Source organism: Prunus mume, linkage group LG3, assembly GCF_029339155.1.
Source record: "Prunus mume cultivar Tortuosa linkage group LG3, ASM2933915v1, whole genome shotgun sequence".
Taxonomy (NCBI): domain Eukaryota; kingdom Viridiplantae; phylum Streptophyta; class Magnoliopsida; order Rosales; family Rosaceae; genus Prunus; species Prunus mume.
This window is the reverse complement of record NC_142700.1, coordinates 11,600,540-11,865,419: the sequence shown is the minus strand read 5'-3', so window position 1 is coordinate 11,865,419 and position 264,880 is coordinate 11,600,540. Positions and strand designations below refer to the sequence as shown.

Genomic DNA, 264,880 nt, shown 5'->3' with positions numbered 1-264,880 from the left:
AACCTTTATTCGGGGTGATTATGTGTTTCAGTGAAAACAGTTGTTTCCTTTTTTTGGACGTGTTTGCATGTAGATTTTGGAATTAAAATAATTAATGATTGATGCAAAAGTATTCTGGAAATATATATAAAAAGAAAAGGGAGGGGGGGTGGGGGGGTGGAAAAAGGATGAAAATTCCACAAGAAATATTCCGTTGGATGACTTAGCTTTTTCCACACCGACATTGGAGAAACTTTAAAACAATATTGAGTTATTTCTACATGCCCTGCATTCAAAGTTCAAATTGTATTAAACATATAGAATTTACGTAAGCTTTAGCATAGATGGTTTTGATGTTATTCAAAGTTCCAAAGTTCAAATTGTATTCAAAATATAGAATTTACGTGTGCAGATTGGTCCAAGTGTACCCAATTGATAGGATATAGAAAACTGTTGATATATATATATGACTGGTGAACCAAGCATCAAAGTTGCATATGGATTGGCATCACAGTGAAAAATTAGACCATACTCTCCCTCTCCCTCCTTAAGTGCAATCGAGTTCAATTCACGTATAAGACAATCTTGAGGCAACTAAATATAATATTTCCCCCTCTCATCCCTAGCGAATGACAACAAAAATAAAATAAAAATAAAAAAAATTAAGCATCTAAGTTGACATGACTAGTTAATTGGCCAGAAAATGTGCATGAGTACTAAACTGGCATATAAAGATTGTTTTCTCCAAACAGAAAGATCTTAAAATAAAAACAACAAACGAGCAATAGTTTCAGAGAGAGAGAGAGAGAGTTCAGCCAATAGTTTCATAAACGAGCAAATGTTTTCTCCAAACTGGCCAATAAAAAACTTCAGCCATTATAAATTCATAAAAATTAAATATTTATAAAGAAGAACTTAAGAACAGGAGCACAGAGAGAGAGAGAGAGAGAGAGAGAGAGAGAGAGAGACATGGCCTTTGAACATAGCAGCGGCTTCCAGAATCCTCCCAAGACCTGCAAAGGTCGATCTTGTAGAGAATCTTCCCCGAAGAATCCGAAGAAGAAGAAGATGATGACATATCAAAGGCAGACCGCCATTCTCAATTTCTCATCTTCTCAATCTGGGAGGGGCAGAGACGGAAGCGAGAGGGTCGATCGATTTTGTGTAAAGTCGTGGTGAGGTTGGCTGGGTTGGAGAGAGAGAGAGAGAGAGAGAGAGAGATTATAAAATATTTTTTTTATTAATTTTTGGTCCACGTGGAAGTCCATGTCATCAAAAAAGGGGTCTCACTTTTGGCACGTCAGCATTTAACATACTCACTAACAGTTTGGCTAACGAATGGGGCAAATTGTAGAGTTTTCGTGACGTTGAGTATGTACTGGTAAATGTTCCCAAAATTGGGTATGAACTCGTAAATTACCCTACTTACTAGTAACTACAAAGATCAAATACATTTTTCCTCCACATATTTCAATTTGATTTCAATTTTGTTAATCATAATGAATTTGTTTATCTATGTAAAATTTATTGTTTGACTAATCTATAAGTAAAATGATTTTAAATAAGGAATTTGATGATTCTATTCTTGCGGTGGTGGCAACGTTTGTGGTAGGGTGGTGATGGTGAGAGTGATGACGATGGTAAGGTGGTGGTAGTGAAGGTGGTGACAAATAGTAATGATGGTTGTTTGTTGAGGAAACAAGGTGGTAGCGGTAGTGGTGGTATGGCTTGGGATTAATTTCATTTGTGGTTTATTTAAAAAATATGAATGTAATAAGTTAATTACTGCATGTTTAATATCAAATGACCCTTGAACCATTCGAATTTGACATCATTTCTCTTTCAACTAGTATACTCATTTTTTTCAACTATTATTCAATATACAATATGATTTTTCGTCTAATATACGTAAGAGAACATAAAATCTTCGTTTAATTATTTACAAAAATAAATTGGTCGAATCAAACTACTCACTTAAATGATTGGTTTAGTTCAATCACAAAACCAATTTGATGTATAAACCAAACTATAAATTGGATGGTACACCTGCCCTACCCCATTTTTATTCTTTACCCATCTTAGCTAATTCCACTTGAACTAAAACTCTTGTCACATCACAAGAGCAATTCCACCTCAATTTATTTCGTTTAAAGGTTTCTTACACAAGAAAACAAAAACGAAGGACAAAGTTATCCAATATTGAATTTCCACAAATTTAAAAGAGTACACGTGATCTTGATACAATTGGAATATTAATTTAATGTAATGTGACTCTAAAGAGACTACTCAGCCAGCCAGCACCCTTTCATCTTTTTTTGGACTGAAGCTTATCTTTCTTCGACCTGAGGCCTGAAGCTAAGCCTATGATTCCTATCCCTGCCAATAAAAAACATTAGATGGGGTTTCCTCGATGAATTTAAAATGGGAAACATTGATACCTATTTGCCTTGTTTGGTAGATTAAGTGAGTCACAAAGTCACATGGCTCTACGGAATCTTCACGACTCTTTTTACTGGGAACTGCAGTTGCGGTGGTTTCCGGCTGCCGATCTAGTGTTTCCTAAGTGTACGCCTCCTTGAATTTCAAATTGCCCATGGAGGAAGGATCCCCTGGTGTCTTTCTCGAGCTTTTTTGTGTGACGAAAAGGGTTCGGGCTGCTGCGGATTGCGATTCTGAGTACGATGTGGAGTCTAATTCCAATCCCAATTCAATGCAGGGGTTGATGCAAGCGACTAAGATGGATCTGATGCCAAAGTCTGAGCATATTTCTAGGCCGACGGTTGATCTGTTAAATGAATCTAATAGTAATAAGATGTCTAATCCCTTACCTGGTATTCATAGCTTTCGTGATAAATTGATGAATAAAGTTAATATGACCAAAAATGTGGGGATTGATATTAATTGCTTAGATACTGATTGTTTGCCATATTTTCTAGAAAGCGATATTTTTTTTTTCAAATTATAGTTTGACATGTATATATAAATAATTTATTAAAAATACAAAATGAAAATTACACACAGTTTAAAAATAAGAGTAAAAAATGTTCCTTTAGACTGATCTTTTTTGAATAATTCTTTTTTTGACGGCTGCGAATTAAGAACCGGGGTTTTTACCTGCGGCTTCAATTCAAAGTCAATAACATCCAGCTTCCGTACCATTGACTGGTCGATTGGAATGCTGTAAAGGGGCTGCTGTCTAGATTATTATATTTTGGGAAACCTTTATTCGGGTGATTACGTGTTTCAGTCAAAACAGCCTTTTTCCTTTTTTTGGACGTGTTTGCATGCAGATTTTGGAATTAAAATAATTAATGATTGATGCAAAAGTATTCTACACGCGCTGCATTCAAAGTTCAAATTGTATTAAACATCAAGAATTTACGTAAGCATTAGCATAGATGGTTTTGATGTTATTCAAAGTTCCAAAGTTCAAATTGTATTAAAAATATAGAATTTACGTGTGCAGATTGGTCCAAGTGTACCCACTTGATAGGACATAGAAAACTGTTGATATATATGAAAGGTGAACCAAGCATCAAAGTTGCATATGGGTTGGCATCACAGTGAAAAAATAGATCAAATTCTCCCTCTCCATCCTTGAGTGCACTCGAGTTCAATTTACGTAGAAGACAATCTTGAGGCAACTAAATATAATATTTCCCCCTCCCGTACCTAGCGAATGACCCAAAAAAAAAAAAAAAAAAAACCTAAGCATCTAAGTTGAAATGACTAGTTGATGAATTGGCCAGAAAATGTTAAACAAACAATCTCTAGAGACAACGAAAGAAAACCAGCAAGTTGACACAGAGACTGGACCAACTAATTAATCGTACAATAATCTAACAATCTGATAAACTGGAAATTAAGATGATCATAATGATTGTATACAATAACTAATCTTGTGTTATCAATGATTGAATACTCGTTGGAGCTTATTAATTATCTAAAATACTTGTCCCAAATTTTTTATTTAGGTCATGGAATAACAGCCGATAATGTATATGTAGACATAATTGCTTGCAAGATATTACTCTATTATGTCAGTTATAAATTAGTAAACTTAAGCAACTTGCTTTATTTTATTTTTTTCTATTTAAAAAAAAAAGAAGGGAAACTCAAGCAACTTGATTAATAAAGGCATATACAAGAACGGCACTTTTCATGCATATCATCATGGAAAAGTTTATATAATTGGTAGCTCATTTGATTGGCTTAGTTGAAATTGTATATAAGAAAAATAATCCAGGAGGAATCCAAGTACACCAGTGGGTGTTTAATTATTTTAAATTTCGTAATCGGTTTAGAAAATTAGCAGCTTATTACTCTTGTCAAAATCACATTGAGAAAGAATATGATTTTCTTAAATAGGTTGACTTTAAGAGGCAAGTTGTACTATGCAAAGCATATACGTCTTTTTTATGTAGAACGAAATTCTAAAGTTTTCGATGTCTGCTTGGGGCCTATAATATCTTTCCGAAAAGAAGACGACCACTACCGGTTGCTTGGGAGAAATTATACAATACTACTATAGTATCAGTTGGCATTGCTAATTGGTACTACGGTCCAATAAAATTCGGACATGTGTACAACTTATACACATCAGCAACCAACAAAGTGAAAATACTCGTTGACCACCATTGTTGCAAACGAGAAATACTCGACACTACTACTTTCTCTGGGGCAGCGCCACCTGAGAGTGACGACGTCCCTATGGTGGCTTTAACCAATGCCCAAACTCGTCGTTGCCCATCAAAGACTCACCGCCAAAAAGAAAAAGAAAGAACCATCGCAGACTTGGGAGTTTATCAAGTCACTTGCCCTATTCCTTATCGATTTTGGGCCTCAATTCAAAAGGTTAGGATAGGTTCCATCGGCCTCCGCTATCATCTCCGATAAGCTCTCGCTAATTTTTTTTCTCCATATTCTCCCATAAGCGGTGGCTGACAAATTAAAAAACAACAGTGGTGTTGGCTACAATTATATCTTGCGATTGCATATTTCCCATGAAAATTGAAGGCTTGTTGGTGGTGAGGTACCCAACCAACCCCTTGTGCCTCTCACTGGCCATGAATCAGTGCCTGAAGTTATTTATTTGGGGTATGACCCAAAGTCAAATAATAAAATTGCACACAAATTTGTCGATCTAAGACTGAAGCACTGAAGCAATTATGATCTAAAGCCACCGTCGGATGACTTCAAGCTTTTCGCAAGGCCGTCACAGAGTCTTAAGGTTGGTAATTAATCTCTCTGGTTTTTTTTTTTTTTTTCTGATGACCTCTGTTTGGTTCACGTTGATGCTAACGACGGTTTTGTTGATGCGTATAAGTTGTATAGATGTCCGAATTTTGTTGGACTGTAGTACCAATTAGCAATGCCAGCTGGTGCTACAGTAGTATTGTATAATGTCTCGTCGCTTGGCCACGACATAAGGGCAATTTGGGCATTTGAATATCTTTTAATTTGTTTTAAAAAAGTTTTATGCGTATTTTCATAATTTTCCTTTTGGGTTCTTTCTTAAACCTAGTTTGGTAGAACTATTTAAACAATCTTTCATCTTATTATTCCTATTAATTAACAAAAAACAAGAGTTTCTCTCAATTATTGGTTGGTGGATTCCATAGTTTTTAAGGGTGAACGCTTGAGTGTCACTTTTTCTTTCTTTTTTACTAACTCCATGTAAGGTCTCATATCTTAAACATTAGATATTGTATGATCATTGAGATGGATCCTATACATTCTCAACCGCTATCCATATTTTGAATTAATTAACGCTGAAAATAGAATAAGTTCTCAAATTAAGTCAATAATTTAGGTTAGGTGTGTACATACATATATGTTTGAGTTTTCAGTTCAGATCAAGTGTGTGGTCCGGTCTCTAGTCTTTAGTTAGTAGTTTGCATGGAAGGAACTCCCAAAGTTGACCCCGGCTGGTGTTCAATATATACACTCCAAGTATTCATTAATAGATCATTTCTTAAAAAAAACTCAGAAAGTCGGACAATATTCAACCATTTGATTAAATGATAGTCATTTTAGACTTTTTTTTTAAATTTAAAAAAAGCATCATGTTCATCTATTTATGTAATCACAATTATATATCTTAATATCTTACGAATTGCCTAATGTTTGTTTTTTCAAAAATGGTCTATGAATGAAGTCTTAAAAATTCAACAATTCGGATAATTGAAATACAATATGAAGTGGATCCCACAAGATATCTCATAAATTAAAAAAAAACCGCATATATACGTATGTATGTAATATAATAAGCCAATATGATGATAATGCTTATCAACAAATATATTCCCTGCTGATTATATTCCACAATTTACACAATTTTTTTATTTGTAAGGTGTCATAATCTCTATTTTCTAGTTTACCAATTTTTCTCAAGTTCACCTCACATGACCACAATACATACATATACATATATATATATATATATACAGAGAGCTTTCATTGAGAGATTCCTCAAATAAGCTTATTTGAAGGACACTCCTTGTAGGCCCCACTCCGGATTGTATTTCACTAATCTAAAATCGTCTATTTTGTAGATACTCATTCAAAAATCATCTCTATAAAAAATCACTTCAATCCGATATCATCCTTTTCAAGATTAATATGTTGATGGAGCTGTGAGGAAACAGAGTCTACTTGCGCAAGTTGGTTGAGTCACGTGCGAAGGAGGAGGTGAATATATTCAGAGATGAATAGTCAAGTCAACCGATCTACGTACCTTTGCTGTCGATAGGTAGAGTACCTGCTCTGGTCATTCAACAAGTCAATGTCCAATCAGAAAAAAGAAGCTGCCTCTCCCACTTGTTGTAGACTTTAGAGAAGAGAAAAAACATAGGGGGAGGAGAGCACGCAGAGAGGATCAATTGGTCTTTATTTATGTAAACGTAAATTTATTAGAAGGAGAGTGGACGAGAATAATAATTTTCTATACTCGTATAATTTGAAGTATTTGACTTCAGTGTGAATTCTTCGAGGTCTACTCCCTCTCCCACCACCCACCACCCACCACCACACACCCTCTTTCTCTTTCCATAAAAAGCTGGTTGCTGTAAGCACCAATTCTCCTCACAACACAAACCCATTCTCATTTTGGGCGCTGGTTTCCTCTTCAAATGTGAAAAGGTTTCCCTTACAAAATTAATTGAGTGAATATGTTCTTCCTCCCACGACTTTTTCTTCATTCTCTCTTGGTGGTTTGCTTTGCAAATTTTGGTTTTGGAGTTACTCGATTGCCACGAGATGAAGGTATACGTATATATGATGCTTGGATTCATGACTTTAGACATTAATGGTAGTAATTGTATGAATGTGTAGATATTGAGTATTGAGCATATGGTGTTAAATTATTGTTGCACTTTGTTTTATATATATATGTAGTACAAACTTTAGCTGACATAGCAAAGACACTGGGAAAGACGAACTGGGATTTCAGTGGAGATGCAGATCCGTGCAACAATCAAAAACCATGGACCGATACCAATCCGGCCAAAGGATTTGAGTATGGCGTCACCTGTAATTGTTCCTTTGCCAATTCCACTGTCTGCCATATTACCAGCATGTAAACTTCTCTCTCTCTCTCTCTCTCTCTCTCTCGGTGAAGAAGTACTACTTGTAGTTACTTACTCTTCCATGAGTCTCAAAATTTAAAGTCCTTCAAATTTTGTACTTTATACATGGAATCCAACTTGTTCTTTTGGTTCTAACAATTTTTCTAACTTTCTCGGATAAGTTAAAGGTAGGAGAGCCTCTAAATGTTAGGGAAGGTTCAAACTATGAGAAATTCTTATGTCCGCCTGCCAAATCCAACCCTTACAAAAATAAGGATCCTCCATACTTTAGTTCCACCTAATTCCACACTAATTCTATCACTACGAGTATACTATTATATACGGTAACCGCACTTAAAAACTCCTCTCAAATTAAGTGACGTGAGTAGTGTTAGGATAGGTTATTTACATGTATACTTAAGTTAATTTTGATGTTGATACTCTTAGGGGTATTAGATTAGTCAGTGATATCATCTCAGAATTTGTTGGGATGCTTAATGCCTCAGACATCTAGTTAATTACTACTACTAGTTAATATAATTAGTTAGCTTGGTTATGTATCAATGTATTTGATAAAGAAAATCTTTCTCTTGATTTAGGGTGGTATCAAGAGTCAATGTTATTCACATGGTTGGTCCAATAATTTCACATATTTTCACATCACCGTATAAGAATAAACGCGTAAAGGACTATATTAAGAGCATTTCACATTAGAGATTAAAAAAAAAACTAACATAAAGTTTTTAAAATTTTTTATTTTTGATAAATTGATTTTGAGTAGGATGCTCGGATTCTAATATGGCGCAAGTGACTTTAGTTTTAATGCGAAAGAAATAGTAAAGTTTAGAAGGATAAGATCGAAGTATTGTCTTGTTTTGGCATACAAATAAAACCAAAAAGCACAAGAATTATTACATCAAAGGACAATGTCTACGAGGCCCGTGAGCTGTCTCTGACACTGAAATCAGTGCATGAAGCTTCCTTGATTGGCCCCATGAACTCAGCTGTGATTGGACATTTGGTTTCCTGGGGTCTATCAATTATTTATCATTTTCACATTGGCCCCTCAATTGACTTAAAATATCATCCTGCCACCTCCAAAATTGGCCGTTGCCACGTCCTCTTCCACCCGTTCAATATATGTGGGGGCCAGGCAAGGCAACCAAGGTAATTTGGCAATGGTGTATTCCAGAAACAGTATTTTTAAGATTGGGCTCAGGCGGCTTTGATGGGTCATGGGTCATGGGTTATGGTTCATGAATGGAAGTGGCCTTGAATGGTTTTCCTTCAAATTTTAATTCTATTTGATGAATTCAAGAAAATGCAGAAAAATTTCTGGCAGACACACTTGATGAATTGATGCTCAGTTCTATGATGAGTTGGTAGTTAGTATCACTGCTGTATGCAGGCTTGCCTTTGTAACTGTTTGGTTTTGAAAGAGCTGGCTTTCTTATTTATCACTACAGAACAAAATGCACATTAACTGTTTGCGTAATTGCAAGTTAAGCATTTTCCCAAAACTCAAAAACAATTTTTGAGTCTTAAACAATTTGCGTTTGGTAAAGCCGATTTTTCAGAAGTTACGTATTTTCTCTAAATAATTTGTGTTTCAACTGTTCTGGTCTCCTTTGTGATTTTTCAGAAGCATTTCTTTTTAGTCACAGTATAGCTGCGAGACAGGTCTTTGCTAAATTGCAATTAAGATTTGAAACCTTGTTTTGTGATGAAGCACAGAGTCATGAAAGCTCAGGATTTGCCAGGAACACTCCCAAAAGAGATGGCTAGGCTCACCTATCTCAAAGAAATGTAAGCACGTTGTTACCTTACATGTATGTCTGTTGTCAATGAGGAAATGACTCATTTCTTTCTTTCTCCTGCAGCGACCTCACCCGCAACTACCTGAGTGGTACCATCCCTCCAGAATGGGGCTCCCTTCCACTTGTCAACATGTACTGTCTTTTTTTTTCACTCTGCATACGTGTGTGTGTGTGTGTGTGTGTGTTGATGTTCTTGTCGTGTTCTTATTGATGGCCATATAATGTTATTGAGCCATTTATTTGATAAAAGTGATCATAAACATATGAGTTCTGTTGCAGTTCCCTTGTTGCAAACCGTTTGACCGGTTCTATCCCCAAAGAGATTGGAAACATCACAACCCTGAAGAGTTTGTGAGTGTTGATTACGCATTTGTTTCTTCTTTCCCCCACTTGATTTTTTTGGAGATCCTTAATGATGATATTTTTTTCATCAATGGAATTGAATTGGCTTTGTGTAGGGACATCTCTATGAATAATTTTTCTGGAGTGCTCCCTTGGCAGCTTGGGAATTTGCCCCTCATAGAAAGAATGTAAGATTGTCCTATTCCGAATTTTATCGTGATAAAAGAATATTTGGTTTATTATATGGAATCGCTTTGCTGTAGACAGATGCTGGATATTTTCATCAGAAATCATCGACTTCTTTATCTTTAATATTTGTTATGTCTCCTTCATGGTTAGGCTTCTTACCTCAAATAATTTTACCGGGGAGTTGCCAGAAACATTTGGAAATCTTACCACGCTAAAAGACTTGTAAGCTTCTGTTGTACTTTTTTCTTAAAGGTTTCCTAAGCACCCAAATACCGCATTATAGGATTAATTGGTACTGTTTTCCTTTTGCCAATCATTATGCAGCCGGGTGGGTGACAGTCACTTTTCTGGGCAGATACCTGATTTTATAAAGAACTGGACAAATCTTGAGAAAGTGTGAGTGTTTTTGTTGTTGTTGTTGTTATTTTTGCTGCTACTTGATTCTGAATATTATCACTAATTCAAATGTTATGACTTGTTAAAACAGACTGATTCAGGCTAGTGGTTTGACGGGCCCAATTCCTTCTGGCATTTCTCATTTGACAAATTTAACTGACTTGTTAGTATGGATTTTGATTTTGTATCTATTTATTAATACAAACAGATTAGCAATTTTCTGGATGTTCATTGCTCGATTTTAACATGCAGGAGAATTACTGACTTGAGTGGGCATGAAGCACCCTTTCCTCCACTTGAGAATATGAAAAGAATGAAGACACTGTGAGTTAATGCTTGTATGACACACAATGTCTGTCTGTACCAGAAGTCTTTTGCAAACTCAAAAGTTTAGTTTTTCTGTTACAGGATGTTGAGGAGTTGCAATATTATCGGACAGCTACCTCCATATCTCGGGGACATGAAGAGTTTGAAAACTTTGTTAGTACAAATGTCTTTGTCCATGTTTTATTTACCGTCTTCAGATAAATTATCTTCTTTCTAGATGCTATTCTAATAACTCAAGGATTATTGAATGACTTTGAGGATGTTGGAGGGGGGCCACATGTTTCTGTATGTACAAAGAGAACATGCCCTATTTTAAAGTAATCAGCATACTCACACACATGTATACATGAGCAGATCATGGCATATATTTGACACTTACCTTATTCCTGGAAAGGTTTTATTATTATTTTTAATTTAAATAACGTCTTTCTCTAGGGGAGCGTATCTGAAATGCATTTGTTATTGGTTTGTGCAGAGACCTCAGCTTTAACAAGCTAACCGGGGAAATTCCAAGCAGCTTTGTTGCTCTAGCAAAAGTGGATTTTATGTAAGCAATTTGAATAACAAATCTTGGCTTTCTTACAAGAAAACTCAAGCAGGCATTCTTCAATGGTTTTGTCACACCCCAGCCCTACAAGCTGGACGTGTTAATCATGCTTACTATATAACTAATGACTCACAAGTTATACTGGAATGAATTTATTTTTTAATTCGTTAATACTCAAGCAAACAACTGAAGATATATATATTTTATCTAGTAATTCATTGCTCATGTCTATACCCCCTTCTAGTAGTTTATGCCCTTTTTCCTGTATCAATTATGTTTAGATTCTTAACTGGAAACTTGCTGACTGGACCCGTGCCTACTTGGACGAAAGAAAACTTGTAAGCTTCTCTTCCAAATGCTAATATTTAGTTATGTAGTAAGGAAATTTATGATGTCTAATACTGGATAAAACACCGTACATGCATTAACATGACTTTTCATATTGGAGCTTCACTTACAATTATACTCATGAAATAGGCATTAATGTACATTCTTTATTTTCTCATGATCACTGATTTTAAAATTGTTGATAGCATTCTTAGATAGTAGTTCCTTTTCATGTAAGATTATGAAGTTTTGAAACTATCCTAAAATGTTTCTTAAGTTTATTGACTCCTAAGCTTTTTCAAGGTTTCCCTCATATCTCCAAAACATTTTTTGCATATATTGGTAGACCAGCCACGCTATATGGGACAAAATTCTAGGCACTTAGAAAACAACATGTTCACAAAATGAGTGTGGTGGGAATGAGAATGTCAAGATGGATGTGTGGGAAGACAAGGAAGGATAGGATTCGACATATTCAACAATGTTAAGTAGATGCATAAGTTGGAGAGCTTGACCTAATTAACATAGAAGGTAGTTCCAAGGGAAGAGAGCATCCTGAAATTAAATGATGGCTATGCCCTTGTCTTGGGGTAGACCTTTATCATCTTGGTATACTATATGTTATGATATGCGGGTAGCTTGACCAAATTCAGTACGGGGAAATTTTAAGGTGAACTTGGCCTAACGTGGACAGTTGTGAGAGCTTAGGCACCTATGACTATGAATAGTGAAAGTAGCTAATATTTTTCATCTCATGAAGTTTGGTTGATTGTTTTAATATTGGATTTTCAGAATTAAATCTTGCTAGAATTGATATAAACTATGATTTCAAAATTTCAGTCCAACCATGTTAATACCTACCTCTTGCTCCTCATTTTATTTTCTGTCTCATACTGCATTTGGAAAGGAATTTACATAACAGCCCTTTTTGTGCAGTGATCTTTCATATAATAACTTCACCACAGGGGACACAGGTTGTCAATCACAAGGCGGCTTGTAAGAATGTTTTCATTAGCTTGAGTTTACTTTGTTTGTGTCTTGTAGAGCAAATTTAAATTTTCAATTTGTGTTAATTTCTACAGGAACTTGTTTGCAAGCTCTTCAAAGGGAAATAGTTCGTAAGTTACAAATTAATCCTCTGAAAGCATGCGTAGATAAATTTACCTGGCTTTCCAACTGAGTATTCTTATTTTATTTTACAACTTATTTTCATTTATGATGTTATCTTGCTGACTTCTTCTGGATCCTGCATTATCCTACCAGAAAAACTGTTTCATGTTTCAGAACTGCAAAATGTCCAAAAAGTAAGTTGGGTTTCCACATATTGCTTGAAGATATATTTATTTATCTTTGAATTTTTTTTGGGGGGAGCTGGAGGCTTGTATGATCCAAAAGGAAAAGTACCATGTGAAAGAAGACCATTATACACTTGCCTCAACCCATCATGAACCTGCATTTGCAGTCATTCATCATACCCCTGAATCTTCTAATGCCAAAATGGAATAATAGAAATAATTGCCTTTTTTTTCTTCTTCTGGGGTTGATTCTTTTTTGTTTTCCTCCTCAACGGCCACTAATCTTTTGCTTTCTGTTGTAGCTTGGTACTCTCTCCATATAAATTGTGGTGGAAAAGAAGTAACTGTTTTTGGGGAAAAAAATACAACATTTAATAGTGACACAGATTCAGTTGGACCTTCATCGTTTCACCAGAGCTCAACAAATTGGGCTTTAAGCAGCACTGGTTACTTTACTGATGATGACCGTCCTCAAGACACCTTTATCCAAAACAATGAATCGATACTCTCCATGGCCAACCCAAAACTGTACATGAATGCACGCCTTTCTCCCATCTCTCTAACTTATTATGGGTTTTGTCTGGGAAATGGAAACTACACTGTAAACCTCCATTTTGCAGAGACAGGGTTTACAAATGGCAAAACATATAAAAGCCTGGGAAGGCGTATATTTGATGTTTACATTCAGGTAAAGGTCAACAGACACTGTTTAGTTCCTGGTTAATTCAAATGTTTATGAATTTCTAGTAATAACATGTAAAATAGGTTGTCAAGGCTGAAAAAATAAACCACATTACGATCATGAAATGTTATGTAACAAAACTACGATATTGCAGGGGAGACTAGTGCAGAAGGATTTCAATATTGTCGATAAAGCTGGTGGGATTAGCACTGCAGTCATAATGAACTATACTGCTGCTGTAACCAGTGGTACCTTGGAGATCCGTTTTTATTGGGCTGGGAAAGGGACGTCTGGTATCCCTCTTAGAGGAGTTTATGGTCCTCTTATATCAGCTATTTCTGTAGATCCTGGTAAGTTTACACTGTTCTGAGCTTCTTCTAATTGCTATTTGTAGACCATTGGGAGCTTCTAATATGTAAATATCATGTTAGGCATTAATATTACAACACAATTAAGAGATCCGGCTTTAGGTAGCTGTTTGAATAATGCAATCTCTTATCTATTACATTCGCATTTACTCTAATAAAGCTATTCTTCTTCCGGCAGACTTTGTACCCCCACCAGAACCTGTAATATCACCTGTATCTGGTGGAAGTGGCATATCTGTAGGTGCAGTAGTTGGAATTGTGGCTGGAGGAGTCTTCATTATATTACTGATTTTTGGTATTCTTTGGAGGAGAGGCCTCCTAGGACAACAAAATACTTTGGAGGATGGTACGTGCAGTTTACGCTGTTATTTTGTATGTACTTTTCGTGTATATTTAGGCACTCTGTAAGTTGATATTTATTTAGATATTGAACTTTCTAACGCCTTGATGCTGCTAGAATATATTATACTGTTGAAACCTTTGATGCGAAGTCTGCCTACCTATAGATCCAGTTACTTGTTAAATTCTAGGCCTTGAATCAGTCGCATGATATTAAGAAATAAAAATGCTACCATTATGAAATTCGTGTAGACAATTTCTTATATGAGTTTGCTTCTTACCTAGATTTAAAGGGCGTGGACCTGCAAACTGGTAAATTTAGCTTCAGGCAACTCAAAGATGCCACAAACAACTTTGACAAATCCAATAAGATTGGCGAAGGTGGTTTTGGTCCTGTTTACAAGGTATTCTGTGGAACCAATATTTCTTATTTATTGCATTTGGGCTTACTTGATTAATTGTAAGCATTGTTACTAAAGTTGCTCTGCTTTTTAGAGAAGGGATTTTCACCTTGTTTCTCAAATGCAGGGCCTTCTATCAGATGGCAATGTAATTGCTGTCAAGCAGCTTTCTTCCAAATCAAAGCAAGGGAATCGTGAATTTGTGAATGAGATAGGCATGATTTCTGCTCTGCAACACCCTCATCTTGTCAAGCTTCATGGATGCTGTATTGAAGGAAATCAACTATTGCTTGTCTATGAGTACATGGAAAATAATAGCCTTGCTCGTGCTCTGTTTGGTAAACTTCATTTGGTTCATGCAGATGGGTATAAAAGATCTTATACATAAAAAACATGTCCCTTATAACTAACTTTGAGTAATTTGACAAATTGAAGGGCCAGAAGAAAGTCAGTTGAAGTTGGATTGGCCAACAAGGCACAAGATCTGTGTTGGTATAGCTAGAGGTTTGGCTTACCTCCACGAGGAATCAAGATTGAAGGTCGTTCATAGAGACATCAAGGCTACTAATGTGCTGCTTGATAAAAATCTTACCCCAAAGATATCTGACTTTGGATTGGCCAAGCTTGATGAAGAGGATAATACACACATTAGCACCCGTATTGCTGGAACTTAGTGAGTCCCCGTGATATATATATTTTTCTTATACTTTTATTTTGATTTCTTCCACCCCGATGATGGGTCCATAGAAATAGGAAACAGATGGAGGTTTCTCAACTTTTTATAAGTTTCAAACTTAACTGGATCTGTACTGTTAAAGAAACTTTGTAGTATTTTTAGTATTTCACTAAGCTAAATATGGAGAAATGATGAGCGATTTTTTGCAGTGGATATATGGCGCCTGAATATGCAATGCGGGGTTATCTGACTGACAAAGCAGATGTTTATAGCTTTGGAATTCTTGTATTGGAAATTGCTAGTGGGAGGAACAACACCAGTTACAGGTCAAAGGAAGAAAGCTTTTATCTTCTTGATTGGGTAACATGATTTTACTGCTTCCTCATTTAAAGTTAAATTTAGTCTGATACTGTTTATCTCTATTCTGTGTCTCTGGCTGAGGGGAAGTGATTGATACTGCAATAGTTTTAATGATGATCCAAAATCAAGTCTGGCTTCATTTGGCATTGATTCTCTTTTATTGAATGCCTGAGCACATTATCTTTCTCTGACAATATTAACCCTGAATGACTAATTATGTTGCTTTTTTGTACTTCGCTGTTTCTAGGCACATCTACTAAAAGAGCAAGGGAATTTAATGGACCTAGTGGATCCAAGGTTGAGCTCAGACTTCAACAAAGAAGAGGTGATGCTTACAATCAATGTGGCTCTCCTCTGCTGCAATGTCACTTCAACAGTTAGGCCAATCATGTCTTCAGTTGTGAGCATGCTTGAAGGCAGGGCTGCTGTTCAGGAATTGGTCTCAGATCCAAATGCCTCAACTAATGAGATCGAAGCAATGAGGAAACATTTTGAATCCAGTTTCGGAAGGAAAACCGGTGAGAGCCAGACACAAACTGCGTCAACTGAAGGGCCTTGGACTGGTTCATCTACATCTGCTCATGATCTCTATCCAGTCAATCCTGATTCAACTTACTGGGACAACAGAAGTGAGAGAAACTGAGCAAACTGTCTTGACTCTCAAACATTTATGTTCGTATATCATCTCTACTCCCCCTCTATATACACACGCATATATATTTTTTGTTTGGCAAGATGGCTGAAAGAATAATATAGATGTTTCTACAGCATGGTAAATTGGTAAATGTAAATTATGAATCCCTTGGATCAACTTTGCTACAGCACAGAAGCTGGTATATGATATCTTTTGAGAAGATTGCATTACGATGACATAATTTGCAATACAGGGCAGAGGTTTAGAGTCAGGAAAACTGAATAAATTACTTGAAAGCTAAGCTTTGTTACTGTTTCTATTTGAAAGAGAATGGTGGAAGTCAGCATTCTGCTACAAAACAATGTGGTTTTGAACTTGTCGTGCAATATCAATATGAGTGTTGGAAGGCATGAACTAGCGGATTCGGCTTAGACCGATACAGGAGATAAGAATAAGTCATCTTCCAATGCTCCAATACAACGACCCCAAGTGGACGGTAGCCCTATTTTCTGTAACTTCAGAAATCTAAATTCCAAGAGAAAATGTGCATTCAACAACTCAAAGCATATTTTAAAGATGGAAGTAGATTTTAAAAACCAATTGTCAAAATCTCACAATGCAAAATGCAGACCTCTCATAAGAAGAAAATGCAGAGGAAGAAGCTGTCAAATTTTCTCTCAATGTTGTAGCCACCCTTTTTAACCAAAAAGAAGTCTGCCCTAAATTTCCCCAGCTGGCAGCCAAACATTGGCCTCACAATGAGACAAAGAACATTAGAATAGAAAGTTTACAGCTGACAAAGGCTGGACTCACGTGAGAATAAAATGTATGATTTTTACCTTCAAGGATCTTGATTCTATTTAAGCCATGACAAGGTTGATCTCGATTTCTGTAATCATTTTGAATGCATACTTAAACTAGCCTAAATTCCTTGAGCTTGATTGATTTCATACGAAATTACAAGTTCGTCAATGAAAACTAAAAACATTAGAAGAACGAAAACTAACAATCCGAACGTAGCAATAGAGGAAATAAAATATAGCTCCCAAAATACATCACAAAAACTATAAAACAATTGTATGATCGGTGCTACTTCCACAATTACATAGTAGATAAATAGGCTGTACTTAATGATTCCTGATAGATACAGTAAACAAGTAGTCTCCGGGCACATTAAAATCGCCATATGCTTTGTAAGTGCCTGCATCACCAAACAAGGAAAATTCATTCATGTTATATAAAACTTTTGATGAGTTCTTGGACGAAGAAACAAAGAAAGGACAAGTCATCCAATATTGATATTGATAGAACAGAATTGGAATATTAATTTAATGTTGCTGTAAAGACTCAGTCAGCAGCAGCCTTTCATCTTTTTTTGGACTGAACCTTATTTTTCTTCGACCTGGGACCTGAAGCTAACTCTTTAATTCCTATCCCTGCCATTATTTCGAAAGTACTTTTGGTTTTATGGCTTGTTAAAGCCTGAAGGGGCTGGGCCCTCCAAAATTTTGACACAATTTAATATTTGGTCTTTGCTGTCTACTGATTTTAGGAAGTATATATAATAATTATTGCTTATGCCCCCTTATAATAAAGAAAAGATGTGTTTCTCTTCAAATAGGAGCCAATCACTCTCTAGACTCAGTCAGCAGCAGCACAGGTTACTTTATCTATGGCAAACCAAAAACTGTACATGGATGCACGCCGCTCCCACCTCTCTAACTTTTTATGGGTTTTTTTTTCTGGGAAATGGAAACTACACTGTAAACCTCCATTTTGTAGAGATAGCGTTTACAAATGGCCAAACATATAAAAGCCTGGGAAGGCTTATATTTGATGTTTACATTCAGGTTAGGGTCGCATTACAATACGAAATGTATTAAATTTCAGAGAGACGGGCCATCAGCCCACTAATAGTAATATTGATATTGTTCCCAACTTAACTACCTATATAGCCCAGTAAATATGAGATTTATACCAAAAAGCCTAAGTGATATTAGTAGTGGCATTTTTTTCCTCTTTTCTTTTGGGTGGGGGGAACTGATCAGGACCGTATGGTGCTCAGTAAATTGATTGCATCCCATCATTGGAGCTCTCTGAGTCTTCTTTTTTTTTTTTCCTTGTATTGCCACAGAAATGCATCTATGTATTTTCCCCCTTTCTTTCTGTTTTACCTAGTTCGACTCAAGACTTAAAGAAATGATATCTATTCAAATTTCTGTTTTACCCAGTTCTTTTTAGGGGACTGGTATGCGTGCTTTTAAATGCAACAAAATACAACTTCAAGGATTTTTTATTTTTTACATTGAATTGTCCTTTTCACCTAAGCAAACATGTAATATTTAAACTATAGCTCTTCTTCCTAAGGAAATTTTAAAGCAAATTACCCATCTGGTAATGTAAATTTTCAGAGCTCAAATTTATACACAACAACACAACCTCTAAATATGGTAAAAAAAAAATTGAAACTTTTACACTATGACCTCATGAGGCGACAATATTGGATCCGCCACTGCTCAAGATATATGTGTAGACTTGATTTTCTTCTCTGTTCGTTGAACGATTTAAAAAAGGAGACAACGTTAGTTGAAAAAAATGAAGGACAAAAAGAAAATGAACGTTTGTCCATGAGTAAGCTAAATACGAATGGGCATGCAAAGACTTCAAAGTCAGTCTTTTGTAGACCCAAAAAATTGGAAAAGCAGAAAAGAAGACTGTGTGGGCCAACGTGACTTTTCATATGAAGACTTGAAGTCTTCGGAGTCCCATATATTACTTGGAAGCTAAGCTTTGTTACTGTTTCTATTTGAAAGAGAATGGTGGAAATCAGCATTCTGCTACAAAACAATGTGGTTTTGAACTTGTCATGCAATATCAATGCGAGTGTTGGAAGGCATGAACTAGCAGATTCGGCTTAGACAGCTACAGGAGATAAGAATAAGTCATCTTCGGCTCTTCCAAAGCTCCAACCCAACGACCCCAAATGGACAATAGCCCTTTTTTCTGTAACTTCAGAAATCTAAATTCCTAGAGAAAATGCGCATTCAACAACTCAAAGCAGATTTTAAAGATCAAAGTAGATTTTAAAAACCTCTTGTCAAAATCGCACAATGCAAAATGCAGTCCTCTCATAAGAAGAAAATGCGAAGGAAGAAGCTGTCAAATTTTCTCTCAATGTTGTAGCCCCCCTTTCTCCCCAAAAAGAAGTCTGCCTTAAATTTCCCCAGCTGGCAGCCAAACATTGGCTTCACAATGAGACAAAGAACATTAGAACAGAAAGTTTATAGCTGGCGAAGGCTGGACTCGCGTGAGAATTTTTACCTTCAAGAATCTTGATTCAATTTGAGTTATAACAAAGTTGATTTCAATTTCTGTAATCATTTTGAATGCATACTTAAACTAACTTAAATTCCTTGAGCTTGATTGATTACATACGAAATTACAAGTTTGTCAAGAAAAGCTAAAAACATTAGCTCAACAAAAACTAACAATACAACCGTAGTTACGTAGCAATAGAGGAAATAAGATATAGCTCCCAAAAGACATAAAAAAAAGCTGTAAAACAATTGTATGATCGGTATGTACTTAAAGATTTCTGATAGATGCAGTAAACAAGTACCGGGCACCTTAAAATCACCATATGCGTTGTAAGTGTCTGCATGACCAACCAGGAAAATTCATTCATGTTATATAAAACTTTTGATAAGTTCTGATTTGCTCTAATTTACAATTTACAAACTTTTGATAAGTCCATTTCCTCATTTAAAATATAATTAAAAGTATCAGATATTTCACCTCAATTTTTTTCGTTCAAAGGTTTCTTAGACGAGGAACTAAAACAAAGGACAAGTCATCCAATGTTGATATTGATTGAATAGAAATGGAATATTAACTTTAATGTCGCTCTAAAGACTCAGTCAGCACTCAGCAGCAGCCTTTCATATTTTTTGGACTGAAGCTTATTTTTCTTCGACCTGGGACCTGAAGCTAACCCTTTAATTCCTATCCCTGTCATTATTTGGAAAGTAATTTTGGTTTTATGGCTGGCTCTTTTACACAATTGGCTCTTTTTTCTTTATTTTTTCTTTGAAAGATATGAATTAAATTAAGAACATACAGCTTCAATGCATTGACTGGTTGATTGGGAAGTTGGAGTGTCAATCCAAAAGATGAAAATAATGGACACCTGAAAAAGGGGTTGCTGTGGAACTTTTACGTATAAGATTAAGTAAATTTACGTGTTTTAGTCAAAACAGCTTTATGTACAGTACCTGTGTGTTTGCATGCAGATTTTGGAATTAAAATAATTAATTGCTGGTGTAATTTGGATTATTCCGTTGGATGACTTGGATTTTTCCTTCCCTACGTTGGAGAAAATTTAATGCAATATTGAGACTTAAAGTCTTGAATGCACTTACTTAACAAGTCAATTCTGACAAAGAAAAAAACAATGCACCTAATTAATTTCATGTACGGCTTTTATTGATTAAAGTCTAGAGTGGCGATTCCTAGTTCATTCTCTATACTTGTAATTTAAAGTAATTTTATGCAAACGTAAATTTATTTTTGTTAAAAAGGATATTAGACTATCAAGTGGAGTGGGTGAGAATAATAATTTTTTTTAAGTAGTTGACTTCAGTTTCAGTCCTTGAAGGTCTACTCGATCTCTCTCTGTCTATAAAAAGCTGCTGTATGCACCAATACTCTCCTCACAAATCCATCTTTCATACACACACAATCGTACGGTACCTCTTCATTCAAAAGCTCTCATTTTGGGCACTGTTTTCCTCTTCAATTGTGGAAAGGTGTCCAATAGAAACTTAATTGATGAATATGTTCTTCCCTCGACTTTTTCTTCATTCTCTCTTGGTGGTTTGCTTTGCAAATTTTTCTTTTGGAGCTACTCGATTGCCACCAGATGAAGGTATACGTATGTGTGTGTGTATATATATATATATATATATACTCTTAATATATCCATATTAAATTTCTTCTTTAATCTCCTTTCTTCATCTTATAATTATGTAAAATGAACTAAAATCCTAACTAAGTAAGGACTCGCCAACACTCCCCTCAAATTGGGCAAAAGATATTTCGCATGCCCAACTTGACAAGCGAGTCATAGAATACTATACTTGCAGCTTCCAGTAATATGATGCTTGGATTCATGACTTTGTAGTTCTTGTTTACTTAGACGTTAATTGTAGTAATTGTATGAATGTGTAGATATTGAGTACTGAGCATATGGTTTTAAATACATATGTAGTAAAAACTTTAGCTGACATGGCAAAGACACTGGGCAAGACGAACTGGGATTTCAGTGGAGATGCAGATCCATGCAACAATCAAAAACCATGGACTGATAATACCAGTCTGGGCAAAGAATTTGAGTATCGCGTCAACTGTAATTGTTCCTTTGCCAATTCCACTGTCTGCCATATTACCAACATGTAAAATTCTCTATCTCTCTCTCTACTAACACTACCTAACACCAAATGATACTATCGGGTTTATGTGGTTTACATGGAATGCATTTATATATATGGTGATTGTGTCACCCCTAAACAAAACTTTTTTGGGGAATATTAGATCATTGGCGATATATATGTATTATGTATATTATATATATTTTTCCTTTCAGAATTAACCCATTATATATATATATATATATATATATATACCAAGAAAATTGCTATTTGTATAATATTAGTATACTCACAGTGGCCTAATTTTGATGACTTTAAATGAGCCTTTCTCATGTTGTCGGTGAAGAAGATAGTCCCAGCATATACTTACTCTTGTCCATATATCTGAAGTCTCAAAATTTAAAGTCCTTCAACTTTTGTGTTATATACATGGAATCCAACTTTTTCTTTTGGTTCTAACAGATTTTCTAACTTTCTAAGGTAGGTGAGCCTCTAATGTTATGCAAGTTTTAAATTAGGAGAAATTCTTATGTCCACTTGCCAGATCTAGTGGATTGTTTGTCAACCCTCACACAAAAGTAAGGATATCATCCGATTTTAGTTCTACTTAAGGTCTAAAATATTAATGGTTTCGGAAATATTGGTGGTCCGAACACATGGCAATTTCGATGGAAATATCGGGAAATTGTCACTATCGGTAAAAATTGAATAAAAACCATGGAAACTGTAAGAAAAGCTTTAAAAAATTTATTGAAACTTTGGAGAATGTTTATTTAGTCAATTATGTATTAGTTTCTCACAAAAAATTGGAAGGAAATGCATTGCATGATGGGTTTAACTGATTTAAGTTGATTATATAGCGAGCTAACAAACACTGGGAGTGTAGAAAATTTGTAGTAATTAATGAAAGAATATTAAACACACCATAATCATTTATTTATAATGATTTACTACAATATTTTACACTTTATACATTGCATGGTAAGAGACATGAGTGACTTAGCACCACATAAAGTTTCTATGAGGTTCAAATTTTTCATTGCATTCATCATCTCGATATAATTGATATTTTGGCCAAATGTTGTTGAAGCATGTGAGAAATTATTGACGTCGATATTTTCCTATATTAATTATACAATATGTGTATGGATATGTTTCAAAATATCCTATGCCTGAAAAAATGATAATATTGATGATATTTCATCGATATTATCGATATTTTAGTCCTCAGTTCCACGCTAATTCTATCCTTACGAGAGTATACTATTGTATACGTAGCCGCACTTAAAAAGCTCTTCTTAAATTAAGTGACATGAGTAGTGTTAGGGGATAGGTTATTTACATATGCTTAAATTAATTTTGATGTTGATACTCTTAGGAGTAGTATTGGACTAGTCAGTGATATCAACTCAGAATTCTGTCTGAAACTGAAAGCGAAAGAAGGATCAGGGCATGAACCTTCCTTGATTGATTGACCCATGACCATTAGCTCAACAGTAAGTTTGTAGAGAGAGAGAGAGAGAGAGAGAGAGAGAGAGAGAGAGAGATGCTGATTTAGACATTTGGTTTTCTGGGGACTGCACGTCTATAGGGACATTTTGGAAAAAGCAAAAGGAGAGAGAAAAATTTTAAAAGAAGCAAAAATGGACAAAAATGCCCTTATTTATTTTTAGATTTCCTAAGGAATCCAATACATTTGCATGTCTTTGATTTGAAAGTTGGGTGGTTTTTTTGTCTTTTTTGAAATTGATCATTTTCACATTGGCCCCCCAATTGACTTAAAATATCATCATGCCACCTCCAAAATAAGTGGGAATTAAAAGGGGCTGTCGGCTTTTCGACCAAAAACCAAAGAACCGAAAAAAGGAACTGTCAGCCCCACTTGGAGGTGGCTGTTGTTGCGTTCAACTTTTGTGGGATTCTCACGCGTAAACTATCAATGTGTAATGCTTATGAAGGTTTGAATTTGAGATCACTACTTTGCAAATCAAAATACTTTTTAACTGGACGAGATTCCGTTAGTAATAGTATTTTTCAGGAATAATAATCCCAAGGCCCTATTGTATAGAGCAGTACACAAGAATGGGTTCAGGCCCTCTTACACAGTGTCACTAATTACCAAGTTGGGTCATGGGGTCATGGGGTCATGGATCACGGGTCATGAGTGGAAGTACCCTTGGTGCCTTGAATGGTTTTCTTTCACATTTTAATTCTATTTGACGAAATTCAAGAAAATGCAGAAAGGAATTTCTGGCAGACACACTTGCTGTGCAGTGTGCAGAGCAAAACTGATTTTGTTATAAATCTGTTTCTTATATTGAGTGAACACTAAAGTAAGAATTTTACAATCAACTAAGTTTAAGTTTTAACTGCAAAATTGAGTTTTATGGGCTGTGAGTGATCAATTTGCTCACTTACTACAATGTGCTTTGAGCTGGCTCTTAATTAGCATTGATGTTCAGTTCTATGGTGAGTTGGTGGTTGGCTTGCTTGCTTTTAGTCATTGCCTGAGTGGAATCATTTCTTTTTAGTCACAGTATAGCTGAGAGACAGGTCCTTGTTAAATTGCAATTAAGATTTGAAACCTTGTTTTGTGATGAAGCACAGAGTTATGAAAGCTCAGGATTTGCCAGGAACACTCCCAAAAGAGATGGCTAGGCTCACCTATCTCAAAGAAATGTAAGCACGTTGTTACCTTACACGTATGTCTGTTGTCAATGAGAAAATGACTCATTTTTTCACTCTCTTTCAGTGACCTCACCCGCAACTACCTGAGTGGTACCATCCCTCCAGAATGGGGTTCCCTTCCACTTATTAACATGTACTGTCTTGTTTGTCACTCTGCATACATGTGTGTGTGTGTGTGTGTTGCTGTTCATGTCATGTTCTTATTGATGGCCATATAATGTTATTGAGCCATTTATTTGATAAAAGTGATCATAAACATATGAGTTTTGTTGCAGTTCCCTTGTTGCAAACCGTTTGACCGGTCCTATCCCCAAAGAGATTGGAGACATCACAACCCTGAAGAGTTTGTGAGTGTTCATTACGCATTTGTTTCTTCTTTCCCCCACTTGATTTTTTTGGAGATCCTTAATGATGATCTTTTTTTAATCAATGGAATTGAATTTGCTTTGTGTAGGGACATCACTATGAATAATTTCTCTGGAGTGCTCCCTTGGCAGCTTGGGAATTTGCCCCTCATAGAAAGAATGTAAGATTGTCCTATTCCGAATGTTATCGTGATAAAAGAATATTTGGTTTATTTTATGGAATCGCTTTGCTGTAGACAGATGCTGGATATTTTCATCAGCAATCATCGACTTCTGTATCTTTAATATAATTGTTATGTCTCCTTCGTTGTTAGGTTTCTTACCTCAAATAATTTTACTGGGGAGTTGCCACATACATTTGAAAATCTTGCCACGCTAAAAGACTTGTAAGCTTCTGTTGTTCTTTTTTCTTAAAGGTTTCCTAAGCACCCAAATGCCGCATTATAGGATTAATTGGTACTGTTTTCCTTTTGCCAATCATTATGCAGCCGGGTGGGTGACAGTCACTTTTCTGGGCAGATACCTGATTTTATAAAGAACTGGACAAATCTTGACAAACTGTGAGTTTTTGTTGTTGTTGTTGTTGTTGTTGTTATCTTTGCTGCTACTTGATTCTGAATATTATCACTAATTCAAATGTTATCACTTGTTAAAACAGACTGATTCAGGCTAGTGGTTTCACGGGGCCAATTCCTTCCAACATTTCTCTTTTGACAAAATTAACTGACTTGTTAGTATGGATTTTGATTTTGTATCTATTTATAAATACAAACAGATTAGCATATTCTGTGTGTTCATTGCTCGATTTTAACATGCAGGAGAATTACTGACTTGAGTGGGCCTGAAGAATCCTTTCCTCCACTTGAGAATATGAAAAGCATGAAGACACTGTGAGTTAATGGTTCCATGGCACACAATTTCTCTCTGTAGCAGAAGTCTTTTGCAAACTCAAAATTTTAGTGCTTCTGTTACAGGATGTTGAGGAGTTGCAATATTGTTGGACAGCTACCTAAATATCTCTGGGACCTGACGAAGTTGAAAACTTTGTTAGTACAAATGTCTTTGTCCCTGTTTCTTTTACTGTCTCCAGATAAATTTTCTTCTTTCTAGATGCTATTCTAATAACTAAAGGATTGTTGAATGACTTTAAAGTTCTGTATGTACAAAAAGCATGCCGAATTTTTAAGTAATCAGCGTACTCACACACAAGTATACACAAAAGCATATCCTGGGATAGATTTTACCCTTACCTGATTCCTGGAGTGATTTTATTATTATTATTATTAATTTAAATAACGTTTCTCTCTGGGGAAGCATATCTGAAATGCATTTGTTATTGATTTGTGCAGAGACCTCAGCTTTAACAAGCTAAATGGGGAAATTCCAAGCAACTTTGATGCTCTACCAAAAGTGGATTATATGTAAGCAATTCGAATAACAAATGTTGACTTTCTTACAAGAAAACTCAAGCAGACATTCTTCAATGGTTTTGTCACACCCCTGCCCTACAAGCTGGACGTGTTAATCATGCATGCTTATGAATAATGACTCACAAGTTATACTCAAGCAAACAACCGAAAACCAACAGACTAAGTCAACTGCTTGACTACTACCAGTGTTTTTAAGTTGTATACTCACTAAGAATCTGGCACATGTCTGAAACAAGCTCAAAAACATATGCTAATATATATATATATATGTATGTATGTATTTTTATTCAGAAGCACAGGGAGAATTTAAGTCTATGTGCAGGCCTTTTTTTAATTTTTGTACCATTCTAGTAATTCATGCCCTTTTTTATGTATCAATTATGTTTAGATTCTTAACTGGAAATTTGCTGACTGGACCAGTGCCTACTTCGAAGAAAGCAAGCGTGTAAGCTTCTCTTCCAATTTCTAATATTTAGTTAGTTAGTAAGGAAATTTATGCTGTCTATTACTGGATATGAAAATTGTTGATATATAGCATTCTTAGAATAGTAGCTGTTTTTGAAGTTTTAAAAGTATCCTAAAATGTTTCAAGGTTTCCCTCATATCTCCAAAGCTTCCTTTGCATATATGGGACGAAATTCTAGGCATTTAGAAAACAACATGTTCATAAAATGAGCGTGGCAGAAATGAGAATGATGTGTGGGAAAACAAGGAAGGATAGGATTCGACATATTCAACAATGTTCAGTAGATGCATAAGTTGGAGAGATTGGCCTAATCAACATAGAAGGTAGTTCCAAGGGAAGAGGGCATCCCGAAATTAAATGATGGCTATGCCCTTGTCTTGGGGTGGACCTTTATCATCTTGGTATACTATATGTTATGAGATGCGGGTAGCTTGACCAAATTCAGTACGAGGAAATTTTAAGGTGAACTTGGCTTAACGTGGACAGTTGTGAGAGCTTAGGCACCTATGACTATGAATAGTGAATGTAACTAATATTTTTCTGCTCATGAAGTTTGGTTGATTGTTTTAATATTGGATTTTCAGAATTAAATCTGGCTAGAATTGATATAAACTATGATTTCAAAACTTCAGTCCAACCATGTTAATACCTACCTCTTGCTCCTCATTTTATTTTCTGTTCTCATACCGCATTGGAAAGGAATTTACATAACAGCCCTTTTTGTGCAGTGATCTTTCATATAATAACTTCACCATAGGGGACAAAGGTTGTCAATCACAAGGCGGCTTGTAAGAATGTTTTCATTAGCTCGAGTTTATTTTGCTTGTGTCTTGTAGAGCAAACTTAAATTTTCAATTTGTGTTAATTCCTACAGGAACTTGTTTGCAAGCTCTTCACAGGGAAATAGTTCGTAAGTTACAAATTAATCCTCTGAAAGCATGCGTAGATAAATTTGCCTGGCATTCCAACTGAGTATTCTTATTTTATTTTACAACTTATTTTTATTTATGATGTTATCTTGCTGACTTCTTCTGGATCCTGCTGCATTCTCCTATCAGAAAAACTATTACATGTTTGGGAATTCCAAAATGTCAAAAAAGTAAGTTGGGTTTCCACAAATCGCTTCAAGATATATTTATTTATCTTTGATATTTTTTTTTTTTTTTTTTTTGGGGAGCTGGAGGCTTGTTTGATCCAAAAAGAAGACCATTATACACTTGCCTCAACCCATCATGAACCTGCATGTGCAGTCATTCATCGTACCCCTGAATCTTCTAATTCCAAAATGGAATAATAGAAATAATTGCCTTTTTTTTTCTTCTGGGGTTGATTCTTTTTTGTTTTCCTCCTCAATGGCCACTAATCTCTTGCTTTCTGTTGTAGCTTGGTACTCTCTCCATATAAATTGTGGTGGAAGAGAAGTTTTTGGTGAAAAAAATACAACATTTGATGGTGACACAGATTCAGATGGAACTTCATTATTTTACCAGAGCACAACAAATTGGGCTTTAAGCAGCACTGGTTACTTTACTGATGATAACCATCTTCACGACAACTTTATCCAAACAAATAACTCTACACTCTCTATGCCCAATCCACAACTGTACACGGAAGCACGCCTTTCTCCCATCTCTCTAACTTATTTTGGGTTTTGTCTGGGATATGGAAACTACACTGTAAACCTCCATTTTGCAGAGACAGAGTTTGAAAATGGCAAAACATATAAAAGCCTGGGAAGGCGTATATTTGATGTTTACATTCAGGTAAAGGTCAACAGACACTGTTTAGTTCCTGGTTAATTCAAATGTTTATGAATTTCTAGTAATAACATGTAAAATAGGTTGCAGTCAACACTGAAAAAATAAACCACATTACGATCATGAAATGTTATGTAACAAAACTAGGATATTGCAGGGGAGACTAGTGCAGAAGGATTTCAATATTGCGGATGAAGCTGGTGGTGTTGGTAAGGCAGTCATAAAGAAATTTAATGCTTCTGTAACAAGTGGTACCTTGGAGATCCGTTTCTATTGGGCTGGGAAAGGGACGACCGGTATCCCTCATAGAGGAGTTTATGGTCCTCTTATATCAGCTATTTCTGTAGATCCTAGTAAGTTTACACTGTTCTGAGCTTCTTCTAATTACTATTTGTAGACCATTGCGATTTTCTCATATGTAAATATCATGTTAGGCATTAATATTACAACACAATTAAGAGATCCGGCTTTAGGTAGCTGTTTGAATAATGCACTCTCTTATCTATTACATTCGCATTTACTCTGATAAACCTACACTTCTTCCGGCAGACTTTGTACCCCCACCAGAACCTGTAACATCACCTGCACCTGGTGGAAGTGGCATATCTGTAGGTGCAGTAGTTGGAATTGTGGCTGGAGGAGTCTTCATTATATTACTGATTTTTGGTATTCTTTGGAGGACAGGCCTCCTAGGACAACAAAATACTTTGGAGGATGGTACGTACACTTTATGCTGTTATTTTTTATGTACTTTTCGTATATATTTAGGCACACTCTGTAAGTTGATATTTATTTAGATATTGAACTTTCTAACGCCTTGATGCTGCTAGAATATATTATACTGTTGAAACCTTTGATGCAAAGTCTGCCTGCCTATAGATCCAGTTACTTGTTAAATTCTAGGCCTTGAATCAGTCTCATATAAGAAATTCGGTAGACAATTTCTTATACGAGTTTGCTTCTTACATAGATTTAAAGGGCGTGGACCTGCAAACTGGTAAATTTAGCTTCAGGCAACTCAAAGATGCCACAAACAACTTTGACAAAGCCAATAAGATTGGAGAAGGTGGTTTTGGTCCTGTTTACAAGGTAATCTGTGGAACCATTATTTCTTATTTATTGCTGTTGGGCTAACTTGACTAATTGTAAGCATTCTTATTAAAGTTGCTCTGCTTTTTAGTGAAGGGATTTTGACTTTGTTTCTCAAATGCAGGGCCTTCTATCAGATGGCACCGCAATTGCTGTCAAGCAGCTTTCTTCCAAATCAAAGCAAGGGAATCGTGAATTCTTGAATGAGATAGGCATGATATCTGCTCTGCAACACCCTCATCTTGTCAAGCTTCACGGATGCTGTATTGAAGGAAATCAACTATTGCTTGTCTATGAGTACATGGAAAATAATAGCCTTGCTCGTGCTTTGTTTGGTAAATATTACTCTTGTATGCCTGAACTTCATTTAGTTCATGCAGATGGGTATAAAAGATCTTATACATAAAAATATGTCCCTTATAACTAACTTTGAGTAATTTGACAAATTGAAGGGTCAGAAGAAAGTCAGTTGAAGTTGGGTTGGCCAACAAGGCACAAGATCTGTGTTGGTATAGCTAGAGGTTTGGCTTACCTCCACGAGGAATCAAGATTGAAGGTCGTTCATAGAGACATCAAGGCTACTAATGTGCTGCTTGATAAAAATCTTACCCCAAAGATATCTGACTTTGGATTGGCCAAGCTTGATGAAGAGGATAATACACACATTAGCACCCGTATTGCTGGAACTTAGTGAGTCCCTGTGCTATTTTTTTTTTCTACCTATACTTTTATTTTGATTTCTTCCACCCCGACGATGGGTCCATAGAAATAGGAAATCGATGGAGGTTTCTCTACCTTGTATAAGTTTCAAACTTAACTAGATCTGTACTGTTAAAGAAACTTCGTAGTATTTTAGTATTTCGCTAAGCTAAATATGGGGAAATGATGAGCGATTTTTTGCAGTGGATATATGGCGCCTGAATATGCAATGCGGGGTTATCTGACTGATAAAGCAGATGTTTATAGCTTTGGAATTCTTGTATTGGAAATTGTTAGTGGGAGGAACAACACCACTTACAGAGCAAAGGAAAAAAGCTTTTACCTTCTTGATTGGGTAACATGATTCTACTGCTTCCTTATTTAATCTGATACTGTTGATCTCTATTCTATGTTTGTGGCTGAGAGAAAGTGACTGATACTGCAATAGTTTTAATGATGATCCAAAATCAAGTCTGGCTTCATTTGAAATTATCTTTCTCTGACAATATATGTAAGATCAGTGAAATTATTTGTCAAGACAAATTATCTCTGACAATATATGTTTCTAGGCACAACTACTAAAAGGGCAAGGGAAATTGATGGACCTAGTGGATCCAAGGTTGGGCTCAGACTTCAACAAAGAAGAGATGATGCTTACAATCAATGTGGCTCTCCTCTGCTGCAATGTCACTTCAACAGTTAGGCCTACCATGTCTTCAGTTGTGAGCATGCTTGAAGGCAGGGCTGCTGTTCAGGAATTGGTCTCAGATCCAACTGCCTCAACTGATGAGATCGAAGCAATGAGGAAACATTTTGAACCCAGTTTCGGAAGGAAAACCGGTGGGAGCCAGACACAAACCGCGTCAACTGAAGGGCCTTGGACTGGTTCATCTACATCTGCTCATGATCTCTATCCAGTCAATCCTGATTCAACTTACTGGGACAACAGAAATGAGAGAAACTGAGCAAACTGTCTTGACTCTCAAACATTTATGTTCATATATCATCTCTACTCCCTCTCTATATACACACGCATATATATTTTTTGTTTGGCAAGATGGCTGAAAGAATAATATAGATGTTTCTACAGCATGGTAAATTGGTAAATGTAAATTATGAATCCCTTGGATCAACTTTGCTACAGCACAGAAGCTGGTATATTATATCTTCTGAGAAGATTGCATTACGATGACATAATTTGCAATACAGGGCAGAGGTTTAGAGTCAGGAAAACTGAATAAGTTACTTGGAAGCTAAGCTTTGTTACTGTTTCTATTTGAAAGAGAATGGTGGAAATCAGCATTCTGCTCAATGTGGTTTTGAACTTGTCAGGCAATATCAATATGAATGTTGGAAGGCATGAATTGGCAGATTCGGCTTAGACAGATACAGGAGATAAGAATAAGTCATCTTCCAATGCTCCAATCCAACGACCCCAAGTGGACAGTAGCCTTTTTTTCTGTAACTTCAGAAATCTAAATTCCAAGAGAAAATGCGCATTCAACAACTCAAAGCAGATTTTAAAGATCAAAGTAGATTTTAAAAACCAATTGTCAAAATCTCACAATGCAAAATGCAGACCTCTCATAAGAAGAAAATGCAGAGGAAGAAGCTGTCAAATTTTCTCTCAATGTTGTAGCCACCTTTTTTACCCAAAAAGAAGTCTGCCCTAAATTTCCCCAGCTGGCAGCCAAACATTGGCCTCACAATGAGACAAAGAAAATCAGTATAGAAAGTTTACAGCTGACAAAGGCTGGACTCACGTGAGAATAAAATGTAGATTTTTACCTTGAAGGTATTTAAGCAATAACAAGGTTGATCTCGATTTCTGTAATTATTTTGAATGCGTATTTCAACTAGCCTAAATTCCTTGAGCTTGATTGATTACATACGAGATTACAAGTTTGTCAAAAAAAGCTAAAAACATTAGAAGAATGAAAACTAACAATCCTAACGTAGCAGTAGATGAAATAAAATATAGCTCCCAAAATACATCACAAAAACTGTAAAACAATTGTATGACCGGTGCTACTTCCACAATTACATAGTAGATAAATAGACTGTACTTAATGATTTCTGATAGATACATTAAACAAGTAGTCTCTGAGCACATTAAAATCACCATGTGCTTTGTAAGTGCCTACATCACCAACCAGGAAAGTTCATTGAGGTTATATAAAACTTTTGATAAGTTCTTTGACGAAGAAACAAAGAAAGGACAAGTCATCCAATATTGATATTGATAGAACAGAATTGGAATATTAATTTAATGTTGCTGTAAAGACTCAGTCAGCAGCAGCCTTTCATCTTTTTTTGGACTGAACCTTATTTTTCTTCGACCTGGGACCTGAAGCTAACTCTTTAATTCCTATTATTCATTTTGATTTCTGTGCTTTCTTCCTTCCTCCCAAACATCCAAAACATTGAAACCTATGAATTCTAACAATTTGTGCTTGTATTCTGATGAGCTATAACTCAGCAACTTTATCAGTTGATTAGACATATATGTGCAGGCACAACTATAGAATCGTGCTCAATACTGAATATTTTATTATTAATTTTTTTTTGAAACCCATGCTCTCGCGCCTTGCGCTGGATTCCACCCATTCAGAAGTTACACCCAAATGCAAATATGAAACAAATTACGAATAAATCAACATAAAATCGAATTACAAATTGAGAAAATTAGCATATTAGGTGCTCCAAATAGCTTACAATAATGCAATGACCCAATTGTTTACAAGAACCAAACAATTATTCTATGAAATACAACAACAAACACTGAATTATACCCAAATCTATGAAATGCAACAACTAAAACTCAGCAAACGGCAACAACCGCCACAGATTCAAGAAGAAGACAGCAACACCAAGAGAAACTGCATAAAAATCCAACCAAGTACGAAAAAATACAGAACCATCCAAATCATCTATTGCATAAAAAATATGTGCTGGTAATTCACATCATGGACAGAAATTGAGTTTTATGGGCGGTGAGTGATCAATTTGCTCACTCACGGACAATGTGCTTTGATCTGGCTCTTAGTTAGGAACTTAGGATTGATGTTCAGTTCTATGGTGAGTTGGTGGTTGGCTTGCTTATTATCACTACAGAACAAATGCACATTAACTGTTTGTGTAATTGCAAGTTTTATTCTTCGTGACCAAAAAATTGCAAGTTTTATTCTTTTTAAGGACATTGCCTGAGTTGAAGTCCAGTCTTTGCCCTCTAAATAATTAACTGTTTTGGTCTCATCTGTGTGGAAGCATTTCCTTTTAGTCACAGTCAGGTCTTTGTTAAATTGCAATTTAGATTTGAAACCTTGTCTTGTGATGAAGCACGGAGTTATGAAAGCTCAGGATTTGCCAGGAACACTCCCAAAAGAGATGGCCAGGCGCACCTATCTCGAAGAAATGTAAGCACGCTGTTACCTTACATGTATGTCTGTTGTCAATGAGAAAATGACTCATTTCTTTTTCTCCTGCAGTGACCTCACCCGCAACTACCTGAGTCAACTCCCCCATCGAGCGCCTCGAGACCGTCATCGTCAACTCCCCCAATAACCTCTCCCAGCTCGCCTCCGACGCCATTCTCGACAACCCCTCCGACCTCACCTCCTGGGTCGACTTGCTCCTCTCCAAGTTCAACCACCAGCCCCTCATCTCCATTCCCTTTGATCTCGACTTCCCTGACGCCATCATCGGGGGGAAGAAATCGGGAGGAATTGGGGGGAAGAAATTGGAAGGAATGAGAGAGAGAGAGATAGATTTTTTTTTTTTTTTGGTCGAAGAGAGAGATAGATAGATAGATAGATAGAAACAGAGAGTTTTATTTTTATTTTTAATTTTTTTTCGATTTTTAAATATTTTATTTATATTAAAATTTAAAATTTTAAAAAAATTGTGGAACCTATAGTGCCACGTAAGCAACTAATGGAGATATCTGATGAAACCTAACGGTGGAATCACATTATAAATTTAAAAGACCGGAGTATGTGATTGTTAAAATTAAAACGACAGGGATTAACATGTCTTAAAGGTATAACTACAAGGTATTAAACTGTAAATAACCCTATATAAAACTTTTGATAAGTTCTTTGACGAAGAAACAAAGAAAGGACAAGTCATCCAATATTGATATTGATAGAACATAATTGGAATATTAATTTCATGTCGCTGTAAAGAAGCTAACCATTTAATTCCTGGGACCTGAAGCTAACCCTATCCAACAATTTTTTGGACTGAAGCTTATTTTTCTTCGACCTGGGACCTGAAGCTAACCCTTTAATTCCTATCCCTGTCATTATTTTGAAAGTAATTTTGGTTTTATGGATGAATTTAAAATGGGAAACATTAATTGTTTGGTCGATTTCACATGGCTGGCTCTTTACACAAGTGGCTCTTTTTTCTTCATTTTTTCTTTCTTTATACAGCTTCAATGCATGGACTGGTTGATTGGCAAGTTGGAGTCCATCCAAAAGATAGACACCTGGGAAAGGGATTGCTGTGGAACTTTTACGTATAGATTATTATATGACGTGTTTAGTCAAAGCCGCCTTTCGATGTGCGCGTTTGCATGCAGATTTTGGAATTAAAATAATACAAATTTATAAATAAACCCAATCCTAGACATGTATTTATAAAAACCCAAGACTATTTAAACATAGAAACACACCTAAAATCAACCCCAAAGTCAACTTTTTGGGTGTGTTTATAAATGGGTTTTGAGTGTGTGTAATGATGAGTTTTGAGTGTGTTTATATGTTTAAATAGTGCTTGAGTTTTTTTATAATTTCAACCCCCATTTTGGGTGTTTTAGTGAAACTCCCTTAAAATAATTATTTACTGGTGTGAACTTGCACGGAAACAAATACGGCGACAAGGATACGCAATATAGGGACACGGGAAACAATAAATTTAAAAAAATTAAGACACGGAGACACGGGAATTAAAAAAATACAAATTTATAAATAAACCCAATCCTAGACATGTATTTATAAAAAAATCTAAGCACTATTTAAACATAGAAACACACCCAAAATCAACCTCAAAGTCAACTTTTTGGGTGTGTTTATAAATAGGTTTTGAGTGTGTGTAATGATGGGTTTTGGGTGTGTTTATATGTTTAAATAGTGCTTGGGTTTTTTTATAATTTCAATCCCCATTTTGGGTGTTTTAGTGAAACTCCCTTAAAAAAACGACTTGTATATTTTAAAATAAAATAAAATATTAATGTTCATACTCCAATTTCACAATATTATACAGTGAAATTCAAGCCTTTCAAACCTTTTCAAATGTAGTTTATTAATTTTATATGAATTATAATTGAATTAACATATTTGTTGACCTAAAGTATGAGTTGACCATGTTATGAAAGTGTGTTAACCATGGACATGACGTTGATCGTTGGACACAGGTGTCCGACACTTTGAAGGAATTGTGAAATATGAGAAATTGAGGTAAAAATGGGCAAGAAGATGAAAATTGGAGATTAATTAAAAAGAAGCCAAGTCATTCCTTTTGTCGTAAGGAGTGTTGTAGCCTAACTCTGAATACTCAAATTCTTTGATATTATTAATTTTATTTAGCTATACATGTTGAGTGTTTGTTACCATTCTTAGCTTTCAATTAATTGGCTACTAATTGCATGATTGGAAGAATTAGGTTGAGACTGGAAGGAGATTCCTAGTAAATAACTTTTTGTAACAAGTACTGTAAATTACATAGCCGACTCAAAAGATTAGGTTATGGTTTGTGTAATTTTCAATGTTTTCCACAAATCTTAATAAGTTCTTAGCTATCTAAATCCATAACTAGGAATAGAGTGGGTTGATGGTAAACAATACAACTAATATAACTCGAAAGAGAGTATTGGTGAGGTAAGGGAAAACGATTATCAACATGTTAGGTAATTATAATTAACAAGCTAGAAGGATTTGGGTGAGATTAGCTAGGTGAAATCGGTGTCGCATTGCTTTATCATCTTTGTTTTCATCTTTTACATTATTTACTTAATCTCAATTTATTTTACTTGCTTAATTGGATTTTAATCATCATAGTTCTCTTATTGTTTAATTGAAATATAATTAGAAATAAATCACTCTAGTATTTAATAGAATAACTTGATTCATGTTGGAACGATACTTTATTTACTACTATACTAATTTGAGCGATATTGTCCACTTACAATTATTCACATCATATATATAGAAGAAAAATAAGGATGAAAATTCCCCAAGAAATATTCCTTTGGATGACTTGGATTTTTCCACATCTACATTGGAGAAAATTTAAAACAATATTGAGTTACTTTTCTACATGCACTGCATTCAGACAAACATAAAGAGTTTTGAAGCTATCAAATCTTCTCTCAATGTTGTAGCCTCCTTTTTTATCCAAAAAGAAGTCTGCCTTAAATTTCCCCAACTGGTAGCCAAACATTGGCTTCACAATGAGACAAAGAACATTAGAAAAGAAAGTTTACAGCTGACAAAGGCTGGACTCACGTGAGAATATTCAAGGATCTTGATTATATTTGAGCCATGTCAAAATTGATCTCGATTTCTGTAATCATTTTGAATGCATACCTAAACTAGTCTAAATTTCTTAAGCTTGATTGATTACATACGAGATTACAAATTCGTCAAAAAAAACTAAAAATATTAGAAAAACAAAAACTAACAATTCCAACGTAGCAATTGAGGAAATAAAATATAGCTCCCAAAAGACATCACGAAAATTGTAAAGCAATTGTACGATTGGTGCTACTTCCACAATTACATGGTAGATAGACTGTACTTAATGATTTCAGATAGATGCAGTAAACAAGTAGACTCCTGACACATTATGCTTTGTAAGTGCCTGCTTGACCAACTAGTAAAATTCATTCATGTTATATAAAACTTTTGATAAGTTCTGATTTGCTCTAATTTACAATTTACGAACTTTTGATAAGTCCATTTCCTCATTTAAAATATAATTAAAATTATCAGATATTCCACCTCAATTTTTTTTCGTATAAAGGTTTCCTAGACGTGGAAACAAACAGAGGACAAGTCATCCATTATTGATATTGATAGAACATAATTGGAATATTAATTTAATGTCACTGTAAAGACTCAATCAGCAGCAGCCTTTCATCTTTTTTGGACTGAAGCTTATTTTTCTTCGACCTGGGACCCGAAGCTAACCCTTTAATTCCTATCCCTGTCACAGTGTCACTTGGCTCTTTACATAAATTCATTATGATCTTTACTAATAACACTTTTAGAAATCATCATTTTATAAATTACAATTTGATACGTACATAAAATAATTCAATAAAAATATAATAAGAAAATTTATACATACATGTAAAACTGTAATTGAAATGAAAGTAAAAGTTTTTTTTTTTTTTTTTTTTTTGTCGTTAGAAGCACTGGCGGATTCAGAAATTTTTCAGGGGAGGTGCAATATTTAAAAGGCTAAAAATTTACAAAGCACTCAAGCAATGCCCTGGGTTTAAATCCTAATATCTATGTAATGTGTTAAAAAAAAATAAGGCTAAAAATTCAAAAAAAAATTATACAACCAAATGCCCTTAGAATTTAACCAATACTAATATCACTCATAATTAAAACAAATAAGAGTTTTACGTCTACAACTAATTGATTATAGTCTATATGGATATCAATTAATATGAACAAAATCCTTGTCATCAACGCAATTTGTTTACCAAAATTCATATCAAATATGAACAAAATCCATGTCAATTACATAATTAATCTAACAAAAGTCAATACCAATTAATCTAACCAAAAGCACATGTAAATTGGAGGTCATGCAATAAAAGTACACATGATTAAAAGTTCGGGGTAATTTTGGGTGAATTTTTTTGGCACACATATGAGTTTTTAATGAATTTTTTAATTTAGGCCAATTAGAAATAGACATGTGTCGGCTTGCTATTGGACCATTTAAAAAAAGAAACAAAATCAGAAACATGGTAAAAAACAGATTTTAAAGATCAAAGTAGATTTTAAAAACCAATTGTCAAAATCTCACAATGCAAAATGCAGACCTCTCATAAGAAGAAAATGCAGAGGAAGAAGCTGTCAAACTTTCTCTCAATGTCGTAGCCTCCTTTTTATCCAAAAAGAAGTCTGCCCTGCTGGCAGCCAAAAATTGGCGTCACAATGGGACAAAGAACATTAGAACAGAAAGTTTATAGCTGGCAAAGGCTGGACTGACGTGAGAATACAACATACGATTTTTACCAATCTTGATTTCATTTGAGCCATGTTTGATCTCAATTTCTGTAATCATTTTGACTGTAGACTTAAATTAGCCTAAATTTTTTGAGCTTAATTAATTGCATATGAGATTACAAGTTTATCACAGAAAACTAAAAACATTAGCTGCACAAAAACTAACAATTCGAACATAGCAATAGAGGAAATAAAATATAGCTCCCAAAAGACATGACAAAAACTGTAAAACCATTGTATGATGGGTGCTACTTCCACAATTACATAGTAGATAGACTGTACTTAATGATTTCTAATAAATACAGTAAACAAGTATAGTTTCCGGGCACATTAAAATCATCATATGCTTTGTAAGTGCCTGCATGACCAACCAGGAAAATTCATTCATGTTATATAAAACTTTTGATAAGTTCTGATTTTCTCTAATTTACAATTTACAAACTTTTGATAAGTCCATTTCTTCATTTAAAATATAATTAAAATTATCATATATTCCACCTCAATTTTTTTCGTTTAAAGGTTTCTTAGACGAGGAAATGGACAAAAATGAATTACAGTACAGATAAGGAAATAAACATAGAGTGAAGAATACGTTACTACAAATAAAGGACAAGTCATTCAATATTTGATATTGATAGAATACCTTTCATCTTCTTTGGACTGAAGCTAACCCTTTAATTCCTATCCCTGTCATTATTTTGAAAGTAATTTTGGTTTTGAATTTAAAATGGGAAACATTAATTGTTTGGTCGATTTCACATGGCTGGCTCTTTACACAAGTGGTTCTTTTTTCTTTATTTTTTCTTTGACAGATATGAATTAAATTAAGAACATACAGATTCAATGCATTGACTGGTCGATTTCACATACTGAGTGGGGGGATAAGGCCAAAGGATGCCATGGACCAGTTACATTTGGCTACTTGAGAATTTCTTCCCCCCATGGAGAAATCATGTGTCCCACTCTTTGGCAACTTGTTCTGCCTTCATATATTGACACTGCAACAAATTATTCAATCATTTCAAGTTTTCAATCGGAAAGGAAAAAAAAACAGAGAGAAAAAAAAACACTTTCACGTTCGCACTTCTCTGTTTTCGGTGCTCATGGAGAGAAGCCGTTTCCTCTTGTTAATAACGTTGTTGCTGCTGCTGCGGTACAGTTCTATAGGTACAGGTGCAGCAAAAACCAACATCACCACTGACCAGTCTGCTCTTCTTGCTATGAGATCCCATATCACTAGTGACCCTCACAACATCTCGGTCAACTGGTCAACCTCCACCACCGTTTGCAACTGGGTTGGTGTTACTTGTGGTGCTCGTCACCTCAGAGTAGTATCGTTGAATCTCTCCTACATGGGTTTCACTGGCACCATTCCACCACACTTAGGCAATCTCTCCTTCCTTGTTGCACTAAGCTTCAACAATAATAGCTTTTACGGTACTTTGCCCCATGAATTGTCTTATTTACGTCGCCTGAAGTTTATTAGCTTAAGATTCAATAATTTTATGGGATCCATTCCATCGTGGTTTGGGTCCTTCCCCAAACTTCAAAGATTGGATTTGCATGGCAATAAGTTTTCAGGTACCATACCTTCGACTATCTTCAACTTGTCTTCATTGCAAGATATAAATCTAAACTCTAACAAACTATCAGGTACGTATGTGTCAACAAGATATTTAGACTCTATTGTTGATCTATCATTATGTTTCAACATCTTGTTATTAATCTATAAGCTCGATGTGTGTTTTTTTTCTTTAGAAAATTAGTTTGACTTTTAAACACTTGCAGGTCATCCAATACTTAAAAACTCTCACTTGAATAGATTATGTATTTGGTTTTTAATTTTAAGAACGGTTGAGTCTATAATGTTGTTGTTTTTTTTTTTTAATGCTCAGAAAGTTTTTACAAAACTTACATTTATGGAACTAGTGACTACATGTTGTAGGCTACAAATGATGGTTGGGCGTCGGGGTATAGAGACATAGATGATAGATTGTAAATAATGAATTATATATATAGGGAATATTTATGACCTTTTTCATATGTAGGCCCATTATAATATGACATTTTATAAATATAAAAAACACCCTTCAAATCTAATACTATAGAAAAATTCCATATTGTACCTTCAAGTGAAAAAATTGTAACGTACTAATAAATCAATTAGAAAGTGACCAAATGACTAGTTGAGAGTTTTTTTCCCCCTCCAAAATAGCCACTGATTGCTTTTCTATAAATTATGTAGTGGTGTTTTTTCTAAGTTTTTGTTTGGCATATTTAACAGGTGCGATACCCAGAGAAATAGGGAACTTAACAATGTTGAAGGAGATATACCTTGACTCCAACAATTTCAATGGTATATATATTTGTTGCATTGCCTTGATGTGATACAGTTATATATGACTCGACTTTTGTTGCAGTGCATTATATGTGCATAAAGCATGATTTTAACATATAAATGTGCATATATCTTAATGATTTTTCAGAAATTCCAAAAGAGATTGGCTTTTTAGATAATGTGGAAGAGTTGTATGTGGAGTACAACGCCCTAAAAGGCCATGTTCCTGTGGCTGTTTTCAACATGTCTTCTTTGACTACTCTGACTCTGTATGGAAACAGCTTGAGTGGTGGCCTTCCAGACAATATATGCCAACATCTTCCTAGTCTTCAAACGTTGGTTTTGGGTCGCAACCAGTTTGATGGTCCACTTCCATCCAAATTATGGCAATGCACGGAGCTTCTTTTACTATCATTGGAGAAAAATGGTTTCAATGGAAGTATACCCAAAACTATTGGGAACTTAACAAAGTTAACGGAGCTCGGATTTGAAACCAACAATTTAATAGGTAATTGATATTTCATTATGTTGATCCAATTGTGATTTTTTTAATATATATTTTGGTTGCATAATTTATCATTATTGAACTATTTTATATTTTTTAGTAAATAACGGTGATGAATATAACAAATTGACTTGTCTAATAAACGTTCTATCTAAGTCAACATGTTCAAATCTAAAGTTACAACTTCATCCAAAACCTACAAATTACCTTTGCCGTTAGTGAATGTGTTAAATGCTGATATGGTAAATGTGAGTCTCAATTTTGATAATGTGGATTTTATGTGAGCAAAATAGATAATAAACAATTCTTTAGTTTTTTAAATAATAAAAAATAGAATTACATTTAAAAAAAATAAAAATTTATTAATTAAAAAATTAAAAAATCGAAGTTCCTCTCTCCCATCTCAACTCAACCTACCAACCCAACTTACCCAGCCAATACCAAACCTAAACAACCACGCCGACCGCCAAAACAACCACCCACCCACTCTATCCCAATTGTACCAACCCAAACAACCAACCACGCATTGCAACATGGTGTTTAAGTTTCAATTTTATCACAATATGTGTATCAGGTTTCAGATATTAATTTAATTTCAGTTTCACATACATATCAAGACATGGATCTGGCTGGTAAGAGGGTTTGTCTTGTCGGGGAGGAGGGAAAGGGCTTAGGGCTGGGATCGGGGCTGCGTGGAAAAGAGAGGGGCGAGGTTTGAGGAAGAGATTCCAAGCGTCGGTGGCGGCAAGGGTGGCCAAAGGGAAGTGGAGGTTGACGAGACGAAAGCTGATGACGGTCAACGAAACGGAGTCACTGTGTTTGAACTCGGTCGACTCTTCGTTGGCCGAGATGGTGGGGCCACCGGAATCCGGAAGCTTTGACTCTGCGGTCCGGGGTTCCCATTCGAAGGCAATGGCGAGTTCGGAGTCAGGCTTCTTGCTGGCTAAGAGTAGGGTGGTGACGGGCTTGAGTTCGGATTTGGGTAGCTTGGCGTTGGCGGGATAGATTGGACGACGTGCGAACGAGGGAGAAGGCGAAGATAGGAGTGGGCACAATTCGATTCTTATGGAAAAATGAAAACAAAACTGAAACAAATCGGACTGGATCAGGTCCGATTCGATTTTGATTTTCGATTTTCGCGGTTTGGACGGGCTACTAGGTCCAACTTGTTTTTGTTATTGGAATTTTCAAGCGTCAAAGCCCAACTAAAATTTTATCTTTTTGGGCTTAAAGATTCACAATTGGCCAAAATTTAAGTAATCATCCCAAACTAAATCAATCAAGCGTTAAATTTAAAATTACAACAAAAAAACATAATAAAGTAAATTCAATTACAATTAAATTGCACAAAAATAACATCCAACAGACAATGGTTTTTTTTTTTTTTTTTTAAATTAGGAAATTTTGGGGGAGGGGAGTAATTTATAGGTTTTCCGAAAATTTGAGTATGGAATTGTAAATGTCTTACAAAATGAGTATGAACTTGCAAACGACCCTATAGTTTGGGGGATTTTTTTATATAGTTAGCCGTTTTTATTAATTTTTTTTATGTTTTAAAATACCTTTAAAGAATTTAGGACTTTTTTATTATTACTTTTTCCATGTGGAATCCAAATCAGTGAAGAAATTCACTCATTCAAAGCCACGTAGGTAGTTAATGCCTAGGTTGACAATCTGACTAACTGAGGGGTTTAAATGTAGATTTTTCAGGACTTTTACTATGGAGTTGTAAATGACTTACATAGTTTGGGTGGGCGGTTTTATATAGTTAACCCTTAAGAAAAAGGGAAGGAAAAGAAGTATGAAGACATGCAAATTCAAGCATGTTTTGCTCAAGGTAATATGACATAGGCCCGATTTCTCAATTTGTTTCCAACACAAATATTTTTAGGGCTTCTATTTTTTTTTATATAGAGATTTTGATGTAAACATTGTTTGTATGTAAGGGTATTTTTGGAACGCATTAAGGGAAAAAAGGAACGGGAATCAGATCAACTACCTCATATTGCAAGTAAACGCAGGCGAGGTCAATAATGTAAATAATTCCCTTCCCTCTCATACCTATTACTGATAAAAAAAAACTTTTTAAAACCATTTCAAATAAAAAAATAAACTAGAAAAAAAATAAAATAACACTTTTTAAAACAAAAACTCTCTCTCCTCTCTCCCCCCTTCCCGACGCGTCGGCTTCTTTGTCAGAGGTCTTTCATCCCCGGTGCTAGAAGCCACTACCACTGCCATACCAAAAACAACAAGCCCAGATGAAAATGGATCTCTCATTTTAGCAATCACATCTTCAATTTCAGCAAGGCCTCCGACATCGACTCGACCCTCAACCCCAATTTTGCGTAGAGGTTGAAGAAGCCATAGTGGAGGAAGAACATTAAGAACATTGTGATTCATGAAAACTATTCTTCTTCTTTTTTATTTCCTAAATGATAAAAAGTACTTCCTTGAAATCATTTAGACTAAGTATGAATGTTGAAATATTCTACAAATATTCTATTATAACTCATGTAGAGGTGAGTATGATGACAAATCATGGATTTTGAAAAATTAAGGTGACATTTCTCTTAAATTTTACTTTAAGATGACAAATTGAAACTAATGTATAAGTTCAGGAGACATTTCAACAATTTTACATAGTGAGTGGAGAAATAAGATAGAAGATGGATATAACAACACTCTTGTACTAAAAGTCATGAACAAATATATAAATCCATGTATAGTGAAATTGTTGTAGACTTATAATGCTAAGGCCACAAATTTTTGTTTTGTTTTGTTTTGTTTTTGTTTTTGTTTTTGTGTTTAATTTAAGGCTACAAAGTTAAACATACAAGGGTTGTGATATTGTGGAATTGGCAGGCACTATACCAGATGAGGTCGCCGATCTTCAAAATTTAGAGCTTTTTTCAGTCGGTGATAATAATCTGAATGGCCTCATCCCACCTTCAATCTTCAATATCTCCACGATAAGAGAAATGGGGCTTGGTCAGAATCAGCTATCGGGTAGCCTCCCAGCAAACATAGGTCTTGGGGTTCCAAACCTACAACACCTTTTTATACTAGAAACTGACCTCAGCGGAGTAATCCCCAACCTTTCCAATGCTTCTATGCTCACAAAGATAGACTTGAGCCGAAACTCATTTACAGGGTTTATTCCCAGGACGCTTTGTGCCTTAACAAATCTTCAGGGGCTTTACTTATTCAGGAATAATTTAACGATTGACACTTCCACTCCAGAAGCAAGCACTCTATCTTGTTTGTCTAATCTTGGAAAATTGACAGAAATAGACTTGGGATATAATCCGTTAAATGCCAGACTTGATGAGTTCTTTTGGAATTGCTCTACATCGTCGCTTCAATATATATATTTTTTCAATTCCGGCATGAGGGGTAACATTCCCAATGGTATTGGCAACATTAGCAGCTTGGTAAACTTGGCCCTTCTAGCCAATCATTTGAGTGGATCAATTCCAACTTCAGTAGGAAGACTTCGGAATCTCCAAGGTTTGCATTTGGATAGAAACAAGTTGCAAGGATACATCCCATATCAAATTTGTCAACTAGATAAACTATTTGAGTTAACTTTGGGTAGTAATCAGCTCTCAGGTTCTATACCTTCTTGCTTGGGAAATCTATCCGCATCTCTAAGAACTCTATCATTGGAGTCCAATTCGTTTAGTTCCACAATACCATCTACTCTTTGGAGACTTGGCTATATCCTGCATGTAAACATATCATCCAATTCTCTAAATGGACCTCTCTCACAAGATATTGCAGAGTTGAAAGTTGTGGTAGATGTAGATTTATCAAATAACCATTTATCTGGTGTTATACCAAGAACTCTTGGGGGTCTTCAGGATTTGGCTACTCTCTCCTTGGAAAATAATAATTTGGAAGGCCCTATTCCAAGTTCATTTCACGGCTTGCTAAGCCTGCAACTCTTGGATTTATCTAGAAACAATCTGTCTGGAGTGATTCCCAAATCCTTAGAAGCTCTCTTACTTCTCAAGTATCTGGATTTGTCTTTCAACAGGCTCCAAGGAGAAATTCCAACTGGTGGACCCTTCAAAAACTTCTCTGCTCAATCATTTTTCTCAAACATTGCACTCTGTGGTGCACCCCGACTCCATGTTCCTCCATGCAAAAATAGTACAAGTGAACCAAATTGGAGGAAAGCTAAATATATCATCCCCGGGATCATATCAGTGATTTTCTTAGTGGCCTCTGTATCCATCTTTGTACTACGCAGGAAAAGAAATGTGGAATTTGCAGGAGAGGCTAACTCGTTGCCTGAACTTCTTTGGAGAAGAATTTCACACCTAGAACTTCTAAGGGCGACAAATGGATTTAATGAAAACAATTTACTTGGAAGTGGGGGTTTTGGCTCTGTATATAAAGGGACACTTTCAGATGGGATAGATGTTGCAGTAAAGGTTTTCAGTTTGCAGTTAGACGATGCTTTCAGGAGTTTTGATAGAGAATGTGAAATGCTAAGCAATATTCGCCATCGAAACCTTATAAAAATCATCAGCTGTTGTAGTGAACTTGATTTCAAAGCCTTGGTACTGAATTACATGTCTAATGGGAGCCTTGAGAAGTGGTTGTACTCCCAAAGCTCTTCTCTGGATATCTTACAGAGGTTGAACATAATGATAGATGTTGCATCTGCACTGGAATACCTACACCGTGGTTATTCAATACCTATTGTGCACTGTGATATGAAGCCAAGCAATATACTACTGGATGATGATATGGTTGCACATGTTGCTGATTTTGGAATTGCAAAACTCTTGAGTGGAGGAGATTCTATTACCCAAACCATGACTCTAGCCACTGTTGGGTATATGGCTCCAGGTGATGTACTTGCTAATTTAATATCTTTTAATTCTATACATGATGTACTTAATTATGCATAATTTTCATTTAATATATATTCATACACATGAATATATAAGTATAATTCATAATGCAGAGTATGGATTGGAAGGAATGGTTTCAACAAGAGGGGATGTGTACAGTTTTGGAATTGTAGTGATGGAAACATTCACAAGAAAGAAGCCAACAAATGAGATGTTTGATGGGGAAATGAATATAAAGCAGTGGATTGCAAACTCACTAGTATTACCAGATGCAAAGATAGATGAAGTTGTGGATGCCAACTTGCTTGGGATTGGGACAGAGCAGGAAGATGATGATCATGTGAGGAAGATGGATTGCATATCAGCCATTATGAGATTAGCTCTTACTTGTTGTGCAGAATCACCAGAAGAGAGGATAAGTATGAAAGAAGCTGTAGCCACACTCAACAAAATCAAGACAAAGTTTTTGAAGGACGCTGCTTCAGGAAAAGGTGTGCTATTAAACCGTCCTCTTGTTCAGCAACACTTCAATTAAGGGGTCTTATCCTATGACATGTATTTCATGCACTTTGATTTGATTCAATTTTAGTCTTTAATTTTGACAATGTGGAGAAAGGCATGAACTTTTATTTCAGACTAATTTTATGGTGGAGTGTGTAGACTTATTATATAATATACTAGTCTTGGTTGTTGTTATGGTATCAGTATGATAGGAGGGTTTGTTCTGTTGTGTTGTGGTTGTAACCACGATCTCTTGGGAGCTCCACTGCTGCTTTCGCCATGTCAAGAGGCAAACAACTGCTGATTACGGCAGCGAAGCCTCCCACCTTATTTTTGTTGTGTGTAAACAAACGAGTTGGGTTTGGGCCCTTTTGGGAGCTATTAGCCTAAAAGCTAAAATCATACACACGTGATATATATATATATATATATATATATATATATATATGACGGGCCTAAACCCAACAAACCAAAACGAAAATTCTGTGGTACATCGGCTGTATCGGTACAACCAATCATCCAAGGGCTCATATTTCATTTTAAAAATCAAGGGCTCAGATTGAATAACCTGATGACTTGTTTAGCCATTTTTATTAAGGAGCACGTGAAATACACGTGACTTAGAAAACAAAGAATAACCCCTCGCATGCACTGGAGCTGCTTCATCTCATCTCTGCGATTTCTCTCTCGGAACTCCAAGCTTCATCTATGTCCCCAGATCGGAATCTGGGTGTCTCATCTCTGCCCACGCCGAGATGCAACAACCATCGGAGAGGAGATAGAGAGACAGCGGTGCTTTGAAGGCAAAAAAGGTGTCAGTTCAGAAGACTAGGCCGAAGCTGACCTCGCCTACGTCCTCCGCCACTTCACTCGCGCTTTCTAGTACCGTGGCCTCGGAAACGAGGTCTCATATTCAATTCCACTCTTGTTTCCTTTCTTTTGTGGAAAAAAATCCATCATATTATGCTAAATTGTTTTTTGCAGTTTTTGGAGGTTAGAGATTTGGGGAACTTAATTGGGTTGTACACCGAATGGCCCTCATGTTTGCTCCCATATTATTCTTTTGATCAGTTTGTTCATGAGATGAGGTCGAACAGGTTGCCGCCACTAGACAAGTAAAAGTACTGATCTCTCTATATCTTTTATTTTTTATTTTTAAATCCTTTGGATTTTGGACTCTGCTTTAATCTTTTATTCTTTGTGTGCAAAATTTTGATTACATGTCTCTTAGAAAATTGAGAGAAATAGTTGCAAGTGGAGGAGAACCAGCAGTCGAACAAGGCTCTCCAAATGATCAACATGGTATTATGCTCTGTCATTATCTCATTTTTGAATAATAGCTCGAATTCAACAGTGTCTCAGCTCTAGTGGGTTAGGCTACAGCTTGAACAATGTATTGAGTGCATATTGCCTGAGTTGTTTGGTATTAATTGGAAGGATTGAAGGATGCAATTACTCTACTATTGCAACAAAAGACCTGCCAAGAAAATTGAAAAAAGAAAAACAGTTCCTCTGTAATGGAATCCTTAGAGGATGAGGTTGTAACTCAGTTGAGAAATTTTTCATATAAACTACTTTTACCATGATGTTAGTATGCTACGATAATGGATTGGCTACTGAGTGGAGCATGAATAATGCTGAGAGAGGAACATCATTGAACCGGAGATTAGTTGTTCTGAATTCACATGAAAGATATCAGGGAGAATGATATTGATAAGTGGAAATCTACTGCCAATAATTCTATGTTACTTCGTTTTTGGAAAAATAATAATAATTAAGTTGGAAGGTCTCCTTTTCTTTATTAAATAATTTAATTAGAAGTTTTTGGGTTCTTCTTCAGAATTTGTTATAATATTTGTGTTTGATCAATGATATTTGAACTATTCGCTTTGGAAACAACCACTGCTTTCTATGTTCCCATTTAAATATTGAATCCTTTTAATTTTCTTGGGGTTTATATATAAGCTCGATTTGTTATTAAGTATTTGCTTGTCTTGATTGTTTACTACTGAAAGATAACCATCAAAGGATTCTTTGAAGAATTATGAAAGGCATTTCATTAGAGAATATTGATAGAAAACCTTGTAAAGTTGACGTTTCACTGAACAATACTGTTGCATCTGTTGTCCCTAGTATCTGTGTGCAATAGTTTGATGGTGCTCCTTTGCTTTGCTAATTGTAGGAACCCTCTGAGACTTTGCATGGTGGTATGGTTGCTCCTAGTATATCTGCAGCAGGTAGTTTTCAGAAAGAATTAACCAATCAAGTTCCAAATAATGAAGGTAGTGAATCTAGTGAAAATCGTATGACAGATGAACAAAGAGCACGAATGAAAGCTAGCAGAGTTAAGGTCCTTGAGAAAGATGCAGCAAGGCGCCGCCAATTGCAGGTGGCTTGAGGTTCTGTTTTTCTTCTGTCGTGTTCTAAATTATGTTTCATTGTGTTGAGCTGTGGATGGCATTTGAACTCATGGATATAGGCATCAAGGCAGAACGTTCTGTCTTGATATTCTTTCTTTGTACGACAAAATTTTTTGTCATATTTACACAAGTCGATCTCTTTAATAGTTGATCCATTACCAATAGTTACGTGTGGGTTCTTAATTTGATGTAACAGTTTATTTGCAATTGCATACCCGAATATGTAATTGCATACATTTTATGCAATAATTGATCCCCCTAAAACCAAAAGCAGGGTTGAATGCAATTTCATACAGTAAACTAAGAATTGCACATAGAGGTCACGAAATTGCATACTATGCAATTGCATATTGTAAACTGAGAATTGCACACATGCCCTATCAAATTGCATAGGTATATGCAATTGCATGACACTACAAAAAATAACTACAGCTGCAAGTTCAACAATGTTTTAGGCTTTCATTCATGCTACAAAAGAGGTAATAGGCGATATATGCCCACAAAAACTATTAAACACGGTAAATTGTTGATTTACCCCTTGAATTTGTACTCATTTTTCAATTTACCCCATAACCTTTTTTTTTTTTTTTCAGAAAATTAAGGATATGAATTTTTCATTTTCGTCAATGTCCCCCTGTCGTCTAATCCTAACATTTCACCCAATTTGCCGTTAAATATGAGGGCAAATTGGTTATTTCGTAAGTTAAAAATAATTAAATAATTAAAATAAAATAATATGTGTTATATAACTAAGGGAAAATTGTAGAGAGAATTGGAAATTAGAGAAAGACAATAGAAATTGTTCAATCAACTTGTATCTCTCATCTTGATAAGGCCTCGTATTTATAGGCTTACAATGGTAAGAAGACATTAACAACTCATAAGTTACAAGCCCATAACTATGGTATTTACTGCATAGGTTACATAGAATTAGAAAGGGAGAATGCTAAGAGGTATGGTGGTCATCCACCAACTCATGCATTTACAACACTCCCCCTTGGATGTCCACCATACAATTGACATAGTTGCCTCATTAAAAACCTTACTCGGAAAACCCAGTGGGACAAAACCTAAGCAAAGGGAAAAAGAGTGCAACATTCTTCTGGATCATTGATATGGTGTTGGACACGCTTATGCTGCCTCATTAAAACCTTGCTAGGAAAAACCCAGTGGGACAAAACTCTAGTCGAAGGGAAACAAGTACAGCGCGCATATAATGCTCACCCTGATGAATTACTCCCCCTGATGACGACAAACTTGAATTATTTGAAGATGCAATACAAATGATATTGATATCTCAATTTCCTCTTGCAGGGTGAACTTTGGTAATGCTTGTATAAAAATTTCTTCAATATCATCATTGGAGGATGTATGTGTGTCATTCCTTTGAATCCCTGTTGAGGTTAGAATAATACCAAAAATATCTAGACTATATTCAAAAATCCTTTCACATTAACAACTCTTAAAATAACATCATATTCTATAATATCATCAAAATAATAATATAAGCAAACGCATATGTTACCGTTACGAGAACAAGAGTATAAAATTGCATGATGTAATAAGCTATTCATATACATTTTTGTATACTATGCTAGCATGTCACAGGCTCTTCAAGAGACCTAAATATTTTGATAACTTCTTTAAAAATTTGAATACGTTGCAACGATTTTGAACTTGAATTCGAATTCATAACTCAGTAAATACCCTCACTTGAGGCAATTAGATCATTTTCATTTCATGAAAATTGAGTATAGACATTGAGCTTCAGGCTCCTTAACTTCTTAGAGATTTACTTTCAATAATTTATATAATGTATGGAATTTTACATATCTTAGAATTTATTCTTATGTATTCTTCAAAAGATTGCTTCTAGCGATATGCTTAACTTCATAATCTTTTAGATTTTTCATCTCCAATTCATTTATTAAATCAGGGGAATCCTTTGTAAACTCTTCAAGAGTTCTAACAAAATTTTTCATATATATATACTGCAATGATGGTAAACTCATTTTCAAATTATTTATATATCCCTTTTGTAATAGATATTCATTAAGACAATTATACCATTGAAACGACCTGACCCAATTTCCACTTTGGAAAGCGGGTCGAAACTGTTTAAAACTGACACTTGGTAACCGTGTGTCGTAAATGACCAAAATGCCCGAAAATAGTAACATAAACCCGAGCCCCTAACTCGTGGCTGCACCTAATAATCGTAGGCTGCCTCGTACCCTTCATTGAGGGATCAAGCGACACGTAGTTCTTTCCTCTTCTCGATCATCGTTGTTTTATCAAACCTCACTATAGGGTTGACATTTCTGGAGTATCCGAGACTTCGTTTTACGATCCGTCAAATGCTATACGATCCTGAAATTACCTAGACCAACATATCTGAAACATGGTTATGATCCAACTGCGGTTCAAACCTCTTGAACAGGAATCACCCACTAGGCGAGGTCCGTTCGGGGTTCAAACGATATCTAAATTAAGATCCCTGAAATCCTACGCGCTCGTGGGGACTAGGAGATTATTCTAGGGCTGACTCTGTCCCCACCCTGCTGCCCACGCACCGCCACACGCGGCGTGCGTGGTGCCTAAAGCGATAACACTCCGCCGAAAAAACTCTAAATCACGGCTCAAGACTCCTACCCTAGGTATAACACCCTATTTGGAGCCACTTTTGTTCTTGGACCTACCCCAAAATCTAGCCGGAAGTGGACAGAACAGTGACCCGAAAGTCTGCTGAAACCTAACTTAAAAATCGAACAATCTACGTTTGAAATCTCTGAAATCCTACCCAACCAGCAGCTAGAGCATGGAAAATATCTAGAAAACCATACCTCATTCGTCTGATTTGGTGGCGGACGACGGAGAACGAGCTCGAAAGTTCTGTAAAAAATTGGTTTCCGGCGGAGTTCTTCTGGGATCTGTGGTGATGGCGGTCCCCTGACCGTCCGTGGCGGCCGTGGTGTGTGGCGGTCTGGTGGCTTTAAGAAGCCACGGTGGAGGAGAGAAACGGGGAGGGGTCGCAGAGAGAGAGAGAGAGATCGTTTAAAACATCCGACTGGCAAATTACCATTTTGCCCTGAACGTATTTTGACATTATCTCCTCAATACAACTCGGAATCGAGTGTACTACACGTCTACGAACTCGTTTCGTCGCTCTACGCAACGGTATAACTGAAATCCCAAAATTCCTTCCCGGTCAAAAAGTCAACTTTTATATTATTAAAATATTCTAGGGGTATAGTGTTATTTTATTGGAATAGATTAATAATTAAATATTAATTAAGGACCGGGTTGTTACAATATACCCCCCTTATAAAAATTTCGTCCTCGAAATTTACATACCCATCACTCGAAAAAATGAGGGTACTGAGCCTCCATTTGTTACTCGGGTTCTCAGGTCTGCTCTTTTGAAACTGCACTCATCATTTGCATCTCAATAACTGTATCTATAAGGCAATCAATAAAATCTGAGGGCCATACATTTATATCTGAATACCTGAGCTAGCTTAAGGAAATATAAAACTCGAAAAGATCGCTAATTAATCAATTTCGATAAACTTAAAACTTTGCTTCCCTTAATCTGATAATTAACTAAAATCCCTTTTCCTATGAGTGTTCGACTCGCTACTGCTGGGCACAAAAGACTAATTTGCCCTTTTAACTGAAATTAAATGAAATTGGATCGACTTCTACCAAATTCGTGAGTCTCCTAAATCAACATTCCCAAAACATTCTACTGTAAAACAAGCATGTATATTTATATAACTCATCTGCCAGCATGAATTAAATCATATCCAAGCAATCAAACATCATAATATTCAGGTCTCAGGTTGTAACAAACCAAATAAATCAATCTGCTAATCAATCTCAACTTTCAGCTCAACAATAATACTCTGGTAATCTAGCTCAGCAGCATGAAATTTAAAATGTTTAAAAGCATAAAGTAAGGTACTGAACTCATGCATTGTTGCACTCAAGTCTCAGGTTGCAACAAATCAAATAATTCAATCTGCTCAGGAGATTCATGTCAACTTTGAGATCAATAAAAATACTCTAGCAACCTCAAACATTTTAACTCGTGCATTCTTACTTATGCATGATTATCAAATAGTAGTTCTGTTGAAAAACATTGAATGTATAATTCATCCTATTCTATAATCCTTGCTGGACTCAGGAGACATCCGTCAACTGATCCGCAATTTTGGCTCCCACATCTGGATAACTGTAAGACTCGTGGGGCAAAATATGTTAGTATTACTGGAACTATTTAATACCATATCCAATAGTAAAATATGAAAGCCAACAACTTACATGAAATAAAATAAAACAACTTAAATAAAATAAACTAAGATAAATTAAAGCAAACTAAACTAAAATAAATAAAGTCCATAAGTAAATACATATATATATATATATGCATATATATACTCCATCTATTACTTGTAAAACTGTGATGTTTAAATAAATAATGGTAACTGTATAAAATCCTTAATTTAGTTTAAAAGCATCTCAAAACTTGAATCCTCTCCACCTAGATGTACCCCCATAACTGATTCATCAATTCCTGATATTCCGTCAATTCCTAATATCCGTCAATTCCTTTAATACCGTCAATTCCATCCTCGCAGGTCTCGGAAACACAAAGTTAACCTAGCCGCATTCCTCGCAGGTCTTAGAGATAAAACTTCAATCTGAGCCGCAATCCTCGCAGGTCTCGGAGACACCAAGTCCATCCGAGCCGCATTCCTCGCAGGTCTCGGGGACCATTAGTCAGCCTGAGCCACAATCCTCGCACCACACGGTTCAGGCATCCCCGATACTCGTGGGGCATAAATCATCTCAAGGCAACTGGGGGGTACCCTATGGTGGGTTTGAAAACCATAATCTGTTATTTACATAAACTTTCAATAAACTGGTTCTGAACTGAACTTAAAATATATCTATATATATATATATATATATATACCAAAATCTGATAAAAACCAAAAGTTATAATTCTTCCTTTTCAACCACTAAATATGTGCATCAACTACTTAACTAGTTAATTAACCACCTTGCTCTCTGCTTGCATATTATTCCAATATCATATTTATACTCTTATAACATAATTAATCATATGAGCAAGTATAAATAGGTGATGAATAAACAGATAATTAAATGCTCAACTTGCTAAACCTCAGTTCTCGACATACAAGTATATATATAATAACATGTATAACAAGTTTTTCAAATAAAAACCTCAACAAATTTTTCAACCATAAGAAATGTCCAGCAATTCTGAAAATAAGGATGCACAAGTAATGCAGTGTCTACAGGAAGTTAACCTAATGATTTGATACCAATTGAAACGACCTGACCCAATTTCCACTTTGGAAAGCGGGTGAAACACATGTCTAAAATCGACACTGTAACAGTGGGTCGTAAATGACCAAAATGCCCCAAAATAATATAAACCCCGAGCCTAACTCGTGGCTGCGCCTAATAATCGCTGTAGGCTACTTATGTACCCTTCTCGAGGGATCAAGCCACACGTAGTTCTTTCCTCTGCTCTCGATCAGAATCTGTTTGTTTTATCAGTAAACCTCACTCTAGGGTTGACATTTCGGAGTATCCGAGACTTCGTTTTACGATCCAAATGCTATACGATCCTGAAATTACCTAGATCAACATAGTGGAACATGATTACGATCCAACGGTTCAAACCTGCTGAACCCGGGAATCACCCACTAGGCGAGGTCCGTCCGGGGTTCAAACGTTATCTGAATTAAGATACCCGAAATTCTACGCGCTCGTGGGGACTAGGAGATTATTCTAGGGCTGACTCTAGTCCCCACCTGCTGACCACGCCGCCACACACGCCAGCAGCGTGGTGCCTAAAGCGATAACACTCCGCCGAAAAAACTCTAGATCACGGCTCAAGACTCCTACCCTAGGTATAACACCCTATTTGGAGCCACTTTTGTTCTTGGATCTACCCGAAAAACTGGCCGGAATGGTGACCTGAAAGTCTGCTGAAACCTAACTTAAAAATCGAACGATCTACACTTGAAATATCTGAAATCCTACCCAACCAGCAGCTAGAGCATGGAAAATAGCTAGAAAACCATACCTCACTCGTCCGATTTGGTGGCCAGACGACGGAGAACGAGAGCTCGAAAGTTCTGTAAAAATCGGCTGTTTGGGATGTTTCCGTGGCGGAGCTGCTGCTGGGATCGTGGAACCGATGGTCGGGTGATGGCGGTCCTAGCTCGGCCGGTCCGTGGCGGCCGTGGTGTGTGGCGGTCTGGTGGCTTGAAGAAGCCACAAGGAGAGAAACAGGTGGGGGGGTCGCAGAGGAGAGAGAGAAAGAGATTAGTTTTAAAACATTTGACCTGGCAAATTACCATTTTGCCCCTGAATGTATTTTGACCGTATCTCCCTCAATACAACTCGAAATCGAGTGTACTACACATCTACGAACTCGTTTCGTCGCGCTCTACGCAACGGTATAACTGAAATCCCAAAATTCCTTCCCCGTCAAAAAGTCAACTTTTATATTATTAAAATATTCTAGGGGTATAGTGGTCTTTTATTGGAATAGATTAATAATTAAATATTAATTAAGGACCGGGTTGTTACAACCATATTCTTCCATAATACTTTAATCCACACAAGGATCATTATAAGCCATCATATTTTAATCATTTGCTTCAGGCATTTTGAATCCTTCAAGAAATTTTTATACACATGAATTTTCCACAAATATGCATAACATAGCTGCATATGTTTACCATCTAATTCCGTATCTTTACTGGGAAACGTTGTGCCATATCATCAAGTGATTTATTTCACTTCATCTCAAACACTAATTTGTAACATATACATTTTTATATCCTTTTGGTGTTTTGCTATAGGTTCAATCATTGCACTTTTTCCAAAAATATCCAACTTTACTGGATTGCCTCTTCCAGTTGGCCAATCTTTATTTATATTTGTCGACAATTATAAGAAGTGGTGCAATATCATCATGTATAGTTCTTGATAACTTTAGTACGTACTGCAACCCAATATATCATCAATTCATGATCCCACGATTCTAATGTGCATGCGTATGCATAATTTATAAGCATCTCATTGCTTTTATTATTTTCTGGTACCAGTGTCACTTCAGAGGCTTTCATTGTCACTTCATGGACAAATATAACTTTTAAGATGTATAATTTATAGAACGTGGATCATAACCTCTTCTAGAGCGTTATTTTGAATAGAGCTTAAACTTTGCAATTAATCTCATCTTCTGAGGAGTTAAGTCTTTTGAACCTGTAGATATGTCATGCTATCAAGCATCCAACAGCTTTTATGGGGAGTTCAATTTTTGCAATCTATAAATCTGTCATGCTTCAGGTATGCAACAAATTGGCTATTAGTAGTCACTTACTTTGTGTCTGTATATGCTTCTTGTCATTTGACTTACAATCCTTTTTGTGTTTGAATATGCTTCTGGCATTTATCTTTTATACCAATTTGTTTGTGAGACAATAATAAATACATTTCATAATCATTCACGGCGTTATTTGTTCTTTCAGGAACAACTAAATCTCCCCCTAATGACGGGAATTTTGGTCTCATCAAAATAATACCAAGAATGTCATAAGTATTGTCCTTCGGGGACCTTAATTCATGTCATAAGTATTGTCCTTCAAGAACCTTAATGCATTCGGTGTGCATCATATTAATATTGACATGTTAATGAGTTGTCGTTCTGGGACTTTAATCTATGCAGTATATTATCAATGTATTCAACTTGCAATCTTCAGAATTTGCACTGTATTTAATCATTTAGAAATAGATACATATCAGGATGATTCAAGCCTTTCCTCTATAATGGTCTTTTGTATGTAATTCAAGTTATTCTTCTAGAATGATATTTTGTACATAATGCAAGTCATTCTTCTGGAACACTCTTTTGTACATAAAACATGTCGTTCTTATGGAACGATTTCTTACATGCCATTCTTCCAGAATGGTCTTATCTTCTCATTTTGTACTTTGAACTACAGGTTCAAATTACATATAAAAATAATTAAAATTAAGAACCAAGGAACTTGAAGTTCCAATTAGAATTTGATTACAATATTTTGATTCTATTGTGGAAAACATGATAAATATATAATTTTTCAAAAAAATTTGATTTTGAACTTCAGGTTGAAATTAAAATATCATATGTGTTATGCCAGAACTGCAAGTTATTGACAATGTATGAACTGCATGTTCTTGATAAGGTATGAACTTCAGGTTCATATTAATATTAATCTCAATAAAAATAATGAACTTTGGATATATATTTACATATATCTGGAACTTCAGGTTCGAATACATATATCAAATTTAAAAAGGATATTTGGTTTTGAACTTTAGGTCCAAATTTGTATTAATATGATATTTTTCAAGGTAATAAAATAAAATGATAATATAATAATAATAAATTAGAAAATCTGAAATCCAAACAATGTCGAAACTTCAAGTTCTTAACATGATGTATATTTTTCAACCCAAAATCATAATACATATGCACTTGTTGAAATATCACTTTGAAGGTTGACACAATTAGAACTTCAGGTTCTAGAATTTTCCTTTTTTTTTTTTTAATTTAATGCACATGCGGCCGAAACTTACAGTTTGGATTAGACATAATTAGAACTTCGGGTTCTAAGATTTTTGAACTTCATGTCATATTAGGAACTTCAGATCCTTAATTATAAATTATTGAAATGAAAACAAAGAACTGAATATAACAAGAAAAATAAAATAATAATAAAGATACTGTAATAAAATAAACTATTGGAACTTCTGGTTCTAGTTAAAGTAAATCAAAGAACTCCAAGTTTTGTTTTGGTTTCTAAGAATTGCATAACTCCAATTCCTTGTATAGATATTATATGGGTTGAGAACTAAGAGACTTCGGGTCTTTATTTAATTATATAAGAATAATTTAGGGACTTCAGGTCCTTTGTGAGAGTCCGTTTTCTTAAATATTGAATAAAGAAAAATAAATGTTATTATATATTTTTAAGTAATTATCTTAGTAAGAAGGAAAAGTATATTTATAGTTGTTTTACTTTTATATCATTTCAATAGTTATATATATTATTCTATTCTATATATATATATACATATATATATACAGAGAGCTTCCATTGAGGGATCCCTCAAATAAGCTTATTTGAGGGACACCCCTTGTAGGGCCCACTCCGGATTGTATTTCACTAATCCAAACCGTCTATTTTGTAGATACACATTCAAAGATCATCTCTACAAAAAATCACTTGAATCCGATATCTTTTGACCATGCAATTGAGTTATTGAAATTTTAGTATTTTCTTGAAGTACCGTGTTCATTGATTTTGTAGAACACAATTGGATGTCGAAACAGTTTCCAATTTGTCTAATTTTTTGTAAGGATGATCTATGAATGAAGACCTAAAAAATAGATGGTTTTGATCATTGGAAAAAAAATTGTAGGGTACCCTAAAGGGCGTCCCTCAAATAAAATTATTTGAGGGATCCCTCAATAGAAGGGGACTGTATATATATATATATATATGTTCTTTTGAATAAAAAAGGTTTATTTAAATTATATATTTATTTATTATTGCTTGAGATGCCATTGGATGGTTATTGGGTGCTTTATATACTTATATGTATTAACTAGCTCTAAAGTGGACGTGTAGTTTGTGCCTGCCGAGGGCACCTCCTCCAAGGTAGCCGGCAAGCGCTGCGTTCACCGTTGATCCGGATGCCGAGCCTGCCCCAAAGCGCGGCGGCAGATCGAGCCTCTCGGGCCATCTTTGCGCTGAAGATGACGATGTCCCTACCGACCCCGTCACCTTGGCCTGCCCATCGAAGACGGTTCAATTCGCGAACCATATGATCCTCGGTTCGCAAATGGAGCTGTCCGAGATTGAAGACCTGCAGAAGCTCATTCGAGAGGAAGCCGGGCGTAACTTCCGTCTTCAAGCTTCGCTAAGTTGAAACATTAATTCTCTTTACCGTTTCTTGCATCGCCTTACGCCGGTATATCCGACGTTTTCCTTTGTTTCCGGCTTCAATGGACATGTGGTCGTCAAGCAAGCCATCAATGCCGCCTAAAAGGCGAAAAGGCCTATGAAGACGGCAGGCTAAGGTTGCCGAGGTGGCAAGGCCATCCAAGCTCATCGGCGAAGGACATGCAAGGCCGAACGCAGTCAAGGTTTATGAAGCCAAGTTCGAGATGTCGGCAGCCACGAGACGGCGCAGCTAACGGCAAATGAGGCTCTGAGGCGGTCGTGGCTTTGGAGGAGTCGAGCGGGCAAAGGCCGGGCTTGAAGCTGCAGTCCGGGAGGCAATCCGAAGTGTTATTCTACGAGTTCTCCACCTTGCTTTGGACAAGGAGGTGGGCTCGGAGATGGTGGATCTGGTCTCACCGATTCAAACGGTACAACCCCGGCCGGCTGAACTTAAACTTTATTGCCAATCCTCCTCCCCTTCCCGAAGTCATTATTGAAGAGATGATTGAGGATTACGCAGGGAAGGACGCTCCGGAAGAGCCCGTTGCCCCTGGTGCCGAGGATCTCACTGCCATAAGGCAATGTTTTCTGCCATAAGGCTTGAGCTTTGTATAAATTTTATTTTGTGCAACTGCCATAAGGCAATGTTTTCTGAACACCTTGATGCCGATGGCATCTTTTAATTCAAGTTGTTTCAATTTTCTAATTTGATTGTCCAAGTAGTTTCACTTTCGGTATGTTTCTGCTTTAACCACTTTAGTTGTCTATGGCTCTAAAAAGATCAACTGCCGAAGGCTAGTAGGAATTAAAACTCAAGTGAACACGTAATCGGTACAACACCTAGGGCTTAACAATTTACTGCCGAAGGCTAGTAATAGAATAATTCTGAAGTGAACCTTTAACGTGCCGAGGGTTAAATAAAAGATTAGCTGCCAAAGTGACCTTCCGATCGATAATAGGCTGGGAAACTAACAATATAGTTCGCCGAGGGCTAAACCAAAGACTTACTACCGAAGGCTAGTAATACTAATGCTGGAGTGAACCTTTAAAGTGCCGAGGGCTAAATAAGGTGAACTTCCGATCGTTAACAGGCTTGGTAAAAGAGGGAAGTTGACCGTGGTACTAGTCTGTCCTTGCAAGTGCACAAGATTGATGTAGTATAGCGTTTGACAAGTCCAAGTATCATTCCCACGAGGATTCCAAATTAATCTAATACTCGAATACCTAAATTAAATCTAACTGACATGCAAGTAAATTTGTAGAGATTGTTGTTGTGAAGGTTTATGAAACAAACAAGAAATTAATCAAGGCAATTAAGAATTAAAACGTTGACTTTTAAAGATTGAAAAAGGATGATGAAGGTCTAGGGTTTCGGAATCAACCACAAGCAATCCAAGTTAGATTTCAATGCATTCAACAGATTCCTTCGATTCTTTATATGATAATTCCCGTGTCTAAGTCCTTTTCAGGCACTCAGACCATAGTTTTCCTTAAGTGTAAGATTCTTTTCTAGTTCAGACAAAGATCATATACCCAATCCTGCAATCTATCCTGGTTAAGGCATAAATTTAACAAGTGGAATTCATTACGTTCTAGAAAACAAGGGAACCAAGCAAACCATTATTCTTCGTCAAGCAATAATGTAATTCACCACACTTAATCACAAGAAGCTAATTGAATTATATTGCGAGTTCTGCCTCAAATTCATCTTCCAATTTACTAGATGCAAAGCCCTAAGGTGATCAATCAAAGAACTTAAACAAATAGCAACAATTAAAATAGTGATTAAACATTCATCTTCAAAGAAACTTAGAATCCATTAAATAGCATTAAAAATCATAACTATCCATGCTCGGGCGTCATCCTCGCCCTAGAGAATAATTTAGTTACTCATGTTCAAAGAAAACATAATTGAAAAACTAGAAAACATAAAATAAAACTTATGGATTGTGACGATGCTTGAGAACTTGACGATGGCAGCGACTCTTTGACTCTCCTCCCAATTCCAGCATCCCCCCAAAGAACCCTATTTTCTGGTCTTCTTTAAATAAGGAACAAATCCTCTTTTGATTTGGTAACTATGTTTTCCTAGTTTGGCTTCAATTGTCTTTGATGAGTTGGCATCCAAAATCCTACTAAATATAGGATCAGACTTCAGAAAATAACTCCACATCCTTGTAGACACTTCCCAAATGTCAAGGATTGGACTTCAAAGGGATTATTTTGCAAAACCCGCAGAACACATTCTGCCCGAACTGTCTGTACTAAAACGGCCACAACTCTCTCCACACAATTCCAAATCACGAACCATAAAATTCTACAGAAAGCTAACATCCGTATCTTTCCAACGATATAAGGCTCAACATCTGGTTCGCTATGAGGAAGCACAGTATATTCTGTCAAGTTGACTGTTCTGCACAGCACATTATATTTCAATCCCAAAATTGCTCCTTTTGCTTGCTTTTCCATCTTTACTCTTCAAACCTAGTAAAATAAAAAACTAAGTAAAAATGGACTAAACTCACTCAAGAACATAGCAAGAATCTAAGATAAAGATAATAAAAATGTACAAAATAATGGTTATATCAGGTACCTTAATTGCCCGTGGTACCTTAATTGTCGAAGGCTAAAAAAGGGTTTTAAAAATGTAGTATACTGCGACCGATGGTCTCTACCATATCTTTTAAACGAAAAGAGATTAATGAACACACCGAAGGTTGTGAATATATAAGCCGAAGGCCTTTTCATTAACGGTTGCCGAAAGCAAACATACATATGGAGTTCGTTTTACTGAGTTAAAAACCTGTCGTAGGCTATGGAACATGATCTTGCCGAAAGCTGTGAATAAAAATAGGCCAAAGGCCCCTTTTATATATATATATATATATATATATATTTATTTATTTTAGAACTACATTTTCATCCTGCCGTAGGCTAGGTGACTTCATTTAAAATAATATTTCAAATGCTCTATGTTCCAAGGATGACCGAGGGTCTTTCCGTTGGAGTCTCTGAGCCGATAAGTTCCCGATCGTTGGATGCCGATGATCTCGTAAGGTCCTTCCCAGGAAGGTCCGAGCGTTCCTTCCGTAGGGTTCTTAGTTGCCAAAGAGACTTTTCGCATGACCCAATCGCCGATTCGGAAAGAGCGGGGTCTGACCCTTGAGTCGTAATACCGAGAGACGCGCTTTTTGTAGGCTTCATTCCGAAGGTTGGCTTGCGCTCGGCATTCTTCGATCAGTCGAGGCTTAATGCAAGTGCCTTCTCATTTGCTTTCGGTGCATAGGTTTCCCTTGGTAGGAGGACTCTCCAATCTCCACAGAACCATCGCTCGAACCAAGGCAAGAGAGAAGGGGTTTCCCGATTGCCGTTGGTAGGATGTCAGGATGGCCTATAATGCTTCGAAGCTTCTCGGCCAGAGCTTTTGGCCTTCTCAATTTCTTGCCTTTCAATAGCTTCTTGACTATTTTATTCATTGCTTCGACTTAACCGTTCGATTGGGGTGTGAGCGCGGCGAAGAACAGTTGATCTTGAGGCGAGTGCAGAATCGCCTAAAGGCTTCCGAGTGGAATTGCCTGCCGTTATCGGTGATGATGGCGTAGGAGATACCGAATCAGCAGCAAATGTTCGTCCAGGATGAATTCTTCCATTCTGGCTGCCGTTATCGTTGCTAAGGCTTCGACTTCTACCCATTTGGTGAAGTAGTCCACGGCAACCACAACATATTTGACCTAACCCTTGCCTTGCAGCATCGGACCGATCAAGTCTAGTCCCCACTGGGTGAAAGGCCATGGGCTTACGATCGGTGAGAGAGGCTCGGTAGGGATGTGAGGGACATTACCGAACCGTTGGCATTTGTCGCACTTCTTGACTAACACGTTCACATCTTGGTGTAAAGTTGGCTAGAAATACCCCTGCCGGAAGACTTTGTGTGCCAACAATCGGGACTCGAATGGTCACCGCAGACTCATTGTGGACTTCTCGAAGGACGTAGTCCCCATTCTTTGGTGAGGCATTTCGATACGGCGTGGTGTAGCTCGCTTGTCTGCACATCGTTGATGATCGTGTATCTTGCCGATCGATACCGTAGCTTCCGGGCTTGGGACTTATCGGTGGGCAGCGTTCCGTTCGTTAAGAAATCATGAATTGGAGACATCCACGTGTCCTCATACCGTATGACACATACTTCGCAGTTGTCGTGCTTGGTTGGGACAATATCTCCACCGGCACCTTCATTCCGATCTTGTCGTTTATTGCCGAAGCCAAATGTGAGAGTGCATCAGCGTGGCTGTTTCGACACGGGATATGCCGAATCTCGTAGGCACAGAAACTTTTGTAGGAGTTGGTGAGCCGATAGGTAGGTGACATAGAGGCATCCTTGGCTGCGAAGTCTCTGTTATCCAGTTTACTATGAGCCGAGTCACCGTGAATGCTAATTTATTTTGCGCTCATGCTCTTGGCTAGCCGAAGGCCGGCCAAGAGAGCCTCATACTCTGCCTCGTTGTTAGAGGTTCTGAGTTGAATCGGAAGGCATATTCGACTCGCCTCCGTCTGGAGTAGTCAACACCAAGCCAGCTCCACAGCCTTATTGATTTGCCGAGCCATCGACATGCAGGATCCATACAGGAATGAAGGGATCAAAGCGTTCGGCATTCAACTTTTCTGGTTCCAAAATAACAGCGTTGACGGATGGTTTCGATGGTGCTGAAGGTGTGAGCTCGGAAATGAAGTCGGCGATAGCCTGACCCTTCTCGGTAGGTCTTGGCATGAACTGTATGTCGAATTCTCCGAGCTCGATCGCCGGATGTTTCGGGCTTTTGTAGTACCTACCAAGGGATTGATTAGTCGAGCGGTGATCTCGTGCGCTGGAAGTATGGCGGTGCCGAGACCACGAGGGCTAGTGCTAGCTCCAAGGAAGGGTACCAAGCTCTACGTTATGAAGCGCCTTGCCGACATAGAAGATCGGTAGCTCTGCCTTCTCGGCTTCGTATCAATACCGAGCTATGGCAGGTCTTTGGATACCGAAAGGTAGAGGAGGAGAACTTCTCCGGGGAGTGGTTTTGACAATAGTGGTGCCTTGCTCATGTAGTTCTTCAAGTCTTGAAATGCTCGGTCGCATTCGGAAGTCCATGTGATATGATGTTTCCCCCCTTTCAAGGCTTTGAAGAATGGTCCGCACCTATCGGTAGCCTTGGAAATGAAGCACGTTAGGGCGGCGACACGTCCTGTAGGGCTCTGAATGTCCTTTTGTGTCTTCGGCTTTTCCATATCGATGATGGCTTTGATTTTCTCGGGATTGGCTTCGATTCCCTTTGGTGATCATGATTCGAAATTTCCCGAAGATACAAAGGCGCACCGTTGGGTTAAGCTTCATTCGGTAGTCTTTGATACCGAACATGAGGGTGAGTTTTCCGGATGCCCCACCGCCGTCGTTTTTCACCAACATGTCGTCGACATACACCTCCATTATCTGCCGATGTGTTTAGCAAAAATCCGATTGACGATCCGTTGATACGTTGCCCCGCGTTTTCAAGCGAAAGGCATGACATTGTAATGCAACCTACGATCGGTGATGAATGCCGTATGCTCGCCATCGGCGGGTCCATAAAAATCTGGTTGTACCACGAATAGGCGTCCATGAAGTGGCGGCTTGTGTTCGCAGCGATTGCGTCAACGAGTGGTCAATCCTCGGCAATGGGAAGCTATCCTTGGACAGCCTTGTTCGAGGCGGTATAGTCTTGACATATTCGCCATCGCGCCAGCCTTCCGAACCATAAGCGAAAGGTTGGCAAGCCAAGCAGGTACGTAGCCTCCCGATAAAGCCAATGGCTTTAAGCTTGTCAACTTCGGTATGCATAGCCTTATATCGTTCGGCATCATACGACGACGCTCGTCATTGGTTTATAGGCGGGGAGATCTTGAGCTTATGGTGATGACGCGTCGGGTGATATGCCGGGCATATCATCGTAAGACCAGCGAAGACCTCCGCATGATGCCGCAAAAAGTCAATGAACTGCGTTAAGTAGGTCGGGATGTTCCTTGTTCGGTACATCACCATTTCAGCTCCTCGCAGTTGTGTTAACGGTGTCGGCGTTTCCTCCCTTGGGTCGTCTATAGGCCCGCTACCGTTCGCCTCTCTCACGTAAATTGCTTCCATTGGAGGTTTGTGGGCTACTGATTTGAGGGCGTTGCATAGCAAGTCCGTCTTGAGTTGGTCCCTCGGGCGGTGCCGTTCTTGGTTGGGAATTTCATTAGCAACATGTGGGGACAAGTGTGCTTTGACTCTAGTGAGTACCGCCTGTCCCATGATGGCGTTGTACGCCGTTAGGCGATCAACGATGAGGAATTGATCGTAGGTCATCATTTTTCGAGGGAAACGCCCGAAGGCGTAGGCGACCGACACGCCGACTTGCTGGACCAGATCCCGAAAACCGAGTAGGCGTTATCGCCGATTGACCATGTTATCGACAATGCCCAATCCTCAAGGCATCGGCAAAATTACATTTACCGAACTTCCGGTGTTGATCGACCCGAGGCCTACATCGTGTCGCGATTTCGGCCGAATGATCATCGGGTCATCGTGGGGGTAAATGATCCTTCTTCCTCTTCTTCGCAAAAGGTGATGGGCTCCCAACCCACCTTCGTGACCTTGCGGTGCCGATTGGTTTCTATGCCGAAGACTTGAGGGTAGTGAGCGGCACACACATATTGTTTCACCGATCGGTTAGAGGGTCCTGCGAGTGGGGCCTCGCTGATGGTGCTTATCATGTTGATCTGCCGATTCGCGTTTGGGGCTGGTACCTGCGGTGGTCAGTAATGTATTGGTCGACTTTCCTTCTGAATCAGGCGTTCAACGATCTTCCTCGGTGATCGATCTTGGTGTTGTGGCTGTTATCTTGGTGGTATTGGCAACATTTGCCGGTATCCCGATTGTCCTGCCGATTGGGCTTTTGGTTGTTTGGTTTCGGGATTTGGTCGTGTTCGTTATCAAGACGGCCTCATATGTAGTATTCAACAAGGTGAAGACTTCACGAGTGCGGTAGTGGCGCTCGGTGGTCGTTGTATTTCCCGCCTCTTCTTTGAGCTTCCTTGCCGATTATCATGGTCATCCTTTCGCTTGTGACTGCGAAGAGTCGTCGACCGCTTTGGAGGGTATGATGATCCTTGCCGAGATAGCTCTTTGGTGTTGATTCCTCCCGCCGTGCGAAGGCAGGACTTGGAATTGAAATATTGACCTTGGCGTGGATCGCTGCTTCATCGATTCGTCATATATGCGCTAGTTGTTATTATGCACGAGATACGAAAGTGAGAGGACCGAAGGCCACTCTTGAAGGCGTCGTAGGCTACCCTATCGTCCGTTCGGACACTCGCCAGTATTCATGGTGAAGCGCGCAGCATATTCCCGTAGGGGTTCGTCTTATTTCTGCGAATCATATGCGGATCGTCGGCAGAGTACAAACGCAGTCTATCTGGATCGTGAAGTGATTGAAAAAATCTGCTTGATTCGTCAAGCGAGTCTACCGTTCTGGTTCAAGGCGGTGGAACCATTTAAGCGGCTTGGTAAGGAAGATGGGAACAACATGCATTGCCCTCGTCGAGGCCCTTGCATCCGACTTACGATTGAAAAGAGTGAAGGTGCGTCAAAGGGTCCTCCACGCCGTGTAGAACGGTATGCGCAACGGCTGTACCTCCTGTCCTGCACTTTCTTGATGCGCTCGGTAAAGGGTCTGGCGAGATTTCCCAGTTAGGTTCCTAGGACCGGGTTCGGTCGTTTTCCTTCTTCTGAATTCTCTGGAAGAGCAGACGAATGGCGGGGTCTCGGCTTGGAACCTCCTCGGAACTGTAGTCTTTGGAAGTTCTCCGCGGACTCGGTGGTTTTGCCTTTGAATACTCCGTGGGAGTTTCCGAACGGTAGTTCGATTCGGTGCCTTTGGAGAGGACATATTCGTTCTCAGATTCTACCTCCGACTCCAACCCTTGGACCTTCCTAAGGGGTGATTTGCTTTCGAGGACCCTCATCCCGCAGCGGCATTAATCTGATCAGGACCTCTGCGTTCGGCCTCCTTGTCGTTGATCCGATGGCGACAGTCGATGTAGACCTTTTTCGGTATGTGAGACTGGTCCCGTGGGCCGGGACTACTAGTTGTTTGGAAGGCGCAGGCGTTGCCTTTGTCCCCTTCTTCCCCTTCTACGCCGAGTCTGCGCAGACTGGAAGGTTCCGTAGCTTGGATATTCCGCTTTTCCCTCGATTAAGCGGCGGCGGGTTTCGTTTACTTTGGACGAGAGGAGGTTGTTATGTTCTTGGAGCTTAGCCATTTCTTTCCTAAGGGAAGTCATTTGGGCTAGAAGCTCGCTCGATCGTAGTCTGAATCGCGGAGGATTACTGAAGGGAGTGCTAGAAGACAGGGCTTGCTCCGCTTGGCTGCGAACGGTAGCCCATCCTCCAATAAAACGTTAGTCTGAAGTGGTTCCCATGTGTGTGTGTGTGTGTTTTTTTATTTATTTTTTATAGGAATTGTAGGTCGATTTTTATCGATTCCTACAGACGGCGCCAAGCTGTTGTGCACGAGAAAATGTTTTGGCACTTTCTGTGCAACTTAGTGATGTTGGGCCTTGGTATGCTCTGGGCGTCGGTAGGCGTGCGGCAATCTGCAAGATAGCAAGCGCTCGGTAAGACCTAGGGCACCGGTGTGGTACCGCCGAAGGCTCTCCGATGCTTAAGTAAGTACGGATTTAGTAAGATTGAACTACAGATCAATAGGCAGTATGCCGTAAGTTCTTATTACCTCCATTCTGGGAAATTGTGATTCCTTTATAGACCTTGGGAGGTGTGCATGTTGTGTAGATTTTCGATGTGGGACTGTGGACATCAATTGTGAGCTTGCCACATGTCCTAGAGAAGGAGGTTGCCCTAATTGTTGGATCGGTAAACTGTGTGCGAAGGCGGTGCAAAGGCTACCACGACCCATTTCGTCTACGTGTCGACTTCTCATTGGTATTCATTTTGGTATAAACTCCGATCTTTGCATCGACACGTCACGATACGCTCGCGATACTATCCCGATACATGAAGGGGTAACTTTGACGGCAATCAAAAGAGAAGAAGGAGGAGGAGGAGGAAGAAGGAAGAATGAAGAAGAAAAGAACTTGCGCTTGCATTCTGCGAATCTTGATTCTGAGATAGTTCTTTGTGCGAAGAAGAAGCGGCTAACTATTTAAAAAGATGATGTTAGGTGCCCTAATTTCAATACGCACCGTTTTAGTTGCATGTTAGGTGGCCTATGTTAAAAAAATTGTTTTATACCTTTTTAAGTCTAATGCATTTTTTTCCCCCAAAAATAGAAAAAGAAAAAAAAAGTCTAATGCATTAATTTGGGCCCAGCCCAAGAACTGAAACAAGTCATACATGGCCTAGAAAAACATAAGAAACCAGAAAAAAGCCCAAAATGCTAATTTTACACACACATATATATAATTTTACATATATATGTTTATATTTATAATTTTTATATTTATATTATTTTAATAGCCGAATGGGTGTCCTACCCATATCCTACTTTTTAGAGATTTTCCGTATCAACGTATCGTATCGCCATACCCGTATCCGTATCGATGTCAAGAATTATTGAATGACTTTGAGGAAGTTGGAGTGGGCCGTATGTTTCTGTATGTACAAGGAGAACATGCCCTAATTTTTAAGTAATCAGCGTAATCACACATCACTTACCTTATTCCTGGAGTGATTTTATTATTATTATTATTATTATTATTACTAAGTTAAATAATGTTTCTCTCTTGGGGAGCATATCTGAAATGCATTTGTTACTGGTTTGTGCAGAGACCTCAGCTTTAACAAGCTAACCGGGGAAATTCCAAGCAGCTTTGTTGCTCTAGCAGAAGCGGAGTATATGTAAGCAATTTGAATAACAAATCTTCACTTTCTTACAAGAAAACTCAAGCAGACATTCTTCAATGGCTTTGTCACACCCCAGCCCTACAAGCTGGTCGTGTTAATCATGCTGACCATTATGGCATTCTAGTAATTCATTGCTTTTGTTTATACCCCCTTTCTAGTAATTTATGCCGTTTTTCCTGTACCAATTATGTTTAGATTCTTAACTGGAAACTTGCTGACTGGACCAGTGCCTACTTGGGCGAGAGAAAACTCGTAAGCTTCTCTTCCAAATTCTAATATTTAGTTACTTAGTAAGGAAATTTATGCTGTCTATTACTGGATAAAGCATAGTGCATGCGTTATGACATGACTTTTCGTACTGGAGCTTGACTTACAATTATACTCATGAAATAGGCATTAATAAACATTTTCGCATGATCATTGATATTAAAATTGTTGATAGCATTCTTAGAATTGTAGCTATTCCTTGTTATGTAAGATTTTGAAGTTTTTGAAGTATCCTAAAATGTTTACTAAGTTTTATGATGCCTAAGCCTTTTCAAGGTTTCCCTCATATCTCCAAATCATTCTTTGCATATACTGGTAGACCAGCCATGCTATATGGGACGAAATTCTAGGCAATTAGAAAACAACATGTTCATAAAATGAGTGTGGCAGAAATGAGAATGTCAAGATGGATGTGTGGGAAAACAAGGAAGGATAGGATTCGACATATTCAACGAAGTTTAGTGGATGCATCAGTTGGAGAGATTGACCTAATCAACATAGAAGGTAATTCCAAGGGAGGAGGGCATCCTGAAATTAAATGATGGCTATGCCCCTACTGGGGGTGGACCGTTATCATCTTGGTATATGTTATGAGATGCGGGTAGCTTGACCAAATTCAGAACATGGAAATTTTAAGCTGAACTTGGCTTAACTTGGACAGTTGTTAGAGCTCAGGCACTTATGAGGCTATGACTATGAATGGTGAAAGTTGCTAACAATTTTCTGCTCATGATTCATGAAGTTTGGTTGTGTGTTTTAATATTGGATTTTCAGAATTAACCATGATATCAAAAACTTCAGTCCAACCATGTTAATACCTACCTCTTGCTCCTCATTTTATTTTCTATTCACGTACTGCATTTGGAAAGGAATTTACGTAATATCCCCTTTTGTGCAGTGATCTTTCATATAACGACTTCCCCATAGGGAACACAAGTTGTAAATCACAAGGCGGCGCGTAAGAATGTCTTTCATTAGCTTGAGTTTACTCTGTTTGTGTCTTGTAGATCAAACTCCAATTTTCAATTTGTGTTAATTTCTACAGGAACTTGTTTTCAAGCTTTTCAAGCTCGTAAGTTACAAATTAATCCCCTGAAAGCATTCATAGATAAATTTACTTGGCATTCCAACTGTGTATTCTTAATTCTTATTTTATAACTTATTTTCATTTATGATGTTATCTTGCTGACTTCTTCTGGATCCTGCATTATCCTATCAGAAAAACTGTTTCATGTTTAGGAAGTGCAAAATGTCCAAAAAGTAAGTTGGGTTTCCACATATTGCTTCAAGATATATTTATTTATCTTTGAATTTTTTTTTTTTGGGGAGCTGGAGGCAGACCCATCATGAACCTGCATGTGCAGTCCTTTTGCTTAAAATGTCGACTAATCCTCTGACGGTTCCTTTGAAATGAAATAGAAGAGATAAAGAAGTAATCTCTCCGTATGGCCACTAATCCCCTTTTGCTTTCGTTGTAGCTTGGTACGAACTCCGCATAAATTGTGGTGGAGAAGCAGTAACTATTAATGGGTCCAAGTTTGATGGTGACACAGATTTTGTTGGACCTTCATCGTTTCACCAGAGCCCAACAAATTGGGCTTTAAGCAGCACTGGTTACTTTCCTGATGATGACCGTCAAGACAACTTAATCCAAAATAATAAATCTATACTCTCCATGGCCAATCCACAACTGTACATGAATGCACGCCTTTCTCCCATCTCTCTAACTTATTACGGGTTTTGTCTGGGAAATGGAACCTACACTGTACACCTCCATTTTGCAGAGACAGGGTTTACAAATGGCAAAACATATAAAAGCCTAGGAAGGCGTATATTTGATGTTTACATTCAGGTAAAGGTCAATAGACGCTGTTTAGTTCCTGGTTAATTCAAATGTTTATGAATTTCTAGTAATAACATGTAAAATAGGTTGCAGTCAAGGCTGAAAAAATATACCACATTACGATCATGAAATGTTATGTAACAAAACTAGGATATTGCAGGGGAGACTAGTGCAGAAGGATTTCAATATTGCGGATGAAGCTGGTGGGATTGGTAAGGCAGTCATAAAGAAATTTAATGCTGCTGTAACTAGTGGTACCTTGGAGATCCGTTTCTATTGGGCTGGGAAAGGGACGACGGGTATCCCTCTTAGAGGAGTTTATGGTCCTCTTATATCAGCTATTTCGGTAGATCCTAGTAAGTTTACACTCTTATATCAGCTATTGCGATTTTCTCATATGTAAATATCCGGCTTTAGGTATTAATATTACAACACAATTAAGAGATCCGGCTTTAGGTAGCTGTTTGAATAATGCACTCTCTTATCTATTACATTCGCATTTACTCTAATAAACCTACACTTCTTCCGGCAGACTTTGTACCCCCAACAGAACCTGTAACATCACCTGTGACATCACCTGCACCTGGTGGAAGTGGCATATCTGTAGGTGCAGTAGTTGGAATTGTGGCTGGAGGAGTCTTCATTATATTACTGATTTTTGGTATTCTTTGGAGGACAGGCCTCCTAGGACAACAAAATACTTTGGAGGATGGTACGTACAGTTTATGCTGTTATTTTTTATGTACTTTTCGTATATATTTAGGCACACTTTGTAAGTTGATATTTATTTAGATATTGAACTTTCTAACGCCTTGATGCTGCCAGAATATATTATACTGTTGAAACCTTTGATGCAAAGTCTGCCTACCTATAGATCCAGTTACTTGTTAAATTCTAGGCCTTGAATCAGTCTCATATAAGAAATTCGGTAGACAATTTCTTATATGAGTTTGCTTCTTACATAGATTTAAAGGGCGTGGACCTGCAAACTGGTAAATTTAGCTTCAGGCAACTCAAAGATGCCACAAACAACTTTGACAAAGCCAATAAGATTGGAGAAGGTGGTTTTGGTCCTGTTTACAAGGTAATCTGTGGAACCATTATTTCTTATTTATTGCATTTGGGCTTACTTGATTAATTGTAAGCATTGTTACTAAAGTTGCTCTGCTTTTTAGTGAAGGGATTTTAACTCTGTTTCTCAAATGCAGGGCCTTCTATCAGATGGCACCGCAATTGCTGTCAAGCAGCTTTCTTCCAAATCAAAGCAAGGGAATCGTGAATTCTTGAATGAGATAGGCATGATTTCTGCTCTGCAACACCCTCATCTTGTCAAGCTTCACGGATGCTGTATTGAAGGAAATCAACTATTGCTTGTCTATGAGTACATGGAAAATAATAGCCTTGCTCGTGCTCTGTTTGGTAAATATTACTCTTGTATGCCTAAACTTCATTTGGTTCATGCAGATGGGTATAAAAGATCTTATACATAAAATTATGTCCCTTATAACTAACTTTGAGTAATTTGACAAATTGAAGGGGCAGAAGAAAGTCAGTTGAAGTTGGATTGGCCAACAAGGCACAAGATCTGTGTTGGTATAGCTAGAGGTTTGGCTTACCTCCACGAGGAATCAAGATTGAAGGTCGTTCATAGAGACATCAAGGCTACTAATGTGCTGCTTGATAAAAATCTTACCCCAAAGATATCTGACTTTGGATTGGCCAAGCTTGATGAAGAGGATAATACACACATTAGCACCCGTATTGCTGGAACTTAGTGAGTCCCTGTGCTATTTTTTTTCTTCCTATACTTTTATTTTGATTTCTTCCACCCCGACGATAAGTTTCAAACTTAACTAGATCTGTACTGTTAAAGAAACTTCGTAGTATTTTAGTATTTCGCTAAGCTAAATATGGGGAAATCATGAGCCATTTTTTGCAGTGGATATATGGCGCCTGAATATGCAATGCGGGGTTATCTGACTGATAAAGCAGATGTTTATAGCTTTGGAATTCTTGTATTGGAAATTGCTAGTGGGAGGAACAACACCACTTACAGAGCAAAGGAAAAAAGCTTTTATCTTCTTGATTGGGTAACATGATTCTACTGCTTCCTTATTTAATCTGATACTGTTGATCTCTATTCTATGTTTGTGGCTGAGGGAAGGTGACTGATACTGCAATAGTTCTAATGATGATCCAAAATCAAGTCTGGCTTCATTTGACATTATCTTTCTCTGACAATATATGTAAGATCAGTGAAATTATTTGTAAAGACAAATTATCTCTGACAATATATGTTTCTAGGCACAACTACTAAAAGGGCAAGGGAAATTGATGGACCTAGTGGATCCAAGGTTGGGCTCAGACTTCAACGAAGAAGAGATGATGCTTACAATCAATGTGGCTCTCCTCTGCTGCAATGTCACTTCAACAGTTAGGCCTACCATGTCTTCAGTTGTTAGCATGCTTGAAGGCAGGGCTGCTGTTCAGGAATTGGTCTCAGATCCAAATGCCTCAACTGATGAGATGGAAGAAATGAGGAAACATTTTGAACCCAGTTTCGGAAGGAAAACTGGTGAGAGCCAGACACAAACCGCGTCAACTGAAGGGCCTTGGACTGGTTCATCTACATCTGCTCATGATCTCTATCCAGTCAATCCTGATTCAACTTACTGGGACAACAGAAATGAGAGAAACTGAGCAAACTGTCTTGACTCTCAAACATTTATGTTCATATATCATCTCTACTCCCTCTCTATATACACACGCATATATATTTTTTGTTTGGCAAGATAGCTGAAAGAATAATATAGATGTTTCTACAGCATGGTAAATTGGTAAATATAAATTATGAATCCCTTGGATCAACTTTGCTACTGCACAGAAGCTGGTATATTATATCTTTTGAGAAGATTGCATTACGATGACATAATTTGCAATACAGGGCAGATGTTTAGAGTCAGGCAAACTGAATAAATTACTTGGAAGCTAAGCTTTGTTACTGTTTCTATTTGAAAGAGAATGGTGGAAATCAGCGTTCTGCTCAATGAGGTTTTGAACTTGTCATGCAATATCAATATGAGTGTTGGAAGGAACGAACTGGCAGATTCGGCTTAGACAGATACAGGAGATAAGAATAAGTCATCTTCCAAATCCAACGACCCCAAGTGGACGGTAGCCCTTTTTTCTGTAACTTCAGAAATCTAAATTCCAAGAGAAAATGCGCATTCAACAACTCAAAGCTGATTTTAAAGATCGAAGTAGATTTTAAAAACCAATTGTCAAAATTTCACAATGCAAAATGCACACCTCTCATAAGAAGAAAATGCAGAGGAAGAAGCTGTCAAATTTTCTCTCAATGTTGTAGCCTCCCTTTTTACCCAAAAAGAAGTCTGCCCTAAATTTCCCCAGCTGGCAGCCAAACATTGGCTTCACAATGAGACAAAGAACATTAGAATAGAAAGTTTACAGCTGACAAAGGCTGGACTCGCGTGAGAATAAAATGAATGATTTTTACCTTCAAGGATCTTAATTCTATTTAAGCCATGACAAGGTTGATCTCGATTTCTGTAATCATTTTGAATGCATATTTAAACTAGCCTAAATTCCTTGAACTTGATTGATTACGTACAAGATTACAAGTTTGTCAAAGAAAGCTAAAAGCATTAGAAGAACGAAAACTAACAATCCGAACGTAGTAGTAGAGGAAATAAAATATAGCTCCCAAAACACATCACAAAAATTGTAAAACAATTGTATGATCGGTGCTACTTCCACAATTACATAGTAGATAAATAGACTGTACTTAATGATTTCTGATACATACAGTAAACAAGTAGTCTCCGGGCACATTAAAATGACCATGTGCTGTGTAAGTGCCTGCATCACCAACCAGGAAAGTTCATTGAGGTTATGTAAAAATTTTGATAAGTCCTTAGACGAAGAAACAAAGAAAGGACAAGTCATCCAATATTGATATTGATAGATCAGAATTGGAATATTAATTTAATGTCGCTGTAAAGACTCAGTCAGCAGCAGCCTTTCATCTTTTTTGGACTGAAGCTTATTTTTCTTCGACCTGGGACCTGAAGCTAACCCTTTAATTCCTATCCCTGTCACAGTGTCACATGGCTCTTTACACAAGTTCATTATGATTTTTACTAATAACACTTTTAGAAATCATCATTTTATAAATTACAATTTAATAAGTACATAAAATAATTCAATAAAAATATAATAAGAAAATTTATACATACATGTAAAACTATAATTGAAATGAAAGTAAAAGTTTCTATTTTTTTTATCGTTGGAAGTAAGAGTTTCTACTTAGAGTCATGTTCCTTTCACTAATACAATTTTGACTGCTCTATTTTTGCTTTATTTTTTATTTGACAGACATGAATTAAATTAAGAACCTGCGGCTCCAGTTGAAAGTCAATAACGTACAGCTTCAATGCATTGACTGGTTGATTGGGAAGTTGGAGTGTCCATCCAGAAGTTGTAAATAATGGAAAAGCTTAAATGCTACATTGCCTCTTGAAACATTTGTCAATTTTCACTTAATCCCTAGAAGTTAAAGTGACCCACTTCGCCCCTTTGACCAAGGTTTGATGTTCCACAGTGTCCCCTACCGTCAATTCCATCCAAAAATCTGTTAAGTTTGATGATGTGGTAGGGGTGTTGTAGTAATTTTGTGTACCTAAGTTTTTTATTCATAAATTTGAGTGGGTAATGTGGCAAAGTGGAGCCCACCTCCATCATGGATAAAAAATTAATAAAAAAGTAATTACTTTAAAAAATCAAAATACAAACATAAAATTTAAAACTTTAAAAAATTGATCTCTCTCTCTCTCTCTCTCTCTCTCATATCTTAAACTAACCTTCCTGATACACAGTGATCTGACCAACACCAGAACCCCAAGAACCATTTTCCCAAAATAGTTTACAAGATTGCAAGCTGAGAGAATATCAACCTTTTGTCGTCCTTGTAGAACAAATCATGTTGTTCCAGTACAGAGTTCTAGCCAACAACTCAAACATTAAGCAGCACAATGCTTAAGATTGCATAATATTGCTACATGTTTACCTTTTTCATTTCGCTTGATCATATGACCTTCTAAATGAAGGCAAGCTTAGTTGCCATAGAAATATAAACATTTCTTCAGCTATTGAAACAATCCACAAACACCCAAGAGGCTTTGGCCATAAAGAAAAACAGCAAAGGAAAACATTTGATAAGGTTTGATGAATTGTTATGATCCGAAACCTCTCACACTCAGACAAGTTTTTGTACCAATTTCTTGATACTTCAAGAAGCAGCTAGGCTGGATTATCCTGTCAAAGAAAAACTGTAGCAAACACTTTTCAATATATACATGAATGTACCAAAGAGGGGCTGCTTGCTATTTTTCTGGGAATAACAAAAATGTTGTTTCCAAAATAATTATATTCTTCTAGATGGAGATAATTGGCAGCCCAACTCTCTCTCTCTCTCTCTCTCTCTCTCTCTCTCTCTCTCTCTCTCTCTCTCTCTTCGTTGTTTTGGGATGGGAGGCATGAAACTTAAAAGCTGATTAATGGGTATGGGGATTGGCGTTCTGTGGGAGTGGGGTAGAAAACAGAGGGAGGGTTGTTGTTTGATTTTTGCAGAGGGGTGGGTTTTGGGTTCCGCCAGGAGAGTGGTTTACAGAGGCGATGGGTTTTGGGTTCTCTGCAGGAGGGGTGGGTTGCGAGGTTGGGGGTGGTGGAGGAATAGGTTACTGGTTACTGCGCAGGAGGGATGGGTTGGGTGGGGTGATGGCTTTCCAAGTTCTGCATAGGGAGAAAGGTGGGTTGCGGGTTGGGGAGCTTTGGGTTTACAGTGCGTAGGGGTTACAAGGACGAGAGAAGGAAGGGGAGCACTTGGTGCCATTGGGGAGAAGGGATGGGTTGGGTTTTTTTTTTTTTGTTTTGCCCCTTCTAAAATCTATTTTATTTTAATGTTTTTTAAGCAATTAAAAAACCTATGTACACAAAATTACTAAAATACCCCTGCTACGTCATCAAACTTAACGGACTTTCGGATGGAGTTAACGGTAGAGGCAATGTAGAACATCAAACCTTGGTCAAAGGGGCAATGTGGGTCACTTTAACTTTCAGGGGGTAAAGTGAGAATTGACTAATGTTTCAAGGGGCACTGTAGCATTTAAGCCTAATGGAAAACTAGGGTTTTTCGTAGCAATGGTCCCTCAATTATACCCGTTTTTGTATTTGGGTCATTGAACTCAATTATTAGTTGCAGAGGTCACTCAACTAGGTGTTTTATTGCACCATTAGTCATTCCGTCAAGTCTGTGACTCTTTCCGTTAAAAATGAGGGTAAATTCGGAAATTCATTCACAACCCTCCCTCTCCTCCACAATCCTCCATTGCCTCAACCCAATGAATGGAGGAAGGATTATGAAGTCTTGCATTCTACCAGCAAACAAGTCCCGTGATAGTTGATGAATGGAGGAAATATAACCCAGTCAGGCACTTCCCAATCAAACTGCTGCAAAACTATTCAAAGAGTTGGCCAAGTAAATCGGTGTGGCTAATCCCCAGTCAAATGTATTTGAGATTTCTGTTTTCTTTCTAAAAGTTGAATTAAAAATTTTCTTTTCCTTATGTGCATTCTGTATCAGGTAAGTTGTAAACTAATTGAACTTTAATAAAATAAAATTTCCAAGTCTGAGGTGTAAGCATGATGACTTGATCAGATTGAACCAAGAAGCAATGGAAATTCCAGATAATGAAATTCCAATGGAAATCCCTAAATCATTTGTTGGGGTTCGATCAAAGGATTTGGAGTCGGCATACGCTCATCCCAGAAGAGATTGGAGTTACCTTCGAGCGGAGACGATATCGTCATGTCGATCTCGGGTAAGACCCACTCCTTCTTGCTCAAGATGCTTTGGAGCCTTAGAGCCAGGTGGTCTTGCCGACGCGGGAGTCGAATAGGTCGCGCCAATACTTGCCGTCATAGTTCTTGAGGGCGGCCATGTCGTGCTGGACGTCGAGGAGGCCGCTGGAGTTGGATCGGTAGACTATCTCATAGAGGGTGTAGGACTCGGAGTCAACGGCGACAGCAGAGGAACGGTCGGCATTGAAGGAGACATAGTGAGCAGAGAAATGGTGGGTGTGGGTTGTGTTGTGGTAGCGGGCTTTGTCACGACTGTTGCGGCAACAGAGGATTGTGGAGGAAGGAGAGGGTTGTGGATGAATTTCCGAATTTACCCTCATTTTTGACAGAAAATTTAACAGAGTTTGACATAGGGACTAATAGTGCAACAAAACGCCTAGTTGAGTGACCTCTGCAACTAATAATTGAGTTCAGTGACCCAAATGCAAAAACATGTATAGTTGAGGGACTATTGTTGTGAAAAACCCGGAAAACTAAAAAGGGAATGTTGTGGAACTTTTTTGTATAGATTATTATATTTTTTGGAAATCTTTATTCGGGTGATTACGTGTTTTAGTCAAAACAGTTTTTTGATGTACATGTTTGCATGCAGATTTTGGAATTAAAATAATTAATTACTGGTGTGAAAGTCTATGTTAGTATGGCGACATGAATACGCGATATGGGAATATGGGAAAAGGTAAATTTAAAAAAAACTAGGACACGAAGACATGGGAATTTTTTAAAAAAATTGTACATTTAAAAATAAAATAAAATATTGATGTTCATACTCCAATTTCACAATACTATATAGTGAATTAACACATTTGTTGGTCCAGAATATGAGTTGACCATGTTGTGAGAGTGTCTTGACCATGGACACGATGTTGATCGTTGGACACAGGTGTCCGACACTCTGACAGTTAGGCTTGATGGAGTATCCATGCAAGTTGAGGTTTTCCTTTATTGGAAATATATATATATATATATATATATATATAAGAAAAAAAAGGATGAAAATTCCACGAGAAATATTCCATTGGATGACTTGCATTTTTCCACACCTACGTTGGAGAGAATTTAAAACAATATTGAGTTATTTTCCACACTAGCCTCTCAGCACGCGCTTCCATGCTGCGAGAGGCTTTTTCAAAAAATTTAAATTTATTTTAAAATTAAAAAAAGATAATGGGTAGTTGTGTTCCATAAAAATATGATCCATTATCTAATTTTTCTTTTAATTTTAATTTTTTTAATATGAAAAAGTGTGAATTTACCATATTATCCTCATTTAATTAATAATTTCAATTCTTAATGTTTGCATTAACCAAGGGCATTTTATGATATTTTGAATGTTTTACCATTTTCTACCTTTTGCTTTATATATATATATATGTAGATGCACTGCATTTCAGACAGATATAAAGAGTTTTGAACTTTATTAATTTTATATGAATTATAATTGAATTAACACATTAGTTGACCCATAGTATGAGTTGACCGTGTTACGAAAGTGTCCTGACCATGAACACGACATTGATCGTTGGCAATGGCGGAACTAGGAATTTTTCGACTGGTTCAATGGCGCATTCTCTAAAACCACTCCAGCCACCTCATCATTAAACTTTGTTGTATGCTTTATTATTTCAATAAAATTTCCACGATTTTTAGAATCCAAAGATTCATCATGACCCCTAAAAGCACATGCTTGATATGTAAGCTAACAAACATACTCTATTGTTGTCTTGAGCCTTAACCGGTTCTTCAAAATTTCTTCCTTTGATTGTCTATTAATAACTTTGTCGACATGTTGAAATTGGTTCATCAAATCCTTCATACATCTTTCACAAGTATTATGCAATGAAGATAGACTTCCAACGTGAGTAAAAAATATACAATTCCTCCATACATCTTTGGAATGTGAAGATAAAAGACAACTACAAAATAAAGTGATTCGTGGAACAAGAGAGAGATAGAGGCGAAACAAAGATGAAGGAAAAGGGGGAGGGGCGGCAACAAGGGGTAGGGCACTGCCGAGTGCCAACATTGGCCGCTACATTCTTCTTTTTTTTATTTTAATTTATTCCTAAAGGGTAAAATTGAAACTAATATCCTCCTGGAAAAACAATTAAAAGTTTCTTTTAATAGAGACACGTGGTAAATTCTGAGTGGGAGTATCACCAACTGACGTGGTGATACTGTACCACTCTATAATTTTCCCTCAACCTCCAACCTTTATTCCACATCAGCTTTGACACATCGGTTGGAGTGATGTGAGATGTTATTTCTAGCCGTTAAATGTCTATGTGGCACTTTTGACATATCGGTTGGAGATGCTCGTGGTTATAATTCTCTCTTTTTCTGTTTCAAATCTTTAGGCACCCCTTTTGTCTATTATTTTTTTGGTGATAATTCTCGTCTTTTTCTTGGTATTGTGTTGTGTCTGGATTTCTTGGTCTAGTTTTAAATTTAATTCTTGGTATTGTGTTTGTAAATCTAACCCATTTTCTGGTTTGGGCTAGATCTATGTTACAAATCTTTCATTTGAATGAGTTTTGCTTAGCGATTCATGGTTTTTGTTTGACTAGTTGTAGAAATAAAACGTATGGGACAAGTTCTTGCTGTTGTTGATGGCATTTTGAATTTGTCTGAAAGGTAATTTAATGAAATTTCTCTTGTTCATCAATGAATTCACTCTCTGTCAAAATCATAAATTTTTTTTTTAGTGGGTATTTGTGTTTCTGAATTTTGAGGATTTATTAGTGTGTTTATGTTTATGGTAGTGCAGATGTGGTTAATAGGCTTAATGCTCTCAGGGGCAGAGGTGAATTTCTACTCCTTTTTCAACACTAATTTTCTTTTCTTTCCTTTTTTTGAAATGGTCAATTTTTAGTCCTAAATCTAGATATTTGTTACTTTTCAAGAAGATGAGCTCTCTCCTTCAGTTCAACATGCAAAGACTCTTCCAAGAGTGACGGAGTCAAGGTTTACAAGAGTGACGGTTTGCAAACCGAATGGGAAATGGGAAAAAGAAAACCGATGAATGATTCAAAGAACTGATGTCTAAACATATCGAAATAACTTTGATCCAAGAAAAAACATATTAAAACAACAAAATGGCTATGGGACACACTACTACAAAAAAGGAAAACCACGACGGGAATTCACATGTCGTGTATTCTGTTTTCAAATGGTCGTGGAATCTACGACATCTTTTCCATAACAAAACCACGACGGTGAATAACCGTCGTTGTTAAAACAAAAAACGTCATCAAAAAATAAAAACCAACGTCTTTGTGCTGCAAAAAGACATAAAAAACAGTCGAGGATGAGAATAGACGACCAACTCCAACAAAAAAAACGTCGTTAAAAAGGAAACAGATGACAAATATAAATACGACGTCTTTACAATCATAATAGACGACGTTATTGACACCTACTACGTCACAACATTTCCCACAACCGTCGTAAAATAAATTTTCCACTTCGATTTTTTTATGAATTATGACGTGGAAATAGATGTCAGGGTCATTACTTACGACGCATATATTTACAGAGACGACGTTGAATTTGATAAATAACGTCGGTTCCAAATAAATGAGAGCCGTATTACAGAATTTATACGTCATATTTTGAAAATAAACGACGTGAAAAAAGATGGTGTCATTAATTACGACACAGTAATTTATAATGACGACGTTGTAGTCTATATACAACGTCTTCACCATTAAAAAGACTGTCGTCTTTAATAATTTATACGTCTTCATTTAAAAAATTGACGTCGTCTAATTCATATATCTTAACGTCGACAAGTTTAATGGACTTCAAATACCGTCGTAAAATATATTTTCCACTTCGATTTTTCTACGAATTATGACGTGGAAATAGATGTCAGGTTCATTAATTACGACGTATGTATTTACTTAGACGACGTTGAAATGAATAAACAACGTCGGTTCCAAATAAATGAGAGCCGTATTACAGAATTTATACGTCATATTTTGAAAATAAACGACGTGGAAAAAATGATGGGGTCATTAATTACGACACAGTAATTTATAAGGACGACGTTGTCGTCTATATACAACGTCGGTACCATGAAAAAGACCGTCGTGTTTAATAATTATTCGTCTTCATTAAAAAAATTAACGTCGTCTAATTCATAAATCTTAACGTCGACGAATTTAATGGACTTCAAATACCGTCGTGAATTCATCCTTTTCCACTTCGTTTATTAAAGAACTTACGACGTGGTAAATTCATGACGACGTCGTCTTTTGTAACGTTCAGGTTAAAATTCTCATCTTTTAGACGTCGGTATTATGGGATTGGAGTCGTGTTATTTTGAATTACATGGCGGTTCTTTATGCTTGTCCGACGTGTTATCCTGGATTACTGTTTCACAATAGCGTCGTGGTTCTTCATTGTTACTTTGCTTTAAGACGTCGGTAAATATATTGCGGTCGTTGAATGCTCCAAAACGTCGTTATTTATTAGAACAGACGTTTGTTTTTCACATTTTTATCAAAACCGTCGTGTTTTGTAATCTGGAACCAGTAATTTTTGTTCTGATTGTTTTGTGGCCAAAACCTGTATAATGAAAGTGAAGAAATCACATTACAATATATTACAAAATTAATGTCATACACTGCCAATTAAAAGCATCATTCAACCCATATATCTTCACACCCATCTCGAATATTTTGACTCCCTAACTCAACCACCACTTCATCAAATGTGTCAACATTTGGCATCCCCCTAGTAAATGGCTCACACTCAATTCTCACATCACCTAAGACATCATCACCAATAACATCATTATATTCTCTATTAGGCATTGATAACACTACCGACCAACCACGATGCATCAGGTCGTCAACAAAAAATACTTGTTTGACTTGAGAAGCCAAAACAAATTGGTCATTCCTATGTCCAATTTTACTCAAATCTACAAGGGTAAATCCAAGTTCGTCCACTACAAGACCAGAAGTATTATCAATCCAATCACACCTAAAGACTGGGATTGTAAACTTTTGGTAGTCAAGGTCCCAAATTTCTTGAATGACACCATAGAAACCCATATTTGAGAGAATTGGGTTTTATCCTTGGCACTAGCAACTTGCATAGTATGTGCAAGTAAATAAACTCCACTATTTTGAGTTGTCCGCACATCATCTTGTGCCTTGATGTTGAATTTAATACCTTTAATGAGATAGCTCCTATATAATGGCACTGCCATGTTTGGACCATTGCTAGCCACCTTAAATTTTCTGATACGCCATGATTGTCTTCCTCATTAAGTTCACTTTGAACCTGCAAATTAATCATAACTTAATTCAATCTAACATAGAAAGAAGAAAATTAAAAGTCTAATATGTTATTCAATAACATATACCTTGAAGCGTAGCCATTGAATGAAAGTGCTATTGTGCTTATCCTGCAGCCACTTTGTTCTCTTTCTAAATTTTGGATAAGTGGTCTGGATGTGGATCATATGTTGCCTACATGACACACAAAATTCAAGTATTATGGTCCCAAACATATAAGATAAACATAAGAAATAATTTAAAATGGAAACTTAAAGAATAAAACTCATACGTACTCGATATAAGGTAGGACTTCCTCCGTATTCTCCAAGACATATAGATGTGCTTGGTTCAACAGGTCCCGATCAACTCGCTCACTTTGTGCAACCTGATAATGGCTTTGAAACTCCCATCTTTTGGCTTGAAGGCACTCCAACTGTACTAACATCAGATAAATGCTCGGTATAAAACTCTACAGCTTCTTCAGACTATATACCGCTCAACAATGCAACCTTCGGGACGAGTACGATTCTGAACATACCCCTTTAGCACTTTCATATATCTTTCAAGCGGATACATCCATCTAAAATATACTGGCCCACACAGACGAACTTCTCTGACAAGATGTACTACTAGATGAACCATGATATCAAAGAATGAAGGGGGAAAGTACTTCTCAAGCAAACACAAAGTAACTACTACATCTTCTTCCAACTTATCTAGCTTGGAAACATCAATCTTTGCACATATAGCATTGAAGAAGAAGCACAAGCGAGTTATTGCATACCTTGCAGGCTTCTCCAAAACAGAACGAATTGTCACAGGGAGAAATTGTTGCATTAAGGTATGACAATCATGTGATTTAAGGCCAAGAAGTCTTGAATCTTGTAAAGATACAAGATTTTTTATATTTGAAGAATAACCTTCAGAGACCTTCATACCATAGAAAGAATTGCAAACCTCTCTCTTCTCTGCTCTGTATCTGCTACTTAGAGAACTGTGGGGATTGAATCCATCAGATGACAGAGCCAATCTCAAGTTTCTCGGCTCATTACCAAACTCGGGTCATTTATCATCAAGAAGTTTCCAAGACGGGGAATCCATGGATGAGACATATAACCGTCAATTGATTTTCTAGCAGCATGCCAAGTCAAACTCTTAGCAGTCTCATGTGATCGAAACATCCTTTTAAACCTTGGAATTGGAGGAAAATACCACACCACCTTCGCTGGCACACCCTCTTTCAAGATTGAATCTTTGCCTTCCTTCCACCTTGAGATACCATAGTTAAGACAATGAGTTAAATCCTCATACTCCTTCCTATACAAGATGCAATCATTGGGGAATGCGTGCATTTTCTCATAACTCAGCCCCAATGCACATAAAGTCTTTTTGCCTCATACATAGAGGCCGGTATTGTATTTCCTTCAGGAAGCAAATCGCCTTGAAGTATCAATAATTCAAAACAGTACATCACTCATCCCATATTTTGCCTTCAAATTATACAACTTCACTAATGCCGATAACTTCGTGTACTTTCTACAACCAGGGTACAATGGTTGATCTCCATCCCCAATCACATTGGCAAACTCATAAGGATCAGATCCAAAATCACCAAAATCATTATCATCCATCTCTATTTCTTCAGACACAAAACTGTACCTACTATGGTCATCATCTTCTTCAACATTTCTACTAGCATTAGTAGTTGCTTCCCAAGGTTCTCCGTGAAATGTCCAATTCTTATAGCTTTGGTCAACTCCATTAAAGTATAAGTGATCCCTTATAATTCCAACCCCAAACAATTTCAAATTAACACATTTAACACATGGACAACGGATATGTGTGGTAGTTAGAAGATTTTCTACAGAAAAGTTCAAAAATGCTTCCACCCCTAACTCATATGCCTTCGATCTTCTATCCGAGTGCATCCATGACTTATCCATCTCCGACACTATACCCTATTATATATAATAAAGTGAAAAGGAAAGCAATGACCATCACTATAGCAGATTATATAAAGTCTAATAGCAAGTAATATACAACATAGACGACGGTTTTTAAACAAAAACAGACGTATTTGACATATATAGACGACGGATTTTACGTCGTCTAATTATAACCACGACGGTAGTTACATAACACCGTCGTGTATAAGTAATAAAAACGACGGTTTAAAGTAAAAACCGTCGTCGTATGCCTGAAAACGCGTCGATATCCAGTTTATTTTCAAGATCCCAAAACCCTATTAAGAACACAACATAGACATGAAACCAAGCAAGAAACCAACATATACTAAGCATGAAAACAATAAATCCATTCCCAATTCAACATAACAGAGAGTGATTAAAAGATCCGACAAAATGAAATCCATTCCCAATTCAACATAACAGAGAGTGATCAAGAAAACATTAAACAGAAAATCCATGAACCCATACCTCCAACAACATTATTAACAGATCGCAAAACATATACCTAAAACCCTTTAACAAAACAACGTAATATATCATTCAATGAATTTACAAGGGGAAGAGAGGGTTTGTACTTACAGGTTGGCAGAGCTCACAGATTATGACCAAATTGGATTTGACACAGCCTGGCCCAACTTTGAATTAGAGATGAAGTGAGAGAGCGAAATATTATGTTGCGCGAAATCTGAAAATTTTAGGGTTTAGGGTTAGAAGTATAAAAATAAGAGCCAAATCTGAAAATTTTAGGTCCCGCGAATATTTTAAGAAAGCGCGCTTTTTAAAACATCGACCGAAAAAACACGCGTCGTTAAAATTTAACATTAAACATGACGCTTATTACATTAAGGACGTCGTGGTAAAACTATGTACCACGCAAAATCAAAAAAGGCGTTAAAACTATGAAAAACCACGGCGGGGTTAATTAACTACCGACGTTGTAAATAATAATAAACGACTCACGTGTAAACAAAACGTCGTTTAAAAGAGAAACGACGTCGGATTTTTCACCATACGACGTAAACTCAATATTCCATGACTCAATCACCGTCGTTAAAAGTAATACCCTAAACTTTAAAACAATAAATTATATATTTGTAAAATTTAATTTTATAAAATTGTTTATGGTTTTACATCCTAATAAATAACAAACATAAACCCTAAACCCCAAAAATTATACTTTAACCATAAACCCTAATAAATAACAACCCTAATCCCCAAACCTTAAACCCTAAACCATCAAACTATGTAAGTGCTGCTATGACTCATCAAAACAATTTTCTTTAGGTTGGTCATTTTAATCTTTTATTACACAAACTGCATTTTTTTGGGTTTTAGGGGGAAGAAAATATATCAATGACTTCATAGGAGTTGAAGTTGAATTTTTTGAATTTATTTTAAATTTATTTTTAAAATTTTGAATTAAAAATAATAAAATATTCTTATGTCAACAACAAACCACGGCGGGGTTAATTAACTACCGACGTTGTAAATAATAATAAACGACTCACGTGTAAACAAAACATCGTTTAAAAGATAAACGACGTCGTATTTTTCACCATACGACGTAAACTCAATATTCCACGACTCAATCACCGTCGTTAAAAGTAATACACTAAACTTTAAAACCATAAATTATATATTTGTAAAATTTAATTTTATAAAATTGTTTATGGTTTTACATCCTAATAAATAACAAACATAAACCCTAAACCCCAAAAATTATACTTTAACCATAAACCCTAATAAATAACAACCTAATCCCCAAATCCTAAACCCTAAACCATCAAACTATGTAAGTGATGCTATGACTCATCAAAACAATTTTATTTAGGTTGGACATTTTAATCTTTTATTACACAAACTGCATTTTTTTGGGTTTTAGGGGGAAGAAAATATATCAATGACTTCATAGGAGTTGAAGTTGAATTTTTTGAATTTATTTTAAATTTATTTTTAAAATTTTGAATTAAAAATAATAAAATATTCTTATATCAACAACAAACCACGACGTTGTAAATAATAATAAACGACTCACATGTAAAAAGGACGTCGTTTAAAAGAGAAACCATGGCGGATGTTTCACCATCAGACGTAAAATACATATTCCACGACCTAATCACCGTCGTTATAAGGTATTAACCTAAACCCTAATAAACGACTTACTTGTTCAAAAGGACGTCGTTTAAAAGCGAAACCATGGCGAAATTGTCATCAAAACGACGTCTTATGTACGTCCCATCACGTCTAAATATCATTTTACGTCGGTTTTTTACATAATTATGTCGTTGGAAAGTTATTACACGTCGATTACGCAATTTGTTTTTTCTTTTATATTATGAAAACCTCAACAAATTTTCAGGGAAAAAAAGGATGTATATTATAGACAAAATTTGTACATTATATATTATAGACAAAATTAGTACATATAAAAATATCAAGTGTTCCAAAAATCCTCTAATCCATATGAAGGCAAACAAACTCGCCCATTCTTTCCTGACTTCATCAATGGCTGCTTGGGGGTATGGTGCTTGATCTTTTCCCTTGGCAAACGCAATTCATAAACAATGATTATTAAGCTTTACAAAATAAAAGAAATTCAGACACAGACGACGTTTTTTCATAACCGACGTAGTCTATCGATTCAACGACGGTAATTCTAAATGACCGTCGTTGATAATACAAAAAACCACAAAAAATGTTTCAGAAAATTTTATTCTTACCTTCTTCTCAAACTCCAAGGAAGGATCCATGATGATTTCCCTCATGAAGTGCATCACATAATACCCCATTCGACACTGCTGGGTTGCTTTGGTGTGCTGGCGAGTTTTCCAAATTGGTGCTTTACGGTGCAGTCGCCTATGTAGGAATTATAAATTTTTAAAGCACATTCACGATGTTTTTGCCCTCCTCATCAACCACACGATTTCGGCAGAGGATCCAGAAAATAGACGGTTTCCCTCTTTGCCCTCACAATCAGCAAGACCCAATGACGGCTGCACAAAAATAAAATAAAAAGCGACGGTTAATATAAAAGTCAGCACGAGGGAAAACGCAGCGTTTATTTATAAAAACCGACGTATTATATAGTTTCACACGGCGTAATAACTTAATCATCGACGTTATTATAAATTTATCACGACGATAATTAACTACCGACGTGGTTAGTTGTTTCAAACGACTCAATAAATAAATAACCGACGTGGTTAGATGTTTCAAACGACACAGAATTAGTTAAACAGTTTTATAAGTGGTCAATTAGTGAAAATCATACAAACAAAATCCTTTTAAGGAGACTAACTTTGGATTGTAAGGCATCATGAAAATCTGTTCACCATCTGTTTTTGAAGTCGACTGGCTACAATTCGTGATCATCGTCATTAGTGACCCGGCGTTGGCACTAACTTGAGCAGGGTCGATAAAGCCAACCACGCTGCACATATTTGCTTCTCTCAAAACATCATATAAGCACCTAAATATATAAAACAAACGACGGTTATTTATACACAAGCGACGTATTATACTATTTCACACGACGAATTGAAATAGAAGCAGACGTGATAACTAATTTATCACGACGGTAAAAAAAGAACGACGTGGTTAGTGGTTTAAAACAGCGCAATAATTAAACAACCGACGTCTTATGATATAATGTTTGATATTTGATTAGGACAAACCTCATATATACTGCAACCACAGTAGCCCCAATTTCTTCCATGCACTGCAAACTGTGTAATATCTTCATGCAAGACGAAGGTACTTCGATCTGCACCAAACACCTCCTTCTCAATGTTGAAGGTCATGATCTTCTCCTGAGGCTTTAGTGTTGTTTCCACATAACGACAAAGGGACTGTAAGGAAGATGGCACCTCCACATTCGAATAATCAACTACTTCATTACCCTGTTTAAAGAAATAAAGCAAAATAAAATGACGTGGTAATTCATTAAAAACGACGATTTAAATTAAAAAACGTCGTCTGATTATAATTTAAACGACGGTAATTAAATACCGTCGTTTTAGATAATTTATTACGTCGTAGAAAATAAATTCCGACGTCTAATGTGAAAACAAACGACGGTTTAAAGAAAAATATCGACGTCTGAAATGTGAAAAACAAATTAAAAAGGCAAAGTTATGAGAATATACCTCCTCGTCATGCTTTTCTTCATCTTGTTTTTCTTCTTTCTTCTCTTCATCATTTGTGTCTTCCTTTTGGCCTTCATCTTTTTCTCTTTTTTTTCTTCCTTCTTCCCTTCATCTTTTTTTTCTCCCATCTTCTGTTCATCTTTATTTTCTTCTTTCTTCTCTTCATCTTGATTATCTAAAGCCCCAGATTTCTGTTTTAAATAATAAAGAAATATATATATAAGACAGATTGTACAGAGAGTAAAAAAATTAAACCAAAACGTCGTGGTAAGGCATAACCTAAGATGGTATGTAAGAATTATGGACGTCTTAAAATTATTAAACGATGGTAAATAATAAATGTCGTGGTAATTGTATATTACGTCGTTAAGGACTAAAACCGTCGTCTAAAAACCACAAAGTACGACGTCTAGTGGCGTGTAAAACAAGTAAACTAAATACGACGTGATATTTAAATAAACACGACGGGTTATTTATAAAATCGTCGTGGTATGTTTTTAAAACGACGGGTTTATTCATAATAACGACGTCTAATGTTAAAAAAACAGAGAATTCAAAGTTTAGTTATGTTACCGTTTCTTCCTGCTTGTTCCCCATTTTTGGCAGTATCATCCTCTAAATGTTGGGATCTCCCTTCAGCCCCAGAACAGCTTGCTTTATCAGACATTAGATTTTTGGGACTTTGCTGTAGACCTTGGTTTTGAGAGGGGCTAGTTTTCGGTTTAAGCATGCTTGGATCAAAATTGGGGATGAGGTGGGAAAGCTGACTTAGTAAATGTTCCCTCTCAGCCTCTACTAATTGTTTGGTTCTAGCTTCCATCTTCTTAGTCTCTTCTTGAAGGACAATTCTTACACTTTCCTTCAATTGATCAGCAAACTTTACCCTCTGTGGTCTAGGTAAATTGAAGAATTGCCTAGGGGAAATCCCAGCACCTACCCCTCTTACTCTCCCTGGATGCTCGGGACCCAAAGCCAAGGTCAAGACATCATTACTGCCAGTTATACTCGACTGCCTTCAGCCACTTGTTTTTGCAATTCATCCTAAAACAAAGGCATACAAAAAAGTCAGCACAAGAAAACACACGACGGTTATTTATAAACAAACAACGCAGTATATAATTTCACACGATGCACCAATATAGAAATCGACGTTATAATATATTTATAACGGCGTTAATTAAAACCGACGTGGTTAGTTGTTTAAAACGACGCAATAAATAAACCACCGACGTCTTTTGCTGTAATTACAGAAAACAGAGTTGTGATTCTAGATTTAGATCTTTCACGACGTTTTTGAAAACATTTCGACGTAGTAATAACATTAACACGACGAAAAAATTAACCACCGACGTCTTAGCTATAATTACAGAAAACAGAGTTGTGATTCCAGTTTTAGATCTTTCACGACGTTTTTTAAAATATTTCGACGTAGTAAAATCATTGACATGACGGAAAAATATAACATAAGACGTAAATAAGAATTATACACAGTTTAATAAAATTTTAAAACAGAGTGTGTAGGCTTACAATTAATTTTGCTTTCTCTGCCACATTTGGATCTGGGATGTTACCATGTTTGTCCTGTCTAGCTTTCTTCCATAAGATAGATCGATCAATTTCTACCCCAGGCATGGTTTCCTCCAATTGATCCTCCAAACCAGCATATCCTTTTCGAGACAATCGATGATTGTACTCAAGTTTCTCCCTAATCTATGAATGTTGAGAATGCACAGACTCAAATTCTTTGGATAACCTTGAAGCTACAAAGGCATCCTATTCTGCTTTCTCTATGAATTTATATACTTGGGGGTTGGCTTAATTTCTCCCTCTCCTTGATGTATGGAAGGATATAATGCCTCGTCAGTGTAGACTTGAAATCCTTCCATTTCTTGGCAGCAGAAGATAACACCGAGGTCTTGCCCCCTTGACCTACCAAAAAGCCATGTCAACGGCTTCCCAAATCTGCTCCTTTATATCATTGGGGATTTCAGCCCATTTCTTGTCCACAAGTGGGACTCTGGAGCCTGCCAACACACCAATGTAGGACTGCATCTCAGTATGTGCAGGGCCACATCCTTTCCCCCTTTATTGTACTCAACAACTGGCTTGATTTTCTGCAATTTTCTCTTCACAACACGAGGCATTGTGCTCATACCTCGACCTGACTTTGAATCCTCAGAAATTGTTGTCGTCTTTGCTTGGTTCTGTCTCAAAGATGAAACAAACTTCATTTTCTTCAAGGGCTTGTCTTGAGGAGTTACCATTCCAAGCTCCTTACCTCCATTTTTTTGGAGCAGAGTACTTACTTTGGTCTTGAGAAACCATGGTTACTGAGAATAAACAAACACTGCAAGTGAAAATATTTCGGGAAAAAATTAGAACACAAACGACGGTTATTTATAAACTACGACGTATGATAAGATTTTACACGCGTAATAACATAACATCAGACGTAATAAATGTTTAAAGAAGAAACAATATAAATGTTTAAACAACGACGAAACAATATTAAATAAGACGTAATAAGAACTTATTACGGCGATATTTACACGACGTCGTGATATTCATATTAACACGACGTAAATATTAATATAACGTCGTGTTATGGATATTCACACGACGTGAATAATAAGCTACCGTCGTATTTATAAGAAACCAAAAACATTTTTCTTTCTCTGTGAATGTTTGATTGCAGGTTTAATTTCTCTGAAACATGGTTTTTGTTTTTCCTAATTTGATAAAATACAAAGAAAAAAAGCTTTGGCATCTTTTTATAGAAGACGGTATCTTAGTATAACGTCGTGGTATGAACATTCACACAGCGTCAATAATAAGATCATCGTCTATATAAGATACCAAACCCTACTTTCTTTCTTTCTGTATTTTATCAAATTAGGAAAAACGAAAACCATGGTTCAGAGAAATCAAACCTGCAACTAAACAAGCAAATAAAAATTTGACCGTCATTTTAAAAACAACTTAGATCAATTTTAAGACGACGCTAGGACGACTGACGAACCGTCGTGGTCTACATATTTAACCACGTAAATACAAAGCTACCGTCGTCTTATTTAGTTGAATTAGTTGTGTTCAAAGTTGAAACTTTCCCTCTCTTTCTGTGTATTTTATCAAACTTGAAAGAATAAAAATGATTTTCGCCAGAAAAAAGGTAAAAAGATTTTCAAAACAAAAACAGTATGAGCATGCAAAATAGCAACAAAAATAGTGAGAAATGAAAGCTTACCTTTTGCGTGCAATGAAAGCTTTCTCTCGGATTTTGGTGTTTAAGTTCAGAGGCGACGACGAAGACAAGAGGAAGACGATGAGATACTCTGATGCTCGACAGGAAAAAGACGAAAAGTTTTCTCTGGGAGATTGAAATTTTTTCTCGGGTTTGGAAACAGTGCATGTGTAAGTCAGGTAGACGAAAAGTTGTATATGTATACAAACCGTTTCATAGTAATAAGACGGCGGTTTACATATAACGACGACGTATTAATAGACAAACTACGACGTTAATTTGAACTTATGACGTGGTACATAAATACGACAGTAGTGTTGTAGGTACCGCCGTAGTAAACTCCTAAATAAAAGTCGATAACTCAATATCTCGCGTCATGGTAGAAATATTTAACACGACGGTTGTTTTAAATTTACGACGTTTATTTTTATAATATACGTCGTTTTATTGTAATATACCGACGTGGATAACACTAAACTAAAACGACGTATTATTTTTTCACGACGTGGATTCGTTTTTAAACGTCGTTATGTGTAATATAACCGACGTGGATTTTATTTTTTTATTATAAATATAATTTTTTCCCCTTTTTCTTATAGTTTATTTTTCAAAAACAGTGCCTTATACATATAGTTTTTTTTCCCGAGGAAATTAATGTTCTAGAATTTATAAAGTTTCTTTTCTAGGTGACTGATTTAAATCAAATAAAAATATAAAACAACGACTTTTTTGTTATACAGTCGTTTCTTGTCGTCTTAAGTAAGAATAAAACGACGTAATGTATTTGTTACCGACGAGGATTATTTTTGTTAAACGTCGTTATGTGTAATATAACCGACGTGGATTTGGTTTTTTAATTATAAATAGGTTTTTTTCCACGGGTTCTTTCAGTTTTAGTATTCGATTAGGGTTTCAACTTCTTCTTGCCCCTTTCTCTGTCTCACCTCATCTCTTGGGAGGCAATTGTTTGAATGTTGGTTATCTGTGGCTGATTGCAAATCTGATTGCAAATCACCAATTTTCAATAAATTGTCTCTCTGATTGCAAATCTGTGGCTGCCGTCGTGAAGTTTTAGGAGGCAATTGTTTGGATGTGAATGTGTGTGTGCGTTTGTGTAGATACACAAACGCACACGCATCATTCACTTCCAAAAAATTGTCTCTCTGATTGCAAATCTGTGGCTGCCGTCGTGAAGTTTTAGGAGGCAATTGTTTGGATGTGAATGTGTGTGTGCGTTTGTGTAGATACACAAACGCACACGCATCATTCACTTCCAAAAAATTGTCTCTCTGATTGCAAATCTGAGGCTGCCGTCATCAAATTTCAGATGCAATTTTTTGGATGTTAATGTGTATGTGCGTTTGTGTATCTCAAAGACACAAATACACATACATCATTAACCTCTAAAATATTGTCTTTCTGGTAAGATTATGATGAGCAATGAGTTTCATCTTGTAAGATTTCCTAACCCTTGTGATCTCAGAATAATCTGATTATGTCGGCGGTTTTCTATATAAACCGTCGTGGTTATTTCAATTCTTGTCGTTAAGTAGATCTACCGACGTAGGATAACAAAATCCAAGAAATAAATTGTTAAAAAAATTCTTATTCAGACGACGGTTTAAATATAATGTATGACGTATAAAGTGGACAAATACGACGTTAAATTCTATAATACGTCATTATATGAAAACCCCAACTTGGTAAGATTTAAAGATGTCGTCGTAGAAATACGAGAAAGACGTCGTTATATTTACCTTTGCCGTAGTTGTACATTAATTTAATACGGCGGTATTTTGTATTTTACCGCCGTGGATTTATTTGTAATTATACGGCGCCTTATACGAAAACTTGGTCGTGTTAATTTCCGGGTAAAAACGACGGCTTTTTTTGAAACCGTCGTCTTTACTTTCTACGTCGGTCGGTTCATAACTTCCGCCGTTATTTGTTGGCTATGATTTTACCTCTTGAAAATCCTATTTCAATAAGACGTCGGTTTTTAAATTAAGTACGTCGTGTTTTATGAACAGCCATTTGAAACTCCATTTTTTAGTTGTCTAATGTGTTATTACACGGCGGTTTTATAAAACCGTCGTCTTTTAAAAAACAACGACGGTTTTCACTTAGACCGTCGTGTTTTTCTGGTCGTCTTTTTCACTTTTTGTAGTAGTGACAATCATATATTAAAAATTAAAAAGAAAAAAGGTTTATGTTTTTAAGGACTGATAAGCATTCTGTACCTTTTAATTCTATTAGGCACGGATGTATTTAGAATGCTTGTATGCGTATTGTTTGGACAGAATGTGGGACCCATTGGGAGAAAATTTAATGCAATATTGAGACTTGTCTTCCCCACCACAACACATTTCTACAAGTCGAAGTCCTTTCCAATTAGAGATAGGTATGCACTTAATTCAAACAAAAGAAAAATAGGTATGCAATCAATTCCGACAAAGGAAAAAAAAAGCAGTTAATTAATTTCATACACGGCTTTCATTGCTTGAGAAAAGTCTTGAATGGCGATTCCTAGTTCATTCTCTATGAGAAAAATTTCCCTATAACAGGGATGCCACTGTCAGCAAACCACGCAAGTGTTCCAAGCCAATAAAACATCAACAGATGGCAATTAATTTTACTTCCTATTTTAAATAATAAAAAAAGGTTATGCACCGATTTTATCTTCTCTCTTCTGCCATCCCTTTCTCTCATCCATTAATCTTTCTCTTTCTTCACTTTAGAGCATCTTTAAGGAAGATGTCAAATACCAAACATCACATTTAAATTTGATGGCTGATGTGGTAATTTGACATCTTACACAGCTTTGCAATCCACCCGATATGTCAAATTAAATTATTATTTTATTATATTTTAGTGTTGATTTATTTTTAATTAAAAAGAAAAAAAGAAAAGAAAAAATAATAAAATATTCATTTGACATCTTTCTTTTGGAATGTCAAAAATAACATCTCTGAACCTCCAGCCTTCATTCCACATCAGCTTTGACACATCAGTTGGAGTGATGTGAGATGTTATTTCTTGCCGTTAAATATTTATGTGGCACTTTTGACACATCAGTTGGAGATGCTTTTAACAACTTTCTTGAAACTTCTCTCTATTTTTGCCTCAAATCTTTAGGCACCCCTTTTGTCTATTATTATTTTTGGTTATAATTCTCGTATTTTTCTTGGTATTGTGTTGTGTCTGGAATTGTTGGTCTAGTTTTAAATTTAATTCTTGGTATTGTGTTTGTAAATCTAACCCATTTTCTGGTTTGGGCTAGATCTGTGTTACAAATCTTTCATTTGAATGAGTTTTGCTTAGAGACTCATGGTTTTTGTTTGACTGGTTGTAGAAATAAAACGTATGGGACAAGTTCTTGCCGTTGTTGAAGGGTAATTTATTGAAATTTCTCTTGTTCATCAATGAATTCACTCTATGTCAAAATCATAAATTTCTTTGTTTTTTTAGTGGGTATTTGTGTTTTTGAAGTTCGAGGATTCATTTGTGTTTATGTTTGTGGTAGTGCAGATGCGGTTAACAGGCTTAATGCTCTCAGGGGCAGAGGTGAATTTCTACTCCATTTTCAACACTAATTTTCTTTTCTTTTTTTGAAATGGTCATTTTTAAGTCCTAAATCTAGATATTTATTGCTTTTCAAGAAGATGAGCTCTCTCCTTCAGTTCAACACGCAAAGACTCTTCCAGTGTATCTCCATAATCCATGGTCGGAAAAAAATTCTTCTTGGGGAGGAGGTTCTCTCAGCTCGACGGAGTACAAGGTTTACAAGAGTGACGGTTTGCAAATCGAATGGGAAAAAAGAAAACCTATGAATGGTTCAAAGAACCGATGTATAAACATATTGAAACAACTTTGACCCAAGAAAAAACATATTAAAACAACAAAATGGCTTTGGGACAATAAGATATTTTAAATTTTTTAAAATTAAAAAAAACAGGTTATGTTTTTAGGGACTGATAAGCATTCTGTACGCGTATTGTTTGGACAAAATGTGGGACCCATTGGGAGAATATGTCACGGAATGATTAGCAATAGAGGACCCATAAAAGACACTGTTATAAGTCACTATTATAAGGCACTGTTTTTAGTCCCCAAAAATGTAAAAGAGACTGACTGCCCTCAGTCTATGTATGTTGGAGAAAATTGAAAACAATATTGAGTTATTTTCCACATGCACTGTATTCAGACAGATATAAAGAGTTATGAACTTTATTTTTCTAATTAAATTGTCATTGATGACATTTAATTTTTAAACTCAAGATCTTTTCACAATGATCACTAATTAAATAAGAATCAATCTTTAATTTTACGTGCAAAAATATTTCCAAACAAAAATGTAAATAATGGAAAACTGAGAGAGGGGATGATGTGGAACTTTTATATATTGATTATTATGCAAATGGGAGGTACTTTCTTATTTACATTTACTTAAATGTTGAAAATGGAAATAAGGTAATCTGTACAGCACCACTGACTGGACTAATATTGAAAATAAGTTAAATATATAGATTTTATATTTTTTTCTTCTTAAAAAACCACACTAGGCTACAACCCACTGTAGCCCTTAGTGTGGTTCCGCCCATGCCTACATTGGAAAAAATTTAATTCAAACCAAGAAAATGGGTATACAATCAGTTCTTACAAAGAAAAAAAAATGCACTTAATTAATTTCATGTATGGCTTTTATTGCTTGAGAAAAGTCTTGAATGGCGATTCCTAGTTCATTCTCTATACTTGTAATTTAAAGTAATTTTATGCAGACGTAATTTTTTTTTTTAAAAAAGGAGATTAGACTATAAAGTGAGTGGGTGAGAATAATAATTTTTTTTAAAGTATTTGACTTCAGTTTCAGTCCTTGAAGGTCTACTCGATATTTCTGTGTCTATAAAAAGCGGCTGTAAGCACCGATACGCTCCTCACAAATCCATCTTTCATACACACACAATCGTACCGTACCTCTTCATTCAAAAGCTCTCATTTAGGGCACTGTTTTCCTCTTCAATTGTAGAAAGGTGTCCAATAGAAAATTAATTGATGAATATGTTCTTCCCTCGACTTTTTCTTCATTCTCTCTTGGTGGTTTGCTTTGCAAATTTTGCTTTTGGAGCTACTCGATTGCCACCAGATGAAGGTATACGTATGTGTGTGTGTATATATATACTCTTAATGTATCTATGTTAAATTTCTTCCTTAATCTCCTTTCGTCATCTTATAATTATGTAAAATGAACCAAAATCCTAACTAAGTAAGTACTTGCCAACACTCCCCTCAAATTGGGCAAAAGATATTTCGCATGCCCAACTTGACAAGCGAGTGATAGAACACTATACTTGCAGCTTCTAGTAATATGATGCTTGGATTCATGACTTTGTAGTTCTTGTTTACTTAGACCTTAATGGTAGTAATTGTATGAATGTGTAGATATTGAGTACTGAGCATATGGTGTTAAATTATTGTAACGCTTTGTTTTAAATACATATGTAGTAAAAACTTTAGCTGACATAGCGAAGACACTGGGGAAGACGGACTGGGATTTCAGTGGAGATGCAGATCCATGCAACAATCAAAAACCATGGACTGATACCAGTCTGGGCGAAGAATTTGAGTATCAAGTCAACTGTAATTGTTCCTTTGCCAATTCCACCGTCTGCCATATTACCGACATGTAAAATTCTCTCTCTCTCTCTCTCTCTCTCTCTCTCTCTACTAACACCACCTAACACCAAATGATATTATCGAGTTTATGTGGTTTACATGAAATGCATTTATATATATGGTGATGGTGTCACCCCTAAACAAAACTTTTTTGGGGAATATTAGATCATTGGCGATATATATGTATTATGTATATTAATTTTTTTTTTTCCTTTCAGAATTAACCCATTATATATATTTGTATAATACTAGTATACTCACGGTGGCCTAATTTTGATGACTTTAAATGTAACATCCCGCATCGATCAACGGAGAGGGGGTGATGTGCTAAAATGTACATGCTAGCCTCCATCTAACAGGAGGCCTTTTGGAAACTCACTGACTTCGGAGTCATAGGAACTCCGAAATTAAGCGAGTTGGGGCTAGAGCAATCCCAGGATGGGTGACTCACTAGGAAGTTGCTCATGAGTTCCCAAAAATAGAACCGTGAGGGCGGAAAGAAGGGCCCAAAGCGAACAATATCGTGCTACGGCGGAGCTGATCCCGGAATGTGACATTAAATGAGCCTTTCTCATGTTGTTGGTGAAGAAGATAGTCCCATCATTTACTCTTGTCCATATATCTGAAGTGTCAAAATTTAAAGTCCTTCAACTTTCGTGTTATATACATGGAATCCAACTTTTTCTTTTGGTTCTAATAGATTTTCTAACTTTCTAAGGTAGGAGAGCCTCTAATGTTATGCAAGTTTTAAATTAGGAGAAATTCTTATGTCCGCTTGCCAGATCTAGTGGCTTGTTCGTCAATCCTCACAAAAGTAAGGATATCATCTAATTTTAGTTCCACCCAAGGTCTAAAATATTAATGGTTTCGGAAATATCGGTGGTCTGAACACATGGCAATTTCGATGGAAATATCGGGAAATTGTCAATATCGGTAAAAATTGAATGAAGACCATGGAAATTGCAAGAAAAACTTTGAAATTTTTATTGAAACTTTGGAGGATGTTTATTTAGTCAATTATATATTAGTTCTCACAAAAAAATTGGAAGGAAATGCATTGCATGATGGATTTAACTGATTTAAGTTGATTATATAGCGAGCTGACAAACACTAAGAGTGTAGAAAATTTATAGTAATTAATGAAAGAATATTAAACACACCATAATCATTTATTTATGATAAGAGACATGAGTGATTTACTACAATATTTTACACTTTATACACTGCATGGTAAGAGACATGAGTGATTTAGTACCACATTAAGTTTCTATGAGGTTCAAATTTTTCACTGCATTCATCATCTCGATATAATCGATATTTTGGCCAAATGTTGTTAAGCACATGAGAAATTATCGACGTCGATATTTCTCGATATTAATTATGCGATATATGTATGGATATATTCCAAAATATTCTAGGCCTAGAAAAACGATAATATTGATAATATTTCATCGATATTATCGATATTTTAGTCCTCAGTTCCACCTAACTCCACACTAATTCTATCCCTATGAGAGTATACTATTGTACTTAAAAGCTCTTCTTAAATTAAGTGACATGTGTAGTGTTAGGGGATAGGTTATTTACATATGCTTAAGTTAATTTTGATGTTGATACTCTTAGGAGTAATAGACTAATCAGTGATATCACCTCAGAATTCTGTCTGAAACTGAAAGCGAAAGAAGGATTAGAGTATGAACCTTCCTTGATTGATTGACCCATGACCATTAGCTCAACTGTAAGTTTGTAGAGAGAGGGAGGGAGAGAGAGATGCTGATTTGGACATTTGGGGGTCGTTTGGTACACCGGATTATTATGGATTGGACTAAATTCTGGGACTGTCTTGGATTAGCTCGAATTGGCTTAAGCTGGATTAAGATCTGACCTATGTTTGGTCTTTGCGTCGAACTAAGAAGTGGATTGTAAAAATAGTGAAGACCTATGTTTGGTGCTGTATTGGATTAAAACAATTATTTAAATATTTAAAATTCATTATGGATTTTGACCTAAAACTAAGTAAATGCTACAAAGAACCCAACGAAAAATGCATAATTTATTAAATAAAAAATTATAATATATATATATATAGCAAAAGGCAGAGAATTGTGAAATATTCAAAATACCAAAAAATATCATTTGTTAATTCAAACGTTAAGAATTAAAATTATTAATTAAATGAGGATAATATGGTAAATTCACTTTTTTTTATTTAAAAAAATTAAAATTGAAAACAAATAAAAAAATAAGTCCTACTTTTATGGAATATAACTATCCTCTTTTATTAAAAAAAAAACCAATTTTTAAAAGCTAAAACTATCTTTATCTCATGTCTTTCTTCTTTTTTCTACTTTTTCTTTTTTCTTCCTTTTTCCCCTTTTTCTTTTTCTTCTTCCCCTCCAATGGCAACCACAGTGACCCAGTGATGGGAAATAATCCCAGCAAGCAGCAGGATTTTCATAAAAGTAGGATGGCGAGACAATCAATGTTCTTTTCTCCTATAGCCAGCCGGAAGATTCTCTCCACCAAGATGTAATTGCTACTGTTGAAAAGAGCATGAAAAAATATGCTGACAATCTCATGCGCTTTCTTGAAGGAATTAGTTCACGGCTTTCACCATTGGAATTGTATTGCTACAATCTTGATAAGTCAATTGGTGAGATGCGTTCTGATTTAGTTCGTGATCACGGGGAAGCAGATTCAAAGCTCAAGTCTCTTGAGACCTCTTTCTTTTTTCTTTTTTCTCTCTTCCTCCCGATCTCACTCTCTGGTTCTCTCTGTTTTTCTCCAATATTGATACAATGATATCCTTCTCCTTCTCTCTCCTTTTCTATCTCCCCCTCCCAACCTTTCTCTGCCTCCTCATCATTTTCTCTCTCTTATTCCCCTTTGAAGTCACAGATTTTCATCTCCTTTGAAGTCACAAATCCCCATCCGATTTCATTGAGCCATGGTCGATGGTTGATGATTTTTCAGAGGGTTCAATTGGGTTTGACAGTGGTTGTTGAATTTGGGTTGAATTTGGTTTTGGTTCCACTGGATTTGAATTGGTGGTGGTTGACTCGAGTGGGTGGGTTTGAATTGGTGGTGGTTGATTCAAGTGGCTGGGTTTGAATTGGTGGTGGATGGTTTGAGTGACTGGGTTTGATGATTGTCTGTAGTGATTCTGGTGGTTTGGGGATATGGTGGTGACAATTCTAGGTGAAGAAGAAGAAGTTGGTTATCGTCGGACTCACTCGCTCTGTTTAGCAAGCTGCTATTTTGCGAGCCATGTTTCAAGCTCGTTATATTGAACGAGCGAGTGAGGCAAATTTTTCACTGTTGAACTATTTAATCCCATTTAAGTTAGTCGCCCTCTTACCAAACATAGGTTTTCAAGTGTTATTTAATCCAATCAAATATAGTGAGGGATGCCAATCATTTTCTTATTGGCCCCCTAATTGACTTAAAATATCATCATGCCACCTCCAAAATAGTGGGAATTAAAAGGGACTGTCGGCATTTCGACAAAAAACTAAAAAGCCAAAATAGGGACTGTTGGCCCCACTTGGATTTGGTTGTTGCTACGTTCAACTTTTGTGGGATTTTCACGCACAAATTATCAATGTGTAATACTTATGGAGATTCAAATTTGAGACCACTAGTCTACAAATTAAAATATTTTTTAACTGAACTAGATTCTGTTAGTAATAGTATTTTTCAGGAATAATCATCCCAAGGCCGTATTGCATAGAGCAGTACACAAGAATGGATTCGAGCCCTCTTACACAGTGTCACTAATTAATTACCAAGTTGGTCATGGGGTCATGGGTGGAAGTACCCTTGGTGCCTTGAATGGTTTTCTTTCACATTTTAATTCTATTTGATGAAATTCAAGAAAATGCAGAAAGGAATTTCTGGCAGACACACTTGCTGTGCAGTGTGCAGAGCAAAATTGATTTTATTATAAATCTGTTTCTTATATTGAGTGAACACTAAAGTAAGAATTTTACAATCAACTAAGTTTAAGTTTTAACTGCAAAATTGAGTTTTATGGGCTGTGAGTGATCAATTTGCTCACTTACTACAATGTGTTTTTGAGCTGGCTCTTAGTTAGCATTGATGTTCAGTTCTATGGTGAGTTGGTGGTTGGCTTGCTTTTAGTCATTGCCTGAGTTGAAGTCCAGTCATTGCCTGAGTGGAAGCATTTCCTTTTAGTCACAGTATAGCTGCGAGACAGGTCTTTTGTTAAATTGCAATTAAGATTTGAAACCTTGTTTTGTGATGAAGCACAGAGTTATGAAAGCTCAGAATTTGTCAGGAACACTCCCAAAAGAGATGGCTAGGCTCACCTATCTCAAAGCAATGTAAGCACGTTGTTACCTTACACGTATGTCTGTTAATGAGAAAATGACTCATTTTTTCACTCTCTTTCAGTGACCTCACCCGCAACTACCTGAGTGGTACCATCCCTCCAGAATGCGGCTCCCTTCCACTTATTAACATGTACTGTCTTGTTTGTCACTCTGCATACATGTGTGTGTGTTGATGTTCATGTCATGTTCTTATTGATGGCCCTATAATGTTATTGAGTTTTATTGCAGTTGCCTTCTTGGAAACCGTTTGACCGGTCCTATCCCCAAAGAGATTGGAAACATCACAACCCTGAAGAGTTTGTGAGTGCTGATTACGCATTTGTTTCTTCTTTCCCCCACTTGATTTTTTTGAGATCCTTAATGATGATCTTTTTTAACTCAATGGAATTGAATTTGCTTTCTGTAGGGACATCAGTATGAATAATTTCTCTGGAGTGCTCCCTTGGCAGCTTGGGAATTTGCCCCTCATAGAAAGAATGTAAGATTGTCCTATTCCGAATGTTATCGTGATAAAAGAATATTTGGTTTATTATATGGAATCGCTTTGCTGTAGACAGATCTGGATATTTTCATCAAAAATCATCGACTTCTTTATCTTTAATATAATTGTTATGTCTCCTTCATGGTTAGGCTTCTTCCCTCAAATAATTTTACTGGGGAGTTGCCAGATACATTTGGAAATCTTACCACACTAATAGACTTGTAAGCTTCTGTTGTTCTTTTTTCTTAAAGGTTTCCTAAGCACCCAAATACCGCATTATAGGATTAATTGGTACTGTTTTCCTTTTGCCAATCATTATGCAGCCGGGTGGGTGATAGTCACTTTTCTGGGCAGATACCTGATTTTATAAAGAACTGGACAAATCTTGACAAACTGTGAGTTTGTTTTTTTGATTATCTTTGCTGCTACTTGATTCTGAATCTTATCACTGATTCAAATGTTATGACTTGTTAAACAGACTGATTCGGGCTAGTGGTTTGACGGGGCCAATTCCTTCTGGCATTTCTCTTTTGACAAAATTAACTGACTTGTTAGTATGGATTTTGATTTTGTATCTATTTATAAATATAAACAGATTAGCAATATTCTGTATGTTCATTGCTCGATTTTAACATGCAGGAGAATTACTGACTTGAGTGGGCCTGAAGCATCCTTTCCTCGACTTGAGAATATGAAAGGCATGAAGAGACTGTGAGTTGATGCTTCCATGACACACAATGTCTCTCTGTACAAGAAGTCTTTTGCAAACTAAAATTTTTAGTCTTTCTGTTACAGGATAATGAGGAGTTGCAATATTACTGGACAGCTACCTTCATATCTCGGGAACATGAAGAATTTGAACACTTTGTTAGTACAAATATCTTTGTCCCTGTTTTTTTTTTTAAATCGTTCTGTCTTCAGACAAATAAATTATCTTCTTTCTAGATATTATTTTTAAGTAATCAAGTAATCACAAACATGTAGGCGTACACAAAAGCATATCCTGATTCTTGGAGTGATTTTATTATTATTATTATTATTATTATTATTACTAAGTTAAACAATGTTTCCCTCTTGGGGAGCATATCTGAAATGCATTTGTTAATGGTTTGTGCAGAGACCTCAGCTTTAACAAGCTAATCGGGGAAATTCCAATCAACTTTGTTGCTCTAGCAGAAGCGGATTATATGTAAGCAATTTGAATAACAAATCTTGTCTTTCTTACAAGAAAACTCAAGCAGACATTCTTCAATTGCTTTGTCACACCCCAGCCCTACAAGCTGGTCATGTTAATCATGCTTACCATTCTGGGATTCTAGTAATTCATTGCTTTTGTTTATACCCCTTTCTAGTAAGGGAGTTTCACTAAAACACCCAAAATAGAGGCTGAAATTATAAAAAAACATAATACCCAAAACACTTTATAAACACACCCAAAACCCATCATTACACACACTCAAAACCCATTTATAAACACACCCAAAAAATATACAATTGTTGATTTTGGGGTTAATTTTTGGTTTGTTTCTATGTTTAAATAGTGCTTGGGTTTTTTTATAAATACATGTCTATGATTGGGTTTATTTATAAATTTGTATTCTAGTAATTTATGCCCTTTTTCCTGTACCAATTATGTTTAGATTCTTAACTGGAAACTTGCTGACTGGACCCGTGCCTACTTGGACGAAAAAAAATGTGTAAGCTTCTCTTCCAAAGTCTAATCTTTAGTTAGTTAGTAAGGAGATTTATGCTGTCTATTACTGGATAAAGCATAGTGCATTCGTTATGACATGACTTTTCATAATGGAGCTTGACATACAAAACAATTATACTCATGAAATAGGCATTAATGTAAATTCTTTAAAAGTATCCTAAAATGTTTCCAAAGTTTATGACTCCTAAGCTTTTTCAAGGTTTCCCTCATATGTCCAAAACATTTTTTGCATATATTGGTAGACCAGCCTCGCTATATGGGACGAAATTCTAAGCACTTAGAAAACAACATGTTCATAAAATGATTGTGGTGGGAATGAGAATGTCAAGATGGATGTATGGGAAGACAAGGAAGGATAGGATTCGACATATTCAACAATGTTTAGTATGCATAAGTTGGAGAGATTGGCCTAATCAACATAGAAGGTAGTTCCAAGGGAAGAGAGCATCCTGAAATTAAATGATGGCTATGCCCTTGTCTTGGGGTGGACCTTTATCATCTTGGTATACTATATGTTATGAGATGCGGGTAGCTTGACCAATTTCAGTACGGGGAAATTTTAAGGTGAACTTGGCTTAACGTGGACAGTTGTGAGAGCTTAGGCACCTATGACTATGAATAGTGAAAGTAGCTAAGATTTTTCATCTCATGAAGTTTGGTTGATTGTTTTATATTGGATTTCCAGAATTAAATCTCGCTAGAATTGATATAAACTATGATTTCAAAACTTCAGTCCAACCGCCTCTTGCTCATTTTATTTTCTGTTCTCATACTGCATTTGGAAAGGAATTTACGTAACAGCCCTTTTTGTGCAGTGATCTTTCATATAATAACTTCAATATAGGGGACAAAGGTTGTCAATCACAAGGCGGCTTGTAAGAATGTTTTCATTAGCTGAGTTTACTTTGTTTGTGTCTTGTAGAGCAAACTTAAATTTTCAATTTGTGTTAATTTCTACAGGAACTTGTTTGCAAGCTCTTCAAAGGGCAATAGTTCGTAAGTTACAAATTAATCCTCTGAAAGCATGCGTATATAAATTTACCTGGCATTCCAACTGAGTATTCTTATTTTATTTTACAACTTATGATGTTATCTTGCTGACTTCTTCTGGATCCTGCTGCATTCTCCTATCAGAAAAACTGTTTCATGTTTCAGAACTGCAAAATGTCCAAGAAGTAAGTTGGGTTTCCACATATTGCTTCAAGATATATTTATTTATCTTTTATTATTATTTTTTTTTTGGGGTGGAGCTGGAGGCTTGTATGATCCAAAAGGAGAAGTACTATGTGAAAGAAGACCATTATACACTTGCCTCAACCCATCATGAACATAGAAATAATTGCATTGTTTTTTCTTCTGGGGTTGATTCTTTTTTTGTTTTCCTCCTCAATGGCCACTAATCTTTTGCTTTCTGTTGTAGCTTGGTACTCTCTGCATATAAATTGTGGTGGAAAAGAAGTAACTGTTTTTGGGAAAAAAAATACAACATTTAATGGTGACACAGATTCAGTTGGATCTTCATCATTTCGCCAGAGCTCAACAAATTGGGCTTTAAGCAGCACTGGTTACTTTACTGATGATAACCATGAAGACACCCTTATCCAAAATAATGAAACGATTCTCTCTATGGCCAATCCAAAACTGTACATGAATGCACGCCTTTCCCCCATCTCTATAACTTATTTTGGGTTTTGTCTGGGAAATGGAGACTACACTGTAAACCTCCATTTTGCAGAGACACGGTTTACAAATGGCAAAACATATAAAAGCCTGGGAAGGCGTATATTCGATGTTTACATTCAGGTAAAGGTCAACACACATTACGATCATGAAATGTTTACATTTAGTTCCTGGTTAATTCACATGTTTATGAATTTCTAGTAATAACATGTAAAATAGGTTGCAGTCAAGGCTGAAAAAATAAACCATATTACGATCATGAAATGTTAAGTAACTACATTAGCATATTTCAGGGGATACAACGGCTGAAGGATTTCAATATTGCGGATGAAGCTGGTGGTGGGGTTGGTAAGGCAGTCATAAAGAACTTTAATGCTTCTGTAACTAGTGGTACCTTGGAGATCCGTTTCTATTGGGCTGGGAAAGGGACGACTGGTATCCCTGTTACAGGAGTTTATGGTCCTCTTATATCAGCTATTTCTGTAGATCCTAGTAAGTACTATTCTGAGCTTCTTCTAATTACTATTTGTAGACCATTGCGAGTTTCTCATATGTAAATATCATGTTAGGCATTAATATTACAACACAATTAAGAGATCCGGCTTTAGGTAGCTGTTTGAATAATGCACTCTCTTATATATTACGTTCGCATTTACTCTAATAAACCTACTCTTCTTCCGGCAGACTTTGTACCCCCACCAGAACCTGTAACATCACCTGCGACATCACCCGTGACATCACCTGCATCTGGTGGAAGTGGCATATCTGTAGGTGCAGTAGTTGGAATTTTGGCTGGAGGAGTCTTCATTATATTACTGATTTTTGGTATTCTTTGGAGGAGAGGCCACCTAGGACAACAAAATACTTTGGAGGATGGTACGTACTTTTCGTGTATATTTAGGCTCACTCTGTAAGTTGATATTTATTTAGATATTGAACTTTCTAACGCCTTGATGCTGCTAGAGAATATTATACTGTTGAAACCTTTGATGCAAAGTGTGCCTACCTATAGATTCAGTTACTTGTTAAATTCGATGCCTTGAATCAGTCGCATGATATTAAGAAATAAAAATGCTACCATTATGAAATTCGTGTAGACACAATTTCTTATATGAGTTTGCTTCTTACACAGATTTAAAGGGCGTGGACCTGCAAACTGGTAAATTTAGCTTCAGGCAACTCAAAGATGCCACAAACAAATTTGACAAAGCCAATAAGATTGGAGAAGGTGGTTTTGGTTCTGTTTACAAGGTATTCTGCGGAACCCATATTTCTATTTATTTATTGCAGTTGGGCTAACTTGACTAATTGTAAGCATTGTTATTAAAGTTGCTCTGCTTTTTAGTGAAGGGATTTGGACTTTGCTTCTCAAATGCAGGGCCTTCTATCAGATGGCACCGTAATTGCTGTCAAGCAGCTTTCTTCCAAATCAAAGCAAGGGAATCGTGAATTTGTGAATGAGATAGGCATGATTTCTGCTCTGCAACACCATCATCTTGTCAAGCTTCACGGATGCTGTATTGAAGGAAATCAACTATTGCTTGTCTATGAGTACATGGAAAATAATAGCCTTGCTCGTGCTTTGTTTGGTAAATATTATTCTTGTATGCCTAAACTTCATTTGGTTCATGCAGATGGGTATAAAAGATCTTATACATAAAAAATATGTCCCTTATAACTAACTTTTGAGTAATTTGACAAATTGAAGGGCCAGAAGAAAGTCAGTTGAAGTTGGATTGGCCAACAAGGCACAAGATCTGTGTTGGTATAGCTAGAGGTTTGGCTTACCTCCACGAGGAATCAAGATTGAAGGTCGTTCATAGAGACATCAAGGCTACTAATGTGCTGCTTGATGAAAATCTTACCCCAAAGATATCTGACTTTGGATTGGCCAAGCTTGATGAAGAGGATAATACACACATTAGCACCCGTATTGCTGGAACTTAGTGAGTCCCTGTGCTATTTTTTTTCTTCTTATACTTTTATTTTGATTTCTTGCACCCCGATGATGGGTCCATAGAAATAGGAAACAGATGGAAGGTTTATACTGTTAAACAAATTTGAAGGCTTAGTAGTATTTTTCCTATTTCTCTAAGCTAAATATTGGGGAATGATGTGTGGTTTCATGTTTTTGCAGTGGATATATGGCACCCGAATATGCAATGCGGGGTTATCTGACTGACAAAGCAGATGTTTATAGCTTTGGAATTCTTGTATTGGAAATTGCTAGTGGGACGAACAACACCGGTTACCGTTCGAAGGAAGAAAGCTTTTATCTTCTTGATTGGGTAAGATGATTCTATTGCTTCCTTATTTAGCTTTTAAATTTAATCTGGTACTGTTTATCTCTATTATGAATTTGTGGATGCATCAGCACATTATGTTTCTCTGAGAGTATTAACTCTGAATAACTAGTAGCACATTGTATTTAACTTTAGGCACATCTACTGAAAGAGCAAGGGAATTTGATGGACCTAGTGGATCCAAGGTTGGGCTCAGACTTCAACAAAGAAGAGATGATGCTTACAATCAATGTGGCTCTCCTTTGCTGCAATGCCACTTCAACAATTAGGCCTACCATGTCTTCAGTTGTGAGCATGCTTGAAGGCAGGGCTGCTGTTCAGATATTGGTCTCAGATCCAAATGCATCAAATAATGAGATGGATGCAATGAGGAAACATTTTGAATCCACTTTGGGAATGAACACCAGTGAGTGCCAGATACGTACTGCATCAAGTCAAGGTCCCTTGACCGGTTGAGAGAAACTGAGCAAACTGTTCTGACTCTCAAACATTTATGTTCATATATCATCTCTACTCCCTCTCTATAGAGTCTATATATACACACACATATATGATATATATATTTTTTGTTTAGCAAGATAGCTGAAAGAATGAATGATCCCAATTGATTGGGCACTTGCAAAAGCAATGGGAGAATAAATGATAGAGGGAAGAGGAAGTCAGTTTCCACCAAAACTATTAACTTCAGCTTCCAATTCCTTGGACAACTTGACATGAGCTTTTGTCAAGATTCTACCAAACATGAAACATGTGGTCCTTTTATTTATTTATTATTTATTTGGTTGTGGGTGTTGGGGTAAATTTTGTGGTGAAAATTTATGATGGAAAATTACTGCTACTACTACAATATTTGGGTTTAGGCACCATTTTTATTTGTGCTCTTAACTTCAAAACACACAAACAATTGTGCTTTATAATCCAAGACCACGATGCAGCCACTTGTTAGTTGACGGTTTCCTATACAGGAGTTTCCATTGCTATAGGACACAAATTTGTCATTTGAGTCTGACACGATTGAGCATGAAAGAGGCATTTGTGTTGATGTGTAACCCTTCAGTTGAAATCCATGGAGCTAAAAATTAAAGTTTTGAATTTTATTTCATATGCTTTATTTTCTGGTTGTAATGAGAGCCGTTGGATCATAGTCCAAGTGGAGTGGCCTAGGATATAATTGTCAGATTAAGACAGGTGTAATCATCTCATAGGGTGATAGAATCGAAGGTTAGGATTTAATTTCTGTGTAAATCAGTTAAAGAAGTAGCTCACTTCTCTCTCATATACAAATACATATGAACAGTAAGATGATATGAATAGATATTCAGCTTTCTTACAGAGCAACGTTCTCTTATTCATTTTGATTTCTGTGCTTTCTTCCTTCCTGCCAAACATCCAAAACATTGAAACCTATGAATTCTAACAATTTGTGCTTGTATTCTGATAAGCTATAACTCAGCAACTTTATCAGTTGATTAGACATATATGTGCAGGCACAACTATAGAATCGTGCTCAATACTGAATATTTTATTATTAATTTTTTATTTTTATTTTTATTTTTTTTCGATTTTTAAATATTTTATTTATATTAAAATTAAATTTTAAAAAAAATTGTGGGACTCATAGTGCCATGTAAGCAACTAATGGAGATATTTGACAGAAACCTAACGGTGGAATTACATTGTAACAAATTTAAAAGATCGGAGTATGTGATTGTTAAAATTAAAACGATAGAAATTAACATGTCTTAAGGGTATAACTACAAGGTACTAAACTATAAATAATCCTATATAAAACTTTTGATAAGTTCTTTGACGAAGAAACAAAGAAAGGACAAGTCATCCAATATTGATAGAACATAATTGGAATATTAATTTAATGTCGCTGTAAAGAAGCTAACCCTTTAATTCCTGGGACCTGAAGCTAACCCTATCCAACAATTTTTTGGACTGAAGCTTATTTTTCTTCAACCTGGGACCTGAAGCTAACCCTTTAATTCCTATCCCTGTCATTATTTTGAAAGTAATTTTGGTTTTATGGATGAATTTAAAATGGGAAACATTAATTGTTTGGTCGATTTCACATGGCTGGCTCTTTACACAAGTGGCTCTTTTTTCTTTATTTTTTCTTTCTTTATACAGCTTCAATGCATGGACTGGTTGATTGGGAAGTTGGAGTCCATCCAAAAGATGTAAATAATGGACACCTGAGAAAGGGGTTGCTGTGGAACTTTTACGTATAGATTATTATATTTGGGCGATTATGTGTTTTAGTCAAAACAGCTTTTCGATGTGCGTGTTTGCATGCAGATTTTAGAATTAAAATAATTAATTACCGGGCTGAAAGCCGATGTTGCACGGACACAAATATGGCCACACAGATACGCAATACAAAGACAAGGGAAATAATAAATTTCAAAAAATTAAGACACGGAGGCATGGGATTTTTTAAAAAAAATTTGTATATAATTTTTTATTTAAACTATTGATGTTCATACTCCAATTTCACAATATTACATAGTGAAATCCAAGCTTTCCAAACCTTTCAAATGTAGTTTATTAATTTTATATGAATTATAATTGAATTAACACATTAGTTGATCTAGAGTATGAGTTGACTATGTTATGAGAGTGTCTTGACCATAGACACAGCGTTGATTGTTGGACACAAATGTCTAACACTCTAACACTTGAGCTTAGTAGAGTATCCATGCAAGTTGAAGTTTTCCTTTAACGAAAAAAAATAATAATATATATATATATAAAAGAAGAAAAAAAGATGAAAATTCCACGAGAAATAGTCCGTTGGATGACTTGGACTTTTCCACACCTACCACTACTAGAAAAACAGTCGAACCTTTTATTGGAGACTAAAATAAAAACAGTCTCTATATAGAATGCTATTAGGGACTGATAAAAGAAATAGTCTCTATAAAATGATAATAGGGACTGATTCAATAATTTCCCATGACTAATAATTTTAAAAACTCGGAAATCCGTGCCTTCAGTATTAAAGAAATTATGTGTGATACTTTCATGTCAAATATATATTAAAAATATATAAATAAAAGACTCATTATACCAACTAAGTGAAATTATACGTATACCAAAATGGCTTTCCTCCTTTTTCTCATCCCAAGATTCCTACCTCTCTCTCTCTCTCTCTCTCTCTCTCTCAATTATTATTTTCTTAACCACACTCTCGTTTTTTTTTTTTTTTTTGGTGAAATGGGGCCAAGAAGGCCAAAACAAAAGAAACTAAACAGCCACAACTCTAGGCCTGGCCAGACTGCAAACATCAGCAGCAAGGCTCTCACGGACACAAGGAGGCGCGAGCTCCAACCGATGAAGGCCAGGAAACATACCATGACTCATGTGAGCCAAACCATCAGCAACACAGTTTTGCTCACGAAACACATGAGTGAGAGAACAAACCCAATCTTGCTGCAACTTCAACTTGCAACAACTTAGCAAGCTAAAGAGAGGATGAACCACACTCTCGTTTTACTTCCCAAGATTGCTACTGTTTCCTCCTTTTTCTCCTCTTTTCCTCCCATTACTCTCTCTCTCTCTCTCTCTCTCTCTCTCTCTCTCTCTCTCTCGTATTTTCTTAACAACTTTCTTGAAATTTCTCTCTTTTTCTGCTTCAAATCTATAAGCACCCCTTTTGTCTATTATTATTTTTGTTATAATTCTCGTCTTTTTCTTGATATTGTGTTGTGTCTGGATTTCTTGGTCTAGTTTTAAATTTAATTCTTGGTATTGTGTTTGTAAATCTAACTCATTGTCTGGTTTGGGCTAGATCTGTGTCATGTCTCTTACAAGTCTTTCATTTGAATGAGTTTTGCTTAGCGAATCATGGTTTTTGTTTGACTGGTTGTAGAAATATGGCACGGAATGATTAGAGGACCCATATAAAAGACACTGTTATAAGTCAATGCCTACTACTACATTAGGCACTGTTTTCAGTCCCCAAATATGTATGATTGCCCTCAGTCTCTTTTAGTCTTTTTTTTTTTAGTAGTGTACGTTGGAGAAAATTTAAAACAAGATTGAGTTATTCAGACAGATATAAAGAGTTTTGAACTTTATTTTTCTAATTAAATTGTAATTGACGACATTTAATTTTTAAACTCAAAAGATGTAAATAATGGAAAACTGAGAAAGGGGTGGAACTTTTATGTATTGATTATTATTCGGGTGATTACTTGTTTTAGTCAAAACAGCTTTATGTACAGTACGTGTGTGTTTGCATGCAGTGTCTAATCTCCTTGCTTTTTCTTTTTTTCTTTATATATTAAAAAAAAAAGGAGGTTAGACTATAAAGTGAGTGGATGAGAATAATAATTTTTTTAAAAAAGTATTTGACTTCAGTTTCAGTCCTTGAAGGCCTACTCGATCTTTCTGTGTCTATAAAAAGCTGATGTAAGCACCAATACTCTCCTCACAAATCCATCTTTCATACACACAATCGTACGATACCTCTTCATTCAAAAGCTCTCATTTGGGCACTGTTTTCCTCTTCAAATGTGGAAAGGTTTCCAATAGAAAATTAATTGATGAATATGTTCTTCCCTCGACCTTTTCTTCATTCTCTCTTGGTGGTGGTTTGCTTTGGAAATTTTGCTTTTGGAGTTACCCGATTGCCACGAGATGAAGGTATACGTATATATGATGCTTGGATTCATGACTTTGTAGTTCTTGTTTATTTAGACATTAATGGTAGTAATTGTATGAATGTGTAGAAATTGAGTATTGAGCATATGGTGTTAAATTATTGTTGCACTTTGTTTTATATATATATGTAGTACAAACTTTAGCTGACATAGCAAAGACACTGGGGAAGACGAACTGGGATTTCAGTGGAGATCCAGATCCATGCAACAATCAAAAACCATGGACTGATACCAATCCGGCCAAAGGATTTGAGTATGGCGTCACCTGTAATTGTTCCTTTGCCAATTCCACTGTCTGCCATATTACCAGCATGTAAACTTCTCTCTCTCTCTCTCTCTCTCTCTCCACCCAACACCAAATGATCTCATCGGGTTTATGTGGTTTACATGGATATGGTGGTGATGGTGTCACCCCTAAACAAAACTTTTTTGGGGAATATTAGATCATTGGCGATATATATGTATTATGTATATTAATTTTTTTTTTCCCTTTCAGAATTATCCCATTATATATATACTCCAAGAAAATTGCTATTTGTATAATACTAGTATACTCACGGTGGTCAAATTTTGATGACTTTAAATGAGCCTTTCTCATGTTGTCGGTGAAGAAGATAGTCCCAGCATTTTCTTACTCTTGTCCATATATCTGAAGTCTCAAAATTTAAAGTCCTTCGACTTTTGTGTTATATACATGGAATCCAACTTTTTCTTTTGGTTCTAACAGATTCTCTAACTTTCTAAGGTAGGAGAGCCTCTAATGTTATGCAAGTTTTAAATTACGAGAAATTCTTATGTCTACCTGCCATGTCTAGTGGATTGTTCGTTAATTCTCACAAAAGTAAGGATATCCTTTGATTTTAGTTCCACCTAAGGTTTAAAATATCGATGGTTTTGAAAATATCAGTGGTTTGAAAACATGGCAATTTTGATGGAAATATCGGAAAATTATCAATATTGGTAAAAATGGAATAAAAACAATGAAAATTGTAAGAAAAACTTTGAAATTTTTATTGAAATTTTGGAGGATGTTTATTTAGTCAATTATGTATTAGTTTCTCACAAAAAATTAAAAAGAAATGCATTACATGATTGGTTTAACTTATTTAAATTGATTATATAGCGAGCTGACAAACACCGAGAGTGTAGAAAATTTGTAGTAATTAATGAAATAATATTAAACACACCATATATTGCATGGTAATAAACATGAGTGACTTAGTACCACATAAAGTTTCTATAAGGTTCGAATTTTTCATTGTTTTCATCATCTTGATATTTTGGCCAAATGTCGTTGAAGCGTGTGAGAAATTATCAACGTCGATATTTCTTGATATTAATTATACTATATGTGTATGGATATGTTCCAAAACATTATAGATCCAAAAAAAGATAATATTGATGATATTTCTTTGATATTATCGATATTTTAGTTCTTGGTCCCACCGAACTCCACCCTAATTCTATCCCTATGAGAGTATGCTATTGTATACGCTCTTAAAAGCTCCTTAATTAAGTGACATGAGTAGTGTTGTGGTGGGTTATTTGCATATGCTTAAGTTAAATTTGACGTTGATACTGTTAGGAGTATTAGACTAATCAGTGATATCATCTCAGAATTTTTTGTCTGAAAGTGAAAGAAGAATCAGTGCATGAACCTTCCTTGATTGATTGACCCATGACCACTAGCACAGCTGTAAGTTTGTAGAGAGAGAGAGAGAGAGAGAGAGAGAGAGAGAGATGCTGATTTGGACATTTGGTTCTCTGGGGAATGCACGTCTATATCAATTAATTATTGATCATTTTCACATTGGCCCCCCAATTGACTTAAAATATCATCATGCCACCTCCAAAATAAGTGGGAATTAAAAGGGACTGTCGGCACCACATGGAGTTGGCTGTGGGGGTGGTTTAGGCCCAAAAACCATTTCCAGCAGCAAGGGTTGGCCAGTACAGCTGCTGGGGCTCATGAAACCAAGCCAGCCCTCAAGTGGCTATTGGGCTATTATATATGGGCTAACCTGATTAGGATATTATGAAGGAAGTTGAGATTTCATCTCAAAATTAATTAGGTAATGGGAGTAGCCCAATTCTTATAAGCCATTATTAGGTTTTTCAACTTTCCAATATGAGACTTTTTACTTTCATATTCTCACAGTTGGCATTGTTTCGGAACTTGTTGACAAAGCTGGCTTGCTTATTATCACTACAGAACAAATGCACATTAACTGTTTGTGTAATTGCAAGTTTTATTCTTCGTGACCAAAAAGTTGCAAGTTTTATTCTTTTTAAGGACATTGCCTGAGTTGAAGTCCAGTCTTTACCCTCTAAATAATTAACTGTTTTGGTCTCATATGTGTGGAAGCATTTCCTTTTAGTCACAGTCAGGTCTTTGTTAAATTGCAATTAAGATTTGAAACCTTGTTTTATGATGAAGCACAGAGTTATGAAGGCTCAGGATTTGCCAGGAACACTCCCAAAAGAGATGGCCAGGCTCAGCTATCTCGAAGAAATGTAAGCACGTTGTTACCTTACATGTATGTCCGTTGTCAATGGGAAAATGCCTCATTTCTTTCTTTCTCCTGCAGCGACCTCACCCGCAACTACCTGAGTGGTACCATCCCTCCAGAATGGGGCTCCCTTTCACTTGTCAACATGTACGGTCTTTTTTCGCTATGCATACATGCATGTGTGTGTTGATGTTCATGACATGTTCTTATTGTTTTAGTGGCGACTTTAATATTCTTTAGCCATTTCTTTCTTAAACTACAAACAGAGCCGGTCCATTGATTTTGGAGGCCATGTGCAAATATGGATGTCGAGGCCCTATATATACAAGTAGGAAAAAAAAAATCCATATAGAAATAAAAATTTATGACACGGGAAGAACACATTCGGAAAGAGCTTCTCAGAAAAATTTCTTTAGTCACCCTTCCAAATCACAGAGCTGATAAATTGATTTTCCAATTTCAATGCTTAGTGAATTCTCATATGAATAAAGGAGAGAGAAAAGAACTGTGATTTTGGGGAACGGGCTAAAGCTTGGGTTTTTACAATCCAAAATTTGATGGAAGATGGTGGTACACTGGTACTGAAGAGAAATGGCTTTATTTTGATGGAGGGGAGTGAGAAAGACTTATTGAAAGAGAAAAGAATGTTAGAATGGTTTTGCAGCTTGAGAGTTGGGAAGAGGAAGACACAAGTTTCAAACCATAGTAAATAAATAAAAAGAAGAGTTGCAGCGTGAGAGTTGGGAAGAGGAAAATGAATTAAATTAGAGCCTCTACTCTCTAAGTCGTAGAATTTGTTGATAATTAATATTCAATTCAATTTTGGTTTTGGTGCCTTGCATTTGGTGTTGTGGGGTGATATTTAATATTTCATGTTTTAGTTAATTTAATGGGTTGACTTGGAAAAATTTGAAGGCCCCTAAATTTTGGGGGCCCTGTGCGGTCACACACCTCGCACATCCCATGAGCCACCTTTGACTACAAATCTACTACGTGGATTTTGTTCATATTCATGGCCTTTGAGTGGCCATGAGCCATTTGAATCATAAATGTTGAATCTAACATATTTGTTGCATTCATTTTGATGGCCAAACACATGAGTTTTGTTGCAGTTCCCTTCTTGGAAACCGTTTGACCGGTCCTATCCCCAAAGAGCTTGGAGACATCACCACCCTGAAGCGTTTGTGAGTGTTGATTAGGCATTTGTTTCGTCTTTCCCCCACTTGATTTTATGGAATGATCTTTTTTAATCAATGGAATTGAATTTTCTTTGTGTAGGGACATCAGTATGAATAATTTCTCTGGCGAGCTCCCTCGGGAGCTTGGGAATTTGACCCTCATAGAAAGCATGTAAGATTGTCCTATTTCGAGTTTTATCCTGATAGACAGATGCTGGATATTTTCATCAGCAATCATCGACTTCTGTATCTTTAATATAATTGTTATGTCTCCTTCATGGTTAGGCTTCTTAACTCAAATAATTTTACTGGGGAGTTGCCAGATACATTTGGAAATCTTATCACACTAAAAGACTTGTAAGCTTCTGTACTTTTTTCTTAAAGGTTTCCTAAAAGCACCCAAATACCGCATTATAGTATTAATTGGTACTATTTTCCTTTTGCCAATCATTATGCAGCCGGGTGGGTGACAGTCACTTTTCTGGGCAGATACCTGATTTTATAAAGAACTGGACAAATCTTGACAAACTGTGAGTTTTTGTTGTTGTTGTTGTTGTTATCTTTGCTGCTACTTGATTCTGAATATTATCACTAATTCAAATGTTATGACTTGTTACAACAGAGTGATTCAGGCTAGTGGTTTGACGGGGCCAATTCCTTCCGGCATTTCTCTTTTAACAAAATTAACTGACTTGTTAGTATGGATTTTGATTTTGTATCTATTTATAAATACAAAACAAATTAGCAACTCTGTAATCTATGTTCATTGCTCGATTTTAACATGCAGGAGAATTACTGACTTGAGTCAGCCTGAAGCACACTTTCCTCCACTTGAGAATATGAAAGGCATGAAGACACTGTGAGTTAATGCTTCCATGAATCACAATTTCTGTCTGTACCTGAAGTCTTTTGCAAACTCAAAATGTTAATGTCCCTGTTACAGGATTTTGAGGAGTTGCAATATAACTGGACAGCTACCTCCATATCTCCGGAACATGAAGAATTTGAAAACTTTGTTAGTACAAATGTCTTTGTTCCTTTTTATTTTTTTTATTATTTCTGTCTTCAGATAAATAAATTATCTTCTTTCTAGATACTATTCTAATAACTCAAGGATTATTAAATGACTTTGACGATGTTGGAGGGCCCTATTTTTACGTAATCAACACAATCACACACATGTACGTAGGCATACACAAAAGCATATCCTGGCATCGATTTTACACTTACCTGCATCCTGGAGTGATTTTATTATTATTATTATTAAGTTAAATAATGTTTCTCTCGAGGGGAGCATATCTGAAATGCATTTGTTACTGGTTTGTGCAGAGACCTCAGCTTTAACAAGCTAACCGGGGAAATTCCAAGCAGCTTTGTTGCTCTAACAGAAGTGAAATATATGTAAGCAATTTGAATAACAAATCTTGACTTTATTACAAGAAAACTCAAGCAGACATTCATTGCTTGCAGGGCAGCTTTGTCACACCCCTGCCCTACAAGCTGGTCGTGTTAATCATGCTTAGCATTCTAGTAATTCATTGCTTTTGTGTATACCCCTTTCTAGTAATTTATGCCGTTTTTCCTGTACCAATTATGTTCAGATTCTTAACTGGAAACTTGCTAACTGGACCCGTGCCTACTTGGACCAAAAAAGAAGTGTAAGCTTCTCTTCCAAAGTCTAGTCTTTAGTTATTTAGTAAAGAGTTTTATGTTGTCTATTACTGGATAAAGCATAGTGCATTCGTTATGACATGACTTTTCATAATAGAGCTTGACATACAATTATATTCATGAAATAGGCATTAATGTACATTCTTTATAAGTATCTTAAAATGTTCCCTAACTTTTATGATCCCTAAGCTTTTTCCAAGGTTTCCCTCATATCTCCAAAGCATTCTCTGCATAAATTGGTAGAGCAGCCATGCTACATGGCACTTAGAAAACAACATGTTCATAAAATGAGCGTGGAAGAAATGAGAATGTCAAGATGGATGTGTCACGTGTGGGAAGACAAGGAAGGTGTTGGAATATAGTAGGTGAGATTAGTGTTTGTGATGCTCTGATACCGTTGTTGGTTTATGTGTGAAGGGTTTTAGGACAATAGAACAATAGTTGACCAAACACCTTAAACTGCTTAACTTTAAAGTTAAATAGGTTTTTGGCCAAAAAAGCAATCCCAAACAAGACCTTAAATTGGTGAGCTTATTTATAGGCATTCTTTGCCAACGTCATGGTCCACCGACTTGGGCCTTTTTTCCCTAGCCACAAGTGTGTGTCTTCATCTGGAATATTCTATATTGTATAATATTATTTTTGTGGCTATTGTTTAGCCACCATGCTCCACTGCCTTAATCTAGCAACATGAGTTTTCTTGCTTCTAGAAAGTTCTTACAACTTCAATTCTCCACAACTCTAGAATTGTCCTTGTATTCATGATTTTTCTAGAACCGTGTAGAACACAAATGGACATTATTTTTCAACACTCCTCCTCAATGTATATTTGTGTTTTTCCGAGCATGCACCTCATGAAGCTAGCATTGACGAACATTTAGTTGATGTTGCAGTTCCTTGTTCGTATGACAATTTCTTCATTTGTAGTTACCTTGATAATTCTTCGCCGAAAATATATTTTTTTTCTTCTTAACGCCCAATTTTTTTTAGTTTCAACATTCAGGCTTCTTATTCTTTTTTCGGGTGCCTTGACTTTTTGCACACCCCATGGAGGAAAGTTTTTCCTCTCATGCCCATCTCTTTTATTTTTACTATCTCCTCCTCTAGAACTTTTTCTCAATCTCCTTCCCAATTTTTAGATTTCTTGAAACCTTGAATTGAGTATTGATAACACGTACCTTGCTTCCTTAGAATCAGCCCATGCACCCATAGTTGATCGAACATGGCTCTGATAGAGATTCGAGTCGATCCTTACACCTAAAGCGATCGAACCAGCTCTGGCGCCCAATGCGATCGAACCAGCTCTGACGCCCAATGTGATCAAACCATCTCTAATACCACTTGTTGAAATATAGTAGGTGAGATGAGTGTTTGTGATGCTCTGATACCATTGTTGGTTTATGTGTGAAGGGATTTAAGACAATAGGACAATAGTTGAACAAAGTGATTTATTATATTGGAGGAGAATAATACATAGCTTGGTGTAGGCTAATTAGCCTCCTTCTTAGCTTATTGGCTTACACTTGATTTAGAATAGTTTGAGCTATTTGGCCCTTCACACTTAGATTGGTGAGCTTATTGGCTCCTCAACATAGTTTTGTTTGGATAGCTCTTGGCTCCATTAGTTTGGGAGTTCTTTTTGTTAGACTCCACCTTGCTTTGTTGCATTGCATGCCTTTTTATAGGCATTCTTTGCAGACATCATGGTCCACCGACTTGGCATTTTTTTCTCCAGCCATAAGGGTGTGGCTTCATCTAGAATATTCTATATTGTATAATATACAATATTTTTTGTGGCTATTGTTTAGCCATCGTGCTTCACTGCCATAATCTAGCAACATGAGTTTTCTTGCTTCTAGAAAGTTCTTCCAATTTCAATTCTCTTTGTCTAGCCAACATAGTATGTTCTCCATAACTCTAGAATAATCCTTGTGTTCATGATTCTTCTTGAACTGTGTAGAATAAAAATGGACATTATTTTTCAATAGAAGGATAAGATTCGACATTGAAGGTAGTTCCAAGGGAAATTTGAAGGACGAGGAAATTTGAAAGTGAACTTGGCTTAACTTGGACAGTTGTAAGAGCTTAGGGCACCTATGACTGTGTATGGTGTTTTAACATTGGATTTTTAGAATTAACTCTCGCTAGAATTTATATAAAAAACTTCAATCCAACCATGTAAATACAATCAAACAATATGGGTAGAATATTTTCGGATATATTTCATTATCTAAAAGGATGTATTTATAATATAAGGTTGTAACCCTAGTATGGTTATACAAGGAAATTAAATAAAATCATAATTACACAATATCTGTACAAAATGGAAAGAAATAGAATCCTAATAGACTAGGAAATAAATCTCCTAATTAAGCTATGATCTCGCTAACACTCCCCCTCAAGTAGGAGCAAATATGTCACGCATGCCTAACTTGTCAGACGAGTTAAGAAAGACAGTAGTAGACACAACTTTCGTAAATACATCTGCCAGTTGATTCTCAGATGATATAAACGGAAAAAAAACCATCTCAACATCCACCTTCTCTTTAATAAAATGTCGATAAACCTCCACGTGCTTTGTATGATCATGTTGCACAGGGTAATGAGCAATTGCAATTGCAGCTTTGTTATCACAATACAAATCCATTGGTTTCTAGGGCTCAAACCCAAGATCTCTCAACAATCTCCTCAACCGTAGTAACTCACACACACCTTAAGTCATCCCATGATACTCGGCTTCGGCACTAGACAGAGACACCACTTTTTTCCTTTTACTCCTCCAAGTAACAAGATTACCACAAATAAATGTAAAATACCTAGACGTAGAACGTCTATCAGTGACTGAACCAGCCCAATCAGCATATGTATATCCTTCTTTTTACTCCTCCAAGTAACAAGATTACCACAAATAAATGTAAAATACCCAGACGTAGAACGTCTATCAGTGACTGAACTAGCCCAATCAGCATCTGTATATCCTTTCACATCTGTATGACCATACTTGAAAAACATTAACCCATTGTCAGGAGTTACTTTCACATACCTCAAAATACACATCACATCATCGATATGATCTTCACTAGGAAAATGCATAAATTGACTCCTTACACTCATTGCATATGAAATATTGGGACGTGTATGAGCTAATAAATCAATTTCCCCACAAGTCATTGATAACATTATTTATCAGTCGGGGCTTAATCAGGATACAACCCCAACTTATGATTCTGTTCACTAAGGGTATCAATTGGTTCACAATCCAACATTTTAGTTTCTGCAAGTAAATCCAAAACATATTTTCTTTGGGATAAAAAGATATCACGTTTAGATATGGCAACTTCAATTCCAAGAAAGTACTTCAATTCACCCAATGATTTCATCTTAAGCTCAGAAGCCAAATACTTATGAAGATTTTTCATTTATGCCTGATCATCTCTAGTTATAATCATATCATCAACATAAATAATTAATATTGTCAATTTACCTTTATGACACTTTAGAAACAAAGTATGATTTGAGTTACTCTGCACATACCCAAATTTCTTCATAGATATTACAAACCTCCCAAACCATGCTCTTGGAGACCGCTTACCAGGAGGAACATCCATGTATATTTCTTCCTTGAGGTCATAATGTAGGAACGCATTCTTTACATCAAATTGTAACAATGCAAGTCACGATTAGCAGCCAGGGACAAGAGCACGCGTACAATATTGAGTTTTGTTAATAGAGTAAAGGTCTCCAAATAATCAACTCCATAAGTTTGAGAATAACCTTGTGCTACCAATCTAGCCTTATAACGGTTAATGAAACCGGTAGCTTTATGTTTCAAAGTAAACACCCATTTGCACCCAACAACTTTCTTCCTTCTTAGTAAAGTGACTAAATCCCAAGTTTCATTCTTGTCCAAAGCTTCCATTTCAACATTCATGACATCTATCCATTTGGTGTCAGAAAGAGCATCTTCTAGCTTAGTTAGCACACATATACTAGATAATTGACACAAATATGATGCATATGACTTAGACAAAAGATGAGTTGACATATAATGACTAATGAGATATTTAGACTTGACATGTATATTAGGAGAATATTGTACTTTGGGTTTGCCACGAGTGGTTCGTTGCAGTAACTGACAAGTTGACACAGATATATCATCAGAAATTACCTCACTTGATGCACTATCACGAGTAGACTGGGGCACTGGCATGGCAGAGGGGTATGACATCGAGCTAATCCATATAAGAATCACTGTCACTATTTTCAGATACAAGCAACCGGTCGCTTGCTTCAGTGCTACCAGCTATTTCAACACCGAGAGCACCTGCTTCATCTCCAAATATGGGAGATCGGTTGAGTTCTAAAGGACGACCTGTCGTTTCTTCACAGAGACCACATGTTTCATCTACATATATGGGTGACCGGTGGCTTGCTTCAGTGCGACTGGTCGCTTCCTTCCGGAGAGTAGTATATTCAAACACATCATTTTCCAATTTAAGTTCAAGATTCTCTAATCCAAGACTCTCCAATTCACTCCTCATCTCCCCTTGAATTGGAAAGGAAGGAGAAACATAATAAGGCACTTCTTCATGAAAAGTCACATCCAAAGTAACATGCACTTTCTTGGTAGATAGATGATAGCACTTATAACCCTTATGAGTAGAAGAGTAGCAAATAAATACACAACGTAGAGCACAAGGATCAAGTTTACTCCGTTTATGAGAGTAGACATGAACATAGACAACACACCCAAAAACTTTAGGGGGCGACTTGGAGACGGAGACAGGGGAAACATATTTACTAAACACATCATGCGGAGTCTTGAAATCAAGAACTCGGCTAGGAATAGGATTATTCAAATAGGCAGCAGACAGAACAGTATGCCCCCAAAGATGATGGGGAACATACATATCCAATATGAGTGAGCGGGCAACTTCAAGCAATTGTTGGTTCTTTCTTTCAGACACACAATTTTGTTGAGGGGTATAAGAGGTTGTCATTTGGTAAAAAATACCTTGAGCACGAAAAAAATAAGCCAAAGTATTATTCACATATTCTCCTCAATTATCAGTCCAGAATACTTTGACCCAAGCTTGAAATTGAGTAGACACCATAGTATGAAACTCTGGAATGATGTAAGCAACATCATGTTTATTTTTCAGCAAGAAAACCCAAGTAAGTCAGGTATAATCATAAAAAATGTGATGAACCAACGAAATTCGTTCGAAGTAACGTGAGCCAAATCCCACACATGATAATGCACTAAATCAAAAGGTTTTGTAGCTTTACTGTCACTCAAAGGAAACACAGTGCGATGACTCTTGGCCAAAATACATGTCTCATACTTAAAACTGGACTCATCACAAGAGCATAATAAAGATGGAAAACAGACACTGGAGGTAGCCAAACGACAGGTGTCCCAAGCGACGATACCATAACCAAATTTGTTGTTTGTCTTTGACACTGCAAATTTGAACAGTACTAACGACACGATCACAAACTGGTGCAGAATGCAATGTCAAATAATATAACCACCCTTATCTGTTTACCACCCAATCGTCTCGTGAGTCTTGAGATAATGAAAAGAGCAATGTGTAGGATAGAAAATAGCAGAAGCATGAAGTCTATCAAGTAATCGACCAACAAATAAAAAGTTATAATGGATATTGGGAACTAGTAACACACGAGACAAAGACAGAGTAGGAGTGAGAGAGATTGTGCCCTCACCAGTAATTGGAGAGCACTAGTTATGTATGAGTCACGGGTGTTACAAGACAACTCATCAAAAAATTTAGCATCGTAAGTCATATGATCAGAAGCACTAATGTCAATTATCCAAGTATTGGAGCTAGTACCTGGAATATAGTCAGAAACACTCAAATTTGCAGAAGCAATAGAACAACACCAACAATGGAGTTATCACCCGTGATTGTAGCAGAAACTCAACAGATCACGATAGAGTACACAGTGGAATACAACATAGGCACAAATACGATAGATGCACGAAGATATGCACGAACACGACAGAGTACACAGCAGAACACAGTAGATGCATAAATACAGCAGATGCACAAAGACATGAATGACATGAACATAGTAGAGGCATGAATATTACAATACAACACACAAACCCATGAGGGCACACACGGCACAGGTAGAAAAAAATATGGGGCTAGAACACGGGTGGGCACAACACATAGGTTACTAGAAAGTCGGCTATGATACTAAGTCAAATAATATGGGTAGAATATTTTCAAATATGTTTCATTCTCCAAAAGGAGGTATTTATAATACAAGGTTATAATCCTAGTAGGGTTATATAAGGAAATAAGATAAAATCATAATTACACAATATTTGTACAAAATGGAAAGAAATAGAGTCCTAATAGACTGGGAAATAAATCTCCTAATTAAGCTAGGATCTCGCTAACAAATACCTACCTCATACTGCTGCATTTGGAAATTTTATTTTTTATTCTCATTCTGCTCCTCATTTTATTTTCTATTCTCATACTGCTGCATTTGGAAATTTTTGTGCAGTGATCTTTCATATAACAAATTCACCATAGGGGCTACAGGTTGTCCATCACAACGCAGCAACCTGTAAGAATGTCTTCATTAGCTTGAGTTTACTGTGTTTGTGTCTTGTAACCAATTTTTCAATTTTTGTTAATTTCTACAGGAACTTGTTTGAAAGCTTTTCAGATGCCAATAGTTCGTAAGTTACAAATTAATCCTCTGAAAACATGCATAGATAAATTTACTTGGCATTCCAACTGTGTATTCTTCATTTTTATTATACAACTTATTTTCATTTATGATGTTATCTTGCTGACTTCTTCTGGATCCTGCTGCATTCTCGTATCAGAAAAACTACATGTTTGGAAATTCCAAAATGTCCACAAAGTAAGTTGGGTTTCCACATATTGCTTCAAGATATGCCCATAGTCCTTTGCTTAAGATGTCGACTAATCCTCTGACAATTCCTTTGAAATGAAATAGAAGAGAAAGAAGAAATCTCTCTGTATGGCCATTAATCCCCTTTTGCTTTCTGTTGTAGCTGGGTACGAATTCCGTATAAATTGTGGTGGAGAAGCAGTAACTGTTAATGGGTTCAAGTTTGATGATGACAAAGATTGGGCTGGACCTTCTTCATTTCGCCAAACCTCACCAAATTGGGCTTTAAGCAGCACTGGTTACTTTATTGATGATGACCGTCCTGAAGACACCTTCATCCAAACTAATAAATCTATACTCTCTATGGCAAACCCAGAACTGTACACGCATGCACGCCTCTCTCCCATCTCTCTAACTTACTATGGGTTTTGTCTGAGAAATGGAAACTACTTTGTAAACCTCCATTTTGCAGAGACAGAGTTTACAAATAACAAATCATATAAAAGCCTGGGAAGGCGTATATTTGATGTTTACATTCAGGTAAAGGTCAACAGACACTGTTTAGTTCCTGGTCAATTCAAATGTTTATGAATTTCTAGTAATAACTTGTAAACAACATTACGATCATGAAATGTTATGTAACAAAACTAGGATATTGCAGGGGAGACTAGTGGAGCAGGATTTCAATATTGTGGATAAAGCTGGTGGGGTTGGTACTGCAGTCATAATGAACTATACTGCTCGTGTAACTAATGGTACCTTGGAGATCCGTTTCTATTGGGCTGGGAAAGGGACGACCGGTATCCCTCTTAGAGGAGTTTATGGTCCTCTTATATCAGCTATTTCTGTAAAAAATGGTAAGTTTACATTGTTATGATCTTCTTCTAATTACTACTTAGACCATTGGGAGTTTCTCATATGTAAATATCATGTTAGGCATTAATATTTCAACACAATTAAGAGATCCGCCTTTAGTTCTGCAGGGGAACTGATCAGGACTGTATGGTGCTCAATAAATTGATTGCACCCCATCATTGGAGCTCTAAGTCTTCATAATTTTTTCCCTTGTATTGCCACAAAAATGCATCTATGTATTTTCCCCCTTTCTTTCTGTTTTACCTAGTTCGAATCAAGTCTTGAAGAAATGTTCTCTATTCAAATTTCCTATCACATAACTGATTAATGCAGTTCTTTGTATGGGACTGGTATGTGCTTTTAAATGCAACTTCAAGGATTTTTTAATTTTTTACATTAAAACTGTCCTTTTCACCTAAGCAAACATATAATATTTACATGGCAGCGGAACAATTTCGTTTACTATCTACTTAACGTTTCCCAAGACAGATGCAATTCCGTTGAATCTTTTTTTTTCTTTGTGCATTTCTTACCCATTACATTTGCATTTACTCTAATAAAGCTATTCTTCTTCCAGCCGAATATGTACCTGGTGGAAGTGGCATATCTGTAGGTGCAATAGTTGGAATTGTGGCTGGAGGAGTCTTCATTATATTACTGATTTTTGGTGTTCTTTGGAGGAGAGGCCACCTAGGACAAGAAAATACTTTGGAGGATGGTACGCACAGTATATTTATTTAGATATTGAACTTTCTGACGCCTTGATTGATGCTGCTAGAATATATTATACTGTTGAAACCTTTGATGCAAGGTGTGCCTACCTATAGGTCCAGTTACTTGTTAAATTCTAGGCCTTGAATCAGTCGCATGATATTAAGAAATAAAAATGCTACTAATATGAAATTCGTGTAGACACAATTTCTTATATGAGTTTGCTTCTTACGCAGATTTAAAGGGCGTGGACCTGCAAACTGGTAAATTTAGCTTCAGGCAACTCAAAGCTGCCACAAACAACTTTGACAAAGCCAATAAGATTGGAGAAGGTGGTTTTGGATCTGTTTACAAGGTATTCTGCGGAACCAATATTTCTATTTATTTATTGCTGTTGGGCTAACTTGACTAATTGTAAGCATTCTTATATAAAGTTGCTCTGCTTTTTAGTGAAGGGATTTTGACTTCGTTTCTCAAATGCAGGGCCTTCTGTCAGATGGCACCGTAATTGCTGTCAAGCAGCTTTCTTCCAAATCAAAGCAAGGGAATCGTGAATTCGTGAATGAGATAGGCATGATTTCTGCTCTGCAACACCCTCATCTTGTCAAGCTTCACGGATGCTGTATTGAAGGAAATCAACTATTGCTTGTCTATGAGTACATGGAAAATAATAGCCTTGCTCGTGCTTTGTTTGGTAAATATTACTCTTGTATGCCTAAACTTCATTTGGTTCATGCAGATGGGTATAAAAGATCGTATACATAAAAAAGATGTCCCTTATAACTAACTTTAAGTAATTTGACAAATTGAAGGGCAACAAGAAAGTCAGTTGAAGTTGGATTGGCCAACAAGGCACAAGATCTGTGTTGGTATAGCAAGAGGTTTGGCTTACCTCCACGAGGAATCAAGATTGAAGGTCGTTCATAGAGACATCAAGGCTACTAATGTGCTGCTTGATAAAAATCTTACCCCAAAGATATCTGACTTTGGATTGGCCAAGCTTGATGAAGAGGATAATACACACATTAGCACCCGTATTGCTGGAACTTAGTGAGTCCCTGTGATATATATTTTTTTTCTTCTTATACTTTTATTTTGATTTCTTCCACCCCGACGATGGGTCCATAGAAATAGGAAATAGATGGAGGTTTCTCTACCTTGTATAAGTTTCAAACTTAACTAAATCTGTACTGTTAAAGAAACTTCGAAGTATTTTAGTATTTTGCTAAGCTAAATATGGGGAAATGATGAGCGATTTTTTGCAGTGGATATATGGCGCCTGAATATGCAATGCGGGGTTATCTGACTGACAAAGCAGATGTTTATAGCTATGGAATTCTTGTATTGGAAATTGTTAGTGGGAGGAACAACACCACTTACAGAGGAAAGGAAAAAAGCTTTTATCTTCTTGATTGGGTAAAATGATTCTATTGCTTCCTTATTTAAAGTTAAATTTAATCTGATACTGTTGATCTCTATTCTATGTTTGTGGCTGAGAGAAAGTGACTGATACTGCAATAGTTTTAATGATGATACAGAATCAAGTCTGGCTTCATTTGACATTATCTTTCTCTGACAATATATGTAAGATCAGTGAAATTATTTGTAAAGATCGACAAATTATCTCTGACAATATATGTTTCTAGGCACAACTACTAAAAGGGCAAGGGAATTTGATGGACATGGTGGATCCAAGGTTGGGCTCAGACTTCAACAAAGAAGAGATGATGCTTACAATCAATGTGGCTCTCCTCTGCTGCAATGTCACTTCGACAGTTAGGCCTACCATGTCTTCAGTTGTGAGCATGCTTGAAGGCAGGGCTGCTGTTCAGGAATTGGTCTCAGATCCAAATGCCTCAAGTTTTGAGATCGAAGCAATGAGGAAACATTTTCAATCCAGTTTCGGAAGGAACACCGGCGAGAGCCAGACACAAACTGCGTCAACTGAAGGGCCCTGGACCGTTTCGTCTTCATCTGCTCATGATCTCTATCCAGTCAAGCCTGATTCAACTTACTGGGACAACAGAAAATAGAGAAACTGAGCAAACTTTCTTCATTCTCAAACTTTTATGTTCATGTATCATTTCTACTCCCTCTCTAAATACACACACATATATTTTTTGTTTGGCAAGATAGCTGAAAGAATAATATAGATGTTTCTACAGAATGGTAATTTTAAATTTAGAATACCTTGGATCTACTTTGATACAGCACAGAAGCTGGTATATTATATATTTTGAAAGAGAATGGTGGAAAATCAGCATTCTGCTACAAAACAATGTTGCTTTGAACTTGTCATGCAATATCAATATGAGTGTTGGAAGGCATGAACTAGCAGATTAGGCTTAGACAGCTAAAGGAGATACGATGAAGTCATCTTTGGTAGCCCTTCCAATGAGCCAACAACCCCAAGTGGACAATAGGCCTTTTTCTGTAACTTTTTGCGTCTCTTCAGAATTCTAAATTCTATGTTGTACAGCCAATAGAAGGGCAATAATGCTAGAAGGAGCATTTCTGAACTAATTTAGAATTGAACCCTTTTGGTAACGGCCTGACAAATCCAAGTTCCAACCCATTTGTGATCTTAATTATTTTTGTTTTGAAACGTCATTTGTAATCCCAATTAATGCAGATGGTGCAACCTATATGTGCATACAAAATCATTTACACACGTAACCATAGTGATGGACCCATAAACTTTTTTTTCGTGAGGGAAAAAATATAATCAATTGCAAGAAACTACATCAAACACCTTATTTCCATGTTACGAAAAATATCAATGGATGGAATTTCTTGGCTAGATTAATACTCACCCTAACATGAATCCTTCGGTATCTAACCTTCTTAAAATCACTTTGTCTTAGGTCCTTGTTTGGTGATGAATCTATTATTTATTCTCACCAAATTCATATGAACTCTTTTTTTGAGTTATTTATACTAACACCCTTGAGGTTTTCGGTATTTTTACAAAACCTCATGAGGAGGTTTCATATTGTTTTTTTTTTTTGGGAAAATAACACAAGGTGTCCCCACTCTCAAAGAGTGGGATTAATTCTCCTTAGGAGTTCGGCTTGCCCCTAATCACAAAGTGCTTCCAACGAGTTTCGAACCCCTGCCATTGAGGCACTAGATAGCTCACCAGTTGAAGGTGGCAATTTGCCAAAGTGCTTTCATATTCACAAAACCCATTTTCGTTGATTTTTCGTCCGAAGATTAATGATTTTATATATAAAAAATTTCTCCAAATGACAATGTTAGCCATTGAAATTAGATTGCACATGCATTCATTGAGGTTAATTTTGTCATTTGCATAAGTTTTTTTTTAATGAAATGAAATCATCAGTATCATGGGGTTTTCGTGTAATTTTTGAAACTTCATGGGTTTTGTGAAAACACCGAAAACCTCAATGGGTGTTTGTGTGAATAACTCTTTTATTATTTATTATCTATATATATAAAGCAAAAGGCAAAGAATGATGAAACATTCAAAATACCAGAAAATGCTCTTAGTTAATCCAAACATTAAGAAATTAAAATTATTAATAAAATGTGGATAATATGATAAATTCACACTTTTTCATATTAAAATTAAAAGAAAAATCAGATAATGAATCCTATTTTTATGGAACACAACTACCCATTATTATTTTTAATTCTAAATTTTTTTTTAATTCTTTTAAAAAAAAAACCTCTTGTAGGCACGGAAGCGCGTGCAGAGAGGCTAGTTTTTATAATATACCAAGAGGATTAAACTTTAATAAAGTGAGAAAAACGTACAGGGCATAAACATTAGCCAATTTGCTCGTCAAGGCAATAAAGGAAAAGTGAATAACCACCAAATTAGTTATATAGAATGGAAAAGTTCTCAAAAGGGAGATTAATTTCGTTTATGTATTTATGGAAAGGAGAAAAGGAAGAAACAGGAAAGTTCCCATTGCTCTAATCGATATCTTTGGAATCTAATTACTTCACCATTAACAACCCAATTACAGCACAGAAAAACGCAACTATATATGTCTGATTTCAGTGTTTCTTTCCATTATGGCTGCGTTTGGTTTATGGGAAGAGTGCTATTTCCCACCTAAATGAAGTTTCAAAAATTACACGAAAACCCCATGATACTGATGATTTCCCACCATTTCCCATTTGATTGAAAAAATACTGATGATTTCCCACCTACCTAATATTCTCACCCACCATTTAAATTTGAAAAAACATAATCATATCTTTCTACCCATCAATATTCTTAAAATACCATTTAATTATTAATTCAAGCATTTATTCAGAACTCTCTCACCTCATATTATTAATTTATTTTTTTTGGACGATAATCAAAATATTCATTGAAAAGGAGGCAAAAGCTCCTAAGCACAGCAAGGAATCAAACGACAACCAGTAGCAAATCTGGAATACTGGAAGAAAATAAAGATCCTAAGGTGAAGCCTTAAACACAAGATTAAGATTTCTTGGACTTCTGTTTTCATGTTCTATGAGATTAAGATTTCGATTAGTGCAAACAAACAATACAAAGCAATCTAATTGCCCTTTTAATTATTTGCTAGTTTTGTTGTCAATTCATCTAAAGGCAAAGGATTTCCACTTTTCATGTGCTGGTGAAAAAGCTCATCAATTATGGGGTTTTTGTTTTTGTTTTTATTTATGGGAATGGTTTCGAATGAGAAATCAATTGCTGGTGAAAAAGCTCACCACTTTTTTTCGGATGGGAAATCAATTACTTTATCATGTTTGGTAAATTCAGGTATGGGAATAGTTGCCTGACACGAGAAATTATTTTCCATCAAATCTTTTCTGCGAACCAAACGGGGCCTATATGTAAAGAACACTAGAAAAGACTTGTCCGGAAAGTAAATTAAAAGTGAAACGAGAGGCAAAGAGTAAATTGGAATTTATTTTATTTTTCTGAGTAAGGTATTGAGAGAAGGTAAAACAAGATTTTCCTTGATGATTATATAATAACACTTTTAATGGGTTACTTACCCTATTAAAACAAAATAAGAAAAAAAAAAAAGCAAATTGCCAACTTTCCATATCCTCTCTCTCACATCACATGGATAACGAGACTTATAAATATAGGGGAGAGAGAGAGGGAGAAGAGTTTGTACTTTTAGTCCCATTCCTAACCCTAAACTTCTCTCTCTCTCTCTCTCTCTCTCTCTCTCTCTCTCTCTCAAAGACTGAATGGGTTCCTGGGTTCATAGCAGTTTTTGTGTTGCTAGAATATTAGGCCTGCTGCTTCTTGTTGGTTTTGTTCCTAATGGTGGTGCAAGTGAAGAGGCATCATGTGATTTGTTCAAAGGGAGATGGGTTTTGGACGAAAACTACCCACTCTACAATCCATCGTCCTGCCCCTTCATCGAGCGAGAGTTCAGCTGCCAAAAGAATGGCCGCCCTGACCATTTTTACACCCAATACAGATGGCAACCACATGACTGTGACTTAGCAAGGTACATTATTATTACCCCCATTTTCTTCTTCTACTTATTATTTTTATTTTTATTATCATTATTATTAATTATTGCTTTCCTTTTTGCTGCAATGTTATTATTTTTGCATTACTTATATATATATATTATTTTTCTAGCTATAGCGTCCCTTCTGTCATCTTACAACACATATGAAATAAATTTTATATAATTCATGGGAAGACATCATGTGAACTTCAACTGAGTAGTAGATCAATTTCGTTTAAAAAAACCCAAAAATTTGCGACAGAGAGAGCCCATCATAGACATAGGAATATTATATATATAAAGTAGTGCTTCTCTCTCACAATGATTTTCCTGGGAAATTTAATGTTTGGCTGCATGGAAAAAGTTGGTGCTGGCAGCCTTTGATAGGTCACATTACATCTTTGGTTTGTGTGGACTGTGATTGTCTTCTTGATCATGTGATGACTATAGAGATTCTTTCTTCAAGTCCCACTCAACTCATGCCCACTACGCTACTCATGTGACGATTAATCAAACTATTTATTAAAGTAATAATAATAAAGCTCACGGGCCCTTTATACCTACAGATACTGCCATGTACTATCTATGACGTGCACTTTCAATCATACCATAATGAGAAGAACAACCTACTTAGATCGGGATGCCATTATTTCAAGCTAATTCCGTATTAATATGTTTGCGTTTTAATTTTTTCATATAACAGTACGTGATTGTCTTAAGATATAAAAGTATATTCAGTATAAAATAAGAAATTGGAGTAACTAAAAGCCAAATTATTGTTTTCCTTTTTACATTATTTTTTTGTGCATTTACTGAGCCCGCAGCCTGGCATTTTACTGTCATTGTCACGGAGGTCCCTCCATGATGAATAATAATTGTCATTTTCAACACATACACAAGTGGGCATGGCCACTACTAATTAATTCAGATGTAACATTTTAAAACGTAATTAGTAGTTTGGTTTTGTAGGTTTGACGGGGTTGACTTTTTAGAAAGATTTAGAGAGAAGAGCATCATGTTCGTTGGAGATTCATTAAGCCGAAATCAATGGCAGTCCTTGACATGTATGCTTCACTCAGCCGTCCCAAATGCTAACTACAATGTCACAAGAGTAGACGATGTATCTGTCTTCACTTTTACGGTATGTACTCAATCTCACATTATTTATACGCGCACACAAAACTCTCTTGTTAAACAAGACACTTGATACGTTGTCGGACTTTGAATCTAAATTATATTAATCTAGACAAAGTAAAAAAGTTGTTTATCTAATTGCCAACTATATTCAACTGAGGTCACATCGGTTGGGTTGGGTCGGGTGAGATGAATCCATCTTGACAGTTTGGACATGGGTTTCAATTTCATCCACTTCTTTTATTGATTGGCAACTTGCAAAAGTAATGGGAGAATGATAGAGGGAAGATGAAGTCATCTTCCACCAAAAGTATTCATCGCTGGTCCATGTTTAGCCTCGCGTGAAATTAATTTCAGCTTTCAATTCCTTGGACAACTTGCCATGAACTTTTGTCAAGATTCTACCAAACACAAACCATGTGGTCCTTTTTTTTTATTTAATTGGTTGTGGGTGGTGGGGAAAATTTATGATGGAAATTACTGCAGGATTACGGACTGAAAGTGATGCTAGACCGCAATGTGTATCTAGTAGATGTTGTAAGAGAAAAGATTGGTAGGGTTTTGAAGCTTGATTCAATTGTGGGAGGCAAGTTATGGAAGGAGATTGACATGCTCATCTTTAACACATGGCATTGGTGGAATCGCAGAGGACCCTCTCAGCCGTAAGCCTAATAACTAAAATCTACAATTTTCTTATGGTTATTTAATTCTGTAAATTAATTTTTGTTACAAATAAAATTATGGTAACACTCAAAACTACTGTAATTTTTCAGATGGGATTATGTTGAAGTAGGAGGCCGGGTCAGCAAAGACATTGACCGGATGGTTGCTTTTGAGAAGGCACTCATGACTTGGGCTGGATGGGTGGATTCAAACATTGATCCTGCAAAAACTAAAGTTTTCTTCCAAGGAATTTCTCCCTCTCATTACAAGTAAGTCCCTTATTTAATAGAATCACTGAAGGTTAAATCCAATTCAACTTCTTCATTTAATTCCCTCAACTTGTGAAGGGTTGTCAATCTTAAATACGTACATCAACGATTGACAATTGTCCACGTGCACTTACATCAAGAGAAAAAAAAAGAGTATCTTACCTTGTTTTTGTGACTTGTGATTTTAGTGGTAGCCAATGGGATGAGCCAAAGGCAAGAAGTTGCGTAGGGCAGAAGGTGCCTTTGCTTGGGTCGACATATCCAGGAGGTTTGCCACCAGCTCTGAGTGTGCTGAAGAACGCCCTAAGCAAAATCACAAAGCCTGTTACATTGCTAGATGTAACAAACCTGTCGCTCCTGCGCAAAGATGGGCACCCTTCAATCTATGGGTTGGGAGGCACCACAGCAATGGATTGTAGTCATTGGTGCCTTTGTGGAGTCCCAGATACTTGGAACGAGATTCTTTACAATTTTATTCTTTGAAACATTTTTCATTTAATTCATACCACCAAATTATAGAATTTGGCGACTTCTTAGAAAAAATAATAATTGATTTATAACGATATTCAGAGTTTTCTATGCTACTTATTTTTTTTTTTCAAAGTTGGAACTGCGATATGCAAAATCCTGCTCCAGAAAAAATGTTTGTGACTCGACTGGTTTTGCTTGGACTGTTTATTTACACATTGAGAAAACTTAGGGGAACTTGGTTTGTATATGGAGAGATAGAAACATGTTTTGGTGGGGTAGTTTTTCTCCTATATATGGGATTTGATATCAAGTATTTAACACACTGGGTTATGTTACGTTTAGTGGCTCGACTTGGATTGAAAATTTTCAATTAATTTGAATGAACACTTCACATGTTATTTGGTGAACTTATAAATGCTCGGAATAAAAGACCCTAATTCTGATACAAGCTCAACCACCAAAGATGTAGAAGACCCAAATTCCACCGAAAGAGTATAGCAATTAAAATTGTGGATCCCCTAATCTACTAGTAATTTTTTTAAAATTATTGTATTACATGGATAAGGCCCAAAACTAATAACAAATTAATCTGGGCCTAGCAACACTAGCCCAATACATTTAGAAGGGTCCACAAGAGTACACGGGCCCAAATCTTCCTCCTAGCTTGCACATGTCGGCTACGCTACGTGATCCACTCAGCAATAAAATCACCACAAATAAACAAGCCTCCTGCATGAATAGCTATAAGTAGGGCTATGTATTCTGAGCAAAAAAAATAAAAAAGGTCTATGTAGGCTACACCTTGGACAGATAGGACGGGGTTGGAATGCCAAGTCATCAAATGTGTATTGGAATTATTCCAATTACTATAATTTCGTTTGTGTTTACTATCACATATATAATTAGGGGGAGTAGTTGATACCATACTCATTCATTCTCTCTCGTATTTTTTTCTTTTCCTGATTCATAACTTCTTCAATTCCAAGTAAACATGTCATGGGATAGTTTCATAACTGCAGGCAATAACATTAATTTGGTTTGTTTTACTATCTGCAGGCCTGAATATATAATTGCCAAATAAGGTACAATACTGTGTTTCATATGCCCACCACTGTCTCATCCTACTTTTTATTCTGCTTGAGCTAGTGGTGACCAAATCTAAATAAAATTGGTACCGCACTAGAGTATTTTCTTCAGATGTGGGAGCAGGAACAAATAAATTTATTGATACACAAATAAAGTAGGGAAGGCTTTTCTTCCAAGGATGATAATACATAAATTAAGCTTTACTTTACGCCATGACTAACTAGAAAGCGTCCACACAACAGCTACACCAGCAAAAGGCCGAACAAGGAAGAAGGTGTCTTTGTCCCCAAGTGAACCCAAACCCACTAGCTGATCACGGGTCACTCACATTACATATAGCTAGTTACTTGGTCTATCAATCTCCTCAACCAGCTAGCTCTTACTATGGGAAAATTGTTGCACGGCTTTGGCTTAGTTGCTTATGGTATTGTACTAATTTTATGCCTTCATGAACACCAAATACATTGCTATGCTAAAGTAGATATGATCAGCAGCAGCTGTGACTTGTTTCAAGGGACTTGGGTTTATGATAATTCTACCCATCCACTCTATGACACCTCCAGCTGCCCTTTTATTGATAGCGAGTTTGACTGCCAGAAAAATGGACGGCCGGACAACCAATATCTCAAATATAGATGGCAGCCTGACGGTTGTGCATTGCCAAGGTAACATTAATCATATATTTTCAAACTTGTATAAATTATGTTCTATAATGCAAAGCTTCCGTTTTTCGATGTGAAATGCGTCTCTCAATAATATACAGACGCATACTGACACATAACTACATTTTATATACGTACTTCAAAACAAACATGATTGGCAGTGACACCCATTATTGTATTAGTACTTGTAAAGGACTTAACACTTCTTTCATATTTTGCAAATTGCAATATATGGTGTGCAGATTCCGTGGTGAGGACCTCTTGAGGAGGTTAAGGGGGAAGAAGCTACTGTTCGTAGGGGATTCTCTAAGCCTCAACCAGTGGCAGTCACTAACATGCATGTTGCATGCTGCGGTTCCTCAAAACAATTATACCATAACAAGGAAAGGAGGCCTCTCTACGTTTTTTATGCCTGTGAGTTCAACACCAATTAAGTTATACTTTTTAACAAGATACATCTAATATGGGCATGTTATATATTTCAATTACTAATTATATATTAAGCACTAATTGGGCAAAATCAATAGATAAATCACCCCTTGGGTTTTGCAGGATTATGATGTTTCTGTTTTGTTATCGCGCAATGCATTTCTGGTGGATCTAGTGAGAACAGAGGCAGGCATGGTTCTAAGGCTTGACTCCATTACAAATGGCAATGATTGGAAGGGATACGACATGCTCATCTTCAATACCTGGCATTGGTGGCTTCATAAAGGAAGCCGACAACCGTGAGAACCCCAAATTACAATCATTCTGCACTGCAATTCGCAAGTTTATAATCCCAAACCCCAAAGAGCATTAATATATATTTTCATATTTAAAAATATGTTACTTCCATCATTCGACGACTAATATATTGTAGATTGTCTTATGATGATTTCAGATGGGACTACATTGAATCAGGAGGACAGATACTCAAGGATATGGACCGCTTGGCTGCTTTTAAGGAGGGATTAACTACTTGGTCCAAGTGGGTGGATTCTAATGTTGATGCTAACAACACCAAAGTTTTCTTTCAAGGCATTTCTCCTACCCATTACAAGTATGTCATGATTGCCTCTTTTATCAAAGAAAGACAGCGATTCGAATTTGGGACCTCTATGCCATTTTGGTAGATCAGTAGATTAAGAGCTAATCGGCCTTCTAACTACATATTTATATAATCATCTCTGAAAACTAACTACATATATTATTATTATTTGCTTATTTTATTAAATTTGTATATTGTTGGTGGAGCAGTGGAAAAGAATGGGACGATCCAAATTCAGCATCATGCAGTGGACAAACCCAACCTGTGACTGGTAGAACATACCCAGCAGGTTCACCACCAGCAGCAACTGTGGTCAACGATGTGTTGAATGCCATGTCATCCCCAGTAACCTTGCTGGACATAACTCTACTATCGCAGTTGAGAAAAGATGGGCACCCTTCTTTGTACGGCAATGTTGGAAGAACGGGAAACGATTGCAGCCACTGGTGCCTTGCCGGTGTCCCTGATACCTGGAATCAACTTTTTTATGCAACTCTTGTGACCAGTGACTAAAAACGAACTATGATGTCAACTTCTTATGATAGGAGCATGTATAATCACTTTAATTTTCGTGTATTGGATTTTTGAAAGCAAAGCATGAAAGAAATTATAATTTGAACAATTTGCAAGAAGTACAATACAAACTTGTGTTTCATATTGCTGCCGACAATTGTTGCAAAGACTATTTACTTATTTCTTTATTGTTTTTTCTTGCATATGACAACTTGACAAGATTTGAAACTACTGGATAAAGAGGATCCAATTTCTCATACTTGGGCTAATGATGATCGACCAAGACTATTTATTACTTGCTACCATATTAATTTTTTCGCATTCTAGTTAATTTTGAAAGCCGAAAAATATGAGTTATTCAAGAAATAGTAATGCCAGACACATTATGTTATGTACAGTACAGTTGATGTGTACATAACACCACATGTGATTTAAAATTTTTATATTTATTTTAAACAAAGAATAAAGAAACCTAATTAGCCCGTATCCGGCCCTATTACTTGAATTCAATTAAAATAAGAAAATTTAAATTATATGTGATCTTATTAATTAAGATGCCCACATCACTCGCCACACATCATGTTGTCAATTTAGTGTGTTCTAGGATGCATGATAATAAATATAAAATGGTAGGAAAATGAGATGGTGAGAAATTCAACTTTGCGCGTGACCATGACTAGAAAACGTCCAAACAACAGCTATACCAATATGAAAGGACAAGAAATTGGAAAAAAGGTGTCTTTGTCCATCTCTCCAAGTGAACCCAATGAAACAATTCAAACAAACGCCCCACCTTACAAACTCAAACGTCCACCATTTGCATAGCTATCTATAGAGTTCTCTGGGTCTTTCACTCTCCACATATTTCTCTATTTCTCTGTCAATAAATTATGGGGAAAATGTTGCATGGCTTTGGCTTAGTTGCTTATGCTCTTCTGCTAGTTCTATGCCTTCATGAAGACCAATTACATTGCTATGCAAAAGTACTTGCGACCAGCTGTGACTTGTTTCATGGGAGTTGGGTTCTTGATAAAAGCTATCCACTCTACGACACCTCCAGCTGCCCTTTCATTGAAAAAGAGTTTGACTGCCAAAACAATGGACGGCCAGACGATCAGTATCTCAAATATAGATGGAAGCCTAACGCTTGTGCATTTCCAAGGTAACAATTCATGTGACTTTTTCTCTCTCTATTTTCTTCTCATAAAGTGGCAAAGTTTGCCTGCTTTGTTGGAAAAACATGCTTATATATCCATGTCCGAGATTTAAATCATCTAGTTGAAGACTGAAATGAAATGATTTCCTGAAACGGTGCTCATTAATTATGTCTCTGTTTAGGTATGAAGGAATTGAAAATTGCATAGAATTCTAAAATGATGGAATTTAAATCTCCGTCGCTTAAAATTCTGGCAATTAATAATTTCAGTATTTTGATTTATGTATGTCGAATTTTATAAAGCAGTTTCAAAAAGACGAGTATTTGTATAAGGAGTAAGTATTTGTATAAGGAGTAATGTTATCTTGTTACAATGACCTCCCATTAAAATTGAAACATTATTTCACCTAATTAATAGTTTGAATTAATAGTCTGACAATATATGTCTGACAAATATAGAAATATTTTTGCTCACCACTTTAATCTAAGGTGTATCCTCACCACCCTTTTTAATATTTGACACATGTCCATAGGCATAACCATAGTTAACTTTTTACTTTCTATTTATTGAACTATGGTTATGCATAGGATACACCTTGGATTAAAGTGGTGAGCAAAAATATTATATATATAATTAAGTAGGTTGTCGTTGACTTTTATATTCAGCAGCTAGCAAGCATCGGAGACAAATAATTGATTCAGAAAGTAAGCTTGTACATACACTATGCGACACAAATACAAATATCTAATAATAATATCATGCACCGACACATTACACACTTCAGACAAATGCATATACAGATATCATTTTGCAATATATGCTTATAGAGGCTTTATATAGTAAAGATGTCCTTATTTACCTGATCAGGAAATCAATGATCGAAACTGATCACTTTTTTTTATTCTCTTACAAAGACTATACAACTTTTTCATTTCTGTTTTATTTAATGATTGCTTCTTCTTTTTTTACACATTAATAGATTACTAAAAGACTTTGGATCTGGATGATTTTTGGCATGAATAATCTAAAATATAGACGGTCTCGATCGTTAAAATATATTGTTATGTAGTCTTAGGAAGGATATGTGTGCACTATTCTTGCAATAAGACATCCTTAACATAGAAAAACTCCATATGTGGTGCAGATTCAATGGTCGGGACCTGTTGAAGAGGTTAAAGGGGAAGAAGATACTATTCGTAGGGGACTCTCTAAGCCTCAACCAATGGCAATCACTAACATGCATGTTGCATGCTGCAGCGCCCCAACCCAACTATGCCTTAACAAGGAAAGCCGACATCTCTGCGTTTTCTTGGCCCGTGAGTTTTTCTGATAATCATAATGAATAATGCTACTCTTACCATATTTGTATACTACATTTCCATATCATCTTATGTGGTAAATGAGGTGTACATCCACATCAAATAAAATTAATTTAATATTTTCTTATATTTTATAATTTATTAACACTTTTTAATTGATGTAACTGTCAACTTCATCTGCCACATAAGATGGTACAAGAATGTGATGTACAAATGTGATAAGAATAGCGTTACTCAATTATAATTAGTTAGCTAATTATTATGGGAGACATTTCACCAACTATGAGTCCCACTTTCTAACAAAATGTGGATGATTAGTCTTATTAATTAGTATATGAGGACAAATTATATACTCTTTTGGATGACCGTGAGTTTTTATAAGGAGAACATGTTCATCTTGATATTAACCTTAAATTATTAGGTGTAGGGCCCAGTGAATATATAATCTTATTATTAGGCACACTTTGAATTTTGTAGGATTATGAAGTTTCAATTATGTTATCTCGCAATGCATTTCTGGTGGACCTAGTGGATACAAAGGAAGGCAGGGTTCTAAAGCTGGACTCTATTGAAAACGGCAACACATGGAAAGGATACGATATGCTTATCTTCAATACTTGGCATTGGTGGCTCCACAAAGGAAGCAAACAACCGTACGTGAAACAAAAACCACTCAAAACACAATTATTTGCATTGCAATACGCAATTATATATATATATATATATATATATCTTAAGAAATAAAAAATTATTATTATTATGCAGACATGGCCTTAGTTAAGTTGATTAGAGTGGATGTGCTCCCACTTTGCACCCAAGTTCAAATCCCCTCCTCGTAGTTTAGATTGGTTTAAAGTAAACTATCACTTGTATTAAAGAAATAAATTATATAATTGGTAATTAGAAGCCTTAATTTGCATGCATTAATTAATTATGTTGTCTTATGAGTTTCATTATGTTGTCTTATGAGTTTCAGATGGGACTACATAGAAGTAGGAGGTAAGATAGTGAAGGATATGGATCGTTTGGATGCTTTTAGAGAGGGATTAACTACTTGGTCTAAGTGGGTGGACTCTAATGTTGACGCTGCCAACACCAAAGTTTTCTTTCAAGGCATTTCTCCAACCCATTACGTGTACGATTTCCTCTTTTAACTCTCATCGCCGACACTACAAATTAACTTTAGTCTTATTCAAATTCTTTGTCATTTCACCATATAGGATATGGAAATTTTCATTTGACTTATTGCAATTTTACTAGTTCTAGTTTAACTTTTCAATAACTATATTATATATACAATTTAAGAGAACTCGGTTCTTTGTAAATCGAAAAGGGGTAAAGTATTTCAATTATGTCCTTATTAAGTTTAATTTTTTTTTAAGTATAAGTGATAGTCTAAACTATAGGAAGTGGGTTTCACACACACACACAACTGATGCCATGAGGGTTCGAACCTGAAATCTCTAGTCTATAAGTGAAGACCCCTTTTCACTGGGCTAGACTCTATTGGCCCTTATATGAAGTTTAATATTTATAAAAATATGGTTAACTTAGTAATTTAATCACACACTTTTCTTCTTCCCTAACTTTTATCTATTATTTAAACTAGTCATATATTTAATCAAATATAGTGTAAGCGTTAATCAATTTAATTACATAACAACATTGTCAACGAAGTCTAGTTTAGGGAAAAATGGTATTGACTTGTAAACCAATGATCTCAAGTTCGAACTCCTATTGCACTTTAGTAATGTGTGTGAGAAACCACTCTCTATAATTTAGAGTATCACTTGTATTAAAAACAAAATTATTAGATAGCAAAATTATTGCATCTATCATGCATACACATGTTATATACTCCCTAACTCCGGAAATATTTAATTAACGAATATTATTTTGCGAATATATTATTACTGGTGGAGCAGAGGAAAAGAATGGGACGAGTCAGAGTCAGCAACTTGCAAAGGACAAAATCAACCTGTAAGTGGTTCAAAATACCCAGGAGGATCACCAGCGGCAGCAGCTGTGGTCAACCAAGTGTTGACTGCCATGTCATTCCCAGTAACTTTGCTGGACATAACATTGCTATCGGAACTGAGGAAAGATGGGCACCCATCTGCATATGGTTTGGGTGGGGATAAAGGAAACGATTGCAGTCACTGGTGCCTTGCTGGTGTACCTGACACCTGGAATGAACTTTTGTACGCAAGTCTTGTGGCTACTGGCTGAGAATTATTTACAATGGGAAACAAATACATAAATGTATAAATTACTTGGCTACAGATGAAGGGGTGGTAGCCTCTATTCTATCACGTTTATTTCAAACTAATTAATTCATCTAAAAGAACAATTCAACTTTGTTTCTTTATTTCAAGGTTTTGGAATTTCTCTTTTTCTGTTTTTGAAAATTTTGGGTCACATCAATCGGAGAAGAAATCTGTTTTCTGTGATCATAATTTTAGCATCGATTAGTATCTAGAACAGAAATCAACAAACTTAACCAAACAATGTAACCAATTAAATAAGAAGATCAAGGAGTTAACGTGGTTCGGAAATGTACTTTCGTCCATAGGACATCATGAATATTAAAATAACAAGAAGTGGACCTGGCATAGTGCAAGTGGTGCCACTGCATAGGGCTCCCGAATTTTTTTTACTTTATATTACTGTTATAAAAACTATATATTAACTCCAGTGTGTAGCACAGTGAAACAAAAGTGTATTTGGTGAAGCTTGTTTCTAGCGCATATCCTGAAAATAACAGGTACAAAAATTGATAGATCTTTAGCAATTTTTCAGGTGGATCACCTCACTTTTCAAATGAAATCAAATGATGAGAATAATGCTCCTTATATATAGGCATGGCAATGGTTAATTTGGATGGCTTAATTAATCGTCACTTAATATCACTTGACATTGAAATTTGTAATTACAATACAAATTAATAAATGTTGTATTCTGGTAGATGGTTGCAATCCCAGCATGCGCAAGAGGGATGAAACTGCGTTAACTAGTCAGATGCACATGCATGGTGCTCCCGTAGAAACATAGCAATCCTTTACCGGAGAGCAGGTGAAGCTTACTTGCCCTAATGTGAATGCGAACGAAGTAAATCATATAGTGATCTCTCCATCCCATTGCTCTACTTTTTATCTCTTCTTCCAAATTCCAATGTTTAAAATTGAAGGGTCTACTAGAATATTTAAAAAATTATTTACAGAGTACAGCCGCGCGCCTATACTTTAAAGAGTATAGCCGTTCGGCTGTATGCTTAAATATTTTATTTAAACAGTACAGCCGCAGTACAGCCGCGCGGATATACCTTTCGACTAACCTCTGAGAATAATTGCTACAACTAGATACTCTACAATGGAACCTTTCTCAGATATCAGATATCATAGCTCATCCTTTGGCGGCGGTTCGACTTCAAGGCACTCTTCATCCCAGTGGTAGGGGAACTTTAATTTTGCTGCAGTGTGAGGCATGAACCAGTCCTCATATATGAACGTGAAACGAAGGAAAGAACTTAGAAGCATCATTCAAACAAAATGAAAAAGTGAAAAATAAAACATGGAAGTGTAATAAAATTGAACCATCCTTAGCAATCCCAAAAAGAAGAAATAAATAACCTAGAATGAGAAAATGAAAGAATGTGTCTGCATATCGTGGTCCTCTTTTTGGACAATGAACATGAAGCAATTTCAAGAAGTACAGATTGCATACACTTTAACTGAAGGACGCCTTTTCACTTGTATGCAGGCTTCAACATTGTCTTGCTTTATGTGTATCAGCTACCTGTGGAGTTTCCAGATATGTTACAATGGATAGCTGATTTCATTGGTCTGATCAAGATAACTTTACATTCGGATTGGACTGAAGTTTGTTCGAGCTTCTCTCTTTCACTTTTACATCATGGTACGTCTATCTTTTATGACATCTACAAATCCAACGCAGTTTATGTAGCAGGATACTTGAAAACCAGTGACTTCAGCTTCTCTACAGTGTAGGTTCTGCAAGTTGATCATGTAATAATTCATTCCAGGATGGTATGGTTATATCCTCCAAGCAAGTTGATCAGTTAAGAACCATGCAGATTTGGATTATGTGCAACACAGAATCTTATGTTACTTATCAAATGAGTGTGTTTCAATTCTTAAAATCCTTGCCGCATTGCTTACCTTCTTGTGGTTTTTCTTTTACCTTTTCTTCCTTCTACTGCAGCTACCCTGTGTTAAATGTGATCTAGAGGAAATGGATTTAATGTTAAATGAATGATTTAATAATTTGAGTTGGTCTTATATGAAAGTGCAGTTGAAGTTGGGTTTAGAATTCAATTGCTCCTCTCTCTCATGCGCAAGAGAGAAAAAACTCTAAATCAAATTGAAAAGTCTACTAGAATATTTTAAAAAATTCTATTTAGAGGGTATCGCCGGGCGACTATACTCTTAGAATATTTTAATAGTATAGCCGCCCGGGCGTACTCTGGAAATAATATTATATTTAAAGCGTATGGCCGAGCGGCTGTACGCTAAAAAGAGTATAGCCGAGCGGCTATAATATACCATTCAGCCGCACGGCTGTACTCTGAAAATACTATATTTAAAGGGCATATCCACCTGTGAATATATTCCGATATTTAAGAGTATAGCCGAACGGCTGTACTATGAAAATACTATATTTAAATAGCCGAATGGCTATACCCTTTAAATATTGTATTTTCAAAGTATAGCCGTGCGGTCATACAAGGTATAGCCGTTCGGCTATACGTTTTGAATGTATTCGAATATTTTAACAGTAAAGCCGCGCGGCCGTACGCTGAAAATACAATATTTCAATTTCTCAAGCTATGAAATCCCTTTGGGAGGTTGTACCGTTATATGATGAGTAGGGAATTGGTGGAGGATGCGGCGGAGAGAGACGAGGGCTGCGATAGTAGAACTTCTGTGGAGGTTAAAAATGGCGTGTTTAGCTGCGATAATGAAAGCAAAGAAGAGGATTTGAAAAAGTAAATAAAGGGGAGCTAACGGCTATTGTAGGGACAGTGGGATCTGGAAAGTCTTCCCTTCTAGCCTCAATTCTTGGTGAGATGCACAAGTTATCCAGAAAGGTATGATTTGATGCCATTAAACCCTTTTCTAGATGTCTCTTATGACATAAAATCCCTCCACTGAGCCATAAGTTTATAACCAGGTCATAACTCACTCAAAAAGCTTCAGTTTAATCAAGTACTTGTTGAATTTATAAACTTTTTGAATAACAGGTACGAGGTTGTGGAACAACTGCCTATGTTGCTCAAACATCATGGATTCAAAATGGGACTACTGAAGAAAGTATATTATTTGGTTTGCCAATGGACAGAGATAGATAAATGGAAGTTATCAGGGTTTGCTGCTTGGAAATGATGGAGTTTGGAGATCAAACTGAGATAGAAGAGCGTGGCATCAACCTAAGTGGTGGACAGAAACAGAGGATACAACTTGCTAGGGCTGTATATCAAAATCGTGACATATATCTTCTCGATGATGTTTTCAGCGCTGTTGGTGCTCATACTGGATCAGAAATATTTAAGGTGACATTGCATTAGATTTACTACTACATTTGATAGTAAATAAATTATTTACTTCTGATTCCACGGTGATTGAACATTCAAGCTTGTTCTTAATATAGTGGTTTGAACACTTTTTTACTTTCATAGTCTAAATGTGCTAAGATAGTATAAAAACAGTACAAAGTGACACTCATTGAATTTGATTTGTATGCGTAATGTTCTACTGATCATGATTTATACTTCTCTGCAGGAATGTGTGAGGGGAGTGCTTAAAAACAAGACGGTTTTACTTGTAACTCATCAAGTTGACTTCTAGCATAATGTTGATCTTATTTTGGTAAGATTATAATTGCAGTTTGCACATGTTTTCCTCCTACTCATATATTTATTTAAACTTATTTCCTCCAAATAATATCAGGTCATGAGAGATGGGATGATAGTACAGGATGGAAGGTATAATGATTTGCTAAATTCTGGCCTGGATTTCAAAGAGCTAGTAGCTGCCCATGGAACTTGTAGAAATGAGCACCACTATTCCCGGCAAAAGCTCCCTCAGTCCTCAAATATCTCCTCAACTCTCTTCAAACCACTGGGAAGCCAATGGTGGAAACAACTCTTTGGACCAACCAAAGTCTGATAACTGGACTTCTAAACTCATCAAAGAAGAGGCGAAAGAAACAGGGATAGTGAGCTTGCACGTTTACAAAGTTTGTGAGTTAGAATTGCTCACCTTTTCTTTTTCTGTTTAAGCATTAATTTGTCATAGTTGATGAGAGATCCTATTCTCTCTTTAATCTAAATTGTATACGTTGTCTTCTTTGCTAACTGATGAGAATTTTTCACCCACCAGGCATCATACTGATCAGACGAATATCGATCAATTTCTTCCCTTCATTTTGGGTATGACCATTGCCATGTACATCACTGTGCTTGCCATCTTTATCGTTGTATGCCAAAATTCCTGGCCAACAGTATTCTTGCTGATTCCACTTATTTGGCTTAATATCTGGTACCGGGTTTTTCATTCTTTTTATCATGCTGTTGATATTTATCAGTGTAAGAACTATAATGTTGCAATGAATGTGTTCTCGTTTAACAAATGTGTGTTAGACAGGAAAATAAAATATCTAGTTCTATGATCTTTGTCATGAATACTATTGGTCAATCCAACTCTTGTTAGACAGATAATATAAATGTTTTGAACTGAAGCACCCCTATGCAGATATATGAATGTGCTAAACTAGAAAAGTAAAATCTCTTGTTTTATGAATGTGACCTTAATTATATGCTGAGTTTTTTCTACTGTTTGGATTTTAGGGTCACTATCTTGCATCATCTCGTGAATAAACTCGACTCCATTCAATCACAAAAGCTCCTGTTATCCATCACTTCTCAGAGGGCATATCCGGAGTTATGACGATCCGCTCTTGCAGAATGCAGAACGTGTTCTCCGAGGAAAATGTTAAATGGGTTAACGCCAATTTACGTAGGGATTTCCACAACAGTGGGTCCAATGAGTTGTTTGGTTTCTGTATGGAGATGCTTGGGAGTTTAGTTTTCTGCATTTCCACTGTATTCATGCTCTTGTTGCCAAGCAGCGTAATAAAGCCAGGTACATACTTCTTCTTCTTTTGGTGCTACACTTAACAAGATGTCATATCTAGCACTTGATTCATGGCCAATTATGATATGGGATGCCTAAGTAAATACTTAGCGTATGTGATATAAATTAGCTGCAGAATAGATGAGTGTACACTGTCTATTTCAGAGATTTGGCTAGCTAAATCAGTTATTCCTTCATGGTGCAGAGAATGTTGGTTTAATTCTCTCCTACAGATTACCCCTGAATGGTGTGCTGTTCTGGGCCATTTATATGAGCTGCTTTGTCAAAAATAAGATGGTATCGGTTGAGAGGATAAAACAATTTATAAACATCCCATCAGAAGCAGCATGGGAGATAAAAGACCGTGTTCCTCCTTCAAATTGGCCTTCCCATGGCAATGTCGAGCTCAAAGACTTGCAGGTAGTTTACCTTCAGTTCTGTTTATATCTTCTGAACAAATAAAGTCAAATCTTACATTCCATGAGCTGCTACACTCTAGCCATTTGTCTCCCAAATGGTATATTTGTAGTACATCTTCCATGGCTAGTGTAGTGGACGGACAAATGAAGTGGTCTGCATGCAAGTTGTCATTACTTGGTCATCTCCATTACTTTGTCTCAAGCTAAATAAGCCCTGTTCCTTTTGATATCGTCCAAATACACCTTTGGTTCTCAAAGGCATTAGTCCAAGCATTCACGGGGGTGAAAAGATTGGTGTTGTGGGTCGAACAGGGAGCAGGAAATCAACTTTGATCCAAGCGTTCTTTAGGCTGGTGGAACCTTCAGGAGGCAAAATTATCATCGATGGGATTGATATAACCACAATAGGGCTTCACGATATCAGGTCTCGCTTTGGATCATTCCTCAAGGACCTGTCCTTTTTGAAGGAACTGTGAGAAGCAACATTGATCGGGTAGGAATTTATTCAGATGAAGAAATTTGGAAGGTACACTACTACAAAAATCGAAATAGACGACGGGAAACCACCGTCGTGTAAAAGGTTTTCGCCCGGTCGTGAAATTGACTGCCGTCTATTTGAGTTTCAAACTACGACGGCTTTTCACCGTCGTTGTTTATCAGTAAAGATGACGGTTTTTAAAGAAAATCGTCGTTGTTTAGAGGTAAATATCGTTAATTATAGGAGGAAAGACAACTGTTTTTAATAAAACCGTCGTGTATTGTATGTAAAGATGACGATTTTTTTATGAAAACCGTCGTGGATTGTTTATAAAGACGTCATTTTTACATACAATAGACGACCTTTTTTTATAAAAAGCGTCATCTTTACATACAATAGACAACGGTTTTTATAAAAAGCGTCATCTTTACATACAATAGACGACGGTTTTTTTATAAAAGCGTTATCTTTACGCATAATAGACGACAATTTTTTATAAAAGCGTCATCTTTACGTACAATAGATTTACGATTTTTTTATAAAAGCGTCATCTTTACGTACAATAGACGACGGTTTTTGTTATAAAAGCGTCATCTTTACGTACAATAGACGACGGTTTTATAAAAAGCGTCCTCTTTACATACAATAGACGACGGTTTTTATAAAAAGCGTCATTTTTACGTACAATAATGCTTTTTGATTTCCTATGATGCTATACAACGATTTTAACTTGAAAACCAACCATAATGCTTTATCAAAAATAGTTTCTTTCATAAAACTTGAAGATTCAATAGTTATTACATAGTTAACCAATCTTTATTCTACAACAAACATAATTCCTAACAAGACCTACGTACTCCTAATCCAAGCATTCCTCATCCAAACATACAAATGATGCACAACTGAAGTCTCCTCCATCATCCCTGTAAATAAATCAAAATGACAAAGAGAGAAAAAAAGAAGAAGCTAAGATTATAAACATAAAAAATTAGGTGGAAGAGAAATTTTACCATTGGTCCATATTTCCATAGAAAACTTGTAAAATGAGCATAAAAAAGACCATCGAGAACCTGCAAATTTTCAACAACAAAAAAACATACGACTCACATAGAAAACCTGCAAAAGAAAAAGTTATAAATCTGCAAGCTTCCTCCTCATCTCCTGATAACCAAATCAGAAAATCTAAAAAGAAACCAGAAATAAATAAAAAATATGTAAACAAATCAGACAAATCAAGAGAGACAAAATCTGAAATTAGGGATACAAAGAACATACCAAAACCGCAAAGAGACTAATCTAGAATTCACTAGCAAGATATAGAAGGGTATTAAGAGATTAGGTGACTTTCAAATCAAACCTTTTAACCAGCTTTGATTCTCAAATACAGAACATCCCTCTACATCTTATGGATTTGCTAAGACCTCAATCTCTCAACTCCTTCATTGATATCGATCTTTTGATGATTTTGTAGAGAGTTTCATGAGGGTGTTTTAGAGAGTGCAGGAGGGTTTCAAGGAGGGAGAGATAAGGTTTTCAGAGACGGGGGAAAATTTGAAAATTTGACAAGCACGAATTTCACTTAAGTAGACTTTTTTTAGCGTGTTTTAAAAGACGACGCTTTTTTAAAAAAAAAAATTTGTCATCTTTACATATAATATACGACGATTTTTTTTATAAAAAACGTCATCTTTACATATAATATACGACAGTTTTTATAAAAAGCATCATCTTTACATACAATAGACGACGGTTTTTTATAAAAAGAGTCATCTTTACGTACAATAGACGACGGTTTTTATAAAAAGCGTCATCTTTACATACAATAGACGACGGTTTTTATAAAAAGCGTCATCTTTACATACAATAGATGTTTTTTTCCACTACACTCCTTGACCCTATATGAATACAATGACTGAATTTGATCTTCAATTTAAAATATTTACACTAGTGGATACCACAAAATCTTATGTTATATTTAATGAAAGTATAAATAAACTCTTAATTGTTAGTGAATATTTTTTTATGGCATACGCATTTTAAGAAACTAGTTTCAACGATCCAACCGTCAAACTTGTTTGTTTATACTTCGAGATCATCTACACCAAAAATTGAAAAAAATAAACATTCAGAGATAAAGTAACGGGACAAAAAATTTCGATGGTTATAAATGAAAAATCATGATTTAACGGTTCTTTTAACTCCGATTTTGATGATTTTTTACCGCTACACTCTTTGACCCAATATGAATACAATGATTGAATTTGATCTTCAATTTAAAATATTTACACTAGTGGATACCACAAAATCTTATGTCATATTTAATGAAAGTATAAATAAACTCTTCATTGTTAGTGAATATAATGTTTTGATGGCATACGCATTCTAAGAAACTAGTTTCAATGATCCAACCGTCAAACGTGTTTGTTTATACTTCAAGATCATATACGCCAAAAATCGGAAAAAATAAACATTCAGAGATCAAGTAACGGGACAAAAAAATTTGACGGTTATAAATGAAAAATCATGATTTAACGGTTATTTTAACTCCAATTTTGATGATTTTTTACTGCTACACTCCTTAACCCTATATGAATACAATGACTGAATTTGATCTTCAATTTAAAATATTTACACTAGTGGATACCATAAAATCTTATGTTATATTTAACGAAAGTATAAATAAACTCTTAATTGTTAGTGAATATATTGTTTTGATGACATACGCATTCTAAGAAACTAGTTTCAACTATCCAACCGTCAAACTTGTTTGTTTATACTTCGAGATCATATACACCAAAAATCGAAAAAAATAAACATTCAGAGATAAAGTAACGGGACAAAAAATTTCGATGGTTATAAATGAACAATCATGATTTAACGGTTATTATTAGGGGTGGCATTTTAAACCGAAAAACCGAAAAACCACAAAAACCAACCGACAATTTACCGTAATGAAACCGCAATCGCGGTAAACCGAATCGCATTTGCGGTATTAAGAACCGAACCGCATTTGCGGTTGCGGTTCTGATTTGATTTTCAAAACTTGCGGTTACCGCAAACCGCAAAGTATAGCCACACGGATGATGAAGTTGAATTTTACAAGGAAATGGAACATATGACAACTTGTAAGTAATTAGTTTATTTATACTAATGTTATTTATGCTTCTTCTTATAATAAAATGTACTACACTATGTTGTTTTATTTGTAAATAACATTGGTACTCAAACAACACAACAGAGTTCTTCAAATCCACTCACCACCAACACTTGAGTTTGTAACTTTAGTTTGTAACATTGGTGCATTGCATTTTCCTTTTAGTTTGTAACTTTAATTAACTTTGAATTGAATTTTTCTTTTTTGTTGTAACTTTAATTCATTTTGCTTTGCATTTTCCTTTTGGTTTATAACTTTAAAGGATTTGGAATTGGAATGTTTGAGAAGTTTAACTTTAATTGGAATGCTTGGAATTGTAACTTTAATTTTCTTAGGTTGTGAATGCTTGAGAAGTTGATGAGATTGTGAATTTATATATGTTTGAGAAATTGAGGTTGTGTATTTATTTATTTAGGTTGTGAATTTATATTTTTGTGAATGCTTGAGAACTCGCGGTTTTAAACCGCAAAACGCGGTCGGTTTGCGGTTTCAAAAATCACCAAACCGCAAATAGTCGGTCGGTTTGCGATTTGAGTAAAAATTCGCGGTTACCGAACCGCAACCACCCCTAGTTATTATAACAAACCATCATCTTTACATATAATAGACGACCATTTTTTATAAAAAACGTCATCTTTATATATAATAGACCACCCTTTTAAATAAAAAAAAAAATCGTCATCTTTACATATAATAGACGACGGTTTTTTATAAAAACGTCATCTTTACATATAATAGACGACGGTTTTTTCGGTTTTTATAAAAAGCGTCATCTTTATATATAATAGGCGACGGTTTTATAAAATCGTCATCTTTACACATAATAAACGACGGTTTTTAAAAAATCGTCATCTTTACACATAATATACGACGATTTTTATAAAAATCGTCATCTTTACATAATAGACGACGGTTTTTATAAAAATCGTCATCTTTACATATAATAGACGACGGTTTTATAAAATCGTCATATTTACATATAATAGACGACGGTTTTTATAAAAATCGTCATCTTTACACATAATAGACGACGGTTTTTATAAAAATCGTCATCTTTACATATAATAGACGACGTTTTTATTTATTTATAAAAAGCGTCATCTTTACATATAGTATGACGTATGATAACAAAATCAAAGAAATAAATTGATAAAAAAAATTCGTATTAAGACGACGGTTTAAATATAAGGTATGACGTATAAAGGAAATAAATACGACGTTAAATTTTATAATACGTCGTTAAATGAAAAACAAACGTGGTGAGATCACCGTTGTAGAACTATACAAGAAAGACGTCAATATATTTTTATTTTCCGTCGTTGTACATTAATTTAATACTGCGATATTTTGTATTTTACCATCGTGGATTTATTTGTAATTATATGGCGCCTTATACGAAAACTTGGTCGTGTTATTTTCTGTGTAAAAACGGCGGCTTTTTTTGAAATCGTCGTCTTTACTTTCTACGTCGGTCGATTCATAACTTCTGCCGTTCTTTATTTGCTTTGATTTTACACTGCGAAAATCCTGTTTCAAATAGACGTCGGTTTTTTAATTACGTACGTCGTTGTTTATGAACAACCATTTGAATCTCCATTTTTCAGGTGTCTAAGGTGTTATTACACGGCGGTTTTATAGAACCGTCGTCTTTTAAAAAACGACGACGGTTTTCACTTAGACCGTCGTTTTTTTCTGGTTGTCTTTGTCACTTTTTGTAGTAGTGGTAAAAAACACAATGCTATCTGGTTTCCGGATTACATAAGAGAGTAACCCATAGCCTCAAAAAACAATAAGATTGAATTATACAATTTGTTTGTATATGTTTGTCATCATTCACTTACTTAGATGAAACAATGCCGTATGTTTATTCACATTAAATCTTAATTTTCTTGTACAGCCTTGAACGCTGCCAACTTAAAGATGTGGTAGCTGCAAAACCTGATGAACTCAATTCTTTAGGTACGTGACTCTCCCCATTATTTACTCTCTGGAGCTGAAATGCTAGCTAGCCTTAGGATTAGGTACTGACTGTTTCCATCAAATTAAAGTGGCTGATAACGGCGACAACTGGAGCGTGGGGCAAAGACAGCTTCTCTGTTTGGGGCGAGTTATGTTGAAGCACAGCAGGCTCTTGTTCATGGACGAGGCCACGGCTTCAGTTGATTCACAAGACAAATGCTGTAATACAAAGGATCATGGGAGAGGATTTTGCTGGATGTACAATAATCAGCATTGAAAATTCTCATCTCTCTCTCATGCGCAGTTGAAGTTGGGTTTTAGAAATCAATTGCTCATCTCTCACATGCGCAAGAGAGAAAAAACTCTTTATCAAATTGAAAGGTCAACTAGAATATTTTAAAAATTCAGCGTATAGCCGAACGCTTCGAATTTGTTTGAGTAACCATATAGCCGCACGGCTGTACTGTGGAAATATTATATTTAAAGTGTATAGCCGCGCGGCTATACCTTTCGAATATATTCGAATATTTAAATTGTATAGCCGTTCGGCCGTACTTTGAAAATACTATATTTAAAGGGTATAGCCGATCGGTAATACGCTTTGAATATATTCGAATATTTAAACGTATAGCCGGGTGGCTGTACTCTGAAAATACTATATTTAAAGGGTATAGCCAATCGGCTATACGCCTGGAATATATTCGAATATTTTAAAAGTATAGCCGGTCGGCTGGACTCCAAAAATATTATATTTAAATGGTATAGCCGAACGGTATACCCTCGATAGTATAGCCCCGCGGCTATACGATTTTAAAGTGCAGCCAGCTTTCTTCTTTTCTATTCGAATTGGGAGTTTCGAGGAAATTCGAAGTCTTTGGGAAATGGGTTTTCGTGATTTTGATCTTAATTGAAAACCCATTAATTGATGGGATTTTGAATTTGAAGCGATTGGATTGGTTCTAAGGGCCTCTCATGGGGAGATTTCTTGGCGGGTTTGTGTTGCCTCTGCTGCTGCTAACAGGTATTTAAATGAAAATGCCTTTTGTTCATTTGTTTTAATAACCATGTTATTGTAGTAACAGGATTATTTCAAGTGGATTTGTTGCACTTGACCAGCTGGTCTAGTTAATTGCAACTCAAAAATTTAGCATGCATTTGGATTGGGGTGCTGATTTCCTTGTTGGGTTTTCTTCAGTTATGTTTTTATGGTAATTTAGATCGGCTAAGCTTGTATATTGTCTCTATTGCATATATAGTCTCATACTGTCTCCATCATCATCAACCATAATGAGTAGTCTGAATTATCATTTGATATTGTTATGCAGAAATTCTGGACGCAGAAAACTTACTTATAGATACTGAGGTAAATGTGATAGCATGATCAGGGACGGACCCAGGAATTTGATGTCGTAGGGTCGTAGTGTAAAAGTTCAATTTTTTTTTTTTAAAGATTAATATAACATTGAAAATGAAACTACAGTACATTCATTGATGAGCAAAGCAATGAACATAGTATGCACAAGGTTGTTCTCTCAAAATCTTTGTTTTGAGGCCATTCAACTCACCTCTCATATTGCTAGCTCCATCATAACCTTGTCCTCGTAACTTAGAAAAGCTTAAACCATTGGAAGAAAAGAATATGTCAATGGCATCCTTTAGTGAACTTGAAGTGGTGTCGGTAACATGTTGAACCCCCACAAACCTTTCAATTACATGCCCTTTGTCGTCCACATAACGCAACACCATAGCCATTTGCTCCTTCACAGAAATATCACGTGCTTCATCCACCAATATAGAAAATAATCTATCTTTTAAACCACTCATGATAACATCAAGTGTTTCCCCGGCACATGCATTGACAATATCTTTTTGAATCTTTGGAGCTACTAACTTGAGATTCCCCGGAGCATTTTCCAACACAACTTCTTTAACTTTCTCATCATTGTCTGCAAGGAATTGCAATAGCTCCAAGTAATTTCCCCTATTGCTTGAAGTGGCACTTTCATCATTTCCACGGAAAGAAAGACCTTGTCTCAATAGAAACTTAATGCACTTGATTGAAGCAATTAAGCATCTTCGATATGACACACGAGCTTGTTCGGAGTGTTTGCTCACAGCCGTTTCAATATGTGTATTTTGATTCATCAAGTTTGTAGCAGCTTCTCTAGCTTTATTATGAACACTACCAACCGGTCCAACATGCACCTTCATTCTTTCTCTCCCTTTCTTCCAATTCTTAAACCCTGCTCCAGTGAAGGCTTCACTACCCACTTGCTCAAAATTGGATTTAAAGAGATAGCAATAAAGACAAAATGCAGCATCTTTAGATACACTATACTCCAACCAATCAAATTCATCAAACCATTGGGGAATGAAGCGTCGATTAATTCCTGAGATATTACTTTGTGGGAAAGAATGACCTCTAGGTTGACAAGGTCCTTTTTGTAGATATGCTCTTCGAACCTCATCTCTAATATTAGTATCATACTCAATCATACGAATTCTTAGTCCCGGGTCTGCCTGAAGATTAGCCAAAACCCCATCTAACTCACTTTGTCTTGAACTTGAAGTTCTTGAATTACCCACACTATCCGAACTACCCAATGATGACTTCCTCTTAAAAAATCTTTCCATAATTCTACATAAATTAATCAAAATAATAAGTAAAATCAATTAAAGAGAACACCAAATTTATACCAATTAACCACAACAAATTCATAAATAAAACATCCAATATATCAAAACAATATAATATAATCATACATTCAATTTCAATTCAATTAAAGAGAACACCAAATTTATACCAATTAACCACAACGAATTCATAAATAAAACATCCAATATATCAAAACAATATAATATAATCATACATTCAATTTCAATTCAATTAAAGAGAACACCAAATTTATACTAATTAACCACAACAAATTCATAAATAAGACATCCAATATATCAAAACAATATAATATAATCATACATTCAATTTCATTTCAAGTTATTTAGGTTTAGAGTTAGAATTTACCTTGAATTGTGAGGTGGTGGAAGCGAAGCAAAGCTTTTGGAAGCGGCGGCGCTGCTAGAAGCGGCGGCAATGGAGGAGTTGGGGCTTAAAGGCTTGGTGGGGGAGAGGGTTAAAGGTTTGTGGGAGGTGGAGATTGGGGATTTAGGTTTGAGGGTTTAGAAAATGGGGGTTTTGAAGTTGAAAAATCGGGAGAGATTGGGAGGGCAGGTCTGTCCCAATATAGAAGCTGATCTCTTTTTTTTTAAAGGCCTAGACCAAAACGACGCTGCTTTGGCCAGTCTTTAAAAAAATTCGTGTTGTGGCCCAAAACGACGGCGTTTGGCCAGCTCCTTTTGAAAAAGAACAGATTTCTGTTCATCTTCTTCTTCCTCAATACCTCTGCAACTTCTTCTCCAGATTTTCATGGGGTCACAGAGCAATTCAAAGGAGCCTTCTACCTTACTTTCTTGGAGTCCATAGGGTCGTTTGACCCCATTGACCCCACTGTGGGTCCGTCCCTGAGCATGATTCTGCATTAGTTTTTCTTTTGTTTTCCTTGTCCAAAATGGTAAGCATGTGTTTATGGATCAAAGAGATTATGCAGTTATAGATTCCTTTTGAAGTGTGCTCAAATTTAGTTTTCTTAAGTAGCTATAACCACATGGATACCAAATTTAGGCATAAATGCTGTGAACTTATTTTATACAATAACGGAAAATTAAGTTTTGGAGATCTACTTGAGTTTTATTTAGTATCTCATTCAATGTCAAACCTTAGGTTTGATTGGATTCATGCAGAAAATGCACTTTGAACAATTTTGGTTTACAATGTCACTTAGGAGACAAAAGAAAATAATTTTTGGTGTTTTTGATACTGCTTCTTATTATATTAAATGCAGGAAATTTCTCTACAACATGACGGGGAGAGTAGGCACAGACCTTAGTACAGCCTAACCTCCGCTACAGCCTAGGAGGCTTTTATTTTTTCTCAGCCTAAAATAACATTTAGCCAGCATGAATTTTCTTAGTAACCTGGGCTATACGTTTGAGGATCTTAAATGGGGTTTTCAGCTATGAGTGAAGGGGTTGAGTGTGGGCTTGGGCTGAGCTAAATCTTACTTCTGGTTTTTAGTTCCTACAATGTATTGTCCAAATTTTTTTAATAGGTTTGTATACTTAAGATAAATTTAGCCCATTTGATTTGCAATTCCTGGGTCCGTCCCTAGGGGAGAGTCACTTGATTTATTAGCCGAACCAAAGGGGGGTTGTAGAGAAGAGAGACCAAGAAGAAAGGAGAAAGGGAGAAAAGGGGTCTAGGAAAGCCACTTCAGTATTATTTTAATTACTTTTGCATTTGGTTGGTCCCGTCCCTTTGGCAGCACAAAATTAGGAGACAAAGTATCGTAACGGCTAACGTAACCATGATTAGAAAATAAAAGAGATACGGTGGCTGACAATGGCATCTGGGACTGGGAATATGCACGCACACAAGCACAGCACAAAGTTCTTGAATTATCCTTAACTGTATTTGATTAAATGCATTATATTTGTGTTGGAAGCTGGGCATATTATATTCTAATATCAAGATATAACGCTATAAAATAAAATAAAAACGTTTAAGCCGTGACGAGATGCTTGCTGTTATACTCAACTTGGTTAATCTTCCTCCTCATTCCTTTTTTCAACTGTATAAATAAAATAGATGCTTGCTGTTAGACTCAACTTCAATTAATAGATGCGGATGTAGTCCAACTTGTAATTATTACTATAGACAACTGTTGGTTCCTTTTCCCGCCAACACTCTCTTTGTGGTTTGCTCTTGGATCGAGCTGCTCTACAGAGTGAGGAGCTCGTTGGATCAACACCAATGCCCTGAGTGGATTTCTGGCTCGCGAAGATGATTCTTTCAATTTCTGAACAAAATTAAAAGTTGAATCAAGTTGACAAGAACAAACGAGCTCGGGCTGGGCCCTATCGGCTTGCTCCATCTATCCTGATCCTGAGTTGCGCAGGTGTGCCACTATTGGGTATGAGACTAGTCCAATAAGCCTGGTATAGGTGGTGTAGGACGTTGATTTGTTGTATTTGCATTTACTCTGGACTTCTACTCAAGCCATCGTGCTCCAAGGGGGGTACTGGCCTGGATAAGTTATTTTCTATGCCTCAATTAAGAGGCCTTCAATATTTGTTCACTTGTGCATGTCAGTTTGATAGATACGAGCAATACCGCATCAAACAAGGGAGAAAATAGAGTTGTGGTTAATGGTACCCTATCTGGGTTTTGAAACCTAACTGAAATCCAATGAGCCCTTAGATTGGGTCAAGATTTTGGTTGATTCAGGCCTTATGATATAGTTTGGGCTTGAATTAACCTTTACTTTCAGACTAATGAAGCTCTCTTGCGGGCCTCTGTTTTAGGTCTGAACTGGTAAATTTAAGCAATATGAAAGCGGGAAATTAAACAAGTTTATATGTATATATATATAAGCAATTAAATAGTGGATATTTAAAGAAGCAGTCAAGAAAAATTCCAAGATTCCTTTATCTGATTTTAACTTGATAATAAAGAAAGGCAGGAGTTATAGATTTATCCATTTAATTAATTCAGAATATCGATTACAATGTAAGGAAGACTGGAGATTTCCCTATCCAGTTCAAGCAATACATGAATTCAAACTGATTATGTAAAAGAAATCATTCCATAAGGATGGCAGAGCAACCAAAGATGAACGCATGAGTTGTCAATTGGTTATCTGAATATCAAGCAGGTTTGTTTGAAAAAATCTTGAGTTTTTTCAAGTGTTTTCGAGATGTTGAGTCTAATTTTGGAGAGAGAGTGCTCTTCTTTTGTTACGAAGGCTCTATATTTATAGGCGCAAAATCTCAATGATGAAATCTAACAGAGGATATTTGGTTGCTATCCAAAGTCGGTTGTTGGTCTGTTGATTTGGACCGGTTTATAGGTGAGAGGATGGAATGTCTCTGACCAAACCGCTGGTTATACAAGGTGTTTCTCTGACTTGTATTCTCAATATATGGAAATCTAGTTGGCAATCAGCTTCTTCCGGTCTTGGTGGTTATTATCCAACTCGCTTTTCTTGTTGGGCGAGAAGGCGGTCAAGTCACCATTAATGGTGACAATCCTTCTTCGAACCCTTTGCATAGTGCAATGGTTATCAATCTTTTTAACTTTAGTGTGGCTCAAAGTTTTGGGCTTTCTGGCGTTATGGGCCCTTATTTAAATTTTAGCCAACTGAAAATTTGCTCCATGGCACGCCAATTTTATTTTATTTTTGCAAATGTATCAGTATAAATGTCAAATGTGGAAACTCTTATTAGATTTTCATGCCCTTTTACATTGATTTTCTTCTTTTATTGTTTTAACTTATCGGAAGAAGAGGTTTTAACTTAACAAAAGAGAAGAAATTTGAATATAAGAGATCTTCCAACTTTGGAGAAAATTAATTCCTACATAAATAAATACATGTACCTAAAAAGTTTAGCAAATTTGGCCAAAAAAGAAAAAGAAAAAAAAAGGCATTAATGTATAAGCTTCTCTTCCAAAGTCTAATATTTAGTTATTTAGTAAGGAGATTTATGCTGTCTATTACTGGATAAAGCATAGTGCATTCATTATGACATGACTTTTCATAGTGGAGCTTGACATACAATTATACTCATGAAATAGACATTAATGTACATTCTTTAAAAGTATCCTAAAATGTTTCCTAAGTTTTATGATTCCTAAGCTTTGTCAAGGTTTCCCTCATATCTCCAAAGCATTCTCTGCATATATTGGTAGACCAGCCATGCTATATGGCACTTAGAAAACAACATGTTCAGAAAATGAGTGTGGTATAGAAGTGAGAATGTCAAGTTGGATGTGTCACGTGTGGGAAGACACGGAAGGATAGGATTCAACATTGAAGGTAGTTCCAAGGGAAATTTTTAGGTGAACTTGGCTTAACTTGAACAGTTGTGAAAGATACATGTGTAGACTTAATTTTCTTCTCTATTCGTTAAACGATTTACAAAAGGAGACAAACCATCAACGTTTGTGGAAAAAAAAAATGAAGGACAAAAAGAAAATGAATGTTTGTCCACGAGTAAGCTAAATATGAATGGGCTTGCAAAGACTTCAAAGTAAGTCTTTTGACCCAAAAAATTGGAAAAGCAGGGAAGAAGAAATCAACGTCTGGACATGCGTGGGCCAACATGACTTTTCATTTAAAGACTTGGAAGTCTTTGGAGTCATATATACGTTGGAAATTGATGGACGAAGACAGGATCAGCAACCAGCGCAATGCTTCCCTGGAGTTCTCTTGGCTTTTGTATGAAAATTATCCAAGAGAATAGTACATTCCTTCCAATTAATTTTAAACAAAATAAATATGAAATTTTGAACTGGTGATTTATTTGTATATTTAGTTAAATAATATGGGGCAGAATTTTTTTGATATATTTCATTCACCAAACGGAGGTATTTATAATACAAGGGTATAACACTAGTAGGGTTATACAAGGAAATAAGATAAAATCCTAATTACACGATATCTGTATAAAAAAGATAGAAATAGAGTCATAATAGACTAGAAATAAATCTCATAATTAAACTAGGATCTTGCTAACACTCTCCCTTAAGTTAGAGAAAAGATATCACGCATGCCCAACTTGTCAAGTGAGTTGAGAAAGACAGTAATAGACATAGCTTTCGTAAGTACATCTGCCAGTTGAACTCAAATGATATAAATGGAAAAGAAACAATCGCAGCATCCACCTTCTCTTTAATAAAATGTCGGTCAACCTCCACGTGCTTTGTAAGATCATGTTGCACAGGGTTATGAGCAATCACAATTGCAGCTTTGTTATCACAATACAAATCCATGGGTTTTTGGGGTGCAAACCCAAGATCTCTCAACAATCTCCTCAACCATAGTAACTCGCACACACCTTGACCCATCCTACGATACTCGACTTCGGCACTAGATCGAGACACCACTTTTTACTTTTTACTCCTCCAAATAACAAGATTACCACCAACAAATGTAAAATACCCAGACGTAGAACGTCCATCAGTGACTGAGCTAGCCCAATCAGCATCCGTATATCCTTCAACATTTGTATGATCATACTTGGAAAATATTAACCCCTTGCCATGAGTTACTTTCAGATACCTCAAAATACGCATCACAACACCCATATGATCTTCATTAGGAAAATACATAAATTGACTCACTACACTTATTGCATATGCAATATCAGGACGTGTATGAGCTAAATAAATCAATTTCTCCACAAGTCGTTGATAACGCTCTCTATCAGTATGAATTTGATCATGATACAACCCCAACTTATGATTCTGTTCACTAGGGGTATCAATTGGTTTATAATCCAACATTCCAGTTTCTACAAGTAAATCCAAAACATACTTTCTTTCAGATATAAAGATACCATGTTTAGATCTGGCAACTTCAATTTCAAGAAAGTACTTCAAATCACCTAATGATTTCATCTTAAACTCGAAAGCCAGATACTTTTGAAGATTTTGCATTTCTGCTTGATCATCTCCAGTTACAATCATATCATCAAAATAAATAATTAAAGCTGTCAATTTACCTTTATGACGCTTTAGAAACAAAGTATGATCTGAATTACTCTGCACATATCCAAATTTCTTTATAGATGTTGCAAACCTCCCAAACCATGCTCTTGGAGACTGTTTTAATCCATATAAGGATTTTCGCAACTTACACACAACACCCTCCTTGAAGGTCACATGAATACTAGGAGGAAGATCCATGTATATGTCTTACTTGAGGTCACCATGTAGGAACGCATTTTACATCAAACTAACAAGGGCCAATCATGATTAACAGTCGCGTGTTATAATATAAATGGGCGATATGGTTAATATTTCCCACTTTTATGATATAATATCAATAAATATCCAGTTATATATTCTAACAAACAAGTTATACCATGTGACATACTCTTATACTACGTACACTATAATTAGTTGCACTTAAAGCATCCACAATGATGTCTCTAAACCACCTCCTTAGACAAATTTTATGGAGAAATTGGAAAAATACAGCTCCAACCATGCTCTCTATTCACCTCCTAAAATAGAGAGACCTCTAGGAACTCCTAAATATGAGGAGAGAGAAAGGACTCCTAGTGGCTTCTTATAATTTAATGATGTTTCGTTTTATGCATAATTTAAACTTTTAATTAATACAAACATTTTTTTTATAGAGATGATAACCAATCATATTGAATTAAAAAAATAACTAGTATTTATGACTTCCTAACTTAGGGAGTATGATTGGAGTTCAAATTTTATAGAGTTCCTAAAATAATTTTTGTGTGTTTTTAGCTAAATTTTAACTAAAGAATAGGGAGCATGACCTTTGCCTACATAATTATTAACTAATTTCTTGTGATCGGGTATTGATTATTTCAGTATGGGGTTGTGAAAGTAGTTGGGATATTGAATGTTTGTGTTGACATTTGACAAGCTGCTTTAAACAGTGGTTGCAACATTATGTGATTGACAGACAACAGAGCAGTTTTTATCTTTCAACGAAAACAATAAGTTTCAAAAAAACAAACCAAAATTTTAATTTGACCCTAATTGTTATTATGGTGGTTTTGCTGCTAGCTAGGTCACATTTGCATATGACTCTGTTCTTTAAAGAAATTTTACTAGTCCTGTACTTAGTAAATTTTCAACTATAATTTTTATTCTACTTTTTGCAATTTGATCTTTTTAATTTTATTTTTGTCATTCAATAGGGAGGGAAATGGGGGAGTATTATATTGGGTTGCCTCAAGATTGTCTTTTACTTGAATTGAACTCGGGTGCACTCAGGGCTGATCTTGAGATTTTGAGGGCCCGTGCTAACCTTAAACTGGGGCCTCATATAAGCTAACACAAACGTACACCATTACGTAATGCCATACAATAAATGTTTTTTTTTTCTTTCTTAAAGTAAAAATCCTCATCAATTAGAATGCAAATTACAAATTAAATCATCTTTCATTATATAACCAATCAACATGATAATGAAGTAAGGCATTTAGTATATATAAATTGAAATTTAGATACATACTTGAATTTGAATTTAGATTTAAATATGACTATTTGCTTTTGAGTGACATTTATCAATTTTTTTGGTCGTTTTTTGTGTTGAAATCCTTGAAATTGAAAAAAAAATTGTCAAAGGATTAAAAAAGAGAGCCAAGGAGAGATATTGGTGATGATTATTACTTACAAAAAATAACGTGTTTGCCTTTTTAATTATTATGATTATTATTTGTTGTTACCAAAAAAAATAAAAAAAGAACTAAAACTATAATCTACACAAGCGGGTTTTGAAGTCGCGCCCTGAATGGAAGTTGAGGCCCTGCAAACCAACACAACTAGAAACGTCTTTGTGTCAAAAAATTTCTCTCTCATATATTATGGTCCTCTTATATCAGCTATATCTGTAGATCCTGGTAAGTTTACACTGTTATGATTTCTAATTACTATTTGTATACCAGTGGGAGTTTCTCTGCTTTAAATATCATGTTAGGCATTAATATTTGGACGCAATTAAGAGATCCGCCTTCAGTTCTGCAGGGTGCTGCTTCTTCTGATTTTTTTCCCTTTCCTTTTCTTTTGGGTTGGGGGAACTGATCAGGACTGTATGGTGCTCAATAAATTGATTGCATCCCATCATTGGAGCTCTCTGAGTCTTCATATTTTTGTTCCTTGAATTGCCACAGAAATGCATCTATGTATTTTCCCTCTTTCTTTCTGTTTTACCTAGTTCGACTCAAGACTTGAAGAAATGATCTCTATTCAAATTTCCTATCACATAACTGATTAATGCAGTTCTTTGTAGGGAACTCCTATGTGCTTTTAAATGCAACAAAATTCAACTTCAAGGATTTTTTATTTTTTACATTGAAATTATCCTTTTCACCTAAGCAAACATATAATATTTATACTATAGCTCTTCTCCCTAAGGAAATTTTAAAGGAAATTACCCATCTGGTATGTAAACTTTCAGAGGTCAAATTTATACACGACAACACAACCTCTAAATATGGTTTTAAAAAAATTGAAATTTTTACACTATGACTCCATGAGGCGACAATCCTAAATCCGCCACTGCTCAAGATATATGTGTAGACTTAATTTTCTTCTCTATTCGTTAAACGATTTACAAAAGGAGACAAACCATCAACGTTTGTGGAAAAAAAAAATGAAGGACAAAAAGAAAATGAATGTTTGTCCACGAGTAAGCTAAATATGAATGGGCTTGCAAAGACTTCAAAGTAAGTCTTTTGACCCAAAAAATTGGAAAAGCAGGAAAGAAGAAATCAACGTCTGGACATGTGTGGGCCAACATGACTTTTCATTTGAAGACTTGGAAGTCTTTGGAGTCATACATACGTTGGAAATTGATGGACGAAGACAGGATCAGCAACCAGCGCAATGCTTCCCTAGAGTTCTCTTGGCTTTTGTATGAAAATTATCCAGGAGAATAGTACTTTCCTTCCAATTAATTTTAAACAAAATAAATATGAAATTTTGAACTGGTGATTTATTTGTATATTTAGTTAAATAATATGGGGCAGAATTTTTTTTGATATAATTTATTCTCTAAAAGGATGTATTTATTTATAATACAAGGTTGTAACCCTAGTAGGGTTACACAAAGAAATAAGATAAAATCTTAATTATACAATATATGTACAAAAAGGAAAGAAATAGAGTCTTAATATACTAGGAAATAAATCTCCTAACTAAGCTAGGACCTTGCTAACATATTTGTATATTTTTTATTTAATTTTTGAGTGTATTTTGTCAAATCAAGTGTTCCTCTCCTTTAGGCGTCTTCAGTTCAATGATGTCCACATAAATTTTCTCTCCCTCTCGATAATGCCTGGCTCCTGACAAGGTCTTAAATATCGATAGTTTCGGAAATATCGGTGGTCAAAAACATGAAATATCGATAGAAATATCGGGAAAATATCTATATCAATAAAAATTGGATAAAAACCACGGAAATTATGATAAATACATGGAAATTTTTAATGAAACTTTAGAAGAAGTTTATTTAGTCAATCATCTATTATTTTGACACAAAAAATTGGAAGGAAATGCATTGCATAGTCCGTTTGTGTGATTTAAGTTGATTATATTGCGACCTGACAAACTCTGTAACTTAAAAAATCTGAAGTAATTAATGAAAGAGAATTAAACACCCCTTAGTAATTTATTTATCATTTTTTAGTACAATATTTTACACTTTATAAATTGCATGATAAGATACATGAGTAACCTTATTTCATGTTATTCACTGGACATGGTACATGTTGTTATATCTATTAATTTATCAAAAATTGAAAAATAATTAAAGATGTAAACCAACTTGATTTGTCATGAAAATTAGGCACTTTACCATGCTTAAAAAATAATAGTGAAGATTGAAAATTAACTAAGAACATAAATAAATTTATCCAATAAAGAATTAAATAGGAAATAAAGAAAATTATTATAGAAATTTAAGTAATTAAGCAACAATTTATTTCACGTTATTCATTGGATATGGTACACGTTCTTATATTTATTATTTATCAAAAATTGAAAAATAATTAAATATGTAAACCATTTTGATTTTTCATGAAAATTAGGCACTTTACCATGCTTAAAAAATAACAGTGAAGATTGAAAATTAACTAAGAACATAAATAAATTTATCCATGGAAGAATTAAATAGCAAATAATGAAAATGATTATAGAGATTTAATGCGGCATTATCATTCACATTTCCCACTTCCCAAGGAAGAATTAAATGGCAAATAATGAAATTAGAAACATATAATGACTGAATTGGAAAACAGCAAAACACAATCAAAAACAGCAAAACATGGAAACCCACTCCATAATTTTATTTTATTTTTCCTCTTCTTCCTTTCTCTCTCGCTCTCCTCTTTCTGCCTTTTTTTTATAGTTGAGTTAAGATTGAGTTAAGAGACAGAGAAATGCTGAGTTTCGGAGGCTGAGGGATTCATCTGAAGGCTGAGTTTAATTTTGTAAGTTCATATCGCGATATTATCGATATTATCGCGATATATTGTCCATTTAAAGCTGCAACTTGAACGAAAATATCGTTACTGAAATATCGGCGAAATTATCGAGGAAATTATCGATAAATTGATGATATATATATATGGACATGTGCTAAATATCGCTGCCCCAAAAAAATGATAATTTCACCAAAATATCGGCGAAATTATCGATATTTTGTTCTATGGCTCCTGATATATTAGGAGCCATTCCTCCTCAATATAAGATGTGGCCTCTTACAAAATAACACCTGTTTTTTTCCTTTTTTTCCTTCACCGACTCTCTTTTTCTCTCTCTTCTCTCCCACTCGCCTCTCCTTTCCTCTCGTGCTCTCTCTTCTCTCATCTCTCCATCTCTTCATCTCTTTCTTCCACCATTCCCAAAATTTCCAAGCTCCCCAATAAATAACATTACAAAAAAAGAAGACAATAGTCACAATTTTAAAGTAACAAATAGATTTTGATGACATTTGAATAAGTGGTCGCTATTAATTGTGACTAGTTATCTCACACTTTAAGGAAATAGTGACTATTGATTTAAATATAGTAAATATAAAATTATCTGACTCTTAAACAGTAATTTTGTAATATAATATTTTAGGATAATCTTCTTTAGTAAAAGTAATCTAGTTAAATACATATAAAACACATTAAAAAAACGATACGTATTGGTGACATGGGAAGGTTGTTTTTTTTGGTCAACCTGACATGGGAAAGTTGGCAATGAACTCCTCACCATTATTGGTGACGTTCAAAATTAAATAATAAATATAAAATTAAAAAGTAATATAATATAGTGTACCTACACAAGTGTGCCCAACTAAAGCCAAGGAGATGTATGCCGATACTATTGTTAATGTTATGTGCTGGCAAGATAACAACCATCCATCAGTGCAACTACATACAAGTCGCAAATCTAGAGGACAACTCCCTCTTTTTTCTTTTTTCTTTTTCCCTCTCCCTTTCTCTCTCACTCACTCTCTTCATCTTTCCTTTCTTTCTCTCTGGTCTCTGTGATTCTCTCATCTTCTCTCTCTCTCTCTCTCTCTCTCTCTTCATCTTCCCCCCCCCCTCTCACTGTCTCTTGAACAAAATCTCTAGACCTGGATCTAAAGTGGTTTTCAGGACTGCAATATGGATTCCATCACTGTCATATGGTTTCTTTGATCTTATAAACATCACAGCCGCGACGAACAATTTCTCTTTCCAGAACAAGTGGATTTGGTTCTGTCTATAAGGTAGCCGCCCTCAGAATCATTTCGCTTTTTTGTGTTGTCATGGATTATTTGATTTCTAATAGTTTCCTCAAAAGAATGAGTTAAGTTTGGTTATAATTTCAGGGTGTGCTTTACAATGGAAAGGAAATAGCAGCGATAAGGCTGTGAACAGAAGATCATATGAATACTTGAAAAAAACAGAGCGCTTTTGAGTTGGACAAGATGCTTCGAAATAATCTGTGGGATTGCTGCTATGGTGATCTTACATCTTCATCAATATTCAAGATTAAGAATCATTCATGAGATCTAAAGACAAGCAATATTCTACTAGATGCTTCTATGTACCACAAAATTGCAGATTTTGGTATGGCTAGAATATTTAAGGGAGATCAAAATGAACATAAAACAAATCGTGTGGTTAGGACATTGGGGAGATGGAGATGGTGTTGCTGCCTGCGAAGTGGTGGTTTGGTTGACAGCGTTGGATGGGGGTGCGAGAGGCTGTTTGGAGTTGGGTTTGGGATGTTGGTGGTTTAAGGGTGATTGGACATGACAAAATAATAAAAGACGTAGTGCAAATAATAAAATATGTATGACTAATGGTGATCGGACATGATGTACTTTAGCCCGACAAACTCATGTCACGAATGGTTTATTACGGTGACAAACATCAGAACTTACGGACACTGATTAATCGTTACTGCAGGGTGACTAAAGCTTGTACCCTTGTACTCACGAATAAAGGTGACTAATAACCAATACCAATGGTCACCAAAGAAAAAGGTGACTACTGTCCAATTTTTTTATAGTGTAACTCAATAAAATAAAAAAGAGCTTGTCCAATATAGATCCCTACATTTTTTATTTTCTAAACATATACCCATCACTCTATAAATCTATGTGTAAAACCCAATTTCAAATTTAAATGACTAGTAGGATATAAGAGGTTGTAGTATTTCTATGTTTTTACATCATTGCCACCAAACTTCATATTTTATTTATAATTTATTTCAAGCATTTCATTAACTACCATAATTGTAATTAATATACTCCCTATTAATAGCATATCAACCACCCCATTTCTTTTAGTTGTCATTCCCTCTCACATCTCACCCCTAAAATTACAACCAAAAAAAAAAAAAAAAAATCTGTAAATTACATATCCAATAATGTACCTATGAAATAAAATATAAATATATACATATAAAATATAGGTATATTATTTACCCAAAAAAAAAAAGTCAGTTACTTTGTAATTGCGTATATTTTTCATAATTAAAAATAGGTACACAATAATTTAAATAAAATATAGGTACATTATTTACCCACAGGTAAATTATTTTACAATATACCTGTAAATGTGTATATGTACATTATTTGGAATAGATAATTATGTACACTTTTCATACTAGGTAAATTATGTTTTTCATAAAACAAACAAGTAATAGGTACATTATTTTTTCAACATAATTAGTATGTACAGTTTTATTCATAAACAATTATAAAGTGGATTATTAGTCATGTATAATTCATAAAAAGAAAATAACATAAACATCTTATTAAACAAACCGATTACCTAAATTTGAATTTATTCTTAAATTTTTTTTAAAATGTTTCAAAATTAATTCCTACATCCATTACAACCATTTGGAGATCTTTCCAAATTCAACATCTGTCATTATATACAATCCAATTAAAAACTGTTTTCATATTGATTCCTACATTAATATACAAAATGCAATAATGGCTTAGTTGAGGGTATTTTTGGAATCTGAAAAGTACAATAAATCAGATTTTATGCTTAATTAGGTAACTTGCTGAGTTGGATCCTAGTCATGGGTTTTTACTTATACAAATTGGGTATTATTTATAGGAACAAAAAGTGAAGGGTTTTAGGTACAGCAAATTGAATTTGAAGGGTGTAAGCCAAATTTACTAAATAAAAAAATAAAAAAGAGAGAAATCAATACATAGTATTTGGGTGATGATGATGGATCTCTCCAAGCAGCTCAATAATGGATCTCTCCACCACCAACAAGATGATGAAGGAGGAGCAGCGATGGGAAGAGAAAGGGGCTGAAAATTTCTTCTAAAGAGTTCCAAGGGAAGGGAAGAGAAGCATTGTCCGTCTATAAATTGGTTGAGGCCAAGCCACATTAAGTTTGCTCAACAATCTTGTCTTCACCTTAATTGTGTTGTTAAGAAAAACATGGCATCATCCTCCCAGACTTTTCTTCTTCTTTGCTTTATGTTTGCTCTTGTGATCCTCATCTCCTCTGAGGTCTCAGCTGGTGAGTTAGTGGAAATTACTAAGCCAGTAATTCATATATGTATGTGTGGGTATATGTGGATGTTCATATTTATGATCTCTGCTCATGTTACTCAACTCATATTATTTTCTTTGTCGGTGTTGTATTATCCTTACAAATAATTAGTCAAATCATAAATCACAAAAACAAACTAAAAAATTTCGTTTACTATCTATTTACGTTGAATCTTTTTTTTTTTTTTGTGCATTACTTGAATATTGCACTCTCTTATTTCCAGAAACTCCAGCCGACTCTCCACCCTCACCAGAAGCTGCCTCACCAGAAACTCCACCCGACTATCCACCCCCACCACCAGACTCCCACCACCCGACTATCCACCCCATCACCAGACTCCCACCACCCGACTCCCACCACCCGACTATCCACCCCACCACCCGACTATCCACCCCCACCACCCGACTCTCCACCCCCACCACCCGACTATCCACCCCCACCACCCGACTCCCCACCACCCGACTATCCACCCCCACCCCCTATCATATCTGTAGGTGCAGTAGTTGGAATTGTGGCTGGAGGAGTCTTCATTATATTACTGATTTTTGGTATTCATCGGAGGAGTATTCTTCGGAGGAGAGGCCTCCAAGGACAACAAAATGCTTTGGAGGATGGTACGTACAGTTTATGCTGTTATTTTGTATGTACTTTTCGTGTATATTTAGGCACACTCTGTAAGTTGATATTTATTTGGATATTGAACTTTTAAGGCCTTGAATCAGCCGCGTGATATTAAGAAATAAAAATGCTACCATTATGAAATTCGTGTAGACACAATTTCTTGTATGAGTTTGCTTCTTACACAGATTTAAAGGGCGTGGACCTGCAAACAGGTAAATTTAGCTTCAGGCAACTCCAAGCTGCCACAAACAACTTTGACGAAGCCAATAAGATTGGAGAAGGTGGTTTTGGTTCTGTTTACAAGGTATTCTGCGGAACCAATATTTCTATTTATTTATTGCATTGGGGCTTACTTGATTAATTGTAAGCATTGTTATTAAAGTTGCTCTGCTTTTTAGTGAAGGGATTTTGACTTTGTTTCTCAAATGCAGGGCCTTCTATCAGATGGCACTGTAATTGCTGTCAAGCAGCGTTCTTCCAAATCAAAGCAAGGGAATCGTGAATTCGTGAATGAGATAGGCACGATTTTTGCTCTGCAACACCCTCATCTTGTCAAGCTTCACGGATGCTGTATTGAAGGAAATCAACTATTGCTTGTCTATGAGTACATGGAAAATAATAGCCTTTCTCGTGCTTTGTTTGGTAAATATTGCTCTTGTATGCCTAAACTTCATTTGGTTCATGCAGATGGGTATAAAATATCTTATACATAAAAAATATGTCCCTTATTAACTTTGAGTAATTTGACAAATTGAAGGGCCAGAAGAAAGTCAGTTGAAGTTGGATTGGCCAACAAGGCACAAGATCTGTGTTGGTATAGCTAGAGGTTTAGCTTACCTTCACGAGGAATCAACATTGAAGGTCGTTCATAGAGACATCAAGGCTAGTAATGTGCTTCTTGATAAAAATCTTACCCCAAAGATATCTGACTTTGGATTGGCCAAGCTTGATGAAGAGGATAATACACACATTAGCACCCGTATTGCTGGAACTTAGTGAGTCCCTGCGCTATTTTTTTATTCTTATACTTTTATTTTGATTTCTTCCACCCCGACGATGGGTCATAGAAATAGGAAACAGATGGAGGTTTCTCTACTTTTTATAAGTTTCAAACTTAACTAGATCTGTACTGTTAAAGAAACTTTGTAGTATTTTTAGTATTTTGCTAAGCTAAATATGGGGAAATGATGAGCCATTTTTTGCAGTGGATATATAGCGCCTGAATATGCAACGCGGGGTTATCTGACTGATAAAGCCGATGTTTATAGCTTTGGAATTCTTGTATTGGAAATTGTTAGTGGGAGGAACAACACCACTTACAGAGGAAAGGAAAAAAGCTTTTATCTTCTTGATTGGGTAACATGATTCTACTTCTTCCTTATTTAAAGTTAAATTTAATCTGATACTGTTGATTTCTATTCTATGTTTGCGGCTGAGAGAAAGTGACTGATAGTGCAATAGTTTTAATGATGATCCAAAATCAAGTCTGGCTTCATTTGACATTATCTTTCTCTGACAACATATGTAAGATCAGTGAAATTATTTGTAAAGACAAATTATCTCTGACAATATATGTTTCTAGGCACAACTACTAAAAGGGCAAGGGAATTTGATGCAACTAGTGGATCCAAGGTTGGGCTCAGACTTCAACGAAGAAGAGATTATGCTTACAATCAATGTGGCTCTCCTCTGCTGCAATGTCACTGCAACAGTTAGGCCTACCATGTCTTCAGTTGTAAGCATGCTTGAAGGCAGGGCTGCTGTTCAGGAATTGGTCTCAGATCCAAATGCCTCAAGTTTTGAGATAGAAGCAATGAGGAAGCATTTTCAATCCAGTTTCGGAAGGAACACCGGCAAGAGCCAGACACAAACTGCGCCAACTGAAGGGACCTGGACCGGTTCGTCTTCATCTGCTCATGATCTCTATCCAGTCAAGCCTGATTCAACTTACTGGGACAACAGAAAATAGAGAAACTGAGCAAACTTTCTTCACTCTCAAACATATATGTTCATATATCATTTCTACTCCCTCTCTAAATACACACACAAATATATTTTTTGTTCGGCAAGATAGCTGAAAGAATAATACACACACATCTTTGGTAGCCCTTCCAATGCTCCAACGACCCCAAGTGGACAATGGGCCCATTTCTGTAACTTTTTGCGTCTCTTCAGAATTCTAAATTCTAAGTTGTACAGCCAATAGTAGGGCAATAATGCTAAAAGGAGCATTTGTGAACTAATTTAGAATTTAACCCTTTTGGTAAAGCCTGACAAGGATAAATTGAACTAATTCTTTCCAACCCATTTGTGATCGTAATTTTTTGTTTTGACACGTCATTTGTGATCCCCCTTAATGCAGATGGTGCAACCTATATGTACATGCAGAATCATTTACATACGTAACCATAGTGACGGATCCATGAACTTCTTTTTCATGAGGGAAAAAAATACAATTAACTGCGAGATACTCCATCAAACACCTTATTTCCATGTTACGAAAAATATCAACGGACGGAATTTCTTGGCTAGATTAATACTCACCCTAACATGAATCCTTCAGTATCTAACCGTCTTAAAATCACAAGGTGGCCTCTCCACGTTTTATTTGCCTGTGAGTTTTCTGCGTCCTAAATCAATCAAAAAAACTTATTGACTTAATCCATTCCATTTATCATATATTTTAATAATGGAGTGGATCTTTTGATTTCGTTGACAAAAGACCGACCCAGGCTACGTGAATTTTGCAGGAGAGTTTGTGTCTCTATCCCGAAATCAGTTTCTAGTGGATCTAGTCAAAACAAAAATGGGCAGGGTTTTGAAGCTTGACTCCATTGAAAATGGCAAGACATGGAAAGGATACGACATGCTTATCTTCAATACTTGGCATTGGTGGCTGCATAAGGGAAGGCTACAATCGTGAGATACATACAAACCTAAAAATACTTTAGTATACACTAATGTTCTCCACCACACATGTCACGTTGTGCACATTCAAACATTATTCTACTTGAATAATTTCTTCAATCTGATAACATATGATACGTTAAATAGTTTGATAATTTAAATTATTTAGTCTGACAACATATGATACGTTAAATAGTCTAATAATTGAATTGTTTTATGTGGGAGTTTAAGGTGGGACTACATTGAAGCAGGAGGAAAGGTGCTCAAGGATATGGATCGTTTGGATGCTTGTAGGGAGGGATTAACTACTTGGTCCAAGTGGGTGAACTCTAATGTTCATCCCAACAACACCAAAGTTTTCTTTCAAGGCATTTCTCCAACCCACAACAAGTTGTAGAGCCTTGAACGCTGCCAACTTAAACATGTGGTAGCTGCAAAACCTGATAAACTCAATTCTTTAGGTATGTGACTTTCCCCATTATTTACTCTCTGGAACTGAAATGCAAGCTAGCCTTAGGATTAGGTTCTGACTGTTTCCATCAAATTAAGTGGCTGATGACGGCGACAACTGGAGCGTGGGGCAAAGGCAGCTTCTCTGTTTGGGGCGAGTTATGTTGAAGCACAGCAGGCTCTTGTTCATGGACGAGGCCACGGCTTCAGTTGATTCACAAGACAGATACTGTAGTACAAAGGATCATCGGAGAGGATTTTGCTGGATGTACAATAATCAGCATTGAAAATTCTCATCTCTCTCTCATGCGCAGTTGAAGTTGGGTTTTAGAAATCAATTGCTCATCTCTCTCATGCGCAAGAGAGAAAAAACTCTAATCAAATTGAAAGGTCAACTATAATCTTTTAAAACTTCAGCGTATCGCCTCGCGGCTATTTTTCGAATATTATAACAGTATAGCCGAACGGCTGTACTCTGAAAATATTATATTTAAAGAGCATAGCCGCGCAGCAATACGTTTCGAATATATTGGAATATTTAAATTGTATAGCCGTTCGGCCGTACTCTGAAAATACTATATTTAAAGGGTGTAGCCGATCGGTTATACTGTTGAGATTTGGATTGTCAAGGGAGCTAGAGAGCAAAAAACTGAGAGAGAACTTGAGCAAGAAGAAAAAATGGTTATGACCACTACTCCTTTGCAAAACCGTTGCAGCAGAGAAACTTCATTCATCCAAAATGTGTTCTTACATCAGCAATTACAATCTAACCATTGAAGGTTAAGCCAATGTGAATATGACACATGGCATTACAAAGCTTTAGAACTGCTGAAATAAGGGAGACAATCCTAAGCCTTACACTTGGCATATGAGCTCAAGGTGCTCAGCTAACAGACAACTTAAATGGACTAAATATAAACTAACTAAGTGATTACTAACTAATTAGAAATTAGCTAGGCAATTTACATTTTAACACTCCCTTCTAAAGTGCTAGCTGATTTCACTCCAAGCATACTCCTCAAATAGCTAAACCTGTCTTTGGGAAGTGCCTTGGTGAAGATGTCAGCAATTTGCTCTTCTCCTTTGCAGTAGAGCAGTTCAATCACTCCTTCTTAGATTGCTTCTCTAATAAAATGGAACTTCCTCTTAATGTGCTTGCTCCTTTGATGAAATACTGGATTTTTAGCCATTGCTATTGCTGAAGTGTTGTCACAGAACACAATTGTTGCAGCAGTCTGTTCTTCCCCAAAATCTTCAAGAACAAACCTGAGCCAAATGGCTTGTGATGTAGCTTCTGCTGTACTCACATACTCTGCTTCTGCTGTTGAAAGGGCCACACTATGTTGTTTGACTGATGCCCACGAAAATGCACCACTTCCAAATGAAAATGCATATCCGGAAGTGCTTTTCATATCTTCCTCAGATCCACTCCAGTCACTGTCATAATATCCTACTAAAAGTGCAGACTTTCCAGTCACATACTCAATTCCATAATCAATTGTGCCTTGTATGTACCTTAGAACTCTTTTGGCTGCCCTATAGTGCATCTTAGAAGGATTGTGCATGAATCTTGCAAGCAGGCTAGTTGAAAACATGATATCAGGTCTGGTTGCAGTTAGATATAGCAAGCTTCCTACAATTTTTCTGTACAAGCTTTCATCTGCTGCTTCACTTCTATCCTCTCTTTGCAATTTATCAGTGACAACTAATAGAGTGCTCACTGATTTGCAATCCTTGAGTCCAAACTTATCTAGGAGAGTGAGTGCATACTTCTTTTGATGGATGAAAATGCTCCATTCAGTTTGTGTTACTCCCATACCAAGAAAATGATGGAGTAAACCCAAGTCAGACATTTCATACTTGCACATCATCTCAGCCTTGAATTCTTTCACCATTTCATCACTGCTTCCAGCATATACTATGTCATCTACATAGATTAATACGATTAATGTTCCCACACCTTCCTTGGTTCTCACATAGAGAGTTGCTTCACTTGGACTTCTGTGAAAACCACACTAATATAAGTAAGTGTCGATTTCACTGTCCAGGCCCTTGGAGCCTGCTTTAGTCCATAGAGGGCTTTTCTTAATCTGTACATCTTATCCTTGGCTCCTTTAATCACAAAGCCTTCAGGTTGATCCACATAGACTTCCTCTTCAAGGACACCATTTAAGAAAGCTGATTTGACATCCAATTGCCACAATTTCCAGCCTTTTTGTGTAGCTAGTGCAATGAGAGTTCTAATAGTGTCTAACCTTGCTACTGGAGCAAAGGTTTCATTGAAATCAATCCCTAGTTTCTATGTGTAACCCTTGGTTACAAGTCTTGTGACAGGACCCGCCCCGAATTTCCCGGAACCCGGGACGAATCCTGCGGAGACCTCGGCATCACACCCATGCCGGGTTCACTCCTTAAAACTATGTCCTCTTTTACCAAAGAGGATTAAGGGCATGAGACTTTCTACCGAAATTTCGGCAGAGTCTCCCCTGTAAATTGAACATTCCCCAAAGTTTCCACCTGCATGAAACACATTTTATATACCAACAGGCAGCACACATAATATATTTTCAATCAATTCACATAAATGGCCAGCGGCCTTCTGATAATCCAAAGCAAGCTACAAACACAAAAAGTTTAGGGTCCCAACCTAAAGCATACAGCTATCCCAAACGGGTCTTGCCCTAATCCAATCACAACACACTAACACCACCCTCTCGTAGTCAAAAGGAAGAGCGAACAACTATCTAATCATCCAACAACCAACACGCGAGGTTTTAACCTCCTATCACTATCACAATTAGTTTGGGGCCTCAGTCTAAACAGTTCAACAATTCAACTAGGATCTCAAACCTAACAGAACCACAATCATACTCACTTAGCCCACCGAACGAGCCTCTATCCAACCAAGTCTCGGGACCAACCACGAGGTCCACATCATACTCGATAAAACCACCTAAGTGGTGTCCAGGCCGTGGCTGCACCTAGGCGCTATCCCAGGCTGCCTACGTACCCTACTAAAGGATCAAGCCATACGTAGCTCTTTCACTAACACCCTCTACTAAGGGATCACAACTCACCAATCACAAACCTTAATTTATCTCCTAAAAACTCACATAATCTCCCCATACGCCGGAACATCCAAAGTCGCGTATGGGGCCTGTTTGCACGCCGGAAATAATCCTACGATAAGTGGGACCTCATCATCATGTCTCACTGTCTGCTTTGGGCCTGGCTACATTCTCACCAGCCATCTAACTGTCCGCTATGGGCCTAGCTACATTCTCACCAGTCTACACATAATCATATCTCCCCTCATACGTCGGGATGCACCCGGCCACGTATGGGGTCTGTTAACACGCCGGCTACTCCTACGACACGTGCGACCTCAACTTTGGGTCTGACTACATTCTCACCAACCCACACACAATCATATCTCCCCTCATACGTCCGGGACGCACCCGCCACGTATGGGGTCTGTCAACACGCCGACTACTCCTACGACACGTGCGACCTCAACACAATCACAATATCACCCCTCATACGACGGGACCCACCCGGCCTCGTATGGGGTCCAACACCCGGGGAGGTACATAGGGTAATGCGTATAGCACTCCAAACTGACATCTAAACTCTTTTATACCTTTGTATACAAACATGATTATATATAAATATAAACCTCTATTTCATAAACCTCAACCCTGGAATAGCATCCAATAGTCCCGAAATTCTGAACCGTAACTAATACCCTAATCTCACATAACCAACATACAATCAAGACCCTTCACTACGGTCATTTTAATCTTCCTAAGAAGGTAACACTACCTAGGAAGTCTTACGGTCAATCCCGAGGTCAAACTACCCACCCTTGGTCAAATGGGCCCACGACCTCTAAATTTCAATCCGACAGTTCCTATAGGTTCTACAAGCTCTAGGATGCACGTCTTGCAAGTCTGGTCCAGATTGAACGGTCGAATCGCTCAAGATCGCACGATCGGACAATTACTATAAACTTAACCCTAGGGTTGGCATTTTCGGAGTATCCGGGACTCCGTTTTACGATCCGTTAAATCCTACACGATTCTAAGGATATCTAGATTTACATATAATAAATTCAGAACCATCCAACGGTCCAAACCTAGTGAACCCGGATAACGTGCAATATGTGATATCCGTTCGGAACTCTAACGGTATCCAAATTGGGATCCGAGCACACCTACGCGCTCGTGACAACCTGAGGATCCCATTGGGACAAAAATGCCCCGCATCCATAGTGCCCACGCGCCGCCACACGCGCCGGCAGCGAGTGGGTGTCCAAAGCAATAACCCATCCCCTGAAAATCTCCAAATCTCGGCTCAAGACTCCTACCCTAGGTAAAACACTATATTTGGAGTCACTTTTGTTCTTGGACATACCCCAAAAACTAACCGTATGGCCGGAATCTTCCTCGAAATCCGGCCAAAACCCAATTCGTAAATCGAGTTGCCTACACTACAAATTGATCAATTCCTACCCAACAGGCAGCTAGAGCTCGTAAAATAGGTGAGAAAGCATACCTTGATCGCAAGATTTGGTAGCCGAAATCGTCGAAACGAGCTCCAAAAATCTGGTAAAACCGCCATTTTTCGCAATTTCCGCCATCGTGGTAGCTGCCGGTCGGGGATGGCATGGGGTGGAAGGGGATGAGCTAGCGGTTCTTTTGGGACCGGTCCCGCCCGTTGGTGGCGGGACGAGAGAACGGCCGGCCAAAATGTGGCGGCTATGCGCTACCACCGCGAGAGGAGAGAGAGAGAGAGAGAGAGAGAGAGAGAGAGAGAGAGAGAGAGAGAGAGAGAGAGAGAGAGAGAAGGGCATTTCTGACCTTTTATCAAAAATTTCATTTTGAAATATTTACGATTATGCCACTGAGCTTCATTTGATTGTATCTCTCTCGTTACAACTCCGATTCGAGCTCACTACGTGTCTACGGACTCATCTCACCGTGCTCTACGCAACAGTACAGCCGGAATTCCCAAATTCCTTCCTGATTAGAAATGACCAAATTACCCCTATCCCAAGGGTAAATTCATAATTTCACTTAAATAAATTAAAATATGCAATAAATTTGGAGTCGGGGTGTTACATCTTGCCTTGTGTTTTTGAATGGAGCCATCGAGGTTTAGTTTTGTTTTATATCCACTTCACTCCCACAATTGGTTTGTTGCCTGGTCTGTCAACCAATTCCCAAGTTGAATTCTTCTCTATCATTGATATCTCTTCAGTCATAGCCTTGTTCCAAGCTTCATCTTTGGCTGCTTCATTGTAACTTTCTAGTTCAATAATGCTCAGTTTACATTGAGCATAGACCTCACTTAAGTTCTTCTATTTTTGTGGAGTATGATCAAAAGTTTCAGAGATTGAAACTGATGAATCATGTGTAGCTGACTCCAGAGTGGTTTGCAGATCTTTAACCACTTGTGATCTCTGAGCAGATTGAACTGACCGAAGCAATTCATTAGAATATGAATCAATTTCTGATATTCTTGAACTTTCTTCTTCATGCCATGGAATAGTCACTTGTTCTTCTTCATTCAACTCCCAATTCCACATTGCTTTCTCATCAAAGATAATGCTTCTTGAGAGTTCAATCTTTTTAGTTTCTAGGTTAAAAACTCTATACCCTTTCTCACAAATCCCATATCCAAGAAATACTCCCTTCATTCCAGTTTCCTCTAGCTTGTGTCTTTTCTGAGAAAGAATATGGATATAGCACAGTGGACCAAATATTCTCAAGTGTTTGACACCTGGTTTTCTCCCACTAAACTTCTCGAATGGAGTTGTATTATCCAGAGCACTTGTTGGACTTCTATTTTGCAGGTATACAGCTGTATTGACAGCTTCTGCCCAAAATTTCAAAGGAATTTTCTGCTTATGCATCATTGTTCTTGCCATTTCCATCACAGTACGATTCTTTCTCTCTGCAACTTTATTATGTTGCGGAGAGTAGGCTATAGTCAGTTGCCTTTCTAATCCCATCTCTTCACAAAACTTAAAAAATTCCAATGATGTATATTCTCCACCTCTATCACTTCTTAGCTTCTTAATTTGATAACCACTTTGCAGCTCAACCATGTTTTTGAACCTTTTGAATATGTTGAATTCTTGAGACTTATGCTGTAAGAAAAACACCCAACACATTCTAGTGTGATCATCAATGAAGGTGAGAAAGTATATATTCCCTCCGAGAGTGATAGTCTGCATTGGACCACAGATATCTGAGTGAATCAGTTCTAGTGGTTGTGAGGCTCTCCAAGCTTTTTCCTTATCAAATGAACTTCTGTGCCTCTTGCCTATAGCACAACCCTAGCAAATCTTCTCAGGTTCTTGTAGCTTAAGTAGACCCTTAACCATGTCTTTCTCTTGTAAGAGCCTCAAGCTAATGTAGTTTAGATGCCCAAATCTTATGTACCACAGCCAAGATGGTTCTCCAAATGTTGCTCCATTTGCCATAGGAGGATTGACATATTTGAGATCTAATAAGGGAAAACATCTGTTCCCTTTCATTTGAACTCTTTCAACTGCTTATCTTCATAAATGTTAACCTCATTATCACCAAACACCAACCAATGCCCATGTTCTATCATCTGTCCTACGCTCAACAAATTCTCATCCGAACCAGGTACAATCATAACTTCTCTAATGTATCTAGTAACACCTCGCACATCTATAGCCAAAGTACCTTTGCCTATTGATTGTACTAAATCAACAGTACCCATCTTAACTTTACAGTTCATATTTCTATCTATATCAATAAGTAAGGACTCATGAGCAGTCATATGATTACTACAAGCACTGTCCACATACCAAACATTCATATTTCTTCCAATAGTAGCTGAATGACAAGCATAAAACATAGTAGCAAGTTCTGTTACCTTACTAGCCAAGTTTGCAAGTCTCTCAATCTTATTTGATTGTTCATAGTCTTTAATGAGATGCCCAAAACGATTGCACCCATAGCACTTTGGCTTTCCTTTAAACCAGCATTCTCCATAGTGAAGCTTATCACAATGCTTGCATTTCCCTTTTGCTTGATCTGATTTTTCCCCTTGTTCATGCTTTCCTCCTTGGTTGCCACTATTTTGAGGTTTTGAATCTCATTTCTTACCCTTCGATTTCCAGCTCTTCTTTGATTTATTATTACCAAAACCAGAATTTGACTGAGATCCTTTTTTATTTATGATCATGCTGCTGAAAGCTTTCTCAGTGGTGCTCTCAGCAAGTCTATCAAGGCGCTGAGCAAAACCCCTCAATGCAGCAATCACCTCTTGCACCTCAATAGTTTCAATATCCTTAGTTTGTTCAATTACATAACAGACAGGATCAAACTCCTTAGTCAGGCTTATAAGTAGTTTTTGAACTAACCTTCCTTTGGATAGGTCTTCCCCATATCCCTTCATCTGATTCACAAGCTCAAGTAGGGGAGTGAGGTATCCAGACAAGGTCTCATCATCCCTCATCCTTGTGTACTCAAAATCACGACGCATACCCTGCAATTTGATGGATCTGACCTGCTTATCACCATGAAATTCCTGATGTAAAATATCCCATGCACCCTTTGAGGTTTCTTCATTCGAAATCCAAGGGAAAATGTCTTCTGAGATAGCCCCTTGGATAATCCCAAGTGCCTTAGCATCCTTCATTAACAGAGCTTCCTTCTCAGAATCCGATGACCCAGCATCATCCACCTTCTTCCCCTTTGAATCTGGAATTTGAATCAACTAAATCCCAGATTCCATGATATTTGAAAATCGTTCTCATTCGAATCTTCCAAAACTCATAGTTGTCCCCATTGAATATTGGAGCTCTGAGATCACTCCATCCCAGCCCAGCCATCTGAGACCAGAATCAATGAACTGAGTAGGAAATTTCTCGTCGGATTTCCAAGCTCAGCCCACACAGCTTCAACGCCCACTATCCAGATCCAACCTTCGCTACTGATACCATGTTGAGATTTGGATTAATTGTCAAGGGAGCTAGAGAGCAAAAAACTGAGAGAGAGCTTGAGCAAGAAGAAAAAATGGTTATGACCACTACTCCTCTGCAAAACCGTTGGGAAATGGGTTTTCGTGATTTTGATCTTAATTGATGGGATTTTGAATTTGAAGTGATTGGATTGGTTCTAAGGGCCTCTCATGGGGAGATTTCTTGGCGGGTTTGTGTTGCCTCTGCTGCTGCTAACAGGTATTTAAATGAAAATGCCTTTTGTTCATTTGTTTTAATAACCATGTTATTGTAGTAACAGGATTATTTCAAGTGGATTTGTTGCACTTGACCAGCTGGTCTAGTTAATTGCAACTCAAAAATTTAGCATGCATTTGGATTGGGGTGCTGATTTCCTTGTTGGGTTTTCTTCAGTTATGTTTTTATGGTAATTTAGATAAGCTAAGCTTGTATATTGTCTCTATTGCATATATAGTCTCATACTGTCTCCATCATCATCAACCATAATGAGTAGTCTGAATTATCATTTGATATTGTTATGCAGAAATTCTGGACGCAGAAAACTTACTTATAGATACTGAGGTAAATGTGATAGCATGATTCTGCATTAGTTTTTCTTTTGTTTTCCTTGTCCAAAATGGTAAGCATGTGTTTATGGATCAAAGAGATTATGCAGTTATAGATTCCTTTTGAAGTGTGCTCAAATTTAGTTTTCTTAAGTAGCTATAACCACATGGATACCAAATTTAGGCATAAATGCTGTGAACTTATTTTATACAATAAAGGAAAATTAAGTTTTGGAGATCTACTTGAGTTTTATTTAGTATCTCATTCAATGTCAAACCTTAGGTTTGATTGGATTCATGCAGAAAATGCACTTTGAACAATTTTGGTTTACAATGTCACTTAGGAGACAAAAGAAAATAATTTTTGGTGTTTTTGATACTGCTTCTTATTATATTAAATGCAGGAAATTTCTCTACAACATGACGGGGAGAGTAGGCACAGACCTTAGTACAGCCTAACCTCCGCTACAGCCTAGGAGGCTTTTATTTTTTCTCAGCCTAAAATAACATTTAGCCAGCATGAATTTTCTTAGTAACCTGGGCTATACGTTTGAGGATCTTAAATGGGGTTTTCAGCTATGAGTGAAGGGGTTGAGTGTGGGCTTGGGCTGAGCTAAATCTTACTTCTGGTTTTTAGTTCCTACAATGTATTGTCCAAATTTTTTTAATAGGTTTGTATACTTAAGGTAAATTTAGCCCATCTGATTTGTAATTCCTGGGTCCGTCCCTAGGGGAGAGTCACTTGATTTATTAGCCGAACCAAAGGGGGGTTGTAGAGAAGAGAGACCAAGAAGAAAGGAGAAAGGGAGAAAAAGGGTCGAGAAAAGCAACTTTAGTATTATCTTAATTAGATTACATTTGTATTTCCCTCCCCTTTGGCAGTACAGAATTAGAAGCAGACAAAGTATCGTAACGGCTAACGTAACGATAAACACAGCACCATGAATGAATTATAAAATAAAATAAAAATGTTTAAGCCGTGATGAGATGCTAGCTGTTAGACTCAACCTGGTTAATCTCTTCCTCCTCATTCCTTTTTTCAACTGTATAAATAAAAGAGATGCTTGCTGTTAGACTCAACTTGGTTAATATCCAATGCACTAAAAGGTTCATGTACCTGCAGCCATATACCACTTCAATTAATAGATGCGGATGTAGTTCGACTTGTAATTAGTACCATAGGCAACTGAAAATTTGCTCCATGGCAAGCCAATTTTATTTTATTTTTGCAAATGTATCAGTATACATGTCAATTGTGGAAACTCTTATTAGATTTTCATGCCCTTTTACATTGATTTTCTTCTTTTATTGTTTTAACTTATCGGAAGAAGGGCCTTTAACTTAACAAAAGAGAAGAAATTTGAATCTGAGAGATCTTCCAACTTTGGAGAGAAATTAATTCCGACAAAAATAAATACATGAACCTAAAAACTTTAGCAAAAGTTGGCCAAAAATTAAGGGAAAAAAGTCGCGTACATATATATTTGGCATTCGTATCATTTTTCATCACCTCAATTTTCATTCACATTTTTCTAAAATGGCTCTGTGGTTTAGTTTTATGGTAGGAATTGTAGCTCTTCTTTCTGTTGTCGTATTGCAACCCTACCAAGTACATGCAAATGGTGATGCAGGCGCAGGGCATGATAAACAATCAAATGGCTGCAATTACTTTCAAGGAAGTTGGATAATTGATCCTTCAGATACACATCCACTCTACGATTCATCGAAGTGTCCATTCATCAATCGAGCATTCGAATGCCTGAAGAATAGTAGACCTGATAAAGAGTACCTCAGATATAGATGGAAGCCAACTGGATGTGACCTTCCAAGGTAAAACAGTTCCTCTTCTTACAGGGGTTTTATTCTTCTTTGATATCATTTCACAATCGTCATAAATAAAACTGTTTGTACCACATTACTGACTAAATCTCTTGAGACGCGATATGTATCATTTAGATATGTATGTGTGTAACATGTTTTGCAAATGGAGCACAGATTCAATGGTGAGGACATGCTGAGGAGGTTAAAGGGGAAAAAGATATTATTCGTAGGGGACTCGCTAAGCTACAACCAATGGCAGTCACTAGTATGCATGCTGCATGCTGCTGTGCCCCAAACCAATTATACTCTAACAAGCAAAGGTGGCCTCTCCAAGTTTTATTTGCCTGTGAGTTTTCTGCGTCCTAAATCAATCAAAAAAATTCATTAACTTAATCCATTCCATTTATCATACAGTTTAATAGTGGAGTGGATCTTTTGATTTTGTTGACAAGAGACCGACCCAGGCTTATAAGATGTGAATTTTGCAGGATTATGGAGTTTCTGTGTCGCTATCTCGAAATCAGTTTCTAGTGGATCTAGTCAAAACAAAAGTGGGCAGGGTTCTGAGGCTTGACTCCATTGAAAATGGCAAGACATGGAAAGGATACGACATGCTTATCTTCAATACTTGGCATTCCTGGCTCCATACGGGAAGGCAACAATCGTGAGATACATACAAACCTCAAAATACTTTTGTATACGCTAACTATGAATCTAAATACACTAATGTTCTCCACCACGCATGTCACGTTGTACAGATTCAAACATTATTCTACTTGAATAAATTCTTCAATCTGATAACATATGATACGTTAAATAGTCTGATAATTGAATTGTTTTATGTGGGAGTTTCAGGTGGGACTACATTGACGTAGGAGGAAAGGCGCACATGGATATGGATCGTTTGGATGCTTTTAGGGAGGGATTAACTACTTGGTCCAAGTGGGTGAACTCTAATGTTCATTCCAACAACACCAAAGTTTTCTTTCAAGGCATTTCTCCAACCCACAACAAGTATGTCCCTCAATAATTATTTTCTGTTTTAAATATTAATTAATTATAAATTACAATTTATTGGTTTAATTTCTCTCAGAAAAAAAAAAGGAAAAGAAAGGTATTAATCTTTTTTTTTTTTTTTTTTGGGTAGTGGAAAAGAATGGGGCTCAAATTCAACAACTTGCAATGGAGAAACTCAACCTATAAGTGGCTCAATATATCCAGGAAGCTCTCCACCTGCAACAACTGTGGTCAACGACGTGTTGAGTAAAATGTCAACTAGCACCCCAGTAACTTTGCTGGACATAACTTTACTTTCGCAGCTGAGAAAAGATGGGCACCCTTCTGTTTATGCCGGTGATGGGGAGAAGGGAAATGATTGTAGGCTCTGGTGCCTTGCTGGTGTCCCTGATACCTGGAATGAACTTTTGTATGCAATTCTTGTGACTAAGTAAAGACTAGGGAGGAGATGATGATACAATAAATAACTTGTTCAATCAAAATAAAAAGTGTCAAAAACAGATGCTAAAGTAATTCTTATTATATACTACATGTTGGGTTTTATTCTGCGGGCACAACTGTTTTAGTTCATTTAATAACCATATCTCATTGTTTCCAATAGAAAAAAGAAAGAAAAATCTATAACCATCAACATTATGATCTTTTCTCACTCTTTAAATTAGGGCTGGACACAATTAGGTGTAGTCGGTTATTTTGTACAAATCGGCCACCAAACTAATGTCGTCAGCAATCAAATGTCGAGAATCGAGACTGACCCAACACGAGCATATACCGACCACTTCTAAAATTTTGGTTGGACTCAACTCGGACACCGAACTATAGGCCTCGGTTTGGCTATTTTGGAAACCCGAACCAAACCATAATTGATGAAAACTGACCACTTCAGTTAATCGGACTTAGTGGGTGGTTTGGGTTTTTTGGCTTTCTCAGAGAGAGAGAGAGAGAGAGAGAGAGAGAGAGAGAGAGAGAGAGAGATAAAAGCAATGGAGAGAGGGAGAGATGGAGAGGATAAGAAGGGAAAAAAAAAGAGGGAGAGATGGAGAAGAAAAAGAAAAAGAAGAAGAGAGAGAGAGAGAGAGAGGAGAAGAAGAAGAAGAAGAAGAAGGGAAAAAAAGGGAGACGGGGAGAAGGAGTGAACATAGATGTAAGAAGAAAGAGAGAAAAAAATAGAGAGAGAGGGACTGATGGAGACAAGATAGAAAGAGAGATAGAGAGACAAGTAAAGGAAAAAAGAATTTTTTTAAATTAAAAAAAAAAAAAAAAAAGAGAAGACAAGATGCATGCGTGTGTTTGGGGTTTTTAAAAAAATTCAGTTAGGCATGTGTGTTGGCATGCCCAACAACAAAAGCTAGCTTTTTTGTCATATATCACGGATCGACTCCGCCGTAGCACGATATTGTCCGCTTTGAGCCCCTCTCTCTGCCCTCACGGTTTTGTTTGGAGCTCACAAGCAACTTTCAGTGGGTCACCCATCCAGGATTGTTCTAGCCCCAACTCGCTTAACTTGAGTTTTCATGACTCCGAAACCAGTGAGCTCTCAAAAGGCCTCGTGCTAGATGGAGGTGAGCATGTACGTATAAGACACATTATCCCCTCTCCGTTGGTCGATGTGGGATGTTACATTTTTATTATTTTTTTACTTCTTTAACCTATGTATTATATATATATATATTATAATAATATTATACATAATATTTATTTAATACCATCAGTTTGGTTTGGTTAAACTGTGGTTTTGGATATTGTAAACCGTATACCAAATCATACATTTCAGTTTAATTTGGGTTCAAACCGATGACTAAAAAATTTTTGAAAAAAAACAAAACCAACCTAAACCATTGGTTTGGTTTGGGCGGTTTGACCGAGTTACCAAATGGAGACTATCATCAGGTTCCTCAAATGGAGACTGTGTACACTCAGGTTCCTCAAATGGAGACTATCATCACTAAGTGTAGGTTCAAGCCCGGAAGGCACCTACACCTATTACATAGTATTATATTGCCCATATATATTATATATTTTTCACTGGTTTTTCGTCATGGTAAAATTTTGAAAACCTTGTGGGGGATTGTTGGAATTTTAAAAGGTTTCAAAAATTTAACCATTTTATTTATTTAATTATTTTGGCTGTTTTATTTTATTTATTGTGGGGGTTATAAATATTTAATATTCAGGTTTTATTTCTGGTTGGTGAATGCCTTAATTTTTTGGTTGGTGAACTTTTATGGTTGGTGAAGGTTACATGGTTTTGGATGCCTATAAAAGGCCACTCCTCCTTCACACAAGATACACACAAAAAACACAATACACTGTTAGAATATCACATACCACAATCACCACCACAAACTAATTCTTTCTTTTTCTACTTTTACATATATTCTTTACTTTATATTATTATTATTTTGGGCAATGGTTCTGTGACTTGGATACCTATATCTGTCTATGAACGTGCTCATAGCGGATCTTGAGTTTGTGTACAAGGGGTCGTATCTTGGAGTCTTGTAGACCGTCACTGCACGTAGGGGGCTACAAAGGCTTTAGGACAGCGTCTTTGACGTGCTTCACCGTACCAAACTCACCTTCTTACCTATTATTTATTTTCCTTTTATTTCCCTATTATTTTGTTTTCTTCAATTTTATTATACCTTCAAAGCTTTTCAATTTGTTTATATGTTATTTATAATATAAATATTTTGTATTTGGCTTTACGGAAAGAGGGAAACTATTATTTTTCACAACACTAATGTCGTCAGCAATCAAATGTCGAGAATCGAGACTGACCCAACACGAGCATATACCGACCACTTCTAAAATTTTGGTTGGACTCAACTCGGACACCGAACTATAGGCCTCGGTTTGGCTATTTTGGAAACCCGAACCAAACCATAATTGATGAAAACTGACCACTTCAGTTAATCGGACTTAGTGGGTGGTTTGGGTTTTTTGGCTTTCTCAGAGAGAGAGAGAGAGAGAGAGAGAGAGAGAGAGAGAGAGAGAGAGAGAGAGATAAAAGCAATGGAGAGAGGGAGAGATGGAGAGGATAAGAAGGGAAAAAAAAAGAGGGAGAGATGGAGAAGAAAAAGAAAAAGAAGAAGAGAGAGAGAGAGAGAGAGGAGAAGAAGAAGAAGAAGAAGAAGGGAAAAAAAGGGAGACGGGGAGAAGGAGTGAACATAGATGTAAGAAGAAAGAGAGAAAAAAATAGAGAGAGAGGGACTGATGGAGACAAGATAGAAAGAGAGATAGAAAGACAAGTAAAAGGAAAAAAGAATTTTTTTAAATTAAAAAAAAAAAAAAAAAAGAGAAGACAAGATGCATGCGTGTGTTTGGGGTTTTTAAAAAAATTCAGTTAGGCATGTGTGTTGGCATGCCCAACAACAAAAGCTAGCTTTTTTGTCATATATCACGGATCGACTCCGCCGTAGCACGATATTGTCCGCTTTGAGCCCTCTCTCTGCCCTCACGGTTTTGTTTCTGGGAGCTCACAAGCAACTTTCCAGTGGGTCACCCATCCTGGGATTGTTCTAGCCCCAACTCGCTTAACTTCAGAGTTTTCATGACTCAAACCAGTGAGCTCTCAAAAGGCCTCGTGCTAGATGGAGGTGAGCATGTACGTATAAGACACATTATCCCCTCTCCGTTGGTCGATGTGGGATGTTACATTTTTATTATTTTTTTACTTCTTTAACCTATGTATTATATATATATATATTATAATAATATTATACATAATATTTATTTAATACCATCAGTTTGGTTTGGTTAAACTGTGGTTTTGGATATTGTAAACCGTATACCAAATCATACATTTCAGTTTAATTTGGGTTCAAACCGATGACTAAAAAATTTTTGAAAAAAAACAAAACCAACCTAAACCATTGGTTTGGTTTGGGCGGTTTGACCGAGTTACCAGTCTAAATACTCATCCCTAAGAAATATATAAGCTTTGAAATAATATCAACTAACCTCTCCGCATGAGCTTCCTCGTCTGCAAGAGGCTTTTTTAAAAAAAAATTAAATTTATTTTAGAATTAAAAAAAGATAATGGGTAGTTGTGTTCCATAAAAATTGAGTCCATTATCTGATTTTTCTTTCAATTTTAATTTTTTTTTAAATATGAAAAAGTGTGAATTTACCATATTATCCTCATTTAATTAATAATTTCAATTCTTAATGTTTGCATTAACCAATGGCATTTTCTGGTATTTTGAATGTTTCACCATTCTCTACATTTTGCTATATATATAGATCAATGAAAATTCCACCACATCGATTTTGATTTTTTTTTTTTTTATAATGTTGGGAATTTTTTTTTAATCACTCTAATCTAGCATTGCCCGGAAATCTAGCACATTGTTAATTAATATCCGGGCAATCCTCCTCGTTAACTATTTTTCTTTTCCTCAATCATATTCAAGTAAGTAATCCCAAATTCAAAGGTATGAATTATGGTAAACAAATAAACTGTATGTGATAAATGATGACCACATTATTGGCAACATCTGTACGTTTCCTATGTACAGAATTTATATTAGATTTTGAAGTGACAATGACAAAACTTGCAGCGTCTGAAATGATTTTCAATTTAAGAAAAAATGGAAATTGTTCCAACGGAGGAGAAGAGAGAAAAGCAGGGGAAATAAAAAAGGAAATTAACAAATGGCAAAGGGCCACCCAAAAAAAATCCTTATAATTTATTTATAAAGAACCTTTCAGTTTGTCTGAAAATTAATTTGAGTCTTCAGAGAATCTGAAATGGCATTGTGGTTTCAGCTTCTTGCTCTGGTTGTCTCTTTGGTTCTGCCATTGGCACCCAAAAAAGTGCAGGGGGGTCCATTTTTTTATGCTGCAGGAAAATCTGGCCTGAATCCATCTTCAACTGGATGTGATTTTTTTCAAGGGAGTTGGGTTGTTGATAGTTTGTACCCTCTTTACAATGCATCAAGCTGCCCCTTCATTGGTTTCAATTGCCTCAACAATGGCAGACCTGATAAACAGTACCTCAAATATAGGTGGAAGCCTACGGGTTGTGACCTTCCAAGGTACTAAACATCTTTCCCTTGGCTAATATACTATTATTTTTGGACACTGTATTCCTCATCACTACTGCAAATCACATTTTTATACATATATGCAAAAATAATTCATTAAAAACACACAGTAATGATTGGGAGAAACGAGGATTTCCGGCTTTTAGGATAATGAGGCAGATATTGTCCTTCTATTTTTGTTCAATCAATTTTGGTTACATCCTACCAGTTCTGTGAAATTGGCACAGATTCAATGGTCAGGATTTCTTGGAGAGAAACAGAGGCAAAAAGATCATGTTTGTGGGGGACTCACTAAGCAACAATATGTGGCAGTCACTGACATGCATGTTACATGTTGCGGTCCCAAACTCTAAATACAACTTAACCCAGAAAGGGCTGCTCTCCACATTTTACCTTGAGGTGATGTTGGCAAGGCCCTCTCAATCCATTTTGAAACCCAGATTTTATGGATTTTTTTTTTCTTGAATTTATTCAAATCAAATTCAATTCTGGTTAGGTGATGTTTGGCTTTCTTTTTGTGTTTGATATAGGAATATCAAGTGTCAATTATGTTTCTGAAAAATGGGTTCTTAGTGGACTTGGCTTATGAGAAAATAGGCAAAGTCCTAAAACTGAACTCCATCTCCACTGGCAACCAATGGAAAGGAGTAGACACGTTGATCTTCAACACATTTCATTGGTGGACTCACACTGGGCGCTATCAAACGTAAGTATGAGTAGTATTTAACTTGCATACCATATACAACAACGTCTTATTTCTAAACAGACAGTCTAGCATGTTATATTGTTAGACTGTCAATTTGAGTTACGAATTCAGAGAATTTTGTCTATAATTTAAATTCGACAGCCTAGCAAGACCTCATATTAGACTATCTTGTCAGAGGACATTTCCATACCAAATATGTATAAGTTACAATCAATTAATCATAATAATTAATTTAAGATTGAATAATGGGTGATTAACTCTTTGATTTTGTTGCAGATGGGACTACTTCCAAGTAGGGGACAAGTTAGTGAAAGAAATGGATCACATGGAGGCCTACAAGATTGCATTAACAACTTGGGCTAAATGGGTTGATTCCAACATTGATTTTTCAAAGACCAAAGTCTTTTTCCAAGGAGTTGCTGCAGTTCATCTTGAGTAAGTTCAACTCCCCGTCTCAATCAAATTGTTCATAAAATTTGCACATTCAATGTTCTTAAATCTTAACATATTCCCTTTTTGTGGGCATCAAATCAATTGTTTTAGTGGCAAGGAATGGAAGGACCCAAAAGCAAAAGGGTGCCTAGGGCAAACCCAACCAGTTCTAGGGCCAACTTATCCAGGCCCAAGCCATCCAGGAGAAGCTATTGTAAAAAGTGTCTTGAGCAGCATTGAAAATCCTGTGTACTTACTGGACATTACTTTGCTCACCCAGCTGAGAAAAGATGGCCACCCCTCCATTTATGCAGGCCAAGGCCCCAATTTTGTAGACTGTAGCCATTGGTGTCTTCCTGGTGCTCCTGATGCTTGGAATGAACTTCTATATGCAGCTTTGCTCTAGCCACCCTTTTTTTTCTTTTTCTTTTTTCTTCTTAAAGTTCTTCTTATGAATGTCGAAAGGTTAATAATAATTTGGCTTAAATGCAAAAATAATCCATGTGTTTTCAATTTAGCTAATTCGGTCCCCGTGTTTAGGACCGTTAGCCAATATTGTACATTATGTGAAAATACAACAATGTTGTCAAACTCATTATGCTACATCCAATTTAATATGAAAAACAAATATTTGCATCTAACAAAGACAAATGAATTAACTTTCCACTAAAACGGTTAACAAAACTTACTGGCCACGTCTTCTATTAGTTAAGAACAACAACAACAAAAACATAGGTTTTTTAGGTTTTAGACATAAAAAAAATTTCACTTTTGGAAAAAGCCAAAGCTTTTTCAAAAAAGACAAAAAAACCACTCAACTTTTAAATCAAAGACATGCAAATGTATTGGATTCATTAGGAAATCTAAAAATAAATAAGGGTATTTTTGTCTATTTTTGCTTGTTTTAAATTTTTTCTCTCTCCTTTTGCTTTTTCCAAAATGTCCCTAAGAACATCATGGAAAGGAAATTATGCATGTACCTCCAAAAAGGATTGGTGATTTAAATTACTTTGTCTTACATAAATTAATCTAGTTATAAATGAAAATGAAAATGAAAGTAGGGGATGCAACATTCAATTCATGACAAAAATAAAGAATTTTCATTAATTGTAATAAAGTGGAAGTAGTACAATCTCAAATAGGCCAGCACATAAGATTTTTTTTTTTTTTCTTTTTTTTGGTGTGGGTTCAAAACCTAGGTACTAGAAGCTACAACAATGGCGACGACAACAGTGATGTCGTCGATCTTGCCTCCGACGCGCTCCACTCCGGCCTTCTCAGCAGCCATTTGAAAAGGGGTAACGTTGTCCTCGTCCTCGGAGTTAAACAGAGCCACGGCTGCTATGGTTGAAGCCAACTCCTGACAATCACAATCCCGACCACCGCTTACTTTATTAAACGCCACCAAAACCTCCTCAATCTCACTCACAAACATGTTGTCCAGCAACCCATCTGACCCAAGTACGATAATGTCCCCAGGCATCATATCCTCCACCTGAAACTCCTCCGCCGCTTCGGGACGATCGCTGTGGACGTGGTTCCCCAACTGGTAGGGACAGTTGAACCTCCGCTGCTGAGTTGGAGATATGTACACACACATGGCCTCCCTGAACAACATGAACCCGCTGTCCCCGACATTCACGGCGTGAAGGGACCCACGCTCTTTGTCGAAGCTGAGGATGCAAGCCGTCGACGAGCCTTGTACGTCGGCGTTGTTCTCGTAAGCCTCGTTCAGCACCTTTCTTGCATCCACGGGGTGGGCTCCGATGGCGGCCATATGCGTAGCCGTTTCTTTGGCGTGGTTCATGATTCCCCTTGCGTACTCACCGGCGTCGATGCCTTTCCTGGCCCAGCCGCCGACGCCGTCAGCCACGCCGATAGTCTGAGCAAAGTGGGATATGAAGTGGGCGTCTTCGCCGAGGGGCTTTTCGGGGTTGTCTTTGGGGCAGTAGCAGGACCCACAAACCAACTTCATCTTCTCATTCTGAATTCTCCTCCTCTTATTTGTGTCTTGTAATTCTTGAACTTCATCAATAGGGTTATTCAACTTCCTCTTTTGATGAGGGGCAGGGCCACAGCCATAGCCATAGCCATAGCCACAGGAGCCGTAGCAATCATCGATCGGCGTCTCCAAACCAAACGTAGGCGGCTTGTTCGCTGCGATCATCATCTTTAACAACACACACAACACAACGAGAGAGTAGCGAGAGCAAAAGCAACAGAGAGAAAGAGTGAGTGAATGGAATGGGAAGGGAAGAAAGCGTATTTATAGATTTTCATTTCTCCTTGTCCCATCAGGTTTAGTTTTATTTTTTATTTTTTTATTCATTTGAGAAAAGAGGCCCATTTCATTTCTGAGCCCTAAAATTCCGATATTGCCCTAGATTTACAAGGAAACAACTCGTAGCCCACGCAGATAAAGAGGTCCATGCGGTACAGTGTAAATCAATCCGGTCCACGTTTTGAAAGGACGTTTTGCGCATTTTACTTGACCTTGAAAGAAAGAGAAATCACTAAATTGCCATTCGCAAGAGTTCATCCATGTGGAAAGTTCTCGACTACTAGCAGCAAGCTCTATTTTGTGTTTAATAAAGTATGGTTTTTCATTGAAATCTAAAAACCCTATGAATCTAAATCTTATTTCTATTTTTAAAGGATAATTTTAGTATTCACATAGACAAATGAAAATGAGAATTATTGGTATTTCCGAGCCTTTGCATTTATAGTCTACATATTTACTAGCATTTCGCTTAATCTTAGTCGTTATAATAATTTAACGACCTACTATGAAATTTAGTTTTATTTTATGAGATCCATCATATTATTTTAACAGCTTAAAGTGCAATTTTGCCCTTCTAGTAATATTTTATTTTATTTATTAAAAATATATAATTTTAAAATTAAAAAAAAAACCCAAACCCAGCACTTGTAGCTCTCTGTTCTCTTGTCAACGGCGGCGGCTTTTGTGTGCTTAGGCTGGAGTTTGCCAAAATTCTAGTTTTGGGTGTGAATTGGGTTGTATGCTTATTTTTGGGCTCTGATTGTATTTGGGGTTGGCCACTGGACTATGTGTGTTGTTTTATTTTAATTTTTTTTTTATTGTGTTGGGTGTGCGAAATTTGTTCTAGACTTAGTTTGAGTTTAGATGTTCTTTCCCAATTGTATTACGGTTCTATTGTGCCATTGGTTTATGCTTTATATACACTTGTCTATTTGGCGTTTTAATGGAATGAGATATGAATAAATGAAAAACCCTAGATTAATGAGATCAAACAAAGTCCCCCCACCAAAGCCAAATGGTAATCCAATGATACTCCATAAGCCAGTTTTCTAAAACCCACCACAACTTCACTCTCTTCTTGAAGTTCTCCAGAGTGTTGATCTCTCAAGCTTGAAGTGGCTAGAATCTTCATTTGATCATGAGATGTAATTGAAATCAGTTTGTGTGACCCATGAGACAACCATAGCAAACATGGCAAAGGTAGTCAAAGTACACATCAAAGTTTGTTGATCAGTGGAGTGGTTATTACGATGATGGCGGTGCTAGAACAGGGTGGGTTTGGTTCCTTTTCTTTTCTTCTTAATTTTATTCGAAATGTAAAATTGGAGTTTTAGACTGTGAAAACTAAATTAAATTTATAGTGGTTGACGTTTCATATTATAAACCGTTAGATTACTACAACGACAAAGATTAAGTGAAATGCATATATAAGTTACAATGTACCAGTCAGAATACATTTTCATACCACACATATAGGGCCAACTTATCCAGGCCCAAGCCATCCAGGAGAAGCTATTGTAAAAAGTGTCTTGAGCATCATTGAAAATCCTGTGTACTTACTGGACATTACTTTGCTCACCCAGCTAAGAAAAGATGGCCACCCCTCCATTATGCCGGGCAAGGTCCCAAATTTGTAGCCTGTAGCCATTGGTATCTTCCTGATACTTGGAATGAACTTCTATATGCAGCTTTGCTCTGGCCACCCTCCTTCTTTCTTTTTTCTTTCTTTTTTGGGTCTTCTTAAAATTCTTCTTCTGAATGTCAAAAGGTTAATAATAATTAGCCTTAAATGCAAAAAGGGTCTCCGTGTTTAGAATCATTAGCTAATGTTGTCTATTATGTGAAAATATAATAATGTCGTCAAACTCATTATGTTACATCCAACGTAATTTGAACAACAAATATTTGCTTCTAACGAAGACAAATTTATTAACTTTCCGCTAATACGGTTAACAAAACTTACTGGCCACGTGTTTTATTAATTAAGAACATCATGGTAAGGAAATTATGAATGTACCTCCAAAAAGGATTGGTGATTTAAATTACTTCGTCTTGCATAAATTAATCTAGTTACAATGAAAATGAAGTGAAAATGGTACAATCTCAATTTCTAGTTTTTCATCTCTCCTTGTCCCATCAGGATTAGTTTTCGTTTTTATTTTTTCATTGAGAAAATGATTCAAATTTCATTTGAGAAAAGAGGCCCATTTCATTTCAGGTCCTTAAAATTCCCATATTGCCCTAGATTTACAAGGACACAACTCGTAGCCCACGCAGATAAAAAGGTCCATGGGCAGTGTAATCAATCCGGTCCAATTTTTAAAAGGGGCGTTTTGCGCATTTTACTTGACCTTGAAAGAAAGGGAAATCACTAAATTGCCATTCGCAAGAGTTCATCCTCGTGGAAAGTTCTCGACTGCCAGTAGCAAGCTCTATTTTGTGTGTAATAAAATAAAGTTTTTCATTGAAATCTCAAAACCCTATTTCTATTTTTAAAGGATAATTTTACCAAATCCCTAAATCTAGTTCAATGTGCATAGGATTGTACAGTAATATAGGTGTGAGGATAGTTGTGCCGTGTCACCTTGAAGTCCTCATCACAAGATTGATTGTGCAATTTCCTTACAAATGCTTTTCAATCAGATTTCATTTTGTTTTGAGTAAAAGAAATATTCCAAATTCAGGAGAGGTTTCACACACACACACTAGCTATGACAATAATATGAACATAGTCACAGTCAGACAGTGACATGTAGATAGTCACGATCTAGTTACAGTCCGCTTAAATAATTGTTATGTGATAATGTTTATAATGTATAAAATGTATTTTTTTTAAAGGGTATACACGAACATTATTGAAAGAATTTTTAATTTTTAATAAGATAAAGGTTATTAATTTGTTGTTTTTTATATTCATTAACAAAATTATATAGTTAATGACATCCTGATGATAGAATGATTAAATTTGGTAGTCTTCATTCCGTAACTTTTAAATACAACTAATATATTTTACGAGAAAGATCCAGATTTAGTCTTTTTAGTATTGGATGCAACATTTAATTAATCAGCTCATTAATTATAATGCACATTTATGAATTAAAAAAAAATAAAGAATTGTATTAATTGTAATGACGTGGAAAGTACAACCTTGATTTCTAAACCTAAGCTAGTCTTCTCTTTTTCTTTTTCTTTTTGTTTGTTCAAAACCGAAACCTAAGCTAGCTGGTGTAGTGAAGGAGGTCCTAGAAGCCACAATTTGGGCCACAACAACAGTGATGTCGTCGATCTTGCCTCCCGCGTGCTTCAGTCCGGCCTTCTCAGCCTCCATCTGAAAAGGGCTAACGCTGTACTTGTCCAACGAGTTAAACAGCGCCAGGTTGGCTATGGCGGAAGCCAACTCCTCACAATCCCGACCGCTTCCTTTATACGCCACAAGAACATCCTCAATCTCACTCGCAAATATGTTGTCCAGCAACCCGTCTGTCCCGAGCACTATGATGTCCCCCGGGACTATTGCCTCCACCACAAACTCCAGAGCCCCCTCCGGACGGTCGCCGCCCACGTGGTTCCCCAATTGGTACGGACAATTAAACATGCGCTGCTGAGATGGAGACTTGTACCAACACTTGCTGTCCCTGAACACCATGAACCTGCTGTCCCCGACATTCACGGCGTGCAGGGCCCCACGCTCTTTGTCCAAGCTGAGGATGCAAGCCGTCGACGAGCCTTGTAGTCCGGCGTTGTTCGTGTAGGCTTGGCTCAACACGTTTCTTGGATCGACTGTGGCTGCGGGATTGGCGGCTGCCATTTTTTTAGCGTTGTTCATGAGTCCCCTGGCGTACTCGCCCGCGTCGACGCCTATCTTGGCCCAACCGCCGACGCCGTCCGCCACGCCGATGATCTGGGAGTCTTGGCACATGAAATGGGCGTCTTCGCCGAGAGGCTTGGTTGGGTTGTCTTTGGGCAGATAGCACGACCCACAAACCAGCGTCATCTTCTCATTATGAATCTTCCTCCGATTCTGCCCTAATTCTTGAAGTAAATCAGGGTTATTCAACTTCCTTTTTCTACCCAATTTATCATGTCTTGTTGTTGTTATAAATTCTTGACAGCCTCCATAGCCATAGCCATAGCCATAACCACCGAATGCAGGCTTGGTGTCAGCGATCATCATCTTTCACACAGCGATATATTAGTATTGAGAGCGACAAATAAGAGTGAATAGAATGAGTGCGGACCAACCAATATTTATTATTTATAGAATTCCGCCTCTCCCTTTTGCCATTAGGTTTCCCACTAGCATACGGAAACATATTGCCCTTTTGGATGGAAGCAACTCCATGTCACTCAGTTTCAGGCTTATTATTGTTGGGACAACAATTGCTTCTAGAAGAAATGCCCCACTCGTAGTTCACAATATACGATTAATAAGAAAAATATAATTAAACAAGTAGATAAATTTAACTTGATAAAAATCACCATTTACTAAATTTTGATTCACCTTGTTTTATAAAATTGTTTGACTGCAAACTAATTTACCAGCCAATTGTTGACATATATGAGTGAACTCGTATGTATTATTTATTTTTCACATATATATATGTTAAGAAAAGTTGACGAAAATGAGCAAAGTGAGACACGGAGTAGAGTTGATATTTAGGGTTCTAATGAAGCAAATTGAGTTTAAAAGGTAAGATGAGGCTGCTATTAAGTTTTTTTTTTTTTCCCGATCTTAACCTTTTTCTCGTGGAATTGACTAATGCATGTACCAATAATGAAAAAACTCTTTAAAACATCACAGCAATTAAACGTTCCAATCATGAAACACTAAAAATATGAACAACTTATGTAACAAAAAGTGTGATAATCCAAAACATGCTTTTAACAGCACCAATTTTCATGATCCGTAACAATAAAGTACAACTTGCAACAAGTGTTTTAATTGATGTGTTAGAATAACATACAACTTATAATGTTTTTTTATTCAATTCTTTTGATTTGTGTGAAATATTGGAGTAAACTAAATATTATAAAAATTCAATCTTACCCACAATCGCTTTTGCATCTTGTTCATGGTTTAATTTCTGTTTGCTTGGAGTTGAGCCGTCGGATTGGGATGTATATGGTGACCCACATCTATAGTCAAAGTTTTGCTATGATTGGCTGTCTTGCCAATTGGAGTTTCAATTTGAATATGGGTTTATTTTTTAAAACGCTATTTCCTGGGCGAGTTATATAATTGTTTAGATAGAAAAGAAGTCACTTTTATATGTTTCATGATAAATTAAGGGTTTCCTTTATTTTGTTTTTAATTTATGTACTTATATTTTAAGCATTTTAAATGGTTAATTTCTATTTTGCTTAAAGATAAAAATTTCCCATTACTAATACCAGAATATTGGATGCATTTAAAAGAAATTAAAGGCAACTCTCATATTGGCATCAATTATCTTTCTTCGTTGTATTTATTTTGAGGTTGATATAAATTAATAGTTGACATTGCGTCACACGCTACTGTTGTTAGCATCTTACTTTTATTTATATCTCATTTATCCCAAATACATATGAGTTTTTTCTTTTGGTCTGTCAAATACATATGAGTTTAATTTATCAATTCATGGTGTAAATCCGCCATGGCCCGAATGTACAGATATGTACCCTATTCATGAGCTTCCAATTTTTTGAAGTCCTCGTTAGATATTTTAAGCTTTGCAACCCCCTGGCCCCTAGATCATTGCGACTGTCTTTCCTCCACAACAAGGCCTGGATGGGTGTGGATGTAATATAGCCAGCAGTTTTGTTTAGGCCTTAAACCTATGTGGGGTGGTGTTTATTGATTCCCAGGATCTATACCCATGACTTGTAACTAGATATGGATGCAATCTAGCCACCATTACACTCCCTAACATCCACCAAGAAAATATATAAAGAGGTTACTCTTTTTTTTCCCAAAATGAATAACTCTGAAAAATGTTAGACATTAATCGCATTTTCAGATACAATTACATAAAAGCAAATCCTACAAGTGCTTCCATCTAGATTACAATACCACGCGCTCCTGATGTACTTGCAGAGTCAACTTGGAATTTACTTCTGTATCTGTATTCTTTTATCCTTTATAGGCAGCTCCACTGGCTTCTGAGCCTCATGTGGATGATCTGGGCCCTTGTAAACCTTTAGGTGGTTGAAAAGTGCTCTGCCAAGCTGCACAAGAGAATTTGTTTCAAAAGGAAATAGATGCAGAGCTGCAGAGTTGCAAAGACAGGAGCAATAGCTAGTTTTCTAAACAGCAACTTGTAATTGAAAATCGAAATTGTAACTGGTTAAAAACTCTCCTCCAGTGCAACTCAAGACTAGTCATGTACCATACTAATAGAAAAGGTAAGAAAACTATGAAGGAAAAACCAAGCACACTTATCCATGCAGATAGCTTCAAGTGTAGTCTTAGTTTATGAACATTATGAATGAGTCCAGGAGTTGTAAGTTTCGTTTATTTCAACCCTTTGTTTAGCAGTCAATCATATATAATGTAAAATGAAAGATCTAATTATATTTGTCTGCGTAGGAACTCACCCTCCCTTTTGGAAGCATACCCCGAACAGCATGTTCGATAATTCTCTCTGGAATTCTCTGCTGTAGCTGGTCAAATGTTTCCACTGTCATCCCACCTGGTCGTCCAGAATGCCTCCTGTAGAGCTTTTGGGTTCTTTTCTTGCCAGAAACTGCAACCTTCTCTGCATTTACCTATAAAGTTTGAAAGCACAACACAGTCATCCACCTGAGCATAGAAGCATTTGCGACCCAAAAGAAGAAAAAACATGCAAACAAGTAAAGTTAAAGCAAATGCCAGAACCTTGACAACCAGAGAGAACAACAATAAATTACTTGAAAACATTAAGATGATCTACTAGAAAACCACAGTTTGACCAAACGCATTTTGGGACCTACCCAAATTTAATAAACCAACTAAAATAAATTATTTTAAGCTAACTCTACAAAACAACAAATTTTCAAGATTGCTTCAGAATACATTCAGAGTCTATAGACCATACTTTATACATTTATTATGATTTCAATAAGACTGGCTTAACTCCAAGAGTCCGTCCTATTCTTCTTTGTTCAATCCCTGGTTACCTTCTTTGTGATTTGTGTGTGTGCATGTGCGAAAACTTTTAAAGAATGCCAAAGGTATGTCAGATAAATTATATAAAAATTAGATAACATAAACCACAAATGGTAGGAAACATGAAGGGATATGTGGAGTCCATTCAAAAGCCAATACAGTAACTAGTACATCAAAATCATTAAAGGCTGTTCTTTTTTCTTGTTCTTATAGGAAACAGAATGGATATATTGAAAGAAACTGTGAAGTACAATGAGAGTGGACCAGCCATCCACACAAGATACAACCTACAATAACCAGAATCTCAATAGCACAACAGCCAGAAGAAAAAAACCGTCTGCCAATCAATCCCAAAGAATAATAAAAAACAGAGAGAAAAATTTAAAAATAAAGGCAGTTCTCACTAGAAAGCTCTCTTCCCCCTCCTTGCCTTCTATGAAAACCCATACCATTAGCAGTTTTAAAAATAAATCCGCTAGATCTCATCTGCAGTTGAGTTCTTTATCATTTTTATCATCACATGGTATGAATGGTTATCATAGAACAGTTATTGCAGCAAAAGTTACTAAATTTTAATTTTAATCTCATATAAATTCATATTTATAAAAATTATTTTTCATTTTTTATTTATTTTTGGTTGAACAGACAACTACCACAAATCCATCAGTTCAATATTTTTGCTTCAATGATGTTATGGACTCATGATTGGATTACATGGCATACATAGAATTAAATGAAACCTTTATTTTCTTTTTCTTTCGTCTGACAATAAAAAAAACCTTTACCTCATGTAGAAATAATCTTGAAAATAATTAAGAAAAGAACAAGATATAAAGAGTAAAACATGGTGCTAGAGGCACCAATGGTTCACCCGATGGCAATGATACAAGTAGAAAGGGAAAGATTGTAGATTTTTATTTTATTTTTGGTAACCATTTATCTCAAAATTATTTCACTAATCCAAGCCATTTCTAAGATATCCCATATAATAATCTCACTAGGCATCTGACTAGAAGCATAAAATAAATCCAAGGATTTTCAGAGTCTATGCATTCTAATATTCAAGACACTCATGCAGCACCTCCAACACACAGTCCCAAGCCTAAATGCCTTACAAAGTGATGAAGACAATTCTAATTTTCAGAGCTAAACTTGCAGATTAAAAGAGCGAAAGACATCACACCATAAGAATCAGCATCATATGTTCAATATTTTCATTAATCTAAATTCAGGACTAAACAGTGATCAACACTCTAATTTCACACTATCCAAGAAACCTTAAGAACTACTCCTCAACCACTACCATATACATCAAAGGAAGATCAAGATTTAGTCTGCATCTAGAGCAATGGTACTGAAGAGAATGCTTTTGCATAAGTATTCTACATACCACAATGACAAATGCCCCCATGTCCACACTGGGGGTGTAGGTTGCCAAATTCTTCCCGCGGATGTAAATCGCAATTGTGGATGCCATTCTTCCAAGAATCTTGTCCGTGGCATCCACAATATACCACGGCTTTTCAGTATTCACATGGTCTGCAGCTTTTGGATACCATGTTTTATTCCAAATGTCCTGAAGAAAGAGGGGGAAATAGAAAAACAATGTACCACTTCAGAGAAAGCCAACTGAGTCAGTTAAAAGAGTCAGGACCTAAGTACATCGAGAAATCAAAAATTTGTAGACCGTATTAAGAAACATTTCATAAAGATGCATGTAATTTAATACATATTCATATTCATAAACAGACCCAAAACATGTACTCGACAGAAGTTTCATGCAGAGAAATCCACCTAGTGTTCTATAAGACTACTCATTTGTTACAATTTTCCACAGTGAGAACTGTTCAAAGCTAAACAAACTCACAAAAGCCGGTGATTACATAGGATTCAAGCATAAAACACAACTCTTGAGCACACACAACATTCAAATTTATTTCTTTCACTGTTTTGCTTTCTGGGTCCACAGTTCTAACTCAAAAATTTTTAAAATAAAAGTAAAGAAGTACTTAAATTTGCCACATTTTATCAGAAAACAAGAACAGCCCAAGATATGTATGGAGAGAAAGAGCGCGTGAGGAGTACATACAGGGCCGTCGACTTCGTCGTCCTCGAACATCCAGCGTTGATCTAGGGGGACGCGAGCGATTTCCTTTGTGCTGAAGACCTCGAAGCTCCGTCTTGGGTTGCTTCCATTGTCAAAACCCAGGTTGGTGGTTGTGGGAAGCCAAAGCTTTTGTGGTGGTGCCACGGAGAGCCCAACAAATGGGGTTTTAATGACATTCTTTGAGGAGGAAGAAAATGGGGGTTTTGTTGAAGAAGAACAAGTGGAGGACGATGAGAGCATAAAGGAAGAAGATGAAGCTGAGAGCGAGAGTACAGTCATTTTGTGTCTCAGTCTCTCACTCTTTCTGGGTTGGGTTTTTCAAGTCTTTGTTGATAAAGAGGATAAGATGGTCTACTTGCAGATGTACAGAGATCAAAACGCACCGCTTCCCTCACATTTTTTTTTTTTTTTTCTCTGACAAACAAGAAAAACATAACATTTGGAATTTACCCTCGCTATTGTCAAAGTGTTTAAGTTGAGCTTAGTGAAAATAAAAAAGCTTACTTTTTATTGAAGAAAAAACTCTTTTTCAAATAATTATGGGTGTTGTTAAACGAACTTTAAAATTAATTGAGTATACATTATTATCTAAGTACACTCAAATATTTAAATTAAAATATAAACTTAACTAAGTACACCCTATTTAACTACTAAAAATACCCATAATACACCATAATACACTCTATCATACAACACCAGATTTGAAAATAATCAAATAACTTGAGGCTTATTTAAAGAAAATAAATTTCATATCATTTCAGAGCGCAAAGAAAGAATGAAATGGAATGGAAATTGTTGGATATAGAGAATAGTGTGATGATGAAGACGGCTCAGGTGGTGATAGTGATCTTCATTCCATTGAATTAAAAATGGATAATACCAACAGGAGCTACCAATGGAGTTATGCTTGTTGATATGATACTGAATATGATTCGAAAAAGACTTCAGTTGATAAACAATTTAAAGGAAGAATATCTCTCTCTAAAAAAATGTAGTGGGAAAGCATATGCTTAAACAAAAATTCCAATGAAGTTGATCGGGAGTTTAGCATAAAAAGTCAAGGACATTCAAATGAGAATCATACGGAAAAATCCGAGCTTGTTCCTCAAACTCAAATGCAAGAATATAAAGCTGAAATCAAGAAAAATGGATCTGCCACGGATAAATTAGGATTGAATATGGCGAGTAAGGTGTACTTATTAAAATTACATTTGTTTTACTATTCAATATATCGTTTTTTATCCTTTTATATTATGGTAAATTAGTAATGTAATAAATAGTTTGGTAGTAGAGTGTACTCAATTAATTTTAGAGTTCGTTTAATAGTACCCATAATTATTGGTGTACTTCTCTTTCTAACGTCGAAAAATGTTTCATTTTGTTATTAATTTAGGGCTGATTTGGGAGGTGTTTTTCTTCAGAGAATCACTTCCTTAGTAGTTGTAGCTACCTACCACAAAAGAGAAACATGATGGAGTTCTATATTTATCACTTGATATTATTAATTTATGTGATTTCGGGTTAAGATCCAAATAGAAATATCAAAATTGACACTTCATAGCCTTAATTTAAAGACTAATTATCTCATGTTTAAACTTTAAGAACACATTATTTGTGTGTGTGTGTGTGAGAGAAGAATATCATTCCCCTTCCTAATTTGGCCAACAAAAAAATTGACACTTCGTATGGACTGACTCTGCTAGAATCCAAATAGAATTCTTCTTAAACACTCAACCCGCATTCAAAATCCCAAACCCCATACAAAAGAAATGGCATTGTCAACTCATCTCCTATTACACATCAAACCTCCTCCGGTTCCTTCCTTCATAAAATCCCACCGCTCCTCCTCCTCCATTCTCCCCAGAAATTTCCTAATTCCAAGCCCTTGCCACAGGAAACCCATAAAAGAGATCATGATGAAGCCTCAAGCAGCCAGTGTGCAGAGTGCAGTATCAGAGGTAATGAGCCTGATCCAATCATCACCTCCCACGTGGCAGTCCGCCATCCTAAGCAACCTCTTGATCTTTCTATTGGGTTCTCCGATTTTGGTCTCTGGGCTCTCTGTCTCTGGCATTGCAGCTGCTTTCTTGCTTGGTACTCTCACTTGGCGCGCTTTTGGGTCTTCTGGGTTTCTCTTGGTGGCCACATACTTCGTCATTGTGAGTGAAAAATCTCTTGCTTTTATGTCTGTGAGTGTTTTGTGGAGATTAATTCAATATGGATCTTTATCTTTTCTACTTTTTTTCTGGGTATAAATTGGCCAGTCTGTTAATTTCATAGAACTTGTTCATAATGGGTATGAAGTTTTCTTCTTTATTTAAACGATTGTGCTTTAAAGTCTCTTCTGTTTTTCCCCTCATTTTTGGTTTTCAGAATTTGAGTGAGGGCTGCAAAACTTCAGGTGCTGAACTTTCCTACTGGCAGTTGATAATTTACTTGGTTCAACGGGGATTTTCATGAAATCTCTAACTTTGTAAAATTAACAATTTCATGCTATGTGGCTCATTGAATTATTAAATTACAGCTAAATAAAACTTCAAATAATTCTTAGTATGTGTAATCCTTTTGCTGCTTTGGTGGACTATACCTTCGTCTACTGAACTGGTGACCATTCTTGCCACTGCAGTAACCATTCATGCTAAAAATGTGTAATGTCTAATTCTGATTTTGGTCAAAATAATGTGATTTGTTGCTATTAGCTAGTTCCCCTCTTCCCAATTTTTATGTGTTGGCACATTTTTTTGAGAAGCTGATTGGTAGGCAGATTGGCTTGATTGAAGACTAACTGTTAAGCAATCCTTTTTCTTTAACGGAACTAACTTCCAATTCATTTCTGCTGCTGATATTTCGTAATGGGGTTTGATCAAAATCTTATCAGGGCACGGCAGTCACAAAGGTGAGAATGGCACAAAAGGAGGCTGAGGGGGTAGCTGAGAAGAGGAAAGGACGGAGAGGCCCAGGCAGTGTTATTGGATCCAGTGCTGCTGGTTGTATTTGTGCATTTCTCGCAATATTTGGAGCAGGAGGAATCGGATATTCTCGGCTTTGGCAACTTGGGTTTGTTGCCAGCTTCTGTACTAAGTTGAGTGATACTGTCTCAAGTGAGATAGGAAAGGCCTATGGCAAAACAACGTAAGTTTCTGTGTTTGGTTTTAGTTGGGCTCTTCATGTAAATGTTAGATTTCATGTTACATTCTTATGATACCCAGTTGAGAATCGGTGGAATGTTTTGAACCTTATTTTTTCTTAGATAAGCAATATTTTCTTTGGTCTCATAGCTTGTATGCAAAATTTCAATTGCCTAAATTGTGCTGCTTGACCAGGTACTTAGTTACAACATTGAAGGTAGTTCCAAGGGGAACAGAGGGGGCTGTAAGTGTCGAGGGAACCTTTGCCGGACTTTTGGCCGCTATTCTTCTTGCATTTGTTGGTTGTCTTGTGGGTGAGGTGCTGTTTCCTGTATAATCATTCAATTTTTTTATGTTTTATCTTTTTGTCTGTTTTTTTTTAATTTTATATTTTATAACGTTTGTTGTACTTTTCATCAAACAGATAACTGCCCCTGAAGCAATTATATGCATAATAGCTTCCCAAATAGCTAATTTTGGTGAGAGCATTATAGGTGCTGCTCTTCAAGACAAGGAAGGATTTCGATGGGTAGGCATCCATTTCAATAATTTGATTCTTTTTATGTAACTTTTTTTCTCCTTTATTTATTCTGTTCACCCAATCAGTTTGGTATGATTGGGTCATGGGCAAGGAAGTTTGCTCTTAAGAATATTAAGGAGTGGCAATGACCAGCCAAATTCATGTTTTGATGAATCAATGTTGAATTTGGCAAGTATGTGCTTTGTTATCCCATTGAGGTTGGGTTGATAAATGGGATGTGTAAATTTAGGAGCATGGAGGGCTCTGGGGGTTACATGTGTTTATAATTTTCTTTCTCAAAGGTCTTTGGTACCTTAAGAAGCATGGAGGGCCCTGGGGTTACATGTGTTCATTAAGAAAAATAGATTTGTATGATTTTCTCTCATGATGAATTAGAGAATGATCTGTGGTGGACCATGATCTTCTTCTTCAACCCAAAAGCTGCAGCTTCTTTCAACATCTATCTCTGTAGACATACCTGACTGTAACGTTCTGGATCTGCTACGTAATATAAATTTTTCTTGCTGGTTTGTTCTGTGTTTTAGCTCTATGTGCTTCTTACACGCCGTCTATGCTCTGTTTTACAGCTCAACAATGACGCTGTGAATGTCATAAACATATCCATGGGCAGCATTATAGCAGTCTTCATGCAGCAGGTTTTACTCCAGAACTTGCGTATGTAAATTCACGAAGGTTAAGATGCTTCTCCTCCTAAGTGCCAACCAGCTATGCTAACAAAATCAAACATGATGCATATGTTTTACACTGGTAACTGAAACTAGACCATTGCACTCTACATGGGAGCCAGAGTACAATTTCAGCTCATCTTATGGAAACATCATTCCTTTGCACGTCTGAGGTTCAATATTTTTGCCCTCCAATTTCTGGTTGACAACTGAAGAAGCTACATTTAACTACTCAATGTATGTATAACGATGAAGAGATTGCGATACGCTCATTCAAAGTTATTCCGAAAATGTTTTGGTGAACTATTGTCATCAAAATGGTATAAAAAAAAATGTAGTGACAAATGGGATTATTTTGCGATGTTCCATGAAGAACATCTTTTCCTTTTGAAATCTCTGAATTATGTTTCTGTACCATGCATTACAGGACTGAACTGTATGATATTGTCCTATATTTGCTGCAAGTTCATGTATCAAGGCCCAATTTTACCCTTTTATATTAAGTAATTTTCACAATTAATTTGGAAATTAAAGGGTACTATCGTAATTAAACTTTAATCTTTATACTGTCTTCTATAGGAGGCCTTCCCTTCCATTCCAAATTCCAATCCAGGGGTCAAGTCAATTTGAATTGAATAAGATGGTCCAATTGGGTGGATTTCTGCATCTGAAAACTAATTAAATACCACCTCAGGAGGATGTTAAAAATTAATGATTCAGTTATAATATAACAATATCAGATGCCTTAGAAATATTGCGTCATCAACCACCTCCATTTCTTGTGTCCAATTAGTGAATGTGATTCAGTTCTACTTGACCAATCACCTCACAGCCAGAGTCCCATATAAACCATACCATCCATTTTACCCTAACAATAACAAAACAGAAGCAGCCAAAATGTGATGATGAGCACCTTGTTTTGAACGCCCCAAAAACCACCAGGAATTCCTCTCTTTTAAACATGCCCTCCTCGTTTTGCCACCTCTCATAAACCCCTTTGGGCTTGCATACCATGCTCTTCTACATTGTCTCTTAGCCCACCTCAAAAACATGTCTTCTTCTCCACATGAAATTGTCCTCACCAGCTCTCCTGACGGCCCCATTATTGCCTATGATGCTTCCTCAGGCGCCGCCCTAGCACAATTCACAGGCAGCCGGTCACCACGCCGAGGCCTTGCAATCGTTGGGAAGAGTTATATTGCTGCCTCACACATATCACCAACCACTGCTTCTGGTTCAGTCCACCTTTACAATTGGTGGTCTTCAACTGCCTTCCACAACCTCCCTGTCCTGGAGCCTGTTGCACCCCTCACCGCCACGTCTGACGGGTTGTATCTATTTGCCGGTGGCCTATCAGGCAGTGTGCATGGAATTTCAATCCCATCAGGGGATGTGCTCAAACCATTGCCTGCACATAGCAAGCCTGTGTCTTGCCTTGCAATCAGTGATGATGAGTCACTTCTGATTTCAGGCAGCGATGATGGGACCATTGTTGTTGTCCCCATCTTTCAGCTTGTAGGAGCCTCAGGATATGACAATGTGGAAGAATTGATATTGCATAGGTTTGCTGCTCATTCTGATTCAGTGACTGCCATTGTTTCTGGTACGGGATTATGCAACTCCCAGATTATCTCATGCTCATTGGATTGCACATGTAAATTCTGGAGTCTCTTGCGTGGAACGCTCCTGCGTACCATTGTGTTTCCATGCACTATTTCATGGGTTGCATTGAACCCAACAGAGCCTGAGTTCTATGTTGCAGGATCAGATGGTTCAGTACACAAGGGATCACTGAAAGTTGGAACCAGGCAACTTGTGACCCAAGGCAGCGAATTGATCTCGTGGACTCCGAAGCACAGTGGGGCAGTGGTATCTGTGGTGATGGTGAATGGGGGAAGGAATTTGATATCAGCTTCGGAAGACGGGAGTGTTTGGGTTTGGGAAGTTGATGCGGGTCAGGTGATCATGGCGCTTGGAAATGAGATGGGGAGCATTAGTGATCTGGTGGCAGCTACGGGCATAAATTGTAGCAAAGCGAATGGTTTTGGAATGAGGAATGGTGCTTACGGATCTGGAAATTGCCACTTTCGGTCTTCTGGCAAAGAACTTATGAATATGCCAATAAAGAAAATATTAGAAATGGAAGATGCGTTGAAAGTGGCTGCAAATGATAGAAACAGAGCCATTGATATGCTTGAATCTGCTATTGCAATGTATGAGAGGCTCTTGGAACTCATCCTCAAGGAAGCCAAGAGAGGCAGTCGCAAGAACGAACAGTGGTGAAAAAGGGAAAGATAATCATACAAATTTCTATATGCAAAATCTGTTATTATACATATATATTTTTATATAATAAATTAAATACATTGGTGGACACTAGTTTTTTATTCTTTTATTCTTTTATTATTCATTTCATATCTGCCCTCCTGAAAAAGCTAGATGGAACGTTTGTTTGAACGGGCATGGAAATCTGGTGCTCACAAGTCACAAAATAGCTAATGGTACAATCAAATACGCAACATTCTGAAGACATTGTTAGAATGAAATGAAATTCATCGTATACAGATCGTGTACACAATTATGAGGTGCAACAGACAACGGAAACTTGTATTCAACTACTACATAAATCAAAATGTATAAGAATCTGGTTGCTCTTACTAACTTCTTAGGAAGAAAATGAGACAACCATTAGCTCCAAAAGTTTAAGTTGTCCGTCAACTATCAAGGAATGAGCCAACAATGTATATCAAGTTTTACGTTTTACTCCCCCCTCACATGCATGATGGGCCTGCACGTGGAGAGGCGGACAAACGGAGAAAGACATATGGCATACAAACATAAAGGCGCAACACCACCATCCATCTTGTAGACCAACAAAGAAGTGGTAACATGAATCTCTAAACAACAAGATTAGAAGGAAGCCTAATAATGGATATTTCCTCCCTTGCATTCCTGTTTTTGGGCTCGTGCTAGCAGGCCAACCATTAAAGTCCTCTTGCCATGTGCAATGTTGTCCAACAATTCAAACATTTAAGCATATGCTATTGTCCAATTTTTATGCAAATTCAACATGTTTTCATCATTCAAATTGCAGATACCATTTGATTTGAAGCATTCCTAACATAAAAGGTTGCGTCGTATTTGAACCCTTAGTGAAAAACAAAAAGAAAACATGAAATGCCAATACCATGACTCGAAACATAAAGTTGTGGTAGGCATGGGGCTGGGACTTAAATATCATGCACAAGTAAACAAGTACAGAACTTTCTAGTAGAGCATATCATAATACCTTGACACAAGAGACCAACAAAACATATAGACGGATAAACTTTTATTTGCGATGCTCAATGCATCTCAATGAGAACCAATGACATATTAGTTCAATCATACTGCATCAGTCTTAACCATATCAAATATAAAAAATGCTAGCATCAGCCCTTGTGAGCCTCTATAAACTGCATGTGAAAGAGAGAACCCAATGCACAAGACATGGGAGGCAAACAGTCGTGGACAGGTCATCAGTTGTTAAGATTGTCTAAGATGTCACATCAGCCCAGCTGAGATTTTTGAACCAGCATAAAATTTTCATAACTATTGAAGCAACCAAGGAGCCAGTAAGTGACCATAGCTTCAACATTTCTAAGCATTGGAAAAAATGACTATATTTTTATCACCAGGTAATTGAATTTATGACAACTTTGCAAGGTTCTCAGTATAGAAATATCTGAACATCCAACCACTAGGTCTGGGTTCTTGAATTCATTGAATTTTATGAGCATGGTAACAACTCAGACTTTCCTATCGAACAAAGGAGAACCTTGTAAATCTTAATGGGAAAAAATCAACTCCATATGATGCAGTAACCAAATACAACTAATTTATTTTTATTTTGTGAAAAGATGTTTACAGACACTACATGGAAAGTGGTAAGTAAGACAAATCTACTTTCAACAGATACCATAGCATAATCTTACACTTACTCTAGAGAAGACAGAACGGTACACAAAATGATATTATAAGCACAGTCAAACAAATCCAACATATGGTAACTTTTGTAGCAAGGACTAGAATTGCCTACGACGTTTTGAGACGGTACCGTTATGTTGAGAATAAAGAGGGTTTTGCATTTGTGAGTGGCAAATGTCTGGAACAAAAACTGCAAAATCAGATGAAATCTGAGAACTTCTAGGCCAGTAGAGTCCTGAGGCTGTAGGTGGGGAAGGTACCTGGGGTACCATCCAAGAGGTCTCTGGCACCTCACCTATGCACTCATAATCTTCCAGTTCCTCCTCAGATGATTTTAAAGCTGGTGAGTCATACTCCCCAAGTTTACCGCAGTCAGCCTGATAGAAATAGCACAAAATAGAAACACCATTATGCACTGAGATAACCATAAAGCCTAGAAAAAAATATGACAAGGAGTAGGTCATCAGTCACAAAGGGTACTTCATTTTTTTATTTTAAGACAAAAATAAAGGAGTCTTGAATTCTGTCTTCTACTTGATAGCCTAATTTAAGTCGGTTCTTCAATAAGCATAAGGGGTTTGCAACAAAACGGGGGTAAAAATGGGTCAGTGTGACCCAGAGCACAAGCCTATGAGACATTCCTGTTTGCAAATGAAGTGCAATCTTATGAATTTCACAATCCTTGACTATTGAGAGTTTGAGACCAATTTGCAGTACTTTCTTTCCAAATTTCTTATTAAACAGAGAAATGGGTGCCACAATTTTGTAATATGAATATAGCAGCAGTACCATATCATAAATTCTAATAACAATTGAACATTGGACACCATGGCCACACACCTTGGAAGATCCATTTTCAATGTAGCTAAAACTCTGATCAAAATCAGAGAGTCCCAGAAACTCATCTATATGCCACTGAGGAACAGTCCCAGCTGAAGAACCCCCAGCAAAAGGCATCACATCAACACCGGCCGGTGCTACCTTGCACTCCACAGGCATTGGATTGGGCGTATCGCATCTCGACCCAGACCCAGACCCAGAACGTGACTTGACAGAAGAAGAAGAGGCACCAACACCAACACCAACACCACCACCACCACCACCACCATCACCTCCAGAATCAGGCTCAGTTGGCTCAGGGCCAACTCTGATTCCGGTGAGCAAAAACCTCCGGTGAGCTGACACCAAGCTATTAGCAGCGTGTATAGCAACATCACATGTTCTACAGAGCAAAGCTCGATCTTCTAAACAGAAAAAATACCCAATTGCCTCCTGCAAATCATGAACTCAAATTTCAAACAAAACCCATGTTGATTTTCATATTCTTATGACAAAATAAGCAACTTTTTGATGTGGGATTTAAGCACCTGGCAGATATCGCATTTGGGCATGTGAGATGCAGACAGAGGAACCCTCTGGTGCTTGCTTGCGAGCTTGTTTGCTTTGTGAACCTTCTCATCACAAGCCCAGCACAGAGCTGCCTCGTCTGCACAGCATAGTACGTTGGCCTCAGCTGCCTCGCACACGTTGCACTGTATCTTCATCTCTTTCTCTCTCTCTAAACCCTTCAAAAATCTCTTCTCGGGTTTCTTCTATCCCTACAGTCGGAGGAGGAGCTAGTAAATGAGTTATTTTTGAGGCCAGCAAGCCATTTCAATTTGTACACGTGGAGGTTTCTAACAAGTGTCGTGGCGTAGGAGGCCGCCGTTGCTTTGCAACTGAAATTACAATACTCCACTCCTTTAACAAATATCTTAGCTCAATTGCTTGCACCACTCTATTCGGGTCGGGATTTGATTGATTCGGATCCAAGCATGTTTTTATTTTATTTTTTATATATTATAGCCAACTAGAATGCAGATTTCTATGTATATGCCACTATGTTTTTAAAGTGGACACTGGAGCCACTTGGGGCGTTTTATTTCGGGTACAAAAATTAATGAGAGGGCTCACCCAAGGACTGGTATTGTTTGGTAGGCATGGGACGCCTTTCTTGTTCAAGTCTTCAACTAAATGAGTTGTTGTAGGGTAGGTGGTCCAAAATTGAAGGGTTAAAGCTCTAGCGTGTTTGGCAATGCTTTAGTCTTATTTACATTTTAATGTACAAACATAATTGATCATAGGCAAACTTGTTATGGTGATTTACATGAAATGATGCACCGAATGAAACCAGCATTCTTCTACCCCCCCCCCCCCCCCAAAAAATGAAACCAGCATTTTAATAAGACTAAATTGTAGTAATGGTATCTTAAATAAGGCCCTATTTTACTTTTCGTCCATCGACTTCAAAAATTGTTACGGTGGTTTTTTAATTAAATATCGTGTTGCAGTGCTCGTCATTTCTGTCAATTCTGTTAGTTTTTCCCTCAAAGTGGATCACATGTGATGCCCGTGATATTTTTTTGAAGGGCAAATAAGACTTTTACCCATTTACTACCCTCACCACTTCTCACCCCAGTCGCACGACCCTCCCCAAAAACCAACCCTCCCCTTACGTCAGCAACCCAGCCTCCTAATCTGAGAACTGAACGCTAATGTCCAAATAGAACGAAGCCAATCAACAACAATTCAAGAATGAAAAAGGGAAGTTCAATATAAAAAAATCAAGAAATTCAATTTTATGTAGAATTGTACCAACAGGGGATGCGGTAACGCAACTGTGAGAGAGAGAGAGATACATATATATATATATATATATATTTATTTATTTATTTGAGGAGTGTCGTGGCCGAGAGATTGGGGTGGACTGTGGGTGGGGTGGAAGAGGGTTTGCTCATTTTGATGGATTTGAGCCTGGTGGTGCTGAGCTTGAGCTTGGTGATGCAGGGGAAAGCTTAGAGGTGGAAGCTGTTGAGTTGAGGTGGGTGGTTGCGGTGATAAATTTGGGTAAGTGGGGATGGGGATAAGGTGGCTGTTTTTCGGGTAGCGTCAGTGGTTTTTTTCTTTAAATAGTTTATTTATCTAAGAAATATTTGACAAGAATTTCCCAATTTGCCTTTAATTTTGACAGAGAATCTAACAAAATTGACGGAATGACAAATGATGCAACACGATATCTAATTGAAGGACGATCAATCATAACAATTTTTGAGATTTAGAGACGAAAAATAAAGTAGGGAGGGACTATTGCTACAATTTTGCTTTTTAATAAAGAAAACCAACAAGATATGTACAGGATAACTAGAAGAGTGCTCATTGAGGAAAGATAGTCATGATAGGTGTCTTGTTGCTTTCTTCTGGTGATATTTGTGGGCTCCCTTGTACATGTTACTAACTTGAAACGGAGAAATAGATTGAATGAATCATTTTCGTCACGAGTTATATCCTTATTTACGTGCAGTTATGAATTAAAAGGTAATGCGAGATATATACTTATTCTTGATTTTTCAATGAAGTAAGGAATGAGATTCCTTGGAGAGGACAGCCTAGCCTATACAAAACAAGGCCCTTTATGAAGAACCTTATATAGTTCCCATTGTGAGTTTTACAATTATAAAGCAAATAGCAAATAGGGTTGTGATCGTTTGGGATCTCCACATGTTCAAGAAGGCCAGGGCTACATGTTATGGAAGGTCAATTTGTACATGCCCAATTGGACCACTGTTAACTGTGTACTTGTAGAAATTGGGATCTCTATGGTCTTGAAGCTCAGTATAGTATTGGCAACACCTAGACTTTGGGACCTCTTACAACATTAAGAAGAGAAATACTACTTAACTAAGCAAAAAAACTTACACGTAACAGAAATATCACTGTTTTGTTATGATAAATACATAATCTTAAGTTGACAATTTCACACGAGATGATTACCGTAGCAGCCCCAACTCCACCCCATATAAGGTGAAGAACATAGAGGACTACACTACACCCCCATGGCCCACATATGGTGGGCACACTCTATACCTAAAAGCAAATTAAAAATAAATGTACGCTTTTAGGCCCCATTTGGTTCACGGAATGGATTTGAGGAGAAATTATTTTCCATGTCATTTCCCAAGGAATGAGAATGAAAGATTTATTTCCCATGTTTGGTAATGTCGGGAAAGTAACCGGGAGATTTCACTTTGTTTCATTTCCCATGTTTGTTTTGAGTAGAAATGAAAAACGAAGTTTGTATACTTTTCAAATTATACCCATATTAAATCAAATAAAAAAAGAATGCATTTAATGATACGTTGTAATTATAAATTGTTCATAGGGACAAAATAGTCATGAAAATTGTGCATTGAATGTTGACTCATTTTCCCAAGTTTTCCCATGAGGGAAAACAAAACCCAAGTTAAAAGGAGGACTTCACTTTCCCTACTTTCTCATGTGCCAGACAACCATTTCATGCCTGGACTTACTAAATATGGGAAGACAATTGAATTCTCATTCTCAAGCCTCCATTCCCATGAACCAAACAGGGAGATTTTAGAAATATTAGGTTTACGTGGTGGGTGAGTTGAGAAGTGAACATAGAAAACGTTGGGCTATAGAGGCTTGGGCTCGAGTCGGGCCATTCATATCAATTAAAACCGACCCGAATATCATATCGCTACGGTTCTTGGAATTTAAAATCACAAAAAAGGTTTCGCTCTCGTGAACAAAATCTCAAACCAGAGCTCGTGACTTGTCCCCGCCATTTCTGATTCGAATCAGAAGCCGTACACACCAATCTTCCAGAGCAATAACATTTCCCTCCAAATCCATTCTCAAACCTCTAGGGCTTTTCTTCAGTTCTCTCCCTGCGTTCCCTCCGTATAGCTGAAACCTCATTTTTCAGATTGGAAGAGACAAAAGAACAAAGAAAAATTCAACTTTTGCGATAAATCTCTGTAAGTTTTACCATGCCGTGATTTGGATTTCGTCGTCAATTTTCTCGTCCTATCATCTGTAATTTTCACTTTCCTTGGCGTTTTCAGGAATTTATTTTACTGATCGGAGCTTACACCGTGAAACGGCCAAGTTGTACGAGCGCAAAATCGCAATGTACGAGCGCAAAATCGCAATTAGCCTATCTGTATCTTGATAGTTCGAGAGCTTTCTTCGCAAGCAACTAAATCAAAGCTTTGGCGCAGAATTTTGGTTAACGTTTAGGTACGATCCTATTTTCAAGTTTAGAACTCTCTTTTCTCTGTTTGGTGGCTGAGAAAACGTTGTAGTCAAAGGAATTTGCATATACGAAGCAATAAGTACTTATTGATGGGTAGTCTTCGGTATTTTTATGCTTTTTATTTCGGAAATTATATTGTCAGTGAGCATGAAGGTATTTTCTTTCTCTGCATATTTTTACCGTAGAGATGATGAACAAAAAGAGAGTAATTTAAAAAGAAAATTTTGTTAATTTGGACATAATTGATTTAACATGTTTCTCATATATAAAATACTCAGTGAGTTCTTTACTTCTACTTCAGACATTGGTTCAAAGTTTTGGTGGAAAATGAAAAAAAAAAACACACAACTATGGCTAAATTTTTATGTTAATAGTCGCATATGAAGCTCATGTCATTCTTCTCATTCTTCGAATTTGTGGCATATTTGATATTGCTGACCTAAAGTAGTTTAGTATTTCATGAGATGAATAAATTACCAAACATGTATAAGATTAAAACCTGATGGAATGATTTTTTGATGTGCTAACTTTTGTCGGTAAAAACAGACTTGAGTAAGTGATTTAAATAGAGGAGCATCCTACCCTTACCTGAGTTAACATACCAAGAGTGTTTTAACGTACACGAGATGAGGCACATAACAGATCTCTATGCTGTTTCGAAGTCTTGTAGTACGGAGTGCACCACTCAACTGTAAACTTCATACTTGTTGAAATACCTCATTATGTAATTTGTTAAATGCATGACTTAAGTGGAAAAACTTAAGGGTGAAGTTTTCTTCGCTCCAGTTTTGATTAGTTGTGATACCTGAGTTCACAACCAGTTTTGTTAGCTCAATCATCCAACTTGACTGAAATTCATGAGGCTTCTCTATTATCATCAAAATATGAGATTAGCATCTTAGCTCTTCAATATTTTTGAAATTTTCTAGTCACTTAAGACTTCAGAACTTAACTGCATTTTTGGGACAGGTTCTCTTTCATTGCTTTAATTTTGAATTCCCGTTTGTAAGTTGTAACAACTACTCTGAATTTCAAAACCATCATGCCTTTGTGTCCATTATGAACAGACTAGTATCTTCTTTTGCTAATTTGTCTTCATGACACATCATTTGCGTTATGGTAGTTTCTTTGTACTTCCATGTCATTGAAGCATGACTTCTCCTCATGCTTATATCCTCTCTAAATTGAAAAAATATTACGCTTCCTTTGTTTATTTGGCCACAAGCCTCCCTGGTTTCTCATTTGAAACCAATAACAGCAGGCATATAAATCAGTTGAGAAACCTTGAGATAGCGTTGTTGATCAACATGTTTTATATGCCCCAGACATGCCATTGCATTAGAGATTGTCTTTGAAGGCTAAAATGAGATGCAATGCATGTTGGCGAGAACTAGAAGGGCGAGCTGTTTCCACCACCTGTGGCCACCTTTTGTGTATCCTATGCAAAGGAAAACTTTCCCTCTACAGTTTTATAGCTGTAACTTTTTTTTTTTTTTTTTTTTGGGTTGTAGATTTAGGGTTGATTGGTAAATTTGCATAAAAGTTTCCTTAATAGTGTGAAAAGGCACAGAGGATGCCAGCAAGATCCTTGGCAATGATGGAGCATGTCCCATTTGTGATCAAGTGCTCTCTAAGAGGTAAGAGTTGGTAAAGATCTTAGACAATCTAGCATTTTTCTGGGAATTTGTATTCTTTAAGCCTTGGCTTTTTTTAGGTGTGCAGGTCTGCTTAGCATACATGAACATAAAATGAGAGGTTGTAGTTTTTTCTTTGTGAATAAGTAATATGAGAGTGTAAATATATGGACTATATGGAATGAATGCTGAAGACAAAATTTATTCTGTTTCTGGCATCAATGGTTGCTGCAGAATTTTTTTCCTGTAAGAACCAGTTTAAGCAATTCTTTGATAGAACCCAAAAGGCAAGTTTTATTATCTTACCAAAAAAAAAAAGAAAGCTGTAATTGCTCCTGGCACCAATAATACTTGGGTTTTTAATAAAAACAATGTGGCAAACCTGTTTCCTACTTTCATAAAGCAGTTGTCTTATTTAATTCTGCCTATCTCATTGTTCTCTATTCTTGGCAGTCTTATGAAACCTGTGGATATCAATCCAAACGATGAATGGGTAAATGTAAGCAAGTATTCCTAAATGGATAGACTTAGCTTGTCTTCAAACTTTATATTACCTTATTCAATGGAATCTTCCCCCCTGCTCGGTACTATTACTTTTCCTTACATTCTGTATCCTTTAACTTGATTTCTTGCTAACGTTCTAACATATTCTGTTTCAGATGGCCATGGCTGGAGTGTCTCCACAGATATGTATCCTTTTCCATTTGCTCTGCAATTTAATAATCTGATACTTGAAAACTGCTCCATTATCTGGAAAGAACAGCATAAAATGGGATAGCACATAGCCATTGGTGCATTTTTATGAGGGAGTGACCAAACCAAATAAGGTGTATATTGTAAGCAAATTTTCTCACTGTTTTGTAACGGAGACAATGGTCTGTACATGTTTCCCTTAACAATGTTCCTAGTAATGAAGAGTGCACACAGGAGTATCATGTTTTACATTGGGCAAAAGGAACTGGAAATGCAGTTCAAGATGAACAGAATAGTAGCTCAATTCCGGCAGAAATGTGAAGCAATGCAAGAAAAGTTCACTGAGAAATTGGAACAGGTGCATACTGCATACCAGAAAATGGCGAAGAGGTGTCAAATGATGGAACAAGAGATTGAAAGCTTGTCCAAAGATAAGCAGGAGCTCCAGGAAAAATTTGCAGAGAAATCCAGGTCTTGTGTCCATTCCTCACCTACTGATACTATTTCCTGAGGCATATTTGCATTGTTGGGGCCCTAATATGTTGATTTTCTTGACTTTTCATATACCACCAGACAGAAGAGAAAACTAGATGAAATGTATGATCAATTGAGGAGTGAGTACGAGTCAGTTAAACGATCTGCCCTTCAACCTGCGACCAATTTCTATTCAAGAAATGAGCCTGATCTTTTCTCAAACCAAGCTAACATCTTGGATAACAGAGAAGCTGTTAGAAAAGGTAACTTTTATCCTTTTAAAGTTGCAGAATTACAGTTCAATCGACTAATTGTCAACACCGGGATAGTATTTCATGACATACTAGAAATAATATTGTATAAGAGTACAGAAAATCCATAAACTAATTTTGAAAAATAACACTACAAAGTTTTGACATTTGATGCTATCATGAAACTGAACAGAACTTCATAGCATTATGTTTTTTTGCTGGCTCAAATATTTCGAAAGCCAGTTGACTTATTTCTTGCAGATTGGCCGGTTCTCACTCCTGAAACTCCAGGGCCAAAGGAGGATATATGGCCAGCAAGACAGAATAGTTCAAACTCTGGTGGTCCCTTTGACATCTCTGTTGGCTCACCGGCAAAACAAGCTGCTCTTCCAGTTGATGCTGTGAACAGAAGGGCTGGTGCTCACCCTATGTTTGGAACTGGAGCTAGCAACCCCTCAATGACCTTAAGGAACTTGATACTCTCCCCAATAAAGAGGCCTCAGCTCTCTCGTAACCGTCCTCAGATGTTCACGTAAGTTTCAATCTTGGTTCTGCTAAATTTACATTGCTGCCAATAATCCATTGCTGAATTTTCATGACCTGGATTTTCAGGTTCTAGGCTTGAAGTCGAGAGTTCACTGTTTGCCGAAGGTCATGCTGGATATGTTTACTATGACTGTAATTTCTTTTTTAGGGGAAAAAAAAAAAGAAAAAGAAGAAAAAAAGAAGAATCTCGTAACATGCCTCGTGGTGACCCTTTGCTTTGGGTGAAGCTGTCGAGAGTATCCCGCATCGGAGAGGGACGTGTTGTGTTAATAGTTTAAATGGCAATGGGTTGCATGCTGGAAACTGATTCACCTCTCACTCTTCCCCCTTCCCCTCTTCTCCACCGGAAATCCCTTATGCAATTTATGACGATCAGAAAATTTTCATTAATTGGTAATAATTGGTAGGTCGGAGGGAAAAAAACGTAATATAGGATTGCAGTCTTAACAGATCATATAGCTGCTGTGTGATTAATGATGAGGAAGCCAACACAATTCCATTTGTATACATTCACCATGTCTACATAGCTATGTTGAACTTAGTAAATTTCTCCTGGAAATCAAAGAATCAAAATCTTACACCTGAACTCATGTTTACAAAAGTTCCGCACGTATGCACAGCTCGTATTTACAAAAATGTTTAATTTATTTTTATCTAAATATGCCTCCTCACGTTTCTTCACTAATGTTCTGTAAATGGTGAGGCAAGAAAACCTTCAAAATTGGGGCCTTGGAAGATATCTCAATGGCATCCCCATTTTTTATAGTATAGGAAACATGAGAACCATCAATATATATGACCCCCTTTTTGCCAAACCATGTAGCTTCCATGGACTGATGAGATTTGATTAACCCGTGCATTAAGCTTGAGGCCGCTCCTGGTGAGATGGGCTCTCTTACCATATACTGGAGATCCTGGGATAATATGGGCATCAGAAACCCACCTGCTGAGAGCATTGCAGCTGTTGATCCAGCAGCTGTTGAAACTCTGAGACCACTTGATCGAGAGTGCGCTAAGGGGGCGCATGGCTGGTCGTCCCCTTTAATTCTGCAAACAATGATCTCTAATCTATAAATTTAATTTGCTTTGAGGTGGGGAGGGAAGTTGAGGGATTTAAAGAATAAAAGTTAGATGCATGTTAACTAAAGAAACCAGTTGAATATACAGCTATCTGACCATCAGATCATGAAAGAACATTACTTGAATGAGAACCGTGAAAGTGCTGCTGGACATGGATGTGCAATTAAAATATCATTAAGAGCATAAGTTGAAAGCGGTTGTGAGTTTACGGATACGGATATCCTTGTCAATTTGGAAGGAATAGCTCGATCCTTGAGGATGCTGTCCAGTACCTAAAAAGAACAAAAGAGATGCCTTTAACACCAGAGCAGGACGGATTCTGCCCGCAAATAGATTTCCTTTGAGAACTCTTACTCTCCTTGGTAGTTACGGGAGAGAAGTAGTGCTAGGGATCATTTTGATGGAAATATTCCTCGTAACTAAAAGTTTGAGCATGACATAGAAAGATGAATGCCTAACTCTTTTGTGAACATTAGATGTTTCCTTTCCTTCAAGTACTAACTAGTTTTAAATACACCCTCGAAATGAGGAACCAAAATGACTTGTCTCCAATCAACTGAATTCATTGGCAGAGTTTTACCTGTTCAAAGTTGTTGACAGTTGCACCGCAAAGATAGCCTGTGCTTCTATTAGCATCAATTTCATTACTGAGCTTCTCAACCTAACGAAGTAAAATAGATGCAACGATTTATATGAGTATCTGCCTCAAAAGCAGGAAAAAAATTAAAAAACGATGAATTGATTACGAGCAATTAAGTGAAACTCGGTGAAGTGAACTAATACGATGACATAAAGGCTAACACTCTATGGCTTAGCCAAACTAACCTCTTCAGGTTGTGTGGGGTCAGAATTCACTCCTAGAACTGGAACCGAGTCATCAATGAAATGGCTACCTTGTAACAGAGTGCCATCACCACCAACTGTAACAACAAGGTCCACATCACGGATGGGCTGTGATAGATTGTTGCGTACTATGGATTTCCACTCAACAGGCTTTTGGTGCAATATGTTCTGACAAAAGTTTATTGCATCCTTGTGCACCTTTCGCCTGTTGTCCAAGTAATGTAATATCTGCAATTCCATCAAAAGAAACTGAATTATAAGGGTGTTTTAAACTGACTCAACAAAAGGATATACGGTTAGGGTTTAGGGCAAAAACATAATATGATGAATCAAGAGGAGATGAGTTACTTGTATGCCTCTGCAAAATTCACAAAGAGATGGAACCAAACCATCCCTCAGAAATAGCAAGGCAATCAATGTCCGGAACACTATGAGAAGAAGCAAGCCCATGGCTCTCTGCTCTTCACTCGAGGCTCCATTTAAGGGAAAATGTAATTGAAGAAACAAGTTTACAGAATAAGTCTAACTGTTTTTTCCAAACTTCCCACAAACAAGACATACCTACGGAAGAGATATTGTGTCCTTAAGTTTATTTATCTATACGATGATAGAGTCAAAACTTCTTTGGGTACAACATTCTCTTGTTTACCGGATCAAACTAGTGACATCAACATTTTGTATTCCAACAGTTTTCTCAAACTTCAGTTCTGTTTGTAAAAGCCTCAATCATGCAAAGTGTGGGATGAGAAACTAGTAGCCGATTACTGGAGCTTTTGTGCAAGCCATCTTGAAGCATGGCATACTCATACATGATTTTTTTTCAACACCACAAAATATCACTAAAACATCCTTCAAATTGGTAAAACGTCCAAATCTCTTTACTTTTCTCATTTCTAATTCCATTTCACTCGCATTATCGAGTTTTTCAATTCATTGAATATTTTCATAAAGAAAAGCTAATTTCTTTTTTGTTTCTTTTAATTTCCCACTTCTCATTTACAAAGAAATTAAAAATCAAGCGCACCACCTATAAGTATCCAAACCAAAGTCATCAACTTGGGCATTTTAGCAAACAACTTGAACGCTAAGCTGAATATTTCAATTGAATCATCAAAACTAGCAACGCTTTAGAGGAAGCAGTTCAAATATGAGGGTCCACAATAAGATACATGTTCTAGCGGACACTGAATCAGAAAGAAGCAAAAGCGTCATAGTACCTGAGGGTTGGTGACGCGAGCCAGACCGTCTGATTGGGAAACTGGGTAAACGTCGAACGGTTTTAACAGCAGCAACAATCTCTTCCTCGCCATCTCTCTCTCTCTCTCTCTCTCTCTCTCTCTCTCTCTCTCTCTCTCCGTCTATGTGAAGCGTATGACGGTTGTTCAGCCAAAGGTCGGCCAAGACTAGACTTTGCAAAAACAGGCCCTCACTTAACAATTGTAATTTGTAAGGGTCTAGTGAGCAATTGTTAGGGTATACTCATAATACGTATTGGGTGTATGCATGCGAGACTCATTACGCATCAATCGTCAGATTTCGTTCACATATGCAATGGTAACAAAAATTCAAGGGTCATAAAAAGAATGAAGTGTAAATTAAATTAAAAAATTATGGTAACAAAAATTCAAGGGTCATAACAATAAAGAAGTGTAAATTAAATTAAAAAATGATCACTTGCTAATGGGGTCTAACCCAGTGAAAAATGATCTTGACTTACCGGTAGACCTGCACCGAACTAACCCTACTTTTGTTTTTAATATATAACAATTTCTTATTTGTTATCACCATTTATTATTATTTTGATCATATACATGCATTCCAATAACGAGTTGTTGGTGTGTATTTGGTGATTTAAAAAATAATTAATCAATTAAAATTCTAAATAAAGATAAAAATAGTCATTTTATTGACAGAAGAAATCACGAGTTCAGCACATACAGGACAGCTAGTATTTACAAAGTATTTCTTTCTTCTGTAAATATGCCTCCTCAAGTTTCTTCACTGCTGTCTGTAAGCGTTGAGATAAGAAAACCTTCAAAATTGGAGCCTTTGAAGATATCTCAATTGTATCCCCAATTTGTATAGAATAGAAAACATGAGAACCATCAATATAAATGGCACCCTCTTTACAAAACCATGTAGCGTCCATGGACTGATCATGATGAGATTTGATTAATCCATGCATCAAGCTTGAGGTCTCTCCTGGTGAAATGGGCTCTCTTACCATAAACTGGAGATCCTCAGATAAGATGGGCATTGGAAAACCGCCTGCTGAGAGCATCGCAGCTGTTGATCCGGCAGCGGTTGACACTCTGAGACCACTTGATCGAGAGTTCACCAAGGGGGAACATGGCTGGTCATCACTTTTAATTCTGCAGACAAGGAGCTCTATCTATAAGTTTATTTTGTTTTTAGGTGGGGAGGGAAGTTCAGGAATTCAAACAAATATAGGAAAATGTAGATACATGCTAACTGAACATAAGGATTTACTTGAATGAGAACTGTGAAACTGCTGCTGGACATGGATGTGCGATCAAAACATCATTAAGAGCATAAGTTGAAAGCACTTGTGAGTTCACACATATCGATATCCTTGTCAATTTTGAAGGAATTGTTCGACCCTCGAGGATGTTGTCCAGTACCTATGAAGAAATACAAAAAAGAGCAAATTTTCAAAAGATCAATTCTAAAACTTGCAACCTAAAAAAGGAAGTCCTGCTTCAGACTCAAAAACACTGATTTTGCCACAAATCATTCGCTTCCCAACTCTAAAACAGATAAATGGTATCATATTGAAGTTATGCAGAATAACCACACAGAGTTGGAAATAAAAAATCACTTAGCCTTACTCCTAAGTGATTGGGCTTGGCTACACAGATCCCCCACTAATCAAACCCCACTTTAGAAAAGTCATTTTATGCACCAGATAGATGCCTTATAACACCTAATCAGGAAGGCTTTGGCAAGCAAATAAATATCAATTGAGTACTTTCCTTATGACTAGTTCTAAAGACACCCTAGGATAGAGCAACCACACTCTGACTGGCCTCAATTCTGCTTTCCTTTTGCATCAAATTCATGCTGTGGTCTTACCTGTTCAAAGTTATTGACAGTTACAGCGCAAAGATAGCCTGTGCTTCTAGTAGCATCGATCTCATTGCTGAGCTTCTCCACCTAACCAAATAAAATATGGAAAATAAGCTGCTCTGATATATACGAGTCTCTGCCCCAAAAGCAGGAAAAAGAATAAAAGATGAATTCATTACAAGCAATGATTAAGCAAAACTCAGGAAACTAATATGGTAATATAAAGGCTAACACTCTATGGCTTAGCCAAAGAAGAAACTAACCTCTTCAGCCCGTGTGGGGTCAGAATTCACTCCTAGAACTGGAACTGAGTCATCAATGAAATGGCTAGCCTGTAATAGAGTGCCATCGCCACCAACTGTAACTACAAGATCCACATCATGGATGGGCTGTGATAGATTGTTAAGGACTACAGATTTCCACTCAACAGGTTTGCGGCACAAAATATTCTGACAAAAATTTATTGCATCATTGTGCACCTTTAGCCTATTTTCCAAATGATGTAACATCTGCAATTCCTTCAAAAGAAACTGAATTACAAGGGTTTAAAACTGACTCAAGAGTAGAGGGTGGGAGAATTTGTTAACAAGAGGGTGTAATAGAAGAAAAGAGTTTGGAGAATAAGTCCAAGTTCTAACTGTAATTCCTGGCCAAATTTTCCACAACCAAGAGATAAGCTATTGAACAAATATTGTAATCTGACCTTGATGCCAAAATTTCTGGTGGAACATTTAAATACTTCAAAATCTACCTATTTATCTTTTCCAGGTATGGCATTCTTATTTACATGGTTAAACTAGTGAAATCAAACGTTCACACACCGTTTAGTTTTAAAATTATTCCCCACTCCACTGATTCCAACAGTTTTCTCAAACTTCGGTTCTGTTGGAAAGGCCTCAAGCATGCAAAGCACAAGGTGAGAGGCTAATATCCAAATAACATGAATCCTAGGAAGAAATACTTGAGTTTTGTGCAAGCCTAAACACATGAAAACTTGACCATATTTGGCATCTTGAAGCATGGCATACTCATACATGAAACTATTATTCAAAAAGTCAATATAACAAAGAAAAAGAACTAAAAAGACAAAATTTCACCAACTCTAAAAAATCTTACAAATTGGCACAACGTACAAATCTCTTCACTGTTCTCACTTCTAATTTCATTTTAACCCTCATTATGGAGTTGTTGCATTCATTGAAATTAGTTTTATTATAAAGAACTAAGTTTTTTCTCATTTCTCATCATTTCCCAATTCTTATTTACAAAGCTAAATTAGATCATACAAAATAAAGCAGACCGATAAAGTGTTCAAACTGAAATCAACTTTGGCATTTTAGCAAACACTTGGAATGCTAAGCTGAATATATGCAAGTGAATAATCTAACTAAACCCTTATAGAGGAAACAGTTCAAATATGAAGCAGAGGCAGGGCGTCATATTACCTGAGAGTGAGGGTTGGTGATGCGAGATGGACCGTCTGATTGAGAATCTGAGTAAATGTCGATCGGTTTTAACAGCATCAACAATCTCCTCCTCGACATTATTCTCTCTCTGTGAAAGGTTTGACGATTGTCCAGCCAAAGCTCGGCCTAGACTTGCATATAGTATAGCCCCGCGGCTATAAACGAATTTTTAACTTCTTTTTTTTTTTTTGAGAAATAGTATAGCCGATCGGCTATACTTGTTTGACACGTGTGTCCCAGGCGCTGAGTCCTTTTTTTCTTTATATCTATAAATAGTATAGCCGCCCTATATACTCAGTTTTACTAATTTTTATATATATAAATAGTACAGCCGTGAAGCTATACTCTTTTTACTAATTTCTTAAAAATGATATAGCCGCTCGGATTTACTGTGTTTGATATATATATAGTCTAGCCGTGCGGCTATACCTTTCTTAAATTTTTTTTTAAACAATAGTGGCAACTTTTTGACACGTGGCGTCTAGTTTGGGCGGGTCCATTTTATATAGTATAGCCGAACGGCTAGACCCAGTTTTAAAAGTTTTAGTATAGCCGCATGGCCTTACGTGTTGACACGTGGCGCCTAGGTGCTGGGTGGGTCCTTTTATTATTTATATATAATATAGCTGGTCGGCCATACCCGGATTTTAAAAGTTTTTTTTAAAAATAGTATAGCCGGACGGCTATATTGTTTTTCCTTTTTTTTTTTAAATGAATATTACAGGCGCTCTGCGGTACATGTTTGACACGCGGTGCATAGGCTGGGGCGGGTGCTTTTATATGTATAGTATAGCCGCACGGCGATACCTGTTTTTAAATTTTTTTTTAAATAGTATAGCCGCCGGGCTATACTCGGCTAATCTGGATTTCACCAGCTTAGACCTGTGCTGATGAACTTTTGTCGGCAGAGGTGTTTTTGTTTTTTGTTTTATTTTGAAAATATAAAATTAGTTTCTTTACTTTTTTTTTTTTTTTTGCCAACTTCTTTAATTTAATATATGTAATTAAGTAATATCTTAGCCTTTTTGAATTACTTTAATTACTAATTATGTTTTAATTATTATTTCTTTAGTGAATATTTAAATATGTTACTAATTTCACAAATGACTTAATAAATAGTAAATACTTGAAGTTTAATGGACGTTGAAAAAATAAATTATTTATTTTCGTTTGGGTGTCTTAATTAAATTTCTCCAGATTCATCGATTAATAAAGAGTTGGTGGTCCATTTGAACAAATAATTTAGTTGATGAATCAAAATGCAAACCGAATTTTAGTTTGAGGACCATTTGAGTAAATAATCTTTTATTTTTAACCATACTCAAATTGTATTGGATAGTATCTTCCAACTTTTGGCAAAATAAAATAAAATAATGGATAGTGTTTATACAAGTATAACTTTTCTTTTCCAACTTACACGACATACTCTTGGACTCTTACAAGTTTGTAAATTGTTTAGATATATAAATTGCTTCTTTCATGTCAATTTTTTCGTTGAGATAACAAAAACAAAAGGCTTGTACAACTCCTTCGACAAAATGGAGAATGATATCACTAAACAACATGATGTTGACAAACTTTAGTGTAAATTGTTTTTTAAACATTTAAGATTTGACATTGCAATACTTTGAAGATTCTGAATCAAAATGTAATTTTGGCCAAATTATAAGGGTGTAAAATATAAATTAATAACCTAGGTAGGAGAAAACTCAAACTCAACTGTTCTATAAAAAAAAAAAAAAAAAAACTTATCAATCAACTTCAGGCCCAAACCCAAATGCCCATAACTAAAACGGATCCAAGCTTACTTCAATCGGGTCCGGACCTTTCCTCAATTAGTTTTCGGTTGAGCTACTTTAATATCCTAATGCGTTGACCCACAAATCATCCGGGTATACTCTTATCGGACCCAACCCATATTCTCTCGCAGCCACATCGGGTTCAGACTCTCTCCCTCTCTCTTCAGGGTCTCTCACAATCCAACCCCAATTTGCCGGAGCACCGATCGGATTTCCTGAAATTCTTTGAAGATACAAAGTCATTACAACAATTACTCTGTAAGACCAATTTCGAACATGTCTGTGAAAATGTTACTTTTTTTGCCCTCTCACTCTGTTAGGTTCAGATTTTAATTGCAATTTCTAATGTTTGTGGGAGTTTCTTTGGTTGATTTTGGTGTTACCCAGATCGCACAATTTGATGCATATATGCTTGTTCTGTTGCTTAGGAAATTGAAGCTGAAATGTTGAAACTTTAGAGTGAAATTTGAGATTTTGGTTGTCATTTCTTCGAAATTTGATTTATCGACGTTGGTTTTTGGGTGCTGATGAATTTATAAGTGATGAGGTTGTGGTTGCCTCGTGATTTTGTATGATATAGAGGAGCAGGATTTGACACTGATTTTGTCACTTAAATTGTGGTATGGGCCAATTTAACCCAACAAATGGGTAATGGAATTTATTGTGTTGTCAAACCTCATTAAGTACATATCAGTTATATGTTTACCTTCTATGGCTTCCTATTCAATGGAATTTTGTGTCGGAAGATTTTCTGATTCACTGGTTTTAATGTTGTCTTTTTGGTATAATGTGGGTTGTGTTATAGATATGCTTCCAGGGCTTTTGAAATCTGTGGGGCAAAATTGATTCAATTTTTGTATTGTGCAATGAAGAAAAAATGCTCGGTTATGTATAAAGATCCCATTAGTGAAATCAGAGTACACGTACCACTTTAATATTCTGATCTTCTGCCTGATAAATGTCTCTGTCTCTTTAAATGCAAAATAATGCAGTGTTTTCTCCCTGTAGTGATTCAGTGTCTATATGCACACAGGTGTCCCCGTGTGTGTGTGTGTGTGTGTGTGTGTTATAATTAATATATGGTTCACTGATTTCCAAGGATGTAAGCTTACCAAGGCTTTTGTCCGAGAATATTTTGACTTCTTGTAGAGTTTGTGTTCCAAGGGTTTACTTGCACCAAGATTCTGTCATTGTGGTTGTTTTTGTATATATCTCCTGATTCAGTTGAGTTGTAATATCTCTATTAGTATGGGATGTTTATGTATTTATGCAAGTATATGTGCACAAACATTCATATTTTCATTCAATTTTTTGTTGTTGTTGTACACCATGGCATAGGACCTTAATAATATGCTATTATTTGTTGAAGTAAGGATCGGCGTGCTCAGTGCCATAATGATGTCCCTGTAGTAGATTTTTTGGAGCAATTTAAGTTTTTTGTTTTGTTTTTTTGTGTGACTTTATAAACATTATTAGTTATTGATGATTGAGGTTCTGCAGATTCATCTTGTAGTTTTATCTGATTTAGTCGTTATATCTTATATGATGTGCAGACTTTGGTTGATTTCATGCCAATGTGATGGAAATACCCATTGAGTCAGCTATCAAGAAACCAAAGAGGTTGACATCTATTGTCTGGAATCATTTTGAAAGGGTTAGAAAGGCTGATATATGTTATGCTGTTTGTGTGCATTGTAACAAGAAGCTCAGTGGATCAAGTAATAGTGGGACTACACATCTGAGAAACCATTTAATGCGATGTCTAAAACGATCCAACTTTGATGTTTCTCAACTACTTGCAGCAAAGAGAAGGAAAAAAGACAATACCGTTGGCCTTGCCAATATTAATTGTGATGAAGCACAGAGAAAAGATGAATATATGAAGCCATCACTCATAAAGTTCGATCAGGATCTGAAAAAGGATGATATCGTTACCATTGCAAGTGGCAAGTTTGATAATGACCGTAGTCATCTTGATCTTGCCCGTATGATTATATTGCATGGTTACCCGTTGACCATGGTTGATCACGTTGGATTCAAAGTTTTTGTTAAGAACCTTCAGCCGTTGTTTGAGGTTGTGCCAAATAATGACGTTGAGCATTTTTGTATGGAAATTTATAGGAAAGAAAAACGTCAAATGTATCAAGCGATTAATAGTTTGCAGGGAAGAATTAACCTTTCTGTTGAAATGTGGTCTTCTCCAGAAAATGTTGAGTATCTATGTTTGACTGCACATTATATCGACGAGGACTGGAAGCTACAAAAGAAAGTTTTGAACTTCGTCACACTTGATCCTACTCATACTGAGGACTCACTTTCAGAAGTAATTAGCAAATGTCTGATGGACTGGGATATTCACAGTAAGTTGTTTGCCTTCACATTGGATGATTGTTCCACCGATGATGACATTGTTCTGAGAATTAAAGACCGGATCTCCCAAAGTAGGCCTCTCGCGGGTCATGGTCAGTTATTTGATATCCGCTCTGCTGCACATCTTCTAAATTCAATTGTGCAGGATGTGTTGGAAGCACTGAGAGAGGTGATACAAAAGATTCGAGGAAGTTTCAAACACGTAAGAAGTTCACAAGTGGTACAAGGGAAGTTCAACGAAATTGCCCAGCAAGTTGGAATCAATAGTGAGAGGAGATTAATTCTTGATTTCCCAGTTCGGTGGAACTCAACATACATTATGCTTGAAACAGCCTTAGAATACAGGGGTGCATTTTCTCTCCTGCAAGAGCATGACCCTTCCTACGCTTCATCTTTAACCGATACAGAATGGGAATGGACGAGTTTTGTTACAGGTTATTTGAAACTTCTTGTTGAAATCACTAATGTCTTTTCAGGCAACAAATCTCCAACTGCAAGTATATATTTTCCTGAGATTTGTCATGTTCACATCCAATTAATTGAATGGTGCAAGAGCCCAGACGACTTTCTTAGTTGTATGGCGTTGAAGATGAAAGCTAAGTTTGATAAATATTGGAGCAAGTGCAGTTTGGCTTTGGCAGTTGCAGCAATCTTGGATCCCCGATTCAAAATGAAGTTGGTGGAGTATTACTATTCTCAGATATATGGTAGTACTGCTCTCGATAGGATTAAAGAAGTTTCTGATGGCATCAAGGAGCTTTTTGACGCATATTCAATTTGCTCAACAATGGTTGATCAAGGTTCGGCTTTGCCTGGCAGCAGCTTACCTAGTACCAGCAGTGATACTAGGGATCGATTGAAGGGATTTGATAAATTTCTCTATGAGACTTCTCAGAGCCAGAATGTGATATCAGACTTGGACAAATATTTAGAGGAACCAGTCTTTCCTCGTAATTGTGATTTTAACATATTAAATTGGTGGAAGGTCCACACACCAAGGTACCCTATCTTGTCGATGATGGCACGTGATGTTCTGGGAACTCCTATGTCAACTGTTGCACCAGAATCAGCATTCAGCATTGGTGGTAGAGTTCTTGATCAATGTCGAAGCTCACTGAATCCTGATATTCGGCAGGCTTTGGTATGCACACAAGATTGGTTGCAGGTGGAATTAAAAGGCATGTGCATTCTACTTGAATTTTACTTTGTCTTTGATATGAGCTGTACTTAGCAGCAATCTTATTGCAAGATTTTCTTCTCTCTTTTTGTATCAGATGTCAATCCATTCTCAAGCCATTCTGCTGCTAGACCACTACTTATTGAATCAAGTTAATTTTCCAAAGGTATGCATGTGCTACGTTTTTTGTGTTTCTCTATATATATTTGACTAATTATATGTGTCCGATTACCAACTTTGGTGTAATCTTGTCATGGAAGGTTGATGGATCAGATATTGGCCTCTATCCCGGTGGTGTCCAATCGCCGTCGACACGCTTAAAGCTGGTCTGGGCAGTGAACCTAATCTCTTTCTCCTTGTCAATACATCACATGAGACCTGTTAATTGCTTATAGTTCTTTCTCAAGCTTAAATGTAAATTTTAGGGCATCAACTAGATTCCCAGATTTGTACTTAAATTAGGACCTCTTTTGTCATTGAAAGATGTCTCTTCGATTTGCCAGCGTGTGACACTTTCTTTGTAAGATGATTCATCAAGTTTTAGATTGAATAGAAGCTGAGTTTAAGAATGTGGGCTGCTATCCATCTCTGGTTTCTTACCAACCACATGCCGTTTGTTCCACTCTTTTGGCCGGCATGACGGGATGAATATCAAATATTTAAAGAACTGGTTTTTGTTGCATGTATTATATATATATCCAGAGTTCTGGTTTTACTTGCTTGCAAGCTTTTGTAAGAATGACACAAAATGTGAAGTGGGTTTAGATGACCAGGACAGGACACCACACAGATTATTAGCGCAGTTGTTGCCCCAACCCAAAGTGTGTTCAAAGGGATGCAAGCAACAACATTTGATTTCTTTGTCTTAGGTCTTAACATTAACTCATATACCACACCATGTACTTTCTCATATATAATAACCCCCAAATCCCCAACTTCTTACATTTAGAGATTTAAAGCAAAGTATTTCACCACAAGCTTAAGAGAAAATATCTACACGAAATCCTCCTGGGGCTGCCCATCAAATTTCTAATCAAATACAATGCTGTGTGCAAATCATATGGAGGTCTCTGATCAAAAGTTCAACCTTCAATCACAACCACCTCAGACGCACAGCCTCTCCAACCACACGCTTTTATCTGAGAGAGAGGACACTTAATGGTAAGCTTTTCTCCTTGCATTGGGACAACCCTGAATTAGGTTTGTATACCGAGCTTAAATTGTAGCATTGTTTTATCAAAAATAAATTGTAGCATTGTAGCAATGGTCCTTAAATTATTCCCCGATTTGTATTTTTGTCATTAAATGTCAAAATAGTTGTTGTGATCCTTAAAATTGGACCAGCGTTGCACTATTCATAATTTTCATGAATAGTGTTAATTTTCTGTCAAATCCTAAGGCAGATTAGGAATTTCACTACCCATCTTAAAATAAATAAATAAAATAAAGAAGGAAAAAAATCATGTGCTGCTCCCTTCACCTCGACCTCCTCCCTGAACGTCCCCTCCCCTGACATCCCAATCTCTCATCCCCAGCACCCCCCTTCTCCTCAACCTCGCTATTGAGCGACTCATTACCTGATCTCTATCTTCTCTATTTTTGCTTCCCATTTTTCAGTTTTTAATATATATTTTTAAATTTTAGCATGGGTTAATGTACCCCAATATTTAACATAAAAGTTTGCAAAATTGACGAAAAGGACCAAAAGAGCAACACAACAACTATTATTGAAAATTCAAGGACGAAAATACAAATTGAGGTATAATTCACGGACCATTACCACAATTTAACCTAAATTCATTCATTCAACATTAATCCAACATATTTCCATTTCGGTCGCTTTGGAATTCGTAATGGGCTCATTCTGCCACAATTATTCGGAACCCTATGCTGGAAAGTTTGCGTTTCTGCCTAGGGCTAGGGTTAAGCCAAACCCCATGCGAGCTTGAGGTTTGGTCATTAGAGAGGAGCTCCTTTTAGTTCTGCTGTCGTTCCTGCGAACTTTTGGCCTTTAGGTCTTTAGATATCATACAGCTACAGCCAAGCTTTTGTTAATGGTTGCGGGTGGAATTACAAGGCATGTGCTAATTTATACCTGAATTTTTACCTTGTCTTCAATGTCATCTGATTCTGTACTTGGCATAGTGATCTTATTCTTATTGCAGTAATTACTCTTTCTTTCTTTTTTCTTGGTATTAATTAGGTGAAGAAAAATACACAAAAGTTTAGGTGTATTCAAAGAGTCATAGATTTTGAAGGATTTCTAGGGTTGTGGATTTGAGGGTGAGAGAGAGGTATAAATACCTAAGGTCATAACAAGTCCAGCCGTCCCCCAATATTTCATTCGAAGCTTCGACGATCTATCTTCTCTCTGCAAATTACGAGCATTCCTCCATCTCTCTCAAGGTACACTCAATTTTTCCCTCTCTTCAAATCAATTTGTACACTGCTGGTTTTTCTTTCCCTTTATTTTCTTGTTCATTGATGATAATCTGGTTGGGTTTTACTTGTTATCAGGGTTTCGGTTAGGGTTAGGGTTTACGTACGCGCCTTTTCTTGTTTTAGTTTTGGTATTTTCATATATATAGTAGTTTATAGCATATGTGATTTGTTGTTTCCTTGATTATAGGCTTGGATTGTTTTTTTAGTACACTTATATAATCATCCTAAATTCACATGAAACGCACAAAAAGAAGAAAATAACATTTTATTGGAAAGATAAGGATAGCGTGGTGGCTTAAACAGTGTGTTTAGTCAATTATATATTGCAGCTTCTGTAAGCTTATCTGATCCAATTTTTTTCAGCCCTATTAGATTGCGGCTTCTGTAAGCTTATGTATGTTTGCATATTTTGGCCTGTTTTGTTATGCATGGTCCTTTTGCTCTTGCATTATTAATCATTTGGTCCTTCTTTTTCTCTATGAGAAATATATATATATATATATCATTTGATTTTTTACTTTGTTGTATTATGAGTTGATTTTATGCATAATATTGTCAGTCAGAGAAGTTGTGTGGTTTTGTATTATATTAGGTCAATAAGAAACTAAAAATTAGATATCTAATAATAATTTGCATATATAGTTACATTACAAATGGGAGATGCACGACTATTGCAAGTAAATGGAAAAGGGAAGGCCAAGAATGATTATAACAGTTGGAATATGGAAGAGAGCAAGATGTTGTTACAACTCATGGTCGATGCTGTGTCTTGTGGATGGCGGAATCCTAATGGCGTGCTAAACAAGGCAACTGTAGAAGCTAAAATACTTCCAAAGATTAATGAAAAACTTAAGTGTCAAAAAAGTTATTCTCATTACCAAAGTCGGTTGAAATACTTTAAGAAAAAATATCAAAAGTATACCCAACTTGTCCATCATAGCTCTGGGTTTAAGTGGGACCCAATCAGAAAGAAATTCACGGGTGATGAAAAACTTTGGGAAGATTACTTTAAGGTGCGCTTCTTAACTCTTCTTTAAATATATTATATTTTGTAATTTGAGTACATATTACTTCCTTTCTTAAACAATTATTATTTTCTTGTTTCTTTTATAGTCCTATCCGAGCCACATAGGTCTTCGCGTAGAAACTTGTGAGGACTATGAGGAATTGCAAATTGTATTTGGGAGTGGAATTGCTATTGAGAGAAACTCGTTAGAATTGGGTGATGATATTGATGCAAGAATTGATTGGGTCGAAGATAGACATGTTGGAAAAGAGGAGTTTGTTTATGATGATGGTAATAAGGCTTTTTTACCAAATGAAAAGGAACCATCACACCAAGATCCATCACTTGGCCAATCTTCATCGCCCTTGCACTTTCATGCCACTAGTCCGAAAGTTCCCTCAGAAAGCATCAACCAGAAGAAACGAACTAGAACTGAGTATGAAGGGAATACTAGCTCAATTGAGACCACCAATCAAGCTGGAATACTGGAAAAACTTTCTCTTAGCATTGATTCAATTGCTACCACCTTTCAGAGAATCTGTAACCTATTGGAGAGAAGGGAGAAAAAGAGAGAGAACCAAAGTTGTATCTGGGATGCTATCAAGGAGACCCCAAACCTGGATGAACGTGCTCGTTTTAAAGCAGTTGCATTGCTTAATACTAAAACAAGAAGGGATGTATTTTTTAGTATGTCTCTTGAAGAGCGCTCAGATTGGATAACCTACCTTTTGAAATGAGTGTTATTTGGGTGATGATACATCAGGCTCTGTTGGGTATTTATGTTGCTTATCAAGCATTTTTTGTTTTTGTTTAAATTCCTCAACTCCTAGTTGTAATTGTTCAGGGACCTTTTTCGTCATTCAGATTTTTCTCTTTCAGTTGCCTGCATGTGACACTTTATTTTTAAGATGTTTTTCAAGTTTCGGATTGAATGGAAGTTGAATTTAGCAATGTGGGCTGCTGTGCCATCTCATGGTTTTACTAACCACATGCCACGGCATGAAGGTGGAAATTTTTAAAACGAAAGAATTGCTTTCTGTTGCATAAAGGTTGTTTGGACTGAAATTGCTCTGGCGTAAACAAAGATGTTGTGCTCAAGCGTTTGGTTTTGCTATCCAAACAATCAGACTTGGTTGTCTTAACTGAGAACCATCAATTGATTGTTTACATTAGGGGAGATAGGAAGTCTAAATTCATAGACGAATTCTAGTTTCTTTTTTTTCCTTTTTTTCTGTGTGGAAAAGAAAAACTTACAATAATCAATAGTCACGATAATAGGAAATTTCCTTCTGGGAGGTCAATGTGTAAAAGGTTAAAAAAATATTGGGCTATGTGCTAAAATAGCCATTTTTCACAACTTTTGTTCCAAAATAGCCATTGTCCTTCATAGTGTCCCTGTAATTCCCTATATGTTGTCCTCATAGTGCCCCTGTAATTAATGGCGAAGCCACGTAGGGACTAGAGGGGTCACAAGCCCCTTCTCAACTACTCTCTCTCTCTCGTTTTTCTTCTTCCCCGCCACTCTCCTTTTCTTTCTCTATTTCTCTCTCTATGCAAATAATTTAATGTTGTGTATGAATTGAATTGAATATTAAAAGAGTATACAAGGGTTTTATATATACTACAATCAAAACTTGATCTGTAAAATCTATAATTTAAAAGTTTATTCTTGATTTTTAATATAGAAGATATTGGTCCAGGGTCTCAAAATGATGCACAAGATCCTCTACGAGAACTTGCAATGTTTATGCTCTCATAACCTTCATTTTTATATTTTGCAAGAGGCCCCCCTCTAACATCAATTCTTGGCTCCGCCACTACCTGTAATGCAAGGATGGCTATTATAGAACAAAAGTTGTGAAGAATGGCTATTTTAACTAATTCTCAACAACAACAAAAATACAAAATAGACTCATAAAAATTAAATATTAATATAATACTTCATAATTAATAGAAAAAACCACATTACAAACTACAATTGTTCACGACGAGTTTTGGGTGTGGATGGTGGTGGTTTGGGTGTGTAGAGGTAGGGTTAGGAGTTGGGAAGGATATGGTTCTTTTTTGGGGGAAATCCAACATGCATAACATTTTTATGAAGTCTTTTAAAGTTGTGATTGAATACATCAAAATTTAAATGGAGTTTAAAATGTCTGAATTGAATACACCCAAAATTGTATATACTTCTATTAAATTGTGATTGAATACACCTGAACTTTTAAACTTCTTTAAGATATTTTAAAATCTAAATTGAAAACACCCCATAATTATATGCTTTTAGACTGCAGAAGGGAAGTGTGTATATATGTTGTATATATGTTCATATCGTATTCACATGTGGGTCATGGAAGAGTTTGGCGTGGCTGAATGGTGGACTAAATTGCTATATATATGCCTGGAAGCAACTTCAATCATGCCATTTGGTTTTAGAAAGAGTGGTGAAGTAGTGTTCAGAATGTGTGATTGAGAGCTGGTATCGGTGAACCCTAAGACGAAACAAGTTAAAAAGTTTGTCACTGATGGATGCAAGGTATCAATTCATGGATTCTTTTGCAGAGAGTCTTGTTTTACTTGACCAACCAAATGCTATTTCTTACTAATAAGAACCAACGACTTCCCTTCACTTCCAGTTTAGAGGAAAACAACATATCTTATACTTGAAACAGCCTCAAAATGCAGAGCTGCATTTTCTGCCCTGCAAGAGCATGGCCCTTCCTATACACACCATTATCAATCGACACAGAATGGGAATGGACGAGTTTTGTTTCGGGTTATTTGAAACTTCTTGTTGAAATCACTGATGTCTTTTTTAGGCAACAAATGTCCAATTGCAAGTATATATTTTCCTGAGATTTGTGGTGTTCGCATCTATGTTCAATGCTGCAAGAGCCCAAATGACTTCCTCAGTTCTATGGCGTTAAAGATGAAAGTTAAGCTTGCTAATCATCGGAGCCAGCGCAGGGTTGGCATTGGCAGTAGCTGCAATTTTGGATCCAAGATACAAGATCCAGTTGGTGGTGTATTTACTCTTCTGAATTAATGGTAGTCATGCTCTGGATTGGATGAAGGAGGTTGCTGAAGACATCAAGGAGATTTTTGATGCATACTCAGTTTGCTCGAGAATCGTTAGTACAAGGTTGAGCTTTGACTGGCCGCAGCTAACTTAGTACCAGCAGTGATGCAATGGATAGATTGAAGGCTTTGAGAAAGTTCTCTATGATACTTCTCAGAGCCAAAACCTGATATCAGACTGGGATTTTTTTTTATAAAGTATAACTCTAATTTGACCTTTGGATCAGTTTTTTTAAAAAAATTTAAATTTTATTTTATATATTTTAATTTACAGGAGTGTAAGTAAACGCATTTAACCACTTAAGCATAATAGTTGCTTGCATGGGCCTCAAGTGAGAGTTGTGCCACGGTGCCACCATCATTTATGATTCCATAGTTCGTGTCAAGCTATCCCTATGCAAGAATTTTTAATTAATTTGAGTTCAGTGGGCACTTTGAACTAGGGGTGGCATTTTAAACCAAAAAACTGAAAAACCGCAAAAATCAACCGATAATTTATCGCAATAAAACCGCATTTGCGGTATTAAGAACCGAACAACATTTGCAGTTGCGGTTGCGGTATTTGATTTTCAAAACTTGCGGTTACTGCAAACCGCAAAGTATAGCCGCACGGATGATGAGGTTAAATTATACAAGGAAATGGAACATATGACAACTTGTAAGTAATTAGTTTATTTATGCTAATGTTATTTATGCTTCTTTTTATAATAAAATGTACTAAACTATGTTGTTTTATTTGTAGATAAAATTGGTGCTCAAACAACACAATGGGGTTCTTCAAATCCACTCACCACCAACACTTGAGTTTGTAACTTTAGTTTGTAACATTGGTGCATTGCATTTTCCTTTTAGTTTGTAACTTTAATTAACTTTGAATTGGATTTTTCTTTTTGGGTGTAACTTTAATTCATTTTGCTTTGTATTTTTCTTTTGGTTTGTAACTTTAAAGGATTTGAAATTGGAAGGCTTAATAAGTTTAACTTTAATTGGAATGCTTGGAATTGTAACTTTAATTTTCTTAGGTTGTGAATGCTTGAGAAGTTGAGGAAATTATGAATTTATATATGCTTGAGAAATTGAGGTTGTGTATTTATTTATTTAGGTTGTGAATTTATATTTATGTGAATGCTTGAGAACTTGCGATTTTAGTAAAAATTCGCGATTACCGAACCGCAACCACCCCTACTTTGAACACAAATCATAAGTAATATTATGGTACAAATTCCCAGCTCAGTGCCATTGAAAAGTATCTCCAGGAAGAATAAAATTATTTATCCCTGTTCCTTTTGCTTTCCTCCAGCATTGACCAAAGTTGTTTTTGATTAGTTCCTTGAACGGGTGTTTGAAGAGCGTGCGTACAACCGTCTCTTCTTTTTTTCATTTGCTCACCAGCCATGGAAGGAAGCCAACTTAGGGAGAGGAACTCTCATGTAAATGGAATAATACTTTTTATTATTTTTCTTTAATAACACGTATCATTATGTTATTATGCTGTTCCTGATACATGTAAGTTTTTTTACAACGTAAAAGTGTAAACAAGTCAAGTCAAATATTATAGTGCTTAATTGACTTGTTTAAAATTTATCAAGCATTAGTTTCATTTGATTTGTTTTTTTAACAGATCGAGCTCAAACAAGCTAAAAATATATTGAATTCAATACAAGCTCGAGTTGAATAAATGAGAACCACTATCCACATGGATAAAAATGAAAGAGCTCAACCAACCAAACTGTATCCCACTCCACAAATATACAGTCCAAATTGGAGCCAAACTCCAATACAAACTCGAGCAGTACAGCCAACGGGTTCTAAACCCAGTGGAAAAGGGACTCTGATTTTCAGTCTCAAGTTCAAACCTGCCTGCGTTTAGGGTTTAGGGTACAAGTCGTAGCCCAGCTGCCTGCGTTTTTGTCTCTATAAAATATGCCCTATTAACTCCCCGCGCCAACCAACTACCAGACCTCTGTAACCCCGTAAACTGAAAGCACCCCATAGGCTATACCTTTTTTTTTTGGATGAAGTAGGGGGATCAAACCAAACAGACCCATAGGCTATACTTTTTTCCATATATAAAACCCCCCAAATCCCAACTCTTGCATCGCCGGCATAATCGAAAATTGAAAGTTAGAGCAAAACATCAGACAATCAAAGCCATGGCAGACTACTTCCCTGAAGAAGTCATACACGAAATCCTCCTGAGGCTGCCCATCAAATCTCTAATCAAATTCAGAGCAGTGTGCAAATCATGGTGGTCGCTGATCAAAAGCTCTACCTTCACCCACACCCACCTCAGCCGCCGCACAGCCCAATCCAGCAACCAAAACGACGGTCACCTCCTTCTGCTAAGCGCTTTACCTGAGAATGTGGACACTGCTTGTCAGCTTGGTGAGCTTTTCTCCTTGCACTGGGACAACCCTGAATTTGGTGACTACACAAAGCTTGTAAATCCATTCATTTACCATAACACCGCTTATTTTCCCCAAAAGATCACTTTATTACTTCAGAATTTCCATGTGGTTGACACTTTTAATGGGCTGATATGCCTCGCTGCTAATTTTGCAACAATAATCTGGAACCCTTCTGTTAGGAAGTTTATGTTTTTACCTAGGCCTAGAATTCCTTTTCCCACATATTGCGTCAGAAAGTTTATGATAGCAAGTTACGCCTTTGGCTACGATTCGCGTACCTATGACTACAAGGTTTTGAGATTTGTGAGCGACCTTTTAAGCGAAGCCCCATGTGAGGTTGAGGTTTGGTCATTAGCCAGGGGCTCCTGGAAGACTCTTAGTGCTGCTGTTATTCCTGCGGACTTTAACCCTGCAGGTATTGGTCTTAGATACAGACAAGTTTTTGTTAATGGTGTTACGCATTGGCAGCAATCCTCGAAGAACGAGGGTGATTGCATTGTGTGGTTTGATATGGTCAATGAGGTATTTGGAAAGATAACGGTGCCTGATGCTTTGAAAAGAAAGAATTGCTTTATGTCGAGATACGGGCAGTCCCTTGCCTTGTTTGAGACATATGATGAAGTTTCAGAGGGATCAAATGCTATTACTTGTATTCACATGTGGGTCAGGAAAGAGTTTGGTGTGCCTGAATCATGGACTAAATTAATGAGTATATGCTTGGAAGGAACTTTAATTGAGCCGCTTGGTTTTAGAAAGAGTTGTGAATTAGTGTTCATAATGTATGGTGGGATGCTTCTATCGGTGGACCCTAAGACCAAACAAGTTAAAGAGTTTAAAACTGATGGATACAGCTACCACTTCATGGATTCGTTTGTAGAGAGTCTTGTCTTACTTGGTCAACCCAATGCTATTTCTTACTAAGAAGGACCAACAAATTAGAAGTAAGACCAGGTTGGATTGGATTTTGATTAGCACTTGCCTTCGCTTCCGGTTTGATGGAATTCAACACACCTTACTTTTTAAATAGCCTTAAAATACAAGGGTGCATTTTCTTTCCTGCAAGAGCATGACCATTCCTATACTGCAGCTTTAACCGGCAGAGAATGGGAATGTAGGAGTTTTATTACTCGTTATTTGAAACTTCTGGTTGAAATCACTAATGTCTTTTCAGGCAACAAACCAACTGGAACTTGGAAGTCTATATTTTCCTGAGATTTTTTATGATCACATCTAAACATTGAATGATGCAAGAGCCCAGACGACTTTCTTACTTCTATGGCATTAAAAATTAATAGTTTCTCTTCTTTCTCTTTTTTTTTTCCCCTTTTTCTATCAGATGTCATCTTTCTTCTATGCACCTATTTATGTACCTTGGACTCTTGATCAGGAAATTGATGTATAATTTCAAAGAAAATATATTTCTTAACCATCTAATAGGTTACTTATTATTCTTAGCAAGTCTTTGATCTCGTGTTTTAACCTCTTGATCAATGGGTTGGCGTTTACAAATATGTTGTAGAGTTCACCATTGATAAGGATCAATTACAGGGCCACTTGGACCCACTATTGATGGGCTAACTTTTAAATTGAGGTTTTAATTTTGGAGCCGAGAAATTAAACCCAATCATGCTACAAGCCCAACAACTTTTCTTTTTTGCTTTTTCTTTCCAAAGCTAAACCTCAAGTTTGAAGGAGAAATTTATAGCTCAATTAGTTGAGGGTGGTAACACTGCATTCGAGATCATGTGTTCGATTTTCCCGTCCCTACTACAAATTGCTATGACCCACTGGTACCTATTTGTTTTGTTTTAATTTTCTTAGTCATACGTGGCCACTTGATACTGGTCATATGTCACATGTAAATTTCATGAGACCACTCATAATATATCATATCAGCGTCCAATCTGTTCTTTTGCAAAAGGCTTATGGATATTGGATATATAGGCCCCTACCGACTCCACTCTCCCAGTCCCTAGAAGATGAACCAAAAAGTAGCAAACAAATAAGGTGATATCTTAAAAGATACCCCATATGTTTAGGAGATTCTGAACCAAAGAATCGGATTCCAATAGTACCCCCACTGATTTGCTTCTGCCTTTCATAAAGCCTCTCTCTCTCTCCATCTCTCTCTACCCACCAGACCAGGACCATGTGTTGATTCCCCTTACAGCTTAACCTTAGGAACCCATGCCTGTCTCCAAATGCTATGCCACCTAGCTACCCTACCCTACCCTCTTTTAAATTTGTAAACCATGATGATGATGGCAAAATCGCCTTTTCAGATTTCTTGCACTTTGCTTGGTTTTTTCCTTCTTGGATAAGCAACTATCATGATGTTCATCGTGCTGCATCAGAAGAATCCATATAGAGATATCAGAAATGTTGTTGCCGATATTTTCCTCTCCGTTTTGTCTATTGTTTTTTTTTTTTTCAGAGCAGGTTATGTATTTTTCTGGCCTGAGTTCTGCATGAAATTTTGTAAAAAGCTGTTTTGGATTTGCCAATTATTGGATATGATACTGATAAATGGCATCCACGTGACTCTTATTGTGAAATATATAGTGACTCTACCTCACATGGCAAACACTAGTTGTAAATTTTTATTTTTTTATTTTTTGGACTTTTGAGAGTTAGTATAGTTAGCTTGTATAAGTATGGCTTAGCCTTGCTTAGCATATATGTTATTTTTTAAAAAAAAAATTAAAACAAATCTTAGGGATAGACATAAAACTTCCCAAACCGAAAAAACCAACAGAACTGGTCTTTTTAAAAAAAAATTAAAAAAAAATAGAAGCTAAACTACAAGATGAAGAGGGTTTCTCACATACACACTGTCAAAGTACATGAAATTCGAACCGAACTGAATATAACTAATGCATAATTAATACTATCATATTTATGTATATATTTTTTGGGGGGCTATGATATAGAAGAATCATTTTAGGTATCAGTGGGATAAGATCATAAGATAGCAATTTTCTCTACGGCGGAATGATCGGGTAAATGTCTGCATCAATTGCATGCTTTCCCTGATACGACAAGGGTATCCAGAAAATCCCAAGCCATCGCACCAACTCTGTTTCCCCCTGTTTCCTAGTTTCTTAATCATACTAATTACCTGATTACTCTCTCTCTCTCTCTCTCATGAAAATTTTAGTCCCAAAAAACCAAAAGGAGTGAGTGTGTTTGTATGGATTTGCATCACTACACGTCATAAAACATCTTTTCAATGCATGGTTTTGGTGGTCGTATTAGAGTTGACCTCCCATAAGACAAACGGATTAATTTATTATGTTTAAGACCAAAGTTCACAATATTATAACAACACTAAGAATTAATTAAAAGCACATTACCAAAAGCAGATTTATTAATGCTGCTGACACATCTCAAGAAAGAAGAAAGGTACAAATCAAAGTAAATAAATTAAACCAAAAGCATCTTATTATAATATGAGATTGGAATCTATTTTTCTGAAAGTTTGTGAAGTGGTGGCAGAAAGCTAATCAAAGTGCATTTGCCAGACACTTTTTAAGCCATTGATTTTGCTTAATCAGATTATATTATGTAGCAGCCACGAAAAGAAAACAGGAAGTGAATGGGTCCAATGAGAAATGCGTAACCTCACGTGAAAGCCAAGTTACCGAAGGTTGAGATATAAAGGCATAAAGCCGAAGATTATACATATACATTGGTGCAGAATCAAAATAGATCCCCGCAGCAGACAATATATTCGACAGAATAAATCTACTTTTTGGTGTTGTTTATGACACCAAAAACTATTTAGAATGAGCCTAATTGTGAAAAACTATTTATTTTACCCATAATAGTTGCAAACTCTTTCTACCAGCAAGCAAAGTATTACTCACAATATTTGCGTATGTAGGGGGACGCGCGGGGAAGGGTGGTACTTTATCAGGAAATATAATTGAGGTTCTCTCTAAGGCCCTAATTTGGTTCACAGAATGGATTTGAGAGGAAATAACTTCCCATGTCATTTTTCCATAAATAGGAATGAAATATTCATTTCCCACGTTTAGTAATGTCAGGAAAGTAATTAGGAGATTTCACTTTGTTTCCTTTCCCATGTTTGTTTTGAGTATGAATGGAAAACAAAGTTTGTATAATTTTCCAATTATACCTATATTAAATCAAATAAAAAAAGAATGCATTTAATGATACGTTGTAATTCTAAATTGTTCATAGGGACAAAATAGCTATGAAAATTATGCATTGAATGTTGGCTCATTTTCCCAAACTTTTCCATGATGAGGGAAAACAAAACTCATGTTAAGAGGAGGGATTCACTTTCCCCCCTACTTTTCCATGTGCCAGGCAACCATTTCCCATGCCTGGATTTACCAAACATGGAAAAGCAATTGAATTCCCATTCCCAAGCCCCCTTTCCCATGAACCAAACGAGGCCTAATTGTCTTTGACTAGCACTGGCAGATCCATGAATTTTCCTTCTTTGGGGCAAGAACTTGTAAATTCTGGCCTAGTATGCAGAGGCTAATGGACCCTACCAACAATCTGTAAAGTCTAGCCTAATGCATCCCAAGTCTCAGCCATTCCTTTGCCCCGATGCCTTACCTTAGCCTTCACTGAGGCATTTTATCAAACATCTTGCCCCAATTCAACATAAAATATCATGAAAACTTGGCACCGTCATAGGTGTAGAACAAGATTAGTGGGGGTTAGTACCTTCACTGGCTCCTTACTAGATCGGCCATTGTTTGGCGAGGTGAGTATAGGTTACTGGTAGTCCGACGACTTCTCCTTTATGTGTAGAGAACTTCACATAAATCTCTCAGCTCGAATCCTATTTCAATATTAATAAATATTGCTTTTGATCAAAAATAAAAAGTTAAGTCTCCTATCATTCTATTGTTGTTCAATAAAAATATTTGCAAATGCTTTCTATCGTCCTGTCGACATTCTTCAAAATAAAAAGTTAATTATGAAAAAAAAGAAAGCATTTGCAAATACGTATATCCAATTCACATCATTGTCAGTAAAGATTCCAATATTTTTCCTCATTGGCATAAAATCGATAAGAACAAAAATTATTTATATTTCATAAATTGTTGAAATCTTTACTTCATTTTTTTTTTCTTCTGCTTTTGCTCATGCGTTGTCATCACCCAATTTAACAAAAGAAAAGACGGCATCGCTCTGTTTTTTTTTCGTTCTTTCTTTAACGGAAAAGAAAGAAAAAAATTCAAAATAAAGAAAAGGGAACAAATTCCCTCCAAATGATTGGTCGCGACGTAAAAACTAAAAAGCCCCCCCTCTTATTCTCTCTCCCGCCATAAAAGCTATTCTGACTCTACCACTGTCTCCCAATTACTCTCTCTCTCCCCAACATTCGTCTAGCGCGCTTTCTCTCTATCACTCCTCCATAACACATTCGCTCTCTCTCTCTCTCTCTCTCTCTCTCTGCCTCTATAATTGGACGAAGGAGGTTAGTGTTCGTCAAAAGCTCGAGGCGGCTCTTCAAACCAATCGGTTAGCTCTCTCTCTCTCTCTCTCTCTGTATTTGAATGCAAGATTAGGCGCACCTCTGTATATCTGTAAATATATGTTGAATTTCTTTGAATCTCTGATTCTTGATCGAAATTTGCGTTTTTTTTTTTCGTTGAATCGTAGTTGTTTTGATTTCTACTTTAAATTTTCGTTTCAAGAAATCGTCATTATATGTTAATTTTTGCACAATAAATCTCTCAGACATCCAGAATAGGCCCACACAGATTCGTGTATGTATCTCTGTGTGTGTGTTTGTATATGCTTTTGTGATGTAACTGTGAAATACAAAGCATTCAGGAAGAATGAAAGAAAGTTTGAGAACTTTCTGAAATTTCTCTTTATTTTTTGTATATATATTTTTTTCTTTCACACACTGAAGCTTCGAGCTACAATTAGTTAGTCAGTTAGATTTCTGTTAGAGAGGGTATTAGCAGATGGCGGTCCTGTCCACATCAGCCATGGGAGTTCTTACTAAACACTCCCTAGCTTTTAGCCTTTAACTTGTTTTGGTAGTAACTTGTTCTCTCTCTACTACTGTTATAAACAAGAAACCAAAAATTTATTTGTCGAAAAGTACCATTTGATGGACAACCAAATCCAAATGGGATATTTTTTGTTTTTTGTTTTGTTTTGGTGTTATGCCTTTTAAAATAATTACTGTAGCACTAATCAAATGCTTGGTTAAGTGTTTTCGCATTGGTGTGTTTTAATAGAATGTTCTGCTAGATTCATATCAGCATCTGTAAGTATAAAGTAAAGAGTAAATAAATAAAAAAATTCATTGAAAGAGTGATTATCCAATTGATTTGGCAATAACGAAAAGATTACTAGTAATCCAGGATGCTCTCACTCGTGCGTATTCATATGGATATTAATATATCACACTCGCGACTCTGTTACAACACGCCAATTCTAATCTAGATTGAATCTAAATAAATATTCTGATAAGCTTTATATATGTTTCTGGGTTGCATGCTTGTATGGTAGCCAAGTTGAATTTGGCCATATTACAATAGCATCAGAATTTAGAATAGTTAAAGAACAAATGTTGAGTATAGTAATTAGGCTAGAAGTACACATAGGATGAAATTGTCATTTACAAAAAGATTAGGACAAAGGAAGCTTCAGGTATGCAGCTAGCGGGTAGAGTTCACCATCTTAAGTTTTCTATGTTGCAATAAGAATGCTGCCTTAAAATGTATTTGAAAGCCAACGGGTCTATCCAAGTGGAAAAAGGACATTAACTTGCAAATTACTGATCTTAAGTTCGAACTCCCTTATAACTTTGGTTTGTGTAAGAAACTTATCTCCCCTTATAGTTTATGACTATGTTTGTCTTCAAAAAAAAATATATATATATATTTGAAATGTTTTCCCTTGAATTGTAATGAGCCCATGAAAAGTTAGGATTTCAAATATTTTTGGTCCTTGACGAAATTTCACCAGCAATTCACCATGATGTCAGTTTTTTTGACTCGTCCAAAAGAACTTGCCAGATTGGATGGATGGGATGTTGCTCAAAGTGGGACCCACACCATGCTCTCTGGGTGGCAATCCTTGCATGTGTGACAAATTTTAAGTGTTGCTGCAAATTCCCTGTCCTTGGTAGAGCCTCTCACGAGCTTCACACCATATAAAGTAGAATCCCTTATCTCTGAGTCTGAGTCTGAGTCTGAGTCCGAGTCTGATATTGATGCTGAGCACAGCAATAATACCCAACTCCACTTGCCTCTTGCTCTCGCAGAGAAAACAAACACTGCGCTGCATGCGTATCATATGACTTTCTTACATTTCCATTGGCCTATTCGTCCATTTAGCTACTCACATGTTTATGGTTCTTTGTCACTCTCTTTTTCTTTTGCTTTTTCATAAAACAAAAAAAAGAGAGAGAAAAGAAGAAGGAAAAGCATATCTTTATCATTCAAAAGATATTTACAAAGTTCAGTGGCATTGTTCCAAGCCAAAAGGTTTCTTTCTCCTTTTTTAAACAAGTCAATCGATGAAGGTTAGTATTATTCTTTCTCTTTCTTTTATTATTAAGTTCTTGTTTTGCCTAATTGTTAATGTTACTTTGATTGTGTCTCCATCGCTCTCTTTTCCGTTCTTCTCTTACGCCCAACTACCTTTGAAATTGGTCCCTAATTTCATGCTTCATGAGAGCTTTGATTGATAGAGAAATCTGACTTTTTGTTTCATTTTTTTGTTTTAGATCATTATTGAAAATGTCCAAGTTCTTCTGATTGTTAAGGTTTTAATGTTCGCTTCCCAACAATAGAGGTCCTTAGATTGCAGATTGGTGGTAATCTCTCAGACATTTGGTCCCTACTAGGGGACTCGCTAGAGCTTAGCTAGGTGAAAGAAGAATTGGAGTAATTTGTCATTGTCTGTACTTAATTATTCACAAATTACGTTGTCTAAATACAAGCGATAGTCTACACTACACTACAAAAGGATGAGGTTTCTCACACAAACTACCAAGTGTTATGAGAGTTCGAACATGAGACTACTGGTCTACCAGTGAATGTTATTTTTCATTAGGTTAGACCTCGTTGGCAAATTGTCTATAAGTTTAATAAGTGATTAGATGCCAGCTTAAGTGTCAAGGTAGGTGGGCGCTCTCGAGTGCTAAAGCATTGTAGCTCCTTTGTATTTTATATCTTTAGTCAATGTCCAACTTATCCCTAGATGAATTTGATGGCCCTGCCAAGAATTTCCACCTAAAGGTGCCCCTAGCTTCTGCACTGTAAACCTAGTCTTTGCCTCAATGATAGCGTCCTCAAACTTTAGACGCAGCCATGTACTTTTTTAGGTTATAAATCCAGAACCAAATGAATGAATTTCATGCTTGCATGTTCTGGCTTCTTGCTTTTGTAATCGCAAGGACTAAATTGTTCCATGCATCTCCCAACCAACTTGATTAGTGATGGACTGGGTCGGTTGTGGGCTAGCAAAATTGAAACTCCATCATTGACCCAATGCGGCATTAGTTGCTCTATCAACACGTTCTTTTAAGATTTTTTATTTTTTAATTTTTGTATAGTAAAGATATGCTTTTTTATTAGGTGACCTATACTTACTTTTGGTAGGTCCTCTAGGGGGATTCAATTGAATTATGGGTACAAGGAATAATTTGATTGTAGGATTTTATATCCATATAGGGAGGTGTACTAATGGCGCTAACAACTGTTTCAAAATCGTAGGGGATTTCATAAATGAATATGATCCGGAGAAGATTGATTAATTAGAAAGATTCTCTTTTTCTTTTCTTTCTGCTTCACAACAAGAATGCTCAGAAAGAATCAAATGGGGAATAATATAGTAGAAGTTATCTAAATTAAGATTTCACCGAGATTAGATACATGTAGGTTCCACAATGGAATTCGCATATTTCAACGAATGAAAGTTTCTCACATGTCCATCTGCGATTGAGCTTAGAAAAATCCTTCTATAATTGAATGGATACTTGAAAAGGATTTTTTTCGAATGTCGTGAAGATTGTTATACATCAATACTCTATTGTGACCGCGTAGAGGCTCTTCAACCACTGCATAACACTCATTAGTGGTTGAAAAGCCTCTACTCGCCTACTTGCCACTAATGGTTGGTAGTATTTCCATGTCATGTATCATGCTACGTCCAGAATTCTAGGACGTGGGTCATGTTGCTGGCAACAATTAGTGATGTTCCTTGTCAATTGTCACTCCATGTCAACGTCTGTCGGTGTGTGTTCTAATAAAGTAGGTTAACAATCAATATTTGTATATGATCACTTCCTTAGTTCCTTGGGACTCGGACGAGACGAGCTGCACTAATTATTATAATTTGAACAAGTGGCTTTTACCATTGCCATGCATGATGTCCGCCCAGGTGTGAATTCCATATTGTGGATTTAAGTACTAACATAAATACACAAACTATTATTTTTCTTAAAACCCATCAATACATTTTATACATGTGCAAGTCTTTTCTTACTTTTATATATGCTGGTCTACTAGAAAATGTCATGTGTGGCGGAGCCACTCCTAGACCTAGAGTGGTCCTGGTCCCCCCATATTTTTACAACTCTTCTATTATATTATATATAATATATAGAATTTGTAATAAATAACTTAGAATTTAAGTTAAAATGTCCTCTAAAACAAATTAGATATGACTTAATTAGAAATATTTAGCTCTAAACATGTAAGTATTAAATATTTAAGTATTTTATATACTTATATTTTCTACTTCGGCCCTCCAACTTTACAATTCTAGGTCCACCTACCACAACTAGGCCAAAGGATTAATAGTGACCTTCAAATCCTTTTTTTCTTTATTATTTGGGTCCGGTGGCCCCGACCTACATGTCGCTCTATGTACTGTTCTAAGATGTGTTTTTAGCGTTGTAAACAATTTAGAAACGAAAATTTATGTAATGACCCTCCCAATTAAGATATGCTCTGCCCCTGTTTGGGTTTGATTTGCTGAACCTGCTTAGATCATGTGACAAGAGTTAGAGACGAACACATATGGTTATTTTGCTATTGGTTTTAGGGAATAACTACTTAATAGGGCATCCATGTAGATAGAATCCAAAAAGTTTCAAAATTTGTTAGGATTATTAATAGGGCAATTAATTTGTTATATTCTTAAAAATAGGAGTATAAATCGTATGAGATATTATCCTAAATTCCATGCTTGTTTGGGATTCAATTGGATGGACGTTATTTCTGTAAATTCATAAGGTGGTTGTGTGTCTTTGTTGATATAATTTGTAATAAAGAAAATAATGGAAAATATCAATAAGGCCACATCTTTAGTTATATCGTGTGACCGAAAGTGGGAAATGATGTAACAAAAAGGAAATGCAATAAAGTGATTTCCAGTTGTCTTCGGTTGGTCTTTAGCAAGAATTTGTTCGTTCATTTACATTCAAAAATAATTATAATCTCATTTTCCAAAGATCTTTCAAAAGGAAAAGGACAATCGTCACATAAATGTGTTGATTGAAAGTAGAATTATACAAGCGGCAGAAATTATCTTCATATTTCAGGCCCAGAGAAAAATGGCAAAAAAAATAAACAGAGTTTATGTTGATAGAGAACTTACCTTTACTGTGAATCTTAATGACCTTGTTCATCCAAGTTTGGTCCCCTTCCCGATTATATTAATTTAGAGTAGATTATCGCTTGTATTATAGAAAATTGCACATATAGCAATTAGATAAGATATTGACAGTGAAGATACATATTGTGCACTGAAACAATTGCTTCTCTGAGTAAATTTAGTTGCTAATAATACAGCAGAGTATTTATGCATTGTTTTAGCATCACCCTGCTGCTTTCAAGATATTTGGACTACAAATACTGTGTTTGCTTCCTTTTCGGTTCTTTGGGTAAAACCTTTTCTTTTTCCAACATCATTCCATCTCCTGCATGGCTGTAAGATTTTCTGTACCTTGTAAAGCTCACAAGAGGATTGTATTGCTTCCTCTTTTTTTCTCTCACTACGTTAATTCTCTACCGTTCAGATTTTGGAGATTGTCATGTCTCTCCCTTCCATCTTTCCTTCTAAACCATTGACTGGGGTTCAGTTGACAGCCGTCTCCAAACACTGACATATTTGACTAAAGCTCGAAAGGAGGTGAGGTCCTTGTTTCTTTAAAGACTTGGTTTTTCTAGTATGATTGAAGAAGTAAGTTTTCTATTTGTCTTTGGTTTATGCTGTTTCTGAACTTTTTGAAGATGATTAAGTAGACTAACAGAAATAAGTATATGGTATTGCTTTCTTAGTTTAGAAAACTGAAAGTTTCGGTACGTTTGTATTTTCCGTATTTGTTGTTTCATCTGAGTGATGCTAAAAAATTTTGGCTGAATGAACCTGCCAGAGTTGGAATGCCGAACACCCGCTGAGAACTCTGTCACCAGCTGTGCTGTGGATTTTCTTTTCTGTCATTTCCTGTCTACCTACTTTCATTTTTAGTCTTTTCCCTTTATGCTTTTTAACTTTTTCCATGTTGATTTTAAGAATGTGAGGTTTCAACTTTCTAGTTTTATAGACCAAGAGATAGTGCTAGACCCCATTTTCTTGCTATCCTGTTCTTTGCATCCCTATCATTTGACCTGCTGGTCATTTCTTGTGATGTTTATGCTCTAGATGCTTATCCTTTTAATTTCAGTGACAAGAGTAATATGTACTGCTGTGCAAATGTTATTATCATATTCAGACCCGTGTGTGTTACGATTTTTTGCTCTTAGCACCCAAATGTGAGCTTTTGTTTGGTCAATGATGCTGATTGATGACTTAGTTTGCGTAATCGAAATGTAGGACACAGTTGCCCCAGGACCCTAGTGCTAATATTAGTAGAACCGAAGGTTCATTACTAGAGAGAGCATATGCCTGGGGATAAGTACAACAGTAATTCATCCCACATCCCAAATCGACTTGAACGGCTCTTGAGAGAAAGGGAGCTAAGGAAGAATATCAGGGCCTCCCACTTGAATGAAGCACATGATAACAATAGGGTGACTCAACCATTTGAGCCTGACTTACAGTTAAGAGAAGATGAAAACTCAAAAGTTGCCTATGTTGAACAATTCTTGGAAGGGGCTGCAGCTGCAAGGGCGCTTACTGATGGATGTGAAAAGCAAGAAGGGCAGCCTCTCAGACAACGACAACGACTGTTGGTTGTGGCCAACAGGTTACCCGTCTCTGCAGTTAGGAGAGGTGAAGATTCATGGTCTCTGGACATAAGTGCTGGGGGTCTGGTCAGTGCCCTTTTAGGTATGTGATGTCTTAAGTCTTCATTAAATATTGTTGTTCAGTTTAAAGTCTTCAATCCTTTATTGAAGTTTATGTATCCATGTTTATCATTTTCTTAAGGGGATAGGATTTCCATTAGTGTTAATATATTTTTTCATTTTAATGTGGTATTTCTTTACCTGCAAAAAGACAAATCTAATTTGTACTGGATGGTTCTGCCAAAGGTGTAAAGGAGTTTGAAGCAAGGTGGATTGGTTGGGCAGGGGTAAATGTGCCAGATGAAATTGGGCAGAAGGCACTTACTAAAGCTCTAGCTGAAAAGGTTCAAATTTCTATATCTGAATTTGTTTAAACTGAAAGATCCAGCTCATTTCACTGATTGCTTATGTATATGGCTTTGTCTCTGAGGTAAATGTGCATAAACTTTGTAACTTCACTGTCCAACTGATGGTTGTTGTTTTCCTTGCAGAGGTGTATCCCTGTTTTTCTTGATGAGGAGATTGTTCATCAATATTACAATGGATATTGCAACAACATTTTGTGGCCCCTTTTCCATTACCTTGGACTTCCACAAGAAGATCGACTTGCTACCACCCGGAGTTTCCAGTCTCAGTTTGCTGCATATAAGAAGGCAAATCAAATGTTTGCTGATGTGGTCAATGAGCACTATTTGGAGGGTGATGTAGTTTGGTGCCATGATTACCATCTTATGTTTCTTCCAAAATGCCTGAAGGATTACAACAGCAAAATGAAAGTTGGTTGGTTTCTCCACACCCCATTTCCTTCTTCTGAAATCCATAGGACACTGCCATCACGATCAGAACTTCTCCGTTCAGTTCTTGCAGCTGATTTAGTCGGGTAATTATTGGTTACATTCTGTATCAATAACGAACAAGTTATACGATTTACTTTGTTGAAGATAGTTGGTAAAATGTTGTCGTGATAGATTGTTTAATTCTGTTTACATCATAAAAACCTAATATGCAAACGATTATAAAGTTTTTTTTTTTCTTTTCAGTTTTCACACTTATGACTATGCACGGCACTTTGTTAGTGCTTGCACTCGCATTCTTGGACTTGAGGGTACACCTGAAGGAGTTGAGGATCAAGGGAGGCTTACTCGAGTGGCTGCGGTCTGTATCTATCTAATTACTACCTGCTCCTTTTTTGGTTTTTGGTATTTTATCCTTTGAGGTTTCGTGTAATTTTTATCATTGCACAAAGTTTAGTGTTAAACATTTTATATGATATATATACACTATCTAATTATTAGCTGTACTTACTATGTTTTGTGTGCTTGAAATTTCAGTTTCCTATTGGAATAGATTCAGAGCGCTTCATACGTGCACTGGAGGTTCCTCAAGTCCAAGAACACATTAGAGAATTGAAAGAAAGATTTGCTGGGCGAAAGGTAAATGTTCATTTGTTGTTGCAGTGATCCTAGACACGTACACAAATACACCTGTTATTTCTGTCAATGAAATCTGTCAAAAATGTGTCACTTTAGAGAACAGTAACATGATCAATCTGAAACATAGAACTTTAATTCTGTTAACATTCTTCTTTACAGGTAATGTTAGGTGTCGATCGCCTTGATATGATTAAAGGAATTCCACAAAAGATACTGGCATTTGAAAAGTTTCTCGAGGAAAACCCAAGTTGGCGTGACAAAGTGGTTTTACTGCAAATTGCGGTGCCAACAAGAACGGATGTTCCAGAGTGTATGCCCCTTCATGTGGTTTCTTGTCCCTTCGTCTTATCTTAAGTATGATGTATAAACTACTTATTTTGCATTTCCACAGATCAAAAACTTACAAGCCAGGTTCATGAAATTGTTGGGCGAATTAATGGCAGATTTGGAACTTTGACTGCTGTCCCAATACATCACCTGGTATGCGCTTGACTTCTTAAGTAACTGTTCCATGATATGATATACTATTCAATGGTCATATTTGGCGTTCAGTGGAATCTACTATGAAGGATGTTGATGTAATATGTGTGGGAAAATGGCAGAGCAGCAATAGGGTTGCGAGAATGTGGTGGAATAGTAGTTTAGTAGTGCCTGTTCCATAACCATAACAGTATTTTTATCGTTCATCTATATCAAGTTTCAAGACCTACCACATGAAATTTAATGTAATGTTTCCCATAACAATTCTTTCTACATCTACAGGATCGTTCCCTTGACTTTCAGGCATTATGTGCACTATATGCTGTTACAGGTAGTATTATTCTACACACTCTGGATTTCCCTCTTTCTTTTGATCCAGAATTTTTCAGGCAAACCAAATTTTCAACATAAGCCATAAGCCTTTATGGCAGAAAATCCTTTTGTGCTCTTCCTGATTTCTGTAGTTTTGTTTTATTCAGAACTTAAACAATTTTAGCTGTAAGAGGTGCAATTTCATGGTTTATTTCTAATAGACAAATATCTAAGAAAATGTATATGTAACTCTTGAGCTAATAAATTCTTCTTCCCTGCTTTTTTTTTTTTTTTTTTTTTTTTGCAATTTGCCCAGATGTAGCACTTGTCACGTCCCTGAGAGATGGAATGAATCTTGTCAGTTATGAGTTTGTGGCATGCCAAGATGCAAAGAAAGGGGTCCTCATTCTTAGTGAGGTAATAACTAGAAACACGCATGTTTGGTTATGTAATATCTTCGTCTCTTTGTGGAAAATTTGCGTTGGTATTGAATTATAATTTTCAATGTTGAGAATAGTACATAACGTAAAAAGATAGAGATCATGAATCAAATAAGCTTGAGCTGCTGAACCTCTGTTTAGTTGGTTCTCGTAAAACCTCTCTTAATTGTTTTTAGCATTTATTTCGTTAAGGTTGTATCAGATGCAATGCTAGTTGTGCAATTGACATTCAAGGAACAGATAAGTCGACTAATTTTTATTACTTGTTTTTCTCCTAGCTTTTCACACTTCCAATTCATTTTGCAGTTTGCTGGTGCCGCACAGTCTCTAGGTGCTGGAGCAATTCTAGTGAACCCATGGAACATCACAGAAGTTGCCAATTCAATTGCCCAAGCATTAAATATGGACTCTGAAGAAAGAGAGAAGCGGCATAAGCATAACTTTATACATGTGACAACCCACACTGCCCAGGAATGGGCCGAAACGTTTGTAAGGTATGCATAATTCAGTTTCAACATGACATAATTCTTAGAACTTGACATTATTTTTGTGCTGTGTGCTAACAACTTAAGCTTTTGGAACTATGGTAAACCAACATAATTGACATGGCAGACTAATTACTTACTGGGATTTGATATTCGCATTAATATTTTCCAGTGAACTTAACGACACTGTCGTAGAGGCACAAATAAGGACTAGACAGGTGCCACCACCACTTCCAAACAAGGAGGCGATTGAAAGATATTCGAAAGCAAGTAATCGATTGATCATACTGGTATGTTATGGGAATGTCCCAGTTAAGAAGTGTTCTTACCTCTAATAAATTCTACATTAAATATCATACATATCTGCATGGTTCATCTTTGAAGAGATCTGCATGGTATACTTTGTCAAATCTAGGAAGCCTGATGCACGTAATGGGCAGGTGCCATAGAAATGTCTTAACCAATACAGGCTGCTGACATGCTTGATATATTTAGTAGCTAATAATACATCAAGTTGGTCTCACCAATTTGCATTTAGTTGATACCAGTTTCTCCCTGTTATTTTTAAGACTTATAATTGAAGAGCATTAGGCTCCCTCTTACCTTCTGTCAATAATATTTCTTTCGTGGATTCAACGTTGATAGACTTATTTTTTTCTTCTTTCTTCTGATCTTTGTGGTGATTCGAACTCAGGGATTCAACGCAACATTAACTGAACCAGTGCACACACCTGAGAGACGAGGTGATCAAATAAAAGAAATGGAACTTAAACTGCACCCAGAGTTGAAAGAACCCTTGTCAGCACTCTGCAATGATCCACAAACAACTATTGTTGTCCTCAGCGGGAGTGCCACAGAAGTTTTAGATGATGTATTTCATCCATCTCCACATCTTAATTTCTTTACCACCTTTACTTTATCCCCTCTTTAATTAGACTGTTTTTACAGAACTTCGGGGAGCTTGACATGTGGTTGGCAGCTGAAAATGGGATGTTTTTGCGCCTAACAAAGGGAAAATGGATGACAACAATGCCCGAACATTTGAATATGGAATGGGTTGAGAGTGTGAAGGTGATCTTGAGTCTTGAATTAAAGTTTTATTCTGTTTGGTTGAATCATGACTCCTCCAACTTACAATGCTGATGTTATTTTTTCAGCATGTTTTTGAGTATTTCACGGAGAGAACACCCCGGTCACATTTGGATGACCGTGCAACTTCGCTTGTGTGGAATTATAAATATGCAGGTACAAAAAAAATTTGAACCCTCAACTCAGAAAAAGAATGGTTCTGTTTTATCCCGTTTCCATTGTAAGATGGTCTTTTGAACAAGTGCACTTTTGTTTATTATAATACTCTATCTGTTTCTTGTCATATTATCACAATTGTAGATGTTGATTTTGGAAGACTTCAAGCAAGAGATATGCTGCAGCATCTCTGGACTGGTCCAATTTCTAATGCATCTGTTGATGTTGTTCAAGGTAGCCGGTCTGTCGAGGTGCGACCAGTTGGTGTCACAAAGGTGAATCCATGAATGCTTAACAAAAAATATTACATTAATGAACTTTATATGTTTCATACTACAGTTTTTTACTTGTTTTGTTTTCTGGCAATTTTCTTTATCAACTCAGGGTGCAGCAATTGACCGTATATTGGGAGAGATAGTTCACAGTAAATCTATGACTACACCCATTGATTATGTGCTGTGTATTGGACATTTTCTTGGAAAGGTAACCTTCCCATCCCACAAGTCATCCCTTCCCTCATCTCTGATCCCCACTTATCTGAGTTATAAGTTTCCTTTCTGATCTGAGGAATTATACCATCACATTTTGCTTTAAATAAGGTTCTTCAGAAGCTCAGAATCTGCTATTAATCTTTCATTACATGCTATACTATCATGGTCAAAACTCAAAACTCTCGGCAACTTTAAGTTACTTTCCAGTATTTTCTTGAAGGTTCTTCACAGGCTCATCAAAATGCTCCACTTTTGCATCGTCTGATCCTTAATACAACCGACAAGCATGGGATTGTAGTTCATTTTATGTGCCTTAACTCCCAATTGTGGAAAATGGAGAACATTTTGATTCAGGTGTTTGTTCATCTTCATTTCAGGATGAAGATGTATACACCTTTTTTGAGCCAGATCTTCCGCCTGAGCCGATGGGTCTTCCAAGAAAGATGACTGATGGACAAAAGTTACCTAGTGAGAGAAGATCTTCATTGAAGGTTCCATCAAATAAAAATGGCTCAAAATCAGCTCAGAGCAAGACACAACGACCTTTACCAAATGGTGAGAAGAAGAATGCCAATCACAGCAATGGGAATCCAAGATGGCCGTCTCCTGAGAAGACTTCATGGAATGTACTTGACCTGAAGAGGGAGAACTACTACTCTTGTACTGTCGGGCGGACGCGTACAAATGCTCGATATCTGCTTCAGTCTTCAGATGATGTTGTCTCATTTCTGAAGGAGCTGGCTGGTGCCTCTTCGGCAAGTTCTTAATCTCAAGATTGAGAGATATAATGCTCTCAAGTTTTCGGAAAGTGTACCTTCGCTTCACCTAGTAGCCGTAGTTTCGCTTTTGAACACTATTGCATTGTAGATATTTTACTGCTTCAATTGAAATATTAGATTTACTCTTAGAATAGGTACTGAAAAGGCATCTAAACCACAGTGATGGTCAAAGATTTAGGAAGAACAAAATGAGAAACTCAGAGCATCCTTGAATATTCAGTAATTATTAATCTAAACCGCAGAGATGGTCAAAGTTTTACATAATTTCCACCATCGAAGTAATTATTCATCGAATTCTCAAGATGAACACTTTTGAGAAACTTGAAAGCATTGTATCTCTCAATCTAGAGATGAACCAGCCAACTCCAGAAATGAGACAACAACATCTGAAGACTGAAGCATCTATCCAGCATTTGTGCATGTCACAGAACAGTCGAAATTGTTTCGGATCCGACGACATTGCATCTAGTTGAAGGCTTTGCTGAAGCTTTAGGAAGTTTGGCTGCTGCTAGTGTTTGGGATAAATGGCAGGCATTATACTATCTAGCATCTACAAGTGTATCCACATTACTATTGTGTTTTCTGAGAGAGTTTCCTCGACCCTTATTTTCTTTTTTCATTTGTCCATTTCAAAAAACCTTTCATCTCATCTTCTTGGCAAATTTATTCACACATCTAGCAGGAAGTAGTATTGCTCTGACTGAGAGGCCATTGGCAAACTTTTCCTACCAACAAATTTACTTGGAAATTTTAGTATCATAAAAAGTACATTGATCGGAGCAGTGTTGAGTTGTTAACAGAAAAATGGTATACTTTTCCTAAAGTTTGAGTATTAAGACGAAAAAGCAAACAAAAAAAGTATTTCGATTATAATAAACTCCAAAATTAATCTGATCTATTTCTACCAAATGCTACAAATAAAAGAAGAAAAAAACCAACGAACATTTTCAGCTATTTCAGATCATCTTTGGTTGACACTGTCAAAAACTCTTCTGAACGCGTTGATTTTGAAATTAAAATCCATGCATGAATAATTATACTATGAAGCTTTAGACGATTTCTCCCTGGATTTTCTTTTGGCTCTTGAGCTCGAAGGGACAGAATGCAACACCACATGTTCATTGAACTGAATGCAAAATTACAGAATCATCTATAGGGAACCTGTTCAAAGTTTCTTATAAAATGGAACACAAAGGAAACTAAGATACACCCAAGAAAACAGAAAAGAAAGAAGCACACTTAGTAAAATCATACCCAACAACTCTAGCACAGAAGAAATAATGAGACAAGGCTAAGAATGAATAATGACTGATACTGATTAAACTAAATTGAGGTAATCTATAGCATATCACCTAATGCGGAAAGCAGAGGTTAATACTGAGGTCTATAACTGCAATTTGCTTATTGTGTGGAGTTTGTCTTGTTTGGTTCAAAAACATACTTAATCAGCGACTCCTTGACCGGTAGCAACTCAGGGAACTCTTTCTTCAACTTGGATGCATCCATTTCATTGTTGCTTCGAGCTGCAACTATAACCTTGGCTTGCTCTTCAATTGTGAAATTTGCCCATGTAAACTTTGGGTCAATGTAATGCTTGTACATCTCCAGAATCTCATTATGGCTAACGACCCCAGGGTTTGTAAAGTTCCATATACCTCTCAAGTTCCGCTTCGCCATCTCAATAGAGATGGGTAGTAATTCATCCAAGATGGTAACGCTGTTAGGGATATTAACCACTTTGTTATAACGAGAAATCTTAGTGATGAAGTTACGAGGGTTGTTCAGGTCAGATGAGATGGGCATTCGCACTCTAAGCGTGCAAACATTGTCATATTCTTTCAACAGCTCCTCAACCTGATTAACAAATATAAAAAAATAAATATAAATATAAAAAAAAGGTAAGACTTGAAAAGAAAAATAATAACGAATCAAACCAGGAAGTCTGAGTGAATTTACCATGGCCTTGGTTTTGGAATAGAACGAACCAAAAAAATTGGGTTTGTCCTCTTCAGTGAACCCAACTCCAGAACCCTCCGGATGTTTAGCATCATACTCAAATATACAGCCAGTGGCAAAATTCATCATCAAGAGTCCATGCTCTCTGCAAACATCTGCTAGGGTTAAGGTTCCAGCAACATTGGCTCGAATAGTTTCTGCTTTATGGGATTCACACCAATCAACATTAGGTCTACCAGTCACACCAGCAGCATTGAACACATGGGTTGGCCTGACATTCTGAATATCTGCCAAGAGTGATGATCGATCCTGTAGACGCCCTTTGCCATATTCAAAAGGAATCCCTTGTTTTTCACATAGCTTTCCAAGTAGACCCCCAATCCAGCCAGTCTTACCATAGATCAAGAACTTATAGGGAGGTTTACGAGGAGAGCTACAGCTTTTGGAAGGTGGAACCAACATTCGGGTATTACTTGGGACAAAAGATTCAGATTTTTCCTCTTCAGACCCTTCCAGATGTCTCTCAATCCCACCAGGCATCATCAGCATTCGTGGATGAGGCAGCAGTGCCCCAGACACATCACCCCACCAATTAGGATTCTTAGTGTACCATTCTATAGTCTTCTTCAACCCCTCTTGCCATATAGTTCGCTCTGACCACCCCAAAATCTTTAGCTTCTGATCATCTAGGAAATACCTCTGATCATTGAAAGGTCTGTTTTCAACAAACTTGATGTTTGTCTCTGGGTCCACTGAGAAAAGTCTGCATATATCTTTGGCCACATCAATAACTCTCCTTTCCTTCTTTGTTCCAATATTGTAAACATGGCCAACTTCCCCCTTGTGAAGAATGAGTTCAAAAGCTTCCGCAACATCCTCACAGTATAGATAGCTTCTCACATTAGAGCCATCCCCATGAATTGGAAGAGGCTTCCCTTGCATGGCCAACAGAATGAACTTTGGAATCAATTTTTCAGGAAATTGATTTGGTCCATAAACATTGTTTCCACGGGTCGTTATAACAGGCAATCCATATGATCTCCCATACGCCATAACAAGCATTTCTGCTCCCGCTTTTGTTGCAGAGTATGGATTTGTTGGGAGGAGTTGAGATGCTTCATGGTTTCCTACAACAGCATCTTCATCAGTCTCACCATAGACCTCATCTGTGCTGACATGGATGAACCTCCTGATTTGGCCAGTCACTTTGCATGCTTCTAGCAGAACATGGGTGCCATAGATGTTGTTCTTTGTGAACTCAAAGCTGTTACCAAAGGAATTGTCGACATGGGTCTGGGCTGCAAAATGCATTATGGTGTCAATCGACTCAGTGATGAGGAGATAGTTGACAAGATCAGCACTGCCAATGTCCCCCTTAACAAACTTGAAATTGGGTGATGATTTAGAGGGAAGGAGGTTTTTCAGATTTGAACAATAGTCAAGCTTGTCAAGCACAACAATGTTGTAGTCAGGGTAACTGCGGATGAGCCGGTTGGCAACATGAGATGCAATGAAGCCAGCAGCCCCAGTTATGAGGATGTTCTTGGGGGTATATGAACCCATGTCAAGGAACCTTCTACAGAAGCAATATGAGAAGACTAAAATGAGAACACGAAGTTACATAAAGATATGCACCAAAACAAATAAACAGGTGAAAATCGACCACAGAGTTTGACAAACACGTAAAAAAACTTTTAAAAAATCCCATAACCCTAACTGCACTTAAAATGGCACTAGTAGGACATTGTCAAACCACAGGTAACAGATCAGTTCAATGACAGATCCCCTTGGTTTCTCACAAAACAGAGCAAAAGAACAGTGAAATCAAGCATTACATTTACTTTAAGTTGGTCGTTAAAAGCTGAAAAGCATCAAATCAAGCACATCCTGTACAATTAATTTCTTAGAAATGACTCATCAGTATCCTAAGAAGTTACCAACGTGATATGCTAGCATTAACTTTTCTTTTTATGTTTTTTCCTTCATTTACAAGCAAAACAGACCCAAATCGATATCAAACAGCAGACAACAAGCAAGACCAAAATTCAGGACAACATTCACTAAATCTAACAGAACCAATATATCAAATATCACATCATGCATATTCAGGCATAAATGACAATACGAAATCACTCAACCCATTTGGATTAAACACATGAAGATCTGATCCCCATTCATGAGAACCCATTTCTTGTTTCACAGATCCCAGATAAAAAATAAGCAATGTCATGATAGTAAATCAAAGCTAATTAATTAGTACACATAACACTGAAATTCCACATATCTATCACAGATCTACCAATTCACAAGTACCAAAATCATAAACACAAAAACTAATGCAGAAATCCAATTCTTAGGCTACATAAAATGAAACACGCAATTTGCAGAAAACAGAGTAGTAAGCTGACTCACAGATTTTGGCCTGAATCAAAATCGACCAACCCCCAGACAGAGAAATTCGGACGAAGAAGCCTCAAGAGGCTAGCGAAGAAAGAGAGTGAGAGAAATTCAGACAGAGAAATGAGAGAGAAAAGAGGGAGCCACGGATTGATTTGTGAAAGACCGGAGGTGCAGAGTCTCTACGTATATATATATATATATATATACGACTGTGTGAATCTCAGAATCAGTTGAGGAGAGCCGTGGAAGAGACTGAATGACCGAAATACCCTTTACCGATTCATCGAATTACAGCGGCACACGTTTTGTGGGCCCGCCTCTTTTGTAGGGGTAGGTTGGGCGCAAAAATTTGGTTTTCAAGTCTTTACTAAAAAAAGAAAAAGAAAAAAAAAAGAAAAATAGTTTGCAAGTCAAATTTGTGATCTTATGAGGTCAATATCATTTGAAGTCGTGGTCTGCCAAGTGGACTTCTTAACAACACCCAATAAAATCTGGACACGTATGTTGATCAGCCTAACAACACCCAATAATATCTTTACATTATGAGCTCTTTTTGTTCTTTTGAGTGACCTTACTTGTTGAATGTCCTCTTTTTTTTTTTTTAATAAAAAAAATCTACTTTACATTTTTCCAAATTTTAAAACCTTCTAGAATTGTAACTTCCAAAATAAGTAATGCTACCGACTGTTGTTCACAAGTTAAACAGTTTTCCAAAATCGAAGTTATTTTAAACAATTTTCCAAAACTGAAGTTATTTCAATTATTAACGTACATGATTTCGCTTGCGTAACGCGGTAAAGATAATCAGGAAATATCAATTTATTTTCTTTTCAATATTTGG

The 264,880-nt window shown here is 36.6% G+C and overlaps 27 protein-coding genes, 1 long non-coding RNA gene and 1 pseudogene across 47 annotated transcripts; 20 read left to right on the top strand and 9 right to left on the bottom strand.

Annotated features, from left to right (window-relative positions):
- The first annotated feature begins 6,895 nt into the window (after positions 1-6,895).
- On the top strand, positions 6,896-16,464 carry LOC103325980 (putative leucine-rich repeat receptor-like serine/threonine-protein kinase At3g14840). Its single transcript, XM_089049286.1, has 24 exons — positions 6,896-7,242; positions 7,375-7,555; positions 9,279-9,350; positions 9,425-9,493; positions 9,641-9,712; positions 9,820-9,891; positions 10,043-10,114; positions 10,217-10,288; positions 10,380-10,451; positions 10,541-10,612; positions 10,697-10,768; positions 11,091-11,162; positions 11,444-11,500; positions 12,426-12,485; positions 12,572-12,607; positions 12,753-12,793; positions 13,087-13,472; positions 13,621-13,816; positions 14,013-14,180; positions 14,459-14,577; positions 14,702-14,912; positions 15,010-15,247; positions 15,460-15,610; positions 15,858-16,464. The coding sequence occupies exons 1-24, from the start codon at positions 7,149-7,151 to the stop codon at positions 16,251-16,253; spliced, it is 3,051 nt and encodes a 1,016-aa protein (XP_088905412.1). The 5' UTR covers positions 6,896-7,148; the 3' UTR covers positions 16,254-16,464.
- Positions 16,465-20,950: 4,486 nt separating this feature from the next.
- On the top strand, positions 20,951-31,340 carry LOC103325959 (putative leucine-rich repeat receptor-like serine/threonine-protein kinase At3g14840). 2 transcript variants are annotated; one of them, XM_089049287.1, is made up of 24 exons: positions 20,951-21,168; positions 21,511-21,694; positions 24,278-24,349; positions 24,423-24,491; positions 24,634-24,705; positions 24,813-24,884; positions 25,038-25,109; positions 25,212-25,283; positions 25,382-25,453; positions 25,542-25,613; positions 25,698-25,769; positions 26,073-26,144; positions 26,542-26,598; positions 27,348-27,407; positions 27,494-27,529; positions 27,678-27,718; positions 28,003-28,382; positions 28,534-28,729; positions 28,926-29,093; positions 29,347-29,465; positions 29,590-29,800; positions 29,918-30,155; positions 30,369-30,519; positions 30,734-31,340. In XM_089049287.1, the coding sequence occupies exons 1-24, from the start codon at positions 21,072-21,074 to the stop codon at positions 31,127-31,129; spliced, it is 3,051 nt and encodes a 1,016-aa protein (XP_088905413.1). In that variant the 5' UTR covers positions 20,951-21,071; the 3' UTR covers positions 31,130-31,340. The 2 variants fall into 2 exon arrangements, with proteins under 2 accessions (XP_088905413.1, XP_088905414.1); XM_089049288.1 differs by lacking the exons at positions 20,951-21,168; positions 21,511-21,694 and adding an exon at positions 23,893-24,139.
- Positions 31,341-39,279: 7,939 nt separating this feature from the next.
- On the top strand, positions 39,280-49,183 carry LOC148918744 (uncharacterized). 3 transcript variants are annotated; one of them, XM_089049285.1, is made up of 8 exons: positions 39,280-39,991; positions 40,695-40,766; positions 40,897-41,256; positions 44,119-46,113; positions 46,232-47,523; positions 47,604-47,740; positions 47,851-47,921; positions 48,802-49,183. In XM_089049285.1, the coding sequence occupies exons 1-5, from the start codon at positions 39,352-39,354 to the stop codon at positions 46,651-46,653; spliced, it is 3,489 nt and encodes a 1,162-aa protein (XP_088905411.1). In that variant the 5' UTR covers positions 39,280-39,351; the 3' UTR covers positions 46,654-47,523; positions 47,604-47,740; positions 47,851-47,921; positions 48,802-49,183. The 3 variants fall into 3 exon arrangements, with proteins under 3 accessions (XP_088905411.1, XP_088905410.1, XP_088905409.1); XM_089049284.1 differs by having other exon boundaries at positions 39,280-40,063; positions 46,232-46,609; XM_089049283.1 differs by having other exon boundaries at positions 39,280-40,063.
- A 20,617-nt stretch (positions 49,184-69,800) lies between these two features.
- LOC148918743 (putative leucine-rich repeat receptor-like serine/threonine-protein kinase At3g14840) lies at positions 69,801-74,013 on the top strand. The gene is made up of 11 exons (XM_089048693.1): positions 69,801-69,860; positions 70,267-70,331; positions 70,479-70,519; positions 70,738-71,111; positions 71,263-71,458; positions 71,635-71,814; positions 72,068-72,186; positions 72,311-72,521; positions 72,639-72,876; positions 73,042-73,192; positions 73,407-74,013. Exons 1-11 carry the CDS (start codon positions 69,801-69,803, stop codon positions 73,800-73,802), a joined length of 2,031 nt encoding a protein of 676 aa, XP_088904819.1. The 3' UTR covers positions 73,803-74,013.
- Positions 74,014-97,634: 23,621 nt separating this feature from the next.
- Positions 97,635-110,233, top strand: LOC148918742 (putative leucine-rich repeat receptor-like serine/threonine-protein kinase At3g14840). The gene is made up of 24 exons (XM_089049289.1): positions 97,635-97,831; positions 98,185-98,365; positions 102,627-102,698; positions 102,769-102,837; positions 102,936-103,007; positions 103,114-103,185; positions 103,338-103,409; positions 103,512-103,583; positions 103,667-103,738; positions 103,828-103,899; positions 103,984-104,055; positions 104,306-104,377; positions 104,829-104,885; positions 105,718-105,777; positions 105,863-105,898; positions 106,037-106,077; positions 106,323-106,705; positions 106,876-107,074; positions 107,267-107,458; positions 107,715-107,833; positions 107,961-108,171; positions 108,291-108,528; positions 108,720-108,870; positions 109,021-110,233. The coding sequence occupies exons 1-24, from the start codon at positions 97,735-97,737 to the stop codon at positions 109,339-109,341; spliced, it is 3,003 nt and encodes a 1,000-aa protein (XP_088905415.1). The 5' UTR covers positions 97,635-97,734; the 3' UTR covers positions 109,342-110,233.
- A 1,904-nt stretch (positions 110,234-112,137) lies between these two features.
- LOC103325960 (putative LRR receptor-like serine/threonine-protein kinase At1g53430) lies at positions 112,138-129,564 on the top strand. Its single transcript, XM_008228154.3, has 24 exons — positions 112,138-113,538; positions 113,688-113,868; positions 115,998-116,069; positions 116,144-116,212; positions 117,178-117,249; positions 117,344-117,415; positions 117,529-117,600; positions 117,702-117,773; positions 117,866-117,937; positions 118,031-118,102; positions 118,187-118,258; positions 118,573-118,644; positions 118,845-118,901; positions 125,455-125,517; positions 125,597-125,632; positions 125,783-125,820; positions 125,975-126,351; positions 126,473-126,668; positions 127,244-127,384; positions 127,614-127,732; positions 127,861-128,071; positions 128,190-128,427; positions 128,643-128,793; positions 129,024-129,564. Exons 1-24 carry the CDS (start codon positions 113,439-113,441, stop codon positions 129,408-129,410), a joined length of 3,012 nt encoding a protein of 1,003 aa, XP_008226376.2. The 5' UTR covers positions 112,138-113,438; the 3' UTR covers positions 129,411-129,564.
- Positions 129,565-132,488: 2,924 nt separating this feature from the next.
- Positions 132,489-135,489, top strand: TBL41 (TRICHOME BIREFRINGENCE-LIKE 41). The gene is made up of 5 exons (XM_008247328.2): positions 132,489-132,842; positions 133,818-133,989; positions 134,469-134,644; positions 134,756-134,914; positions 135,103-135,489. Exons 1-5 carry the CDS (start codon positions 132,577-132,579, stop codon positions 135,395-135,397), a joined length of 1,068 nt encoding a protein of 355 aa, XP_008245550.1. The 5' UTR covers positions 132,489-132,576; the 3' UTR covers positions 135,398-135,489.
- Positions 135,490-136,823: 1,334 nt separating this feature from the next.
- On the top strand, positions 136,824-138,830 carry LOC103343688 (protein trichome birefringence-like 38). Its single transcript, XM_008247331.2, has 5 exons — positions 136,824-137,136; positions 137,376-137,547; positions 137,686-137,861; positions 138,017-138,175; positions 138,373-138,830. The coding sequence occupies exons 1-5, from the start codon at positions 136,856-136,858 to the stop codon at positions 138,674-138,676; spliced, it is 1,092 nt and encodes a 363-aa protein (XP_008245553.2). The 5' UTR covers positions 136,824-136,855; the 3' UTR covers positions 138,677-138,830.
- Positions 138,831-139,418: 588 nt separating this feature from the next.
- Positions 139,419-143,526, top strand: LOC103343685 (protein trichome birefringence-like 41). Its single transcript, XM_008247329.2, has 5 exons — positions 139,419-139,838; positions 140,978-141,149; positions 141,630-141,805; positions 142,129-142,287; positions 143,078-143,526. Exons 1-5 carry the CDS (start codon positions 139,567-139,569, stop codon positions 143,379-143,381), a joined length of 1,083 nt encoding a protein of 360 aa, XP_008245551.2. The 5' UTR covers positions 139,419-139,566; the 3' UTR covers positions 143,382-143,526.
- A 12,272-nt stretch (positions 143,527-155,798) lies between these two features.
- LOC148918741 (uncharacterized) lies at positions 155,799-157,528 on the bottom strand. Its single transcript, XM_089048692.1, has 2 exons — positions 157,336-157,528; positions 155,799-156,951 (listed from the first exon to the last, which is right to left on the bottom strand). Exon 2 carries the CDS (start codon positions 156,945-156,947, stop codon positions 155,799-155,801), a length of 1,149 nt encoding a protein of 382 aa, XP_088904818.1. The 5' UTR covers positions 156,948-156,951; positions 157,336-157,528.
- A 10,842-nt stretch (positions 157,529-168,370) lies between these two features.
- Positions 168,371-168,982, top strand: LOC107881924 (uncharacterized). Its single transcript, XR_001678496.2, has 2 exons — positions 168,371-168,673; positions 168,776-168,982. It is a non-coding gene; the product is annotated as an uncharacterized LOC107881924 (long non-coding RNA).
- Positions 168,983-170,861: 1,879 nt separating this feature from the next.
- LOC103325958 (putative leucine-rich repeat receptor-like serine/threonine-protein kinase At3g14840) lies at positions 170,862-173,705 on the top strand. Its single transcript, XM_089048691.1, has 7 exons — positions 170,862-170,969; positions 171,200-171,590; positions 171,783-171,901; positions 172,029-172,239; positions 172,355-172,592; positions 172,803-172,953; positions 173,180-173,705. Exons 1-7 carry the CDS (start codon positions 170,862-170,864, stop codon positions 173,564-173,566), a joined length of 1,605 nt encoding a protein of 534 aa, XP_088904817.1. The 3' UTR covers positions 173,567-173,705.
- A 7,786-nt stretch (positions 173,706-181,491) lies between these two features.
- LOC148918740 (uncharacterized) lies at positions 181,492-184,625 on the bottom strand. Its single transcript, XM_089048690.1, has 3 exons — positions 184,616-184,625; positions 182,097-182,693; positions 181,492-181,961 (listed from the first exon to the last, which is right to left on the bottom strand). The coding sequence occupies exons 1-3, from the start codon at positions 184,623-184,625 to the stop codon at positions 181,492-181,494; spliced, it is 1,077 nt and encodes a 358-aa protein (XP_088904816.1).
- A 410-nt stretch (positions 184,626-185,035) lies between these two features.
- On the top strand, positions 185,036-186,836 carry LOC103325951 (protein trichome birefringence-like 42). The gene is made up of 5 exons (XM_089048689.1): positions 185,036-185,328; positions 185,494-185,665; positions 185,808-185,983; positions 186,175-186,333; positions 186,467-186,836. Exons 1-5 carry the CDS (start codon positions 185,036-185,038, stop codon positions 186,768-186,770), a joined length of 1,104 nt encoding a protein of 367 aa, XP_088904815.1. The 3' UTR covers positions 186,771-186,836.
- A 4,111-nt stretch (positions 186,837-190,947) lies between these two features.
- Positions 190,948-193,113, top strand: LOC103325952 (protein trichome birefringence-like 42). Its single transcript, XM_008228145.3, has 5 exons — positions 190,948-191,375; positions 191,612-191,783; positions 191,915-192,090; positions 192,367-192,525; positions 192,634-193,113. The coding sequence occupies exons 1-5, from the start codon at positions 191,089-191,091 to the stop codon at positions 192,926-192,928; spliced, it is 1,089 nt and encodes a 362-aa protein (XP_008226367.2). The 5' UTR covers positions 190,948-191,088; the 3' UTR covers positions 192,929-193,113.
- A 571-nt stretch (positions 193,114-193,684) lies between these two features.
- On the bottom strand, positions 193,685-194,731 carry LOC103325953 (putative protein phosphatase 2C 55). Its single transcript, XM_008228146.2, has one exon. It carries the CDS (start codon positions 194,690-194,692, stop codon positions 193,718-193,720), a length of 975 nt encoding a protein of 324 aa, XP_008226368.1. The 5' UTR covers positions 194,693-194,731; the 3' UTR covers positions 193,685-193,717.
- Positions 194,732-197,899: 3,168 nt separating this feature from the next.
- On the bottom strand, positions 197,900-199,014 carry LOC103325954 (putative protein phosphatase 2C 55 pseudogene; annotated as a pseudogene).
- A 1,710-nt stretch (positions 199,015-200,724) lies between these two features.
- On the bottom strand, positions 200,725-204,363 carry EMB1473 (Ribosomal protein L13 family protein). The gene is made up of 4 exons (XM_008228112.2): positions 204,016-204,363; positions 203,317-203,502; positions 201,377-201,547; positions 200,725-201,007 (listed from the first exon to the last, which is right to left on the bottom strand). The coding sequence occupies exons 1-4, from the start codon at positions 204,310-204,312 to the stop codon at positions 200,891-200,893; spliced, it is 771 nt and encodes a 256-aa protein (XP_008226334.2). The 5' UTR covers positions 204,313-204,363; the 3' UTR covers positions 200,725-200,890.
- A 1,182-nt stretch (positions 204,364-205,545) lies between these two features.
- On the top strand, positions 205,546-208,828 carry LOC103325927 (integral membrane protein (Protein of unknown function DUF92, transmembrane)). 2 transcript variants are annotated; one of them, XM_008228113.2, is made up of 5 exons: positions 205,546-206,192; positions 206,912-207,165; positions 207,357-207,480; positions 207,586-207,690; positions 208,269-208,828. In XM_008228113.2, the coding sequence occupies exons 1-5, from the start codon at positions 205,803-205,805 to the stop codon at positions 208,362-208,364; spliced, it is 969 nt and encodes a 322-aa protein (XP_008226335.2). In that variant the 5' UTR covers positions 205,546-205,802; the 3' UTR covers positions 208,365-208,828. The 2 variants fall into 2 exon arrangements, 1 of the variants encoding a protein (XP_008226335.2); XR_016125617.1 differs by having other exon boundaries at positions 205,733-206,192; positions 207,357-207,475.
- A 121-nt stretch (positions 208,829-208,949) lies between these two features.
- LOC103325928 (protein ROOT INITIATION DEFECTIVE 3-like) lies at positions 208,950-210,743 on the top strand. Its single transcript, XM_008228114.2, has one exon. It carries the CDS (start codon positions 209,418-209,420, stop codon positions 210,648-210,650), a length of 1,233 nt encoding a protein of 410 aa, XP_008226336.2. The 5' UTR covers positions 208,950-209,417; the 3' UTR covers positions 210,651-210,743.
- Positions 210,744-212,222: 1,479 nt separating this feature from the next.
- LZF1 (light-regulated zinc finger protein 1) lies at positions 212,223-213,981 on the bottom strand. The gene is made up of 3 exons (XM_008228115.3): positions 213,701-213,981; positions 213,174-213,605; positions 212,223-212,710 (listed from the first exon to the last, which is right to left on the bottom strand). Exons 1-3 carry the CDS (start codon positions 213,875-213,877, stop codon positions 212,432-212,434), a joined length of 888 nt encoding a protein of 295 aa, XP_008226337.2. The 5' UTR covers positions 213,878-213,981; the 3' UTR covers positions 212,223-212,431.
- Positions 213,982-216,893: 2,912 nt separating this feature from the next.
- HEI10 (RING/U-box superfamily protein) lies at positions 216,894-221,173 on the top strand. Of its 9 annotated transcripts, none has more exons than XM_089049068.1 (10): positions 216,894-217,150; positions 217,238-217,412; positions 218,754-218,861; positions 218,993-219,065; positions 219,516-219,561; positions 219,722-219,752; positions 219,971-220,226; positions 220,329-220,492; positions 220,724-221,012; positions 221,093-221,173. In XM_089049068.1, the coding sequence occupies exons 3-10, from the start codon at positions 218,792-218,794 to the stop codon at positions 221,097-221,099; spliced, it is 936 nt and encodes a 311-aa protein (XP_088905194.1). In that variant the 5' UTR covers positions 216,894-217,150; positions 217,238-217,412; positions 218,754-218,791; the 3' UTR covers positions 221,100-221,173. The 9 variants fall into 9 exon arrangements, with proteins under 9 accessions (XP_088905194.1, XP_088905196.1, XP_088905195.1 ...); XM_089049070.1 differs by having other exon boundaries at positions 218,690-218,861; XM_089049069.1 differs by having other exon boundaries at positions 218,687-218,861.
- A 385-nt stretch (positions 221,174-221,558) lies between these two features.
- Positions 221,559-224,399, bottom strand: LOC103325931 (NADH kinase). The gene is made up of 5 exons (XM_008228118.2): positions 224,167-224,399; positions 222,932-223,177; positions 222,687-222,767; positions 222,227-222,378; positions 221,559-222,073 (listed from the first exon to the last, which is right to left on the bottom strand). Exons 1-5 carry the CDS (start codon positions 224,257-224,259, stop codon positions 221,695-221,697), a joined length of 951 nt encoding a protein of 316 aa, XP_008226340.2. The 5' UTR covers positions 224,260-224,399; the 3' UTR covers positions 221,559-221,694.
- Positions 224,400-224,832: 433 nt separating this feature from the next.
- LOC103325932 (NADH kinase-like) lies at positions 224,833-227,638 on the bottom strand. Of its 4 annotated transcripts, none has more exons than XM_008228119.2 (5): positions 227,482-227,638; positions 226,300-226,554; positions 226,043-226,123; positions 225,440-225,591; positions 224,833-225,321 (listed from the first exon to the last, which is right to left on the bottom strand). In XM_008228119.2, exons 1-5 carry the CDS (start codon positions 227,578-227,580, stop codon positions 224,895-224,897), a joined length of 1,014 nt encoding a protein of 337 aa, XP_008226341.2. In that variant the 5' UTR covers positions 227,581-227,638; the 3' UTR covers positions 224,833-224,894. The 4 variants fall into 4 exon arrangements, with proteins under 4 accessions (XP_008226341.2, XP_008226342.2, XP_088905193.1 ...); XM_008228120.2 differs by having other exon boundaries at positions 226,300-226,545; XM_089049067.1 differs by having other exon boundaries at positions 226,300-226,485; positions 227,482-227,623.
- A 1,581-nt stretch (positions 227,639-229,219) lies between these two features.
- LOC107880817 (zinc finger BED domain-containing protein RICESLEEPER 1-like) lies at positions 229,220-233,417 on the top strand. The gene is made up of 4 exons (XM_016793275.2): positions 229,220-229,559; positions 230,855-232,849; positions 232,946-233,014; positions 233,109-233,417. The coding sequence occupies exons 2-3, from the start codon at positions 230,881-230,883 to the stop codon at positions 233,002-233,004; spliced, it is 2,028 nt and encodes a 675-aa protein (XP_016648761.2). The 5' UTR covers positions 229,220-229,559; positions 230,855-230,880; the 3' UTR covers positions 233,005-233,014; positions 233,109-233,417.
- Positions 233,418-234,672: 1,255 nt separating this feature from the next.
- LOC148918739 (uncharacterized protein At2g29880-like) lies at positions 234,673-237,216 on the top strand. The gene is made up of 3 exons (XM_089048924.1): positions 234,673-235,254; positions 235,933-236,303; positions 236,404-237,216. Exons 2-3 carry the CDS (start codon positions 235,944-235,946, stop codon positions 237,031-237,033), a joined length of 990 nt encoding a protein of 329 aa, XP_088905050.1. The 5' UTR covers positions 234,673-235,254; positions 235,933-235,943; the 3' UTR covers positions 237,034-237,216.
- Positions 237,217-241,286: 4,070 nt separating this feature from the next.
- Positions 241,287-243,062, top strand: LOC103325956 (F-box/kelch-repeat protein At3g23880-like). The gene has a single exon (XM_008228149.2). The coding sequence runs from the start codon at positions 241,522-241,524 to the stop codon at positions 242,695-242,697; it is 1,176 nt and encodes a 391-aa protein (XP_008226371.2). The 5' UTR covers positions 241,287-241,521; the 3' UTR covers positions 242,698-243,062.
- A 4,078-nt stretch (positions 243,063-247,140) lies between these two features.
- TPS1 (trehalose-6-phosphate synthase) lies at positions 247,141-259,947 on the top strand. 4 transcript variants are annotated; one of them, XM_089049281.1, is made up of 19 exons: positions 247,141-247,281; positions 252,809-252,921; positions 253,606-254,061; positions 254,265-254,362; positions 254,510-254,898; positions 255,059-255,173; positions 255,350-255,451; positions 255,611-255,761; positions 255,843-255,931; positions 256,214-256,262; positions 256,560-256,660; positions 256,990-257,177; positions 257,341-257,458; positions 257,863-258,039; positions 258,117-258,239; positions 258,326-258,413; positions 258,558-258,688; positions 258,798-258,896; positions 259,282-259,947. In XM_089049281.1, exons 3-19 carry the CDS (start codon positions 253,674-253,676, stop codon positions 259,669-259,671), a joined length of 2,796 nt encoding a protein of 931 aa, XP_088905407.1. In that variant the 5' UTR covers positions 247,141-247,281; positions 252,809-252,921; positions 253,606-253,673; the 3' UTR covers positions 259,672-259,947. The 4 variants fall into 4 exon arrangements, with proteins under 4 accessions (XP_088905407.1, XP_008226344.2, XP_008226343.2 ...); XM_008228121.3 differs by lacking the exon at positions 247,141-247,281 and adding an exon at positions 248,902-249,304; XM_089049282.1 differs by lacking the exons at positions 247,141-247,281; positions 259,282-259,947 and adding exons at positions 248,902-249,304; positions 259,125-259,275.
- Positions 259,948-260,778: 831 nt separating this feature from the next.
- RHM1 (rhamnose biosynthesis 1) lies at positions 260,779-264,267 on the bottom strand. 2 transcript variants are annotated; one of them, XM_008228123.2, is made up of 3 exons: positions 264,052-264,267; positions 261,640-263,215; positions 260,779-261,537 (listed from the first exon to the last, which is right to left on the bottom strand). In XM_008228123.2, the coding sequence occupies exons 2-3, from the start codon at positions 263,200-263,202 to the stop codon at positions 261,085-261,087; spliced, it is 2,016 nt and encodes a 671-aa protein (XP_008226345.2). In that variant the 5' UTR covers positions 263,203-263,215; positions 264,052-264,267; the 3' UTR covers positions 260,779-261,084. The 2 variants fall into 2 exon arrangements, with proteins under 2 accessions (XP_008226345.2, XP_016648618.2); XM_016793132.2 differs by having other exon boundaries at positions 261,640-263,212; positions 264,052-264,226.
- Positions 264,268-264,880: the final 613 nt, after the last annotated feature.

Coding starts and splice junctions, on each gene's coding strand:
- LOC103325960 (XM_008228154.3), top strand. CDS start 113,439: ATGAATATGTTCTTCCCTCGACCTTTTCTTCATTCTCTCTTGGTGGTG. Junction 125,518..125,596: donor CCATCACAACGCAGCAACCT/GTAAGAATGTCT, acceptor TAATTTCTACAG/GAACTTGTTTGAAAGCTTTT. Junction 125,633..125,782: donor TTTTCAGATGCCAATAGTTC/GTAAGTTACAAA, acceptor TTCTCGTATCAG/AAAAACTACATGTTTGGAAA.
- LOC103325956 (XM_008228149.2), top strand. CDS start 241,522: ATGGCAGACTACTTCCCTGAAGAAGTCATACACGAAATCCTCCTGAGG.
- TPS1 (XM_089049281.1), top strand. CDS start 253,674: ATGCCTGGGGATAAGTACAACAGTAATTCATCCCACATCCCAAATCGA. Junction 255,452..255,610: donor AAAGATTTGCTGGGCGAAAG/GTAAATGTTCAT, acceptor TCTTCTTTACAG/GTAATGTTAGGTGTCGATCG. Junction 258,414..258,557: donor GTGGAATTATAAATATGCAG/GTACAAAAAAAA, acceptor TCACAATTGTAG/ATGTTGATTTTGGAAGACTT.
- LOC103343688 (XM_008247331.2), top strand. CDS start 136,856: ATGGGAAAATTGTTGCACGGCTTTGGCTTAGTTGCTTATGGTATTGTA. Junction 137,548..137,685: donor TCTCTACGTTTTTTATGCCT/GTGAGTTCAACA, acceptor TGGGTTTTGCAG/GATTATGATGTTTCTGTTTT. Junction 138,176..138,372: donor ATTTCTCCTACCCATTACAA/GTATGTCATGAT, acceptor TTGGTGGAGCAG/TGGAAAAGAATGGGACGATC.
- LOC148918739 (XM_089048924.1), top strand. CDS start 235,944: ATGGGAGATGCACGACTATTGCAAGTAAATGGAAAAGGGAAGGCCAAG. Junction 236,304..236,403: donor TTTGGGAAGATTACTTTAAG/GTGCGCTTCTTA, acceptor TTTCTTTTATAG/TCCTATCCGAGCCACATAGG.
- LZF1 (XM_008228115.3), bottom strand. CDS start 213,877: ATGAAGATACAGTGCAACGTGTGCGAGGCAGCTGAGGCCAACGTACTA. Junction 213,606..213,700: donor CCAAATGCGATATCTGCCAG/GTGCTTAAATCC, acceptor CATGATTTGCAG/GAGGCAATTGGGTATTTTTT. Junction 212,711..213,173: donor TTGAAAATGGATCTTCCAAG/GTGTGTGGCCAT, acceptor TATTTCTATCAG/GCTGACTGCGGTAAACTTGG.
- RHM1 (XM_008228123.2), bottom strand. CDS start 263,202: ATGGGTTCATATACCCCCAAGAACATCCTCATAACTGGGGCTGCTGGC. Junction 261,538..261,639: donor ATTCCAAAACCAAGGCCATG/GTAAATTCACTC, acceptor TTTGTTAATCAG/GTTGAGGAGCTGTTGAAAGA.
- LOC103325951 (XM_089048689.1), top strand. CDS start 185,036: ATGGCTCTGTGGTTTAGTTTTATGGTAGGAATTGTAGCTCTTCTTTCT. Junction 185,329..185,493: donor ACTGGATGTGACCTTCCAAG/GTAAAACAGTTC, acceptor AATGGAGCACAG/ATTCAATGGTGAGGACATGC. Junction 185,666..185,807: donor TCTCCAAGTTTTATTTGCCT/GTGAGTTTTCTG, acceptor TGAATTTTGCAG/GATTATGGAGTTTCTGTGTC.
- LOC148918740 (XM_089048690.1), bottom strand. Junction 181,962..182,096: donor GAAGAGCTGGAAATCGAAGG/GTAAGAAATGAG, acceptor GCTGGTTTAAAG/GAAAGCCAAAGTGCTATGGG.
- LOC103325952 (XM_008228145.3), top strand. CDS start 191,089: ATGGCATTGTGGTTTCAGCTTCTTGCTCTGGTTGTCTCTTTGGTTCTG. Junction 192,091..192,366: donor CACACTGGGCGCTATCAAAC/GTAAGTATGAGT, acceptor ATTTTGTTGCAG/ATGGGACTACTTCCAAGTAG. Junction 192,526..192,633: donor GTTGCTGCAGTTCATCTTGA/GTAAGTTCAACT, acceptor CAATTGTTTTAG/TGGCAAGGAATGGAAGGACC.
- HEI10 (XM_089049068.1), top strand. CDS start 218,792: ATGAGATGCAATGCATGTTGGCGAGAACTAGAAGGGCGAGCTGTTTCC. Junction 218,862..218,992: donor CACCTGTGGCCACCTTTTGT/GTATCCTATGCA, acceptor TAGTGTGAAAAG/GCACAGAGGATGCCAGCAAG. Junction 219,753..219,970: donor TGGAGTGTCTCCACAGATAT/GTATCCTTTTCC, acceptor CAATGTTCCTAG/TAATGAAGAGTGCACACAGG.
- EMB1473 (XM_008228112.2), bottom strand. CDS start 204,312: ATGACTGTACTCTCGCTCTCAGCTTCATCTTCTTCCTTTATGCTCTCA. Junction 201,548..203,316: donor TGGGGGCATTTGTCATTGTG/GTATGTAGAATA, acceptor CAAACTTTATAG/GTAAATGCAGAGAAGGTTGC. Junction 201,008..201,376: donor GTATGCTTCCAAAAGGGAGG/GTGAGTTCCTAC, acceptor TCTCTTGTGCAG/CTTGGCAGAGCACTTTTCAA.
- LOC103325953 (XM_008228146.2), bottom strand. CDS start 194,692: ATGATGATCGCAGCGAACAAGCCGCCTACGTTTGGTTTGGAGACGCCG.
- LOC103343685 (XM_008247329.2), top strand. CDS start 139,567: ATGGGGAAAATGTTGCATGGCTTTGGCTTAGTTGCTTATGCTCTTCTG. Junction 139,839..140,977: donor AACGCTTGTGCATTTCCAAG/GTAACAATTCAT, acceptor TATGTGGTGCAG/ATTCAATGGTCGGGACCTGT. Junction 141,806..142,128: donor CACAAAGGAAGCAAACAACC/GTACGTGAAACA, acceptor TATGAGTTTCAG/ATGGGACTACATAGAAGTAG.
- LOC148918744 (XM_089049283.1), top strand. CDS start 39,352: ATGGAGAAATCATGTGTCCCACTCTTTGGCAACTTGTTCTGCCTTCAT. Junction 40,767..40,896: donor TGACTCCAACAATTTCAATG/GTATATATATTT, acceptor ATGATTTTTCAG/AAATTCCAAAAGAGATTGGC. Junction 46,114..46,231: donor TGTTGGGTATATGGCTCCAG/GTGATGTACTTG, acceptor TTCATAATGCAG/AGTATGGATTGGAAGGAATG.
- LOC103325928 (XM_008228114.2), top strand. CDS start 209,418: ATGTCTTCTTCTCCACATGAAATTGTCCTCACCAGCTCTCCTGACGGC.
- LOC103325958 (XM_089048691.1), top strand. CDS start 170,862: ATGGCATCATCCTCCCAGACTTTTCTTCTTCTTTGCTTTATGTTTGCT. Junction 171,902..172,028: donor GTTTTGGTTCTGTTTACAAG/GTATTCTGCGGA, acceptor TCTCAAATGCAG/GGCCTTCTATCAGATGGCAC. Junction 172,240..172,354: donor CCTTTCTCGTGCTTTGTTTG/GTAAATATTGCT, acceptor GACAAATTGAAG/GGCCAGAAGAAAGTCAGTTG.
- LOC148918743 (XM_089048693.1), top strand. CDS start 69,801: ATGGCTATGCCCCTACTGGGGGTGGACCGTTATCATCTTGGTATATGT. Junction 69,861..70,266: donor GTATATGTTATGAGATGCGG/GTAGCTTGACCA, acceptor TGTGTCTTGTAG/ATCAAACTCCAATTTTCAAT. Junction 71,459..71,634: donor AGCTATTTCGGTAGATCCTA/GTAAGTTTACAC, acceptor TTCTTCCGGCAG/ACTTTGTACCCCCAACAGAA.
- LOC103325927 (XM_008228113.2), top strand. CDS start 205,803: ATGGCATTGTCAACTCATCTCCTATTACACATCAAACCTCCTCCGGTT. Junction 206,193..206,911: donor TGGCCACATACTTCGTCATT/GTGAGTGAAAAA, acceptor AAATCTTATCAG/GGCACGGCAGTCACAAAGGT. Junction 207,481..207,585: donor TTGGTTGTCTTGTGGGTGAG/GTGCTGTTTCCT, acceptor TTCATCAAACAG/ATAACTGCCCCTGAAGCAAT.
- TBL41 (XM_008247328.2), top strand. CDS start 132,577: ATGGGTTCCTGGGTTCATAGCAGTTTTTGTGTTGCTAGAATATTAGGC. Junction 132,843..133,817: donor CATGACTGTGACTTAGCAAG/GTACATTATTAT, acceptor TTGGTTTTGTAG/GTTTGACGGGGTTGACTTTT. Junction 133,990..134,468: donor TATCTGTCTTCACTTTTACG/GTATGTACTCAA, acceptor AAATTACTGCAG/GATTACGGACTGAAAGTGAT.
- LOC148918741 (XM_089048692.1), bottom strand. CDS start 156,947: ATGGAAAGATTTTTTAAGAGGAAGTCATCATTGGGTAGTTCGGATAGT.
- LOC103325959 (XM_089049287.1), top strand. CDS start 21,072: ATGAATATGTTCTTCCCTCGACTTTTTCTTCATTCTCTCTTGGTGGTT. Junction 25,110..25,211: donor CTTGCCACGCTAAAAGACTT/GTAAGCTTCTGT, acceptor ATCATTATGCAG/CCGGGTGGGTGACAGTCACT. Junction 29,801..29,917: donor CCTTGCTCGTGCTTTGTTTG/GTAAATATTACT, acceptor GACAAATTGAAG/GGTCAGAAGAAAGTCAGTTG.
- LOC103325980 (XM_089049286.1), top strand. CDS start 7,149: ATGTTCTTCCTCCCACGACTTTTTCTTCATTCTCTCTTGGTGGTTTGC. Junction 13,473..13,620: donor TATTTGATGTTTACATTCAG/GTAAAGGTCAAC, acceptor ACGATATTGCAG/GGGAGACTAGTGCAGAAGGA. Junction 15,611..15,857: donor GCTTTTATCTTCTTGATTGG/GTAACATGATTT, acceptor CGCTGTTTCTAG/GCACATCTACTAAAAGAGCA.
- LOC103325932 (XM_089049066.1), bottom strand. CDS start 227,580: ATGTCGAGGAGGAGATTGTTGATGCTGTTAAAACCGATCGACATTTAC. Junction 226,567..227,481: donor TCACCAACCCTCACTCTCAG/GTAATATGACGC, acceptor CTTGTAATTCAG/TTTCTTTTGAAGGAATTGCA. Junction 226,124..226,299: donor ACCCCACACGGGCTGAAGAG/GTTAGTTTCTTC, acceptor TTATTTGGTTAG/GTGGAGAAGCTCAGCAATGA.
- LOC148918742 (XM_089049289.1), top strand. CDS start 97,735: ATGAATATGTTCTTCCCTCGACTTTTTCTTCATTCTCTCTTGGTGGTT. Junction 103,186..103,337: donor TTGCCCCTCATAGAAAGAAT/GTAAGATTGTCC, acceptor CTTCATGGTTAG/GCTTCTTCCCTCAAATAATT. Junction 103,584..103,666: donor TGGACAAATCTTGACAAACT/GTGAGTTTGTTT, acceptor CTTGTTAAACAG/ACTGATTCGGGCTAGTGGTT.
- LOC107880817 (XM_016793275.2), top strand. CDS start 230,881: ATGGAAATACCCATTGAGTCAGCTATCAAGAAACCAAAGAGGTTGACA. Junction 232,850..232,945: donor GTTGCAGGTGGAATTAAAAG/GCATGTGCATTC, acceptor TTTTTGTATCAG/ATGTCAATCCATTCTCAAGC.
- LOC103325931 (XM_008228118.2), bottom strand. CDS start 224,259: ATGGCGAGGAAGAGATTGTTGCTGCTGTTAAAACCGTTCGACGTTTAC. Junction 223,178..224,166: donor CTCGCGTCACCAACCCTCAG/GTACTATGACGC, acceptor ATGGAATTGCAG/ATATTACATTACTTGGACAA. Junction 222,379..222,686: donor CTGTCAACAACTTTGAACAG/GTAAAACTCTGC, acceptor TGTTCTTTTTAG/GTACTGGACAGCATCCTCAA.